The sequence below is a fragment of the Tubulanus polymorphus genome, chromosome 1 (genome assembly GCF_964204645.1).
Source record: "Tubulanus polymorphus chromosome 1, tnTubPoly1.2, whole genome shotgun sequence".
NCBI lineage: Eukaryota > Metazoa > Nemertea > Palaeonemertea > Tubulaniformes > Tubulanidae > Tubulanus > Tubulanus polymorphus.
The window spans coordinates 19416271-19704628 of NC_134025.1; the positions used below are offsets into that span (position 1 = coordinate 19416271).

Consider the following 288358-nt stretch of genomic DNA (forward strand, 5'->3'; position numbering starts at 1 on the left):
ACCCCTAAAATGCATAACATAAACTGCACCCCAAAACCCCTCTAGACTCAACTCGCTGCATGATACTAATCCTCTTGGCCATAGTTTCTGCGGTTGAAAAAGCTGCCATTACCAGTTTACCAGTGTCACGTGCAAAAAATATTCGAAAATTGATGAGAAAAATATTCAAAAATATGATTTTTCTTATTAAAATATTGGATGATTTTAAATGTACGATTTTTTAATTCAAGAATAGGATTTTTTAATTCAAAACTAGGATTTTTTTAATTCAGAAATTTGACTTTTTTATTCAAAAAAGGACTTAATTTCAAAAATGCATATTTTTCAAAAATATAATTTTTTCTATTCAAAAATCTTTTATTCAAAAATAGGATTTCTTTTTTTCAGATTTATAGGATTTTTTCAAAAAGAGTATATCATTTCAAAAATAGGACGTTTTTCAAAAATGGGATTTTTTTTCAAAAATTTTTCAATGTACCCATGACGCTTCCGAACGTCCCAGACCTTCAAGCCACCCATATTTGCTGTGCTATTGAAGTTTGCCTGGAAATGTCACTATGTATCATCTACACTTTCCATTCGTTTTTAGAAGGTAGTCACAATTTATCTCTGGATGCGCCCCTGCGCACCCTTTGAATATCCTGGATCCACCCCAACCCCCCCCCCCATGAGAACACAAAGAACCTTTAAAAATGTGGAAGATAAACATCGTGGGACCGTGTTCTGATGTTGTGTTCACATTGGTCATTCATGGATTGTCTGTGTGTTCCAATCCATAGACTTTTGGTCAACAGTTCTTTACCCAGCTTTGAAGGGGTGGTGACAGGATCGCTGATAGGACTGGGTTCACCCATCTCTCGAGGAGTACCGTTCAGAAAAAAGGCACATAGACCAGGATCTTTTTGATAATTCATAACAATTTGACATTTTCCAGTGAAATAGAATCAATTAGGCAAAAATACCAACGCGATTTTCATTTTCTCCAAATTCTCTTTGAACTGGGCCAAAATGACTTAATACAGCAACACTTTAATGAAATTAGCACAAACGGATTTTCCAAATTTCTGCATGTTCCTCCGATTCATCGGGATGTTTAACAACAGGCGACACACTAGCTTAGTTTATATAGAAAATTCATATACATGTAAATGGGCTGTACCGAAAAATATTGATACTTCAGTGTTAACTTCAATGTCCTGTACGGTGCCTGAATCACAGGAAAAATAATGGTCCTATACAAAATCATATTCACCCATTAAAATTGGAACGCACTGTAGCTCGAAAAAGAAAATACATGGCCCAAAAAGGAATTCCATCGTATTAATTACTCAAGCTGCAAGTGCTGTTGTTATGTCGGGTCGACGTATCTCCTACATATTACTACTTCAACAAACTAATCCTTTTTCAACTTCAAATATGTTGAATTCTGTATCAAAGTCAAAAAGTTGCTGCCGAAATGTTTTCCTGTTCATTTTATTTGTGATTTCTTTCTTTTTGCGGTATACATTTGCATACAATTATTAATAAAATTCCTCTCACGAATGCCGAGTGATCTTATGTATCTACCCCTGCTATGCAGTATTGTAACTCCTATTTTTCTTTTGTGGTACCAACCATACTAGGCTACAGTACTTGTATATCATAACTCCGGGAAGGTTTCTTATATACAATCAAACGAAACAGTCAAACACATACAATATTGCAATATAGAAACTTTTATTTTTTAAATACATACACGTAGTGACTTATCAAAATGTTAATTGTATTACATTGTACATATATAAGCCAATGCAACAATTATATGATCTGCAATTCATCAAACAGAAGGTTCTCATTGTCCAGCAAGTTGGCATTGACCAGAATTTGACTACATTACAATTCCGATCAATCGATATTTTCTCATTCAGCTAAAACCACTAGAAATATGGCAAATTCATTAAACAAAAACTAATGTAAATTACAGACTTCATGACCAAAAATTTTCCAAGCTGAATAATAATCCACATATAAAATTCTTTTGAAAATGGATTTTAGAATTTACCGATCGATGTTCAGAGATACTATGCCTTCTTGGGAAGTGGTTATGCTTGACATTTGATTATCTGATATTTCAATATCACACGCCACCGGTGAACATACACAATATGCATAGGCTCATCATACATATATAAATTGAAATACCTGGTACAGTAGGGGCTGCAAATATACAACTAAGGCATATCCTCTTCCTTTTCCTAACTAACTTACATAGTACCTGTTACCAAAAATATCAGTCAAAAGCTGCGCAGCTATCAACCTGCTGTCTCTACACAACCCTCAGGGCCGGTTTCTCAGTTGAGACTTAAGTCCAAAATTGGCCCTTAAATTTTAAGACTGGTCTTAAGTTGTTAGATTGGCTATAGAACTAAGAAGGTCTTGAATTGGTCTTAAGTCTAAGCCATGACTATGGAACTGGGCCCAGATGTTCGTCAGACATTTGTAATTTTCTCAAAACATGTTTGTCCAGGCGTTGTCAACCCCTGTGGCAGTACCCCAGGCATTTATCATTGAAAATGAATTAGGGTGTCACGTCTGAACCATCAATTTTAGACAGACATTCTCCATTTGTGAAAAATGTGTTCGTCCAGACTTCTCCATTCAAAAGGTATTCATTTGAGGGGGTGGGTACAGACAGCAGAATGACAGCTGCAGACTAGATTGTAAAGCGGGAACAAGGACATAAATTTCTATTTCACTCATATAATGCATGTATGACTGCAGCAGCCATTTTGGATAACTTACATAAGTCACTGATCCTCCTTCCATCAAAAATCCACATAATAAGCTAATGTATTAAGAAAGTGGTCTAAAACTGTTGACTGTTGAGTGGAAACAAGGTCTTCCCACCCATCCAGACAGGGACATGCTATAACAATTAAGTTAAAACATGTATAAATTCTAACCAAAAATCCTTTTTCCATCAAAGAGCAAAGACTGAGTTGGTAGCCAACTGATTTACAATTGACCACTCCAAATACCTGCCTGATATGATTTAGATCTCTTCCCTGAGCTCAAATTTTACCGTAACATAGCTGGCATTACATCAATTTATCAATTAAAGCACTTCCAAATTTCCCATAAAAACTTTAAAATTGTACAAAAGTGCTGAATTTGATGACCAACAATGGCCGTCTTAATGTTAAGTCTATATACTATTGATCAGGCCAATTTTTGAGCTGCGTACATTTCTAGAGTAGATACATATAGTCAAGCCTGCTTAGATTGCATGTATTGTGGATTTGTTCAAATAAGTACAGTCACGCCCAAAATCAAATCTGATGGGAGCAAGGATTTTTGCACAAGATAAGTGAAACCTGACTTGAATGATATTGAAAATCTGTCCAAATCACTGACAGAGTTCACACAGAGTTCATCTAAAGCAATCTATAGCAACTGGAAATATCAGTCAAATCAAACAATCAGACTTGAGATTATCTGATACAACAAATGGATATTTAAAATTTGTACGATACAAAGGGCAACAAATTATCCAAAACTCAATCTCAATCTACAAACTCAATTATTTGACTTAAATCTAGATATCTAAGAGGCTTTTATGAATGTAATAGGGGGTCACTCAATTACCATATGACTACGCCTAAATCTTGATCGTATAGACAGAATATCTAGATAATACATCAAAACATGGTGAAAACTTCCAAGAAAAAAATCCAGGCCCATGCTGAGGGGGTCTGGGGTAGCGAACGATCCCCCTAAATGTTTCAAAGTGCATTTCAAAAAGTCAGTCAAAACATTTGGGTCAAGGTTTTTTCGAAATTTGGATATAATTTTTGTGTTTTTTTTCTTTAATGAAAAGTTATGTAATCCATTCTCAGATGATTTATTCAGGTACCCACCACTTCATATTCAAGATCTGTCCTTTTCTGTATAGAAAAGTACCCCTTTTTCACGGTGAGAAAGAGCCCCTTTTCTTGATATAGAACTGACCCTAAAAAAAAAACTCGGCACAGACCTGAAACCTCATTCTGTCTAGATATCGATGACCAGAAGGGGGAGAAGTGAAGGCAATAGCCCTTATACCCCAAGTGAGCTTTAAAGCTCGACTAAAGAATTCAGTAAACTTAAAAATCAAACTGTGCAATAATTTCAGCGTTGAAATGGAGGCGTAACATTCACAACTTCTTGTGGATGAAAGTGATTTAAACGATTAATTTTCCAATCTCCGTCAACTCCTTTCGTGAATTCTCGAATAAATCTGAAAAAATATCAAATATTGGATTGAATATGAATTCTTACAACCCCTGAGCATTTGGTCAACCTGTATTGGAAGATTTTATATACCCAGTACATCTTATACTGATACTTAAAACTGATTAATGGGGAGTGCATACAATCCATCCACGAGATCGCATCAAGTCATGAACTAGATACAGGACAGTTAAAGAGAATTTTACTCCCAAATCTTATACCATATCCAACCTATCTAGATATAGGAGATCGTCACTGGCTCAAAATAGGAGTGGCACCCTGGGTCTACAGATCGAAATTGGGAGATACCATAATACAAGGCTCGAGAAAAGAATATGTCCTTTTTGGAGTGAAAACGAAGTAGAAAGTGAATTTCATTTTGAACAGATCGAAAATAAGTCCTCCGTTATCATATATTTGGCCGCTGATTCAGAATCACCAAACTGCGATGTTTATCCTCATTGTTCTCCTGTAGGAATCCTGTAGTAAGTTTCTTGTCGCCACCGTAATCAATTAAATTTTCTTATTTTAGTTTAAATTACATAAATGGTTTGATATAATAATCAATCCCTTCATCTGTAAAATCAAATAAAACCTTTTGATGAAAACACACCTAAGTTGCATTGACCTTGGATTGAGTTGTTGTCAAATAAAATTAAATCATATAATCTATTGCATACATTTATTGCCAATGAAGTCAGAAGTTACTAATTCAACTTGATAATTAAACTATTTATCTGTACTTATATTTACGATTGCTAATAAAGAATATAGCTGCAAAGCAGCGATAACGGGTTTCTGTGTGACTAGTTTAAATGTTGCACTGGGAAGGGTACAAAGATTTCATCGAAATCCTTCTCATCAAGTTAATAACATAGGCCTATGGCTATTTCGAAGGAGCGCAACCTACTGGTCAACACATAATCTGGATATGTGGAGCCATAAGGGCTACCACATAAAAGAGTACTGATGTACCAAGTTTAGTCAAAATGGTGCTTTCATAGTCCCCTGGTGGCAGTTGCATGAACTAATCATAATCGTTGACATATTGCCCATATGTACGTTTTTATGTACTACACCAGCTTTGAAACCAAACTAAACCGCGTATACTCAATCAATATTAATAGATTCCTACAGGCATTAATTTTGGTATTCATTAACCATTTTGATATCACATCGCTGTGAACTTGATGTGTTCTATCAAGAACTAAATCTCATTCCGGTGAGTTGATGCACTGTACAAAGTAACGGACCACTATGTTAATTCAATTAACAAATATAATGTTTCATTGATATATTTGAATACATGTATAAGTTGTAGATCGCCGATAATAATTAACACAATTATCAATAAATCATAAATTGCATTGAGCCTAGTCCCGAACGGCTGTTGATACTGGATTTTAAAGAGTACCAAATCTATAATAAGATTTAAAAAAACAATGATGGACCATGTTTTGAGTGTTTCTACAAGTGAAGCCTTGTAAACAGAGCAGACACTTTGTTATTAGAATCAAAGACAATTTGTGTTCTCTTGACTAGTATTTGCAGAACCTGGTTTACATTGTACGATCAAGCTCAAATCCACATTTTTATTACAAACAAATAGTCAGTAAATTTCAAGATTTGTAGACCAATCGACGATAACAATAAGGCTCTGGCCGAAGTTGATACTGGCGTTTATGGATTACGAAACCCCCGGACGAAACCATTAACGAAGATCAGCAGCTGAAAGCCAGACATATTAACAAATTTGAATGACTCCCCGTTAAGAGTGCAAAACACTATGATATAGCACGGGGGTTGGGCACTCACTACGCTAAAGCCGATCCCCGACCCCCTTGGCCTCACGAATCGTTGGATTCATTACTAGCCGACCAGAATCCGGTCGTTCCAATCACAGCACAAGTAACAAACAGCATTAGGCTTCAGTTGGAATTCCCGTTAAATGGACCAATCAGCGAATGTTTTACCGAACAAGAAAGTAATTCGCAAATCGAAATATGATGTCATGCGTAAAAGCGCGAGTAATGAAATCATGCGTCATGAGGGAGCTGGTGGAAGCGAGTTCGGGGAGCGAAAGCGGGCCCCTGGCAAGTGAGGATGGGGGTTGGATGAATAGAACGCATCAACGATATCTAACATGTTGAAAATCACCCACTTACAATAGACCTCCTGGCTGTAAGAAAATCCCTATTCAATATAAAATATAAACTCACTCAATAGATATCAAAAACATGCCACATGCATTCTTGTTCGCTCTCCTGACACGGTAAGATTCTGTTTACGTGAGATTAATTCTTAATATATTACTTTATGCAAATTTGAAACGGTGCTTTGAGAGGTTATATATCTGTCCGAAATAAACATAACATTTACAGGCTGTGAGTAGTCGAATCTGGGAGACGTTTCATATTATGAAAAAATGTTTTGGCGGGAAAGGGGACAAGTAATAATAATAATCAACAGAATTACAAGAGGGTTTCTGCGAAGCAGCAGAAACCCTAAATATACAAGTATGTATTTTGAATCTGCTGTAGCGAAAGTTAAGCCGGTAATTCCACACAGATTCAAGATGGCGTCACCCAGCGTCCCATCTAAGCACTTGTCTGATTGCTCGGGACAAGTATATTTTCAATAGGGCAACTAGGTTATCATTATCACTTGTCCATCGGGCTAGTGCAATTCTATGTCTCAAAGGGATCATTTATTTATTACGTACGCATTAGGGGAGGTGTCAGAGTGCAATTGTGTACTGTAATGCTTAATGTATATGAACTAGAGGCCCACAGGCCTTGTGAAGTCTAAGTGTCAGGTAAAGTACTTTGCATAGCCAATTCATTTTAAAATGACTCTGAGCACGGATTCTCTTTTTAGTTTTAGACATCTCCGATGGTACACTAAACGCGGCCCCACTAGTGCTAGTGACTCATTCATTGATCCGAGCAACACAAAATTTCCCACGCCCCAGCCCACGAAAATGAGGGCATTAATCAAAAATCCGTCACGATAACTCCCTGCTCGCCCACCCACTGGTTATTCATGAAAAATTTCAGCGTTCAATTGCAGCAGTTATCGCGGAGATGTTCAAAAGGTTACTCAAACAAGGTGCCCATGGGCACAGTTAGATTCAGCGCAGAAGTTAGTGAATTGAAGGAGTTAATCATATCCACCATACTAGACCAAACATTGGTTTAGAAAGGTGCTCTATCAGCTTATACTTGACATAAAAGGAAATGCATGTCATAAAAGTATAAGGTAATTAGATTTTAAATGACAAACAGTTGTTTATACGAGGAAGAGAAGGTAAATACATAACACATTTAAAGTAGGCCTAATATATTTTGAAATGAAATACATGCATTATAATCATTATAGATTATAAGCCTCCTAATGAAATCAAAAGCATCTCAGATCTCATATTTATATTTTTTGTTGCTGAATCTGAAGTCAAATCTAGCTGTATTGGGAGATGAGAAAGTATTCTACACAAACTCTGCACGGATTTTCAGGATTCAAAGCCAAGACCTAAGGCAAAAAAACTGATACCTTGTCTCTCCATTCATTGCTGATTTTACAAGTTGACACAGTCGGCCACCTATCTAACCTGTACATTACTTTTTTAAACCATGATCAATGATATTTTACTATATCAGACCCGTCAGTTTTAGAAAGGAACTGATAAATATTATAACATTTTACAACAAAACCGATTCTTTCTGTGTGGTCGGGTTAGTAACAAGTTCGACATTTTAATGAATTGTTTATCTATTCTCACACTCGAGTACACCAGTTCGACATAAACAATTTGTACATGTAAAGGTAGGGGCACACGAGCGTATTTTTTTGCCCGATCGCGGCGAATTTATAAATCGCCCGAAAAATTCGCTCGTGTGGCCACTCACGGCGACAACGATTTCGTCGGCCGATACGATCGCCCGGCGAATCGCCCGTATCGAACATGTTTGATATTTTCGGCCGATTATTTACGCCAGCGATCGGATCGCCCGCAAATTCGCTCGTCTGCCCGCACTCAGCGAATTTCGCCGAACGATCCATTTTTATCAACCAATAGGATGCATTGTTGATATCATGTGATATGTTAACTCTCTCCCTCTAAGTGCCAGTCGCTGACCGAATTTCGGTTTGATCGCTATGTGTGCCCACTCGTATCGGGCGTATAATTTCATCGGCGAATTCACAGAGGCGACAATCAACATTCCCTCGTAGTATCATTCTATTGGCACCTAAATCCAGGCCGTATGAGAAAGCGTGCGGATCGCGGCTACCCTACTACGTAACCATTTCATCATGAACCTTAGCGTTAAGCAGTAGCCCAAAAAGACGCCGTGGTCATCAAGATGGATCCCACGCATAGGCAGGATCGTAGCGAGTCAGCCACAGCTAACGCAGGGTTCGAACACAACTATATACTACACAATATTGGTCGACCTGCATGGTGTTTTTAATGCAAATTAAAATTGTTTAAAATTCATCCGCATATTGATACAAACGTTTTTTTGGTCAAGATAATCCCGAGCATATACATAATTGATTTTAGTTCAAACATTTTCAAACAAATCTTTCTTTGTTAAGAGAATATACTTTATCTAAAGATTAACCACTTCGTTGATTTTGGTGAGCTCCACGTGTTACTAAAACAAGGGCGCTATCATCACAGCTCCACAGTAAATACCGCAAACTACGTCGCACATCGACATGCAATTTTCAGCGCAGTAAATGAACTAGGGGTCCAGGGACACCATGCCCACTTGGGAAGAGGTTTCAAATGCTCAATAATCTAACAATTTCAATATTCAACGCCTCCTGGTGACCATATACAAAAACCAATGACCTTGAAACTCACCACAATCATAGAATATGTCAGCAGCTACCATTTTGAATTTTGATTGTTATAACAAAATATGCCTCGTTATCAATTTAATATGGAAATAAGAGTTATTATACTATTCAACGCCCCCTGGTGACCACATTCAAAACCCAATGACCTTGAAATTCACCGCAATCATAGAATATGTCATGAACTACAACTTTGCAATTGATCATGGTAACAAGATATGCCTAGGTACCAATATAATAAGGAAATACTAAGTTATTAAACTATTCAGCACCCCCTGGTGACCATATAGAATAACTAATGTCCTTAAAACTCACAACAATCATAGACGATGTCATGAGCTACATCTTTGCAATTGATTTTGGTAACAAAATATGCATTGGTACAAATATAATATAGAAATACTAAGGTATTGTATTATTTAACGCCCCCTGGTGGCCATATACAACAATCAATGATCTTGAAACTCGCCACAATCATAGAACACATTATAAGCTACACTTTTCTAATTCATTGTGGTAACAAAATATGCTTAGGTATCAATATAATGTTGAAAAACTTTTTCCCACCTACAAATGAGTAGGCCTACTTATGACACCAAGATGGCCACCTATTGCCTCATAATTGGCTGATCAAAAAAATCTGTGTCAGGTATAAAACATCCCTTTCCGAAGGATACCCATCAGCAAATTGCAATGAGAAATGGCAAACCAGTAGGAAGCTACAGGACTCGGACCAAAATTGACATTTTTGGGCACTAATAAGGTCATAGGACGGCTATCTTGAGTCCGATCGACAGAATTTTTGTTATGCTGATGGGCCCTGGGGGGATTCAAATAAAAACGAAAGATCAAGGTAATTGATTAAAGCGTCTTCAAAATTTCCCTCCTCCAAAAGTTCAAAAACGTATAAAATGTGCTGATTTTGGAGAACAACAATGTCTGCCAGTCGGCCATCTTGACAGGTTTTGACAGGGCCAGTTTTTGGGCTGAAGATGTGTCTAGGGTAAAGTCCCAAGTGGGCTAAAAATCATCGTAAATTTTATTTCTTATTTTGTAGTTTTCTCATTGAAGAATTTTACATGTTGTATCAGTAATATATAAAAAGCCAGTTGTAAATTCGACAGCAAATGTTGTACAATTCTGCTCGGGTTGTTAACGTTAGTAGAGATGATGTCACACTACATTGCTAAAAATCCCCAAAACATCATAAAATTGCCAATTTACCCAATTTAGCCTTCATCAATAGCCTTCAAAAGCAGTTGCCACTTAGCTGAGTTGAAAAATTTGATGCGTACGTAATAAATGAATGATCCCAAAGCTATTTTCCCACTCGCTACAACGGTGATTGCACCACCATTTGGATTGTTGGATTGTTTGTGTAGGGCAAGATTTTCCAGGGGGCAGCCAAAATTTCAGATATGCTTGCCCCAATGGGCAAGTTGTTTTCATTCCGTAGATCGAACCCGGGTCTATGCAGGATGGCCCAACCAAGCGATAGTCCACTTTGTGAAATAAAAACACTCCTTGTATATCCGGTTATTTACAGAGGATGACTTAATTCTAGTGGTACCAGTCATGACATCAGGTCAGAATCCCAACAAAGAAATATTTTCTGAAATTCCTTTCATTCCAAAAGCACATGACATAGCTGTGCAGAAAACCTGTCATCGCTGCATCGCAGCTATATTCCACATTCGTATTTCAATCAAAACAGATCATCACTTCTTTTAACATGAAAATAGTACACAAAACGAACGTAACCACATGTCGACACTCAATAATAATCAATAAGCACGTGCATGGTAACAATTCTACATGGCTGTCAATTTTCGGTTTATAGGATCGCTAGCCATGCTGAAGACTATTAACTGAATACGTACTAATCACTGAATACCTCTGTGAGCAATGTTTTGTCTTGGATCATTATATCATACTGTCAGTAAACACATGGATGTTTTCAATTGATACTTGTGTTTACTGCCAGGCCAGAGGTCGTTCAAATATTTGAGCTGAGAGGAGAATATTCTAGCTGAGCAACTTCAAGTAGAGTGAATTTAAATGTATGGTTTTACAAAGCAGACAGAAAAAAAATTTCCATATATTCATTGAGTTGATCGGATTTTCGAGTTATTAATAGGATTCTACTCTAACCAGTAATTTGTGTTCTGGTATGAAAGAACTAAATTTTCTTATTCACAATGAAATCTTAGGTTTATACTTGATCCATAATGAGAGTAAAGTAAAAAACTGTGCGTAAGTGGGATCTTTTGGGACTATAGAAAAAGTCTTACTTGAGAATTTATTTCGGTAAACGGAAAAATTAAATCAAGATTTGAAAACACTGAAATATTTCGGGTTTATTTTACTATTCTAATACACTAACCAAAACTAAAATTAATACTGATGGCATATATCGTTGATTCCAAGCTGTAAGGGAGTAATATCAACAATGATTTATTTTTCACTTAACTTACATCAGAAAGGAAGAAAATAGCCATCCCACCACGCGAGATAGGCGAGTTTCCGACTTTTTAAAACCCAACTATAAATTTAGATTTCTTTGAAAAAGAGAAGGAAAAATCAGGACCATCAACATTCATCCGAAATAAGCGATTATCTGTCTTCAAATTCATTTCAAATGTTTGAAATTCATTTGAATAAACAATTTGAAATAAATCTCAACGCCAGGAATAATACAATAACCATTGTTCCTTGATCTGGATTGTGGGTGTTCACGCATTTAGGCAAGGTTTCTGTACATTTACTGAACTCTATGATAAAAAACAAGAGAGAATAATATAGCTCTAATCACTCCCTCACCTGTAGTTACAAATGTAGAGTTCATTTGCTCTATTTTTCAGTTGTTCTTGAAAACGAACGGGGTCTCCTTTTTCTTTTAAATCACTGAAACCTGGCATTCCTTGAAAAACAGTTGTAATCTCGACAAATCGCTGTCCTAAAAATTTACATAATGCGTCATGGATAACAAAATGACCATTCAGGATTCATCAAAGTGTTACTACTTATATGGGTACCTTGACCTACCTGTTTCATCGTCGAATATCATTCCAATTTCGTGAATATATCTGAGAAACATGTCATCTTTATTTACAGCTACTTGTTGTTTTTGAGCGGCACTCATTAGAGATAAATAATGCTGAGCCTCTTCTAATGCCTGAATAGACAAAGACGATTTTCTGTTAACCCATTAGCACTCAGGAATTTCACTATGTAGTGTCAATTAGGCCTACTCCTCCGGGTGATTCAGGCAGCTTGAGGAGTAATAGGCAGGCTGGATACATTCACTTCATATGTAGATCATCTATGCAATGCAACATACCTGTTGATCGATCAAATCCTTTAGATCATCAAGTTGACCTTCTGAGAGGCAATTAGATACGAAATTGACAGCCTGAAAAATAAGTTTCATCATTTCAATACATGTAGGCTATAAGAAATCATTAACAAAATTCGACTAGGGGTCGAGGGACACTGTGCCCACTTGGGAATTGACCCGAAATGCTTGACAATATAACAATTTCAATATTCTACACCCCCTGGTAGACATACAAAAACCAATGACCTTGAAACTTGCCACAATCATAGCACATGTCATAAGCTAGAACTATACATCATTAAGTTCCCCATATTTTGTATAGGAAATTCAGGGATCATAGTATAAGTTAACAGAGTTTAGTACAAGAATTAAGAACTTTGGGTCCAGGGACACCATGCTCACTTGGTGACAATCTGACTGTTTCAATATCCAACACCTCCTGGAGATAAGTCATTTGCAATGGATTGTGGTTACAAAATATGCATAGGTACCAATAGCCTACCACAATCATAGTGCTACACATAACCTTACCACAATCATAGCGCTTCAAATTTGCAATCAATTGTGTTTATGAAATATGGCTAGGTACCATACATCTATGGCCAGGTACCATGTATTTATAATACACACATACATTATAAGAGTGTAGAACATTTTTGTGAGATGCGCATGATGTTAGTGAAGGGCCATTGAAATGGTTGATCGAAAGAAAACATCCGCCTCAAGATTTTAAGCACAATTTAGGTAGGAAGGTTTTCATGGTTTTTGGGGAAATTTTTATATTATTTTTCAAGGAGTTCTAATGGATGTTTCTATATCCATGAACATATGTATATGTTGCAAACATTAGTACTGCTTCTGTCTCAATGTTATATGGGCAATTGTCTCATTGACTCAAAAATTGGTTTTAGAGGCCAGAGTTGTATGAATGTTTGACTTTGACCCAGTAAACTCTTGTGCCCGACGAGATGTTTGAAATATGGGAAATTAACTCATTTCAGTACAATAGTAACTGCAAATTTCATAACAAATATTTATTGCAACAATGGATAAGTGATAGATTGTCAATAAAATTACATGCCCGTACCCAGGATTTGCAAATGAGGTTCTCACCTGAATAAAGCCAAAATTTCACAGCAAAATGAGCTTCATTTAAAAGTGATTTCCTTCATTTCACGCATAATGCATGACATTTCATGAGAGTTTGTTCAAGTGAGTTAGAGGGATAGCTCCGGCAGATCTAGAGCTATCTGTAAATAGCATTGAACAGTGCTTATAAACTTAAAACTTGTCAAGATGTTTCCTCAAAAAGAAACAGATCAAATGGAATTAAATTTTCTGCAAGAAAATAACTTGAAAAATTTCTTAGTTAGGCCTATATATAACCTAGGTCTCTTTACCACTGTCTGCTAAAAGATTACAATTTCGATTTAGATAAAGTGTATTAAGAACTTTTTAATGGTACTGGTATTAACCTTGTGAAACCATAATGTATTCTATGACTAAATGTTTTTGCCGACTGCGATGTTGCTGGCTGCTCGGATCGAGACCGTGCCGATCCGCCGCACTGCCGTGAAATTTTAAACAAATCATATGACTCTAACGCGACTCTCATCGCAGTTTTGGGGTCATTGATAAAATAATTACGTATTTCAGTCCTGCGGCTGGAGTTGACTGCTGCACGTGCACGCATAATTTTCCAGGATTCGAACCCATGCAGAGAGGACCGGGCGCAATTTTTATTATGAATTCACTTCTGTTGCTAAGGGAATTTAAGCTTTTTTCAACTCGTTCGATCAACGCAGTTGATTGTCAAACTATTCAACGACCCAATCTTGTTCTAAATATCACTAAATGAATGACATGTTGGATTTTAGCATGACGTAATTCTACTTCCGATTTCCCCATGAACTTCAAACCGGACGTCAAGTGACGTCATTTTTTTCTGACTTCGTCAGCTAGTCAGATTCAGTTAAAAGATTCAGTTAAAAAGACATTTCGTAGTATCCACATATACCAAACCATAACTTATTAATTGGCTGGAACTTAAATCCCAAGAGGGCAAAAACCAACCTGTTCAGCACCATCCAGAAATGTTGATGTTGTATAAGAAGCATCCAAATAGCCCTTAATCAAAAAAGTCAAGAACCAATTTCGAATTGTTTTGAATACACTTGGCCAAATGATGGGTTTCCAGTTGGACAATCTTAGCGGAGACTTTTTTTCGTCGTCTGAACTGCACAACTTTCGCCTGGTCAAATGATACCGACGTATTGGTATCAATGATATCGAAGCATTGTTTTTCAGAGCAGCAGTAGACCGTTGACGTGTTTTTATCATGGATAGAATTGAAGGAAACAATGATATCGATGCAGTCGTAGAAGGCGGCCTAGACTTTGTGCCACTGCCAACAGCGGAAGAGTTCACTACTACCGCCAACGCCGGTACTACTAATTTTCTTTCATTATTATTGACATTGTCCACAAAGTAAACACACGAGTGACGGATTTTATCTCTGCACTCTACGATTGGTGAAGCAGAACTGGTGGAGTAATTAGAAATTGATATTGGATGAACAGCGCCAAGAAAATACGGGTAACCGAAGAAATTTCGATAGTTTCTACATAAAAACAAATTTTTGATGGGCGCCGCCATTTTGAGTAAATTCAAGAAAATTTTGTTACCACCTGAATATTATAGAAACTTAACAGTAACTAAAAGTGATGCAAATGATAGATAAACACGATCTCATTGATCAGAGAGAAAATTCCATATCTGACAATAAAGATTGTTTGATAATACCACAAAATGCGATGTTTAATTTACAAGCCAACATCGGCGTCGATGCTCTCGGCGCCATTGTCCGCGCGCTGAAGAAGTCGAGGATCGGCGATGAATTTCTTCTACAAGGGGTAAAATTCGACTTAATTTTGGACCCTGAGAAAAAAATCACGCACGCTAAAAGCTATCCAGAAAAGTAGAAAACGCACAACAAACCCTCAGACGATGTCCTCCTACAGCAGGAGTAGAGGTAGAGATGATCGAGAGAGGAGCAGCGATCAAAACGGAATGGAAAACATCGATGTCGATGAAGGCTTAAGAATAACCATACCCAATGACCGGTCTTCGTCATCATCATCGTCTACTGCTCGATCCCGTAGAGATCGTAGATCCCCATCTGATAACCGATATTCATCAAGAGAGGACCGTGTAAGTGAAACTTGAATTTTACGCACACGGACACTCGAATATAGAATAACTTTGAAATTGATAGCGGAAAAATGTATTTGAGAGATTTTGCCCATATATATCCACTGTCTATGCCACAGGATTCATGATTCCTCATTGATTCCCTTAAACTCCTAAGCCGAAGATGTTTCGAAGGTGCTTGAAACTCCTTTATGCAAAATGTCGATTGTCCTTCAATTTTGAGAAATAATGGGCAATTTGATATTTTAGAAGAGAAGTTGTACGTTTAATTTTGTAGTTTCTTCCTTATTACCGAGATGACGTATTTTACCGAGATGAACCGAGATGAAATTAAACATAACATATTTATTTATTCCTTATCGATTTTAACAATTGAAATCATATTATATCAGTTATAAATGCCTGCTGGAGTGATATTTTACATATTTTGTCGGATATTTTTGTAGAAAAATAACTTAACTTTACCGAGATGAGATCGTCGATCAATCAAATTCAATGAAATTTTATTGCTACCCGAGTTTACATATTTGAAGTCAAAATTTTTTAAAATAAAAAAATAGGCCTATGTAAAATATGACTCTAGAAGGTATATGACATGATTTCAAGTGTTAAAATCAATAAGGAATAATAAATAGGCCTATGCTATATTTCATTTCATCTCGGTAAAATACGTCATCTCGGTAATAAGGATGACCCTTCGAAACACAGAAACGTAGAAATTGGTTAATTTCATGGAGATTAAAGCTAAATTGAATTTTACATTATCCAACTTAATTGCAGCTAGGGTTATTTTTAGTTCCAGGACGAATAAGTTACCTTCCGGTATGGTTGATAACACGACCTACACCTCGTGCGATTTCAAGGTCACCGATGACGTCATTGCCATCGCACAAATTGAATGAGAATAAATAGGCATTATGGCTAGTTTTAAGGGTAGGCCTATGAAGATGCGTTAGGGATAGGGTTAGGTTTAGGTGTAGGGATAGTGTAGGGTTAGAATTTTAGTCATAGGAGAAGGGTTAGGGTTAGGTTAGGGCCTGTAAATAGTTAAAAGGTTCAAGGATCCGTGTCTTGGCCACGTCGGTACAGCGGGTTAGCACTGAGGTCGCATGCTGCGGGTTCCGTGTTCGAATCCCAAATTTTCTCTTGTTTCTATGGAAGTCCAACAATTCTGCGCATGCATTAGTGACGTCAGTTCGGTTGTTGGAATAAACCCGACGCGAAGAAAAGGTAACTCATTCGTCCTGGAAGTAACGCTAACTTTCAATTAGGCCTATCCTGCATTGTTGGAATTATGCAGATAGCATAGCCAAATTCAAAATTGTTATGAGCCATGTTAAATGATTTGAAATGAAATCAATAAAGTGAGGTATATGAATCTGTGTAAGAATTCATTTGAAACCAAATGCTGAAAGACTATCAAAGGAGTGCCGACAACGGTTTTGAAGAAAATGTTTATATTACCTTACTCATTAATAGATACTCTGCGTCTCTGGAAATCATTTACGGATAAGATAACCCTGAAACTCGTCAAAAGGATAGAAAATGCATTGCCGTGGTTACAAAATATTCAAAGATTCCTTGAAAAATCAAAAGATTTTTTCTCAATTGAACACTCAAATCAATTTGCGAGCGTTTCCATCCACAGATTAACAGATAAAACAATGAACAAAACTTGGTTTTATAACCCGCTGATCGGACATAGGCCTAAATGTTTATATCCTCAACAACCGTACTAGTAGATAAGAAATCGTAAATGAGCAAGCAGAGTGAGTTCGAAGGTCTAATTCGTTTATTTGCAGCCGTAGAAAAAATCTGTTTGTATGCAGCTCTAATGAAAAACCTTAACATTGTCCTTAAAATTAACACACCAATTTCTGCGTTTTAAAGAAACCGCTAATTTAGTATGGTTGATTGAATGCAGGATCTTTTTATCAGCCTATTAGGCGGTTGCCGAATTGGAACCCATGATAAGCTGATTAATTAACTCAATTTAACAGATAACCGTGATTGACGGACTAATTTAGGAGGAGTCTACTGTAATTGGGATAAAAGTGATGTAGCCGACACTTCCTTGACATATGGAATTTTCTGCTTTAAAAAGCCTTGGCCTATATCCAGGTATGACCGATCTGTAGGGACTCGATTATCTAGAAAAATTGAAGGTCTGAGATGCAATCTGAAAGGCTTTAAGAAATACAAATTTAAGATCCTGAATTTCGATGTGGTGAGGTGCCCTTTTTCTGCACATTCTGCCCTTTGAAATTTTTTGGCGTAACCATCCACTTTTTAGCCCACTTGGGACTTTAGTCCCAGGTGGCTATTGCGTTCCTTTGTCGTCCGTCCGTCCGTCCGTCCATAGACGGAATCCAGTTATTTTACATGTATCTACCCTAGACACATCTTCAGCCCAATAAATGGCCCTGTCAGAATCAAGATGGCCGACTAGCAGCCATTGTTGTTCGCCAAAATCAGCTTCGATCAATTACCTTGATCTTTCTCATATATTTGAATCCCCCAAAGGCTCATCATCTTAAGAAAAATTGGGTCGATCGGACGCAAGATGGCCGTCCTATGACCTTTTTAGTGCCCAAAAATGTCAATTTTGGCCTGAATTCTGAGTCCTGTGGCTTCCTACTTGTTTGCCATTTCTCATTGCAATTTGTGATGGGTATTCTTTGGAAAGGGATGTTTTTATACCTGAGACATATATTTTTGATTAGCCAATTATGGCGCAATTGGCGGCCATCTTGGTGTCATCAGTACTCATTTAAGTTTTTCCACATTATATTGATACCTAAGCATAATTTGTTACCACAATCAATTAGAAAGTTGTAGCCCATAACGTGGTCTATAATTTTGGTGAGTTTCAAGGTCATTGGTTTATGTATTTGGCCACCAGGGGCGTTAAATAATACAATAACTCAGTATTTCTGTATTATATTCGTGCCTATGTATATTTTGTTACCACAATCAATTGCAAAGTTGTAGCTCATGACATCGTCTATGATTGTGGTGAGTTTTAAGGACATTAGGTATTCTATGTGGTCACCAGGGGGCGTTGAATAGTAGAATAACTTAGTATTTCCTTATTAGATTGGTACCTAGGCATATTTTAGTACCATGATCAATTGCAAAGTTGTAGTTCATGACATATTCCATGATTGTGGTGAGTTTTTAGGTCATTAAGTTTTGCATATGGTCACCAGGGGGCGTTGAATAGTAGATTAACTTAGTATTTCCATATTAAATTGGTAATGAGGCATATTTCACAATTTATTAAAAAATCATAGCTGCTGACATATTCTATGATTGTGGTGAGTTTCAAGGTCATTTGTTTTTATATGGTCACCAGGGGGCGTTGAATATTGAAATTGTTAGATTGTTGAGCATTTGAAACCACTTCCCAAGTGGGCATGGTGTCCCTGGACCCCTAGTTTGGTTTTTCTAGGTGCCCTTGTTTTTTTGGTTTACCTTTGTCAGCAGTATGAGGTTGGCATTGAGCCAATTTATGTAAAATTGCGGTACGTTTTTTTATCTGAGCATTTTTAGCCCACTTGGGACTTTAGTCCCAGCGGGCTATTGCGTTCACTTTTCGTTCGTCCGTCCGTAGACGGAATCCAGTTATTTTGGGAAGTTTTGAAGACGCTTCAAGGTAATGTCTTGATATTTGGTTTATACATGTATCTACCCTAGACACATCTTCAGCCCAAAAACTGGCCCTATCAGAATCAAGATGGCCGACTGGCAGCCATTGTTGTTCGCCAAAATCAGCACTTTTTACACATTTTCGAAGTTTACGAGGGAAATTTTGAAGACGATATGATCAATTACCTTGATCTTTCAAATATATTTGAATCTACCAAGGGCCCATCAGCATAAGAAAAATTGGGTCCATCTGACTCAAGATGGCCGTCCTATGACCTTTTTAGTGCCCAAAAATGTCAATTTTGGCCAGAATTCTAGGTCCTGTAGCTTCCTACTGGTTTGCCATTTCTCATTGCAATTTGTGATGGGTATTCTTTGTAAAGGGATGTTTTATACCTGAGACAGGTATTTTTGATCCGCCAATTATGACGCAATTGGCGGCCATCTTGGTGTCATTAGTACTCATTCGTAGGTGGGAAAAAGTTTTTCGACATTATATTGTTACCTAAGCATATTTTGTTACAACAATGAATTAGAAAGTTGAAGCGTATAACGTGTTCTATGATTGGGGTGAGTTTCAAGTTCATTGTTTTTTGTATATGGCCACCAGGGGGCGTTGAATAATACAATATCTTAGTATTCCTATATTATATTTGTACCAATACATATTTTGTTACCGCAATCAATTGCAAAGTTGTAGCTCATGACATCATCTATGATTGTGGTGAGTTTTAAGGAAATTAGTTATTCTATATGGTCACCAGGGGGCGTTGAATAGTAGAATAACCTGGTATTTCCTTATTATATTGGTACCTAGGCATATTTTGTTACCATGATCAATTGCAAAGTTGTAGTTCATGACATGTTCTATGAATATGGTGAGTTACAAGGTTATTGGGTTTTGAATATGGTCACCAGGGGGCGTTGAATAGTAGATTAACTTAGTATTTCCATATTAAATTAGTAACGAGGCATTTTTTGTTATCACAATCAATTACAAAATCGTAGCTGCTGACATGTTTTATGATTGTATCGAGTTTCAAGGTCATTGGTTTTTGTATATGGTCACCAGAGGGCGTTGAATATTGAAATTGTTTGATTGTTGAGCATTTGAAACCACTTCCCAAGTGGGCATGGTGTCCCTGGACCCCTAGTTTTCATTGGTTCTTGGATTAAACGATGTATAATCGATGCGATAGAAGACATAACGAACCTCCGTCGATGACATGGTCAACTCTGTTTAAATTCGACGAATAACTTTTTTTGGCGGGACAATTCTTAGCTCTTGCGTATAAAATTGCAATGACCTCGATTGGGGGGCGTCGTCTCTACGAGCGAATGTGATTGGCTGTTTTTGGGATATACGGGGAATTCCGGCGCTACTAAAATAATTATGGGGAAGCCATTTATCGCGAACGTTTCATTGGACTAGGTGCGAATTTTAAATGCTCATTGCTGGCGAGAATATAACTATTTCACATATCGCCATAGGTATTGTTTCGTTTTAATACCCGGTGATTGTGTTGATTGAGATTGAAGTGAAGCGAAGGTTCACTACACAAGGCCTCCACGTGCGTGGGACGGGAGTGCTAAACATACACACAAACAAACACTCATACAGACTACGAGATGCTGTAACGCTGCTTGGCGCGTGCACGTTTGGTATGATCACAGGCTGAATAATCATCGTAGCAGAAGATGAGCGCTGTGTTTTCTGTTTGATAGAATTTGTAATAAATTGTAATTTCTTGTGACCTGAAAATATTAAGCAGCAAACTATAGGTATAGGTCGAGGTCTGAATATTGTAGTGGTAAATTCCAGGATTTAAAACGATCTAATACTACGCACTACGAAATTTTGGACGTAGCTCATAAACAAATGTTTATCTTTGGTCTTATTTGACTACAAAATAATTCTTTAAGAAAGATAAAATACAATATAAACTTCTAGAACTTTGAAGTCACGAATTAAAAAGATTTTTTCAAGCAATGCCCTTACTCCAAACAACCTCTAGCTTTCAAGGTAAACCACACTTTGCCCATGGGCAATTTATATTCTGAATGCCCACTCACTTCCATCATTCTTGAAAACAGTGTAAATCCGGGTCACAAAGAAAGATCGGTAGATCACAGTGGCCATAAAAGCGCTGCAAACCGTATAAGCATTCATTATATGTGTTTTCCGATCTCCATTCAAGAAGACAGTACAAATTTAATCAATAATTGTATCTATTTGAATTGTAAACATTGTATTGATTATACGCACAACACAGAAAAAGCGATCGCGGACGCAGAACCGGCCCGTGTATCTGCCCTCTGGCCGAGGCCGGGTTTTAGACTTGTGGCTGCGTCCGGGACTGTGACCGTTTTTCAGATGCTACCGGCGCAATTCAATTCAGTAGTTGATTTTTTGGCTCAACTTCGCGGAAATTGTGTCAATTAATGGTAAATTTTCAGAAAATTTTCTAAACACGAGGGGAACACCCCCTCGAGTATGGAACGCGATTCATGCAATAAACATGATTATTGTTACGACGTAGGATAATTGCTGCATTGTAGTTAATTCGCGTCAGTGTATCTTTTCTTCGACGTAAGATACCTGATGCACCAAAGTATATTCGGTGTATATTTTCTCTGCCGTAGGATAATCGCTGTACCGTACTAGTATATTTGCGACGTGTCTAGCTTATTTACGTGAAGGTTCCATAGTTCACCGTTAGGCGGCGCCACGGTATTATATATCAAAAAATACTTTCATTTAACGCTCGTTCTCGCAATAAGCTTGTGCAAGTTTAGAACCTCCAACCTTCATACCACTCAAACTAGAAACTGTATTTTCAACCTCCCTGTTCATTTAAACAATTAGTTCATTGTGTTATTGAATATGTAAATTTTCTACCGTTTATTGAAATCTGTGCTTTGTGCTGGGTCCCTCTAATACCTGTAATGGGTTTAAGTTTTATTTTAGAATAGATAGAAAATAAAATAAAGTTAGAATTTAATTGAATCAAATCGCTCTTTTTGGCACAACATAGTACAACTCAAGGTTTTGGATATTTCAGATCTCTCAGCTTCTTCTTTTCGGGGCTAGGTATTGTTCCAATAACCAAGCATCGATCGATTCTAACTTAATCTATTTTATTTACTTTATTTATTTTATTTACACTCAAACCCATTACAGGTATAAGAGGGCCAACACAAAATTTAGAGATGAATAACACAGTATAAAAAATTACAAATTCAATAACACAATATACTTGTTTAAATGAACAAACAGAAAATAACATAGTAACTAATTAGAACTATCCATGCATAGAGATATACATTTAAATATAACACTATAGAAAAATAAAAATGAGAGCAGTCATTCAGTAGACAAATTCAATTTTTTAATAAGTTTCTTGCAAAAAACTGCAAGATCTTTTGGTGATTGAGCAAAGAGATCAATCAGGATATTTTCAAAATTGCAATCATTCTGGACTTAGGCAAAAAATTGTCTTTCAAATAATAATGCCGTGGCACCACCTTATGGTGAACTATGGAACCTTCACGTAAATAAGCTACGTCGTTACAAACTTCCCATGTCGCAGCAAAATAGACGCGATGAAAAATAGACACGTCGCAAATGTACTACGGTGCCGCAATTAGATTACGTCGTAACAATGGTCACGTTTATTGCATGAAACACGTTCCATACTCGAGCTCCCCCCGCTCGCGACCTCCGGTCGCTCGGGCAATGACGCTGCGCGATGACCAGGGGCGGATCCAGGGGGATGGGTAGACAGTATTGGAAGGAAATTTAAGGGCACCTTTCTGATCTTAGGGCACACCCAGTATCCAGGTCAATGCGAGCGCCAAAGGCGCAAAGTCTTTAGAGGGGGGTCTGGGGGCCCACCCCCAGAAAATTTTGTAAATATGGTACCATTTAAAGGCTTTTAGAGGGCGTCTAGAGGCTAGCAGAGCAATCCAGAATAAACGAATTCGAGACAAGATTTCAACACATGCGGATTAAAAATGAAGCTGGCGAACCCATGAAAGAATGGTTGTCGTCAACTTCGCCTAGTGCCCCTATAATCTTTAAAAGTGCCCCTTAACAATTATACAGAATACGGCTAAGTGCCCCTTCATTGTTAACAATCGGCAAAAATTGCCTCGTCTTCACATTTATCCTTATGTCGTGTGCCATCTTCCAAACCAAAAGTGCCCCTAAAATTTTAAAAATTTGGCAAAAAAGTGCCCTTTTCTTCAACATTTTCCGCGTATAGTGCCCTCTTCTAAAGTACGAGTGCCCCTTTAGCCCAAGCTCAATTTATGTAGCCTAATAGGATCCCATAATTTCGGATATGTGGAAAATGAAATATGACATCATGAAAAATGCTCAGATTGCATCTGGCAGATAAACATTTCAAAATTTCTGAGGGAGGTTCCTTGCGCCCCTCTTTGTGGTGCTGTGATACTGTACTGAGTAGTTCTCAGGAACAGCGGCTGGATATGCCCCTGACATGCCCATATTAAGTAACCCACACCTAGATCAGACATGGCAAACTCGGACTAACTCAGACAAAAAAGATCATTTTCTGACTTCCCAATGTATTTTTTCTGATTTTGAAATCAGACTTCACAAGAATAACTGAAATAAATTCATGCTTGGGCACTTTTTCAGGTAAAAAGAGGGGAAAAAATGACTGCTACCTGCATGTATTCTTTTCATACTATGATATTTTGTTATTTTAGGAACGCAGTCGACGGTCCCCTGATCGACGTGGTAGTAATCGACGCCCAATTGAAGAACGACTTGGACCATCGCCGAATAGACATGATAGGGATTCACGTCGTGGAGACTATTACAGAGACAGGGATAGAAGCAGTGATACCAATAGAATTAATAGAGACAGGGATAATCGTGACTACAACAGAGACTATCATCAGCAGTCACCGCAGAAAATCACCAGTCGTTGGGACGATGATCTATCAACTGTACCCTCTGAAATCGATACATCAGTGATTGAAGGAATAGCCCCTGAGAACACCGCACTTGCTCAACTTCTTGGTCCTGTTTTATCGACATTAGCTTCAGCTAAACGTCCAGCACTGCCAGTTGATTCCCCTCAGGCTCAAAGTTCAGCAAATCCTGGAAAGCCATTGAAATCAATATTGAAATCGAAAAGATTAGATGGTGATGAATCATCAAATGGCAGTACGAGTCCTTCTTTTCAGTCAAGTTTTCAACCTGTTGCGGTCACAGCTGCAGCTGCAGCAAACTTTAATCCCGAGGCCGTTCTCACTAATATCAACGCAAGTCATACTCCATTTTCAATGAGCCAAACAAACATGCTACAGCCTCAACCAACTAGAACTAGTTTATTTCCAATAGTACGTGATTCACCGCCATCCCAAAATAAATTACCTGTACTAGATGACCAACAAAAATCTCGAACTCTCCCCGGATTGAGTGTATATTCAGATGATATTGATGATGAAGAAATGTTCTTGTATGGTGGACCTGGACTGGCTAAATCGAAGCAACCTGTACCTGTATCAACTTACAATAGTAGTAACGTTCCATTTGAAAGTGGTTCTTCGAGATTTTTCGAAGACTCAGACAGTAATTCTGGTTCCATGAATCGAACTGCATTTCCACCTGGTACCAATCCGTCTTCATCTTTTCCTCCAACAACAATGTATCAGATGCAACAGCCACCAGTTCCCAAACAGGAAGTTCCCAAACAAGAAGAGAAGCCACATGATCCAACCATTGAAAATATTTTGAAATCCATAGGCTTCAATTTTGACCTATCGAAAAAGATTCAAGATATGAAAAACAAGGAAAGGATTAAAAAAGAAAAAAAAGAAACGCCTCCCACTTATGGGATTAATCAAATGGCATCATTTTTAACTGGAGGCCTGTCAAAAACTGAAATTGATTCTGCATTTCCTAAAAAAGAGGAAGATGAGAGTGAGGCTTTGAAAAATGAGCAGTTAGCAATGGTTAATAACCTGATCCGCGATGCAAAATTGAATGTAATGGCTTCGAAACGTGAATATAAAACTTCATATAGTAGGTCAAGAAGTTCAAGCGAAGAGGACAGCAGCCCAAGTCCTCAGAGAAGGGAACAATATACAAGTTCCCATCAAAGGTTTGAGAGATCGAGCTCTGAACAAGACAGAAGCCAAAGTAGAAGCCCAGTACGTAAAAGAGATCACTCATCAAGCGAAAGAAAAATTCGCAGGCACAGTGGCACTTATGGCGATAGTAGACGTGAAAGTCGAAGTTCTAGTCGAGACAGACATAGTGAAAGCAGACAAAGAGAAAGCAGACATAGTGAAAGTAGACACAGCGAAAACAGACATAGCGAAAGCGGTCATAGTGAAAGGCATAGCAAGAGTAGATATAGCACAAATAGACATAGCGAAAACAGACCTACTGATCATCATCGTAGTGGTAGTAGGAGGCATAGCCGGAGTCGTAGTAAATCTGTTGAAAAGCCGCAATTTCCAGATGTTGGTCAACAACCATTCCCTGGCTATGGGTTTCCTCCATATGAGGGGGTTCCTGGACCCGGCTTTAATCCATTTTTGCCACCTCCTGGATTTATTCCACCTCCTGGTTATCAAGGACCTCCTCCTCCTCCTCCATTTCCTTTTCTGGGTGGGCCATTCCCATTTAGCTATGGACCACCAACTACTGAGTATAAGCCATCTGAGTATAAGCCATATTACGGTGCTCCACCAACTGCAGTTACTTCATATCCTCCAACCTCTAAAGAAAGTTCAGAGGTTCCTGATATGACATTATCATCTGCAAATTTAAGGGTCCTCACTGAAAATAGTAGCAAAAAGACAGATACAGAGATGAGACAGGAGAGGGAAGAAAAATTGAAAGCTTTGAGTCAAAAAGCGAAAGAAGAAATTGCTGCAGAAATGTTGAGAAAATTACCAATATCAAACAGATCCTCATCAAACCGGCGAGTTATTCCACCAAAACAGGAACCTCGTCAGTCATCGCCTTCGCCACCTCCGTCAGAAATCCGTACTGTGAAAGCCGTACCTATTCCTTTACTGAGTAATGAAGATAGGAAAAAACTAGAACGTGAACGAGAAGAACGTGAGAAAAGGCTCAAAGCATTAGAGAAACAATTGGACAAACTACGTAAACAACAGAATGAAATGATGAGAAAGAAAGCGAGACAACGCGGCGGCGACAAAGATCCACTGTTCGCTGAAAACAGTAAACTGCAGGAAGATATAGCCGCTCAGATATCAGCACTTCGTAAAGCTGCTGAGGACAATGCAAGAGGATTCTTAAACAAGTCTGCTGATGGAAACTGGATGCCATCTGGTACAGGATCACAGGTAAGTGTAGTGAAACTCTGCCCTAATGACCTTAGAATTAACAAACTATTCGCTTGTTATGTACAAAATAAAAGTCCCTGGCCAAATTGCAAAATGTTTTTATCCAGCAAAATCGAAGTAGGATTTCATTTACTTTCTAGTTCAGTATCATTCTAAAATTATGTTACATGCGAATGCTCATGTCTAAACATGTATTTCAAATTCTTAACATCACTGGAATATATTTAAATTTAAAAGTATTATATGTAATTTTCAACACCACAGCCATTGTTGTTCGCCAAAATCAGCTCTTGTTACTCACTTTTTTGACGCCTTATAAAACGTTACCATTATGAAACCTAAACAATGTTAACCATTCAGCGTATTTTTACAAACAACAACCGTAAATCGATGTGCAAAACGTCACAGGTTTATGTCTACACATACAAGCTATTTGGCAAAATATTATTGATAAAGATGTAGAATGGCTCCCTGTGATTATATAATGACCTCTATTTGAACGTCGAAATGTTATATTGCATTGAATATCATGATAAGACGTATTGTAATAGTAAATGATGTATGATTATATCAGCAGCGGCAGGCATAAATAGAAATGATAAGTAAATCGGATTATTTGGTTAAATGGCGGATGTATACACGATTTGGAAGTCTGATATAAAAGTCAGACCCTGACATGGGGATGCTAGTGGAATGACGAAGCTATCTACGATCTGAGTAGGGCCGGCGTGAATTTCATCGGCGGCTACAAGCGGTCTATATAAAAACGTGTAAACAAATAATTTCAATATTCAAATGTTTTAGAAAATATGTTCGATATTAGGGGTATGCAGGTTTCACGAGATTCGCAATCTATAATAGCATAGCTGTCATATACGGCTCCGCGTCCACTGATGGCATGTGTATAAGGTGACAATTTAATTCAATACTTTATTGATCCTTATTACATTGAAATTCCGGGATGAAATTCCCAAATTCAATAAAGTTACAAATTTTAGAATAAGAAAATACAAAATACAAGACACATGGGTAATTGATACAGAATAACAATAATAAGTTTTTTAAATGACGATGTCTACTTCAACCCAGACCCAAGTCTAGGATATCGAGTGACAGCCAAACCGGGCCCCGGGACCGGGCCGGCTGACTACACGATATGCTCGAAGCGGACTTCAGAAGAGCTCTTTCTTCAACCATGGAGGCAATGAAGTTCCAGACCAGCTTAGAGCAAAAGTGAATCGAAGTCGGTCACAAGTTGACAATTTTTTTTTAAATTAGACCAGTCGAAGACTGTATCATCTACCCAATCGCCAAATCTCATAGTTCCCCAAATTTCTTAAAACTTCGATTTCAAATTTGCAATTCCACATTAGCTTATCCCAGAAATTCTACATTTTTTCGCAGGCGTCAAATAATTTATTAAAGTTAATTTTCTTGTTAAGTTTTTGAGGGAAATTCAGAAGATGCTTTGATCAATATCCATTTCATATGTATGTCATTATAAGAAAAATTAAGTTGATAGAACATAGATGGCTGTCCCATCACGACCTTTTTGTGCCCAAATAGGTCATATTTGGTAGAGACCTGTAGCTTACTTTTGAGTAGTTGGTACCATTATTTATGATACGTGACCATCGAGTGGCCGCCCATGCCTGAGATATTCAGTCAAATTCTTGGGTGACCACCATAATTTTTCTTCAACCATCAAGTGGCATTCATATTTTAGTATAGCCGTTTGATGGACGATTGAATCTAGTTTAAAAAAAATAGAACTTTTATTTTATTATATTCAGTAGTTTTTAAAATATTAGAAAGATAAGGACGATTTTTGCCGTCTCTAGGCGCTGCCATTTTGCAACCGATCTTCAGTTCGTTGTAGCTCAAATCATGATTTATCAATATTTTATTGTTTTGTACGAAAGTTGTTCTGCAATGGAACCTTCCATAGATGTATTTGAATAAGTTTCAACTGGTATTGATAGAACGAATCTGTTGCTGAAAAACAACCCATCTGATTGGTTGAATATATGGACTGGTTGCCCTTTAGTGGCAACCTGTCCCCCAGAAAATCGTGTAATAGATCAATGAAGGGTATGCGGCCAAGGTTTTTGTTGGCGTGAACTTCGGCAGGATGCAATCAAACCATGCCGAGCAAAAGTGACCATAGTTTGAATTTGTACACAAGCCAGGGATGAAAATCTTCTGCGAATCCGCAGATTTCCACCGTTGGTGGTCCAATTCATGTAAAATCGCGGTACGTTTTTTTTATGTGAGCATTTGTTTCATTGGTTCTCGGCTTAAACGACGTTTAATCGATGCGATTGAAGACATGGTGAACCTCCGTCGATGACATGGTCAACGACGTTGAAATTCTATGAAAAACTGTTTTTGGCGGGAAAATTCTTAGCTCTCGCGTATAGAATTGCAATGACCTCGATTGGGGGCGTCGTCTCTGTGAGCGAATGGGATTGGCTGTTTTGGGGATACACGGGGAATTCCGGCGCTACTAAAATAATTATGGGAAAGCCACAGAATGGCGTACGTTTCATTGGACTAAGTGCCGTAGTGCGAATTTCAAATGCTCATTGCTGGTGAGGATGTAATTATTTCACACATCCGCCATAGGTATTGTTTCATTTTAATAACCGGTGATTGTTTTGTTTGAAATTGAGGTGTAAGCGAATATTCACTTACACGAGGCCTCCACATGCATGCGGAGTGCTACACCACACACACACAAGCTCGTACAGTACACTACTAAGGGTGATGCTGTAACGCGTGCACGTTTGACATGAAAATAGGCTGAATAATCGTAGCAGATGATGAGCGCTGTGTTTTCTGTTTCAATAGAATTTGTAATAAATTGTAATTTATTATGACTTGAAAATACTAAGCAGCAAACTATAAGGTCTGTCGAGGTCTGAATATTGTAGTGGTAAATTCCTGGATTTAAAACGATCTAATAGCCGATTTCTTCAGTACCGGTATTTTAGCTTCGCGGCCAACATTGGAAGAGGTTTCCAAGACCCAATATTCAGCCACCCTCTGATATGTGACATCATATGAATTTTAGGCCATCCCAAAATGATGGTCTGTTTGCCGTAACCCGACCGACCCGACTTCAAAGGTACCGAGTGAAACTTTTTTTCTGGGATTCATTGAAATAAATTTTATTTTTGATAAAAACGGCCGACCGACGTATGAGCTACGTATGTTTGAATTCAAGTGTGCATCGCGTGAAAACATGCCTTGACATGTGGCCTAGTTTAAGTTTTCCAGGAAACTGGCAGTGTTCCAATAAGCTGCCATTCATTCTAATAGTGTATATTAGAAATAATATAAATATAATTATATTTTAAAGCTGGTAACGTAAAAGCGCGCGCATATTCAATGTACTGTTTCATTTTTAACACAGAGATGACGCTCTGGACGAAGTTATAATTTTAGAATAATTCTTGAAATCTATGCTATTAAACAAATTTCCCGTGCACAACGTAGATGATTTGTTGCGATATTGTTTCCATGTAAAAAAAGGACAAAGGTGAAAAATTTGTTTTTTTTGCCCAAAAATTTTGTTAAAAAAGATTTCTACCTACCTATTCTGAAAAGTTGAGTCAGTATTACGGCAAACAGACAATTATTATTTTGGGATGGCCTTATTTGAATATTTTTTCATATTGTGAAACATATTTTTTTGAAAATATAAAATAGTTTCCCTGCCGAGCCTACCTTTACCCTACACAATTTTGGACGTGGACCGTAAACAAATGTATATCTTTGGTCTTATTTGACTACAAAATAATTCTTAAAGAAAGATAATATACAATATAAACTTGTGGATTTTTGAGGTCACGAATTAAATGATTTTTCAAGCAATGTCCTTATTCCAAACAACATCTAGCTTTCAAGGTAAACCACACTTTGCCCATGGGAAATTTATCACTCTTGAGATGGATGTAGATCCGTTGAGAAAATGATAGGGGGGGGGGGGTTAGGGTCTTGGGGAAAAGGTTGATGTTAGATCATGGCGTACTTAAAGAACAGACCGTAAAAGCGTCTCATAAAACCGGTGCTACGATCTCTGAAATCTTTTTTATAAAACATCATTGCGAAACACCGCTGTTGTCTTGAACCACTGTGCTGATTAATAATATATATACATGCAATAGTGCTCAATAAAAGTAGTCATTGTTTTAATTCAGGCGCAATACGCTTGGCTTGACTGATAGATTGGAAAGTTATAGATAGGGGCTCCTCTTGACAAGTTCATTTATTGACAAGTTCATTTAAGTATGAACATGTTCTAGTGATTTAGATATCGTCGGACATAAACAACGAACGATCAACCGCGTGGCAGCAGTCTTATTTTGTCATTGCAAAATGGGTCTCAGATAAGTCCCAAAAAGTCCTTGAAATTTCAAAATTTTCTTGGGGGGGCTCCCACACCTCCCTTTAGGGGCTTCGCACCTTCAGTGCTCGCGGCTGCTAGTTAGCCTCTAATACTTTATTTCAAATTTTTTTCGCATTTTTTCCGCGTTTTTTAAACGCTTGTGTTTTCATCCCTGACAAGCACATCATAAATTTACCGAAATATTTCAAGAGAAATTATTCAAGAATTTGTGTCTGAAATTTTATGTGAAGATGGAAACCCTCAGGGATTTGCTATGGTCTATGATGATCATCTTTAAACCATTAATTGCTTGGATCTGTAAAAAAAATGAAGGTCCCAACTGTACCGGTTTGGGCGAAGTCTATTGTAGTTTCGCACGCTCGCTTATAAATGAATGTATTCTATGCCCCCATATTCATTTCAAACTTGGTACACAAGAAGGGTATCACTTGGGCCAAAACCTATTTGAAATTGGATCGATTTGATTCAAATTATGGCCGCCAGGGGATGACCTAAAAAACAACATTAACAGCCTAGAGGCCGCAATTGACTGATTCAAATTATGGCCATCAGGGGAAAACAGCCTAGAGGCTGCAATGCAACTGTTGGTCAATTTTTTACACTTTGTACACATGTTCTCTAATATCATTCTAATAGAAATAATTGTGGGCTCGATATTTCTAATGCATTTACCACAAACCCTGTAACTTCACGTGGCCGTGAATTTCAGGACGGGGGCATTTGAGGCTTTGCCTCATTCTAGTTTCATTTGAAATACATGGATGACCCTCTGAGTATTAGTTATAAAATAACTGTTGTAAAATTTCTCCTCAAACCTAGACTATAGATGTATTTCCCATGCATAAAGTTGATTCATGGTATTGTTTTTCGATAAAAAAATTTTGCCCTCAAGTTGAAAAAAAAAAAATTTTACCTATGTACACAGAAAACTTCAGTGTTAGCAGACAATTATTTTGGGATGGCCTCAATTGCAGAATTGTAGCTCATCACAGTTCTATGATTGCTGTGAGTTTCAAGGTCATTGATTTAGGAAGCATCTCAAAATTTTGATAGAGGTTTCGATTAGAATAAGTTCTGAAGTGTGTGTGGGGGTTGAAAGCCTCTTGCCGATTTGTCATTAATCAAAAAAGTTGTTTGAGAAAAAGTGCACTCGTCCCAAGAAATTTATGGAGGCCTATTTGTTTATAAAGTTTAATAGGGTTTTTCGCAACATTTTCCGTGATTTTAGGCCAGGCCTAGGCAGAGCCTATTATTATACAAATGGAACGAATTTAAAGGACATTGTTTCCAGAGCTAAGGCCCTTTGATTGAGCAACTGAGCATATATTCATACAAATCATTCATTAAAGCATTATCCTTTCTCCAATTCTTAGGGAACATAATTTTGAAAAAGGGCTTTGTTGAAATTTACATGAGGTTAATTGCGAAAATCTGAACTCAAATATCAGTTAAAAAGGCCAATCAGATGCAAAGTCTCCTCTACGATTGGCTTAACCACAGAAATCAGCAGGGTGTTCATGTGAACCCGCGGTAGCGTCTACTGTTTTACATCGTCTTATTTTAAGAAAATATCATTGACATTGTGTACGGTTCGAGAAAAATAGCTTTTTTAATCGGATTGATGACCTTGATATGCTAATTAGCCATGAGCTCGAATTACAAATCCCATCAAATTTTTTCTGTCAAAAATGTCAAATCCAATTCAATAATACTTTATTTAACAAATAAATCATCAAATTCAATTGTATTTTATTGAACAAATATACTTTAAAATAAAATTATAATTATAAATATAGCTGCAAAGCAGCGATAACGGGTTTTCTGCACAGTCTTAGAATCCTGTTCAACGGTGGATTTCAACAAAGCATTTGATAAGGCTCAACATCAGCCATTACTAAACAGGCTATTAGGAAACAGTATCAATGATAGGTCGCCCAAATGGCTCAGCAGTTATCTCTGAACGGAAACTTGTAACCGAAATCAACGGAACGCCTCATCTTGGAATGAGACGGTCTAACTAGTGGAGTCACGCAAGGTAGTATCCTAAGTCGTCTTCTGTTTAATGTCCTGACAAATGCCATACACAGTAATCCAAAATATACCAGACCGAGTAAATTTCCAAAACGACCTTAACACACTGTTCGACCAAAAAACTTAATGTTCCGGCAAAACCACGGGTGACAAAACCAAAATTATGAATTGTCGCGGGTGACAAAACCGAAATATTGAATTGTCACGGGCGACAAAACAAAAATAATGAATTGTCGCGGGCGATAAAACCAAAATAATGAATTGTCGGGGGCGATAAAACCAAAATATTGAATTGTCGCGGGCGATAACACCAAAATAATGAATTGTCGCGGACGACAAAAACAAAATATTGAATTGTCGCATGCGACAAAACCAAAATAATGAATTGTCGCGGGCGACAAAACCAAACTAGGGGTCCAGGGACACCATGCTCACTTGGGAAGTGGTTTCAAATGCTCAACAATCTAACAATTTCAATACATAACGCCCTCTAGTGACAATATACAAAAACCAATGACCTTGAAACCCACCACAATCATAGAACATGTGAGCAGCTATGATTTTGTAATGGATTGTGATAACAAAATATGCCTCGTTACCAATTTAATATGGAAATACTAAGTTATTCTACTATTCAACGCCCCCTGGTGACCATATGCAAAACCCAATGACCTTAAAACTCACCCCAATCGTAGTACATGTCATGAAATACAACTTTGCAATTGATCATAGTAACAAAATATGCCTAGGTACCAATCTAATAAGGAAATACTAAGCCATTCTACTATTCAACGCCCCCTGGTGACTATATGGAATAACTAATGTCCTTAAAAACTCACCACAATCATAGACGATGTCATGAACTACAACTTTGCAATTGATCATGGTAACAAAATATGCCTTGGTACAAATATAGCAATACTAAGTTATTGTATTATTCAACGACCCCTGATGGCCACATACAAAAACCAATGACCTTGAAACTCACCAAAATCATAGAACACGTTATGGGCTGCAACTTTCCAATTGAATATAGTAACACAATATGCTTAGGTATCAATTTAATGTGGAAAAACTTTTTCCCACCTACGAATGAGTACTGATGACACCAAGATGGCCGCCAATTGGGTCATAATTGGCTGATCAAAGATACCTGTCCCAGGTATAAAACATCCCTCTCTAAAGAATACCCATCAGCAATTGCAATGAGAAATGGCAAACCAGTAGGAAGCTACGTGACCTAGAATTCTGGCCAAAATTGACATTTTTGGGCACTAAAAAGGTCATAGGACGGCCATCTTGAGTCAGATCGACCCAATTTTCTTATGCTGATGGGCCTTTGGTAGATTCAAATATAAACGAAAGACCAAGGTAATTGATCAAAGCGTCTTCAAAATTTCCCACGAAAACTTTGAAAATGTTTAAAAAGTGCTGATTTTGGCAAACAACAATGGCTGCCAGTCGGCCATCTTAAATCTGACAGGGCCAGTTTTTGGGCTGACGATGTGTCTAGGGTAGATACATGTATAAACCAAATATCAAGACATTACCTTGAAGCGTCTTCAAAACTTCCCAAAATAACTGGATTCCGTCTATGGACGGACGGACGGACGAAAAGTGAACGCAATAGCCCGCTGGGACTAAAGTCCCAAGTGGACTGAAAAATAATTGTCGCGGGCGACAAAACCAAAATATTGAATTGTCGTGGGCGACAAAACCAAACTAATAAATTGTCGCGGGCGATAAAACAAAACTAATGAATTGTCGCGGGCGATAAAACAAAAATATTGAATTGTCGCGGGCAATAAAACCAAAATAATGAATCGTCGCAGGCGATAAAATCAAAATAATGAATTGTCACGGGCGACAAAACCAAAATAATGAATCGTCTCGGGCAACAAAAACAAAACATTGAATTGTCGCGGGCGAGAAAATCAAAATAATGAATTGTCGCGGGCGACAAAACCAAAATAATGAATTGTCGCGGGCGATAAAAACAAAATATTGAATTGTTGTGGGTGATAAAACCAAAATAATGAATTGTCGCGGGCGACAAAACCAAAATATTGAATTGTCGCTGGCGACAAAACCAAAAAAAAATTGGCACGGGCGATAAAAACAAAATATAAAACCAAAATAATGAATTGTCGTGGGCGATAAAACCAAAATATTGAATTGTCGCGGGCGATAAAACCAAACTAATGAATTGTCGCGGCGATAAAACCAAAATAATGAATTGTCGCAGGCGATAAAACCTAAATATTGAAGTGTCGCAGGCGATAAAACCGCGACAAAAAGAAAAAAAACTGTCGCGGGCGATAAAACCAAAATAATGAATTGTCGCGGGCGACGCAAACAAAATATTCAATTGTCGCGACGACAAAACCAAACTAATGAATTGTCACGGGCGATAAAACCAAAATAATAAATTGTCGCAGGCGATAAAACCAAAAAAATGAATTGTCGCGGGCGATAAAACCAAAATCATGAATTGTCGCGGGCGACAAAACCAAAATATTCAATTGTCGCGGGCGACAAAACCAAACTAATGAATTGTCGCGGGCGATAAAACCAAAATAATGAATTGTCGCAGGCGATAAAACCAAAATATTGAAGTGTCACAGGCGATAAAACCACGACAAAAAGAAAAAAAAACTGTCGCGGGCGATAAAACCAAAATAATGAATTGTCGCGGGCGATAAAACCAAAATATTGAATTGTCGTGGGCGACAAATCCAAAAAAATGAATTGTCGCGGGCGATAAAACCAAAATCTTGAATTGTCGCCATTGTCGCGTGCGACAAAGCCAAAATAATGAATTGTCGCGGGCGATAAAACTAAAATAATGAATTGTCGCGGGCGATAAAACCAAATTATTGAATTGTCGCGGGCGATAAAACCAAAATAATGAATTGTCGCAGGCGATAAAACCAAAATATTGAAGTGTCGCAGGCGATAAAACCGCGACAAAAAGAAAAAAAAACTGTCATGGGCGATAAAACCAAAATAATGAATTGTCGCGGGCGATAAAACCAAAATATTGAATTGTCGTGGGCGACAAATCCAAAAAAATGAATTGTCGCGGGCGATAAAACCAAAATCTTGAATTGTCGCCATTGTCGCGTGCGACAAAACCAAAATAATGAATTGTCGCGGGCGATAAAACCAAAATAATGAATTGTCGCGGGCGATAAAACCAAATTAATGAATTGTCGTGGGCGACAAAACCAAAATATTGTTTTGTCGCGGGTGACAAAACCAAATTAATGAATTGTCGCGGGCGATAAAACCAAATTAGTGAATTGTCGCGGGCGATAAAACCAAAATAATGAATTGGCGCGGGCGACAAAACCAAAATATTGAATTGTCGCGGGCGACAAATCCAAAAAATGAATTATCGCGGCAGAAAAACCAAAATCTTGAATTGTCGCGGGCGACAAAACCAAACTAATGCATTGTTGCGTGCGATAAAACCAAAATAATGAATTGTCGCGGGCGACAAAACCAAAATTATTGTTTTGTCGCGTTATTTTAGTTTTGTCGTTTGGTCATAATGTCGCCCTCATTTGCATATACGTGTTTTTTTTACGCATGGCCCTTATCAGCCACCATACTAAAGCCTTAAGGTCGCATAAAACTCGATAAACACTTCAAGCGACACAGCGAACGATCTCCTTTCCCCCACAGCGAACGCTTAACCTAGTAGAGGCTACTAGCCTATGTAGGCCTTTGTATATGCGTAGGCCTAACATCCGGACAGATTGGTCGTAGGCCTATTGAATTTAACAACCCACCTAAATATCGTAAATTTTGTTTTGAAGTTCAATCCAATGAGTCCGTTAATAAACGCAACAATTGTACTGTGTTTGTTTGAGACAGTAAAGGTCAGTACCGATAGGCCTAAAGCCGCGTCAAACTCGATAAACACTTCAAGCGACACAGCGAACGATCCCTTTCCCCACAGCGAACGCTTACTCCGAATGTCAAGTGTGAGTCCAGCATACGGATAGGATTGTGTTATATACTTGTATTTAGTAAATACCTTGTGCATTTGACAATGATCGGTATGTACTGTAGGAAATATAGAGTATTGATGCTATTGATATAGAGGTTGAAGCCCGCGGCCGAATAAAGTAATATATTCTTTTATTTTGATACCTCGTCGACATAACAGCTTTTCTCCGCTATATCTCTTCGGCGTGTTTTGTTTAGGCCTACGATTCCCCGGTACACTAAAGATTTATCTTAGTAAATACACGGTTAATTCGGTAAAGAAAAATAGGTATTGTTATACTAACTCCTTGAAACCCGCAGCCAAATCACTGGTAGTAATAAATTAATTTGTACTCGATTTGATTCTCATGATGAGGAGAAACTCGCAGCTGATCCCCGGAACGACGATGTAGTAACACACGTCGATTCGTCGATGTTTACGGCTCGACAGTGCTTTTAAAATCTAAAGTAGTAAATTTCCAGTGTATCGGTAATATGATTTGATGAGGAAAATGGGCTATTGTTAAAATCACCGTTTGAAGACCGCGACTGAATTTGAAGTCTGCGGCAATAAATTAGTTCATTTATACTTGAATTGATAATCGAAGTGACAGTCGGCCTGCGGGTTGATTTCGGGATGACGACTCGAAAAACATGTCGCCCCATTGAATGGGGCTAAATTTTCGAAGTTTACGGCCCGACAGCGCTTTTGTAACGATGATTCGTGAAAAAACACGCGGGCTATTTGTAGATCTCAGTGAGCTGAACGATATTATATGGATTGTATATGAAACAGCGGTAAGGTAACAAAGCCTATGTTCTTTTGGTAATAATAGTGTGGAAGAAAATAATAATAATAATAATCACGCGGATATCAATAGGGTTTTCTGTGAAATAACAGAAAACCCTAATAATATAATTAAAATTATATTCCACATTCAAAACAAGACAAATGGGAAAGATTGATCTAAGTATTAGTATCCTGTCATCTCTCCTATGCTCCTATCTGTGCTAATTTTGAAAACTCTATTGTACTGTGTGAATTATATTGATCAGGGAGTCTATTTTGACAAATATAAACCACAGATTGCATCATTTGCCATTTATGGTACATTCAAGTGGATCCTCCCCCCTAAAAAGCGCCCTTGTTCTTCCCACATCTCTTGATTTAACATAACTTGGAAGCAAACTATTTGATTATTGATATACATTGATTACAGTATGAAAACTTTTTTCCTTAGAATGAAGAGGACGAAGAAGAACCATCCGAAGAAGTTCACTCAAATTTTGTTTATTTTGATGGAGGAAACTATTGGTGTCGCCAATGTAACTCTATTCATAAAACAATATTTGATTTCTTCCAGCATTTACACAGTAAAGGCCATGTGCAGGTCCGTTTAACCTCAGTTCACTCTCATGTGAATTTCAAATTATTCTTGGCAAGTATTTTTTCATGTATGTGTATTCAAAATTTCTTTGTAGGGAATGGATAAATACAATGTTCCATGGTTACCCGAGTCATTGAAAAATCCTAAGGTTGAGCCTATGAAAGATGTGCAGATGTTACCTATGAGAGGTTAGTTGAAATGCAAAGAGCCAACTGGTCTAAGCTACGACTACATTTGCTTCTTATACCCAGGTTACGCATCTACAGTAGGCTCGAAACTCAGATTCAATGCTTTTCCACAAAACCTGGGTTTTAGAAACCCTTCTTGAGAAAGAAGGGTACACTCCGTGTTGAATCTGCATTCACATAAAACTACATTTTCTCTAGTGTAGATGCAGCGTTCAAGTGCCACAATTGACCTTGAACTTGGAATAAAGATGTGGATCCATTCTACAGTAGACTCCGCTCAACTCGAATTCATTGGGACCAGAAAAAATCATAGAGTTAAGCGGAATTCGAGTTGGGGTTTTGACGAAATTGTTAAAAAATCATTGAAAAATTTAACCTCAATAGAACATTCGATCCTACATAGTTTGTTTGACAATTAGATGCAAAATAAAAGTAAATTTTCTTGGTGCGATCCTACGTGGTTTGTTTGACAATAAGATGCAAAATAAAAGTAAATTTACTTGGTGCGAAGAAAAATGAACGATCATGAACTACCGCTTTACCGTAGCAAACTATAAGTGAACGGGCAACAGGCCGTTAATTTTCGAGTATTTAGGATCGCTAACCAAGCTGGAGATTGTGTACGTACGAATGACTGAATGTCTCCATGAGCGATGTATTGTCTACTGCCGGGAGCCTACAATTCAAAGCAGAAAACACAGTAATGGATGTTTTAACCGATACTTGTTGCTGCTGGGAGGTCGTTAAGATATTCGAGTTGAGTGGAGTTTGAACGTAATTTTGGTAAAAAATGGTCCGAGTTGAACGAATATCCGAGTTGAGCAATTTTGAGTAGAGTTAATTTAAAGGTATGGTTTAACATAGGAGACGCGGGTTTTCATTGAACTCGCATCCATTGAAACGGGTTCAACAAGCTAGTATAGACATGGTTATATATTAGTTCGGAAATTCATACTGTAGACTTGGCCATCGCTATGGTCTCTACAGCGAAGATTTCAATGATAATTTAAGAAAAGTGAGAACTAAAAGTTGAAAAATCTAAATTGCATGAATGTATTGTGCATTCATGTATAAAGGTGTTGCTTTGTAAACACTTAACAGATCAAAATTACACAAGTTTTGTAACTTTTTGAACTTTGGTGCTATAGGCTGACAACAGGTGCACAGTTGCCATTCCCTGGAATTCTGGCGATTTTTTTTTGCCAATTTGGGAGTTTGGATTTTTGTTGGTGACATCATTCATTCCTGCGTGTCAGTTGTCGACTTCTAAACACAGATCACGTTTCTAGAATCTGAGCTGCTAACACAGTTTTTCTCACAACAATATGTAGATACTACTGTAGACTAATGCATTGTATCTTACAAAGGGTGTTGAATATTGAATTGTCAGTTTGTCATGCATTTCAGCAAGTGGGCATGGTGTCTCTAGACTCGTAGTTTCTCTTAGATTAGACCCTGCTGACTGTATGCGAAATATGATCTTTCATCTAGATTTCTCATTCATTGGACCCAATTGATATGGATTGAGTGCTATGTGTTTCTTCATGATTTACTGCACTAAAAATGTGATTTTATAGTGTCAAATAAAAGAATCACTAATCATGTCATGACAACGAATACCTAGCTTAGAATAGCTGACGTTCATCGTAATAGGCCCTTCAAAGTTGTTTCTCATCCTAACCTATTTTTTAAACATGGCAAGGGGCGAATATTTTGTTAATGAGCTTTTTTTTAGATAAAAAAGTGGAAATAAACTCATTTCATATTTTCCAAGGAGACGAGGGCAGGAGGTTTTTGTGGTTGGTTCACGTAGTGAACGACCACTTAGCTATACTGTTGAAATGACGTCATGTTGTCTCCTAGGTCAGTCAAATTCTTACCACTCAGTTTTCTTCTCCATAACCACATAATGTCTACACCTTTCGCAGTATACAACTTATTTGTACTATGGAATGTTATACCAAGTTTATTGCGTTGTCCAATATTTCCGTCATTTGATGTAAAAGATTAACAGGATTCCTTGAACGATTATGGCTACACTATGGCGCACTTTTGGCGGCATGGCACTGCTATGTCGAGCGCGCTTGACGTGATTATGGAAAACCCACGCTCTGATTGGTTGTTTTTGGAATGTCAGCGCTTTTGATGTAATTATGGGAAACTGCGCTATGAGTGGCTGCTTTGGGAATGTCGGCGTAATCAGGGGAAACCCGCGTTCTGATTGGTTGTTACTAGTCAAAGTGCCGAAGTTTGACAAGTTTAGTCCTTTATATATGGTAATTGCTTTCTAGAAGGCAGTTTTTTTATCCTGACATATATGGATTTCATTAAACTTTGCCGATTAGTTTGTCTGATGCAAGAGGCTAACATGCGTGCTGTTCATTATCATCACTGAAGCACACACGCAGCTGAATGCTGACCGCATACGCATACAAACGTACCAGCCTATACATGTATAGCAGACACGAGGTGCTATTGTGCTGACGCGCGCGTCCATACAAATGTATATTATCTCGCCGCTGTGAGTTGATGAATAAACAAAATAATGTAAGAATAACATTGGGAAGTGATTTTTAGGCCAGCCATATGCTGAGCCTATTACTATACAAATGGAGCAAATTTAATTGACCAGATGATTTCCAGATGAAAGGCTTTTTCACTGTGCAACCTGGGCACATATTCATGATACAAATCGTGCGTTCAAGCGTGCCAAATTTTGAAAAAGGGCCTCGTTAAAGTTTGCGGCAGGTTTTTCACGAAAATCTGAACGCAAAACTGTAAGTTTTAAAAAAGCCAATCAGAAAGTATTGTCTCCTCTATGATTTGCTCAGCCGCAGAAGTCATCAGGTGTTCACGTGATTCCCCGGTGTCGTCAACTGTTTTATTTCCGGGTTTGATTTAGGATTTAAATTGTATTTCAAGATCGATTCCTGTGCTACCATTAGTCAATTTGGTTTTTGAGAGGAAGTTTTATTTGCATTTGTGAATATTCATCCTTGACAATTGTTTGGGAAAAATAGCTTTTCAGTTTACCTTGGTCAGCGATATGAAGTTGGCGTTGAGCCAATTCATGTAAAATCGCGGTACGTTTTTTTATGTGAGCATTTGTTTCATTGGTTCTCGGCTTAAACGACGTATAATCGATGCGATTGAAGACATGGCGAACCTCCGTCGATGACATGGTCAACATTGTTAAAATTCTACGAAAAACTGTTTTTGGCGGGAAAATTCTTAGCTCTCGCATATAAAATTGCAATGACCTAGTTTGGGGGGCGTTGTCTCTACGAGCGAATGTGATTGGCTGTTCTTGGGATTTAAGGGGAATTCCGGCGCTACTAGAATAATTATGGGAAAGCCAATGGCAAACGTTTTATTGATGGGTTCGTCTGACGAACCCATCTATGGCATCGTCGTCATGTCTGTCTGTCTGTCCGTCTGTGGATGTTTCTTTATGACACGATTTAAGCTGTTTGTGTGGACCGACAATTCTGTAATTTCACACAGGTATTCTCTACTTGATGTAGATGGTGCAGCTTGGTTTATATTTGATTCCGATGGTTATAAGTGCTCTAATTTGGTTAAAAGATAATTAACGTTACTGGCTAGTTCAAGCCGCTGTATAGCGCGTTGCTACGACGACGCTCGATCAACATACTGGTACTCGCTGTGTAATACTGAACACGTATATACCTGTAGATATTGATCGTACTAGCACCGGTTTTAGATAGCGCGCGCGCGCTGATCGGTCTTAACACTTCTCGGAACTGCTGTGCTAAATGCTGAGAGGCCGAATCTATGTGCAATCATTTATTGGGCTCGTCACATTTGATAGTGAATGGATAAATAACCGGTGTCAATGACGGTCGCTACTCCCCATCAGTATAACTCATCAGTATAAAAAATAATTCTTTTGAGTTTTTTTTTTCAATCCCCGAAGTTGTTGTTACTATGTTGACCTCGCCCGTTTTATAAGCTTACCGATGATTCTTCTAGTATTTTCAGGGTCACAAGACATGACGAAGTCGCAAAGTTTTGTACAAATTTCACGAAACAAACAATTATTTAGGCGGCACCTGATCTATTGATTAATTATGATAAATAATGTTTATTTCATTAAAAATTTGTTTTATTCAAACACTACTTTCATCGCACATAGCGTGATCGGTAGGCCCTACTATTCTACAGTAGGCCATGGACTCTTTCATGTGGTAGACCTATTACAAATGATACAATCCGCGCGTCCGTGAATAAGTGACACGTGGTGGGGCGGGTTGTGAGGAGCATCGAAACTAATCCGTCACAAATAATAGATAGAAAACAATACCTTAAGAGGTTAACTTTTATTAACATCATTACCAAATCAAAACCTGCACATCCTATCATAAATAGAAATTCTAAGAATTTATTTCAAAGAATAATAAATTACGTCTAAATATTGGGATTCGAACTCGTAGCATCGATTCAGGTGCCTTTCCCAAAGCGGGTATCCCGCGGGGAAAACCCATTACTATTTATATCGAGAATCGCCTTTTTGACAGCGAGTTCGGTGAATGAAACAGAAACAATTACACAGGAACCCATCATGGAAAGTTTCTTTCTGGTTGGACTAGGTGCCGTATGTGTGCAAATTTCAAATGCTCATTGCTGGTGAGAATGTAATTATTATCCGCCATAGGTATTGTTTCATTTTAATACCCGGTGATTGATTTGATTGACATTGAAGTGTAAGCGAACATTCACTTACACAAGGCCTCCACGTGCGCGTGGAAATCATTAGATTAGACTGTTGCACACACAAACACACGCGCGCACAGAATACACTACTATAGTGATACTGTAACGCTGCTTGCTGGCTTATTTGACATTTAATCAGCAGAAGATGAGCGCTGTGTTTTCTGATGATAGAATTTGTAATAAATTGTAATTTCTTGTGACCTGAAAATACTAAGCAAACTATAAGCTTAGGTATAGGTCGAGGTCTGAATAATGTAGTGGTAAATTCCAGGATTTAAAACGATCTAATACGCCGATTTCTTACTGCACTGGTATTTTAGCTTCCGCGACCATACATTCAGCCACCCTCTGATATGTGACATCATTTGAATTTTATTTGAATATTTTTTCATATTATGAAAAATATTTCTTTGAAAATATAAAATAGTTTCCATGCCGCGCCTACCTGTACCCTGCAAAATTTTTGATGTGGACCGTAAACAAATGTATATCTTTGGTCTTTTGACTACAAAATAATCCTTTAAGAAAGATAAAATAGAATATTTAAACTTGTAGAACTTTGGAGTCACGTATTAAAAAGATTTTTCAAGCAATGCCCGTACCCCAAACAACCTCTAGCTTTCAAGGTAAACCACATTTTGCCCATGGGCAATTCATTTTCAGATGGGATAGATAACATTGATATGCAAATTAGCCATGTGCACGAATTGCAAATTCAATAAAACTTTATTCCACAAAATATGTCAAATCCAAGTCAATTTTACTTTATTGAGCAAAAAATTCAAATTCATCGAATTCCATTTTATTTTATTCTACATTCAAATTTCATCCAAATTTATTCTTCGGTAAAGATTGACCTGAGGTTTTCATTTGTGCCAGCCCCAGTGTCTCTGTTAGTACTGTAACTTATAAAACACGTCAATTTTCTATTGATCAAGGGAGAGTTTTTTGAAAAATATTACCCACAGATTGTGCATCATTTGATTTGTGAAAAGCGAATATGAAAAGGCCAGTGCCCCTTCTGGGTCATCATCATCATCAATTGACAGATCTCTGGATGACTTTTCAGCCTATCTTTACTAGACAGTCTCTGACAGTTGTAAAGCAAAGGATTATCTATCTGGGTTATTGTCAATGTTTATAGAACAGACTCAGCCAGTCTTATGAAAAACGATCTTTGTCATTCAAACCTACCAGGACAGGAGAACCTAGTTTCTTTTTAAATCCAAAAATTATTCACTGTATAATACTTATATGAGACTAGGGTTGGTGAGAGTTTTTCAGAGACTAACCATAGAAGGTTAAGTGGACAGAACCAAGAAATGATATTTTGCTTATTTTCTTTATCTAAGACATTTGAAATTCAAAATTTCAAACAAATACAGTATAAAATGGCATATAATCTCCAGGGTCACATTCCCAATCATTTTGTGAATGGCTGGGAATGTCATCAAACCTAAACCATGAATAGACCAAAGAACACTGTGCTATATTGACTGGTTCATTATATTGTACAACGCGTCATTATGTGTGCTTGAGGTGTTAAGAAGAAAAGCCGACTGTAAGCAATCTGATGCGGGATACTCGCTGTGGTGTGATGCATTGATCTGTGCATGTATATGAAAAACGCGCCTTGTGTGGCCTAGTTGAAGTTTTCTTGGAAACTGCAAATGATTCAACTGCCGAACTTCGGTTATCGGAGTTAGTCGACTGTAGTCGAACTAAATGAAACCTTTCGGTTAGTTGGAACTATGGTCCAGAAATGGTCGATCACGGGAGTGAGCACGGTCGCTGTAGTTCCAACCCATTTCGAAGATGGCAGACATTTTGAGATACGTTACGACCAAACTATAGTGCGTTCGGTTATTTGTTCCGACCACTAGTTGACTAGCTACGAAAACCAAAGTTGGCCCTGGGTTTGTCGCAGCTGGCCGTGAAAAGCAGTGAATTGGGAAAGAGGGAAGTGAATCTTGGAAATTGTTAACTTTACAAAAATAAGTTGTCTAACAAACTTCGCACACAATGTATGGAAATCATCACACCATGAACGTGCATGTTTATTGGAGGAAAATATCATTGCTAAGTACGCCAAGAACAACCATGTTGTATCATCAATCAGTTGACTGACAGTTTATTGTAAAATTCCATCGGTTTGGCCATATTCAAAGATGCGTTTTCGCTTTAAGACGCCCTGCCCACCTAATGCGCACTCACGAGGCAGTAGAAAAATAACTTTTATTATCTTTCTCATGCGTTGAACACCACAACAGTGATTAAATTTACACATTTGTCGTAAATTGCAATATTGTGATAGTTATTTGCTGCTGCTGTAGTTTTTTGGAATTGAATCAAGCGGCCTGGGTAGCTCAGTGAGATAAGGCGTGATGCTGTTGAATCCACTATCAGTGCTGAGTGACAAGTGGGTTCGAGTCCTGCTGGCTTCGTACAGTGTGCGGGCAACACTTCAACACCGTCCCGTCGTGAGGTTAAATGATCAACCAATAGGGTTAGTTTTGGGAAACCAAATGACGTAAAGCCAAACAAATAATCATCAGCTGGCCTCCCTCAGTGACACCAACGCCGGCATCGCTCTCTGTGCGATGTTTTGCATGCGTGCGTTTGACCGGTTGATCTACGTATACATCAGAGGATCTTGTATTCGGAGAAATTGTTCTGTTTTTGTTTCATTATTCAGTAGGGCCTATAGTTCATCCACAGTCAGTCGAGATTACCCTTTACATAGTTGATATGAATCTTATGTAGGCAAAAGTGCCGAGATTGTCGTATTAAATGGGTTTTGTATCCAAATCTTGATTGATATAAATATCTTAGCTGAGACATGATGGAAAACATCAGAATAAACTAGTTTCATCTTTTTAACAGAATCGCATTAATGAGGTTTAACAATACAGATAAATGAAAATGGACCTTAAGAACACAAATTGACCTTAAGTCTGTGGTCCTCCCAATCAAAATCGTCTTAGAACATTTGCTAGCAGATGTATTACACTTAATACCTTACCACGGCATAATCTACCAATGCTTCAAGGGCCTCTTGTTTTCTTGATATTTTCCGTCCTTATTTACAATCTTATTGTCTGTAAAAAGTCAGTCTTCTCCCATTAGTTGAATTCAATCCAATAGTTTTCACTATCTTTCATTTGTTCTGCAATCTCTAACCTAGACTGTCAATGCTATTGATGCTGATTATACACTCATGTAAATTTAAGTCCATATTAAGAATTTTGTTTCTTGTTTTTTTTTTTTTTGGCTTTAGGGAGTGAGGCGGGCGGCTTTGCAATTTGATGAGAAACAAGTTATCAACTCTGAAGGGCCATAGTAATACTAATAGTATGACATTCATCATTACAAATGTACTTCAATTTTTTTGTTTCATTCATTGCAGGAGTGGAATTTCTAATGCCATGCAGTGCATTCTACTGTTCACTTTGTGATGAATTTAGTGGAGATGCAGCCTGTGCTGAGGACCATATAAAACAAAAATCACATAACGAAAAATATTTGGTAAGCCACTTCGATTTTGATCAACAACAGTGTTTTCCGAGTTCAGCTATTTTCTTAATATTTACCCTTTCATTTACAGGAATTTTTGACAAAGCAACCATTTTATGAACGGACCCTGAACTTAGATAAATGGGCTGCCCTTGGACAGCAGCAACAAATTGATGATGTACCTGTCGATCAAAAACAAGTATATGTTTCAACGAAGAAAAATTGCAAGGATTCAAAACCCATGCGGCAATTGGAAGAAAGTCCAGCTAGAAAAAGTAAAGACGAGCGTTTTGAACAACCGATGGAAAAGACTAGAAGAAAATATGATGACGAAAGACGCGGGCGAAATAAAGACTATCGAGGAGATAGTGAAGATAGATACAAGGAAAGAGAACGCTCATCAAGTCGAGTGAAAGATGAACCTAAAAATGACGATAACAATAAAGAAACATCAAAGGGATTGAAACTCTCGATGAAACTTCATAGTGCAGCGAAGGAGATCCAGGGTCGTAAAGATGAAATTCACAGAGCATTTAATCTTGAAGAAGATGATCAGGATGAAGATGCTGCTAAAGAAGAGGAAAAGGAGATAAGGACTGTGTCAATTAAACCCAAGACTGGAGTCAAGTTGGGGAAAGGACCACTTGAAGAATTAAGAGATAAAACTCATACGTCAGGTTTTCGCCCACTTGTTGTTCCAAAGAAGATGGAAAAACCTGCTTCTTTGAGTAGAGCTAAAAAAGAAGTCAAAGAAAAAATCATTTCTACATCTAAGAGTTCCTCACAAAAACCGATGCCAGCTTTTGTCGGAAAACACCTGTCTATGTCGTTGAAAAGAAAAACTAGAGCTGACATAGAAGCAGAACGTAAGAGATTGAAAGAAGAGACTGAAAATAAGATACAATTTGGTCCAGCTCCAAAACCTGAAGGTACTGATGATGAGACGCAGACCATAACAGTAACGGCTAAAATGACATATGATATGTTTGGTGAAAGTGACGTACCAGAATCTGCAAAAGAAGAAACTGAAGTAAGGACAATAAGAATCGATAAGAAACCAGAAGAACCGAAGAAAAAAGAATTTATGACAGAAACATCATCTACGAAACCTAAAGAACCAAAGAAAAAGGAATCTACAACAGAAACATTGTCCGTACAATCATCAAGCACTGGTTTGGATTCGTCACATGATGATGATAAACAAATTCCGTATTCATATTTCACCTTAAGGCCCACGAAGCCTGTTAGAGAGAAGAAGAAGAAAGCTGCTGAAATTCCGTTGCCAGTAATTTCCGGAAATCTAATACAAATGTCATGCACTGATACATCAGGTAGTGGAGTTGTTACAACAGCTGCTGTGTCTGTGTACTCGGGACAACAACAGAACTATTCAACGTCGAATACTATTGCATCATCTGGTTATCATGTCACCAGCACGTATAACCAAACACCAGTAAACACTACATCTGTGACTCCATTGCAGTACACTTCATCTGATTTGTCAGCAACACAAGCAGCATTAGCTTTTTCTGCCTCACAGTATGCCACAGGAGGTACTCAGTATCCTACCCAACAGTATGGCACTTATAAGAACAATAACTATTCAACTCCTAACTTCCCACCACCTCCCCCATTCCCGATGCCACCTTTTCCACCAAATTTTTCACAAGCGCCTGCTCAATTTCAACCGTACCAACAACAAAATTACCAAGGAGGTTACAATAATTACCAAGGCTCTATGCCATATGGTCAGCCAGCTCCTCGAGGTCCTATACGACTACACGGTCCACATCACACTGGAACTGACTACTCGCATGTGCAGAAACATCGCATGAAATTCCAGGGGTCACAGCGCTTTAACAAACCAGTAGCTTTGATCCAAAAAAATGCAACGCCCCAAAAAACTAATAGTAATATTGTCACTATAAATACAACTGAGGTGGAAGAAGAGGGAACCCCTGATGAAGACTTGTTGCCGCCTGGTGTTGAAGAAGACACTAGTAGTTATATGTCTCGTAGCAAGCCAGTAAAACCAGTAAAACCTGGTAAAATAGCACTGAAATTAAGACCTAAAAATGCACAACCATGTCAGGATATATCTGTCAAAACCAGTGCGTCTGATTATCAGCTGAAAAGTTTAGCACCAGTACTTTCAGAAAAGTTAACTGATAGTTCGAGTCAGTTTAACACAAAGGAAGAGAAGATGGAAATTGAATCTAGTGGCAGAGAGGAGGAACCAAGAATTCCTGGAGTTGATTAGTTGGCTACTTAATCAGGTAGATAATAACTTTTAAAATCATATCATTTTCCAATTTATTTTGTTTCATTCAGATTAGCTGTTGAGTTAAGCAAAGTAAAATGAGCAACCTTCAGATAGTCTATGGGATTTTACTAAAAACCATTACTGTCGGGGGATCATATCCAGGAAGAAAGCCACTAAATATTTGGATGGATATATGAAAGCTGTGGGTACTGGAGTGTGTAATGGGTAGTGTAGTGTGATCTGTGTGCATTTGTGGCCAGCACACAGATCACATTGTTCATTGGGGTTTGGTCCAGGATTCGCGAGATTTTCAACAACACGGAAGTAACGTGTAATAAATGATGACTTGAATTGCATGACTACCTACCACCCCTCATTATTGTTGGAAAACTTAACATTCCGCACTGACTAAAAATTAGTAATAACATTTTAGAAATGGCCAGAATTTTAACTTAGGTTCTATCTCATTTTTATTTTACAATTGCGATTGGTATAATTTTTTTTTAACGGCCGTTAAGGCTTCATGTTTCGTCTGCTATTCACTGCAAATAGTTATGCAACTACACACATTTCAGTGTTTTTGGCAGCTGTACACTCGATCGGCACCGTTCGTGACTAGCTTCACTGCGGAATTATCATTAATTAACATCGCCATATCACATCATCAACTTATATTGTGCCTTAAAACCCTAACAGCCGAAATAATTTAAATGCACACACGATTTCTATCATTTAAAATTGAGAGAGTGGCCATGTTTGTATTCTGCTGCTTCGCGTATATACCGCGCGGTGGCGCAGCCGCCCGGAGTGAGGCCGATACATCCAGTGAAATCTTAGTCTTATGTATATGCACAACCTTTCTGAACTTGCAATCAGAACCAAAATGCAAGTTTAAATGTGATGATCTATGTCTATCCTGCTTTATGGTAAATCAGTAATCACCCTCTCAATGACAATTGAATTGAGAGTCTAGACTGGTTTTGAATAATGGTCATGGGAAATATGCCTGAGGTGAAATCCTGGGAACATTTTTAAGCCTGGATGATGAAAAGGTGAAAGGTTTCAAACTTCTGAAGTGTGGTTTGAGGAGGCAGATTGATACCTACTTAAGAAAGTTCTAATACAACACCATCAAATTACTGTTATTGTTTATGTTAGCAGGTGCGCGTTTCAGACGTCATTTCTGACAAAAGCTTGCAGCTTCCAGTCATTTCACTGGACATTTCATGCAGTATTATATCGTTTTGGGAGTGTATACAGTTGCTACCGTTGTATATGGCATGATATATAAGGGAGTAGCGATGTAGGTCTGTGAATATGGTGAACAAATGATGTTTATTTTATAGATAATACATAGCTACACATACTAGCGCATAATTGGACTCTAGATCCGTCCCTGTATAGCGCCACCGCGGGTTGTATGTGAACTATACGCACAGAGTGAAGGATAAATAAATGACTAATTTACGGCTTATTCGAGTTGCCTTTTTCGATAAGTCAGGTCTAATGTTATTGTTACACATGTACATGTAATAAGTCTGATACAGGCGATCAGCGATCATAATAACCGTATTGATTTACTAAGGAAATGAAACCTAAGACAAAAAATTTCATCGTTTAAACAAATTTTTCATATCATTATGTTCATCTTAAACTGATTATTTACTAGTAATTTGTACTAACTTGGCTGGAACATACAAAAGTCATCATTATATTGCGAGTTTCCTAATTGGTCGGCTCATGTTAACGAGGTTTCACTGTATTAAAGCCCTTTCACATGAAGCAACTCTTTATATGGCCCATTTGATCATCAAAAATCCGGAAACCATGGGGTATTCGAAGATGATGGGTAAGTCCTGCATCAGTGCAGTTATTGACTTGACATATTACCTAGTGTGACCAGGGCTAACATAATGAGGCTGTAACCGTGAATGAGATGTATACAGTTCAGTGTGTGGGTATGTTAGGGTGTGAAGACATTTATTTCTAGGTTTTCACCAGGTGATATCTGCCAAAACATAGTGCTCAATACATACAATGTATGGAACTGCTGCGGCAAGTACGGTTGAAGAACAAAAAGAGTCTTCGAGTGATATGATATATCTGGAATTCTTCTTACTGAACAAAACTAAATTGATATTGTACAATACGATCTATCTGGCTCTCATAAGGTTTTCTATAATTTTTTTAGCGATGATTGGTCCTTGAAAAATTCATTTCTACAACAGTGGAAAGTTACTAGACTTCTGGAGGGAAAGTAGCTGCTGAAAATGCCATCATCAGCCCATGTGGCTGTACATACAGATGTATATGTATATATAAATAACATATATATATATATGTTATCAGTTGTCATTGAAATGAAATATTGCATTTACGATACTACTTCATGTTTGTTATATCTAATTATGATGTATGAACAATTTTTGTACATAATTGTATAGTATTAGTGTACTGTATATGTATAATATTCTTGGCAATGCTTCATTCAAATGATAGTCAAAACATACTTTGCGAATATGTATTAGGCAATAAGTGATGAGGTGAGTAGCACCTTGAATTTTTTTTTCCAATTTACCATTTTAAGTGCTTTCCTATTATGTATATAGTCATTGAACACTGACATGACCCGTTATTGTTTTTAAACTGTGTGAGATATGTTTTCTGATTCTTAGGTACAAGTGAAAATCTTGTGGAAGAGAAAATCCCATTAGCTTGCTTTCAGTATGTCCAGTAGCATTTGGACTGTGCGATATGGTATTGGATTATATCATCGACAATTGTGCTTAATGTTTTAATGACCAATTACATGGATTTTAATAACGGATGTTCTCATCTCAAGCATTGTGATTCAGATCAGGATATACTGTGCATGAAAATTCTTGTTAATCTTCCCTTATATAATTGATAGAATTGCTTATGTGGCAGCTGATTTGTGTAATGTAAGACTATTTTCAGATTTGATCTGGTTGGTTAATTAATGATTATGTTAACCGGTGTGATTTGAAAGGAAATAAATCCTGTATATTGTATATATGTATATTGAAAAAGATTCCATGACATTGGTTATTTTTGAAAAAAAAAGGATGTGACTCAGGAGCGGCATAAGGGGTCATTCATTTATTCCGTACGCATTAGGGGGAGGGAGGGGTCAGTGCAATTGTGTACTGTATTGCTGAATGTATATGAAAAAAATGGCCGATTTTGCGTTAAGGGGGGAGGCGTGTTGAAAAATTTTATGTGTACGTAATAGATGAATGATCTCTAATGTCGCAGTAGGAATGTTTGAAATCTAGATTTTAAATAGGTATTACATGTGAATGAATTTCTTCTTGGAGGCATCAGTCCAAAAGGTCACTTCAAAGCCAAAATCCATCAGTGTTTTCTGTTGAACTGAAATTCCTCTTACTGGTGAAATGCTCTTTCGTCACTATTATAAAACCGGCGCATACGTAGCAAAAGTATGCCATGCCCAGTAGATGGCAAATCAAGTTTCACTTTTCTCAGACAATACATAAGATTCAGTAAACCATGTATAAGTCGGATCAGTGTAAATTGATTTAGGTCACATTATTATGGACCGATGACTAAATTGTAGTAGATCTTCCAGTCCCAAAAAATCAGACTTGCACAATCATGGATTACTGTATTATTCAAAAAGGTTAAGTGACCAGCTACTGTACAAGCATCACCAAAAGGCCTGAATACACAGATACAACCACTTCCGAGGACGGAATTCTTCATGAATAGAAATGACGAAACGATATATAGCGATTATAAAGCTATTATTGAATACTGCACATCCTTTCCCACAACAAAGTACCAGTATACCAAACTTGAGCTGTCCTTGGATATGTTGAATAATTTTTTGTAGACTTATTGTTTCCGGATTGAAGGGAATAAAAGCATTCTGAGAGTATTTGAACTCTAAAACTGCTAAAAGACGAGTTGAATGTTGTTAATTTCTTATTTTCTGACATGAGAACACTTAGATTTAGCATCTCCAACTCAAAATTAAGCTGCTGCGACCAGTTATTTGTGACTTGTTGACTTAATGGGTCAGAATGGCAGAATTGAAAAATGAGCCAAGTGAAAATCAGAGGCCTTTCTTTAAAGCCGCCATATTTAGTCATCCATGAAAAGAATTTAATAAACAATAGCTCACTTATACACCAAGTAAGCACGGCTCCTTTAAGAATCTTTTCATCATGAAAAATTACTATCTTGCCTTCAATCTGGAATGAATAAGTCCATTGAACCTAGGGTCAGTTTAAGTTCGGTACCAGTAAACTTTTTTGTGGGAAAGGCTATATACAAAATAGTAATAGCATATACAATATGACTGAAATAACGCCAATAAAAGGATTGAGCCCTCTCATCGGACTGATTCATTGCAAACGTGTCAATCCGTCAAGTTCACATGGAATGATAATTTCAGATCGGTAACTGAGTTTAGAGAAGTAAACAATGTACAGTATAATTCACTTAATTCAGATCAGTTTTATTCGGATTTCGAACTAAAATTCCAGTCCCCTCAAGGTTATTTCTGTTCAAATGATAGAACATTAATCAGATTTCGTTTAATTCAGACAAAATTTTCCAGCCCCAATGATCCGGATTAAGTGAGTTCTACTGTACTTAAATATCTAGCCTACTAACCCCTATCCATAAAACATGTACCCTTTAACTGGACAAAAGTGAAAATGTACCGGTAGTGAAATAGAATATCTAAAAATCCATAAAAATATAGATGAAATGATGAATTAGATTAAAATGATATGACAGTCATTCTTGAACTTTGTAAATTCTAGATGAAGCAAACAGACGGTTAAAACTTCAAGGGAGCGTCTCAAAATTGCAATTGTTCTTTTGATTAGAATAAGTGTCTAATTCTTTCTTACCCCCACCCACCCTTTGATTAGACACATGCCAAATTTAGAACTATTGATATTCTTATGAGAGACCACAGACAAAGTAAAGTTCTCACGAGTGTATTTTAAAATGACAACTTTTAATTGAAAATAAAATAGAAATTGTCATGCGAATAACCCAATTAGACTTCGACAAAATAGAATAAATAAAATAAATCTTAACATACCTACATCATCTAAAAAAGACCATTAGATCTACTACACACAATATTTAATATCTGAACTGCGATTATTTTGAGCTCCTTTCAATTGCTTACATAAACTGTGCCTACTACTTGAGAGCGGGTTCAGATCCTATAGCAGTAATCAATTACCGTACATGTAGTTCATGTTCCAATTTGTCTTCTTTTGACTACAATTTGACTGCTACATGTGGATGTAAATCAAAACAATGACTTCTAAAATGAGCTTAATTTTGAATCATAGAAATAAATGACGGGTATAAAAATTACTGCATGTAATAACATCAAAAGTAAAGTCCATGATCTTTAAGAAAAGACAAAAAGATTGAAAGAAAAATCTAACGAGGCTGAAAAATTAATACCTTGTCCCTTTATGCTGAGTTGGCTCGGCCAGTCGCCTAAACCCAGTACATTACTTTTTTAGGGTTTTCTGACTTTCGTCGAAAACCCTCTTGAAATTCTGTTTATTATTATTATATATTTTCCGCCGATTTCGTCAAATAAAATTCATCTTCATTCAGATTCGGCAACTGACAGCTTCGAAACGAAATGTATAAATTGATACTGTAATAACGGTCTCTCTGAACCAACAGATTGTCTGAATGTACTTTCCATCCTATTTGAAACTTAAAATTACTGATTAGGTTACTGTAAATAAAGAATTGAATTGAATTGTTAGACAACAGTATATCCACTCACCATGTAGCAACCGAGTAGCTGCCACACTGTGTGGTAACTGACACCGAGTAGTACCTCTCTTGCCACAGGTGGCTACAATAGCACAGTTTTAGGCAAAGTAATGCTACTAGGTTCAAATCTCAGAATGTTACTACTAAACACAATCGGTACTTTCAGATACATATATAAATTACGGGTGTGATCAGTGGCTCAAGTTTATGAAATGATTCCTTAAACCTGTTCGATTTTAATAGGTGGATTATCTAAAAGATTTCCAAACAATCAAAAAATCAAAATAAAAATCGTTTTGCAGCCCGAAAATCAAAGCATGAAGTGCATCCGTGACTACAGTCAGAAAAATCTGAATCGAGTATCATTGTAATTTCCTATTTTGAGGTTCGGATTAAGGGAGAGTCTAATACTACCAGATGGTCCTTCAGTCATACTTTAAATCTAAATGGTGTTACGTTTAATCTCTCTTTTTGGAATTAATTGTAATGAATGTTTAAAGTCACACTAATTAGTCTTCGGTGTTACATGCAACCCTCTCTAAAGATCATTGAGTTTGATAATCAGAATTTCTCTATACTTAAATCGGAATAATATTATGTTTGATCTTGAATCTTTTTAGTAGGACCGGATTAAAAAGATGTTTGAACTAAAAAGAAAAGGTTTCATAAGGGATGATTCACACTTCCTGCATGTAGGCAAAAATTAGTTTTGAAAGTTTTGTAAGAAAGAATAATGCACAACAAAAAAAGGAAACAAAAAACGCTCAAATATATTTCTATATAAAGGATCTTTATTTGTACATTTTATACTGAACCTACCAAAGAAAGGAAATAAACTCCAAAGCATATCGTTATAATAATAATTTTAGAAATACATTCTGCTGAAAAGTATGACTGGGTGCGTTGTTCATGGCGACTACCATATTCTTTCCCAATAACATTGCGCTTACATTTCATACCACGAATAACGCAATGCAAATATAGGGACTGGGTGTCAGCTACACAGGACCTTATACAGGGACTGGGTGTCAGCTACACAGGACCTAATATAGGGACTGGGTGCCAGTTACACAGGGCCTAATATAGGGACTGGGTGTCAGCTACACAGGACCTAATATAGGGACTGGGTGTCAGCTACACAGGACCTAATACAAGGACTGGGTGTCAGCTACACAGGACCTAATATAGGGACTGGGTGCCAGTTACACAGGGCCTAATATAGGGACTGGCTGTCAGCTACACAGTACCTAATATAGGGACTGGGTGCCAGTTACACAGGGCCTAATACAGGGACTAGGTGTCAGCTACACAGGACCTAATATAAGGACTAGGTGTCAGTTACACAGGGCCTAATATAGGGACTGGGTGTCAGCTACACAGGACCTTATATAGGGACTGGGTGTCAGCTACACAGGACCTAATATAGGGACTGGGTGTCAGCTACACAGGACCTAACATAAGGACTGGGTGTCAGCTACACAGGGCCTAACATAAGGACTGGGTGCCGGTTACACAGGGCCTAATATAGGGACTGGGTGTCAGTTACACAGGACCTAATATAAGGACTGGGTGTCAGCTACACAGGACCCAACATAAGGACTGGGTGTCAGCTACACAGGGCCTAATATAAGGACTGGGTGCCAGTTACACAGGGCCTAATATAGGGGCTGGGTGTCAGTTACACAGGGCCTAATATAAGGACTGGGTGCCAGTTACACAGGGCCTAATATAGGGGCTGGGTGTCAGTTACACAGGGCCTAATATAAGGACTGGGTGCCAGTTACACAGGGCCTAATATAGGGACTGGGTGTCAGCTACACAGGATCTTATACATGGACTGGGTGCCAGTTACACAGGGCCTAATACAGGGACTGGGTGCCAGTAGTTACACAGGGCGTAATACAAGGACTGGGTGCCAGTTACACAGGGCCTAATATAGGGACTGGGTGTCAGCTACACAGGATCTTATACATGGACTGGGTGCCAGTTACACAGGGCCTAATACAGGGACTGGGTGCCAGTAGTTACACAGGGCGTAATACAAGGACTGGGTGCCAGTTACACAGGGCCTAATATAGGGACTGGGTGTCAGCTACACAGGATCTTATACATGGACTGGGTGCCAGTTACACAGGGCCTAATACAGGGACTGTGCACAGGGCCTATATATAGCATAGAGACTGGCTGGGGCCGCGGGGGTCTACACAGGGCTAATATAGGGACAGAGAAATACAGAGACAGGGCCCAATATTAGGAGAAATTTACCTGGCTGAAGGGATACCATCGTCAACATTATCATCGACACGCCTTCTTGGAATCTGGATGCGTGACTTCCAGTGACTGCTCAAAATATGACTTTTTTTGAACATGTGAAATCTTATTCGATTTGAACTTAGTGAATGGACAAAGTGGGAAATGGTAGCGCTCACTCTTGTATTTTTCAGCACAACATAAACCACTACACAGTTCAAGCTGAGCGTGAATCTCCCCAATATCACGGTAAAAAGTTGACATCTTTAACCAGAACTAATCAACTAATCATCCAAACTGCCACCATTTTGTGAAATCATATGACTGATATGTTTCCCAGGAGGAGTGCTCCGGATTGTGTGCTACGCGCACAGTGTGGGAGCTACTCGGTGTCAGTTGCTACATGTCAAGTTCATATGTAACTCGGTAATTAATTTTTCCTTTCGATCACATGCATCCAGAAAACCCGTTATCGCTGCTTTGCAGCTATATTTTAAAGATTGTGATCAAGCTAACCATAACAGACCTGGCAGCTATAGAACTGAACTGATTACAAATGTTATTGCATTTTACAAAATGACCTGGCCGATTAGGAGAAACAAGGTAGGCCCTAACATTTTTTAAGCCTAAATACTTCAAATGACGAAATGAAATCTGGATTGCAATGCCCAAAATATTTTTTTAGATTAAGATTTCAACCCAAAATGTGAAATGATACATCCTGTAATGAGATCTACAGTAATTCACTTTTCTAGTCCTAGTTTGTCCAACTTAATGGCTTGATTAGATCTTAGGCCTTAGCCGACAGATCATGATAAGGCAGCACCATGATCCCTGTAGGACTAGGACATTTAATCACTGTAGGACTAGTACTCATAGAAATATGGGCCCAGCCTCCTACTAGGGCACCCCTCAAAGTCAATTCCAAACAGTTCAACAATGGCTATCCAGTAAGCCACCAAAGGCGGATCCCGGATCAATTTTGGCTGCCTCGCCCAAGAAAAAGGGCACATTATAGGAATCAACCTCAATGCACAGTAACAATCATTCTCAAGGATTTTTTTGCTGTTTCTTTGTAAGCGACTACAACATGATGCCATTTACTTTTTACTGTGCCTTTTCAACGCGCCCGTAGCCAAGATTTTCACAGGACAGGCACAGACTTCGCCAGAAAAGGGCACAATTCCTGCACAAAAATTAAGCTAATAACAGATGCCCTATTTTGTCAATTTACAGTTAAAATAAGATTAAATTTTGCCTTTTTGACAGCGAATTGCCTTCTCATTTGAAAATCTACCCATTTCAGCAAAATCTTTGAATGTCCTTCAAGGCAAGAAAATTCTAAAGATTCTTGAAATATTCTTTCTTTTCTTCAATTCTGATGCCTTCAATTTTCAACATATTTTAATCAGTAAGGCCTAGATATTCTGTTTTATGCCCTTTTCACACTTTTAGGCTGCCCTTTTCCAGAAAATACTCAATGTGTACAATTGAATATTCAAAACACCACTCAGGACCCTAAGGAAACAATTGTCTGAGGCACACCGTCAGGAAATTGGGCCTGAAAAGGCTTTTGAAAAGTTCTCAAATTCATTTTGAATTTTTTCTGCCTTGAGGCATGTGAGGTACCCTAAATCTGCCGCTGGCCACCTTGAATCTGATTGCGCCAGTTTTTTGGGCTGCAAAATGTCCAGGGTAGTTGTATGTACACATGTATAAACTAAATACATGTACAGGTATCAAGACAATCCACTAAAGCATCTTCAAAACTTCCCACAATAAGGGACTCTTCGTACGCAAGCCCTAGGTAGGACCTCAACGGCTAAAGCGTACAATCTGCATACAAAGCTAGGTAGCAATTTACACAAAGAGTACGTACTTAAATCAAAGTGCACTAATTTTTTCTGTATAATCTTGTAGTAGCCTAGCTACTCATCTAGGTAGTTGTCCAGCCATGAGTCTGGAACAATATTATGAATTCATTGCCCTTTTTAAAAGGGTGCATCCTTGTAAATCCCTCCAAGAGGGGCAAGCTTTAAGGCTGGCTTATGTCGACAAGCAACGCAACTCCTACCGACGCAACTGAGAGCAACCGCGATCGCAGCCCAGCTTATGTCGACTGCGCTCCGATTCGCAGGAACTGAGGCCGACTAGCGGGATATGAGATCCTCCCAGTTGCTTCCCTGCTTATGTCGGTTGCGATTACTAGCAACTGCAAAAGCTCAAATGGTCACGTGATAAGCATTTTGAGAATTAATTTGAATTATTTCTATTATAATTATTATATTAATATATTTCTATTAGAAAAGCTATTTCTTTAAGGCTTTGATCTTTCTGATTCTGTTTTGAATACAACGTGCTAGCGACATCATATAAAGATGGCCGCTCACACCAAAATTCTACTAATTTCGTTTCTAGATCTCCGGTCCAGTCCTCTGCCGTGCTGAAGGTTTGGTTTACATTTTGTTTCTATCCGGCTGTTATAGAAACAAATTGATTGCAAATTTCATTCCAGTTTACAGAGTGACCCGGCTGATTAGGAGAAACAGGGTATCACATTCATGTATTTAGCAAAATAGCCTGCTGGGCTAAAAATCCGATTAATTAAGCCAGGATTAAGTTGTACATGCTGTAAATTATGATTGTTATCATCAATGCAATGACACTAACTTTACATTAAATTTCGTATTCATACGCAAGGACAAATCTCGAATAACATCTTCATTTTCCAATCGAGAACAAGTATACTGATCATTCGTGGTACTTGGAAATACTTCATTTTCAGTTTTTAAATCAACCAACAATGTTAAACAAATTCCATCATTCTTATACTGAGGTTTACCAGAATGTTCCACAGTTAGAACACCTGCAACTTTACGAACAAGATTTTCACATTTTCCAAATGCATCCTGAAAAAAATATTTGTGTACCAAGTACATGTTATGCCATTTCATGAATCAGAATACCGGTAGATGGTAAGCAGTCTCTGCTCAAGGCAGATCTAATCAACTCTGATAGTTGTTTCGCTCGGATCGTTGATACAATATTTTTGTAACTCAAATATATAACATCTAAACTCATAGATAACTGATGAATTTTTACTGTCCCTTAACATCTGATGTAATAACTTACCTGTAGTACCAAGTTGAGAGCTGTGAATATACTGGGATCACTGGGTGAAATCACACATGTAGGTAAATGAGGATTACTGTCAGTCCTTCTTAACACGAATAATGCACTACAATGAATCGAACATTGATTATCAAGATAGTGTACGATTTCATTATTCAATGCCCCCTGGTGAGCATATGGAAATCGATGATGTTGAAACTCAGCACTAGAACACGTCATAATGACACTATTGCATTCCATTGTGATTACAAAATATGACTGACTGAAAAAAAATTTAACAGGGGTTTTAGAGACGATGTGCCCACTAGGTGAAATTCTTGACATCCGCCTATTCAATATTCAACACTCCCTGAATACAGAAATCAATGAGCTTGAAACTCATCGCAAGCATAGAGCTTGTCATGAGCTACATTTCTGCAATTGATTGTGGTTATAAAATATGCTTAGCTACCAATATATATGGAAGAACCATGTTATTCCACGACGCCCTCTGGTAAAAATACAGAAATCAATTACCTTGAAACTCACAATAATCATGAAGCTTGTCATGAGCTTCAATTCGCAATTGATTGTGATTAGGAAATATGCCTACGTAGGTACCAATATGCATGGAAATGCCATATTATTCCATTATTTAATGCCTACTGGTAAACACAAACAGAAACTAATGAATCCATAGAAGCAAAAACAGTACAAATCTCATTTTCTAATGAGTAATATATATTTATTAAAGTGAACGTTTTTGGGAGTTACATTATCCCCTCTTCAGGCATAGCGCAAGTGATTAAATTTACATATCATACTGGTATTTATATAGAATAAGGCGAAGCTAATTATAAACAATTTCAAATTACTGAGTGACAAGATAATTATAATACAAAGATAATTAATTACACACAATCTAAATTACTGAGTGAAGATATTTGACTAGTAGTTAATTATCTAAAAACATTGAGAATGAATCCTGACCCGTGTTCGAATAGTTGTTGGTAAGAGAGGGCTGTTGAGTTTTGATAAAAAGTGCTTCTCTAATTTTGCAATCTAAATCAGAAGAACCTTTATCTAAAATTTTGAAATTCTTTTCACTAAACGAGACCTGACTGTCACGGCAATTTGACAGATGTTGGCCAATTGCTGAAATCTTAAGTTTGTGCTCCTTAACTCTTGTTACTAGGTGTCTTTTTGTTTTACCTATATAGGCAGTGTTTATATCACATAAACAAGTATACTTGTAGACAACCATAGCTTTCAAGGATTAAGGAGTCGGACATTTAAGTGAAAAGAAATTCTTAATCTCAGTGGTTATGCAAGGGGATCATGAAGGGGCCAATTGCCGCCCAAAATATATATAATACACTCGAGATTTAGTCGATAGTGATAAGTAGGAAAAATGTAAAAATGATACATCAACAACGAAAGTAGCTAAAGATTTTGCTATGAAAAAGGCATATAAAACATTACTCGGTGGCCACAACTTCCCAATGAACTGAATGGGACATGACCCTCAGTACACCTGCGTGCCCCACTCCATGGGAATGGAGTTTTCACGCTGTTCATTCGCGGTGCCAACTGCACCTAAAGCTCTGCCCGTCAATATGGCGTACTACGATTGCATCCAGACGATAACTCTGAACTTCTGCAACACCCCCGTTGAAAGGGAAATTAAGTAAAATAACTTGATTCCATCTATGGACAACAGACTGTTATTTGTGAAATGAATTACTTTAAGTCTCTATCCAATACTCAGGAAATTCTCGTACTGGATAGTATAGTATAGTAGTTTATTTGTCACCATCAATATGTACAAGATTAATAATAACAATAGTAAATTATGAACAATGAGGTGACAGGAGCCTGAACAGAGCCATAAAGGCTGTATATCCAAAAGGATGTTCAGACACCTTGAACACAAAGAACAAATTAAAGAAAAGAACAAATGAAGAGGGATGAGTTGATGAAAAATTAAGATGAATTTAAATCATGCAGACGTGTATGAATTAGGATAGTATTTTATAGTATTATTTTTAGTATTATTCTGGATTCCATTGTTCAAGGTTTTTGGGTTTTGAGATATAACAATCAGAATTGATAATTAACTTACCCAGTATGTACTTCAGTATGTATTATAACTAGACGTAATACTAACTGCCGGTGTGCATTTATTACTGGCAGATTGTGACGATGTCGTTCTGATAGTGATTCTGTTCTATAGTCATTTGCCATTTTGATCAAAGGCAATATATCATTTCCTCTGAAAATGGATAAATGATCAAGTTCAACGGCACATTCTACACGAAAAAATTTGCATAGATAGTAATGCTATGCTAATCCATGCAAGATTTCGTCATTGATTTGAAAAAGTCAGAAACAGACATTATTTTGACTCTAAAGTATTTCACCCGCTTAAAAACAGCAATAATAGTAACAGTTTCCTCACCATTTTTCTTATCACACATGAAAATCTTCAACAGAATCAAAATGCCAATAAAATGATTACAGATTAATCCAATTAAACCAACATCTGCAGAGCTAGAAGATGGGTCTAGTGTTATGGCTTATTTACCGAATTCAGTAAATTACGGTAGGCACTTCTCTTTACCCCAAAGTCAAATTTAAACACAGAATTAAGATACTGGGGCCAAATGGCATGATCATCAGGACAGACAAGGTGGAAGTTCGTTATAACGAACTCGGATACAACGATTCATCGGATATAACAAATATAGAATTTCACCCCAAGTAAGAAAATTTGCTTAATTTCATACTGGATATAATGAACTATCGGTTATAACGAACATATTTCTTGGTCTCGTGAAGTTCGTTGTAATGAGGTTCCACTGTATTTACGCATACGTTATCTCATTGAAGAAAAAAGCGACAAGGTAAACAATTACCATTACAGTGGCTCAATGATTGATTACCTCAAAGGTACACTGCCATGTTTACCCATATTAATATCATTCATTGAGCACCATTTAGCCTGTAGTGATTCTTTATCCCCTTTATCTTTTGTCTTTAAAGTTCCACCTGAAAATTAGTCAATCTTTCAATGAACTCTTTATACGAAGCCGATGGCCTCGGATTACATGCTGATGACCGATCACCCCTTCAACTGCCCCGGAATAGGCGTGCCTCATCATTCATCGGTTCGCAACATCCAAAGGCAAGCAGAATCAACTGTATTGATATGAAGCCACATCTACTACACACAGATAAACACAATGAACCAATGTTTTTAGAAAAACTTCCATTGCAGAACAAGTGTAGAGGGTCTATTGCAGATCAAGTGTTTTAATGCTGCAACTGTATGCATATCTCTATTGTTAATGAGTATGCTGGAATGTTCTGAAATCTCAAGTGTAGAGATATAGCCCAGATTTATTCTATCAAACTTACCAGTTATCTGACCAGTAAATATGTATCTATACCATATACCCGTGCTGATCTGAATTGCTAAAAGTGTATCTGGTTCAAACTCAAGCCCAGTCTCTTCTAGTACTTCACGTTTAACTGCCTCCTTCAATAGATAATTAGAAAAATACTTTCCAATAGGACGACGGAGACATAGAAATTGAAACTCAAACTTAGGGCAGTGTAGACAAGTTAGTTTGGTTGGTACACACTCCGTAAACATTTTCGCAGTCAGGTCCAAACGAGGTTCCACTGTATTAGACAAAGATTTGAGATTCTAGACAATATAAAATGAAAAGTTTAAGGTATACAGATGTACGAGGGGCATAACGGAGCGGTTGACACTTTGAAAACCAGAAGACCAAAGGTCCTGAGGCTTGAAATATGAAAGCTTGATCATTTTAGCCATGGTACATGTTTAATCATTAAATATCCCAACATGAAAGTAAACCAGAACTTTGAAAACCAGACGACCAAAGGTTCTGAGGCTTGAAATATGAAAGCTTGATCATTTTATCATTTTAGCCATGGTACACGTTTATTCAATAAAATATCCGAACATGAAAGTAAACCAGTCAGGTTAGTTATTGATGAGATAAACTTTATCGACTGACTTAGGTTTTAACAGTTTCACAATAGGATATTTCTTTATATCATAAGTCATTAGGCCTAAGCTTAAGACCAACGATTATGTGATTATAATATTTCTTCGCTTCAAGACCTTTTTGGGGATAGAAATATATGAATGATCAAGATCGGCCTAATTGATTGAACAGTCCTCAAAATTTCTCTTGAAAACTTGAAAAATGTGTAAAAAGTGCTGATTTTGGCATACAACAATGGCCGCCAGTTGGCCATCTTGTTTCTGACCTGGCCAGTTTTTGGGCTGAAGATGTGTCTAGGGTAGATACATGTATGAATGAAAGAAGGGACGACAGACGAAAAGTGAACGCAATAGCCCACTGGGACTTAAGTCCCAAGTGGGCGAAAAATTATGGTTTATTGAGATTGCAGTTTCTCTGGTCATATTAAGACCAATTTGAGGTATGTGTTCAAAAGATAAGCAAAATATATCTCACCAAGCAGCCTGTCGACAAGGACCACCTGCACAGCGTACCCTAATGTTCAAATCGAGAAAATGGCTCTATAACTTTTTAGCCCTTGGCCCATAGTATCTACATACCAAACTTCGTCAAGATCAGAAAATGATTCTAGGACTAATAGCAATTTAAAGAATTTCCAAGTGCCAACTGTACAGCGCCCCCTAGAGGTCAAATTGGGTAAGCGGATCAATGAGTAGTATCCATATACCAATTTCACGTCAAAATTGGATTAGAATTGTTGGACATGTAGCGATTTAAAGATTTTATAAGCGTGACCTGTACAGCGCCCCTAGGGGGGTCAAATTGGGAGAACGGCTCTATAACTTTTAGGCCCTTGGCCCATATTAGCTTCACACCAAGTTCAGTCAAGATCAGAAAAGAACTGTACTACAAGTAGCAAATTAAAGCATAAGTTGACGGAGTGACGATAACGGATAATCCCCCTAACCTTCGGTCACAGCAGAGCTAAAAGTCAAAAGACACACAAAAACAAATAGACTTTAGTAACTCCCGAGATCCACCCCTGGAGGCACGCATCAGTTGAGATATCAGTCCAGATGGAGGGTAGATTTACATTTACTGGTTTGTCTTACCACAATTGTTTCATCAGGCTCCATTCGTCCAGCAGGTAAATACCATTTACCATAACATGAAGCTTTAGCCTCTTGCATCATCAAAACCTCACCGGCTTCATTAAATATCACGCCACATACAATATAGCAGACTGTTCGTTTGATAAGTGGAACAAAATCATCTCCTACAAATAATCAATTGTTCCTGTTAATAACAAATATAGCTTGATGTTTGTTTAACCCCTATCAAAGATGATTTTAACAAAAGCTATTAATGACCAAAATTTACGTTTGAGGCTGGCAACTCAATCTTGTCTGCTGAATAGTAAATACCATCCCCAGGGTTTGGTAAAATTCAAACGGAACATGGCTGCTGCTGATAGTGCCAAAACTCCACGTGAAAATGACGAGGCGTTTGAAAACGTTTTGGAAAAGATTCAGAATGGTTTCGAGACTGGAAAATATTTTTCGATGAAAGAAATTCAGGACACAGATCTAGAGCTGTCAGAAGAACCAAAAGCCAGTTTCATTTCAAGAAGATCAACCTTTATCGCAGCTATCATAGACAGACTAGGTCCAGCATTTGGTAAACTCCGGTAAATGAATTTCTCAAATTCTTTCTCTCAATTAAAACAAAAAAAATAACAAATATAGCTGCATAGCAGCGATAACGGGTTTCTGCCTAACTGGTTCATATATCACACTGGGAAGCGTCATCGAAATAATTCTAATCAGTCCATAACATATGACTTATTTCCAAGAAGCGCAACCTGGGTCAACAATATGCTGGATATATGGATCCAGCTACATACAAGGGCTACCACGTAAGAAGTATCGATGTACCAAAATGGCTTAACCGAAGATTCTTTCGAAGTCCCCTGGTGGCAGTTGCATGAACTAGTCTGTCGCACATGCTCTCCTGGCGCGTTTTGATCCATAATTTCGTTAATAGTAGGTTGATCTACCTTTATGCATCAATTTGTCTAGTGAGGAATTTGCATTCAGAAATAAACAACGATTTTCAACAAGTTGCTTTTGTTTTCATTTATCAGTGACAGTTTACATATTGCTCATATGTTTGAACTATAACAACTTTGAAAACGAACGTATACTCAATGAACATTAATTTACTTCAATCACAAAGAGGGGATTATTATAGGTAGGCCTAACAAAATTATTGCATTGTCGGGATTAGAACATGTCGGGATTAGAACATGATGTGGCACCAACTGCGTCAACGTCTTTGCGATTAAGGTAATGTTGATCCGAGTTCATCTGCCAAACAGATGATATACTGGTGGTACAAAATGCCGGCTATAGATGAAACAGAAACGGGAAATGACGGATTGGGACCTATATAGGTCCAATTTTGTGATTTGCAAAAACAAAATGGCGGCTTTTTGAATTGCTCATATATGAGTCAGATAGCGAGAATTGACGTGTCCAGACTATTGCGAGTCCTAATCTGTGATTTACGGTTGAGTTGATGCTCAAGGTCATCGGGTAATCTTTCGGGATGCACTTTTATCAATGGATGACGATTCTTTGCGTTATTCTTGTCGCTGTTTAGACCCGGTAATTACACGGGATTAATTCATAATAAATCACTACACGCATAATAAATCACTACACGCAAATTTGAAATGGTCAGGCGCTGAGTTATATTTTTGACAGAATTGAAATTTACGTTTATAAGCTATTAGTAGTCGAATCTGAGAGGAGTTACATTTCATGAAAAATTTTTGGCTGGAAAGTGGAAAATTTATTATAATAATAATCAACAGAATTACAAGAGGGTTTCTGCGAAAGCAGCAGAAACCCTAATTAGTATTTCAGTGGGTATAGTTGGTTTACCTCTAACATACGGTGCATATTAGAATTATGCGACAACATGATATCGCACATCAAATCATTTCATTTTTCTAGTACTGGATGTATTAAAAAACAGTGGTCTCTAATTTTACGGGGGTTATTGCAGAGACGATTCTGCTATATTGCTACCAAAGTCTATGAAAGATGGTTCTCTTCACATTAAATCAATTAAGACATCAGATTCACAGCATTTAGGACAAGGAGATTCTTTTGATTTCAAAAGTCATAATGATACTGAATGCGATTTGGTTCTCCTTGCGCCCTCTCTACGGAAAGATCTCGATAGCACACCAGGTCACTCAGGCTGGAATCATATTGACAGCAGCCATGTTAAAAGATAATCCCAAATAATCTACGCAAATTTCATGAAGTTTTGATAAATGGTGAAAATGGTGTTGAGAACATAGAAGAATCTAGACAAGTTGAAAACATAGCCCAAATTATCATATACGCTGCATCACATCATAGAAGTTGACCCCGAAGCATATCAACGACGCGATCTGAAAGATTGGTTACACGGTTTCATGCAGCTGGTCCCATAGGTATTGATACCATAAGACAAATTGATACGAGTATAGCAAATGATGCCTTAGAAAACAGTACAGAAAATGGGTTGTACATACCCACAGAACTTACAATGTATGAGCCTGAAAACCAATAAGCCTTTTTACAGTTTCCAGGCGCCATTTTTGCGGGTGAACGGAAAAAATAGCCAAGGAAAAAATGGCCAAGGTATTTGCCTAGGAAAAAATGGCCAAGGAAAAAATGGCCACGGAAAAAAGGCCAAGGAAGATTAAATAGAAAACAAACCATCATTTCATTGACTAATAAGAAATCAAATGCATTGATGTTTTGACATGTCACTTTTTGAGATTATTAGATCTATTCCTCTATTCTATCTATTGTTCTATTCCGCCGGGTCCGCATTGTTGAATTTTTTTCCCTATTTTTCCCCCGTTTAATTTTCTTATTCATTCATATCTCTGAATTGGATTAAGATAGAAACAAAGTAAAAATATCGATGAACTCAGCTGATTTCATGATATTACTCATTTATAAATCGAATGCAACAATGCGCACTGGTGAAGTTATAAACATTGATATCGTCTTCCCAATAATTCAACTTAATCTTCAGTTGGCGTCGTCACGCCTCACGTGACAGCTTAAACAAAGAGACTAGGTCGTGGTCACGCCTCAAGTGACGGTTCCTATTACCCCCGATAGATGGCAAAGTAGTCGAGCCTGGCTGCTGACACTGAGTCAGCATGCTCTATAGAGAGGTCACAAGCGATTGTATATACTCTACACACACAGGCAGTATGTACTGGTTGTCTTCGGCAACCAGGAATGTGAGTGTTGTATCAGCGGTTTTGGACCATATTCCTTGTTTCGACATATACCATACCCAGCTCAATTATCGCTTAGAACATATCAATCTTATCACTAAATAAACTCTCAAATTAATGCTTGAATAAATTTGAACGATTTCTTTGAATTTCATTTGAATAAGTTTCATTTTTAGGAGCCTAATTATCTGAAAACCCTGGGTCATCTGGGGGGGTCAAGATGACCCCCAGATGACTCCCTGACACGTTTTATATCAAGGAAATGAGATATCTAGAGGATTCAGAGGATCAACATTGAGGAAACCCAAAGAAACCAAACAACTGAGAAGTGATTACGAAATCAGCGAAAATTGAGCGATTTTCACTTTTTTGAGACCCTGAGGATTTTTTGAAATTTCTGACCCCCCAAAGAATAAAATGACTGCCCTGGATGGTTTTCTTGTTGTCCTATGATATTATGAAAGAAAATAGCTATTTACTATTTTATTTGTATAAGATTCTGGCTTCTAAAGTGCAAAACAAAGACTTTTTTGGTTGCGTGACCTCAACTTGACCTCAGGTTTTGGGGGGTCCTACCTTGCACCCGTAGGTCCAAACTTTTTATAACTAACATTTTCTGGTAGAGATACCTATTAGCTTCATAACAGATATTGGTTTTAGGAGGGTCTCTACACTGGAAATGTATCTAACTTTACATAGAAATCATAAGACAATAAAGGCCAAAATTAATTCCCCCACATTGAATGGGTAATGAAGAAATATATCCCCAGCGAAAGATTGTTGCTCATTGTTGCATTCAAATTTTTGTAATTCTTACAAATTTTAATCTACATTTTCAGAGTTTTCAGGATCAATAGACATCTATATGTAGTCTTATGTGCTTTTAACCATTTTCAATTATCTTTATTAGTTTTTATGTAATTGCGAGTCAAACTTCCAAAATACGTTTTCTAGAGTCCCCTGCGTGCATCTTTATATCAGGAAATTTCACAATTTTACTGGTCCCTATACTTTGTTGAAATCAAAATTGTCAGTAACTATGGAAATAGAGCACCTATATATTTGAAACTAGGGATCCAGGGACACCACGCCCACTTGGGAAGTGGTTTCAAATGCTCAACAATCTAACAATTTCAATACATAACGCCCCCTAGTGACCATATACAAAAACCAATGACCTTGAAACTTACCACAATCATAGAATATGTCAGCACCTATGATTTTTTTATTGATTGTAATAGCAAAATATGCCTCAATTTAATATGTAAATACTAAGTTATTCTACTATTCAACGCCCCCTGGTGACCATATGCAAACCCAATGACCTTGAAACTAACCACAACCATAGACCATGTCATGAACTACAACTTTGCAATTGATCATGGTAACAAAAATATGCCTAGGTACCAATCTTATAAGGAAATACTAAGTTATTGTACTATTCAATGCCCCCTGGTGACCACATAGAATAACTAATGTCCTTAAAACTCACCACAATCATAGACGATGTCATGAGCTACAACTTTGCAATTGATTGTGGAAACAAAATATGCAAAGGTGCGAACATGATATGGAAATACTAAGTTATTGTATTATTCATCGCCCCCTGGTGGCCATATACAAAAACCAATGACCTTGAAACTCACCAAAATCATAGAACACGTTATGGGCTACAACTTTTTAATTGATTGTGGTAACAAATTATGCTTAGGTATCAACATAATGTGGAAAAACTTTCTCCGACCTACGAATGAGTACTGTTGACACTAAGATGGCCGCCAATTGCGTCATAATTGGCTGATCAAAAATACCTGTCTCAGGTATAAAACATACCTTTCCAAAGAATACCCATCACAAATTGCAATGAGAAATGGCAAACCAATAGGAAGCTACAGGACCCAGAATTCCGGCCAAAATTGACATTTTTGGGCACTAAAACGGTCATAGGACGACCATTTTCAGTCTGATCGACCCAATTTTTGTTATGCTAATGGACCCTTGGTAGATTTAAATACAAACGAATGATCAAGGTAATTGATCAAAGCTTATTCAAAATTTCCCTCAAAAACTTCAAAAATGTGTAAAAAGTGCTGATTTTGGCGAACAACAGTGGCTGGCAATCGGCCATCTTGATTCTGACAGGGCCAGTTTTTGGGCTGAAGATGTATCTAGGGTAGATGCATGTATAGACCAAATATCAAGACATTACATTGTCTTCAAAACTTCCCAAAATAACTGGATTCCGTCTACGGACGGACGAACGGACAAATGAACACTATGACGGCCGACGACGGATAATCACTCATCAACCACGCTGACCTTCGGTCACAGCAGAGCTAAAAATATGACTATAAAGAATCTTTCTATATGGTCGGGTTAGCAAAAAGATAACAACTTCAGTTCAATCAAAGACATTCAAATGAATTCCACTTACAGATAACTAGGCCTAAATCAGTTCACACTGAATAGTAAGACAGTTCAAAATAAACGATAGTCCCAAAAGACTTCAGTTAGAGTAAGGGAGGAGGGCGGTAAATTGGGATTTTTGTAAGACATAAGAGATACAGGCATTCCGTATTTTGGAAATAAATGAGACTGGTGGTATATCAGAGTGAAGTGTATCGTGACATGACTGTAGAATAATGCCTATTTCAACTTGACTCCAGAGCACATCGGCTCAGTCAATTTTGGTAGCGCATTAAGTTTGAAGTCTTGTTGCATTCAAGAGTGAATATTTTTGCTTGATGCTAAAGTTAGTGCTTACATTATAAAGTATAAAAACCAATTTCCAAGTTAAAAGATTATATATTGAGACTGTGTTTTTAGCAAAACAACAGCACTCAACTCATGAAATAATTCCAGATACCAAGTTGGGCCTAGTTGTAAAAATAATATATCTACAGACTCTGAAGAGTTAATAGGTGCACAAAATTAATCAGATTAAATTTGCCACAAGACACAATTATTCCCAAAATGAAACTATAAATTCAAGAAAGGATTTAGTAAAAATGATAAAAATTGATTTGCTATAGGCTATCCTTTTATGAATGACCAGTTGAATAAGAGAAAAATCCTCCATTTTGTGAAATTTCTTGAATTTGAACATTGCCACCATGCCTACGTCACCCTGATTTAGTTGTTGAAACCCCATAAGAAAAATAACTCCATTTCATAGGCATGTAGTTAGTTACCTAATCATTGGTGGTAAGCTTTTTATAATCGGATGAGCTTATACCAACTTATATGTGGTTTGTGAAAATATCCGATGGTGAAACGAAACCACAGACAGGTTACTGACTAATAGACATGGTGACAATGTTCAAATTCAAGAAATTTCACAAAATGGAGATTTTCTCTCTTATTCAACTGGGATAGGCCTAAAGGAGTCTTTTGTCAATCCATCTAATTGGTGCAGAACTGGAATAATATCGGATATTCAGTGGTTGTCCGCGATTTTTGGCACTTGTTAAGACCTAAATGAGGTATGTACCCCAAAAAGTAAGTGAAATATCCCACAAAGGCCACAGAGAGAAACGTCTCATAGGCCTACCCAATAACAAATGGACATTATAATTAATACCGGTACCCACTTAGATTCGGTCTTTTCGTGTCATATTCGCCAACAACAGCAACTGATTTTCCTTCGAGTAAGAAACTGAGTTCTAGTTCCAATCCTTCCATTAGAAATCGGACGATATCACTTTCGTTTTAGGATTTGTTTATGGAAATATGCTCAACGACCTTGAAAGCGCTCCTTGAATAATATTTCTCCTGATTAGGATATTCACGGAGCGACCCCTTTCTCGTTTGGGAAGTAATCAAACATCTGTCAAATAATGGGTACTACAACAGATTTTTTCTGGACTCAACAGGTTTCTTCACTGTTGTCAATGTAAGTTAACCATCATTTCAATTTTCCAACTTGATGTTACAAAAAATTTAGTTTTCTAGATACCGGTTCACAGGGACTTGTCACAATTGATAGTGAATGAATATAACCACAATGACAATGACCAACCCTAGTATCCCAGTATGATATTTTTTTATTATACATACAAGGATACTGGGGTTGGTCATTAATACTTATGGCACAGGGGTTTGGCGATGGGCTTGGATTTTATTTCCGGGTTGTTGATAATCTCGCGAGAATGGCGCTAAATATGAACTGCGAATAAATTCAAAATATCACGGAAATACCTTGTGTTTATATTGTTTATTTATCCGCTATAAAGTTCTGATAAACAATTGGTCGTTAAGAATCATTATCAGACGGTCGTCACGCTACTATATAAAAGAACAAGGGATGAAACGCCTTCAGAGTTGTGCCAGCCAGAAAGTTGGGAATGTCACGTGACTGTCCATTCTCGCGAGATTATCAACAACCCGGAAATAAAATCCAAGCCCATCGCCAAACCCCTGTAACTTATGGTGGCTGATAAGGGCCATAGCGTAAAATTCCTGGTATGTAAATGAGGGTGCCAGAACGCCAGAACGAAAAAAAACGACGTCCAATTTTCTCTGAAAGTTCGTTTTGGCGCACCAAAACAAAAAATATTCCGCTTTGGCGCCCCGCCAAAACAAAGTTTCAATATGGCACCCCGCCAAAACGAATTTTCGTTTCGGCGCCCTCGCCTAAATGAATTTTCATTTTCAAAACGAACTTTCATTTTGGCGCCCCTGCCAAAACAAAGAATATTCCGTTTTGGCGCCCCCGCCAAAACGAACTTTCATTTTGGCGCATCCGCCAAAACGAACTTTCAATCACGTGAAATAATTCTATATATGCAAATTTATGCAAATTACACACAGGATCAACGCGCCAAATTGAAAAATAATTTTACTGTGGTTGAATGCTTGTTTTGGCAGGGGCGCCAAAACGGAAATAACCGCGCTAAAACGGAATATTCTTTCTTTTGGCGCGCCAAAACGAACTTTCATAGAAATTTCGACGTTTTTCGTTGTTTTGGCGGGGGCGCCAAAACGGAATTTTCTTTGTTTTGGCGCGCCAAAACGAACTTTTAAAGAAAATTGGACGTTTTTTTCGTTTTGGCGTTCTGGCGCCCTAATTTACATACCAGGAACTTAAGGCTATGGCCCTTATCAGCCACCATAGATATTGGTTTTATTCATTCACTATCAATTGTGACAAGTCCCTGTGACCCCTTTACCCCTTCATTTCACACGTTGTGTGTGCAAGACTAAAACTTAACCAATTCATATTCGACAATGTGTAATGTAGGCCTAATCAATTAAATTACTGGTACCGGTACATGTAATTAGGCCTACTTAGTACACAAGGGGGGGTTGACACCATAGCTAGCCGGGGGTCCAAATCAAAGATTCCACCCAGAGGGCAGAATCCTAGAACTTACCACCTGGCTTGTTTTTGCGATAGATAGGGCCTTAGTCTAAAAAACTCTTATCTAAATATGTTTTATATGGTTTGAACATATCTGCTTCATAATTCCTGTGTTTGTATCTATTTGTCCTATTCATATATCTTTGTATTGTTTCTTAGCTCTCGGTTCCCTTCCTTAGTAACCTCTATAATTTTGAATTACTGTTATTCATATTGCGTTTTTGTTCTTCTGATGATCGGGCTTAATTAAAGCTACGAAACTGTCAAGAAAATATACTACAGATTTACAATTTTACAGACCTAACTGTGGGTTTTTATTTGTTAACCCATTACCATGTATATCTTTAAAGTTAAACATGCTTACTACACAGTCTACGATGACTTCATCTTTATCAGCAGTTTATATATCATTGGAAATCCAAGAACGAATCCATCTTTGTGCTTAAAAATAAAATGTACTCAGTTGATCCACAGGCACTTGAATATGGGCTTTGACCTTGTTGGTGTGTTAAAAATGATAAAATTTATCGTAATCTACGATAAAAACACCAACGGGGTTGCCGTCTTGATTATCCATGATGCAACTGTTTTACCCATGATCCAATGCGCATCCCTCGTCTTACTATACTATACAGAAAGGCTGGAAACGCTCCTATATCCGTAATGCTTAAATCTACCTGCAAATATCGGGACAGATGACGTCACAGCAATCCCAAAGAGGCATCGCAAATTTTCAAAAATCAATTTTGTTGCCAGTTAAAATCTTTAATGGAGCTAAAACAGTGTCAATGTTTCCAAAAAATCATCTACAATTGAAATTATGGGCGCTCCTTATATTTCAGGATTAAAATTGACACAAAATTGTCTCTCATCCTTTCAGAAATATCATATTTTCGAATGTATTTCTTCAAAGATATCTAATAATATTGGTGGGACTCTTCCCTAGTAGCATATGAAAGGCTGCTTTACTCAAGAAAATGCCTTTTTTTTCTTCTGGACGATGGCCTACTAAATTTCCTAGATCCGCCCCTGGTGGTACCTAGGATACTGGGTCGAATCTTTGATTTTGGAGCCCCCAGCTTTGAAGTGAACTGGTACCAAGTCTTTCAGACTTTCCGATAATACTTTTGTGTAATTGAATTCAATGTAATGTAAATTAAATAAATTGTTACTATGATCTGCATGGTACTCTTTTCATTGAAACCGACAAATGCTCGCATTTTGTATGACTGTTACCTACATATTGTTACATGGTGTATTACGCAATGATCTGTGCAGGCCTAGGTGCTGGCACTAATTCTGCTTGACCATTTAAGAAAACTACATGTTTAAACCACCAACTATTTAATTTAATTTCTCACAATTTGCATCATTTCTAACCCTTGCAGGTCTGTTGAGTCACTGGTAAAATGCTCACCAAGATACATTGATGATATAAGTATCTTACCTTCCACGCTGAAAGACCAGATTATAAAACTCATGGCTAAAAGAGGTTTTATTACTGATAATAATTTACATAAGTTAAGTATTTTCTGGGATTGAGTTTCCTTAGCTTAAGTGCCAATGAAGTCTGTGTGAAAGTCCCTGTTGAAATATACTACATTGTAGGCTACTTACTAATGTATCGGTCATTCTGCTGAAAACGTTGAATTCTGACCAGGACAAAATGAAAATTTTCATGAGGAGAAATTGATGTGAATTACTTTGCCTGTGGTAACAGATGATATAGCTATACTAAATATATGTTTTGCCAAGCTTAAATGTCTTTTGTTGGGTAAATATTTGCTTTTGAATTCGGACAGAGGACTAAATTTGTCATTCCTGTTGCGGGACACCTAGGGTAAAAGTCGATATGTTATTCATAATATTTTCCTGAATATTTCGTGGATTATTAAAAGATTACATGAGTGATATATCATGCAAAAACAAATCTTAAACAGTCCAGATAACTTGAAGAGTTCAGGAAACAAAACAAAAATTAGAAAAATCTTATTTCAAGGACACAAAAATTCTTGTTTTTTCTTTTTTATAAGTTGAGTATTCTCCATTTCTCATTTTCAGATCCTTGAAAGTAGTTCGAACAATATTTCAAATGCAAAAAACACAATTCATTTTGAAATCTCTAAAAATTATAACAAAAGTTATAACCAACGGGAATGACATCAGCATATTAATAGGAATGACCTGTCATTCCTGTTACAATTTCTGTTACGGTACATGCAGATGTACAAATGGTTACTAAATTGAGGGAAAGTGCCTACCAGAGGAAGAAAAGTAAATGCAGGTTAGCCTTCATTTTGTATAGCCTACTGGGGCATTGATTCAGTAAGTGGAGGATTGTGTCATTCCTGTTACCATTATGTCCTGTTACGAATGCTAACTGTAACAGGAATGACTGTAAAAGTAATGACAAAACGTCCTTTCAATATCAACCACGTGCTTATTTATATGCATTCCTAGAACTGAAAATAGTAATTTACTTCATCTTTAAACCTCCAATTAAGAAAGATAATTTCACAGTCTGATAAAGTAAGGCTAGTTCTCATAAAATAGCGTAACAGGAATGACTCAGAAAATGTTTACACTTAAAAAAATCACAATCTAACCTGGAAAATGAACAGTCAACAGTTTGAAACTACCGCTATTTTCAGTCATGTGATACTGTTTGCTCCCATGCATCATCTTTCATTCAGAATATTAATCAATCACAACATAAACAATGTGTTTTTACTTACTGAGTGCTTGGTAACAGGAATGACATGAAAATTGGAGACAGAGCTAATTGTTATTTTTTCTCCATTCTGCGGAGGAAATAAGTTGAATGAATTGATTTCCAGATTAACCTGATAATAAGCTTTTAGAAAATATATAGTTTTACCATCTACCAATGAATTCAATGAAAGTTATAATATGCGAAATAGAATGAAGTCAAGGTGGAGACAGTGCATTTCAAGCAAAAATCTCATTTTTGATGATAATAATGATAATAATTATTATATACTGACATGATTTTTTTTTTAAAAATCAGCTTGAATGTGTATTCAATCAGAACAAACATTTCTCAATAAGAATATTTGTACATAATTTTTTTGAAGGGAGACCAGTTTTCAACGTTTACGGGAGAATGACCAGTATAATTTCTCTAAATTGATATTGGAGCTGACAATATCAGCATAAGTTGGAAATAATTAAGAAGCCTACTGATACATGTATTGCTTGAAAACGGGTTTTCTGTAATCATCTGTTTCATAAACATATGTACATGTATTAATAGGTGATATCAAATTCCTTAAAAGTTCTTGATTTGAGTGAATGTGAAGTGACAGATACTGGCTTGCTCAAACTTTCCAAGTGTCAGAATATTAGAAAGATTGATTTGAATTCAGCAAAGTCATCTCGTGATGATGTCACATCAGCTGGTCAGTATATTCCCTGCTTTTGCCAATTGTTAATCGCAAATGAGCCAGTTGCTTGAAGATTGTTCATTTTGGCTGAGCTGATTGAATTTGAGTCGAAAGTTGAATTGGTTTTTCAATCATTGAACTCCAAAATCACCGAAGAATTTTTTACCTTGGTTACAGCAGACAAAGGTTTAAATGAAATTAAATTTTTGAATTTAAAATAAAGATTTTGATATTATCCCTGAGGCTTGATATGGTCCATGAATATTTGAATGAAATAGGATATCTCAGAAACGGGATAAATTTTACGTGTCATTAAAGTGTTGATTCTACTTATATAGGTGTTATCCATGTTGCACATTGCTGTCCATTGTTAGAAGTTGTTTATTTGAGACGTTGTACCAGTTTAACAGATGAAGGTGTAGAGGTTTTAGCCGCTAACTGTCCTCGACTTCGTGAACTTAATATTGGCGGTGTTTGTTTACTCACAGACAGGTCACTCGATGCTTTGGGACAACATTGCCGACATCTCAGTTCTCTCAACATCTCAAAAGCAAATGTATGTGCACGGTGAGCCTTGTCTGTGCTTGGTGAAATACATGTGCAGTAAACCTTGCCTGACTGGGACATAGCTAATTCGGACTTAAGATTAACTCGGACTTAACTACGCAATCATTTTCTGACTTCCATATGTATTTTTAGAACTGAAGACTCGGACCAATTTTGCCCGATACAGTTTTTCAGTGAGTTAGTCAAGGTTTGCTATAGCATGATTTACTTTTCAAACTAAGGGACAGGCATATTTGAATATGTTAAAATTCCCTGATAATGAACCTGAAGTAAGGCCTATGGTAACTGAAATTTATGGGCTAATCGTAAAGCTAACATACATCGACAAAGCGACTGGAGACAACTAGTTGCTAATGAACATCGTAAATTTAGTAAAAACCAGCAAATGCGCGGCTAATGCCAGTCGCTAGGTCCATACCGCACATATCGACAGCAACTGAGATGTTTTTTAGCAAATATTCTTGAGGGCATCACAAGTCACTGACAAATAGCTTTGTTTTAGTCAGTTACAACCATGTGTTGTTGGTTATGGAGCGCTCACATCGATGGATATGAGAGCAACTGAGTACAACTAGTTGCTCAAAAGTAGAACATGGGCAACTGGCTGGAACTGGAGATAGATGGACGCTAACCAGTCATAAGCTCGCTCACATCGACAAATTCGAGCAACTGATTGTATCCAGCCAGTTGCTCTCATGCGCCCAAAACTGCCCGGCAACTAGTTGTCTCCAATCGCAGTGTCGATGTAGGCTAGGCTTCATACCCTTTCGGTGGGGACTATCTTTATTGATTATGAATTCTACATGGAAAATTTATTTTCCTTTGTTTTGACTTAAATTTCAAAATCAATTTGAATGCGCTTCTAATGAGGCAAGGCCCATAAAACTAATATCGTTTATGAAACCAGTAGTAAGAGCTACCAGAAAATGTTCAGTTTACAAAGTTAGAACATCTGGTTGAACAACCAGTGACCTAGATCTTGAGGTTAAATTTAGGTCACGTATATGTTTACATGATCTAGTTTTGCTACCATCATAAAAACATTGCTACATGATATATGATATACCGTATTTTCCGGCCAATAAGCCGACTCGGCCAATAAGCCGAGGGCAGTTTTTTAGCCTAAAATACATGGATTTCATAAAGCTTCGCCCAATAAGCCGAGGCCCTTCATCAGAGATTTTAATTCACTGATTTGTCAATTAGTTCGTCTTAATTGACGATTTAAGAGGCTGACAGTAGCGCCCGTCGATGTGTGAGAGTGCTGTGTATACTATCATCGCCGAGTGACTGTGCTATATATAGACTCACTCAGCTGATTACTATACACACAGCCATACACGCAGTACGCGGCTCACTGCTGATTTGCATATATACTAATGTATGAACTGACACGTGGTAGTACGATGAACTCGCGCGTTATATAAATGTATACCATTGCCGCTGTGCGGTGATGGAACAATCAAAGTAAAAATAAAATAGTTCAAAATAGATTATAATTGGTAGTAAATAATTACCTCAAATAAATATCGACCACTTTTCTTGATTTTGACGATCATTGAGAGCATTAGAGTGGCATAGATCGGGAAGTGATTTTTTATGTCAGATCGTATCCGCCCAATAAGCCGATCACGATATTTTGGGTAAAAATCTGAGGCTAGAAAATCGGCTTATTGGCCGGAAAATACGGTAACTTGTGTGTAAAAACTTGCCAGTACATGTATTAGTTCAGGAATAATTGGATAATGATAATTTCAAGTTATATTTATAGGCCATTCAAATACTTCAAAAACTAGATTACCTAGATAACCAGTACCACAAACAGAAACAAAAAGAAAACATTCTCTCAGAGTGACAGGTTCATCCCTGGAGCTGGTAGCATTGAGAATCATTTTCAATGTAAATTCAAAGACGTGTCCTACGAATGATGTCTTGAGAATCAATGAAAATCAAGATTAGACTGATACTAGAGGTTGAATCAGTCATTTAGTTTACCACTAGTAAAGTATTAAAAGGATCAAACTTCGGTCATGAGCTTGATCATGATCTAGGGCAATTAGTTCTAGGTCCAAACCAAAATTATTTATGTCTTAGTATACATTTATGTCTTAGTATACATTAAAGAGGCTCTATCAACATTGTGTGGCTACCTTTTTGTAGTTATTTTTTCTTTCAAAGGTGACGGATGAAGGTATAATGAACTTTGTGATGGGCTGCGGTGCTGGATCTCTCAAGGTAAACGATGATAGAGTGCTATGTGGTGTTCATAAACTCTGTATTCTTGGTGACAGTGGAGCAATTAAATGGGTTTTATCAAAAATAAACCAATTTCTTGATTAACTGGTCACATACCATGAATGTTCATAAACAATATCTAATTACGATATTGTAGATCATAAAGTATTTCTTCACATTTTCCAAATTCAGAAATAGCTTATTCAATATTCAAATTTTTAGTGGGTGGGTTAAGAGCAAAAATGGGGTGTTGACTTCAAGTCATGCTACAAAAGTCCCCTTTTGCACAGAGTTACCATAGGGTGATAGGAAGATAATTATCCAGACACAAGCCAGATATTTAATACCATACTATCCAAATTGGTAAATATATGTACAGTATTGGCTCCACTTGCCTCAGATCTTACAAAACCAATTAATTATCTTCCAGGTATCTGAAGTATGGGCCAGTCTGAGCAGGGATGGGTTTTTATTGCGATGAACTAGAGTAATAAAACTATTAGTGATCTTTGTAGAATAGTGGGTGGGTTAAGTGACTTTTGACTTCAAGTCATGCTACAAAAGTCCCCTTTTGCACAGAGTTACCATAGGGTGATAGGAAGATAATTATCCAAAGACACAAGCGAGATCACCCCTTATATATAAAATATGGCGTTTTTAAAAATGGCCGCCACCGCCATAACTGAAAATCTTATTTTCGACCATAACTTTGCAACCAAGTGACCTACACTAGTAAAATCGCTGTCTTTGCCCACTAAATCATGGTCAACCAATCAGATGACTTCACGCTCATTCCATTTTGACAAATGATTTGGCCTTTCCAAGATGGCCGCCGCCACCATTAACAGAAATAACATTTTTTATTATAAATTTGGAAACAATTGACCTACACTAGTAAAATCGATGTGTTTACCCACTAAATCATGGTCAACCAGTCAGATGACATTATGCTTATTCCATTTTGACCAATGATTTGGCCGTTTTCCAATATGGCTGCCGTCGCCATTATCAGAAATTACATTTTCGACCATAACTTTGCAACCAAGTGGCTTAGACTACTAAAATCAATGTCTTCACCCAGTATACCACGGTCAACCAATCAGATGACATTATGCTCATTCACTTTGGACCACTGATTTGGTCAGTTTTCAATATGGCTGCCGCCGCCATTATCAGAAATCACATTTTTCAATATGAATTTGGAAACAATTGACCTACACTAGTAAAATCGATGTCTTTGACCACTAAATCATCCTCAACCAATCAGATGACATTATGCTCATTCTGATATCTGATATCTTCTCCATTTTCTGTATTATTGCTACTGCCATTATTGGAAATAACTTGGTGAAGTATTAACTAATTGACGTGTTTCACCAACGTCGTTAAAAGTAAGGTGTAAAAAGAAATATGTTGATGTTATTTCATGATGCGGTCATTCTTGTTGAAAATGTAGATTTAAAACATGTACCTCTTTTGAAAACAAAATTGAGTTCCATAATATTTAAAACCGTTTATTCTATTTAAATTGGCCGCTGAAGATCAGTATATCAACTTTAAAGACAGGGGCGTAGCCACCGGTGTGACAACTGCGACATATGTTGCACCAATAATTGAAAAACCCATTTTGCTAAAACGTCATAATAAACATTATTCTGTATTTACATGGGGGGAATCAAGTTCTTTTGAAGATGTCAGTGGTGCTAATACGGAGGCGTTGGTAGTGCACTTGAGATTTTCGGTGTAGGCCACATCCAACCCAGTGACTCCAGCGAGTTTTGTTTATAGTGTTAACAGTATCACATCTGGACCATGCACCTGATCTCACAGTATCAAAGTTGCCGAATTCAGAAGATTTTTTTCATATCACTTTAGAGCGACTCAAACCGGTATTCTTCTGGTTATATTTCACTGATTCTGTAGGTGCTTTTTGTTCATGAAAAATGGACCATAATAAGGGATTTGACCAAAAAAATTCTGCTCAAGTGCCGAGACATGGAAACCGAGAAAACCGAGAGAGTACCGGTATTGATGTACAATAAGCTAACATTAGTTTACTATTCATCAATATATGGTCAAGGGCAGATCCAGCCTACCAGTTGTATTGAGGGGTACTCAGGTTTGCCCTTCTATTTTTCTAGTTTGTGATTTTGACAGGCTATTGTACTAACATAAATGTTTTATTCCGGGCTAGTATTCTGGAAGTAGTATAGAAAATGGTCTAAATGAATCTAAACGAAAATAATTAACTTCAAGGGGGATAGACTTTATGCCCCAAATATGCATCTCAGAGCCTTGAAAAATCAAAATTTTCTGGGGGTGTGCCCCCAGGTCCCCCGTTTTGTGCTATGATATAGTTGCCCTTCCAGTTCAGCAGGACTCAGAAATCGCTCTGGGATAGTGAAACATCTGGATCCGTCCCTAGACCAAAGATAACCTTAAAGGCATTATATTATCTACAGAAAAATTATTCAAATATGAGCTCTCATAGCCATCAGAACGCATCTCAGACGTTTTAATGTTCAAAATTTTCTTGGGGGAGGGCCTCCAAACCCCCCTTCTAGACATCGCGCCTTCGGCGCTCGTTTGGATGTGCGCTCCAGATTGTCGCACCATTGAATTTTAGGTGGCTGCGCCCCTGAAAGAGCAAATGCCATCAAAATAGAATATTGTGTAAAATTCATTTTCAAATGTGATGTATTCTCACATATCAAATATGGAACTGTATCCTAATTTGAACCGTAGGAACTCCGAATATTTAGTGAAACTTACTTGTTAGCTTTCGCCTGTTTCTACAGGCTTGATCACACTGATGATGTCACTGCTGACGTCATCCGGGATTCCGGTCTTCCCTCGAGAATCAGCTGTGTGTGTGCCCCCCTCCCTAGAAGGGGACAGCACGTTCCAGACGGCCGGGAGATGAAAACGGCCCCCGTCTTTGTTGAGAGAAGGGTGCAATGTACGGATGTGGATTGCTTCTTTGACACCTCTCTCAAACCATCTGGGTTCAACACCGAGAATCCTAACGTTGTCAATGTCAACTGTGTGACCCGGTTGGTCGACATGAAGGTGTTTCGACACCTCTGACGGCTTCGACACCTTCGACAGCTGGGGCGTCTGTGTTCCCCGAATCTGGCTCTTAAGGATCGTTCGGTTTCACCTACGTATGAGTCACTACACTGTTCGCACTTGATATGATACACCGGACTCACTACTCTCGATTTATCCAGTTTGTCCTTAGGTCTAACCAAAATCTGCCGTAGATTGTTCATGGGTTTGAAGAACACCGGTACTCCGTATCATTTCATAACCCGACGTAACTGTTCTGAGGTACCCTTAATATATGGTATCACGACGGGAGCGACTTTCCGCCTTTCGGATTGTGTAGCTTCCTTAGTATTATTAGCCGGTTTGCATAGGTTCGGTGACATGATCCAGGCAGGATAGTCGTTAAAACTCAGAGCCTTCTTTACATGGTTGACCTCCTCTAACTTATCCACTGGATCCGATACAACACTTTCCGCCCTGTGGTTCAACGTTCTCACAACACCCTTCTTGTGTTCTAGGGGGTGGTTGCTATTGAAGTTCAGTTACTGGTCGGTATGAGTGTCTTTCCTGTATACTCTCGTGCGGATAGTGTGGTCACTGTTTACCACCGATAGCGTGTCTAAGAACGCAATAGATCGTTCCGTCCTACTGTCACCACCATCGTCAATACTCGGTAAAACATTGACCGATTCAGCCTCCGATGTCCATTTTATGTCATCGTCCACTTGGTTCAGATGGGTACTAAATTCTTCGGCGTACTGCTTCTTCAATACTGTGTATGTATCATCGACATACCGTTTCCACCACCTGGGAGGATGTAATGCCGTCCTTAAGGCTAACTGTTCAAACTCTTCCATGTATAGATTGCATACGATGGGTGAGACTGGTGAACCTATAGCAGCACCATGAACTTGTAGGTAGTAATCGCCGTTAAATAAGAAATAAGTACACTTGAGGCAGAGAAACAACAGACTTATAATCTCTTCATGTGATAACGGTGTGCGGTCCTTCAAGGTGTTGTCGTTACGGAGTCTTGTTGTGATCACCTCCAAAGCTTTGTCCACAGGTACGCTGGTGAACAAAGCACAGACATCATACGATCATAGCTCTTCATCTTCCTCAAGTTTAAGATGTTGTACCTCAGCCGCAAACACCTTCGAGTTTTTCACGTGGTGTTCGGATTTACCAACTAATGGACCTAGTACTGAGCTAAGATAATCGGCGCACTGATACGATAACGTACCGATCGAGCTAACAATAGGTCGTAATGGCATTCCAGTTTTATGGACCTTAGGTAAGCCATAGAATCGAGGTGGTTGGTCCACCGTGGGGTAAAGTTTCCGGTGTAACACAAAGGAGATCACTTTCCTATCAAATAAATCTTTAAGGACATCCACAAATTTCTTCTTATACTGATTGGTTGGATCACGTTATAATCTCTTCATGTGATAACGGTGTGCGGTCCTTCAAGGTGTTGTCGTTACGGAGTCTTGTTGTGATCACCTCCAAAGCTTTGTCCACAGGTACGCTGGTGAACAAAGCACAGACATCATACGATCGTAGCTCTTCATCTTCCTCAAGTTTAAGGTGTTGTACCTCAGCCGCAAACACCTTCGAGTTTTTCACGTGGTGTTTGGATTTACCAACTAATGGACCTAGTACTGAGCTAAGATAATCGGTGCACTGATACGATAACGTACCGATCGAGCTAACAATAGGTCGTAATGGCATTCCAGTTTTATGGACCTTAGGTAAGCCATAGAATCGAGGTGGTTGGTCCACCGTGGGGTAAAGTTTCCGGTGTAACACAAAGGAGATCACTTTCCTATCAAATAAATCTTTAAGGACATCCACAAATTTCTTCTTATACTGATTGGTTGGATCACGTGATAGCTTCTTGTATGTTTTCTTATCTGATAGTAAGAAGTTGCATTTGTCAAAATACTCCGTCTTGTTCATAACTACAGTAACCCTCCCTTTATCAGCAGGTAAAACCATTATGGTTTCGTCCTTTCTAATAGAATCAATTGCATCTCTTTCTTGTGTGGTGACATTCTGGTCTCTAACTTTGCAGGGGGCCGTTTTCATCTCCCGGCCGTCTGGAATAACGTGCTGTCCCGTTCTAGGGAGGGGGGCACACACACAGCTGATTCTCGAGGGAAGACCGGAATCCCGGATGACGTCAGCAGTGACATCATCAGTGTGATCAAGCCTGTAGAAACAGGCGAAAGCTAACAAGTAAGTTTCGCTAAATATTCGGAGTTCCTACGGTTCAAATTAGGATACTATTCATATTACCCGAATAGATGAACATACATCAACGTAAATATGGAACTGGTTTGAATTTTAGTTTAGCCATTACTGAGAAATATCACTTTTAAATCGGCAATTTCAGCACGTGCTCACAGTTATTGTTTATGTTAGCAGGTGCGTGTTTCTGACGTCATCTCCGACAAACGCTCGCCGCTTCCAGTCATTTCACTAGACGTTTCATGCGGTATTTTATCGTTTTAGGAGTGATTTGAATAAATAAACTCTGTGAAATAAAGTGAGAGCACTGTAGGTCAGTGAATACGGTGAACAAATGATGTTTATTTTATCGATTATACATAGGCTATGCGTACTAGCGCGCACATGTGCTTGTGTTGATTGTGATGGTTTACATCATAAATAGCGCCGCCCACGGGTTGAATATGAACTATACGCACGGAGTGAAGGATAAATAGATGACTATTCCGCTAACTATTATTACGGCTAATTCGTGCTCCTTTTTTCAATAAGTCACATCTCAGGTCGCTATATGTTTACTAAAGTTTCTTCTGGTCAAGAAATCGCGGAAAGTACAATTTTGATGGCATTTGCCCTTTAAGGCCGAGATTTTTACAATGTTAATGAACAAATCAGAGACTATAATTTCAAAAAAGTTATTTTAACAAAACATTGCTGAGTAAATGAGACAAGTATTTGCGCCTGTGCGGGCCTTACAGCCACATAGGGACATGCAAAGCTGTCCCTGCACACAGCATTTGCATGGTGGCTTACAGCCCATCCTGCAATTGCAACTAACAAGTTCTGGCAAGTTCTTTGAAATAAGTGACGTCGTGGCGAAGACTGGTGTCGGTGCAGAATCTTGGGAATCAACCTGCCATCCCCATCCAGATGGTGATATGGGTTCATGATCTTTCTCTAGAGCATTCCCCCACACATGCCCACTCTACAAAAAAGAAGATTTTCCTTTATTTGGAAAAATTTAAATCTTCTCAAAACAGAATTCACTATAAAGCTGTGTTACCTGATATGCTACTCGAAGCACATGTTGGTGAAAAGCATCACTGCTCGATGGTGGCATATGTTCAAAGCCTTTCCCTTTGTGGAGGAAGAGGAAGAGTCAAGCAGCATCCACAGTTGTAATGTTGTCCTCTCTTACGCCATAGAGTCTAATTATAAATCAGTGAAGTACTGGCTATTGATTGCAGATCATTTTGACTATGGGCGTTGGTCCTGATAGCAGCTGAAGGGGTAAGGTTAGTTCAGGCATAGATTCCCACACTGACCATGCTGCCTTTTTTCCTCTTCCAAAGAAGGCTGACGTAGTGTCACAACCTGTTATGGCATGAAATGCAGGTAGAGCAATGGCTTTTGATGGCCCAAGAATGTTAGCAATGGAATGCACTGGAATATACCTAGGAGAGGAAAATGGTTTATCATTTGCCAATTAAGTAAAGATGCATATAACATTTACACATCTCGGAGAAAGTCCTATACCTGAAGTGGCGTCGTACTCCAAAGGCAATCCATAGTTCCTCAAAGTTCTCCCCCAGCTTTACGAACGTAGCAATTCCAAGCACAACAACATCACTGTCACTGCTGCAGATGATGATCCGACGATGTCCAGCAAGGGTTGCTGCAGCTACATGCAAGTATAAGTGGGAATCGGCCTCCTTCTGTGTACATGGGGCTAGGTTGGTGATGTTCATGCCAGCTGGTGATGTCAAACAATCACTAAGTATTGTTGTGAAAGAGCTTTTTGCCCTGAGAATAGAAGATGATCAGCAGTTTTCTAGTTAACCTCACTTCATATATTCTATGTTGGTCATTCTTATTTGCTTACCTCTTGAAGTGCCATAACTGCCAGGCTTTTGGCCAACTCCACACACAGCTCCTGCTTGTTCAGATCCACCCGGAGAAAGGCAGCCCAATTGCCGGGAACTTTGGTTGACAGGGTAACCTTCCTCCTTGCACCGGTGCCCCTTTGCTCTCTGGTATCTGATTTGAGACTGGTCTTAGAGTACACATCCCAGACAATATCAACACGGTCATTTGATGCTAACCACGAGAGTATGTATGGTGCAAATACATCTGTGAAATATTGACCAATATTTACTGCACTTCCAGGACGAAGCATTTGAACTAGCACTGCTCCATCTAACACAGCTGCTGTTGTTGCTGGCCTTCGGTTATCAAAATCACGTGGAAGTATGCAATCCATGATCTCACTCTTATTTCCATAATTGCGGCAGCAGCCATATTGGAAAACGGCCAAATCATTGGTCAAAATGGAATAAGCATAATGTCATCTGAATGGTTGACCATGATTTTGTGGGTTAACACATCGATTTTACTAGTGTAGGTCAGTTGGTTGCAAAGTTATGGTAAAAAATATGATTTTCAGTAATGGCGTGGCGGCCATTTTTAAAAACGCCATATTTTAAATATAAGGGGTGATCTCGCTTGTGTCTTTGGAAAGTTATCTTCCTATCACCCTATGGTAACTCTGTGCAAAAGGGAACTTTTGTAGCATGACTTGAAGTCACTTAACCCACCCACTATTTTACAAAGATCACTAATAGTTTTATTACTCTAATTCATCGCAATAAAAACCCATCCCTGCTCAGACTGGCCCATAATTCAGATACCTGGAAGAGAATTAATTGGTTTTGTAAGATCTGAGGCAAGTGGAGCCAATACTGTACATGTATTTACCAATTTGGATAGTATGGTATTAAATATCTGGCTATAGTTATCCAGTTGTTATAAGCAAAGACATATAAACTAGATTATTAATTACTCAATGGCTGCGTATGCATTTGCGCTGTCCAGTGCGTACCGCATTTTCCAAAGATATTAAATCTGAATTTTCAATTTAATTTCATATAAAATTTGTCTCACATGCGTTTTTAGCAGCCGTAGGCTGCGCCTATTACTATACAAATGGAGCGAATTTAAATGATATGGTTTCCAGAGCTAAGGCCCATTGACTGTGCAACTAAGCATATATTCATACAAATCATTCATTAGAGCATTATCCATTCTCCAACCCCTATGAAGCTGAATTTTGAAAGAGGGCCTCGGAAAAATTTATATGAGCTTTTTCATGAAATTCTGATCGCAAAAATATCTGTTTCAAAAAGCCAATCAGAAAGCAAAGACTCCTCTATGATTGGCTTAGCCGCAGAGATCAGCAGGTGTTCACGTGAACCCTCGGTGTCGTCTACCGTTTTACATCCGGGTTTTATTCTAAGATCTAAATTTGTATTTCAATACCGTGAAATCTTTAGTTGATTTGGTTTTTGGGAGGAATATCTTTATTTGCACGACAGAAAATATCATTGACAATTGTGCAACGTCCGGGAAAAATAGCTTTTTCTCAAATCGGATGGATGACCTTGATATGCTAATTAGCCATGTGCTCAAACTGCAAATTCAATCGAATGTTGTTTTATTGAGCAAATTTCAGAAAATTCAATTCTGTTCCGCATTCAAATCAATAAGACAAAGGGAAAAGATTTATCTGAGGTATTTGTTCCTGCCAGCTCCAGTCGCTGTTTGTGCTACTTATGAAAACACAATTGAATTGTGTAAATTATGTATTTGGACAAATGTATCATTTGGACAGAATGCATCATTTGCCATTTTATAAAAAGCTGACAGGCTGGCCATAGTGCCCCTTCGGGCTCTTGTTGTACTGTTTGCTCAGTGTGGGATTAAGCTCATAATCAAGCGGCAAAAGGGTTAAGCTAGATCTAGTTAGATCTATGTCCGTGTCATAGGCTAATAAAAAGCTTAACATATCACCAGTTCATTGATAAAAGCTGCGTTGATATTGATATTTGATCTTCTGAATCTTTTAGGAACTGCACATCAATGGATGCGTGAATCTTACAGATGAATCAGTCGATGCTGTCATACAATGCTGTCCTAAAATCAACATCCTTCTCTTTCATGGTTGTCCAAATATTACAGGTAAGGTCTATTTGGAAGAGGTGTTTCAGGTGCTGATCACATAGGATCTTCAGAGCCGTTGGAAGGAATTTTTCAGTGGCGAGGCTTATTTCTGAAGGGGGTCTGGGGGCCCTCGCCTAGAAAAATTTTGAAAATTCAATCGCCGGAGATGCGTTTTGGGGCCATTTCACAGTCTCATTCACAGAAGCATGAGAAGTCGTGAGCCAACCACCTAGTACAGAGAAGGACGAGCTGCTACGCGGTACAGCGTGCTTTTGAAAAAAATTTTGTTAAGCAAAAAAATGGGGCGGCTTTGGCTGCCCCTGCCGCCCCTGTTCCGACGGCCCTGATCTTTTTGTGAAATATATTGAGAAAATACTCCCAGAATGCACATAAGTGCATGCATTTTTCCAAAATTCCTGGCCCAGGCCCGCATATCGCGCTTATGCGATAAGTAACATGTTCATCTCTATAAAAATTGCGCCCAACCTTTCTCCATAGCTGCATCCATGCCTGAGTTTAGGTCCATGAAAAAGCTTTGAATTTTAAAACCTCTGTCTCTCCCACCTCACCGTTTCAGTGCAGTTGGAAATTTTGTCTGAATACATGAATTATGTGAATATCCAAATGGTTCTTTCTGACTATTAAAATGTTGATTTTATCTTGTGTTTGTCGTTATTTAGAGAGGTCAAGAATGGCTTTGGAAGAATTAATGGCAAATACTAAAGTTAGACAACTTACATGGACTGTGTATTGATCAAAACAAACTAGAACCATCAGGAGCACTGACATCAACATAACAAAAATCGCTCATGCATTTCAGGTTATGTGGATTGAATATTCATAAGTACAAATATTCCATTTCATCAAATGGTTTTAACAAGCAAAAAACCTAAATCCCTGTTAAATTATATATTTTCATAAAATACAGATAAAGCAAACTTCCTGAAACAAATAATGTTAAAACTGAAATCCCAATTTCGAAACTCAAACAAAAACCTTTTCGGATACCGGTATTTCATTCAAAAATGTTTACCTGGTATGTATATTTATACATAGATTATATAAGTTTTTGTATAAAACTTGTTTTGTTATTTTTGTATTACATAAAAGATATTATTATTACGAAATTCATAATTAAAGTTCGTTCTTCTGGAATCGGTTTTCTTTCCTTAATCTGCCTGTCATTCTCTCTGTATAATCGTATAAATCGTATAAACGTTTATATCCAGTCAGAGGGCGTGGCAACATTTACAAGGAAAAGATTTTTTTATGAAACTTTCATGTGTATCCTGTGGATCGATGTAACCTCAATCGCCAATTTCAGTGTAAATTTAATGTATTGTATGATATATGACGCATTCTATCATACGTTTACTTTGTATTTGCACCGTGATACGTGTAGGCTACTGTAAAAGATCGTAGCATATTTTGTCAGAACCGAGTGATATGGCAATTTGCCGTTTTGCTTGCGGGGGTAGTAGTATTGACAGCTTCGTTGTTTTTCGTCTACAATTGAATATCAGATAACAACCGAGTATTTTTGCAGAATATGAATATGCAATTGCATAAGGTCACTCAAAACGGATTCCTAGTTTAATCATTTCTGAAAACCTCACGCGTCAAATAAAATGCGCACTCCCGCTTCGAAAATAACTGCTCCCAATCGCTATACGCACCAACGTTTTAAAGTCGTCTTTTTAAAAATCGTTTAGCTGTACGTCGTTTAGTGTTATTGGCGACGGAATTCGAACGGCCGTAATGATTTTGTCGATAGAAATTACGTCAAAGTCAAGGGATATAATTTCCTTTTTAAGCTGGTCGGTCATCACTTAAGACGATTAAACTACTGTGACAGAGGCGTACTTCGAAAATAAAAATCACCCCCTCGTCTCCTGAAAAAAGAAAGTAAATTGTTTTCATTTCAGCTTTTTAGCCCACTTGCGACTTTAGTCCCAGCGGGCTAATGCGTTCACTTTTCGTCCGTCCGTCCGTCCGTAGACGGAATCCAGTTATTTTGGGAAGTTTTGAAGACGCTTCAAGGTAACGTCTTGATATTTGGGTTACACATGTATCTACCCTAGACACATCTTCAGCCCAAAAACTGGCCCTGTCAGAATCAAGATGGCCGACTGGCAGCCATTGTTGTTCGTCAAAATCAGCACTTTTTACACATTTTTTAGGCCAGCCGTAGGCTGAGCCTATTACTATACAAATGGAGCGAATTTAAATGACATGGTTTCCACACAAAAGGCTCTTTTGCTTGCCAAGTGAGGGCATATTCGAACAAATCACGTATTTAAGCATAATCCATTCTCAGAATCGTAGCGAGCAGAATTTTGAAATAGGGTCTCATAAAAATGTTTTCTGCATTTTTCACGAAAGTTAAATCGGGAAAATTTCAATTTTTATCAGCCAATCAGGAAGTTGTGTCTTCCCTGTGATTGGTTTATCTGAAAATATCAGCAGCTGTTCACGTGAATTATCGCGATTTCATTACTGGCGCTTTTGCGCATGACGTCATGTATCAACACGTGACAATACTTCCGCGTTCGCTACGTGTTCGCTGATTGGCCCATTTACTGGGAAATTCCACAGAAGCCTAATGTGGTTTGTTACAAGCGCTGTGATTGGCCCGACCCGATTCTGGCATGGCTTTAGCTTAGTGGGTTCGAATCCCTTGACGCGTGAAGATGATGGATCCTATCAATATCTATTGAAACAAATAAGTTTCCCGGTTGGGCAGCCGCGGATATCTACCGGAAGTGTTCCGGTTCGATATTTCGAGGTTTCTTTGAATTTTGGAGTGATATTGAAATCCGGTAAATACCAGCGGTAGATTGTGAAAACCCATTGCATGATATTTGTATTACTTAATCCACGAAAAGCGTCGGGGCCGCGCCAGGAGTTTTCGTGATTCAAGTAGCGCAATAGCCTACTTCTTCGTGTTCGTCCACCTCAATTTTCATTCCGCCGATCTCTGACACGGCTCTGTCCCCGTCGGCGCTGTGATTGCACTTTCGTACCACCAAAATTTTTTATTTCTATATCAGGGAGGTCTGGAGAATAAAAAAGTCAAAATTTGGATATCACATAGGCCTGATTTCATCGAATAAGTCGACCATGGTCGTTACGTTTCCGTACTTATTACCACCTAAAACCGTCTGAACAATTTTGTCACAACCAACATTTCGTTTACAGAAATCAGGTGTTCACGTGAACCCGCGGTATCGTCTACTGTTTTACTTCCGGGTTTTATTTTAAGATTTAAAATTGTATTTCAAGATCGATTTCTATGAAATCTTTAGTTGATTTGGTGTTTGGGAGGAATTTTTATTTGCTCTACAGAAAATTCATCCTTGACAATTGCGCAAGGTTCGCGAAAAAAATGGTTTTACCAAATCGGGTGTATGACCTTGATATGCTAATTAGCCATGTGCCCATATTGCAAATTCAATCAAATTTTATTCTGCCAAAAAAATGTTAAATACAATTCGCTTTCCGAGAGTTAATGGTATGCTGCATGGAACAAAGTTGTTTTGAGATGGGTCTTGAAGCTATTGAGGTCGAGAGATAACCATCTAGATAGTTCGTGAGAGTTCCAAAGTTTTGAAGAGGCTTCAAGGTAATGTCTTGATATTTGGTTTATACGTGTATCTACCCTAGACACATCTTCAGGCCAAAAACTGGCCCTGTCAGATTCAAGATGGCCGACTGGCAGCCATTGTTGTTCGCCAAAATCAGCACTTTTTACACATTTTTGAAGTTTTCGAGGGAAATTTTGAAGACACTTTTATCAATAACCTTGATAATTCGTATATATTTGTTTCCCCCGTGGGCCCATCGGCATGAGAAAAATTGGGTCGATCGGACTCAAGATGGCTGTACTGTGACCTTTTTTGTTCCCAAAAATGTCAATTTTGGCCTGAAATCTGAGTACTGTAGCTTTCTAATGGTGTGCCATGTTTCATTGCAATTTGTAATGGGTATTCTTTGGAAAGGGATCTTTTATATCCGAGAGGGTATTTTTGACCAGGCAATTACGACGCACTTGGCGGCCATCTTGGAGTCATCAGTACTCATTCGTAGGTGGAAAAAAGTTTTTCCACATCATAATTGATACTTAAGCATATTTTGCTACTATAATCAATTGGAATGATGTAGCTCATGACGTTCTATGATCGAGGTGAGTTTCAAGCTCATTGGTTTTTGTTTATGGCCACCAGGGGGCGTTGAACAATACAATAACTTAGTATTTCTATATTACATTCGTACCTATGCATATTTTGCTACCACAATCAATTGGAAAGTTGTAGCTCATGACATGGTCTATGATCTTGGTGAGTTTCAAGCTCATTGGTTTTTGTATATGGCCACCAGGGGGCGTTGAACAATACAATAACTTCGTATTTCTATATTACATTCGTTCCTGCTGTCTGTGTTAACACACGATTTTACTATGTAAATGATATTGAGCAGGGAGTGTATATTGATAAATATAACCAACAGATTAGGGCCTACATCATTTATAAAAAGCAAATCTGACAGGCTGGCCATTGTGCCCCTTGGGGCTCTTTTTGAACTTTTTGAGGGAAATTTTGAAGACGCTATGATCAATTTACCTTGATCTTTCGAATATATATGAATCCCCCCAGGGCCCATCAACATAACAAAAATTGGGTCGGTCGGACTCAAGATGGCCGTCCTATGACCTTTTTAGTGCCCAAAAATGTTAATTTTGGCCCGAATTCTGAGTCCTGTAGCTTCCTACTGGTTTGCCATTTCTCATTACAATTTGTGATGGGTATTCTTTGGAAAGGGATGTTTTATACCTGAGACAGGTATTTTTCATCAGCCAATTATGACGCAATTGGCGGCCATCTTGGTGTCACCAGTACTCATTCGTAAGTGGGAAAAAGTTTTTCCACATTATATTGATACCTAAGCGTATTTTGCTACCACAATCAATTAGAAAGTTGTAGCTCATAACGTGTTCTATAATTGTGGTGAGTTCCAAGGTAATTGGATTTCGTATATGGCCACCAGGGGGCGTTGAATAATACAATATCGTAGCATTTCTTTATTATATTCGTACCTATGCATATTTTGTAACCACAATCAATTGGAAAGTTGTAGCTCATGACATCATCTATGATTGTTGCGAGTTTTAAGGACATAAGTTTTTCTATATGGTCACCAGGGGGCGTTGAATAGTAGAATAACTTAGTATTTCCTTATTATATTGGTACCTAGGCATATTTTGTTGCCATGATCAATTGCAAAGTTGTAGTTCATGACATGTTCTATGATTGTGGTGAGTTTCGAGGTCATTGGGTTTTGAATACGGTCACCAGGGGGCGTTGAATAGTAGAATGACTTAGTATTTCCATATTAAATTGGTAACGAGGCATATTTTGTTATCACAATCAATTACAAAATCGTAGCTGTTGACATGTTCTATGATTGTGGTGAGTTTCAAGGTCATTGGTTTTTGTAAATGGTCACCAGGGGGCGTTGAATGTTGAAATTGTTAGATTGTTGAGCATTTGAAACCACTTCCCAAGTGGGCATGGTGTCCCTGGACCCCTAGTTTATCTTAAAAAGTTGATAGAAATGAAATTCGCCGCCCCCAACATATTTTGAAAAATTTTAGGACGAGAAACTAGAAATCAACTTCGAGTGACCTAAAATGTAATTATGGTGCTGTATTTCACGAGCAAGCGCGATTAACTTTTTGATCATTATACAGTAGAACTGGCGTAAGTCGGACACATTGAGACCTGCGCGAAAAAAAGTCCGACTTAGAAAAATTCCGATTATGAGTGAGTCGGATTTTGGAGGTTTTCTAAGAAAAATCCGAATTCTACAGAATAAGACCTTAAACCTTAACAACTGAGTGACAGTGGGTCAATACTGCAAACATGTGTTTATCATGCGTCCTTCGACTGATAAATCGATCTACCAGTACACAATAGACGCTGCGCGCCAGTAAAGAACTTAAAGAATTGAAATTAGCCGCCGGACTTAGAGATTGAAAATGCATTGCTTTCAAACGTTCGTAACACATATTTTAGCCGAGTTTCCGACCTGTAGAATCCGACTTTAAGACAGATTTTGATAGGAAAATGAACTGAAAAAGACGGGACCTTGGAATTTCGGCCGACTTTCCGACTTATGTCCGACTTACGCCAGTTCTACTGTACCAAGCATATCATCGGACATCGTCACCTATCGACGATCTTTTCGTAAAATTCCAATCGCAACAAAAAAGTTTTGACATCGGGCTGTACTGTATGTGATTACAGAATAAAACCACTGCTCTATAATAGCTAGTAATAACTATAAATGGGCGTAACACCACGTATATATGTCACCCCGGTAACATATACGTATTGAATAGTGGACAAATACTATATCTGCACAAAACTAAAATGGCAAATTGCCGTTTTTATCTGAAAAATCAAGCCATATATTGGAACAGCGAGAAACTTTGTATTTGGAACGTGTGATCCATTGACCTAACTTATCACACCTACCAAGCTCCAAGAAATTGCACGTCTTCGGTAGTGTATAGACTGCTTACGAGGAACATTCAAGATGTCCACCTTCGTGGCAAGTTTGAAAGAATTGGGAGCTTGAATATATGGGGAAGGTCACATAAATTAAGTCCATCCTGGCAGCCAATTTGGGACGGTGAGAAATCCGATTTTCGATAGGTGTAATCCATGGATATGGCTCATTATACCTACCAACTTTCGAGAAAATAGAATTACATTTGTAATGTCTGTAGTACTGACAAGGAATTCAAATGTCTGTTATGACGGCCATATTGTATGAGCGAGAAAGCTCATTTTCGATAGGTGTCATCCATGGACCCAACACATCATTACGGGGGCTGATTCGGGTCACATAAGAAAGAAATATGACACCCGATCCCAACAAATTACTACTACCTTAAAAGCAGTTTCTCGTTTTAGGTTTGAAAAAGTATTAGGTACCAATAAGGTTTGATCTTTTTAGTTTTAATGCCAGGCTTAAACAAACGTGTCGTCTTAAACCAACTTTCCTTAAATGGCGTTAAAACGAAAAAGACCGCATTAAAACCAAAACCACCATGTTAAAACGAGAAATCTGTGCGTATACAGTCAACGTCGCTTAATTCGTCATCGTTTAATTCGTATAGCTAATTCGTATTAAAGTGAAAGTTCACGATTTTTTCCTTCATTATTCCCTTTAACCTACGAGCAATTATCTAAGTTAGATAATTGCTACGTAGCTTTAACCTTGGAGTAATCATTGAATGATTACTCGCAAGCTTTAACTAACATAGGATAGATCGTACTTCGTAGTCTGTAAATCGTAGCGACGTCGTACGTATTTTCCCGCCCTTTAAATCAACCACAGTGGAAACAAATTTTTGCAGGTTTTTTTAGTTTATACGAATCAATAGATAAATCGGTAATTCTATGAAATATAGATAATTCATAGAAAATACGAATATGTCTAATTCGTAGAAAAACCACGGTACCAAGAGATACGAATTAAGCGAGGTTGACTGTATATATACTAGCTACCATATACATTCAACAACACAGCTACATCATTTTGAGCAACAGCGCACGGAATATTACAACTGGCAGACGTTTTTTTGATAAAACACTTTATTAGCGGAGGGTTTACATACGTACGTGTGTATAATATGTAAAGAGAAAACAAATAAGCATCAATGAATTTATAACAGCATGAATAAAAAATGAATTTCTGTTATATATGCATTTACTGATATCACATATTCCTTTGACTTAAATCATTTTGTCAAAAGCTCCATATGTACATGAAAATGATTTGTTAGTTGTGGGTTGAATTTGAAAGTGATAACAACTGCGGAATTGAGCTCCAAACAAAAGTAATCATACATATACGGTATGATAAAATGAATATATACATCTTCAAAAAAAGAAACTTAACGGAATAATACGAGAACGCTCCTAACACTTCCGACCGACATGGTCGCGATTTTTTCTAGTAGGTGAAATTGACACGCGATAAACAACATAAAGATACGTATAACGCCCAATTTCCAATCGCCGATTGCAAAATTCGCCAAGTATGTTGCCTCCACCTGTGAGCAAATCAGTATTTGCACCCAATTCGCCTAAATGTTTCAACCTTGGTTTTCGGTTAAGAGAGCAAAGTCGACACACATTTATGATAAGAATTTTCATATATTGTCTCTCAAAGTCATAATATATTATTTTCGAAATAATGGTAACAATAAAGAAGTTTCCAGTTTCTAGGCGCCATTTTGTGTCGGTACCTCGAGGTCCGCATTGTTGCGAAAATTTGCACTCATTCTTAAAACATAAGTTTTGATTGAATATCATATAGCTCTGCAGTCCCTTGCTTGACTAACTTCATTAATACACCATTCTAAAGGAAATGAAAAGTAGATATTTGCCGGTGATTATTGGATTTTTTTGAACGTAACAATTGAGAGCAGTGACGATGTGAAACCAAGGACCGCATATTTTTACCGCGCGTAAAAAAATTGCGATTTTTATTAATTTTGAAATATCTTTTCTAAATAGGGGTTACTAAAGCTATATTTCCAATTTTTACTGAGGTTAAAATGCGTTATTTGCAGTTTTGGCCTACGTTGAAATTTTTTAATATCTTTCCTGACGACTGATATGTAATGGATAGAATTTGAGTTTACGCGCCAAAGGGGTCACTCACTGCGCACCGCCATTTCACTGAACATTGATATTTGGGAAAGGAAATGGCAAAAGTACAATTTTATACTGGTTTCTAGTTATCAATGTTGCTTCTTAAGGTTATACGTTACCTTTATTTTCGTATGGTTGAAAATGGACTTTGAGTGCTTTGAGGAGCACGAGTTTCGTAGCGTCGAGAAATTAAAGGATTTCTTGAAAGAAAGGAGACTTTCTGTGCTGATTGTTAAGGTGACCTAGTTGAGAGCCTATCTTTGCGTGTGAACAGAATGTACCGCTCATGGTTGGAGACTATAGAACAGTTAAAATAAAATCAAGGTTTTGATATGTTTTTGAATGTGGCTCATTTGAATGTTGCAAAAATGGATGTTGACCCTCCAAAACAGAATATTAAATGGGGGACAGATATGATATTCATGATATTGGAATTTGATATCAGTAAGGTTTTCTGGTCATGTTTTCCAGCAGGAAGGTCGATATTCAGTAAATTCATCGTATGATCCCAGAATGAGGGATTACGAGAGAGACTTATGTTTTTAACATGTCATAAGCGTTTAAATTGATGGCCACCATTTCACCGTCGACTCCAAAACGTTTTAGAGTCCATGATTTCGAACAGAAAATCGGCGCTAAGCTGGACGGACTCAATTCGACAATTCCAAAACTGCGCCGTTCAAACTTCAAGAGCGGGAAAAACCGGATCCCGAAAGCAAGCTTAAACGAATGCACCCGCCAAATATTGTACAAACAAGATTGGGATTATAATCTCAAAATACCCTCATGGAAAATATGAAGAAATTAAATGGCATTTAAAGATTTCTTGTCACAAATCACAATGTTCAGTGAAATGGCGGTGCGCAGTGGGAGACCCCTTTGGCGCGTTATCTCAAACTCTAGCGGTTTCAGATCAGTCGTCGGGAAACATATTTTTAAAATTTCAACGCAGGCTAAAACTGCAAATAACGCCCTTTAACCTCAGTAAAAATGGGAAAAATAGCTTTAATAACCCCTAAGATATTTCAAAATTAATAAAAATCGCAGTTTTTTTACGCGCGGTTAAAATATGCGGTCCTTGGTTTCAGGTCGTCACTGCTCTCAATTGTTGCGTTCAAAAAATCCAATAATCACCGGCAAATATCTGCATTTCATTTCCTTTAAAATGGTTCATAAATGGAGTTAATCAAGCAAGGGAATGCGGAGCTATATGAAATTCAATCAAAACTTACGTTTTAAAAATGAGCGCAAATTATCGCAACAATGGGGACCTCGAGGGACCGCCACAAAATGGCGCATAGAAACTGGAAACTTCTTTATTATTTTGTAGTACCGATAGTTTATTCATGTTATTCCACATCGAGATTTCACTCTTTAGTAAACTCCGTATGCCATAGTGAATTATGTTATCTGTTCACACTAATAACAGTCAAGAGAATTCTGCTTATATGTTATTCATGAAGTGCGCATTCTCATGACACCGACTTGAAAATAGTTTTGCATGGTAAACAAAACTCGCAGGTTTAACCCGACCATGGGCGTATAGACAGAGTCGAATACGTCCGTGATCGGATGAGACCAATGTCAGCTGCTTATGTCCGACTTGCCCAAGGCACTTGATATACATTTCATGATAAACCTATTTTTCTAGCTATGTGCATTAACTAAATGCTGTTTATGACGGAACACAACGGGGCAAATTGCTCATGCTGGCTAGATCCAATCGTTAAATCAACCAACCGATCCATATACTCGCCAATCCAACATGGCTGTTAACTACTTATATGCCCAGCGGACCGGGTGTCGAAATCGCCCTAGTTCAAAAATAATTACAAATCCATATTGTAGATGACACATGTCACGTTAAGAAAGAATCTAGTTATCTATCCATACTAGGTGTCACAATTGCTCGAGTCACATGATCAAAAATACTTGAAGTATGGGGTAAACGAATATTCCGAAAATACATTTTATTAAAATGTAATACATTTTATTAAAATGTAATAGGACTACAGCTGTAGTCCAATTCGTCAGACATTGTACTAATTATTCCAATTTCGAGAACCATTTCAAATGTCTTTCCCTCGGTTTACGATTAGTAGTAAACACGTATTTCCATGGATGACACAAACATTTCAAGCCGCACAGTAAGCACAGCCGCACGTAAGTTGCACCTAGAACTACATGTTATGTAACGATTTTCGATAAACGATAACAACAAACGATATAACAATGATCGACAACCGCATATTTGCATTTAACTAGAGATCACAATGCTGTAATAAGATCAAATTTTCATTCATCACCAGAAATGCAAGCTATCGAAACAATTTTCTGCTCATAGCCCGGTACATAGTTTGTTTGCGGTAAACGTCGTATATCACTTGTATTACTCAGTTTACGATGTAAAGTGACAACGGCGGTAGTTCACTAATTCACGCTACACCAAGAATCCATTTTCTAGTTTGCTAGTGTTTTATCAAATCGATAAACGAATTTGACGCGTCGATGGATCAGCTAATTAATTGCAGTTCGTTGAAAGACGGAATGATATACATAAGCCGCGACCACACGGAGACGATTTGGCCCGGGCCAGATTGGCACGGATCAGGTTTTGGCCAAATTTGGCCCGTGCCTAATTAGAGAGCGCGTAAATCACTCAATCGATACTAAACAATGTTTAAACACAGCGAAGTGGATCATTTCCGGTGCCAGTTCAAACGCCAGTGCAATTCAAACGCATTCATTTGTCTGGTGCTAAAATTTGGCTCGGGCCTGGTTCAACGTTTTTGGTCGGGCCAAATTTGGCCCGGGCCAAACAGGTTCGGGCCCATTTGGCACCCGTGTGAACAGTTGTTCCGGGCCAAATTTGGCCCGGGCCAAAAATGCTCGTGTGATCGCGGCTATAGCCTATATACCAAGCAGAAAAGATGATCGACTTCAAGAATCCCATATGAAGTTATCAAATTCGTGATTTGATACATTACTTATAGCAATTAAATATTAGCAATAAATATACTGGTAATGATAGTTGTAATCACTATAATCAATGAAATCAAGGTTTTCTGCGTAATGTAAAATTTAGAGATGAAGACACGATTTCATCCAGCATCGTCTAACTGCATTGGAAGAGAGAACATGCGCATAAAGTATGCTTTTTACAATCTCTAGAATCGGATCCAGTTCTGTATAAAAATAAATTTCCCAATATATAGTTCAACATTTCTTAAGAAAATATATGTACATGTATGTACGTAGATAAAATATAAATAGATGTAAGGAAAACTAATTTCGAAAACATAACAGGATGATTATCAAAACCATCGCTCTCGTTTGTTCCGTTTCAATTACATGTATATTGAATGTGCTAGATATACTTGTCATTCAGTTTGAGTTTTATTATCTGATTACTATTCTGAATAAACTCAAATAGTTCTTATAGAATATGGAAATCATCGATACAATCTCCCAAGAAAAGCTTTTTGTAAGGCATTTTGTGGCAATGTGCACTATATAGGCCTACTGCTTTAGTTGGTACTAATTGATATCAGTACGTATAGTGGATTGTATGCCTTTTTGTGAGACATCTTTCAAAGTGGCAACTATAAAATAATGCGCTATAGGCCTACTGCTTTAGTTGGTACTAATTGATATCAAAAAATGATAGATAATTCGGCGATAAATCGGTTTTGAAAATTAGTGATACGTACGTAGATATAATGCGAAGTGATGGATTCTAAGGATCGTAAAGTAAGGTACCGGTACGTAATGTTATCAAGTACGATGAATCATATGAACATCGGTGTGCAAACGTATTATCAAGCTTATACGTTCAAGCGCTGTGCTACAACAACAAGTACGAATTCAAAACGTATAAGCCGACGAATCTTTTGAAAAGTAGTACAAAATATTTGTACATTGTATCAACATATATATAGTCCCCTTGCTTACCGCCACACCCAACATCTAAATCATTTATGGCACTTATCAACCGTTCACAAGCCATTCTTGCTTTTGTCGTTAGGGGTTCGCGTATTGGAAGGACAGTTAAAAACAGATTGATGTTCCGATAAGGAGTACCACTGGGCAATCGGTTTACGAGGGCTTTCTAACATTTCGAACCAATGGTCGCGACCCACTCCCAGAATTTGTGGTCCGATGGCAATGCATCCCATCAGCTCGTTGTAACCAACCCTGAAATGTACGATTGAAAAATTAAATTTTAATAACGATTCTTAAAAATAGATTCAATCCCTTCTGGTGTCTCTTCGTAACTAACAGAGATCAGAATACCATTCCCCGAAAGCTACGATTAATTTGAAACGCGTGTACTATCGCTTGTGATCGTCTAATGTGTTCTCCTAATCTTCCGATAAAGTATTGCATTTACCCCCCAAAACATGCGTCTGTCAAAGTGGTTTCTTGTCAAAGATTAAAGCACAACACAACACCGGCGGAAATAGAGTGGTAAATTGCATGCTAGTTCAGGCGTAGGCGCTCATACGTATCTTCTGTGGGCAATTGGTGAAACATTAAATTAAAAGAACCGATAACGCGTTTTTTTTATTATTTCAAGCAAGCAATTGAGTGTTGCAAGATGCGTCTTCTAAACTAATAATAAGCTTATTAATGATGATAATCTAAATCCTCCAACTCATTATGATTAGGTGGCCTGTTCTCTGTCAAATAACACAAAAATCAGATCCATGAGACTAAAAACTACTACATGGTGACAGATTTATTAAAGGATTACGTCCCTTTTGTACCGACTTATCATTACAATTTACTCTAAAAAAATTCCCACATGCCTGAATGGTTTTACACCAGGAAAAGACTTTCTTCACATAAACAAATCATGTACTGCAGATTTGTATCGAATGAAACGATGTAGATCATTTCCGAAATCAATAAAAGGAGCTACTTAATCACAACAGTTTGAAGATTCGGGTATCGCAATTGATCTGGCTAGTCATAGAATTATTAAGTATAGGGAATTTTTTCATACGGCCAGTTTACATTACGAGTGTGTATGCCAAAATGAATATGGAGATGCATTCGGTAGAGTAACTTACAGTATGCCATCGTATAGGTCTAAGTAAGATATTACAGCAAGTTACAGCTATTTACGATGATGCCATGGTTCGTAGGCAGACAAATAAAAAGGAAAGAACGAGATTTCCAATTCGATCTAAACTAAGGGTTGACAGACGACATGCCCATTTGATGAAATGCTTGAAAATCTGACAACTTCTATAGCGGCGTCCACACGGAGATTTCAGTACGGTAACGTAGCGGCGTTTACACAACACTAAAATACTAGGCTTATTACAGTAGCTAAATAACGCACCGAAATCCCGATCTCCATACGGCACTGAACTGGCCGCGTATTTTCTGTACTGATGTAGAAGTGTGAACGCAACCAAGGGATAAGTGTCGTTTATTCACGCACATAGTAGTTTTTACTCGTTTTTGACTCCAGTTTTTAACATAAGAAGCCACCAAAAAGAACGAAGATTTATATATGATATCATAAGTAGTGCCAATACAAATGGAAATACTATGTTATTCCGCCATATCACAACAAAATTACATGAGAGTTGTCATGAGCTAAACCTTGCAATAGATTGTATCACAAAAGGTCTATATAAATGGCAATTTCAGTATTCAACACCACCTGGTGGAGAGAAAAAAAAACCAATGATCTTGACGCTCAGTCATAATCATAGAACATGTGATGAGCTACATTGCCATTAGATTGTGGCTGCACGAAACATACATGTTTCAGCGTAAATGTTTATATCATATACCTGTCATAATCTATGCATTTGATAAGTATCGACACATCTTCGATATTTTCCGCCGGAACATCAAACACCAACGCTTCGTTGTATACTGGATTCAACGTGTTCTTCTTCACGGTCGTTTTCCTCTTTTTGATCCGTTTACCCTGGCACATTAACGAAACCTTCACGTACGGATCTGAAATGTACACCACTTATATATATTCTATAATTCTATGATACACATATATCTAAAGCAGCACTGCATGTGACAGCATATCGTGTGTTCAAGGGAGTAACAAATTCGAAGTCACGCATTGTGAAAACCTCGAGAGATGGTCTAATGGGGTCTAAACGTTTATTTGGCCATTTTACACGATGAATTACAACGCATGGGAATTATTCGAAACTTCCCCGGTTAAGCCTACAACGAGACACTTTGCCAGTTATGTAACATGAATGTAGTAAAAGACGAATTTCATGTACTTTTACCCTTTCTACAGTGAAGAGCGGGAAAGATTTATTCCGAGGAATGTACGACGAAATCCTAATATTTCCAAATGTGTAAGATTTTGAAATAATCCATGTAACATGAACATCCTTCACCAGCATTCACCAGTATTTATTCACTAGGGTTTCCCTGCTGTTATTTTACCTCAATGTATATAAACAAGATAATAATGTCTATATTATCATAATTATAATTGTATTCATTATATATTGACGTAAATTATCCAGGAAATAAAATGATATGATATGATATATAGAGTTAAAGTAAAATGTGAATGAATGTCTGATAATTTGCGGGTATAGAAGGAATGCGATTTCGTAGACATGGATTGCACATGGAATGTGAACATTGAAACTACGACCAAGCTGCAGTATCATAGATGTCAAACTGGTTGAAGTTCTAGGGATTAGCCACATTCTACTGTGTCACTTTGATCATACGATGAGCCCGATCTCATCTACTTTCCGGTAACATCAATGCGACATGTTTTGCCCTTTATTTCGTTGCATAGAAATCCTGATGATATCACTTATAATACCTGAAGAGCCAGTTATGTCCATGGCTTTGAGATTTCTTGCTTTGAGGATAGTGACTGTTAGACGTCCTGCTGTAGGCAAATAACATAACGAAACCATCAATTCCCCGAGATCCACTTTCTCCTTAAACAAGAGAAACATTTTCGCTTGCTTTCAAATGATTACCAACATACAAAATCGTTTGAGATTGAAAATATCATATTGCATGAATTATAATGCTATGCTCTATACACGTGAAAACCATTGTTGCTACAAGGGAATTAACGTACGTATTTGCCCAGTCTATTTGCTAAACGTTTTACAATCAACATTGATGTTTTTTTAAATAATCCAACTTATTAACAACAATCTAATATATGATACGAAAAAAATTGCGACGCGGGAATAACCCGGGCAGGTTGAACAAATGAAACAAATGATTACAAATAATCTAAGGAATTGAAATTTCTCGTCCAAAAGGTTTCAAATAGATAATAGGTGAGTTGGCTAGTTACATTGCAGAAAAAAATGTATCGTTGTGCCGACAGTGATATGGCCGATGAAAGCTTTCGAAATAGACAGTTGGACGGACTAGACACATCAGACATTTTTTTTTGAAAAATGTATGAGTCCTGCACATGTGTAGCACACAGCATTGGAATAATGGAGCGGTTGTTAGGGCAACTGCAGTGAGCAAACTACACGATGATTGTTTGCTTGTGCGGAATACTAATAATGCGTAGAATGTGTATTCGAAAGTTTTTGCGAGGTTTCTCTGAACTGTCAAAATATTTGCATACCAATTTAAAACAAGAGTGCTTCGCTAACTAAACGTTCTATCATCCTAGTTGAATTAGTCGATTACTGTCAAACACAATCCTTACCTGCTGCGTACAAATGACTTCTTGACAATAGTCTGTTTCCTTCGATAAATCGGTATCGCTTAGTAAATCTCTCACCAGAACAATGCCGATCAAATCGTGGCGGGAAAAGCGATCGAAGTCGTATAAACTGAACTGTAACATGCGCTTCGGCAAATCGTTGTAAGGTACTGCGAAGTTAAATGTCTCATCAAAATCGGGACACAATGTTTTCCTATGGACTTTCGTGTGGAATTTGTTCTTTCTGTCCGGGAGTAGGTACACTTTTATGTATGGATCTGACGTTCCTGAGAAGTCTTTTGCGGGCAGTTCTTCGGCTTTGATTAAATTCACGACTAAATGCTCAGTTATTTGATCGTATAAAAGTGAAAAATATAAACGGCCGCAGGTTTTCGTGAAAATGTTAGAGGGTCGTCTGTCGTCAACGGCTAACTGTCTGTACAGTTCTGGTTTTAACGTGCCGATATCGGGTTGACTTCTCATGTTGAGTTTGCTAACGGTAAACTCAACATTTGACATGTCAAGTTTATGCGACAATTGACGCTGGAATGACTGATGACGCTGGGGAACCGTTGGCAAGGTCGTTTGCCTAAAGACCATCTTCCCCCAACCGAATTTTCGCAATGAGGAATGCTTATCCTCGTTGAGATCTGGCGTACTTTGACTAATTTTCAAGTTAGTCGTTTTAAATCCTGGCGGTGTATGGTCAGGCGAGCTCACAATCGAGTGGTCTTTCCTTTTTGCTTTCCAGCAGTACCACGTACAGTATGCAACTATGAGCATGACAATCACGCTCACTGATACCATTACAATGATAAGATATTGCAACGGTAAACCTGAAAGATAGATAGATCGCGTTGATATATTTATACATATAGGTTGAGACAATCGATTGCTTTCATCTGAGTCGATGCAAACAAACATTCAGTCGGCAAGGAAATGCTTTTATACTTTTTTTCGATCAGTATTCGGAGAACTAAATTTGTCTGCATCACAATTGACATTAATGTACCACTTAACATGAATCTCGAGGAAGTAACTGACAAATAGCAGCCTGTCAATTTAGGCACATCAGATGCGCAAGACAATAAGTGATTCTGTTTGTCGTGCAGCAGTTGTACAACAGACTAAAGGCTAGGTATATACCGATAATATGAAAACACGCGAAACGATTCATTTTTCTCAAAATCCATATTCAATTTAATACAGCGATGTGGATAATTTTCTAATGGCTCCGAGGTGACAAACACTCAATTCAACCAGCGTAAACCAGTTCATGAGTTACAGATATGAAATGAAAAAATACAAATCCCATTGACTTTGACGTGAAAATAAGAAATGTCTTTCTGTGACCTTGACCTTTGTCCTACAGAACCCAGCATCTAATCAATTACTCACAGTCCCAAGATCAACCCATCAATACAATTTTACCTGGGTCATCTAAATCGATTTATGAGATAGACCCCGGAAATACAAATTAATATCAACTAAATTTCTTAACACCGACTCGCTGACATCAGTGTGAGGGATTTCAATACAAATATTAAGTTCCGCGTTAATGTAGTATATATATCCTTGATGAATCATGGCCGCTGTGCCGCTTGGTCGAAATAATAACGAAGTGAGATTTCGTCGAGAAAATCAGAATTTCTGGGCAGTGGAAAAATGAACTAAGAGCCTGAACGAAGTTGGGAGTCGGGGGCAAAGTTATCAAGCATAGTTGTATTGTCAGAATATATATGACAAATAGTACACGTGACACATTTTTCAATAATCAAGAATTATTCAAAATAACGCTCCGAATTTTAGTTGATATCATCATGATTCGAAAAAATAGAACTTATAAACATTTGTTGTTCTGTGTGTGCTCAATACAGTTGCCACAGATTTGATCAATAAAACTATGCCGATAATTTTGTGACGTTGTGACAATACAAAGTTTATGAATGACATGAGGCGGGTATGATTATGATAGACCCAATCAATAATTTAGATTTGTGTAATCAGTATCCACTAGAGGGAGAATGACGTACGTAAACGCATGGCTAATTAGCATAATACAGGATGCTGCGTGAATGACGATTGGGTGCACTAATACTACCGAAGTACCGAATAAGACCCTCCACTGGGGCAGTAGTCTAAATTCATAAAAAAAGCTACCAATTTAGTTACGAACTGAATGGGAGCTTGCATATACGACTGCTTGAAATCTGGGAAAGTTGAGTAAGCTATCACGTTTCCTAGCCGTTGGTGAAATTCCATTACAAATATTCTGACCCATAACGTAAAAATCCTAAAATTCCCCGATCTTTTCAGTCGGTATTCTATGGTGGCTGATTCGGGCTATGTAAAAAAAATCACAAATGGTGCAATTTTTTTTTTGCAGACGCCTAAAAGTCGTTTTATCGCGCAATAAAACGAAAATTACCGCGCTAAAACGAGAAAAAGTGTGTTTTATTGCGCGCTAAAACGAGAAACAGTCCTTTTGCCCCGCGATAAAACTAACTTTTTCGTTTTATTGCCGCGTTAAAACGGAAAAGGGAGAAAAAGGAATTTGGTCTTTCGTTTTGTCATGGTGTATAAACGAATAAAAAATCATTTCATTGCGTTAATTTTCTCGTTTTATCGCGCTATTTTTGGTTTGAACGCGGCAATAAAACGAAAAAGTTCGTTCTAACGCGCGATAAAACGATTTTTTCTCGTTTTTATCGCGCAATAAAACGACTTTTTCTCGTTTTAACGCAGTAATTTCTCGTTTTTACGTGGTAATTTTCGTGGTAATTTTATCACGCGATTGAAGGACTTTTAGGCGTCTGTAAAAAAAAAGTTTACTCGGTAAAAAAATACGGTCTAAATAGAGCTGAGTTAGGCGAAGTCAATTCGTGCAAATCATGACCCCCCATTAACCAAACGTTCTGCACTGACTACAAATTAGTAAAATAGTTTTTAAAAATTTAGAAATGACCAGAATGTTAAGTTAGGTCCTATCCCATTTTACATTTTTACAATTGTGATTGCTATGATATTTTTGTAAACGGCCATTAAAGCGTAATGTTTCGTCTGCAATTCAATGCAAATAGTTACGTATTAACTACGCAAATTTATATGTTTTTGGGCGGACGATGAAGTGAATATACGCATACAGTATGCACCCACAACGCGTTGAGAGGCATGAAACAGGTACACGTAAGCAGCAGCAGCAGCAGCAGCAGCAGCAGCAGCAGCAGCAGCAGCAGCAGCAGCAGCAGCAGCAGCAGCAGCAGCAGCAGCAGCAGCAGCAGCAGCAGCAGCAGCAGCAGCAGCAGCAGCAGCAGCAGCAGCAGCAGCAGCAGCAGCAGCAGCAGCAGCAGCAGCAGCAGCAGCAGCAGCAGCAGCAGCAGCAGCAGCAGCAGCAGCAGCAGCAGCAGCAGCAGCAGCAGCAGCAGCAGCAGCAGCAGCAGCAGCAGCAGCAGCAGCAGCAGCAGCAGCAGCAGCAGCAGCAGCAGCAGCAGCAGCAGCAGCAGCAGCAGCAGCAGCAGCAGCAGCAGCAGCAGCAGCAGCAGCAGCAGCAGCAGCAGCAGCAGCAGCAGCAGCAGCAGCAGCAGCAGCAGCAGCAGCAGCAGCAGCAGCAGCAGCAGCAGCAGCAGCAGCAGCAGCAGCAGCAGCAGCAGCAGCAGCAGCAGCAGCAGCAGCAGCAGCAGCAGCAGCAGCAGCAGCAGCAGCAGCAGCAGCAGCAGCAGCAGCAGCAGCAGCAGCAGCAGCAGCAGCAGCAGCAGCAGCGAATATATGATATGATTATTTACAAGTTTTTGGATTTGCTTCAAACTGCCAACAATGATAATGACAGGAACTGTTGACCGAGGCAGGCCTAATCGCGGTGAGATAAATGTGTCCTTCCCAATTATACAGTATGATTATACAGTAATGAAGTTAGTACCAGACACGCCGTTAACATTTGTCCGACAACTGCGGAAGGTGGCAGAGTTAATTATCAGTTGATAATCATCAATGTTAAATGTCCTAGAGAATTCAGACCCCAGTTTTGCAAAGCTTATCCAGAAATCGCATCGCTGAAAGCATTAGAAATGAGAAGGTTGCGCAACAGTTTATATGCATATAAACTGTTGCAAAAAGTGACACTGATTAATTTTGGTTCATCAGAATAGAAATGTTTTTCAAGTGAGTCTCGCCCAAGTGTAAAAGCTGTGCCATGGCTGTAACGAATACATCAGAGACACCAGGTTATCTCATCTGGAGAACCGGCTGCCTGGTGATAATACCGTATACGCTACCTCAGTGAAATGAGAGAGATACCGAAGATATTTTAGTATCATCGCTAACGATTATCAATGTTTAACTTACCAACTTCTTGCGCGGCTCCCATCGGCTCTTGTACATTACCTGAAAGCATAACCTTCATTGTATAAGTCATATCCACATGGTATTGCTGTTCTATATTTTAAGAATCCAGCGTCTGTGTCAACATGAGTGCCAGATTTATGATGGGTTTTTCACTTTCAGTGCTGCTGTGGTGACAGAAAATTACGGAATGTATTCATGAGATGATAAATTGACTTGAGAATTAAGAGACCAAACCTAATCAGTGTTCTCCCATTGCTCTCCTAATCGGTAAATTTGAGTTGCGTCATGATAAAATCCTTGATCAATAGTGAGGGGCACATTTTCTATTTCAGCAGATATAGAATAAAGAACAACATGAAAATTTGAAATCGGGACTCGACTCAGCCAAAATGTCTGTGTCCAGATATGGAGTTAATCGATCCTATAAAGTTTATAATGTAAACTAACAAGGATCAAAGGTCTTTCTTCATAAACACGAGGGCGTAGCTGTTGGATCGGTTCTAGAGGAAATTTAAGTCCATTTCTAACATTTATGACCATTTTGGACTTAGATTTGGGCTGGGGATTCGCACTTTCGACCGTCATCAGCTCACACTGCACCTGAACGATCATATACGCATAGTTTGATTTATGCTCGGGAAGCTGAACTAGATATAAGATACTGTCACCCAGGGTGTTGATAATTACCATTATCAAACGAAGACACAATACTTATACCGTGTCATTAACATAGCCTGATGGGAGAGTCAAAGAAGGGGCAATTTGTTGATGGTTCAAGAACCACAGCTTACTGCGTAATCCCTTATTTCTCATCAATTTTATACGTAGGATAGGCCTTTCAACAAATATCAAACCGATAATGATCTTGTTTTCGCTTCCAGATATTCATTATGAAAATAATATCCCTCTCTCGTAACGGGGGATATCGTGTCAAGTGGTAAATGCGATTAAAATTACTGGCTATACCTCTCATTGGATAATGACTAGGGCCTCTCGCTGATCAATCTGTTTACATCAAAAGGTGTTAAATCTTGCGATTTCGATACTTCGTGTGCCACATATGCGGGACTCGGGTCGCTCCTACGGAGCGCGTCTACCAACCGCACGTAATGTATAGTATTACAAACCACAAAACTCTTTAAAAGCTTTTCAATCTAAATATAGATCTACAGGATAAGAAGTATTTCTCGTAGTGAATCATTCTACAAACTGCGGAATAATAATCGATTGGTTTTATTCCTTTGTGTAACAGCAAAATTGAATTTACGAATTTCAATTTCCAGTGGAAAAGGCCATTGAGAATATGGTCACGCACATTACATAGGGTTATTGCCGGCACGATCGTGAACACAATGACTAGCCACAATTCAACAATAGTAGGAAGGTCTGTTTTGGAAACTGACAAACATCATCAATACACAATGAAGAAAATGATTCCATATGATATACCTTGGTATACTTGTTGTCTGGTATGGTCTGATACATATCTCTTATCAACGGATGATAGCAGTTCGCCAGCATTTGGGTACATAATTAATTGTTGGTCATGTCTTCTATCGGCTTCCGGTGGTAACTTCATAACTCTTTTCAAACCATGTTGTTCATGCAAACAACTAGAGATGTATCTGTAATTGACAGAAAAATTAATTGATCTTTTTATCATTAAAGTATGGAAGGTCGGAAGCGCCCTCAGGACACCATTTAGGAAAAAGTAAGAATATCATTTTACGTTTGAGTTATATCAACATGAAAATAATTCACGATTAATAAATAGTTTTTCCGATTTAAGGTCGAGTTGTTATCCCGACAATTCATTTATGCACGTTTAATGAAAAGTATTTCTGACATTTGGCTGATTTTATGTGGAGTATACATGTCTTGACATAAAATCAAATTTTCATTTTTCGCAAATCATTTTATGTCGAGATAATAAATCAACAAGAAATCAAGAAAACCTTTTAGCAATAGTTAATGATTTTCAAGTTGAGATACAACTCAACATAGAATAAAATCCTAGTGTTATACGATTTAGCTATTTTGGCTAAATAGTAATGCTGTTTGTAAAGTATTTTTATATAACTTTTGGCAGAACATCTGCTGTTTTTGAAACATTGAGTGTAGATGAGAAGACCCTTCAAGACCCTTCAAACTGGCATCTTTAGTAGGCTTCATTGTTCCAATTCATAGTTAGTATCCATTCGGCTTATTATCATATAAACATTGGTTAAACCATGGTCTTGAGTGGCGATCTCTCTGCTTGTAGAGCTTTTAAGAGTATTTTAGTTATATTATTGTATAGAATGCTGGGGAGTTTATTTAGTGATTAACTAATGGAAAGGGATTGAGACTTAGGGAAAAAAGGGAGTTAGTTCAGTAGATTCGGGGGGAACTGGAGAACTAGCGAACGAGAACTAGAGAACGAGGGAACGAGAACTAGACGGGAGTGGGAGCTAAGTTAAGTCCAGAGAAAGGTAGTCAGGACGAGGGATCAGATCGGGATCGTACGGGGAGAATAGTCGAGGGATTGGATCAGACGGGTTGACTATATGATTTACGCTGGATTTGTACCATACATTATAGAAGAAATTATATCTTTGATGATGGAATAAATATATACTCATATTATACAAGATTAAGGCAAACAGCTGAGTTAAGTATACTTTTTATATCCCGTATTCTAGGAGCTAAAAATAGATTATCGGTATTAGGAGATACTGGGAGGTAAAATCAGAGTTATCGTAGCGACATCGAAAACCTACATCGTTTCACTGTGGACAGCTAAAAGAAAAAGAAAAAATTTGATTTTATATCGAGTTATTAACTCAAAATGAAATAACTTAAGAAAAAAACGATTAGATTTCATGATGAGATGAAGCTCGACATAAAATCGGCACAACTTTTTATTAATCATAAAGCATTTGATGTCGAGACAAGTCAGCGAAACATTTTATTAGTCGTAAATGAATCACCGTAATGTCGAGAACAAAACTGATCAAAAATCAAAATTTGAATTCGATAATGATGTCCTCTAGACAGTGGATCTCGAGGAAAATCGTACTTAGAATTAAGAAGCAAATGTCTGATTTTAATTTAAGTTCGAGGTAATAACGCCAAATAAAATCGACAAAACCTTTTTTTAATCGTAAATGAACTAATGTTGGGAAAAATGAAATTGAGAAAAATATTTTTCAATTGTAAATGGATCAACTGCGAGACTTGACTCTCGACGTAATCAAATTTGCATTTTTCAGACGACGGTTCCCTATATGAAACTAATCATAAAACCCGTATTCTCATAAGAAATGGTCCACGTATATTGAAAAAAAATCTACTCTGCCCTCAATCTTAAATTTCATCAAATCAATTTGCGAGGAAACCTAACTGTTTGCAATCGAAACTAAAGGTTAGCAGTTACAAATTTACTTTCCGTAATTGCCTTCAGTAGACAGTGGAGGAAGGTGTCTGATTTATAAATAATTCAGATAATTCCGATCCCCTTGTTGCGCACAGGGCATTACGGCCTTCGTTGGCTGAACTCGTCCAGATAAAATCAGGACACCATGGTAACACCGATCTCTAATGGACGGTTATGGAGTGATTAACATTTGGTTCGCTTAGAAAAGATGGATATATGCACAAAGAATAAAAACTCAGTTGGTCCCGTTATTTACAGCTTCAAGCCCAAAATCAAAATTCTGTCACATGACACCTTCATGACCTTCACTGGCTCCCAATCAAATCTTGTATCCAGTTTAAAATCCTAGTCTTAACATTCAAATCCCTAAACGGTCTTGCACCACAATATCTACAGTCACGTGTGCAATATGAATCATCCGCTAGAGTTTTAAGATCTAACAATCAATCCCTGCGATTCAATTCCCCGCGTTAATCTAGTCTCAGCCGGACGTAGCGCCTTCGCGTACTCTGCCCCAGTACTCTGGAATCCTTTCCTAGTCCAACTAAATCTAGTCATTCAATCGATGTTTTTAAATCTAAGCTCAAAACCAGTTGTTCAACAAAATTTTCTAATTAAACTCGTTCTAGTTTTCTCTGTTTCTATGTTCACTTTTAATACATGGTGTAAAGCCAATGAGCATATTTTATATGGATTTTAGGCTGAATAAACGATCATTATCATTAATAAGTTGAAATTAGAAAATCGTTGTAGATTATCGACTGCTTCCATTACAAAAATGACCAAAAAAATTCCAATCATATCCAAGCATAGAATTAGCTGTGCCCAAAATGAGCTCATGTGCCCATTTAGAAACAGCAAACTAAGTGCTAGTTTCAAAAGGCTACATTTTACCTAACGAACTAAAGGAACGGACCAATTTGGAACGGACTTATCGCTAGTGTGGACGCTTTGGTCCGGAATTGGAGCGGTCCAAATTTAGACCGCTCTAGATAACGTAGGTCTTTCATTTATGTTTTCGTATAAACGTATGATAATATTTACCGAAGATCAAATCTGGAACCTATCCGCATACAATATGGGATTATCGACGAATGGATACGTTTCGTGACACAAGTCGTGATATCTGCGTTTAATATGATCCTCAATCAGGTGCGAATATATCATGAATAATTAAGAATTTGAATTGCGTGCCGGAGTTATATGATACCAACCCACGCCTTCCATCTTATCTGTCTTGCATTTCATCAACCGATCTAATATTTGAGAATCATCGTGATAGCTAATATTTGAGACAATGTTAAGATCAATATCATCATATTGCAATTCTGGTTACCTGTATGGTATTATATTATTCGGTGATGGATATTGACCACGACATATGCGTGGACCAGGTGGTTATATATATATATATATATATATATATATATATATATATATATATATATATATATATACTCAATTCATTTCTAAATGATATATATATATATATATATATATATATATATATATATATATATATATATATATATATATATATATATATATATTATATATATATATATATATATACATATATATATATATATATATATATATATATATATATATATATATATATATATATATATATATATATATATCTCATTTAGAAATGAATTGAGTAAGTCCCCAGGTTGAAGTTAGTACTAGTCTATAAAACCGGGCCGGGGTGTATGAAATATGAGTATATCCCTGAATTATAGGTTATAAATTGTAGCCTTTGATTCAGGGAAACTGTGCGTGAAGTCGTATCAATATCAGAAGATTTACTACCATCCATAAAGATTAATTTTCACCATATTATCCCGAAAGACAACAACTTGTTTTTCCAGGTCTCGTTTGCATTCTGAGGATTCCTTTGTTGAGAATGTCATAAAATCAATCCTGTAGTCAAAATTATAAAAGGTATTTCTAAAAGGTATTAGGACCGGTTACTAAATACAATTATCTAACTTTTTTATAGATCTGCATATACGTTTAGATTAAAGTTACTATTCAAGATAGATTTTATGAATAAATACGTGCCGTCTCATTTCGAGGTATATTCATCAGCTTGTTCAGCGGTAACTCTCGTCGGTATTCAGTATTTCGTGGGAGATACAGAATACCAAGTAATCTCATCACCGCAACCGAAAATGTTCATTAATTCTTACTCAGGGTATCTAGCCCGGGAAACCCATTCAACTGATCTTTGATGGTAATTTTTCGATCATCACCAGGGATGCAATCGAAAAATATCAATTTATATCTGCAGTCTAGTACCACGGGATAAGAAAAATGGAATTAATTCGCCATTGGATTAGTAGGCCCTGACCAATGAAAAATGCTTAGCCCCAGTTTCGGAAGTAAACCCAAATTAAAGCGGCTGTACGAAAATATCTTCCTCGACACAGTTTTAATTCTAGAATAGGCCCGATTGGAAGAATTGCGAACTCACGCGAATATGGTGACGAGAAATCGTAACGCACGTAACCTACTTCTTTCTGCTGCTTTCACGCCCTATAAATTATCAATATGCCTGCTGAACTGAATATATATTCATTCAGTTCAGTAAGTAGGCATACTGAGAAACGCAAGAAGATATATAGATAGAAAAAACATGTATATCCTACCTTTTTTCTCTATATCAATACTATGTCCACTTCACTCTCCAGGTGAGCGGTCGCGTAGCATGTAATCATCATCAAATCCCTGACCCAAAGAAATCGAAACAATATATGTTCACTGCTCGGCAATAGCAAATACTACGTATACTGGTTGACTCAACAGGCTCTGTATGAATCCAGCAATAGTTACCACTAGCAACCAGGTACCTTATTGTCAGTTTCCAGTTGCAGCAGTCGTAGAAATATACCCATGCCAAAATCGTTTGATCACTCATTTATCTATCGACTTTGCCATTTATGTAGTCATTTTCAAGTTTGCACACAATGAAAAACATTCAAGAATATATAGAAAACAATATCTACAAGCATCCCATTTCTAAAAATACCTGCCAATTACTGAGAAAAGATTTAGAATGAACATGAATGATTTAGATCAAATTTCAAAACGTTGCAAAGATTGGACTCATTAATTGATTACTTCATTACTTTAGCCACGGAACTAGACGCCCATTCGTGGAGGTCAATGATGAATTTCGAGAAAATCTAATCAACCGAAATGCGTCTGTATATACATGCAAATATAATGATCGGATTTACAAGTTAAAATTAAGGACGGATAGCTGTCACAGGATATGCTTTGACCCTAACTTTACAATGTATTTAAAATCACCATCGAATGAGCAATATTTATGGGCTTTTGCTAGTGTATCTGAATCTCCTCCTGTCTGTGTTTAGCCAGCTAAAAGCTAGACGGAAATCTAATCACTGGAACAGAGAGCCTGGGGGTAAGTGCAGGAAATGTATCCAGTATCCGGAATAATGGAAATATGCATGATGTCTACAAATATTCGCGAGCTCTGGTATACTTGGGGTCGTAATTGATACGAAAGTATTCCCGTCGAGAGGGCAGTAGAGATTACTTATTGATGTTATCATATGCCGTTCACATAATGAAAACTAATTTGTGCTAAAGTAGTGGTGAACAATGCGGGCATGATCCAACCTCGTGGCCAAATGGGGCTAATAGTATGAACTATTTGCAAAGAGGTACCTGGAAATATTTACAGAATGTGTTCATTTTGGTAACCGCGCATTCACGCCTCGAATTTTCGGTAATGGTACCTTAACTCCCTTTCTCAGAAAAGCATACCGACTGTTTTTCGCCAGAAAGCGTGATGCAGACAAATTACCCTTTACAATTACACCACCAACTGTGCTCGGAAAAAGTGGTCATAAACGAACATGTTGCAGGCAAACCGACCATAAAATAATGGGCTTAATTTCACGTACAGAAGTGTTGACATGGCGGCTTCATAATAGTGTCACCGATGAAGCTATAATCCCATATGATTAAATGTATTACCCGAGCAATTCGTGACTGAATTGACGATGTCTCCGAGAAAAAGAAATCATCGTTCTTTTTTGGTTTATATATATATATCTATATATATATATATATATATATATATATATATATATATATATATATATATATATATATATATATATATATATATATATATATATATATATATATATATATATATATATATATATATATATAAAGCGAAACCAATTGGAAATACAGAGTTGGCACTATCACATGAATTGCACGATTAGAAGAGTATTTTGATTGAAAGTCAGAAAACCCCAGATTTAATCAGTTATGTTTATCGAAGCTGTTATGAACGTTTACTTTGCTGTTTATCTTCAATTACATCTTCATGATGTAAACAACGATTTTTCAATTCTATCTTTATTTGATCGTACAAAATAAACAGCCATTGATGAAAAGACTCGTGATTTTTATAACCTCGATGAACATTTTTAATATCCGCTTGACTGGCCTATGCATGACGGCAGTTATATTTGAGTTTAAAATCACCTATGTAACAATCCCCAATTCTTAAAAGTAGGAAGAAATCTCTCATCAATTGAATGGAGCGCAAATTATGTAGATATTATAACAAATGTTACAAATAACAGCTCAAATATATCAAATTAAAAGGAGATTATATTGCTGCAGTTCAAATTCATTACAGTTCTGAATCTTGAAGAACATAAATTACAAGTTCATTAATCATGAAAGTTTATCGCACTGTTAAAATATAGTAAATAGGTACCAGTTTGTCACTCACTCATCGATAGTTCAATCATCAAGCTATCAGTAGGCTCACTAGTTTTATATTTCTTTTATTGAATTGAAATAACTTGCTTTGAAATACATGTATTTCTAATTGGAAAAGGGAGAATTTTTATAATTGGGAATGCTACCAAGGGGTTTTTTTATCTAAAAATTAGATTAGGGATTATTTCCTAGAGGATTTTTACCGCCAACCTGCGAGTCGCGAACTCCGCTATATACATATTTATATAGCGTATAAGCTACATCTTAGCGCGGGCACGTCAGATTGATATAGTAAGTGCAATAGTTAGCGTTCTCGTTGTCTGGATCAGAGAAACTTTACACCAAACGGTTCCGAATAACGGAAAGACAGCAGTAATAGGGGTAATAGGCTTTCAAATCAAAGGTCGAACGGTCGAGCTCATAAAAAATGAAAAACATGAAAATAATAACAATTTCTACTTGAATTAGTCGCGAAACTCATAAAAAATGAAAAATAATTCTCACACACTCGAATTTATTTTTCATTTTTACTCGCTAGAAAAAAGTGTGAGTAAAGTGTGAGTGAAATAAATTCGAGTGTGTGAGAATTATTTTTTATTTTTTATGGGTTTCACTCCTAATTCAAGTAGAAATTGTTATTATTTTCATGTTTTTCATTTTTTAATGAACTCCACCATTCAACCTTTAACCTGAAAGCCTATTACCCCTATTACTCTTAAAATATTCATATACATGAATAAAATATATATGAATAACATATAAATTGATAGATTATTCAATATAAGTGTGAGTGAAATAATTCATATTAAAAACAGTGAATATTTATATTTGAATGAGTTTTAATAAAAATTTTGTTATAAAAATGAAGAAAGAAGAAAAAGAACCCAACTTTAAAATCGAAATCAATGAAACCAATAAATCATTTTCACAGTTTTACATTAAAAATTATATTTCAGCAACAAATTTTGTGTCCGCAAGGTATTATAAAATCAAAAATATTACTGTAATTAATCAAATATTATCAAATGAAACATATTTAATTACTGAACTAGTAGATACTTTTGATAATGGCGTTAAAAATCCTAAAATATTCAATACAGTTTTAAAATTAAAAGGAATTTTAGATGAAAACATAATAAATTTTCTTAATACTCCTTTCAATGAAAGAAATGATGATTTAATACTTTCTAAAGATTATAATGATTTGATTAACTTAAGAATTGAAAAAAGACAATTATATTATTTCAATTTTGATAATAAACAAATTATCTATAATGAAAATTCATCAAATATTGGAATTCAATGTGAATTAGATAATGAAAAATCATTTAAAGATATTGCAGTTCAATGTAATTTAGATGATGAATTTAGAAAATTCAATCCTAATGAAAAAGTGCATTGTTATTGCGGAGGTAAATATTTAAAATCACATAACAATTAAAAATAAAAACTGGCGTAAAGAGTAACAATTCTACATTACAATTATTGAATTGAGTTAAATGATTTAAATATCTAATAGACTGTTAAAATGATAAATTGTTTAACAGTTGAAATGATAAATTGTTTAACAGTTGAAATGATAAATTGTTTGACGGTTGAAATGATAAATTGTTTGACAGTTGAAATGATAAATTGTTCGACAGTTGAAATGATAAATTGTTTGACAGTTGAAATGATAAATTGTTTGACAGTTGAAATGATAAATTGTTCGACAGTTGAAATGATAAATTGTTCGACAGTTGAAATGATAAATTGTTTGGCAGTTGAAATGATAAATTGTTTGACAGTTGAAATGATAAATTGTTTGGCAGTTGAAATGATAAATTGTTTGGCAGTTGAAATGATAAATTGTTTGGCAGTTGAAATGATAAATTGTTTGACAGTTGAAATGATAAATTGTTTGACAGTTGAAATGATAAATTATTTGACAGTTGAAATATTAAATTGTTTGACGGTTGAAATGATAAATTGTTTGACGGTTGAAATGATAAATTGTTTGACTGTTGAAATGATAAATTGTTTGGCAGTTGAAATGATAAATTGTTTGACAGTTGAAATGATAAATTGTTCGACTGTTGAAATGATAAATTGTTCGACAGTTGAAATGATAAATTGTTCGACAGTTTAAATGATAAATTGTTTGACAGTTGAAATGATAAATTGTTTGGCAGTTGAAATGATAAATTGTTTGACAGTTGAAATGATAAATTGTTTGACAGTTGAAATGATAAATTGTTTGACAGTTGAAATGATAAATTGTTCGACAGTTGAAATGATAAATTGTTTGACAGTTGAAATGATAAATTGTTCGACAGTTGAAATGATAAATTGTTCGACAGTTGAAATGATAAATTGTTTGACAGTTGAAATGATAAATTGTTTGGCAGTTGAAATGATAAATTGTTTGACAGTTGAAATGATAAATTGTTTGACAGTTGAAATGATAAATTGTTTGGCAGTTGAATTGATAAATTGTTTGGCAGTTGAAATGATAAATTGTTTGGCAGTTGAAATGATAAATTGTTTGACAGTTGAAATGATAAATTGTTTGACAGTTGAAATGATAAATTATTTGACAGTTGAAATATTAAATTGTTTGACGGTTGAAATGATAAATTGTTTGACAGTTGAAATGATAAATTGTTTGACTGTTGAAATGATAAATTTTTTGACAGTTGAAATGATAAATTGTTTGACAGTTGAAATAATAAATTGTTTTACAGTTGAAATGTTAAATTGTTTGACAGTTGAAATGTTAAATTGTTTGGCTGTAAATTTCATTGTTATTTGATTTAATCATTTAAAAGTTTAATATTTTTAAAATGATTATAAAATATTTAATTAAAAACTAGCAAATATTTTATAAACTGTTTAATTTTTCTCTTAAATAAATGGATGGTTTCATCCCAACTGGGAAAAGTGATTTGAAACATTATTTAGTAGCAGGCGGATAAATATTGGCTGCGCTTTTCTTTTATTATGAAAATATCAGTAAGGATTTGATTAATGAAAATATAAAATTGAGCAAGAAATTAAAGAAGTTAAATGGAAACAATCACAGAAATAAAAAAGTTAATGATTTAAATGATTTGGAGGATTAAAACAACATCTTTTAATTTAATTTATTCTATATATTTTGTCTATAAAAATGAGTGAAAATAAGGTATTAGAAATATTACATCTAATATATAAAAATCAACAGAATATTTAATCAATTATTATGATTTCAGGTTTATTTTCATTCTCAGTTTATACTATAAAACAGTTGTTAGAATTCTATGATTGCTGTAAAATTAGATACACTGAATTAATAGAAAATATGAATTATATTTCAGATAGATTGAATAATATTAAATGCTGTGAAATATGCAATAAAAGATATAAAAATAAAAAATCATTAAGGAATCACATGTATCTTCACGAACTTGATGAAAAATTATATGAATCAAAATAAGAAATCGACTGTTAAATTAGCTGAAAATATAAAATATATTAGTTGAAATGTATGAAAATGAGTAAATTATATTTACGTTAAAAAAGGAGGGTTGAGGTATCAATGTATTAAATACGTATTAAATACGTATCAAATACGTATTAATGGTATTAAATCATCCGTCAACTGTCAAACAATTTATCATTTCAACTGCCAAACAATTTATCATTTCAACTGTCAAACAATTTATCATTTCAACTGTCGAACAATTTACCATTTCAACTGTCAAACAATTTATCATTTCAACTGTCAAACAATTTATCATTTCAACCGTCAAACAATTTATCATTTCAACTGTTAAACAATTTATCATTTTAACAGTCTATTAGATATTTAAATCATTTAACTCAATTCAATAATTGTAATGTAGAATTGTTACTCTTTACACCAGTTTTTATGTTTAATTGTTCCATAATGCTTTGATTTATGTGATTTTAAATATTTACCTCCGCAATAACAATGCACTTTTTCATTAGGATTGAATTTTCTAAATTCATCATCTAAATTACATTGAACTGCAATATCTTTAAATGATTTTTCATTATCTAATTCACATTGAATTCCAATATTTGATGAATTTTCATTATAGATAATTTGTTTATTATCAAAATTGAAATAATATAATTGTCTTTTTTCAATTCTTAAGTTAATCAAATCATTATAATCTTTAGAAAGTATTAAATCATCATTTCTTTCATTGAAAGGAGTTTTAAGAATATTTATTATGTTTTCATCTAAAATTTCTTTTAATTTTAAAACTGTATTGAATATTTTAGGATTTTTAACGCCATTATCAAAAGTATCTACTAGTTCAGTAATTAAATATGTTTCATTTGATAATATTTGATTAATTACAGTAATATTTTTGATTTTATAATACCTTGCGGACACAAAATTTGTTGCTGAAATATAATTTTTAATGTAAAACTGTGAAACTGTGTTTTTCTTCTTTCTTCATTTTTATAACAAAATTTTTATTAAAACTCATTCAAATATAAATATTCACTGTTTTTAATATGAATTATTTCACTCACACTTTTATATTGAATAATCTATCAATTTACATGTTATTCATATATATTTTATTCATGTATATGAATATTTTAAGAGTAATAGGGGTAATAGGCTTTCAGGTTAAAGGTTGAATGGTGGAGTTCATTAAAAAATGAAAAACATGAAAATAATAACAATTTCTACTTGAATTAGGAGTGAAACTCATAAAAAATAATTCTCACACACTCGAATTTATTTCACTCACACTTTTTTCTAGCGAGTAAAAATGAAAAATAAATTCGAGTGTGTGAGAATTATTTTTCATTTTTTATGAGTTTCGCGACTAATTCAAGTAGAAATTGTTATTATTTTCATGTTTTTCATTTTTTAATGAACTCCACCATTCAACCTTTAACCTGAAAGCCTATTACCTAGCCTATTGCTAGCGTCTCCTCTAATCGTTTCAGCTGACCGTTTGAATAATCAAAACATAGACAGAAAATGCAGGCCTCCAAGTAGAGATCCAGTTTTCAAAGACTACAAAGTCTTATCCTCACTACAGTCGAACCTCACTATAACGAACCTTGATACAACGATTTATTGGATGTAAAAGACATAACATATTCAATCTCGCAATGAATACAAATAAGTATGGTTGTAACAATCGGCTTCGTCGTAACGAGTATAGTCGCTGTATTAAAAATAACCGCTGTGTTTCGTGAATGTAATTCCATAGACCACATGCACTTGGATGAGAAACATCGTACAGGTAAACGTCAACTCTGTTTGGGGGGTCCTTCTTTTCTGGCATCATTATAGACATCAGTAGATTGCTTTGTGTGTGTAAATGTGTTGAGTAAGGAATGACAATAATACCTGGAACGACTTATATACTGGTATGCCTGATTACGAAAATTTAAAGTAGTTTTCTGTGTGTAACATGTTATCACTGATTAAAATATAAAAATGGAATAAAATCCTATAGTAGGTGTCACGTCGAGGTAACGGCAGATCACGTTGTTCATCTCGGATTCTCTTCTCACTGGTCGGGCCAACCCTCCGAGGGATCACATTATACATACAACAAATGTATCATTTGACATAAGAAATATATCAATCGTGCAATCTGGAGGCATGAATACGTGAATATGACTTACCAGTATTGAAATTTCCTTTACATGCTAAACTTACAGCTTTAAGTATACATGTAGTATGGATCCAAGGTCGTGTTTGTAATCTGTTAATGTAATGAAAAGATGGCATTCTATTTCATTTGTATCTTTAGAATATCATAACATCCTATAATGATGAGATTACTTCCTCTCAAAATTGATCTAATCGGATGTGCGCACTGTGCGGTATGCCATCCAAAAACACCAATTTTGTACTGATAAAAATACTGGAAATAAATCTACTCCACAAGATGCATGCATCCATTGTAAGAAGTTATCTAAATACGTACATGTACGATCTCTATATGCCGCATCAACAAACCTCAGTAAACTAACAAAACAAAATAGCAAATTATGAATTTAATAGTTTCTATTACATAAACCACCCAAATATTCCATTTAGAAACTACATAATGAATAAATATTAATTTCTCATACATCATCATGACCCAACACATCAACGTGGACTCATTCGAGAGTCATCTTGGAATCATTCAACAGTTATTCCGAGGTCATACATGGAAAAAGGTGGTGAAGGCTGCAAGACTAAAGGCTATGATGGATACCAATCCCACTAACATAACCCAGCTTATGACACAAGCTGTATTCCACAAGTTGGCAAAGCCTATGCTTCCAGTCTTAACTAAGTGCAACTGGCCCGAGTTCAGCTATGATGCATCAGAACTTCTTACCAATCAGAGACAGCATACGTGTTGTACACAATATGTTAAACACTGTTAGCGTCATTATAATGCTATAGTCAAACTTTCAAACAGTTTCGACGCATACTTAAGCCTCAGCATATTGGATAAAATCAGAACAAAAAGGATGAAAATGTGAAATTCGAATATCACAAGTATTCAAATTCATTCTCAAAATTTTCATCACCTGACCATCTATAGTCAGTTCAGTTGCCAGCAATCATAGCTGACATAAGCAGGGAAGCAACTGGCTGGATTTCATATCCCACTAGTTGCTGCAAATAAAGCACAACCGATACAAGCTGGGTTCTGATTGCATTTCCTCCCAGGCAGGTCAGTATCAGTGACTTTGTTGCTGACATAAAAAAATCTGAGATAAAATAATTACATTTCAATAAGTTTACTCTCGAGTCAAATCTTAACTGATAACTGTGAAACCGGCTCTTGATGGTTAATGTAGGTGTGAATCTTTGACCTGGACCAATGCTTCAGACATGCCATACTACCTTCAAAAATCAATATACTACAACAGAATGCGCTATAAACTCCTAAGCATGAACAGCCAAAGCTCGTTATACCGCCAAATTCACCTATTGCCAAGAATTTCCTAGTGCACAGTTCATTTCGTATCTATGTGTATATGTATGTAAATAGCTCTTGTTATACCACCTCTCGCCCTCCGCCATAACGCCAACGAAATCCTAGAACAGTCCTATTCAAACTTATAGAGAAAACATTCGTTGTTATACCGCCAACGATTTTTGGTCAACCATATTTCCTGTCTGTTATGTTAAGAATCGAAACATATGGTTAGCAGTATCACAAATCTATTGTATCATTTTTTCTATTATCTAAATGAAATAAGCTAAGACCTTGAAGCTTCCTATATTAAGATTAATTGATGTCAATTCTGGATTTGGTCGATAGTCATGTCTTGCATACTATGTCAACTCTCATGATCGCCTTTTCGTTATACCGCCAAATTTTGACAGTCCCGGGGCTGGCGTTATAACGAGCTTTGGCTGTGTATATAACTCAATCCACAAATTAACAAGGCCTAAATTCCTCAAATTGCACAAATTATGATTTTTCTATCAATTTTCGTCATCGAGTATCTGGTACTCACTTTATCAGGGATATAAATGTGCCGCTTTGAAGATCTAATGTCTCATCCTAAAAAAATACTATCAAGTGAAGGCCCCATCCCCTATCATACCGGAAGAGAATCATGCCATAAATCAATGTTTTCTAATCTGAAATCGATATAGTAGCTGCTATCATCAGTTTTTGAGTAAAGACGCATGTGAATTGATGATGAATGCAGCAAAAATTTGATGAGTTGCCCGCACATGAGAGCGTACTTTGAGCTGCGTTGAAAAATATCGAACATGTTAGATATTTGGCGAAAGGCAAAATTTCACGGACAAAATAGCCTCAGCATGTCCCCAATTATAATCAAAAACAATATCACACCATCTTCTAAAATTACTCAATTCCGTCTATGGCCAGATGGGCATCAATACAACAAATGAATTGATGGATGGTTAACTGACAAAAAGTGAATTCAAAAGTGAATTCAAGTCCCATAAGGCTGAAAACCATGCCACCTCCAAAGATCCTCCGATTGATTGGTTATGGAGGAACTATTTGCAATACTGTTATGACTTATGATATCAGTGCAGTTCATTATTCATAGCTTTCAACATGTCATTTTTGGTGAACTAAACAGTGCACATTAAACATATGAAAAATACATCACAAATTATTTCCACATCTATAGTATACAGTAAAATATGGATATGTGCTTGATCACTTGAGACCAATAAGTGGACCCTATAATAAATTGGTACTGTATTTTACGATTATTAATCCCCCAAGTAGTGAGCCAGAAAAAATAATAAGCATAAATGCACAAATAGACAATCACGATTTATACTGTTGTATACTGTAAAAACAATCACAATGAATTGTAAACTTCAGAAAAACACAACAAAAACTTTAAGCATCACTGATTTGAACAGTCTCATCAACAGTCATATCATTTTGATTACTTTGCATTACTTCTATCATGTCGATTGAGGCCTGTTGTCCAGTGTCGGCCATCTGCATCAATTGTTGAAGTATTTGAACAGCAGCTTCATGCTGCGCTGAATTCTGAGAGTCTACAATCACTTCTGATTGTACTTGATCCATTCCAACAGGCATTACAAGTATTGTTGTGGTTTCTTCTTCACTGTTCAGTCCTTGAGCTACTTGGTTGACCACTTCTACTGTCGACTCATCAACTATCAGTGCGCCATCTTCAGTCTGCAATCATCAATATCACTTACTATCAAAAGGAAATTGGAATTCAAATTTCAAAAATCCTATGTGCAGCCTTTCTTAGAAGCTGCGCTGAATTCGTTTTTTCTGCAATATCTTAGTGACTATATATTGTATTCTATTATTGCAATCATTAATAAAGATTATCTACTACAATTCTTTATTTGTTTGTTAAATGCACTAGCGGGCAGACGTATTCTTTCGGAATAAGACAAAATGTCAAGTGTCAATATACCAAACATGTACACAAATTATTGAATTGATCTACGGGTCCAGGGACAACATGCCCACTTGAGAAGTGGTACTGAAATGCTCAACAATCTGGCAATATCAATATTTACAACGCCTCCTTGTAAAAAGCATAATAAAAGCAAATCACATTGAAACTGAACACAATCACAGAAGATATCATGGGCTACCACTGTGCAATGACTCCTGGTTGCGACTATCCCACCAGACGGCATGAATAACACAAGGAGCCTATCGGCTTATATAGCAATAGAAGCTGAATATCTAGGGGTGCCCCCTTGTGGCCAAATCCAAAAGGGCTTTGTACTTTGTAGGTATTGGTCCATAGAACATTCATACCAAATTTGGAATTGATCTGATTAAAACTGTAGGACTAGTAGCGAATTGAAGCAAAAGTTGACGGACGGACGGACGGACGGACGGAATAATCCCCCTAACCCATCAGCTCTGCTGACCTTCGGTCACAGCGGAGCTAAAAAGGACAACCCAATCAAAATTTTGTCTATTCTCCACTTATTTCTATTTAGATCATTAACCCCTACATCTCAAATTATGTAAATTACATTTCTCAATGAACTCACATTGACCTTCAAGGTTGATATTAATCGTTAAAATATTCATTTGTCATTCATTCACCGAGATTTTAAGATGGTTGCCAATCGTGTAACCATCACGTAAATAACCCCGCGATGAGCTGGTGTCGGGGTCGGTGATTATATTAACCAGAATGATTCTAGAAACAATGTATCAGTCATAGTTAGAAAAGAGGCAACGAGCAGGCTTAACGCGTTGAATATTCCCAACTGCTCAACTGAGTTCAACTGATCGTTTGATGACTCAAATAAGCAGACAACGCGCCCCCCCCCCCCAATTGCAAGATTGTCATTTTATACACAAGAGCTAAGAATTTTCCCCCCAAAAACAGTTTTTTGTACAATTTTAACAAAGTTGACCATGTCATCGATAGAGGTTCGCCATATCTTCGATCGCATCGAGTATACATCGTTTCGGCCGAGAACCAATGAAACAGATGCTCACATAAAAAAACATACTGCGATTTTACATAATTGGCTCAATGTGAACTTCAATATCGCTGACAACGGTAAACCAAAAATATCATGACAATCCATCGAAGCATCTTTAAATTCTCAGAATAGCAGGATTCTGTGTATGGACAAGACAGTAGAAATGGTTGATTTCTAATAATAAAAGGATTTGAAGATGCAGGGACGAAGTGGGCTTAAAGTGTCAAGAATTGAGTAAACAATATCTATTAATACTCACTGTTGTTATATGATTAATGAGTGTCTGTGGATGGATAAGTTTGTTTGTTTCATCCAAATTCACTATTGCTTGCGGTAAAGCAGCAATTGCATTTTCTTGATGGTGTTTGTGTTCCTTCACCATATGTCTATGAACAGTGCTGCGATGTTTTGCCCGAAACGGACAATAGAAGCATTGATGCGGCATTTCCCCTGTGTGTACCGGTAGATGATGCTTCAATATTGTCGCAGTTTTGAAACTTTTACCGCATGTTTCACATTTATAGCGGCGTGTCGTTTCGTCGCTCGTATGCGAGTTACGTATATGAGACGTCAACGTTTTTTGATCGCGGGCTCGGAAATAACAACTCTCATACGTGCACACATAAGGCCGGTGTTCTGTGTGAGTTCGAAGATGCGTTTTCAATGCTTGCTCCTGCATTGTTCCGTACGGACAAAATGAGCACCGGAACTTCTTCGGATCGTGACGTTTTTGCACGTGACACTTTAAATATAGTCGATCGGTTGTTTCGAAGCCACAAATCTCACAACGTAATATCGGGTTATTACTGTGCTTTCTGCGACGGTGGTTCACAACGCTACTTGGATTTTTAAACTGTTGTCCACAAATATCGCACATAGCCATTTTTCCATCAAACTTATGAACCATGAAGACATGTTTTTGTAGATTGTTTTTCTGTGGAGCACGATATTTACAGTATGGGCATGGAAATCCTTTATTCTGTAATGAATAATAATTACACATTGGGTTCATGAGGACATGTTATTCATAAATAATCAGTCTTTTCATCATCTTATGATCTGTTTACACACTTATTTTGTTTCATCGGAAGCGAAATTGTAGCTAAAAAATACAAACCTCATGTTTAATCATTCTATGACTTTTCAGCGCGAATGAATGTTTAGCAACATAACCACACACCTCACAGCTATGACAAAATAAAGAAAACATGAATTATAATCACATTCTGCATAATATGGTATTTACTAAGTGTATTTGTTTTAAGTAGCACACTTCAAATATGGTTTGTAGGCATTTTGGTAAAACTTAGCTAAGGCCACACCAAAAGAACACCCTTTTCTGGGACCGACTTGATATTTCGCCATTTCGATTAATCATTTTCAGAATAAAACAAAATTGCCTACCGCCCTTTTTCAAAATTGTGGGCGAAATAACTTTTTTCATAAATATATATGTGGGTAAATGTTTTTATCTTCTTAATCAAATCGTGATGTTGGCATTGAGATCAACATCATATAAATATCTTATAACATCGGATTTAACAATTTGATTCTGAAAATGATACAGCCATGCTCAAACCACTTAGCTAATAAGACATTGATGGCAACCTTGGATTGTTAAATAAGGGGAATTCCGTGAAATATGTTCAAAATTTGGTCCGGTAAAAAAGTATTTATGGCAACCAACCCATTTTCAGAAGTAAACCCGAAATTTTATTATCTATAAAAATAAAAATAAATTGCTTATGGGCAAAGTGTGGTTTACCTTGAAAGCTAGAGGTTGTTTGGAGTAAGGGCATTACTGGAAAAATCTTTTAAATTTGTGACTTCAAAGTTCTAGAAGTTTATATTGTATTTTATCTTTCTTAAAGAATTATTTTGTAGTCAAATAGGACCAAAGATAAACATTTGTTTATGGTCTATGTCCAAAATTTCGTAGGGTACAGGTAGGGGCGGCAGGGAAACTATTTTATATTTTCAAAAAGTTATTTTTCACAATATGAAAAAATATTCAAATAAAATCCATATGATGTCACATATCAGAGGGTGGCTGAATATTGAGTCTTGGGAACGAACCTCTTCCAATGTATGGACGCGGAAGCTAAAACACCGTAGTATTAGATTGTATTAAATCCTGGAATTTACCACTTCAATATTCAGACCTCGACCTATAGCTATAGTTTGCTGCTTAGTATTTTCAGGTCACAAGAAATTACAATTTATTACAAATCCTATCCAACAGAAAACACAGCGCTCATCTTCAGCTACAATGATTATTCAGACTGTTATCATACCAAAGTGCACGCACCAAGCATCACCATATAGTATGAGTGTGTGTTTGTATGTGCAACAGTCTAATGTCTAGCACTCCTGCGCACATGGAGGCCTTGTGTAATAACGTTCGCTTCACATTAATGTCAATCAACACAATCACTGGGTATTAAAATGAAACAATACCTATGGCGATATGTGAAATAATTAGGGTTTTCTGTTATTTCACAGAAAACCCTATTGATATCCGCGTGATTATTATTATTATTATTTTCTTCCACACTATTTTTACCAAAAGAACATAGGCTTTGTTACCTTACCGCTGTTTCATATACAATCCATATAATATCGTTCAGCTCACTGAGATCTACAAATAGCCCGCGTGTTTTTCACGAATCATCGTTACAAAAGCGCTGTCGGGCCGTAAACATCGAAAATTTAGCCCCATTCAATGGGGCGACATGTTTTTCGAGTCGCCATCCCGAAATCAACCCGCAGGCCGACTGTCACTTCGATTACCAATTCAAGTATAAATGAACTAATTTATTGCCGCAGACTTCACATTCAGTTGCGGTCTTCAAACAGTGATTTTAACAATAGCCCATTTTCCTCATCAAATCATATTACCGATACACTGGAAATTTACTACTTTAGATTTTAAAAGCACTGTCGAGCCGTAAACATCGACGAATCGACGTGTGTTACTACATCGTCGTTCCGGGGATCAGCTGCGAGTTTCTCCTCATCATGAACCTACGTGAAGTGAGCCTGTTATTCCAGCCTCGTATTCAGATATAGTGTGTACACACTGTACAGCTGCCTGTAGATACTGGTTGACATGAAATGTATAACTTAGCATGACGGAGCGATGATAACTAACGTTAACGTTAGTATATAGCATCGGATACTGATACTCAAATTTCTCTGAAACAAAAACTCCAGGTTTCGTAAAAACTGAGTATATTACTGAGTAGGCTCGATTGTTCAAGTAGATATATAAAGTAAATGTCTGTGCATCGATTTGTTCAGGTATTATTTCAACTCACGATTGCATCATTCCGCGACAATTCATTATTTTGGTTTTATCGCCCGCGACAATTCAATATTTTGGTTTTATCGCCCGCGATAATTCATTATTTTGGTTTTATCGCCCGCGACAATTCAATATTTTGTTTTTATCGCCCGCGACAATTCATTATTTTGGTTTTGTCGCCCGCGACCATTCATTATTTTGGTTTTATCGCCCGCGTCAATTCATTATTTTGGTTTTGTCGCCCGCGACAATTCATTATTTTGATTTTGTCGCCCGCGACGATTCAATATCTTGTTTTTGTCGCCCGAGACGATTCATTATTTTGGTTTTATCGCCCGCGACAATTCATTAGTTTGGTTTTATCGCCCGCGACAATTCATTAGTTTGGTTTTATCGCCCGCGACAATTCATTAGTTTGGTTTTGTTGCCCGCGACAATTCAATATTTTGGTTTTGTCACCCGCGAAAATTCAATATTTTGGTTTTATCGCCCGCGACAATTCATTACTTTGGTTTTATCGCCACCGACAATTCATTATTTTGGTTTTTTTCTCGCCCGCGACAATTCATTATTTTGCTTTTATATTTTGTTTTTGTCGCCCGCGACAATTTTCTTTTTTGGTTTTATCGCCTGCACAATTCAATATTTTTGTTTTATCGCCCGCGATTATTCATTATTTTGGTTTTGTCGCCTGAGACAATTCATTATTTTGGTTTTAACGCCCGCGACAATTCATTATTACGGTTTTATTGCCCGCGACAATTCATTATTTTGGTTTTGTCGCCCGCGACAATTCACCATTTTGGTTTTGTCACCAGCGACAATTCACCTTTTTGGTTTTGTCGCCCGCGACAATTCACCATTTTGGTTTTGTCGCCCGCGACAATTAACCATTTTGGTTTTGTTGCCCGCGACAATTCATTATTTTGGTTTTATCGCCCGCGACAATTCATTAATTTTGATTTATCGCCCGCGACAATTCATTATTTTTGTTTTGTCGCCCCGACAATTCTTTTTTTGGTTTTGTCGCCCGCAACAATTCAATATTTTGGTTTAGTCGCCCGCGAAAATTCAATATTTTGGTTTTGTCGCCCGCGATAATTCATTATTTTTCTTTTATCGCCTGTGACAATTCAATATTTTGGTTTTATCGCCCGCGATAATTCATTATTTTGGTTTTGTCGCCCGAGACAATTCATTATTTTGGTTTAATCGCCCGCGAAAATTCTATATTTTGGTTTTATCGCCCGTGATAATTCATTATTTTGGTTTTATCGCCCGCGAAAATTCATTATTTTGGTTTTATCGCCCGCGACAATTCAATATTTTGGTTTTATCGCCCACGACAATTCATTATTTTGGTTTTATATTTTGTTTTTATCGCCCGCGCCAATTATTTTTTGGTTTTGTCGCCCGCTACAATTCAATATTTTGGTTTTGTCGCCCGCGACAATTCATTATTTTGGTTTTATCGCCCGCGACAATTCAATATATTTGTGTTTTATCGCCCACGACAATTCATTATTTTGGTTTTATATTTTGTTTTTATCGCCCGCGCCAATTATTTTTTGGTTTTGTCGCCCGCGACAATTCAATATTTTGGTTTTGTCGCCCGCGACAATTCATTATTTTGGTTTTATCGCCCGCAACAATTCAATATTTTGTTTTTATCGCCCGCGACAATTCATTATTTTGGTTTTATCGCCCGTGATAATTCATTATTTTGGTTTTATCGCCCGCGAAAATTCATTATTTTGGTTTTATCGCCCGCGACAATTCAATATTTTGGTTTTATCGCCCGCGACAATTCATTATTTTGGTTTTATCGCTTGCGACAATTCATTATTTTGGTTTTGTCGCCCGCGACAATTCAATATTTTGGTTTTGTCGCCCGCGACAATTCATTATTTTGGTTTTATCGCCCGCAACAATTCAATATTTTGTTTTTATCGCCCGCGACAATTCATTATTTTGGTTTTATCGCCCGTGATAATTCATTATTTTGGTTTTATCGCCCGCGAAAATTCATTATTTTGGTTTTATCGCCCGCGACAATTCAATATTTTGGTTTTATCGCCCACGACAATTCATTATTTTGGTTTTATATTTTGTTTTTATCGCCCGCGCCAATTATTTTTTGGTTTTGTCGCCCGCTACAATTCAATATTTTGGTTTTGTCGCCCGCGACAATTCATTATTTTGGTTTTATCGCCCGTGACAATTCAATATTTTGGTTTTATCGCCCACGACAATTCATTATTTTGGTTTTATATTTTGTTTTTATCGCCCGCGCCAATTATTTTTTGGTTTTGTCGCCCGCGACAATTCAATATTTTGGTTTTGTCGCCCGCGACAATTCATTATTTTGGTTTTATCGCCCGCAACAATTCAATATTTTGTTTTTATCGCCCGCGACAATTCATTATTTTGGTTTTGTCGCCCGAGACCATTCATTATTTTGGTTTTATCGCCCGCGACAATTCATTATTTTGGTTTTGTCGCCCGCGACAATTCTGTAGTTTGGTTTTGTCACCCGCGACAATTATTTTTCAGTCCACTTGGGACTTTAGTCCCAGCGGGCTATTGCGTTCACTTTTCGTCCGTCCGTCCGTCCATAGACGGAATCCAGTTATTTTGGGAAGTTTTGAAGACGCTTCAAGGTAATGTCTTGATATTTGGTTTATACATGTATCTACCCTAGACACATCGTCAGCCCAAAAACTGGCCCTGTCAGATTCAAGATGGCCGACTGGCAGCCATTGTTGTTTGCCAAAATCAGCACTTTTTAAACATTTTCGAAGTTTTCGTGGGAAATTTTGAAGACGCTTTGATCAATTACCTTGATCTTTCGTTTATATTTGAATCTACCAAAGGCCCATCAGCATAAGAAAATTGGGTCGATCTGACTCAAGATGGCCGTCCTATGACCTTTTTAGTGCCCAAAAATGTCAATTTTGGCCAGAATTCTAGGTCACGTAGCTTCCTACTGGTTTGCCATTTCTCATTGCAATTGCTGATGGGTATTCTTTAGAGAGGGATGTTTTATACCTGGGACAGGTATCTTTGATCAGCCAATTATGACGCAATTGGCGGCCATCTTGGTGTCATCAGTACTCATTCGTAGGTGGGAAAAAGTTTTTCCACATTAAATTGATACCTAAGCATATTGCGTTACTATATTCAATTGGAAAGTTGTTGCCCATAACGTGTTCTATGATTTTGGTGAGTTTCAAGGTCATTGGTTTTTTTATGTGGCCATCAGGGGGCATTGAATAATACAATAACTTAGTATTGCTATATTTGTGCCAAGGCATATTTTGTTACCATGATCAATTGCAAAGTTGTAGTTCATGACATCGTCTATGATTGTGGTGAGTTTTTAAGGACATTAGTTATTCCATATAGTCACCAGGGGGCGTTGAATAGTAGAATGGCTTAGTATTTCCTTATTAGATTGGTACCTAGGCATATTTTGTTACTATGATCAATTGCAAAGTTGTATTTCATGACATGTACTACGATTGGGGTGAGTTTTTAAGGTCATTGGGTTTTGCATATGGTCACCAGGGGGCGTTGAATAGTAGAATAACTTAGTATTTCCATATTAAATTGGTAACGAGGCATATTTTGTTATCACAATCGATTACAAAATCATAGCTGCTCACATGTTCTATGATTGTGGTGGGTTTCAAGGTCATTGGTTTTTGTATATGGTCACTAGAGGGCGTTATGTATTGAAATTGTTAGATTGTTGAGCATTTGAAACCACTTCCCAAGTGAGCATGGTGTCCCTGGACCCCTAGTTTGGTTTTGTCGCCCGCGACAATTCATTATTTTGGTTTTGTCGCACGCAACAATTCAATATTTTGTTTTTGTCGTCCGTGACAATTCATTATTTTGGTTTTATCGCCCGCGACAATTCAATATTTTGGTTTTATCGCCCCCGACAATTCATCATTTTGGTTTTATTGCCCGCGACAATTCATTATTTTTGTTTTGTCGCCCGTGACAATTCAATATTTTGGTTTTATCGCCCCCGACAATTCATCATTTTGGTTTTATTGCCCGCGACAATTCATTATTTTTGTTTTGTCGCCCGTGACAATTCAATATTTTGGTTTTGTCACCCGCGACAATTCATAATTTTGGTTTTGTCACCCGTGGTTTGTCGGAACATTAAGTTTTTTGGTCGAACAGTGTGTTAAGGTCGTTTTGGAAATTTACTCGGTCTGGTATATTTTGGATTACTGTGTATGTCATTTGTCAGGACATTAAACAGAAGACGACTTAGGATACTACCTTGCGTGACTCCACTAGCTAGACCGTCTCATTCCAAGATGAGGCGTTCCGTTGATTTCGGTTACAAGTTTCCGTTCAGAGATAACTGCTGAGCCATTTGGGCGACCTATCATTGATACTGTTTCCTAATAGCCTGTTTAGTAATGGCTGATGTTGAGCCTTATCAAATGCTTTGTTGAAATCCACCGTTGAACAGGATTCTAAGACTGTGCAGAAAACCCGTTATCGCTGCTTTGCAGCTATATTTAATAATTATATTCTCACCAGCAATGAGCATTCAAAATTCGCACATATACGGCACCTAGTCCATTAAAACGTTCGCCATTAATGGCTTTTATTTTAAGTAGCGCCGGAATTCCCCGTATATCCCAAAAACCAGCCAATCACATTCGCTCGTAAAGACAAGCCCCCCCCCCCCAATGGAGGTCATTGCAATTTTTTACGCAAGAGCTAAGAATTTTCCCGCCAGAAACAGTTTTTCGTCAAATTTAAACAAAGTTGACCATGTCATCGACGGAGGTTCGTCATGTCTTCAATCGCATCGATTATACGTCGTTTAACCCCAGAACCAATGCAAAATGTTCACATAAAAAAACGTACCGCGATTTTACATGCTTACATTTTACGTGATTTTACATTTTACATGGCTCAATGCCAACCTCATACTGCTGACAAAGGTAAACCAAAAATTCCCTACCTACCTACACATTTTGGTGATTGCCCAGCCCGAGGATGTTTTTTTGGTGTGGCCTATTCTATAACCAGATCATTTTTGTATACATGTACAAAATGTACTGCTAATTTAAGCATTATCAGATATTTGTCTCATTTCAGTGGAAAGACTGCGAATCAAATTTCATTTTGTTTAACATAAATCCCTGGCCAAATCCTTCTAAATTTCAGTTAAATTCGATCGAAAACAATGAACCCTTTTCTAACAAACTATCCATTATAACGTAGTCCTAATACATCTCATTGATCCAACGCAGTCAATTGATCATGTATGGTCAAGTTTTGACAACGTAGAAGCTGAGGCATAAGAAATTAGACCTAAATGACAAGACAAGCATTTTGTTTTCAATGGACCCAATATTTCATGTGATGCTAGGCCCTAGGGGGATACACACATGAACCTCAAGACAATCGATCAAAATTTAGTGTCGAAACCGCCAAACAACAATGACTGCTAGTCGGCCATCTTAATTCCAATCGGGCCAATTATTGGGGCAGCAAGGGTAGATACTCACATAAACCAAATGTCATGATCCTGCATCAAAGCATATCGAAAACTTTCCAAAACAAGTGGACCATAAGGTCCATATAGTCGGAGACAGATCATGATGTTTAAAGTTTACTAGTAGTGAATGTATGAGGAACAAATTTGAATACCGGGTATCTCATTAAAATTTTTGTTCTATTACGCACGCCATGAACAGGTGGTGTTTTATTTTCATTGACAAATATTTTGGACGAATATCTAATAACAAATACTTTCTTCCGTCAAATAGATCCAACAATTATCATGGTTATAAACTTTTCATTTTGGCCCTTGGTTCATTAGAACAAGGTTTCACTGTACACATAAATGTTCCATAAAACGGATCAATAAGGCTAAAAAGTGGAGCAGTGTGGCCGAATGGTTAGGGCGTGGGCTTCCCAATCTGGAGATTGCGTGTTCGCCCCGACTGTTCTGCAGTGCCCTTAGGCAAGGTATTAATTCACATTTGCTACTGGACAGACATAAGCTGCATTCGCACTAGGAAATTATTTGAGGCCTATTCGTGGCTTATTCAGTTCCGTACTGAAAACAGCAGCTTATTGAGCGCAGAATGCGATTCCTCTTCAAAAACCTGATCTCAGTACAGAACTGAGCTGGGTGCGTATTTTCTGTAGTGTGAACGCAGATTCGCCGCTTAGCTAGCCGCAGCTTAACTCAGTTGACAGTATAGCAATGCATATTTTTCAAACTCACGTCCATGTGCCTGGAGCTTGATGACGTTCTTCATGTCTCTTCCAAGATTGGTAAAGTTGAAACTTGGCACCACAAATGGAACATATGAACTGAGATTTCTTCTTATGTACAGTGCGAATATGATCATGCATGTGGCGTGTGGTCTTCTTAACTATTCCACAAATTGGGCACCTATCAAGTGTATACAAAATTGATTATCAGTAATAAACCTGATTTAAATCAAACTAGGGGTCCAGGGACACCATGCCCACTTGGGAAGTGGTTTCAAATGCTCGACAATCTGACAATTTCAATATTCAACGCCCCCTGGTGACCATATGCAAAAACCAATGACCTTAAAACTCATCACAATCATAGAACAATAGAACATGTCAGCAGCTACGATTTTGTAATTGATTGTGATAACAAAATACGCCTAGGTACCAATATGATATGGAAATACTAAGTTATTCTACTAAATTTCAACGCCCCTGGTGACCATATGCAAAACCCAATGACCTTGAAACTCACCACAATCATGGAACATGTCATGAGCTACAACTTTGAAATGAATCAGGGTAACAAAATATGCCTAGGTACCAATGTAATAAGGAAATACTAAGTTATTCTACTATTCATCGCCCCTGGTGACCATGCAGAACAACTAATGACCTTGAAACTCACCACAATCATCGCCCATGTCATGAGCTACAACTGTGCTAACAAAATATGCATAGGTACAAATATAACATAGAATTACTAAGTTATTGTATAATTCAATGCCCCCTGGTGGCCATAAACAAAATCCGCTGACCTTGAAACTCACCACAATTAATTGTGGTAACAAAATATGCTTAGGTATCAATATAATGTGGAAAACATTTTTTCCACCTACGAATGAGTACTGATGACACGAAGATGGCAGCCAACTGTGTGATAATAGGCTGATCAAAGATACCCGTCTTAGGTATTAACGTTTCCTTTCCATATTAAAATAGCCATCACAAATTGCAATGAAAAATGGCAAACCAGTAGGAAGCTACAGGACTCGGAATTGGGGCCAAAATAGAAATTTTGGGCACAATAAGTCTTTAACTTCTCAAAATAATTGGATTCCGTCTATGGACGAACAGACTGATGACAAGTGAACGCAATAGCCCCTGGGAATAAAGTCCCAAGTGGGCTAAAAAGGGTCAGGCTTATGCAGGGGGATTCGAGTACACATGTAAAGGAGGGAAAAATCGAATAAATCCCAAATTCACTTACTGTGTATTCACAGGTTTCTGCCATGGAAATCTTTTTCCAGCACGATGATCCTCAACAATATGGTTAATAACTCTGAACCATGCAGTGAATTGTTCATCACATGTAATGCACTTAAATCCTTCACTATCACCTTAAGATGAAGATTGTGGATTAAGAAATGTTCAATACATATACAGATCGAGATATGATTAAAATACGATGTGAGTTATTTGGAACTAGACTACATATATCAGTCATATTAGACGTCCAAATTATTTTCAAAATATGAATTATCAACAGAGCCTGGATCCATTTCACTAATCAATTCAATTCAACAGTTGACTCCTACAGTACCGGGTACCCATAAGATGATTTCAAAATGACCCGGTTGAATTACAAAATCATTTTTTCATATACCCATAAATGGCAATAAATATGATGTTCCTCGAAGATGAGAGGAAAATTGTTGGGCTGGATTGCAAGCTAAAGTGTCCTCTGCTATACATACCATCTAGATGGCACTTCTTATGCAGTTGAAGTTCCTCGAGGGAATGTAGGTAAATAGTTTTGCAACGGCTACAACGATACGGTTTAACATTTGCCACTTTTCTTAGTCGTGGCTTCTTAAAAGGTTGATTTGTCGATCTATCAATGTCATCCCATTCGTTACGTGAAGATTTATCAGTTATGTGTGGCAATGAGGGCCAAACGGCAATATCCGCATGATGCTGAATGTAATGATCTCTAAGTCCATCCCACGTATCATAGCGTAATGTTGAATCACAGCATAGGGTGCACACAAATTTTGCTTCTTCTGAAATGTAATGACCATAGTTTATTGTATGATGGATTTAGAACCAGAGGCATTTCCAGACAGTATTTGAAGGAAAATCAGGGACATGTAAAATGTAGACCCGATCCATGCCTGTACTAGATTTTTAAAATTTCACATCATCTGAGCTCAATCCAGAGTTACTTTATGGGATTGCTCCTCAAACTCCTGTATACGGTATGAGCTTGTAATTCCAAGCTTTTATTATTGTAAAATTACCAGCTGATATAGCTCAGCAGTGTGTTTGTACATGACCTACATAGCATTGAAGTTTTTTCCAAAGAAATTAATTCATCAGGTCTGAAGTATATTTAAAAGTGAAAAGCCGAGGTCCGTAGATGAAACATACCGAACCAAGTTTCGGAGTAGATTAAATCAAATCAAATCTGTGAGACTAATAAGTAATTCAAGTAATGTCAATGGACCCCTATACTATGGAAGTATTAGGCCCCGGAAAAAAATTGCTCGTTTCTCATCATTTTCATTTTACGCGCACGTCAAAATAAGGTTGTCAGTAAAAAATAAAAATGTGCATCCCACAGGCAGTTTTTGTTTCTTTTTAAAAAAAGTAAAATACTCCTGCGCGCATCGCGATAAACAACCTGATCACACTTTCTTATGTTTTTCTTCATGGTCATTACCCAATTATTACTGTGGCAGGTAAGCATTTCGGTAACAAAGTGCTTTCCATTCCGATTCGAGGTTGTTAACGCCTAAATTTCCCCATTTAAAAAATAAAAAATTGGTCGCCCTCGTAACTTTTGGAATAAGGTTTTTTTTTTCCTTTTTTTCAAAAATGAAAACCTGCCACCCTTGTCACTTTTCCAAAAAAGAGCTGATGAGAAACAAGTGCATTTCTTCACGTGGCCTTGATGGCACAGGCCAGTTGCAAGTGGCAACTTTTTATTTGCTTGTCCATCCTGCTCTAGCACCACCTCAGTGTATATTTTTCTAAACTAATATGATATCATAATTTTCAACATCTTTTTTTTAAGTCTTCTTACATAACAAAAAACTTGAAACTTGGGTAACTTACTTAATTCAGATTTTGATTTAAACTGTAGTCACTTATTAATCCTGTCCATTTTGCCATTTTAAATGAAAGAAAAATATCTCTTTTATTCGAATCCAAATTTTCTTAATTCAGACCAAAATTTCAGTTCTTTTTGGAAATTTCTATTGGAACAATTACATCTTTATTTGGCTTTTATTGATGACCATATTTTAGGTATATAAGGGTGGTGATAGCTAATTCGGATTTGGTCTAATTTTGACAAAATTTGTTCATCCCCAGTGATCCGAACAAAGCAAGTTCAACTAGTTAGACATGCCTAGTCCAAGTGGCTATCAGCACTAGACCTGGCCCAATCCAGGTGTCCATTGTCAAAAAGAAATCAATAATATTGGTGCATTTCTCTTGCATCTATTTTTCAGGTGAAATAATGTGTTTGTATAACCGCAATTTCTATATTTTATCTGGATGAGCTCAGTTTAATTCTTAATGTAACAAATGTATTTCTTTGACAATTATTTGAACTGTACCTAAGCAATGTGATTGAATATGAATTTCAATTTCATTTTTACATCCTCTCATCAGAACACAATGAGGACAAAATGACATGATACCACCAGGCCTTTCCTTCTCATCTGCTATTTCAATCTTTGTTCCTTCACCTTGTACCGAAGAAGAATTTTCATGTATCCAGAATGTCTCTAATACTGGCATTTTATCGAGGTCGCCTTGTGGAAGTTGTGTTTCATCATTACTGGTTCCATTGACTATAATATTTGCATCTGCCTCATCATCTTGTTCCTCTTGTTGGCGTTTCACCTCAGTTTCAATGGCCTCGATTAAATCTTCAAGAGTTTGTGCTGGAGCAGGAGTTGTCAAATCAGTAGTTTTCGACACGGATTCAACATTGACCCCAATACCAACCAACTGTTCCTTAACATCAATGTTTCCATCAGCCTGTTCATTTACAATAGATGCATCATATACATTGCATCCTTGAAAATTAACATCATCATAGGCATCTCCAATCATAAAAACACCATCCAAACCTGGGAATGGCATCACTCTAAAATCAGAAGGTTTTTTTGCGAGTTTTATTTCAGTGGAATGATGCTTTGGAGGTCGGCCTCTGCGTCTGCACCTCACGCTAGGAGCATTGCTGTTAGATTTAGACAATGCTGTTTTTTGTGAAGGAGTATACATGTCCTCTTCTTTGTTATCAAGTTCTTCATTGTCAGAAATGTCATCCTCGTCCATAATTGGCTTTTTTGGGGAAAAAACATCACTGTGTTTACTGTGTCGGGCTATGATGCCATCAATTCTTTTCCGATCATTTTCATCATGCTCAGCAAGATGCAAGAACATCCGACACCAGGTCCTATACTCCATTTCACACCAGGGACATCGAAAATGTTTTTCATCTACCAAGAAATTTAAAATCATATACAAGCTTGAGAGAGCATATAAAACTACTTAACTGCTTGGAAGAACAAGACAATATAAGTAAGACAGTAAAATAAGACTTTATTGGACATAAGTTGTGAGGAAAAATTAATTTCCGAAGCATTGACTCTGAATGTACATCCTGTTATGTCGACTGTTTGTAAATAATTGGGCCTTTTTTTAATAGTTTGGTTTACGGGGTAGACCTATTCAAATATCATTTCAGGGGAAATAAATAAAAAATAAATTTATTCCCTCAGTGAGATAAAATCACTTTTTGAAGGAATTGGGAACTGGCGATAGGGCAATATACATATGTCCAAACAAATGACTCTGGGAAAGTTTGAATTCTGCACAATGCAATGAAAAAAGAACTTCACACTTTTCAGTTTTTTCCATCATTCAAGCCAGGATTCTCATTCGGCGGAGATGAAAAAAATTTTTTGCTCATTTTTTCACCGAATTCGTTCCCACAGACGGGAATTTAAAAAAAAATTCATTTTGATTTGACTTTTATTCAAATTTCGGAGGCGATTACCGTAAACCAAGTTATCAAAAAAGGCCTTGCCATGGAAAAATTTAGAACAACTTACCTAAAATATGACAGGTGAAATGCTGTTGTAAGATTTTATAGCCAGTCAGAAACTCCATGGGACAAATTGGACACGCAATTGGCTTTGTGTCATCTTCTCGTTTTATTTTTCTTGTAGGACGACTGAAAAATGTAATAGCGAAAACAATGATCTGAGGTGGCATGGAATCTTCTAAAATTTGGGTGGCAAAAAATTGGCTCTACTGAAAATCAAAGCCATATCAACAGAATGTATATAAATATTCATAATGAAACAATAAACTCATTGAGCACTTTTCAATCCCTTCATGGCAAACACTTGGTATGAAAACCTGTCTGTCGTATTTCAGGTGGGTAAATAGCTAAAATATTATAAATCTAAATCTAAATATTGCTGCAAAGCTACGCAATAACAGGTTTTCTGTTTTAATTAAGTTACTTGGAAGCAGTAACTCCTTATTGAATTTTTTGTCTGAATTGTAATCCTTACTGAAGCCATACTACTAACCACGTAAAGGGAATCCCCAAGAGTACAATATCTTCAAGTGGCGCAGTTTGCGTAAATGTGATGGAGACCCTCTCCCAGTCAGTGTAAACCACGAACTGGGCAGTTCTGTTAATGAACTACTTTCGAATAAATCAGTCCTCGAGCACTGCAAAGATTACGATGGGGATAACTCTTAATTGCCCAGTAAAACTAATAAAAACAACTAACTGACTGGTAGGTCGTTATGTTCCCTCAAAACTTTTCAAAACTTTATCAGAAATTGGAAAACCTATATCCAACATGCTATGATGGCCATAGCTAGAATCACGAACACAGGCAAATGACGCATTAGAGGCATTTTTCTACAGAGTATTGGCACTACATCCATGGTAGTAGAGAAACTACAGGACATGTTGTTCGGTGAATGGCTAGATTTTTACAAGATACAATGCCTATATGGCCTCTGACCATAAAAACCAATGACCTTGAAACTCAAACACAATCAAGTCTTATCGATGGGGACATTTTGCAGTACAGAATCTTTATCGATGCCTTCACTTCCGCCGTCGACTCACACCTATCTAACGTGCAGAAGTTTCAATACTTGCAAGGTTTGTTGTCTGGTGAAGCATCATAAACAATTCGCTGATTGACACTCAAATCGATGATTATGTTCATGCACGGGAATTGTTAAACTAGGAGTCCAGGGACACCATGCCCACTTGGGAAGTGGTTTCAGATGCTCAACAATCAAACAATTTCAATATTCAACGCCCCATCCAATGACCTTGAAAAATCCAATGACCTTGAAACTCACCACTATCATAGAAAATGTCAGCAGCTACAATTTTGTAATTGATTATGGTAACAAAATATGCCTAGTTACCAATATGATATGGAAATACTAAGTTATTCCACTATTCAACGCCCCTTAGTGACCACATAGAATAACTAATGTCCTTGAAACTCACCACAATCATAGACCATGTCATGAACTACAACTTTCCAATTGATTGTGGTAACAAAATATGCATAGGTACGAATATAATACAGAAATATCAAGTTATTGCATTCTTCAATGCCCCCTGGTGGCCATATGCAAAAACCAATGACCTTGATAGTCACCACGATCATAGACCATGTCATGAGCTACAACTTTCCAGTTGATTGTGGTAACAAAATATGCTTAAGTATCAAAATAATGTGGAAAAATTTTTTCTACCTACGAATGAGTACTGATGACACCAAGATGGGCGCCAATTGTGTCAAAATTGCCTGATCAAATAAACCTGTTTCGGGAATAAGAGATCCCTTTCCAAAGAATACCCCATCACAAAATGCAATGAAAAATTGCAAACAATTAGGAAGCTACAGGACTCAGAATTCAAGCCAAAATTGACATTTTTGGGCACAAAAAAGGTCACAGGACAGCCATCTTGACTCTCGGGGGATACAAATATGTATGAACGATCAAGGAAATAGATAAAAGCGTCTTCAAAATTTCCCTCGAAAACTTCGAAAATGTGTAAAAAGTGATGATTTTGGCACACAACAATGGCTGCAAGTCGGCCATCTTGATTCTGGCTGGGCCAGTTTTTGGGCTGAAGATGTGTCTAGGGTAGATACATGTGTAACCCAAATATCAAGACATTACATTAAAGCGTCTTCAAAACTTCCCAAAATAACTGGATTCTGTCTACGGACAGATGGACGCTACGACGGACGGACGAACAGATGGACGACCGAACTAAAAGTGAACGCAATAGCGCGCTGGGACTAAAGTCCTAAGTGGGCTTAAAACCGATACGGGCATGACTTAAATAATCAATGCGTACATTTCAGCTTTGTTAGCTCTAGAAAAACCATTGTCTACGATCGCCAGCCTGCGACATTTCTACGATGAGATGGAATCACACATAAGAGGATTTTCGGTGCTGGGGAAAGCTGAGGGATCTTACGGTGACTTGTTGATACCCGTTATCTTAGAAAAGCTACCGAATACCATAGGGACTCAAATCCGGTTGCTCACGGCGACAAGCAATGGGAGTTGTCGCAATTACGCAGAGTAATTCTTGGGGAAATCAAAGCCATGCAGGCCGCTTCTTCCTCACCACTGTATCAACAAGATTTTGATCTTGCTGAAAATTCGTACAGTGCTGCATTTCACGTTGGCGGGAAACCGAGACCTACAAGAAAGCCTCCTGCACTGACTCGTGGTGGACCCTCAGCGTGTGTTTTCTGTGGTGGGAAACATTTCCCTACAGATTGCGATGTAATTACTTCGGAGGACACGAGATTAGCATTAACTTAGAAAAACCAACTGTGTTTCAATTGTCTCATGCGTTATTTAACCAAGAAGTGGTTATCTTCAAAAACCTGCAAAGTATGTCAAGCAAAACATCATACAGCACTCTGCGATAGAAAATCTTCCGACAAAGCAGAAAAAACATATGCTCGTCGTAACAACAATGATGCTGACAACTGCAAGCATTTGGATACTGAAAGGGTCACATTTACTCAGCTAAATGGTCAGGTGATGCTGAAAACAGCAGCTGCAGAAATAACGACTGGTGACGTTGATTTATACAACCGAACATCCACATTCGTTTTGTTTGATGAAAGCCCGACCAAATCCTTCATAACACAACAGCTGAAAGATATATTAAACTTGAAAGTTGAAAGCCGTGAACTCATTAACCTGATTGTTTTTGGTGAGATTGAAGCAAAAGAGCGCAATTTAGAATGTGTAAAAATTAACATTATAGATAACTCCGGTAATCGGATACCGATATCCGCCTTCGTTGTTCTTGAAATATCAACTTCCATGAAAAACTTAGTTACAAGGGACGCGTCGCGACTGAACTATTTCGCGGGAATCAAATTAGCGCATCCTCCGTCAACTATGGACTCGTTTGATATATCTGTTCTTGTAGTGATAGAATCCTGCGCGGTGATGGTCCTACTGCAGTTTCGAGCAAACTTTGGTTCTTGCTGTCTGGACCCACCCCGTTTGAGCCTATCAAGAAACACGTGCTTGCTACCTGTTAGCCGATACATCAAGCAATGATGATTCTCTGATGCATCTCTGGAACCTCGAATCCATAGAAATCATAACACCTCCTCAAAGCCAATCAACTGGATGACTCTGCGAAAAAGTACATTTCGAAATTACCGTGGAAGGCAGAGCACCCGACTCTTCCTACAAATTACGAAGTAGCGGCAGGAAGAACTCGTAACATGGTTCTTACACTACCCTCCGACGTAATAAAGGTGTATGATCGCATAATGTCTGAACAATTAGATTGTGGATTTATCGAAATTGTAGAAGACGACGATACGAACTTAGGGCATTATTTACCCCACAGAGCTGTGAAGAAAGATTCGATTACTACGCCTGTCGTAGTTTCCAAGAAACTACTCAGTTGTACTAGTTAGTTTAGTTTATTTTCAAATTGTCCTAGTTTAGTTTTTTTGTGCTGACATGGATTTGCACAAGATGGTGTAATGTGTAGTACTAGCAAGTTGAATGTTGGAGATTACTTAACACAGTAGAACTAGCTCAACGATTTGTAAGTAAATGTTTAAATTGTTTCTTTAAGAATGATATTCCAGGTCTTATTTAGATAAGCATAGTTTTAGAGATTATTAGTTTGATAGATGTGTGATGTTTGTTTTTCTATATTTGTAGAAAACTGTGTCAGTTTGCGTCTGTTTTGCGTTTGTTAGCGTCTAAGTTTGATGGATCTGCATTGATTATGCAGTCTAAAAACAAAAATAAAAACGACTCCACAACGCCGATTCGAATCGTTTACGATTGTTTGCGCAAGATAGGAGACATGCCAAGTCTCAACGGATCTTGATAGTGAATTTGTTATGTACAGATTCACTTCAGTAGCCCCACTATACTTAACTCCGTTATCAGACATCATTTATCAAATGATGAGTCTTCCGTGACGCAAAATATGAAAGAAAGTATCTACGTCAACAATCTGGTGGGTGGAACAAATTCTACTCAAGACGCTGTGAAGTACTACGAAAAAGCTAACTTTTTGATGGAAACCCCTGGTTTCAAGTTGTGCTTATGGGCAACGAATGATGCTACCGTAAATGCTAAGGCGGCCCAAGATAGATTAGCAATCGCCGGTCAAAACAATATGCCTATTTTAGGAATGCTTTGGAGCGTTTCCGATGACAATCTTAAATACAAAGCGTACAAACATGAAAATTCAACTTAAGAAGTAATGAAATGTCAAGTAATTAAAAGGGCATCTAGCGTGTATGACCCTTTAGGACATTTATTTACTAACGGCCAAATTTCTGATAAAACTTATACCGAGAAAGAGCCGATTCGCAACTCTGTTAATTCAAGAAACTCATGCGAAGGCGCTTAATTGTGGATTAAATGCGACTATCGGTTTATTGAGAGAGAATTATTGGCTCACTAGAATAAGAACAACTGTTAAATCAGTTCTCTGGCTTTGTTACATGTGTGTTCATTTATGCGGTAAAGCTTACGCTAAAACTCTCAATGCTCCTCTACCGAGGTTCAGAGTCGATGATCAATCTCCGCCGTTCACCACCACCGGTGTTGATTTCACAGGGGAAATGTTCATTAAAATGATGATGGGAGTCGCTGGAAATGTTACGTTTGCTTATTCATGTGCGCTACGACACGAGCGGTGCATTTGGAATTGGTCGGTGATTTGCGCACTGAAACCTTCCTTTACCTGTTCAGAAAGTTTACCGCTCGTTGTTCGTTGTCGAGAAATGTACATAAGGTTTTCGATAACGGGAAACATTCATGGCCACTGCTGCCGAACTTGAAGAACTCTTTAAATCACCAGAGTTTAAACGGTTTATGTCGGAAAGAGGTTTTCGTTGGTCATTTATTAAGAGTGGTTTTGGGGAAAAAATGGTCAGGGCTACGAAACTAGCAATCAAGAAGGTGCTAGGGTGCGGATAGGTTACATTTGACCCACTAGCTACCTTACTGTGCGAAATAGAGGCGTCTATTAATAACTGACCTCTAACCTACGTTTAGGCCTATAGTGATATTAAAGAGCTGTCACCGCTAACGCCGTCACATCTTTTGTACGGCCAAATTATTTATACGATACCTCACCCGTTTGTTGTTTCAGATGAAACCAATGATCCGGATTATATTCAGACTTGTGATGAAATTCTACTGCGAAATAATAAACTTGCGATTCTCTTCGATTGATTCTGGAAGCGTTGGAGTTCCGATTATCTGCTGGCTTTGAGAGAGCGATCGAGTAAGAGAAATCTCAACGGAACTGTCAAAATTAAAATTCGTGCCAGAGACGTAGTATCAGTACATTCCGATAATCGTAAACGGCTGCTCTGGGACAGGGCAGTTGTAACGAAACTGCTTCCCAGTCCCGATGGTTTGGTTAGATGTGCGCAGATTCGAACAAAATATAGAATTACAAACAGGTCGATTACGAAGTTATATTCTTGAAATAATTGATAGTCTCGAAATAGGTGACCCGAAAGATACCGTAGATTCCGATCAGAATGAAACAAAATCGCAAGAACGTGAGAAATGCCTAACTCAAAAATCAGCAGATCTTGTGAAAATTAACATCACGAAATGGAATCGGGACCTTTTACATGATAGTGAATAATCATTTGAACTATGCATATAATCATATATTCTCTTAAAGCTCTTCAAGCTCTGATATATAATCTTACAAGAAATGCGTGGTTTGTTTCACGGTTTTTTGATAAATTGGTTGTAATATGAATATGTAGTGTTTAGTTTCTTACGATTGACACGTAATTATGTCGAGAAGTTCTGGGTCAAGCTCGCCTTAATCATGTTTACAAGTTGTCAGACTGTAGTTGATATATTTACCACTGCTTCATTTTATAAGTGGGTCACAGTATCTACTTCATTACTACTATAGCCATCTATGAATTAGTATTCACGCTGTTTGCCTATATGTTTATCTAGAACAATTTTTTTGTGTTTAACTTACGCTGCCATTTGTTTTCCCGGTTTTCAAGTGTTTTAGGATTGTGCATTTTGACTTTTACTTTCTTTTACTTTTGTTGGCCGGGACTATGTGGTAAACCACTCATACATATAGATTAGCCAATGATGTATTTACTAAACACGCATGCCCCGCCCTATTTACTAACAGCAGCAGGCTCACGTGGTTAGCGTGTGTTTGCTGAATAATTAGCAGTTACTATCTATCATTCACCAAATTCAGTCGTTTATCTCGTTTCTATATTATTGTTGAGGATCGTTTCAGGTGTGGATCGCCACACTTACCCCTACCCTACCTACCACACCCATCAAGAAGCCGATTTAAATTAACTAATGAGTCCAAACAAAATCCCTTTTTCATTGAACTCACAACCATCTAGTAGACACACGGAAACAGCTTAAGACCCAATATTCTTCAGCATAGAGAGTTTTGAGAGGTGCTTACCCTACTCGGGCCACACCCATCAAGAAGCTGATTTGATTTACTTTTGTGCCAAGCAAAATTTTAATGAACTCAAAACCATCCAAGTTCAATATTGAGACTCCGTGAGACCCACTTATATTAACCAGAAGCAAACAAAGAAGAACAAAGAAGAGGGATGCTTTCCCTTAATCAGCCCTTTTCCTAAAAGCTCAATTCTAGCTAGGGACCCAGGGACACCACGCCACTTGAAAAGTGGTTTGAAATCCTCAACAATCGATAAATTTCAATATCAAATTCAACCTGGTGAACATATTAAAAACCAATGACCTTGAAGCTCACCACAATCATAGAACTTGTCATTAGTTACTAAAAATATCCATTACAGGTACTAATATAAATAGACAAATGGTATATTATTCACTATTCTTCTCCCCCTGCTGGCAAGAACAAAAAAATCCATGGGAAGAGATCAACCCTATGGCAGTGATAACAGTTATCAAATATCAAGCCTACAAGCAAAAAACTTTTTTATGTTGTAGACATGTAAGTCTAAAGGCTTTGATACAGGTAGTAGTGGAGGGGTCAAGCCAGCCATAATTTGTCGGATTGGATTAGAGGGACGAAAACGAGAGAAATCCCACGATAAACTCAGCCAAAACGAGAAACTTGAATAGAAGAGTATATATATTTGCGCAACGTTTCGGCTAAAGACTATTAGCCATCATCAGGCATACTTAGGGACGAAAGTCTCAATTATGCCCTAAGGCACAAACTCTTTCTAATGCATCCAAAGAGAAAACTAAGACCAGCATTTGCGATGAAGACGATTGATAAAATGCTATATCCGTGTTGAAGCGATGTAGAGAGAATCCCACAATAATAAGAAAAACAGTCCGAAAATGTTACTTTGAGCTCGTAGTTTATTCAACGTTTCAACTATATCCTTATATCCATTATTCCTGAAGATGACTATTAGGATATAGTAAAAACGTTGAATAAACTACTAGCTCAAAGTAACATTTTCAAACTGTTTTCGTTATTATTGTGGGATTCTCTCTACATTGGCGATGAAGGTATCAACAACAAACTTACCTATGATTAACATTATTTCTTCTTTTGCATTGAAGTTTCTCTTCAATGTGAACTGCCTGATGAGCAAGAAACTGACCATACTGAATGAATTCTGTCTGACAAAACGTGCACATAAATTTCACGCAGTCAGCTGGTAGCTGCAAAAATGAAACGTCAGTTATCATAGACCTCATTGAAAAGACAATAGCCACGCTCGAAATAGATTCACGTACTACTTCATCAATTGGCTCAGCAGTATCATCCGCTACAGTGGAAGATTCAGATATTCCAACAATTTTTCTAGGACGTCCTCTCTTCTTCCTTACAGGTTGAGCAGTTTCTGCCTCAGCAACAATTGTGTTAATTGTGTTTTTAACATCAATGTTAGTTTCTATTCCATTGAATAGGTTGTCTTGCTGCAATGTAGACATAACTTTAAACTAGGGGTCCAGGGACACCATGCCCACTTGGTAGAATGCTTGACAATTTTAACAATTTCAATATTCAACACTCTTTTGTGAACAAATACATCAGTACAGCAATCTTTAGAGATGATCTCACCACAATGATAGACTTATCATCAGCTATAGTTTTTCGATTGAAGTTACAAAAATATGCATAGGTACAAATTAATATAGAAATTCCATGTCATTCCACTATTCAACGCAGAAGCACCTTGTACTGTAGCATTGTGTGATAACATCATACCATTTAAAACACAGTCCCGTGTTTCAGACGTTACTGACATATGGGCCTATAATCGTGAATAAATTGGGTTCTAGTCCTGACAATGTCACTTTCCATTTTACTCACACAATTGATTTCCGTACGTGAAGGATTTCAGGTCTGATTGAAGGCTGCATCAAGCATGGCTTGAATTTTGTTTGAATTTTAAACATATATTACAGCAACAATTATACTAGAGCTAAGCTAGCAATACCCTATGCTGATGAAAGTTAAGTAGGCCTATTTGACAAAATAAATAGGGATCAATAACTTTTGAAGAAGATGGCGAAGGCTATGCTTCACCCTGCCAAACAAGAACAAGGTCTTACTTAACCCAAAATAGCCAATGGTCAGCCATTTTGAATACAACTGTGATGCACATCAATAAGGCTTGTTATCTTCATCCAATATTGCTACCAATACATAAGGAAATAGGCCTACTATTCAACACCCCCTTGTTTACAAATACATTAACCAATGATCACAATCATCAACAAGGCAATTTGATACTACTGTGGTATCAAATTGCCTTGATGATGTGAGTCCCAAGTGGGCTAAAAATGGGTAGGGCTATTACCAATTCTATGTGGAGAGTGTCTATGTCCATTGTTCCACACTTACATGAATGACAATGCAAACAACAATAGAAGCTAGTTATTGAATCGAATCGAATCAGGCAAGTATTTGGGCTATAGATTTGTCTAGGGTAGTACGTAACTCCAAATATAAGGACAATCCATTGAAGCGTCTTCAAAACGTCCCAAAATAACTGGATTTTGTCTACAGATTGATGATGGATGAAAGTCACTAATTCGGCATTGAACTTTTTCAAAGAAGCAAATTTTCTTTTGTTTATTATTTTGCCAATGAAGAATCACTTGTATGATAACAATAGGTTGTTCACTTAGGCTATGTGAAAGTCCATAAAACCACCTCAATCCTGTTCAACAGTTACGCGCTCAAATTTGACTCAGATTTAAAACATAACATTAACTCACAACTATGGAACTGGATTCTATGGAGCAAAATGTAGAATAGTCACCTCAATGTCATCAGGATGTTCTGATGTTGAATCTATGAAGTTATCGATAACTTTTTGACAACTGTCCTTCGTGTTCAGATGTTCTGTTAGTAGATTTAAACTAACACTCGAGTAGCGGCATCCTTTACATTGAAACAATGCTAGAACACTTATAGATGAGCTCAATTCTCCAATATCAACAATACTGTCTAAAAATGTTGCATTTTCGGTATCTTTCAAAATCAAGGAATTAGATACCATCGTCATCACTGAAAAACTTTTAAAAAATGACGCCAATTAAATGATGAACAATTAAAATGATCATATCTTTCTCTATAGATTTGTGTGATGACACATTTACCAGTCAATAGACCTGAATACATCTGCTTTAGTGGTGGTTACTGTGATGCAATGAGAGTTAGAAATTATACAATAATTGTGGAATTAAAGGGAGTGGTTATTTAGCCCGATACGGTTACGGTACACAAAAAGTTATTTTGCCTAGGCCTATGTTGTCACTATTGCCATTTCACTGAATAAACATCACATGCGGGCTGAGACTACCAGTGTCTAAAATGTACATTGTTTATCGCGAGTTGAAATGTCATACCGGTAAATGTAAATGCACCATAGGGGTTTCAAAATTCGTGGTTTGTTTTAGCTCTGGGGAGGTATCAAGGCATATACTGAACAGGTTCAAGGTGATGTAATTGTGGTTGTAAAACTGTTTTTTCCTCTCTTACTTCTGAGGTTCAAGTCACATTATGTGAGGCATCGCTCTCTTGCAATGGGACCAAAGGGTAAGATGAGTGAGGATGCTCATAATTATTGAATGGAAGATATCATGCGTTTTGTTGGTCTATTCAAACAGATGAGCTATAAACAATGTCCAGTATGGCAGAAAACCAGTTCTGACCATTTAAGTTTGTAATATCCCTAGTTATGTATGCTTATTTGGCTGTATGGCAAAATATCTTCTTGGAGCGTTTTTTTAGCCTGCACTAGTGAAGAGCTCCCTAAATGTCACCTCACTCAAAATCAGCCAATCAGAGACAATAGACCTATACTATAGGCCTAAGACAAAATTGCTTTTTGAGGACAGAAACCCTATCCGGCAAAATAACCACTTCCGAAATAAAAACTATCAAGAGGGTGACGGCGTCTGTCACTTAGATTTCATAATCACAGGCCTGTGTGTTCAATGAAGATTAAATATCCCAAAAAATCGATCCCACACCAGTCACCAGCACCACACCAGACAATATTCCCAGTGGATATTTAGCCGTATAGCCTACGGCAGACTGTTTACTTCCGCTATTTTACCGTACATCGTCACTAATTGACTCATTTACGTTGTGCATGCGCACAAAGGTGCACGATTTCAAATAAAGTGTGGAGAGTGCAATAAATTTGAATTTGAAGAAATTGTGCGGATTTAGCGGGATTCGAACTCGGGCCATCGTATCGCTAGCGTAACGTCTAGTAGACCCAGGGACGGATCCAAGCTGAGCGAAAGGGGGGTCAACTCATATGACAAGGGCACTTTATTTATCGTGGAAGACATCCCGGTGTGCGCTGATGTTCATGCAGGGGGTCTGGGGGTCCTCCCATAGAAAATTTGGAAAAATTATGCACATTCTTATACAATTTTAGTGCATATGACTGCTTTAAAGACCCGAACACACTGAGCGATTTCGTTCGCCCATTTCGTCACCCGGGCAATCACCTTCGGCGCTTTAGTCTGCCGGCGAAATCGCCTAAATCGCGACAGAATTGATAGCAAGGTGCCGCTAGCAGCTGGTCGTTTCAAATTAAGCGGCGCTGTTCGCCGATTTCGTCGGGCGACAAAATCGCCCAGTGCGGGCGGGCCTTAAGAAGTACTGTGAACTTTCGTCATAGATCAATGTCAGATGGAATTTTTCACATGTGATTTTGAAAAAGGGCACTTGGTCAGAAAAGGGGGGGTTCGGGGGTCCGAACCCCTCTTTACTTTTCTTTACAGTCCAGGGATAACCCGTTGCCTGTGCACTAGCGGGTCTCCAAAACTTTGGTCTGGTCCCCTAACCTCCATCTCTAAACCTAACCCTAAACTCAATATAATGATTTCATTGTTACTTTTATTAGTTTATATTATAATACATAGGGTACAGTAAAATAGCGGAAGATACTTTGCCATACATACAATATGGCTAAATATCCTACATAAGGCTCATTAGCTATTTTACCCCTATAATGAACCTCAGGTGAAATATCCATTCCGAAAAATATTCAGTATTTAGGGGGGCCGTCTCAAAATATCGCCACATATTTCTACACGAAATTAGGGGGAAGGGGTGAATGCCATACGTGTGGCGTGCACACATTGTGTCTGAAGTGTTGATAATTGTATCAGGGGATATTTGTTTTGTATTGGTGTATATAAATGTTTTTTTCTCTTTTCCAAATTTTCTCTTTTGTTAATAACTGCAATTGTAATTTGTTCACTTTATTGTTGTATGTCTGGTAACGTTTCAACAAAGATCAATGATCAATGAAGACGGCGTACTGTGAACTTGATTATAATTTATAGTACTGCGTCGACCACATATTCACGTATTGGTGCAAAGCCAGGATAATAATATGACAATATTATAAGATTTCGGATTTAGCCTAATGCTGGAAAAAATCAAGAAATCAACACTTCGGTGGTCAGGTTTTGTGCATGCTGTAGAGGGGGGTGTTGACGGTACTATGTTAGACGAATGAGCCTGGGTCACTGATTGACTTTGATTAGCCATTTCGGACTATCAGCAGAGGATAAACAATAACGACGTATCTTCTATGAACACTACTGAATAACTAACTTTTTTAATCAACTGTGCATGCATACATAAACTTTTAGTACAGTACATATACTCTAGGTGTCGTACTAATCTAGTGTGCCTACACAATTATAAGATCACATTCTAACACCCCCACTTGATCTTATCTATCTTCCATCTAAAACCTAATAGTAATTATACATATACATAATATATGTTAACACGTAAAGCACCTAAAAACTTCTCATATGAGTAATGGCAATTTACAGAATTCACACAGTAAAACTACTGGTACCTGATTTTGTGGTTTTTTTTGTCCACACAAAAAGTTTTAAGTTTCAACAAAACAGGATATACATAATTTAAGAACATGCGTTTGCACTAATTTACACATTATCATGAGTTATTCTCAGAAAATGTACTAACCACAAAATAACCTTTAATAAGTTTCATTTATACTTCACTACAACCAAATATATATCAGCTGGTATGATCTGTAGTAAAAGACAAAGTTTACATTTCCTGTTACTCATAAATTCCTAATAACCTTTTATTTCAGGGTGGCTGTAAAATGTCACCGCCTACAATATAACATACAAATTCTACTCGCAAATGGAGATATTATACACACAATTTTACGCAGTATATAAAATAACACAAAGACATGCAAAATCTACAATCTACTCGCCAAAAATAAATGGCTTAAATTTCTCCAATTTGTCACGTGTTGCTGGTTTCGTAAATATATCAGCAACCATGTCAGTAGTTTGGCAGTACACGATTTCTATGAAACCTTTGTTTACTAAATCTCTCACATAATGGTAACGTACATCAATATGTTTCCATCTTTTATGAAACACAGGGTTTTTTGACAGAGCGATAGTACCTTGATTGTCTTCCCTAATTATAGCAGAAGAATACACCTGTTGGGTGTCAACTGAATTCGATAGTTGGATGAGATATATACTCTCTTGAGTTGCTGCTGCTCGTGCCATATACTCGCTTTCACAAGTGGAAAGCGCTACTGATTGCTGTTTTTTGCTATTCCATGATATCAATGGGCCTGTCTCTGAGAGACTGAAACAGTAACCTGTAATACTGATTCTATCATCAATTTCACTGATTCTATCATCATGGCCCAATCGGAATCACTATAACCTATCAACTTGAGATTTTCTCGACTTTTCTTATAAGTCAGCACATAGTCTAAACTATACTTTACATATCTAAGTACATGTTTAAGTGATGTCCAGTGCTCAACTGTAGGAGCTTTCAAGTACTGTGATAATTTAGTAATCACAAAACATAGATCAGGTCTTGTGCAAGTCATTGCATAAATAAGACTACCTATGACCTCCCGATACTTAGTATTATTACAAGGTTCACTAGAGTCATCAAAAACTAATTTCTGCTCACAGGGAGTTTTTCTAGGTTTGCAGTTTGACATCTCAAATTTCTCCAGGACGTTTGACAAATATTTTCTTTGGCTCATCGTAAAGCTATCATCTGATTGACAAAATTCAATCCCTAAGAACCAAGACAATTTCCCTAAGTCTTTCATCTCAAACTTGTTTTTGAGAACATTATTTGTTTCTCTCATCAAAGACTCGTCATTACAAGCAAGTATTACGTCATCACCCCATAATAACAGGACTACGATTTTACCATCAACATTCTTAGTGTAAATATAGTTATCAACATCGTTTTGTAAGAAACCATTTTCTAACAGATAACTATGAACCAAAGAGTTCCAATTGCGTCCAGACTGACGCAAACCATAGAGACTCTTTCTTAATTTCCACACTAATTTTTCTCCAGTCTCGAATAACTGTTCATAACCTTCAGGTTGATGAACGAAAATCTCGCAATCTATGGGTGCATTAAGGTATGCCGTTTTGACATCCATTTGATGTAGCGTAAGATTATATTGAGCTGCCATCTGCATCAATCCACGAATAGAAGTCAACCTCACAGTCGGTGCGAAAGTTTCGTGATAATCTATACCTCTAATTTGACTGTATCCTTTAGCTACATATCGTGCTTTATACAATATATTATCATCGTTTGTATCTTTAATGGTGAATACCCAACGACCCCCCACTGGTTCCCGACCCTCGGGGAGAGTTGTTAACTCAAATGTGTCATTCTTTGATAATGACTTCATTTCATCGTCCATCACTGCTTTCCATGAGTTCGAATCTGGGGAATTCATGGCCTCATTATTGTTTGTGGGTATACTGATATCCCACTGATATCCCACAAAAATAATCATAATTATACAATAACTCATCAGTATCAGTATTGGTATTAAAATCTGACACAAAGTCATCGAACCTTTTCGGCGGATTAACATTCCTTCTCTTAGGATACCTAGATTGACTACATGCATTTCTATTTTCAGTGTTACTAGAACTTGAACTGTCTACATTTTCACTAGTCTCTGAAACAGGGATTTCATCTTTTTCGGATGAATTAGTAGCGTGTCGTGACGCACGTCGGCTAAACGATAAATCATCATCATCATCATGAATGTTCCTGTCAAGATTTGTTTGGGTCTGTTGCTCTGCAACATTCTTATGTGGAAATTTTACAAGTCTGTATTTCAGAACTTTTCTTGTCTCGGGAAAATACACAAGATAAGACGGACTAGATTTATCGTAGCCAACAAAAATACCCTTTTCACATCTAGTGTCTAACTTCTTCTTCTCTTGTTTATATGCAAAACAATTTGATCCGAATATATTCATATTGGCAACGTTTGGCTTTCTACCCATTAATGCCTCGTATGGTGTTTTGCCCAATCTTGAATTAAATGATCTATTCCGTATATACGTGGCAGCCAGAGTGGCGTAAGGCCACATATCACGAGGGAGTTTCGATTGTATTAACATACACGTTGCCATCTCAAATATCGTGCGAAAGTATCTTTCAATAGTACCGTTCTGATGTGGTGAGTAGGGTGAGCTTGTTTCAATCTTTAGAAATGAACTCCCCACCACCGTCAGACCGCATACTCTTCACATTTCCAAATGGCGATACATCCGCAAGAAATTTCTCAGTGGCTGTGACTGTGTCACTTTTCTGTTTCAGAAAATACACATACGATACCCCAGTATAATCATCGGTGAACGCTAAGCAATACTTATACCCACCTTTTGACTCGGGGTCGATTCCCCCGGACAGATCCACATGTACTTTTTCGAAGGGCGAAGTGGCCCTTGTATCTGGCTCGCGATTTCGAGTTTGTGTCATTTTCCCTTGTATACATACTTCGCATGAATTCTCGCTTTCGCCGTTTCTGTCGGCTTTTACTTTCATCCCTTCGACTACGTTTTCTAAACGCAAAATATCGGCTTTGTTACAGTGTCCCATAATTTCGTGCCATTGTTGTACATTTCTAGTTACGCACACAGAATCCTTTTCTACGTTCGGACCGTAAATTTCAAAATAGTACAGTCTGCCTATCTTCTCGATATTGAAAATCATACTATTCTTGAACATGAACGCTGAGTCCGGTTAAAAGTTAATGTTAGCACCACGCTGCGTTGCTGCTTGCACAGAGAATATATTCTGCGGATATGACGGAATATAAAGTGCATCTTTCAACGTAATTTCTACATAATTTCCACGCGAATCCTTCACGCCGATTAACGCATCGCCGCGGCCCTGGACAATGCCAGTACACTTTTATCCGTTCGCTAACTCGATACAATGATTTTCGGGAGATTTAAATGAATCATCAAATCCCCTATGAAACCACTGTTTCTGCGTAACTATGTGGGCTGTAGCCCCACAATCCACCAACAATAATCTATCCGTTGAAGGTACACTATTTTCCGATGTGCAGAATACGAATTCTGTACCATCTTCAACGGATTTAACTTTATCTTTATTTCTCTTCCGACAATCTGAGAAGTTGTGTGTCAGGCTTCTACACAATTTACACCATTTTCGCGCACTACTATTCGAGTCATTCTTCTGGCCACAATATTTTGCAATATGGCCAGTGTTCTGACACCTGACGGAACTCTGGTCACGGTTTCTATTAAACACCGGATTGTGCATTTTCATAACGCTGTCCGTTTCACGCGAATTCTGGGTGGCTTTCTCGGTTTCTTCATAGCTTCTCAAAGCTTGTTTGAAATCGGAGAATTCTTGTGCCTTCTCGTTTTGAGTTATTACTACTACAAAGGGCTTAGGCCTATACGAAACCGGCAACCCTTTTAATACCATCGCTATAAGCAAACTGTCCGAAATATTCTCATCAGCTTCCCTCAGGGCTGTAGCTGCTTTTTCAGCCCTAACGACATAGTCAGTTATTGACTCTGAATTCGTTTTTAACAAAGACGTAAGTTCCGTGTAAAGGGAAATAATTCTCGGTTTTCCCTTACCTTTATAATGCTGACGTAAAATATCCATAGTCTTTTTGTCATTGTCCTTTCCATCCCGGATTACTAGCGATAAACTCTTGTCGTCTAGGTATTGTATAATCTCGGCAAATGCCTCTTTCATTTTTATCATCGTTCACAACTTTTCCTTCAACGACGTCTTTCAAGTTTTGTAACTTGAGATAACCCATTATCTTAATCTCCCAGTGTTCAAAATCTTTTTCTTCTCCACTGAAACAAAGTCTTGCATATCGACCAGGCTCGTGCCTGGGCCCATAACCTGTTGACGGTACTATGTTAGACGAATGAGCCTGGGTCACTGATTGACTTTGATTAGCCATTTCGGACTATCAGCAGAGGATAAACAATAACGACGTATCTTCTATGAACACTACTGAATAACTAACTTTATTAATCAACTGTGCATGCATACATAAACTTTTAGTACAGTCCATATACTCTAGGTGTCGTACTAATCTAGTGTGCCTACACAATTATAAGATCACATTCTAACAGGGGGAAGGAGGAGGTTAAAATCGACCCACGCGCGTGTAGAAAATGAATTGTGTTGTGCTTGATATTTTGAGACGGCATCAGACCACAATTAGGTTAGCAGCTCGAAGATGCGTAGGGCCGGACCCCAAAAAAATAGTACCTAAAGTGAAGAAGAGGTCCCCCATAAATGTTGCCATAATTTCTGCATATGGGATAGGTAACGAATTTCGGTTATAGGTGTGGTTAATTTTAAATCTTCACTAAAAAGATTTTGAGCCTGGATTCTGTCATTCAGTAGATTGCGTCAATCACGAGAGCCAGATGCAGATCTGCACTTTTCACATTTTAATTAATTTGGATAAATAATTTGGAATGGCCTAAGTAAGTTTTAGGAGTGGAGCAATCAAAGCCAAGTAAGCGTCATACTTGGGTCGGAAAAAAATCGGGGAATCTTGCAACCCGTTTCGAAAAACACCCTTGGCCATCGTTGCCAGTTTGAATAATTCGCCAAGTTTAGAAAGAAAGTGAAGCGGTCACAGGAAAGTGAGTGTCACCGTAGCTCGAGATCGGGCGTAGGCCTATCAAGATCTGTGGTGTGAGTTGACTCTATCCATACCGATAGCAATAAACGATTAAAATTTCAACTTGTTATCGACTTTACTTACAGAATAAATGACGCTAGAATGGGCTTAGGACGAGCGAATAATTAAGAAGTATGAAATGACAATATTTTTCTGTAACAACTCTCCAATATGGCGGAATTCCATCGATAGACTGGTTGCCTGTCGAATTCCGCGCACCTGCAGTCAGAATCGGCAACCAGTCTATCCATGGATAGCACTATCAATCATAGAACTATATGGTCAATCTACGAGCAATTATCTAACTTAGATAATTGCTCGTAGGGTCAATCCACCTTTTCAGCCGAGCCCATCAACGGCGGTCGACCTGTTAACTCTCCGAGAAAATCATACTGCTTTAGATTTTTGTTCCGAATATCCATGGGATGTAGCGTATTCGAAATTTTAATTTGAAGTGAGAACGTGTCGCAGAAAACGGGCAAAGAAAAAACCTAACTTACCGTAACTACGCACGCGCGAGTTCTGATAATTATCGCTGGCACTAACTGCATTTCGGAAGCCGTAATCTCATTTAAGTGCGACATCGACATTTCTGATATTTCCAGAAAGATATTTTATATCATAGCTCAAAGTTTATAGCAATTCCTGAATTTTTCGGAAAAATATCACAGTTGATGAGGGCTGGGGGTGTAGAATTCCGGAAAAAAATTCCATATTATTAAATATATTTCAATTGTTTGGCCCATAAGTGAAAATCTCATTACCAACATGTACAGCTATAAAATGAAGTAACATTAGGATTAGAGTTAAGGGTTGGGGTACCAAACCGAAGGCTTGGAGACCCCACTAGTGTTAGAGTTTTACTAGAGGGTTTAGAGGGTTAGGGTTTAGAGTTTAGGGGGTTAGGGTTTAGAGGGTTAGAGTTTAGGGGGTTAGAGTTTAGAGGGTTAGTGCAATTTTATAGAGTCAATTATAGGATTAGTGTTTAGAGTTTAGAGGGTGGGTGCTTATAGTGTTTAGGGGGTTAGGGTTTAGAGAACGACTGTGTTTATAAAGTATAGGTTTAGAGGGTTAGTGTTATTAGATTCGGGTTTAGAGGGTTAGTGTTTATAGTGTATAGGGTTTAGAGGGTTAATTGCGTGGTTTTGGTTAGTGTTCATATGGGGGGTTTTAGAGGGAGTGCTAAGAGGGTTAGGGTTTAGGTTTATTTCGGTGTAGTATCCCTGGTGTGACTTTGACGAATTGCTTCTCCGAATGATTTCCGGAATTCCGGTACTCCTCCTCCCTCCGTCTTGGCTTTGACTGATTGCTTTTCTGGAATTTTGCGGAATGATTTTTCCGGAATTCCAGGTATAGCCCCCCTCCGTCTTCGCTTTGACTGTTTGCTTTTCTGGAATTTTTCCGGAATTCCGGTATCCCCCCCTACCGCCGTGATCTTGACCGTTTGCTTTCCGGAAAGTAGAAAGATATATCGGAAAAATGTATGACCTGCTTAACCAGTTGCTTCAAACTTTTCACCCAGGTCATTTAATGGCTTTCCTGATCGACACTTTCTTGTTAAAGATAATATTGTATCTTCCCTACACTTAAGTTACTGATATCAAGCAGGAAAAAAATTACTGATGATGTTTTCACAAAGGGAATTTTTGTTTTAATTTGGCAGTTAAGCGTAACAATAGATTATGTTGTCAAGGAGACATCAAACTGGTCACCATGGCAACAGAAAAGCTTACTGATGCGCGTTATCATCTGACCAAGTATCAAAATGATTGATCCATGTTTGTAGATTCTGTAGCAATTCTTTTTTGTATAGTTATTTCTGGGACACCCTGTAGATGCACCATAGATTTAGATCTCTGGTAGTAAAATATAATACAAGTGTGTATGGATAAATTCCAGCTATTTATTTCAGAGCTTTATCCGACCGTGATTTCTAGACATAGACCAGGATTTCAGATTCTTAGACCATGATTCAGATATTACAAGCTAACTGGTCGACTAAAGTGTATCACGTTTTTCGTTTGCGTCCCTCCCCGGGGGATGCGACGGAATGAGAACAAGGAAATGAATATGACAACAAAACGCAATGCCGGTGAAAACGTCAGAATAATTTCAAAGCTTCATGGCGGTTGGTCCCTTTTTCAATTTCTATAACCTGATCTCAATCATTTTGCGTTGCGATGGACTTATGTTGCCATCGCGTGTGTGAATATCACTGTTAACAGCTGAACGACTACTATACGAATTGTAGCAACCAGTAACACCTTGAATATCGTTAACCTGTATAACTAATCTAAGACAAAGCAACACTGTCTATCGGTTTAAACCTGATAATAAATAAACAATTGTGATCAATCGTCTGTCGATCAATAGAACCGATGGAAATATCTAATAGGACTCCAAAACCAAGGTCGTTAACCAAAAGTTCAAGTTCTTCTTTTTGACAAAGCTCTAGAAATGTTTAAAACCAGAAGATGCGTTTTAGTGACATTCTGGTATGAGATATTTGAAATGAATTTCCTTACATCGGGAAAAAATTCACGGCAAGATGATACTAGTTTTAATGCAAACATACTTTAATGCAATTTTTAATTCATCATACTTTAGCTTTATAGTATGATTATCGACATCGATGTATAATACGTCAAAAAGTGAAACATGATCGGCTAAGTTTTCGCCGGCCACGAAGAGTTCGTGTTTCCGATGAAATTTAACTGTATGAGGATTTGGCAGGGGATTTTTTTGACGCCTTATAAAACGTTACCATTATGAAACTTAAACAATGTTAACCATTAAGCGTCATTTTACAAACGATAACCGTAAATCGATGTGCAAAACGTCACAGGTTTATGTGTACACATACAAGCTATTTGGCAAAATATTATTGATAAAGATGTAGAATGGCTCCCTGTGATTATATAATGACCTCTATTTGAACGTCGAAATGTTATATTGCATTGAATATCATGATAAGAGGTATTGTAATAGTAAAGGATGTATGATTATATCAGGAGCGGCAGGCATAAATAGAAATGATAAGTAAATCGGATTATTCGGTTAAATGGCGGATGTATACACGATTTGGAAGTCTGATATAAAAGTCAGACCCTGACATGGGGATGCTAGTGGAATGACGAAGCTATCTACGATCTGAGTAGGGCCGGCGTGAATTTCATCGGCGGCTACAAGCGGTCTATATAAAAACGTGTAAACAAATAATTTCAATATTCAAATGTTTTAGAAAATATGTTCGATATTAGGGGTATGCAGGTTTCACGAGATTAGCAATCTATAATAGCATAGCCGTCATATACGGCTCCGCGTCCACTGATGGCATGTGTATAAGGTGACAATTCAATTCAATACTTTATTGATCCTTATTACATTGAAATTCCGGGATGAAATTCCCAAATTCAATAAAGTTACAAATTTTAGAATAAGAAAATACAAAATACATGACACATGGGTAATTCATACAGAATAACATGAATAAGTTATTTAAATGACGATGTCAACCCAGACTCAAGTCTAGGATATCGAGTGACAGCCAAACCGGGCCCCGGGACCGGGCCGGCTGGCTACACGATATGCTCGAAGTCATGATGAAGCAGACATCAGAAGAGCTCTTTCTTCAACCATGGAGGCAATGAAGTTGCAGACCAGCTTAGAGCAAAAGTGAATCGAAGTCGGTCACAAGTTGACAATTTTTTTTTAATTAGACCAGTCGAAGACTGTATCATCGCCAAATCTCATAATTCCCCAAATTTCTTAAAACTTCGATTTCAAATTTGCAATTCCACATTAGCTTATCCCAGAAATTCTACATTTTTTCGCAGGCGTCAAATAATTTATTAAAGTTAATTTTCTTGTTTCGTAAGTAACAAGCGATGGTTCGTTAGTTCCGAGGTTCCACTGTACATAGAATATCGACCTACGATGGCTTGTGTTGTAGTGGAACCAACCTCGTTGCAACGAGCTTCACGGGACCAGAAAATTTGTATCCAGTACGAAATCAATCTGAATCAAGCCGTCTTTACTTGGGACAAAATTCTATATAGTTTATCTAATTTAATTCCGATCGGTTTTATTAGAATTTTCACTTATTTCGGACAAATATCCCACTCCCCTCTCAGTTATTTCTAGTCAAATGAGAGATAATTCGGACAAAATTTTCCGGTCCCAGCTGATCCGAATTAAGCGAGTTCTTCAGCATTTGTTGTATCCGAGTTCGTTATGAGGTTCCACTGTAAAATACGTCTTTCGCCATATGCAGTCAGTTCGTCATTCCTTTAAGTAGTCACACAGCCACAAAATAATGAACTTCAACAAATAACTTTATGACATTTTTTTGTATTGTTTTTTTTATACGATTCTTAAATTATATTATGAAGCATTTCAATTCACTTCTAGCACACGATAACGATGTCTTATTACACATAATGTGTTGCGTCATTAAATTTTCTGCCTCCCTTTTCTGTAGATTTTTCATCCATGTTGAAATGTTCAGTAATGATGCGTCTATCCTCTGCACTAGAAAGATCCATTTTTCTCCAGGTGTAACTTTCCGCATCAGTGTTTAGGTCAGGATCAACCTGAAAATGGAAAAAAATTATATGACAATTTTCACATCCAAAAGGCCCAGTGGACTCCGCTTTAAGTGGAACTTACCCCGAAAATCAATTTCTTTCCTCGCCAGACCCAAACACCAGAAATAGCGCTGTCTTTATTTTCACCGAACAAGCAATGTACACCCATCGCATATTTTCTCATCTTCTCCAAACGTTGGAACATGCCTAAAATAATTCAAAGGATTTAGCTTACCATCATAAACAACATCTTAGTAACAATGTCTAAAGCCAAGTCTGACAGCCACCCACTAGTAGAACCCATTATCAGCTTTATAGATAAAATCCAGAACATGGCTTCCATTTTCATTTCGTGGCAACAATCGAACGAACAATAATGTGAAACCAGTGGCAGATCCAGGGAGTGTCCATATGGGTTCGGAACACTCAAAATACCGAGTTCCCTAAAAAATTACAATTCTTGGAACTAAAATTTGTATTTGCCAATATTTTCTAAATTTGGATTGATTGCCGATGGTTTTTCTATACGACCTGGCCCTGCGGTATTGCATTTAGCCACTGGCAAAATACGCCATATTTTTACGTCATAGCAGACCCAAACTTACAATTTTTGGAACTAAATTTGTATTTCCGAATAGTACTTACCCATTCCTATGGGTTTTGCCAATATTTTCCAAATTTGGATAGATCACCAATGGTTTTTCTAACGACCCGGCCCTGCGGTATTGCATTTAGCCACTGGCGGAATCCACCATCTTTTAATGTCATATCAGACCCAGAAATGCAGCTATGCGGGGCAGGTGGGCGGGATTCCCACCATAGGAAAGGGTAAGTACTACTCGGAAATACAAATTTTAGTTCCCAAATTGTAATATTTCCATCGAGTACTGTACCCTTTCCTATGGTTTTTGCTAGACTAGCCTAGCACAAGGATGGTGGGAAAGGTAGATAGAGAAACCACCGCTCAAACGCAAGGTAAGAGGGAAACAAGAGCCCCAAGGGGCACTATGGCCAGCCTGTCAGCTTTTCATAAAATGACAAATGATGATGCATTCTGTGGGTTAAATTTGTCAAAATACACTCCCAGTTCAGAGTCAAACCTAATAATTCATACCATACAATAGTAGAATACAAAAGTGGCACAGAAAGCGACTGGATCTGGTAGGAACAAATACCTCAGATAATTCTTTTCCCTTGGTCTTATTGATTTTAATGCGGAATAGAATTGAATTTTCTGAAATTTGCTCAATAAAACAAAATTGAATTGGATTTGATGTTTTTATTGCAGAATAAAATTTGATTAAATTTGTAGTTTGAGCACATAGCTAATCAGCATAACAAGGTCATCTATCTGATTTGAGAAAAAGCTTTTTTTCCCGGACTTCGCACAATGGTCAATGATCTTTTCTGAAGTGCTAATAAAAATACTCCTCCCAAAAACCAAATCAACTAAAGCTTTCACAGAAATCGATCTTGAAATACAATTTTAGATCTTGAAATAAAACCCGGAAGTAAAACGGTAGACGATACCGCGGATTCACGTGAACACCTGCTGATTTCTGCGGCTAAGTCAATCATGGAGGAGTCTTCTATTTCTGATTGGCTTTTCAAAACCAATATTTCTGCGATCAGATATTCACGAAAAAAGCTCAGATAAATTTTAATGAGGCCCTCTTTCAAAATTCAAAATAGAATTAGAGACGCCGGTTGGCACGTCGGCCAAAACCGACGAATCCCTTCTATTAACTCGACGATCTTTCACCTTCCGAGCCTTATAGGCCCGAATCCAAATGTCCTCGGACCAAATCCGCAAGTCTTGCAATGATTAAATTAAATCAGTTAAAGGCCGACTTCAAGTATAAAAGGCCCATCATCTGTCAGACATGGCAGTATCTCTGAACCCATGGAGCAGTCAAGAGTTCCAGCGTTGAAACTGGCATTTCCCTAATATCTCTGTCAGTTAACCGATTCGGACCCTCTTTTTTGTCAGGGATATGTGTAAACATGTATTATTGTCATATCTATGGCTTAAAATTTAGTTTAAGCCCTCCTTCATACATAAATTAGCAATTTACTTAGTGCATTCTTCAAATTTTCAAATCTTTGAATGACAAGCTGGGAGGAGTTATTCTCCTTAGCACAGAGAGCACAGTGACCTGTAGTCATAAACCTATATAAACAAAACAGTTGCAGCTCTCTAGTGCGTAATTTTGGGGGTTAGAAAACTTTTTACCTGAAAGTTGTATCAAACTGAAAATTTATATATCATCTTAACTCCTCATCAGTAACAATGTGTGAAAATTTCATCAAAATCGGACAAAAATTGAATAAATTAAAAATACAGATTTTATGTTCAACTCCATTATTACTGGAGGAATTCTTATCAAAAAACATCTACAAAATCAGCTAATTAAGAAGATTACTATGACCAAAATGATATCAAACATATACGAAAAAAGTTTTTCTTTGTGTCACTGTGATACTGTGTGATACTGGTGTGAGCCAGATGTGTTCCAGTAAACACTTTAAACAAACTACCGCTTGCTAGTTGCTAGTGGGATGTGGCCTGCACTGTAAATCTCTAGTGCCAACCGGTGGGTTTTTGGACCTCCATTTGAGTCGGCCTTTAAATTATTTCCGGTAAAAAGAAGCAAGGGATAGCCCCCAAACCGAACAGACTCACCGTTACGAGAGTGATTACTCCCTTAACTTCCTAATCCCTTTGATTTTTTTTTGCGAAAAAATCCAAAGCGTTCATATAAAAGAATGCCAAGAAAAAAGATGGCGGATTTCGCTGGTGGCTTGATGCAATACCACAGGGCTGGGTTGTATAGAAAAACCATTGGCAATCAATCCAAATTTAGAAAATATTGGCAAAAACCATAAGAAAGGGTACAGGTACAGTACTCGACAGAAATATTCCGGATCGAATATTTTCTTAAGATCAAAATTTAGTTTGAAAAACTGAAAAATATCAAAATTTTTTCATGGGAATTAGGCCCTAGCTGTTTTACCAATTCAAGATCGTAAAATTCATTGTGAGGAACAACAAATTTCTTCAGTGGATTCCTTTGACCCTGGATCTCCCCTGGAAACTGATTCACAACTCATTGCGAAGAACATTATACAAAATATGCAAGCTAGCCCTTCAAGCAGTGGTAGAAACAACATCAGCAACGTTAATCTGATTTGAAGATGAATTTGTGCAACTAAAGATAACAATCATGACAGTCTTCAACCGGTTAACAAAAGTAGAAATGTATCTCAGTGGTAGTGACGAATATAGAATCATTATCTATAAATTTCATTCTACTTGAGTTATGCATCATAGATCATTTCACCTCGTTAACAAAGGGTAATCTTACAGGTCATGTGAAAACTTACCACCTATCAGATTCATACTCATGAAAGGTTGTGTCAGCTCGCTGTTGTAGTTGTAAGTTCCGTACCACACAGAATAACTTTCTTCGTCAATGTTGTCGAAAAACCAATCCATCACGTTATCTTCGTTGCAATACTTCTTTTTCCAATCATCCATGACGAACGTTTTGCTGTGGAAAAAGGGGCATAGAAATTGTCTGAATGTCTTAAATTACGTAATGACACATCAAAACACAATGTAACTAACCTAGCTGGTACGGATTTAATGTATTCAGCAAGTAAATTGACCTCCTTCTTTGGTGCTTCAGCTTCGGTCTTTGGTGCCGTTTCCTGTAAAAGAACCCACCTTAACTAATTAATAAGATAAATTAAGACTTATCACCAAAATAAAGTTTTCATTTCAATAATTTTTTTGTGAATTGCTTGGGGATATGTTCAAATCAGGCAACAGTAATCTATGTTGTTTGGATGATAAGCAATTACAACAATCAAGGAAATATTGGTGCAAGCTTGCCCAAACTTTTATCTTCCTATACCTCTTACACATTGACAGGAAAAACTGTTCAACATGCCTTATATTTATAGGACAACCTTGCATATAACATTAACATCCATTTCAGTATAATTAAAACTCATGGTGGAGTAGAATCCCCTCAATTAGGATAATTTGGGATGAACAAAATGTATCCATTTCCAGGGAAATTCCATCCTCCCTCTGCAGGGACTCGAACCTGATGGCATCGCTACACTCAGCCACGGCACGAACCCCTGCATCAGAAGACCGGGTGCGCAGGTACATGCGCAGCTTTCCGAACGAAAACTGGCGGCACCTATCAGATTGCTCGTTGTATAATCGTTGAGGCAAATTTCAAGGAAGAACTATAAATGGGAAAACCCGGGCTAAAATAAAACGGGATTTCTGATTGGCTAAAAATCACATCATCTGAACTGCGCATGTATCTGCGCACATGGTCGATTATGGCAGGGTTTCGTGCCGTGGCAATCTCGATGCGATCAGGTTCGAATCCCTGCCGGGGAGGATGGGGAAATTCGGATTTAAAGTCATTTTCTTGTACATTAATGAACAAATGGACTGCAATTATTGTCCAGATTAGACCAAAATCACCATTTAATGGGTTTAACTGTATTTCTTTCCTGCCCTACCTGATGACATCAAATAAGCCTGTTTAAGTTTATATTGATAATTGATTTAGCAGAATAAATTCAGTTAAACCCCCTTATTGTCCGTGAATTTTCCTGGTCAGTGGCCACCAGGTATAGGTCATTGGTGATTCAGGATCCTATCTAAGTGCTTGTCTGATTGCATGACAAGAATATTCTCATTCAGGCAAGTAGGTGATCGATAACTTTAGTTGCTAGAGCAGTTATGTTCCTCCACCCTTTTTCCTATTGATATGACAGATGATTACACTGCACTACTACTGCACACTTCAAATGCGCATGATCACTCATTCCATGACTTATATATACTTTTTTCTAAACTTTTATTCCATGATCCAATTCGAAGTTCAAGAACTGATAAATAATTTTTTCCCTTTTTTTTCAACTAACGTTGAGAGTGGACATGGCAGAAACAAATACTAGGTCGATCTCTTTCCTAAGGTTCATGCTAAATAAAATCAAAATTGATTTGTTTGCTATGTCCGTGCTATGCATATTTCGAAATATTTGAATTTGTAGGCTGAAATGTTTCCATAATCTTTTTTCTAAGGATGGAAGTGCCCACCAGACGGACATTTGTGGGGCCTGGGTTTCGACCCTCTAGGATCCGCCCTAGCGTATCTATAATTATGTGGCTTGGACAATAAGCAATTACACCAATAGAGGCAAAATCCATACAGGTGCAGCAAAGCTTGCCCAAACTTTTATCTACCTATATCTCTTACACATTGACAGGAAAAACTGTTCAACATGCCTTTTTTATAGGATAACATACATGAATATCTAAGTATGGTCTTTATATCTTACCTTTGGTTTCTTATTAGGCTTCTTTTCCTCTTTTTTTCCTTTTCCAGAAACCTCAGCAAATTTTTTCGCTGAAATTCATACAAATGCACATTCTGTAAACCTATACATTGAAACAAGGGGCCTATCCGCTTATACAGCTCCGCTGTGTGATTTGAAGAAATAGAAGCTGCATACCTAGGGGTGCCCCCTTGTGCCTTAATCGAAAATGGGCTCTGTACTTTGAAGGTATTTTATCCATAGAACATTCATACCAAATTTGGACTTGATCTGATTCATACTGTAGGACTAACGGCAATTTGAAGAAATAGAAACCCCACCCCCAGGTGGACGAATAAAAAAAAATGGCTCTGTAACTTTATAGGCCGTGGTCCATAGAACCATACCAAATTTGGAATTGATCTGATTAAAACTGTAGGACAAGTAGCAATTTGAAGAAAAAGTAGACAGACGCACGAATGAACGCTCACCCCCTAACCAATCGCAGCGGAGCTAAAAAAAATCAAGACTTGAACTAACACAAGAGAGTGTAACAGAAATCTTCAAAACACTAACCATCAAATTGTGCCATTTTTTCACAGAATTTAAAGGAACCGATGACAGTTTTGAACTGTGGTTGATTTATCATAGTGGTAAACCAACGGTTGGTGTTTTGGTATGGAGCACGGAATCCAGGTTCGAGCACCTGAAATTAACAACAAAGCAAATTTAAAATTGAATGCACAGTAAAAAAAAAAAAACGGCTTGTTGAATGAATTGAGGCCGCTAACACAGTGGAACCTTATAACAACTTTAGGTTAATGAGGTTTTCTTTGGATCACACATAGCAGCAGTCTGTAGGTACGCACATTTCCCTGTGTAAATTAAAATGATGAGATGCCACCTGTTACAACAGTAGACACATGTATGGTACAGCCTAGAAGTAAGTTAACTCACTACGGGCCTGGCGTTCGTTGCGGTTTCATTTTTCTTTTTCTTTTTCGACAGAACGAAATAAAAATATCGATGTTGTTACTACCACGGTCTGAATTCAATAAGCTTGATTCGCGTGCACTATCAAATCAAAAACAACTTTATTTTCAAGGGAAACTAGGCATTTGGATGAATGCAGAAACATAATAGGTAAATGCCATTGGTTTATTAACTACATCAAATCAAAAGCAAAATATATGTCAACATCTGCCTTGATAATGGCAAAAATGCAAGACCTGAACCCTGGCACCAGTACAATAAGGGTAATTAGCACGGGCGATGTTGAAAGACCATCACTCCCCACCTATACTTTTACATTATTCTTGGACTATTTGGAAAAATGTATTCTTCAATACCGAAATTCGTGCAGAATTTTCATCCCTGAAAGAACAGTTTTTAGTCATAATGGCAGGGTTTAACTACAAGGTAGAAATGTATCTCAGTGGTAGTGACGAATATAGAATCATTATCAATGAATTTCATTCTAATTGAGTTATGCATCATTGATCATTTCACCTCTGCCTTGATAATGACAAAAAGGCAAGAACTGATCCCTGGCCCCAGTACAATAAGGGTAATTAGTAGGGGTGATGTTGAAATGGTAACCAAATTAAATTGATGATAACGGGAATAATTTAGGATTAATGAAACCATTGACCATCCACGTAAGTCATTTAGGATTTTGGCAGTAGAGTATGGCTGAATGGCTATTTGAGAAATGTTCAAATGAATAGTTTGACAGTTCTCAGCAAGAACTATTCAGCTTTTAGTCTACCTCTTTTAGTTACACATCATCCAGGTAAAGTCTAGTGACATGTCTTTGAAAGAGGTCAGGTTTACCCACCATACTACAGAATACTTACATGCTGGTATAATTGCAACAACGCACAGGCAACTGTTACATCTGCTTGTGTAATACGTTCACCAACAAGATAAGTCTTAGTTTTCAGGACTGTATTCAAAACACCCAAGGCTTTCTGAATATCTTGTTTCGCACGTTCAGTATTCTATATCAGAAAAGAAAAAAAATAAATACAACCAACTACTCATCAGTATCAAATAGAAATAGTCAAACTTTTTCATATAGTCATAGCTGCTCTCATACAAAAGATTATCCTTCAAGATTTATCGGTCCACTACTTTGTGACTAATCACCGAGCAGAAAAATAGTCAGCAAAAGATAACATTTTCCAGCCTTTAAAAGTTTACCTGTTTGTTGAATTGGATGATTCCGAGGCAGGGGAAGACCCAAGTGCACGAAGAGGGAACTATTTCACAGTCGGCAAAACTTATCCATTGCTCGACGAGAGCTTGTTCAGTTGGAGTTTTGCCATGGAGCTTTTCACCACCGACTACAATGCAGAATTCGATTTACTCACGCAACTTCCTAACAACTAATAATTTGCCAAATTCAAATGAGCATGATATCTACATTCAGCTGAGCGAAACAGCCAACAAACTTCATAACATACCATATCGGGCAATGGCGTTACTTTCAAAAATAGCAGTTCCATCACTGGTCTCTAAGGCCGGAACCTATTAACAAAATAGAGAGGAACTATAATAGTATAATAGTATAGGTCAGCTGCAATACAAAAAATTTCTCAACAAACTTTGTATATATGTCCACTTATGATGATATAATTTCAAGCAAACATGGCATAGGTTTTAGATGTCTAATCTAACTTGCATACACAGACGGACGGGATATCAGGAGCCGTTGTTACACATAGGGACAGTGCTTCATCTAGCCAAAAATAGAAGGGCGGTCCGCCCCGCCCCCGAAAATAGCCGCCCTTGTGCCCTTCAGATGTGTCCCATGCTCGCCCTTGTGCCCTCATCACTTGTCGTAGGTCCGCCATCCTGCCCTTGTCAGTCACGAGTAATGAGTCAGGGCTTTCAAAATAAGCCGACGCATCCGACTGTTAGTAAGTTTCCTGCGACGGCTATGAAATATCTCGTATGATATCAATGATAGTAGCTCATGTGATCAGTGGTTATATTCAAATGTACTGCAGTCAGTGTGCATCGTGTGAAAACGTGCCTCAGACGCGTGGCCTAGTTAAAGTTTCCAGGAAATTGGCTGACTTCCAAACTACTGCCAATCATTCTAGCGACTGCCGTTGCAAAGCTGGTAGTGTATACTCGATGGATTGTTTCGTTTTGAACACATCTTGATGCTCTGGATCTTTTTATCTAGACTATTAGACAAATTTTATATATACAAGGTGAAAAACTTTGTTCGGTGAATTCGCAGAGAGACTCGCACAGACAATTAGTTTGAGTAGCCTAATAGCAATAATGTGTTCTTAAGCTGGCTGCTTACCAATTATCAACAGTTACTTGCCAATCACTAACACTATCAATTTAAACCAATTAATTTGATATTTCTAAGATTAAAAATATGCAATTTCATATAGGCCTATACACTATTGCTGGCTCTTTTTCGCTGTATTTGCTACTTGAGATTGCTTTTTTCTGCAATTTTTTTGTCTGCAACTGGTTTTCCGAATCATTTTGAAAGCCATTCTAGATTAACTTTTGTTCATTGACAGGCATAGGTGTAAGGATGTACTGTGGTCAAGTGTGTCACTCATGGCAAAATCAGAGTTAAACATAGTTTCTTGTCCTCAATTGTAGTAGGGGTACCTCGATTCTATGCAATAGGGAACATTGCAGGTTGCCCCTAAAACGGACGCGAGTGCGTTATTATGTGCCCTTGCTCCGATGGAATCACGCACAAAAATGCCCTTATTTGAAATCAGCACCCTGCCCTTTTTTAATGCTAGATGAAGCACTAAGGGAGCATTCAAACAGTAGATTATTATTATTATCAGTATGGTTTTTTTGGAGGGGGAGGAGGGGGTAAACAAGCAATGTACCAACTTTATACAGGGATAGGCGAATGTACATACTTTTCTGAAAGGGGGTCTCTAAGAAATGTAAGTACTTAGTACTTAGTGGATGAGAGATATCCTAAATTGCATCATAACTGATACTAATTACAGCATCCTAATAACGCCCCACTCTCAATATCCTACTTCTATGATTTACATGATTTGGCATAAGACATATCGTTACTATCAAATAATACAGTAAACTCCGGTTGCCTCCGAGCCGACCGTCTCGGATAATCAGTTGCCCCGGATCAAAAATAAATACCCTTTTTTTCTGTAACACATTCTCAATTAAAATATATCGCTTGGATCGGAGCCGATCAGGTTGGAATATCATTTTACTCGAGGTTTTTGCTGGAACAAACAATCTTTTTATGGCCCACCGCGGACACTGAGAGCGCGCGCGTGTTTTCTTATGGTTCATTCCGAGTATCGACCATGTATTTATTTCCGACAGTGACTTGACCTGAATTCTACAGTATCATTTTCATTTATACATTCAATCACACACATAGTACTCATTTCCGTGATATTTTGAATTTATTTGCAGTTCATATTTAGCGCCATTCTCGTGAGATTATCAACAACACGGAAATAAAATCCAAGCTCATCGCCAAACCCCTGTGGTCATCTCGGTAATAAGGAGGACCCAACGCAGAAATTCGTCATTTTTAAGAATAATCTTACTTGAAGCGGATTAGATTATCAATAACGAAGTTACAAACTGTTGAAGTGACATACCTATCCACAGGGACTTGTCACGACTGATAATGGATGAGACCAATGATGGGGGTACCAGTATCCCTGCAACTGTATAATAAAATAACAAGGGTGGCAACAAATTTTCAATCTGACAATGACTTCTCCACTTCAATCGACTGTAATTCCAAAAATTCTCAACCGATTCACATGAAATAAGCTTTAATACAACCTAGAAGACTTTCTGCTTCGAACGAGCCTACAACCACCACTCTCCGACAATTATCTCACAACGAAATCACCTTTTTTTGACGAGAGATAGCTCAAAATGGAGGTGTACCGATTCTATGGTGGACAGCAAAATGGTCGTTTTTTTCAATTCAAACGATGATTTCTATGTGAGATCTTAGAGAAAACCCCAACAAACCATACATTTTTTAAAACTACGCGGTCATACTTGTACGCTTATCTCATTTATTTGTATAATCCACGCGATGGGTGAGCTCACAAGCTCAAAATCGAAAATGAGGACGAACACGGCGTTCAACTTGTCATCAACTGGGCGGCCATTAATCACGTGATATCGTAGTAACGGGCTAAATATTTCACGCGCATTGATTGGCTAAGAGATTTCGAAAAACATTACAAAATTTATTAAAAGTTCTGTTAATTAATAAAATATCCGTATTATGAAAATATAGTGCAACATTCGTCTGAGGGGTGGTATTATTAGCAAATATTTCCTTTTTTTCAAGTCTACAGACGTAGACTTGTCGCGGTTCTATTAACATAGCCCGAACCTGCACGTCACGTGATTAATGGCCGCCAGCGCGATAGTGCGAGGTGACTTTTTCGTATATTTGTTCGATTTTGAGCTTGCGAGCTCACCCATCGCGTGGATTATACAAATAAATGAGATAAGCGTACAGGTATGACCGCGTAGTTTTAAAAAATGTATAGTTTGTTGGGGTTATCTCTAAGATTTCACATAGAAATCATCGTTTGAAGTGAAAAATACGACCATTTTGCTGTCCACCATAGAATCGGTACACCTCCAATTTGAGCTATCTCTCGTCAAAAAACGGTGATTTCGTTGTGAGATAATTGTCCTAGAGTGGTGATTAAAGGCTCGTTGGAAGCAGAAAGTCTTCTAGGTTGTATTAAAGCTTATTTCATGTGAATCGGTTGAGAATTTTTGGAATTACAGTCGATTGAAGTGGAGAAGTCATTGTCAGATTGAAAATTTGTTGCCACCCTTGTTTTTTATATTATACAGGGATAGTGGACCTGGTCATTGATATTGGTTTTATTCATTCACTCTCAATTGTGTCAAGTCCCTGTGTACCTATCGACCCATCTGACGGAGAGTTGGCTCCCTTTTTCCTTTATATATAGTACCTAGGATACTGGGGTCAAAAATTTGTTTGCGTTGTGTGCACTTCATCTCTTCGCAACAATATTAAAGGAGTGGGATAAAAGTACAGCGTTATCAAATATGCTTAAAATACCTTTCCGAGAGGAAATTTTTTCAGAAAGTCATCGGACTTGTTGGTTTCACCAAATTTGAAGGCCGGCGATTCCAATTTCGCTCCACTGTACTGAGCAGCGATTAGGATCTTGTAAGACCGGAAATTTTCAGGATACGTGTAAAGTGTCTGCAAAGAGAAATGTACGTGTTTGACGAGGCGAAAGTAACGGTCATTATCCAAAACAATTAAAACACGTTCGACCTGTGGATAATGCGATGTTATGCGATTCAATTTCATCATCGTTAAACTTACACTCGACGCCATTGCACCGGATTCTAGAGGAAGTTCCTTTCCGGGAAGTGGGGCACGTATAGGTGGGTTGACCTAAAATTATAACCTCAGACCGAAACGACACTAAAAGACGAAAATATTCGCCTTTCATCACCATTAAATTCAAAGGACATGATTCTTTACTCTCTGCGACATTTCAGGCTTATAAATTCACTCGAGGCATCTGCCTTTTAAAAATCTTATTTTCAGGCACAAATTTCTTATATGAGTCTTTCATTGATATTGAATTTTTCCAACCAAAATATCCACTTGTTTTAACCATGGGCTCTTATACGATTAGAATACATATCTAACTTTTTTGACTACAACGGTTGATATGTTGACGGGTATGGGTTATTCTCATGACGTTGGCGGTATTTAGTATGACTGTCTAGCTTGGAGGAAGTTGCCCGGATGTTCCCCTCAGTAGATATCTACTTGTAGATTTGTTTTCGTGTAGTATACATCGTATTTCATAGAATTTTTGCCTGTTTACTGGATATTCGGCAACAAATCTCGTCAAAATGGTAAGAATTTAACCGATCGACGAGTCTAGGTTTATGATTGAGAGGATATTTCTAAAAATTCTTTCAGTCCGGGGGTTTTTAACATGATTTCGTTGAATGTTTTTGCAATGCTGCATGTGTATGTTCTCTTCTGCTGGTTGGTTGTCAGTCACATATAAGAGGCCTACACACTCCACAGTTAAAAGTGCACAGCAGTACTGACTGGTGCCGTGCCAGTCGTCGTGAGGATGAGAGGGTGTGGAGAGGCATGGGGTAGTTAGGTCTAGCTAATTACTGTCTGTCACACCTACTCTCCGTGCGACGTTTTGGTCCGTAATTTCGTTAATAATCGGTTTATCTACCTTTATTATGCATCAATTTGTTCAGTGAGGAATTTGCATTCAGAAATAAACAACAATTTTTACTTAAGTTGTTTTTGTTTTCATTTATGAGCGATAGTTTACTCAGCATACGCTCGCATAATGCTGAAAAATCCGCTCCGCGGACGCTCGGAAACGTTACAGTGACGTCATCACCTGCTCATTAGCATATCAAAATACAGTAGGTGGCGCCACGTGACGGGCCATAAAAACCGTTTTTCAGCATAACGCGAGCGTATGCTAGGTAAACTATCGCTGATAGAAGAAAACACAAACAAATTTCTGCCAGTTCATGATTTATTTCTGAATGCAAATTCCTTACTGAACAAATTGATGCATAATATTTACAGATCAACTGTTTATTAATGAAATTACGGACCAAAACGTCGCACGAAAAGCATGTGTGACAGACAGTAGTTACCTTATCGTTGGTGGTATGTTATGATCGGACGGGCTTGACAGAATCTGATCATTGATTATGAAGCTATTATTATTAGAGTTATGGTTGGTGAGAGAGAGGCCAAAGTGGAGATGCAAATGTCAACAGAACATCACAACAATTCCAGGAATGGATGCCGGCTCTTCATTTGCTTGGAATTTTGGATTTTTAATTCGTCATTTCCTCTTGACAGCCAACTAGCCTAATAGTCATCAACAAGCGTTGGGGAACACCAAAATTTTCTGAGGGAGGCCCTCTTTGCATCTTCTAGAGGGTGGCAAATATTATAGATAGGATATGGTACGAGATAGTTGAGACTATTTTCAGTCTGGATTATAGTTGTTTCACCCACAATGTAAATTCAAAATACAATTTTTATTATTTTTGTTCTGACGTTTTGGGAGGATTACATCCACCCACCTTCATGGTCAATGAAACACGGTTGCTAGGTCACACCAGGAACCTCTCCTGAAACAGTTTTAACTGTGGAGAAAAAACCGTAACTGTACATGTACGTGTAAATGTACAAAAAACTGTTAATATAAGTCCTGGTCTTTCTCCTCAGTTAAAACTGTTAGGCCTATACAATTCAGCAGGTTAGGCAATCAATAGTGCTGCAGCAAATTGTAGTTTCTGTGATGAAGGCACACTTGCGACATCTTCAGTGCCTCAGGGATCTAGTAGGAAGATGCTGTGTGAGCAGTATGCTCGCCCATGTTTTGATACTGTTCAATGTAAAGATGGATTTTGCCAATGCGACATAATCCTAGTTTAAATTAAACTAGGGTTATGTCGCTTTGGCATAATAACATTAAATTAATGTTATTGGGCCTATGCCGATAACTCTACTCATTGCAATTGGCTAATTCGCATTGCGGATGCTTACTGAGGCGCTAATTTAGTTAGAAAATTTAAGGAAGGAATAAAACATAGAGTAAACCTCTTCTCACGTGAAAATCCTAAGACCTTTTTTTTATGCTCCTTGCTCAAATAGAGCTGTAGGCCTATAGATTTATTTGCGTCTGAATATGCCACCACAATTGACGTTAACAACCTAGAGCAGGGGTGGATCTAGGGGGAAAATCTGAGGGTCTTCTCCGAATTCTAGGGGGGGGGCGTTCACAAATTACGTACCTTGGCGTCTCCAGTTACCGCACACGGGCAACTCGCAACTCATCAACTAGCCAATGAAAGAGCGAATGATTATCATGTGACTTCCAGATACGGTTCGAGGCAGGAGCGCAGCCATCTTGACAAATCACATGATACAGATGGTTGGCGGGAAAGATAATCGCCTCTCCGTCGCCAGTGGTTGCTGACGGGTGACAGCAAGCAATCGTTTGCTCAGCGATTGCTAAAAAAATCGGTTGCAGCAAAAATGGCTCGTGTGCGCCAGGCTTTAGCAGGTGCACGTTTCTGACGTCATCTCTGACAAATGTTCGCAGTTCCAGTCATTTGACTAGACATTTCATGCAGTATTTTATCTTTTTGTGATTTGAATTAATAAACTCTTACCAGTTCGAGAACACTGTTCATGTTTTACTGTACCTCCCCTTTTGACCTCAGGCCCTGTGTTCTTGAATCGGATCTAGCTCTTATACAGCTCCCCATCCAGCCCTGAATGCATCAGTCATGCTCATAAATTTGGGGTTCTCAGTCCTGCCCATTTCTTTTACTAAGAGGGGCCGGGAAGACTGTCGCTGTTAATTTGCGAATCAGCGTTGCCAGGATCCCAACTGACTATGCTTTTAACTAAATCATCTGACTGGTACTGACTTAGGATCTCAATTTTCTCCAATGTGAGTTTTGGTTAAATCTCTGCAGAATTCACTAGAAAAGCCAAATCCTCCATTACCTGAGCGGGTGTCGGCACCGATTGGTCCAAATTCACGTGGAGACGTGGACACATCAGCAACCAAAGTATTGTGATCATTTCCTTTACCAGAGATAAAATCTGGGGGCAAATTTCTGCCTGAAGCTCTTTATCCATTCATTTTGAAGCATAGCCCAACCAAAAAGGTTGGTCCAAGCCCAAGGCAAATTTTAGCACAGGTCAGCAGGCGCGGATCTAGGGAGGGGGCCCTAGAATGTTTTTTTTATGCTTTAGTTTATCAGCAGCAGAAAAGGGGAAAGTATTTGTCATGAATTCTTGCCTCAGAATGCAGGAAATGGGCCCCAAAACAGAGTTAAATTTCAAAAATTTTCTGGGGACGGGCTAGGAACGTCTCGCGCATACACCGCTCGGTGTCAATACAGTATCATCATAGCTACATTTATTAGGTGGTCCCCCCTAAATTGGGCTCTAGATCCGCCCCTGGTCAGTCAAATTATTGTGTGTGAATTGCAACTAGTTCCGGAAATGGCTCACCACTTAGTTTGAACATTGTGTAGTATTGATTGAGTGGTTTATGTGTAAATGCGCTCTTTAATTAGGCATGGGCCAAATTTGACGCGGGCCTGATCTGCGCCAATTTGCCCCTTGCCAGATTGCCAGCATGTGATCACGGCCTACTTGGCTTTAGCCTCTAAAATATTTCTAAGACTTATTACCTCCTCTAAGAGGGAAACACATTTAGCATTAAGAATATCCCTGAACTGCTGACGGATTGGTTCCAATGAAAACAGTCTGCTTCTTGAGCTAAGGCAGCTGGCAGTTCAGCCATTTTGGGTCTCTGATTGAAGCCCTGTTTTCTTCCCTTCCTTTCATGGCTTTGAAAGATTAGAAACACATTAACCCAAGATAAAAAATTACAGGAAACTCTAACCCAGGCCTTTTTAACGTCATTCTTGATTTTATTTATGGTAAGTAAAAATAGCATTATCAGTAATGGTATATGGTAATGGTTCATTGGATAATAATATTTTCCTGAGCAATGGAAAAAGATTAGATTCTTGTTTTGAATGATATTAAGCAATGGGTACGCGTGTCTGGATGATACTTGTTAGGCTGCTAAATGTATTGGTGTATTGCTGACGAAATCCAGGATTAAAACTGTAGATAGCTTATTTTAGGTGATTGGAGGGTTTGGGTGATTGGAGGGTTTGGTTACAAGTTGCAAGTAATATATACTGGGCGCTACATGAAAAATACATCAATATAAAACGTAGCACAAGACAACTCTGACAGCCAAATTGTGTTGACAAAACGATTGATGTTAGATGAAACCTTCATAGAGTTATAAAAAAACTGATGTGATATGCATATTGAAATGGATCGTGTATGACCTGAAATTGTTTGTGAATTTGGTGTAATGGTATTTTGATCATGTCTCTGATGCACATAATCTATTGAAAATCAACGTCACCAATCAATGGATTCAAACCCACTACACTAAAAGCCGTTTTCCAAACCCCTTAACCTCGCAACTCGTTAGAGTCGTTACCAACCAGAATCCAGTTGGGCCAATCACAGCGCTTGTAACAAACGTCATTAGGCTTCTGTTGAATTTATCGTTAAAATGGACCAATCAGCGAACATTTTAGTGAACGAGGAAGTATTTTCGCAAGTTGTTATATGACAACATGCGCAAAAGCGCCAGTAATGAAATTGAGCGTCGTGAGGCCAGGGGGCTGGTTGAAGTCAGTCCAGGAGTGATTCTGGGCCCATAGCAAGCAAGGAAAATGAAAAATATGATAAAAGTGAAATCCCACAGTTGAAGTATAAAAGATAAGTGATGCAACAACATTTCAGCTGTCACCATGATGTTACAAAACGGCTAAAACTTTAATAAGAATTATTTGGGTAAACCTTAATTCTGAGATGATATCTCTATTACTGTATGGTTCTTCTATTTCAGGGGAATGAATCATCTTTACCTATGGAACTATGTACGAATTGTAAGTATCTCATAGTTTGTCACTGCAGATATTTTATTCATGTGGATTCATGGGGTAGCCTTTGTTTTAAATTTCTTATGATTTAGTCAAGATTAAAGAGTGGGAGGCATTTCGAATCTCACAGATTTATCATGTGAATCTTTGCTAATTAACTAACTGCATGGACTTGCATTATAAGCAAGCTGTTTCTTTAGAAAATATTTCAGCCCTTAGATAACAAAATGTTTAAATAATGGCATGTTTGGTCGATAAAATGAGCTAGAAGAATGTCATGTACTGTTTATAAAGTGCATACACTAGATTTTAGTCAATTTTGGAAAATCAGAATATCTATTTGGTCAGCAAGTGAGTGCCAGTTAATGCTAAATCATCTCTGATTGGTCAATGGACAGCGTTTCTCAAGGTAATCCACCAATTGGAATTAAGGATGCTTAATTGATTTTAAGAAAGCTGGTTCTTATTTTGCCAAAAGTGAAATATTCTGCAACAGTGTTTTTACATATATATGCTAAACTGTGTATGTACTTTATGAATGGTTCTTTTATATATATATATATATATATATATATATTGATTTATTGATGTTTTAGTGAGTAACTCTCTGGGCAGCAGAGCCTGGTTAGTTCTAACCCTGTGTTCATATTGCTATTTCAGACCAGCTTATCCAGAATAAAATATGGCAGAGTTTGATTCAGATCAGCGACAGTCTACCGAAATATCCATATGGATTAGTACACTAGGGGGCATCACGCTTGAGTATTCAATAGTTACTTTTAAATTTAATCTTTCATCTCTTTATTTATTTCGTTTTAACTTTGCATTTCAATTTCATTGTGACATCAAAACCTTGGGAGCTCATGCGTTCAAATCGGCACAATATAGGCCTTTCATTGCACATACATACTCTTGATACACACATTTACACACAATATATACACATTATGTAGTTGCTGTAGCGCTAGCTGTATATTCTCTGAATTGTAAATTGCACTTTTTTCATCCAATGATTAGAGTTTTATTGAAAAATTCAGATAATTGTCCGTACTGCTTGATCTTACTAATTAATGGACCAATCGTGGTGTAAAACAATTAGATAACTTTCTACTAACAATGCCTGTCATTGGTATTTTTGACTGTCTTAGTTTGGTGATGGAGTTGAAGTTTCTTTTTTTTTTTAATGGTATACGCAACTTTGATTATTTCTGTTCCAAAAATTGAATCAAGCTTCGTGATCTCCTCATGACCTGTAGACTTTATTCATGTGACATCTTGGTGCTTCATAGCTGTCAAATGCATGCAGCTAGCCAAAGCCATTTGACTATAGCCAATATGAAACATGTAAGCAATGTGTGTGATGTCTGATATGGTCAAAACAGTAGACTCCTCACTCAAATCAATTGGGACCAGTCAGATATAGGTGACAGATATAATTGATTCTATAAGATGGGCTCACAGATTTGTGTTCAAGTTACGCAATAATATTGACTGTAGATGATTCAAATTAAGAGGAGTCCACTGTGTTCAAATCATGAATCAACCTGAGTTATAATTGATAAGAATTTCAGAGTTGACGAGATAAAAGAACCGGTATGTCTTACAAATCTTAGAAGTGCCCTCATTATGTGGAGAATTCATCCGTATCAGTAAAGAGACCATTTGTTAGTTCAGTTTACTGAAGTATGTGTATGCTTCGCTTCGTTAACGCTAACATTTGTCATGAATTGGTGACAGTATATATTGCTGCTGCGGTAATTCATTTCTTACTTGCAGCATCGTACTAAATTGATGTATGATATATCTCTACATTATTCATATAGAACATGTTTAAGGGCTGAATTAACAGTGAATCGATTATAGCGTATATGTGACCAAAATCTACCGATATCCCATGTTGTATCAGACGAAGGGGTTGCATACACGTCTTATTGCACTGTCTTAGTAGGACCCATAAAATATAGGTTCCCTTATTTTTAGAATTTTCAAAACCAATACATGCTACAAAATATCTTGGATTCATAGTTAATGTTGAGCACAACTATTTTCTATGGGGCTCAATTTCGACCTATACTCGTTGTCTCGCACCATCTATGCTGTTTAGTGTACCTTATGAATTGGTACATGTTTTCCCTCATTACGTGTGCCTAAATATGCATGTGGAGGCATAGCAGAAATTGATCATTCTTAAGTTAATGTCATGTCACACAATGTCACAATTCTCAGTATTGCATGCACCTTGTTTGAGCATGAATTCTTTTGCACATTATTGATCATTCCGAATTTGTAGGCTTTTGGAAAAAAAACCATGTTTTTGAATCTATCTTGTTCTTGTTGTTTTGCTTGTTTATATTTCCTTTTGTGTATTGATATTTTATGTTTATATAACCAGAAAAAACTTGTGACATTAAGATATGGACTTGGCAGCAAGAGGACAGATAATTTATGTAGTACATGTATTTGAAAATTCGCTTAATATCAGGGTGATGTCACATATATTCCTTTCATTCCTAGAAACCTCAGGTCTTGGCGATATTCTGTCAAGCAGCATCGCATTGGCAGAGTCAGGATATGGAAACAGTTTCCATGGTTACTCAGCGGGTGGGCAACAGGTGTTGTATCATGATGCTTGCATATTCAAAAACTGGTATAACTGCCTTTTTCATTCTATAAGGGCTAGGGGGGCATGGGAAAATGATCCCTGTTACTAGCAGATATGTCATCAGTTTCAACTGTTATTTGACTAAACCCTCAGAGTATAATACAAGGTAATATTCTATTGAAGTATGAGTTACAAGGAAGCTGAAAAGTAATATGTAATTGAATTTAAAAATGACCAAGTACCCTATTGATCATGCATGTTACAGAAGAATATACATTTGTTGTCTAATTTAGAAAAAAAGCTGCTACAGATTGAGATCGTTTTCATTATGAATTACGAAATTGGTCATTTTGGCTGCCGATATGAACCTATGACTTTCTCTGTTGGATAAATTTCGCTGGAATTGTAACCAACTCACTGTGAGACGAAACTAATTATTAGATATCATTAAACAATTCAAACTGTACTCGATGAGATGTCACCAAGTGTAGAACCGTATATATACCATAGCTGTGCGCTGATCGAAGTTATGGCAATCTCAGAAGTTGGACAAAATTTATCAAATAAATTGAGAATCATATCAGTAGTGTGGGGTGTTATAAGATCTATTCATTAAACATATTAGTCGGAAGCAATGTCTATCTAGAGGGTTTAGGATTGAAAAAGGGGAGTAATAAAGTGAAATCCATGTGTGTACATAGTTTTGAATATAGATATGGGATGGATGAGGTATACAAAAAAGATTGAAGAAAAAAACTAATAATAAATGCATTTTAACCTCTTGAAAACTGTGAACTCTGGGCTTGCCATAAAATAACTCCTGCAATTCAATTTGATGGGAATCATATTACATTTTGAATTAATTATTAGATTAATTGATCGTTATTGATGAAAACTTTATGAAAAGATTTAATGAAATTGATAGTAAATGATAAGAAAAGAATGATAAAAGACCTGTTTTTGTAAATAGCAGTACAGACCAGTTTTGAATGAATTTTTCAGTCGACGCCGATGAAATTCGAAGGTTAGGAAAACGATTTAAGAAACTTGATCTCGACAACTCGGGCTCGCTGAGCGTAGAAGAATTTATGTCGTTACCAGAATTGCAACAGAACCCCCTAGTACAAAGAGTAATAGATATATTTGATACTGACGGAAATGGAGAAGTAGATTTTAAAGGTTGGTTGAGAAATTGTTGTGTACTATGTTGGAAATATTTGCTTGATAATGCTAATGTGAATTATCTTGGACAAACTTTTTGTATTCCATAACTGTATTCTTTGTTATACTATTATGTCATGCATTTTTACTGGGCTGGACTACATAGCTTCAAAGCATATTTTTTTACCGAGGCACACAGTTCAGCGAAAGGGACCATGCCTGTTTTGACACTGGCCAAATTTGGCCAGACCAGGCTGATGTCAAATTTGAGTAGGGGCCAGTTATTCCTTATGAGCACAACTGGTTCTGGTAGTGACTCGTCTGGCATGTCACAGCAACATTTTGATGACATTTTAATATTGATTGAGTGATCCACAATATGTGAATGTACTCTCTAACAAGGCACAAGTCAAATTTGACTTGAGTCTAGTCCTGGCCAAATCGTCTTTATATGATCGCAGCGTATATCTTCCCAATTGAGTCTGTAGAAATTAAATAGTTTTTTTAAAACATACAGTGGAACCTCGTTATAACAACCTCGCATATAATGATTTATCAGTTATTCTTAAACTAAAAACTTAAAGGAAAATTTTGATAATGTCATACTGGATATAATAAACTATCGGTTGTAACGAATTCTCCCCTGAAGTTGCTTGTAACGAGGTTCCACTGTAAGATGTACAATACCTCATAATCCCCTGGGCTAAGGATATAGAAGTGCATTGAGTTGTTGCAAAAATACTATTGACATCAACAACGGTACTTGGACATCTAGAGTGGGATATAAGATTTTGTGTGTGCTTGCAAGTTGTTGCGGTGATGTTAGGACTCATTCCTGGAATCGCCATGGTAACAGTATCTCGGGCAAGACTAAACACTCCCTTTGACGATGTATTATATTTAGCTCTAAAGTCCACTCTTCACAATTGAATAATACCTGTTACCATTTGAATCATACTTGTTTGTGTTTCATTACACTAAATCTAATAATGATGATCACTGATGAATTAATTATTCACTGCACTAAGATATCAACAAACATGATTGGCCTTATTCTACACATTCACAGCTGGAGCTTACATAATTCAGTTCTACTATATCAGGGAATTATTGATCTGTTGCAAATGCAGAATTAGCATTTCTGAGGTCAGATATGCCAAAGTGGCATTCATATTGGCATTAACCAACTCTTACTGGTTCTACCTGTGGCATAGATTAGGCATTGTTGGCTCATGGTACTAGTTGTGCAATATATCACTAGCTCTTGCAAGGTGCTCAAATAACTAGAATATCATGAACCAGTTACAGGGAGTTGAATTTGATGGCATAGAACTTACCTGTTTTATTCTGAAATGAACATTTTGACTCTCAGTAGCTTATCGAATATGTAAAATTCTATAGGCCTATGGTATCTCGGTTATGATAAATTTTCAAAATTGTTTCTATATCTTTCTATGTCTATTTGACCATACAAAGTAAATACTTCATATAGTTCCTATTATTTTCATCTTTTAAAATATTTTAATGGATCAAATGTGAATATCTTCTTAATTGGGGTATTCATTGTTCAACTATATTTGTTGCTGTTAGCTGGGAGTAACATACAAATACGGGCCACATGCACTGATGTATTACTATTGTAGGCTGTGGAATAAAGTGATTTATCTAGATCACCAATATTTGTCATGAAATTGATATAATGTGCTGCTATATCTGCAGGTGCAGATACAGACTGTCGCACATGCAGCACTTACCATAGTCGCTGTTTTCAAATGCCCTTGAAAATTTTTTGTTTCGGGAAAAAAGTAAATAATGGAGCACACAATCAGTGAGCCATAAGAAATAATTGCCTTTCTGTATTAGGCCTAAAGAAAAATGTGAATGAAAATGAATTTTCCAAAATAAAAAAAGGCAATCTAAGGCACTCTCATTTGCTCAAAAGGGCACTATTCTAAAATATATTATTTGTTGCTCCATAAGTTTAATCGTAAAAGGGCAGATTTTGACATAAATCTAAAAAAGGCACAAGCAAATTGAATGTGAAGACAAAATTTAGCGACATGATACCAATAAATGGCACTCAAACTGAAACTCGCTCGCTGGACATTAATACTGGCCCTTTTCAAAGTTGGTGCCCTTTTTTCACTGTGCTATATATAGTCATTGAATTGCCCTGGATCTGTGCCTGATCTGTAGTAGGCATACATGGAACATTAATTTTTGAAATATATGCTCTTGAAATAGTGTAATTATTTTTCATATTTTAGAATTTATAGAAGGAATGTCTCAGTTTAGTGTAAAAGGTGATAAAGAATCTAAATTGCGTTGTAAGTATATTTGTTAAATAAGCAGGGGCCATTTTGCACAGTGATGGCTTAGATTTAAGATCATCCCAGGTCATCGTTCAGCCAATCAAATTACTTTAGACCAGCATCCAGATTTCAGATCAGTTTTGCCTAAAGTCACAACTTCGCAACTAAGCCCTGAGGCTAAGATTTGTCAGTTCTATAGTTGTGGGTTTTTTAAGTATTTTTTTATTTCGATGAAAGGCCAGTGGTTTTGATAAAAGAATATGAAAATGTATATCATAAAACGAGGCCTATTGTGTTTAGTCGTAATGGACTGTTGTATTGGTAGTGCTAATCAGTTATTAGCTAGTGGAAGTAACTAAGAGTTAGTTGGCTTGATGACATCATTGCTTCTTACATCAGCACTGTATAGCCAGTGTACGTTTAATAATCAATACTGCTGAAACATAGTATTGCTTCAATCCAAAGTACATTATTCAGGCAAGCATCATCAACATGTAACAGACTATAAAAGCCAATAGCAGTTGTAGTTCAGAGAGAAACAATTTATTTTTGGTAAAAAACTAAGATGACTGATTGGGGGCCATTTTTGGCATGTATATCTACGTGATGAATTCTGTGCGAACAAATCCTCTTGTTGTATTTTGAAGTAACTAGGTACAACTATTTGGTATAGCATGTAGTTATGCACCTGCGATAACTATGCATTATTGTGTGTTATTGCGCACAATTTATCTTAATGAAAAAATCAAAGATGGTTTACAGGAGGCTGTTTGGCATCTATCTACGTAGTGAAGTTAGTGTATACAACTGTTAGGTCGTTTTTTCTATTTTTGACGAAACTGGATATAACTATTTATTTTGGTATGATCTGCATCGGCAATTTATTTTGTGAAGAAATCACAGGTGGTATACTGGCGGCCATTTTTTAAAATCTTAAATTATGGATTGACCCCCGTTATTTAGTGTCCTTTAACAGACCCAACACACCTGTGGGGAGCGAAACAGCTACTGGCGACCATTTTCGCATCTTTGTATGTGGGGAATTTTGCGCAACAATTCCTAGGTCTTTCGTTGTATCTTGATGAAACTTGGTTCACATTGAGCATATGTAGTTGTGCACCTACGATTTATTTGTTAAAAAAAATTAAACATGGCTAAACAATTTGGTATTATCTTTGTAGGTATCTTACATGGAAAACTAAGGCCTTTCATACTGTACAGCTTTTTCGGGGATATAAGTATGGGAAACACAGTCATGACTAGATTTTATCTCCATTTCAGTTGCATTCAAAATCTATGATATGGATAAAGATGGTTATATATCAAATGGTGAGCTGTTCCAAGTTTTAAAAATGATGGTCGGCAGTAACCTGAAAGACGCCCAACTTCAACAGATAGTAGATAAAACCATTATACACGCCGATACTGATGGTGATGGGAAAATATCTTTTGAAGAGTTCTGTGCCGTAAGTCTTCACATTTTTTTGTTGATGTCAATGTTTACTTATAGATACGTATGTGTATGTTATTTTTTTTTTTAGTGTGCACATAGTAATTTATTGGTATTCTATTTTATCGCAGAAATATTATGTCTCCTCATAGTTCAGGGGCAAATTAGCTCCTCACAATATTCCAATCGGTTTGTGATGACCATGAGCACTGCTCATTACTGAAAGAGTGTGTCTGCCTGTTTTTGCATTCCTGTCATGATCAGATGAATGTCAGGAAAAATGGTTTATTTTCTTGAAAAAACCTCGCTAACCTTTTTGTCACGCTAATGTTGTGATTGTTTTTATTCCACCAAGGCTTCAAACTAATTTTTTATTGCTGCTTCATGTTTCGAATTGTATTTAATCAAATCTTGAGACCATCCATCCCTCCGCTTCTTCCTTTCATTATAAAAATCATGGCAAAAGATTTGCAGTTTTTGAACTTCATCTAAAGTTTTGATGTTTTTATACTTTCTGGATTGTCCCTCACAGAGCTTTCAGATTTAAAGTAATACTGCTTCATACACTGGTCAATAGTGTTTGTGTTTTTGTGTGGTCTCAATGCGTTCAAGTCCGAACTCCTGCAAGGGAAGATGCATACGTAAATGGGAAGTCACTATTTGCCTAAGGCATTGTTGTATTATTAAGGTGATTCCATTTATTACTTTCAGTTAAGGGTCAATTTAGCTGGTAGTAACATATTCATGATGTCACAGTTTGTGACAATGACCAGCATGAGTATTGAAAACTGATCAACATCAGCTATCCATGCACTTCTGCCAAATCGAATCATTTGATTTCCTCTGGACGATTAAGTGCAGCACTTTCTAATCTTTTAACAGAAGTATAATGTATTATTACTTTTGTTATATTATGATTAGAATGCATTTTCATCTATTAGATAAGTCTTACATTTTCTTATCTCTAGAATCAATTTCACAGATGATTGTTTCTTGTATTTTTATATTTAGTTGAACAAATCATTTGTTCAAATCAATGATTTTATCTGATGAATAGAACCTATCTGCTATATGGCTCTCTTCACTTTTTATCATAATTTATTACTCAGCTTATACCAAAAATTAACAATGTTTTTGCTTTGCTCTGCCATGCATTAATTTTGTGACATGTGTTGTTTATTATGTTTTTTAGGCTGTGGGACATACAGAGTTAACCTTTAGCACACTGCAAATCTAAGTAGGTTCTTGCTACTCCACCTGCCCTTCTATTATCAATGATATAACATCATAAAACCATTCATAATGCTAACCATGTATAATGCTTACAGTTATTTTCATGAAACCTTCAGTCATTGCATAGAATTCAGTCCATCCCTGAGCCTGTTACTAAGGAAACATTGCACACCTCCAGGCTCTGTTAATGTGAGGATGTAAGATTTATAAAGCAATTGAATGAACATTGTTGTATCATCAAGTAGATTTTATTTAGTGGTTCTGCTAGTTCGGCTGCAGAAAATGAAATACGTGAAATGTTCTTCAGTTATGCTAAGTTAATTCCTGCTACAAATGTTGATAAAGATAGATTTATGACCTCTAGCATTGACTGAGCATGTTACATCAAAATGCATGTCACTACCAGTATTTGTTCTTATGGTATTTTGTGGTGCATACGACCTTGGCTGATGGTTTCACCCGTTACCTTGATCACACTGCCTACCCCGCTTTGTTTGTTTTTTTTTTTTCATTTTTTATGACAATCCTGTGTTAATCATCATTTGACCAACAAGATTTTAAGAACTTTTAACAGTGGGCACTAGTAAGAATAACCAGAGTCATCTTCAGAATTGATTTTAACATTGTACTTAGCTATTGGTCATTTGATGTTTTAATGAATTTTTCATTCTTTAATCGAAGCTCTCAGCGTATCCTATAGGTATAATGATAGCTCTAGCCTCTACTCTGATGCCTCCCTTTCTCACAGATAAGATTCTCTGTAATGTATGTCCATGTAATGTGAAACAGGCTATATTGTATGGATGACTGATTGTGTGCTGCATGCAACTAACATAAAACTCTTGTTGCACAAATGAGATAATATGAACCATGCACAACCCTATATTTCCTGATAATCAATGAATTAAAAAATTGAATGATAATCTATATACAGAGCATTTCATAAAAAAACCAGACCCTCAGAGAATGCTCCATAACTCTGGTCGAAGTGGATGTAAGAAGCAAATTTTCTCGGGAAATTGCAGATTGGGGTATTGGGTTGCTGCCCACAGAAAAGAATAAGTGTATGACAAACCACTAGGGAGAAACAGAGCGTGAGTGAACACTAACAAATTTTGCTTGCGCATAGCTGACAACTAGTGATTGAAAGAATCAACAGGATACAGGTCTTATTAATTCTTTGCGTATTTTGCTTTGAACATGACAAAAATTATAAGACTGTTCAGTTATTGGGTTTCCATAATTACATAATATTGATGTGTGTATATTATAAATACATACGTACGTACATACGTACATACATACATACATACATACATACGGATCCAAAATGTCGACTGCCCGTAAATGTATTTTTTATATTTGAATAAAATAAATTATAACTATTGAAAAATCTTTCTACCGAGAAAAATATCTGCTCCTTCAAGGATTCGAACCCGCTTTTAATTGTTTGTTTGAAGATTTCAACAACCAATCAGAATCTTCGATACATTTGTTATAAATCAAACATGGCTTCCGCATCAAACTGATATTAATTTTTGCTAGATTCCGGTCCCGAGAATTTCTCAGATGCACGGAAATTGCCTCAAATTTAGAAAATTTTCGAAGCATGGCTTCGCGCCTACGGCGCTCGAGGGGACAGAATGAGGCCAAATTGATTTCTGATATTTTTGGTAACTACTGTTGGGATCCCTGATCAAGGAAATGCACTGTTAAGGATATCTTGGGAAGATAAAGTCTGAGTAACCAGCTGAAACCTACCGGTAAGTAACTACATTGCCAGAATGTTTTGAGTTCATATGAATGAGTTCATAATGCACAATTTGTTATATAAGCCGCGATCATATGGAGACTATTTGGCCCAGGCCAAATTGGCACTGATCAGGCTCGGGCCAAATTTGGCCTGTGCCTAATTAGAGAGCGAGTTCATATGCAAATCATTGACTCGATACTAAACAATGCTCAAACAAAGCGAAGTGGATCATTTCCGGTGGCAGTTGCAATTCAGTTTAGAATTAGGCTCGGGCCTGGTCCGACGTTTTTGGTTGGGCCAAATTTGACTTGGGGCCCATTTGGCACCCGTGTGAACAGTTGTTCCGGGCCAAATTTGGCACTGGCCAAAAATGCTCGTGTGATTGCGGCTATAATATCAATTATGTATCCTGTTGATTCTGTTTTCAATCGCTTGTGCTCAGCTTTGTGTAAGTAGAAATTAAGCCGAGTTTAGTCACGCTCTGATTCTCCCTATTTGTTCGTCCATTATCGATATTTTTTGTGGATAGCTTTCACTGCAATCTCATTAAATTTTGGCTTTATATGCAGTGGAACCTTGGTACAGCGAACTTCACAGGACCAGAAATGATGTTTGTTATAACCGATAGTTCATTATATCCAGTATGAAATTAATTGAATTTTCTTACTCTGGACGAAATTCTATATTTGTAATATCCAATAAATCATATCCGAGTTCGTTGTAATGTTGTATTGTCTTCTACTCAACCAGTAGGCCATTTTCTGAGGGTCAGGTTTTTTATGAAACACCCTTAGATAAACACATAAGATTTTTGTGACGAGATGACTTTCTTTTTTCCAAGAAATGAGTTAAGCTCACAAATTCAAAAGTCTATCTTCGGAATTTTCTGAATTGATTATATCTACGGTAAGATATCATTGCACTGTATAGTTTTGACTCGTAAAATAAGTACATGTATTTGCTCATTCACAGTAATCCTTGCGTTGTTGGTACTAATGCAATTGCATATTTTTTTTTCGCTGTTAACATTGGCACTGGTTGTGATATTTTTAGATTCAGTGTACTGAATCTATTAGTATAAAACAGAGTGCTGAATTCGTGTTGACCGCTATCTCCTCCGAGTGTGAAATGATTCATTCTGCAAACTTTTTTGCCTGGTTCATATGTTCCACTCCAAACTAAATGAAGTATGATTTTTTCGATGTAGATAAGGCAAATGAAGTTCATCACCTTAAATTTTAACTTAAGTTCACTGCGTCTTGATCTTGGCTAAATATGATCCAGGCATTCACTTGGACCTTATGCCTAGGACAAGTTTCAATGAATTCAACAACAGAGTAGATATTTCTTTGTGTCTATTGAGACCTACCAAGATGATGGAAATATTCAGTCATCAAGTTGAGATATAAAAAAAAAGAAATCATTTTCATTGACTGCAGATGTCAAACACAGCAAACACAGACCAGCATGTGTACGAAAGTCAACCTGGTCTCCTAACTTGTCTCTTAATTCATGGACTGTTATAGATGAAGATGTTACCAAATATCATATGATTTCAAAATGGTGCTGTCAAATATTTTTAACACTGGTATTTACAGTCCTGAATGTCATATTACATATATTTGATTAGGGATTGCTGTTGCATGTGTAAATGCTTCACAGAATTGTTTGTCTAAAGTAGGCCTACATGGTGAACTGCAATTGTGAAGCCTAGAGGGCAATTCATAAAGTATGTACCTTAAAGGCTGGCTTCTGTCGACAAGCAAAGCGATGCCTACCGACGCAACTGGGTTTATCGCCGATTAGCGGCAACTAGCGGCCTACGAGAGACTGCCTGTTGCTGCTCTGTCGGTTCGACATAAGCTGGCTTGCGACGGCAACCCGACACCTACCGACTCGTCGCAAGCCGTATCCGGCTAGTTGCCCACGTTCTACCCAGGCCTACGGTAGGCTGTCCGCCTTCTATCGATCGCAACCGACATAAGCTCATCTGCGACGGAACTGAGCGTAGGGGCTCCAGCCAATTAGAGACCGAATATACATAATACAAATTATGACCGCTAGTTAGCGTCATTCGTAATTAGTCATAAACTTCAAATTCAAGTAGTTCAAAACATAAACCCTTCAGCATGGCAGATGACTGGACCGAAAATCTAGAAATGAAATTGGTAGAATTATGGTGTGAGTGGCCATCTTTATGTGATGTCGCTAGCACATTGTATTCAAAACAGAATCAGAAAGATAAAAGATCTTAAAGAAATAGCTTTTCTAATAGAAATATATTCCCAAATAATTTAAAATAATTCAAACTTATTCTCAAAATGCTTATCACGTGACCATCTGAGCCGTTGCAGTTGCCAGTTATGGTAAACGACATAAGCAGGGAAGCAACTGGGAGGATTTCGTATCCCGCTAGTCGGCCTCAGTTGCTGCGAATCGGAGCGCAGTCGACATATGCCTGGCTGCGATCGCGGTTGCTCTCAGTAGCCTTAAGAATATATAATAAGAATATCTACAGAAGAAATCAGCTAGTATCCCTAAACGATATATCGGCTAGAGAGGAACTCTGGAGAACTCGAGGAGCTACTTTCTACAACGCAATGGATTTACACCTGGATCGGAGAGGTGGATGTCTATATTTTCATACAAGTGCCCACCCGGATCATTCGAGTTTGTGTTCGATATGTTGACGTTGTCAACGGCTAACATGTTGAGGCATTATTATTGGTTTCATAAATCCGATCAGAAAGAAGGGAGTCTTTTCTTTGATTGGGTTCAATATGAAATTTTAATGTTATAAGAATTATAAATGAGACGTTAAGATGAGGTTATGAAATGAAATCATATTTAACATCTGTCCGTTTTCAACAGAAAAGTTCCCCGTTCACAATGAAAAAATGCCCTTCCGGAATTAAATTCAAAAAAGCTTGGCAAAAAATTGAAGAACTTAACTCTTCAGTTGGCGTCGTCACGCCTCACGTGACAGCGTAAACAAAGAAACTGGGTCGTGGCCACGCCTCAAGTGACGGTTCCTATTACCCCCGATAGATGGCAAACTAGTCGAGTCTGGCTGCTTACACTGAGTCAGCATGCTCTATAGAGAGCTCACAAGCGATTGTATATACTCTACACACACAGGCAGTATGTACTGGTTGTCGGCGACTTTTTTTGGTTGCGTGACCTCAACTTGACCTCAGGTTTTGGGGGGTCCTACCTTGCACCCGTAGGTCCAAACTTTTTATAACTAACATTTTCTGGTAGAGATACCTATTAGCTTCATAACAGATATTGGTTTTAGGAGGGTCTCTACACTGGAAATGTATCGACCTTTACATTGAAATATGAAGAAAAAATTAATTCCCCCAGATTGAATGGATAATGAAGAAATATATCCCCTGGGATGCCCAAAGTACCAAAAAATTTGCTGAAAATTATATACCTTTGGGACTAGCCTAAATATGGTGCAAATAGTTTATCCCTATCAAAAATTTTGGTAACCAAGGGTGATGACCTACTTTTCTGAGCTGTCCCATATATGGAACACCGGGCATTTATGACTTGTACTAATACTTAACTTGATTCAACAAAGAACACTAATTAGGCCACTAATGTATGCTATAATATCAATCAACTTTTATTCTTATTCCACTATTGTATAATAACTACAAATGGCTATAAATGAACTCCTCGGCTAACCTCGGACATCGCTCAATTTACAGTTATTTTATATGATATGCTCTATAACAGTTACGGTTTTCAGTAAAACAAAGGAGAACTTCACATTTCTCACATCTGGTGTCCGTTTTAGAACTACAAACTACGCAACGGGCCCTTTTATCTGCCTTCACAGGCCAATGAGCAACCTGATCATATCGGCTGTCAACGTCTGGCAAAACGCGTATCATTTTTGGAGGAACATATTGTGATGGTGAACCTGCTGCATCCGATGGCCGTCCCCTTCTCTTTGCCATGCCACATGTAACTAATGCTTTTGCTACCTGAGTTTGAAATACGCGGAGTTTTATTTTACTGGGCGTACCAAGGAGATTTGCATCGCGCTTATAAAGTAGCCATGCATTGATACAAGCTATACTAACATAATTCCAAAACAATATGGTATACCATCGTTTCGTTCTCATACGAAATTTACATTTAGCCAAATATGCGTCTAGCATATCTACACCACCCATGTGGTTATTATACTCTTTTACCATGAATGGCCGACTGATCTCCTTATAGGCTTTGGCAGTCTTATCCCATCGTTTACATTTGTCTAACGGTTCAGGTCCTACATACGTTGACATCAAAGTTACCGCCTTTGTGTCCTTCCAGCGACAGCATACTACATTTTCTTTGTTCTCTACATAATAATCATATTCACCTCTGGTTTTCAGCTGATTATCGGTTTTGAGTGGACAACCACTAACACGATTTGCCCTAACTGTACCAACATAATAAATTCCGCGTTGTACCAACTTCAACAAAAGTTGTAATGAGGTGAACAGGTTATCAGCAAAAACTATATAACCACAGTTATCGGCAAGGGATTGGCATAGTTTGAAGACAATATGAGTTCCAAGAGAATCAACCCGTTGTTCGGCACTATTTTTTCCTTGATACATCTCGAAATCATGTAAAAAGCCATCGCTACCGCACCTGGCCCACATTTTGAACCCCCACGGATGAGGTTTTCCTCGGATATATTGACGAATTCCACTAAACTTCCCTTTATAGCTGATCATTTGCTCGTCAACGCACTGGTACTGTTCTGGAGTCACGAGAAGACATTGTTGTCGAAATTTATCAATAAATGGCTGCAACTTCCACACTTTATTTTTCTTCATATCATCCGTTACAGCTTCATTATTGACAAAGTGTAAATACCGCTGCAAGGTCTCGAACCTATTTCGCGGCATCACATCTGCGATAAACGGGATGCGAAGATTCACTTCCCAATACATGCGAACAGATCTCAACTGTATTAGACCCATTCTCAAATAAATTCCTAGGAATAGTTCAATCTCTTTGTAGTTTGTATTTACCGATTTATCTGGGCCTAATACTTGTGCACTATATAAATTTGTATTTTCCACAATCAAATCTAACATGTCCCTCGTTATGAACTGGCTAAAATACCACAACGGCGTCTCAAGTTCAACCCCACGGCATATAGGTTCAACGGCTGGGCCAGTAAAGTTTATAACTGGAGGTGTGAATTTTTTTTTTACCCACTTACAATCAGTTTTTGTACGGCTCACTACCTGACTCACACCAGCTAATTGAGCAAGCGGAACATCGTCATCGCTTTCGCCATCGGCATCCTCATCACCATCGTCGCTATCAATATCAGATTCCCCTGCATTTCCGTCATAATCATCATCGCTGCCCCAGCCATCATCATCATCAGATTCAGGGTCATTGCCAAAATCACTATCGTCGTCATCAATTACATCCAGAACTTGAACCAAACTGAATGCTTTTTATTTTGTCTAGACATGGTTTTTCATGATGAGACTCAAGTATTCACCAAATCACTAAAAATACAGAAAAGAATCAAAACATTAGCCATGAGGGCATAAAAAGGCTAAATCATAGTGCTGCAGTCCATACAAACCCAAAAAGTTCCATACAAAAAATCTTATCAATCATGCTGACACCAAACATTTCTGCCCGGTGTTCCACGGGTGGGACACCACTAAAACATCGGCTTTACACACTTCACTTTATCAGCTACACCCGATAACAATGACTCTAATTATTCTTTATTATTTGTTTTAGTAAAATAACATTACAAAAGTGGTCTAATTACCTGATTCCATGCGAAATTTTCACGATAATTTTGATTCGAATTTGCGTCATCCCAATTTCATGGGCGTGGCCATGTCGAATGCACTGCACAGACGGAAGATGTCGCAACCAGCTTCTGTTCGTGTGCCGCGGGTGGGACACCGGGCAGAAGCTGGTAGCAAAATATTATAATTCGATCAAATCTTCACACAATTTTTTTTAAAGGGGGGTTGAAGGGGGTGTTCCATATATGGGACGGTGGGCGTCCCAGGGAAATTGTATTTCAAGATCGATTTCTATGAAATCTTTAGTTGATTTGGTGTTTGGGAGGAATTTTTATTTGCTCTACAGAAAATTCATCCTTGACAATTGCGCAAGGTTCGCGAAAAAAATGGTTTTACCAAATCGGGTGTATGACCTTGATATGCTAATTAGCCATGTGCCCGAATTGCAAATTCAATCAAATTTTATTCTGCCAAAAAAATGTTAAATACAATTCGCTTTCCGAGAGTTAATTGTATGCTGCATGGAACAAAGTTGTTTTGAGATGGGTCTTGAAGCTATTGAGGTCGAGAGATAACCATCTAGATAGTTCGTGAGAGTTCCAAAGTTTTGAAGAGGCTTCAAGGTAATGTCTTGATATTTGGTTTATACGTGTATCTACCCTAGACACATCTTCAGGCCAAAAACTGGCCCTGTCAGATTCAAGATGGCCGACTGGCAGCCATTGTTGTTCGCCAAAATCAGCACTTTTTACACATTTTTGAAGTTTTCGAGGGAAATTTTGAAGACACTTTTATCAATAACCTTGATCATTCGTATATATTTGTTTCCCCCGAGGGCCCATCGGCATGAGAAAAATTGGGTCGATCGGACTCAAGATGGCCGTACTGTGACCTTTTTTGTTCCCAAAATGTCAATTTTGGCCTGAATTCTGAGTACTGTAGCTTTCTAATGGTGTGCCATGTTTCATTGCAATTTGTAATGGGTATTCTTTGGAAATGGATCTTTTATATCCGAGAGGGTATTTTTGACCAGGCAATTATGACGCACTTGGCGGCCATCTTGGAGTCATCAGTACTCATTCGTAGGTGGAAAAAAGTTTTTCCACATCATAATTGATACTTAAGCATATTTTGCAACTATAATCAATTGGAAAGTTGTAGCTCATGTTCTATGATCGAGGTGAGTTTCAAGCTCATTGGTTTTTGTTTATGGCCACCAGGGGGCGTTGAACAATACAATAACTTAGTATTTCTATATTACATTCGTACCTATGCATATTTTGCTACCACAATCAATTGGAAAGATGTAGCTCATGACATGGTCTATGATCTTGGTGAGTTTCAAGCTCATTGGTTTTTGTATATGGCCACCAGGGGCGTTGAACAATACAATAACTTAGTATTTCTATATTACATTCATTCCTGCTGTCTGTGTTAACACACGATTTTACTATGTAAATGATATTGAGCAGGGAGTGTATATTGATAAATATAACCCACAGATTACATCATTTATAAAAAGCAAATCTGACAGGCTGGCCATTGTGCCCCTTGGGGCTCTTGTTAATAATAGTACTTTAAACGTTTCAAGGGGCTTTAGTTATTTTGCAATAAAGTTGTCAAGTGTCAAGTACCATATTGTACCAGGTATCAAAAGCATGAGCTGTTCTGCTAGTTTTAAGTTGTTATATGTCATTTTCTCCCTGGATCCATTGAATTAATGAACATTATTTTGTTAAATCTTAGACTCCCAGCCGTCTAAGAAATTCTTTGAAAGTTGACGCTGGCCAAACTTAGTCAATTTTAAGAATATTTTTCTCGTTTGCTCTTTTTAATATCGCTGCCATTGTAGACATTTTCTTGTCCACCAGTCAACAGGTATGCAATAGCTTAAAACTCATCTGAGTGTCATATAAGCTGGTGCCCTAAAATACCATCCATCAGTGCTGTTGGATCCGCTGTTTGGCAGCTGGTTTGAATGTCATTTGACCATTTTTAATTTTTAGCCCACTTGGGACTTTCATCCCAGCGGGCTATTGCGTTCACTTTTCGTCCGTGGTCCGTCCGTTCGTCCGTCCTTCCATAGACGGAATCCAGTTATTTTGGGAAGTTTTGAAGACGCTTCAATGTAATGTCTTGATATTTGGGTTGCACATGTATCTACCCTGGACACATCTTCAGCCCAAAAACTGGCCCTGTCAGAATCAAGATGGCCGACTGGCAGCCATTGTTGTTCGCCAAAATCAGCACTTTTTACACATTTTTGAAGTTTTTGAGGGAAATTTTGAAGACACTTTGATCAATTACCTTGATGGTTCGTATATATTTGAACCCCCAAAGGACCCATCAGCTTAAGAAAAATTGAGTCGATCGGGCTCAAGATGGCCGTCCAAGATGGCCGTCCTATGACCTTTTTAGTGCCCAAAAATGTCAATTTTGGCCGAAATTCTGGGTCCTGTAGCTTCATACTGGTTTGCCATTTCTCGTTGCAATTTGTGATGGGTATTCTTTGGAAAGGGATGTTTTATACCTGAAACAGGTATTCTTGATCAGCCAATTATGACGCAATTGGCGGCCATCTTGTTGTCATCAGTACTCATTGGTAGGTGGGAAAAAGTTTTTCAACATTTTATTGATACCTAAGCATATTGCGTTACTACAATCAATTGGAAAGTTGTAGCCCATAACGTGTTCTATGATTTTGGTGAGTTTTCAGGTCATTGGTTTTTGTATATGGCCACCAGGGGGCGTTGAATAATACAATAACTTAGTATTTCTATATTATATTCGTACCTATGCATATTTTGTAACCATAATCAATTGCAAAGTTGTAGCTCATGACATCATCTATGAACGTGGTGAGTTTTAAGGACATTAGTCTTATATGGTCACCAGGGGGCGTTGAATTGTAGAATAACTTAGTATTTCCTTATTAGATTGGTACCTAGGCATATTTTGTTGCCATGATCAATTGCCAAGTTGTAATTCATGATATGTTCTATGATTATGGTGAGTTTCAAAGTCATTGGGTTTTGCATATGGTCACCAGGGGGCGTTGAATAGTAAAGCAACTCAGTATTTCCATATTAGATTGGTAACGTGGCATATTTTGTTATCACTATCAATAACAAAATCGTAGCTGTTGAAATGTTCTATGATTGTGGTGGGTTTCAAGGTCATTGGTTTTTGTATATGGGTCCAGGGGTGTTGGATATTGAAACTGTTAGATTGTTGAGCATTTGCTACCAAATGTTGTATCTTTTGAATTTACTGGGGCTTGTTGCTCAAAAGTTGGTTATCATACAAATGCAGTTTTAACTTGCCCCTGGTAATGAATATTTGGAAATCAAATGTCCGAATTTAAATGTAAATTTATTGTAACATTTGGTTGTGTTTTATGTTTTGCAGGTTGTCGGAACAATGGATGTTCACAAGAAAATGGTAGTCGATGTATAGCCACATATCAAATTTTGCATCATCTTACTTAAAAGATTTTACCCTGTTTTCGTTTTAAAAACTGTTCATATGGACATGCGTAGCCTGCCCTCAGGGATTAATTGCCGTCATTGGATGATATCTACTACAAGGGGAATGCATGCATGTGTAAAAAGGCTGCATACCTGATGGATATTATGCATGTATTGGAAACGTGTTCCCACCTGAATGTACCGATGTTAAATCGTATCCGGTTGCGCCTCACGCATCCAGTGCCTCCTCGTTTTCAGTGGAGAAATGGCAGCAAAATGAATCACTACATGTATGGTCATCTTGTATTACAAACTTATCTGAAAGAATGAACTGCTTACTATGTATTGGAAACAAGGATCCATGGAAAAAGACCCCTTTCTACGCTTAACATGTGAATAGTCTATTGAAAACGTGCACAACTTGCTGTGGAAATCAAAGCCATACCAGTCAACTCTTCAAACTGATTTATAAACCTAGTTATTCATTAATTGATTTGCAGTTAGCTTTTTTGAATATAGGCAGGTTTTGATTGTTCTCAACTGATTCTGGAATACTTCTAGTGTGTTCATTTCAACCAATGACCATTTCTGTGTATAGTCAATGACCAGTGTGTATTCCATTTCCATCAACTGTATTTGAGAATTATTTCTAATCCAGAAAAAGTTCAATTGAAACCTTCCATAGGCTATGGTGCTAGCTACATACAATCCCACTTTAGTTTGAAGTTTCATTTGAATATTTACTTGAAAACAAAAGTGATATGTTAGTCCTTCTATGGCCCTGTTCTTAGCCGGTTGAATGATAGAAATAGATGTACTGGGTCAAGTTTCACAAAAAAAATTCAGCTTAGTTTGAATAACTGGATAATGTTAGTAAATAGTACAGTCAACCACGCACAATTCCAATCACCTGGGACCGAGTAAATTTATCTGGATTTGAAGAGATCCGGATTACAACTGTAACTACACAAATGGGTAATTCTTAATCTTGTTGTTGCACTCTGTAGACTCGCAAAGTGGACAGGTTTGAGAACATGGGTGCAAATTACCAACAGCAATTCAAAATCAAAAGTGAGAAGTGTGTAGCCACAATTATTGTAGCTTCACAATAATCGAATGAATTACTGAAATGGTTGTTAAATTTGATAATCATATTGATAGTATGGTAATATTATGGGGCTCTAGTTCATTTTCCCAAACGGTCGGAACTTCTAATTTTCTCAACGAAGCCTCAAAGTCCATTAACCTGTCGTTGATAATTTTGTTAATTATTGTTTTTAACGTGGTTTGTCAAGAGTTGGCTGGTCAGGTGCAATAAGTATGATATTGGTTATTATTGACTACTGGGTATACTGTTATTGAAGACATTGACAATTGTTGTAATTTTTTTTTTACAAAGGTTCATATTGTGTATAAAAACATCATACCTATGTACATTAAGGTAGAACATGTTCAGTGAACTCTACCTACTGGTGAAATTATAGGGTTTGAAAAGTTGATGAGATATTGTGTAAAGAGAGCCGTTTGGAATTTTTTTGTTCTAAAAGGAACAAATTATTGAAACCAGGACAAATGTTAACGGTGCAAAGAAATACCCTGTTTCCCGACCATTCATATTTAGAAGTTACTATAGCAAGTAGAATTTTTATCAACTTTTTTATAGAAGAGATTCTATTTTAAAAACATCCCTGGTCATTTTTAAAGTAATGGGGTAGACCATTTTCAACTCACATGGGACTGAAGTCTCAGCGGGCTATTGCATTCACTTTTTGGTCGTCGGGCATCCATTCGTTCATAGATAAGATCCAGTTATTTTGGAATGTTTTTAAGACGCTTCAATGGATTGTCTTGATATTTGGTCTTTACCTGTATCTACCCTAGACACAGCTGCAGCCCAAAAACGGACAAGATCAAGATGGCTGAATGGCAGCCATTGTAATTCACCGAATTCGGCACTTTTGATGTATTTTTGAAGTTTTCAAGTGAACTTAAAGCCCCGAACACACTATGCGATTTTCATAAATTGGCAGCGAATTTCGCAGCGAATTTATTGCACAGAGCGGAGCAGACACACCTATGGGATAAGCTGTTAGCGACCTCATGCGGAGTTCGTGGTCATGTGATCAAACAGATTGCAGCGTCCGGGAAACTTAAAATTGTTGTTTTTGCTGGTCATTGATTGGTTCGATTTCAAGTGGTTCGCGGCGAAATTCGTATCTCACGGTCACACTGCGCGAAAATATTCGCTGCGATAAAGATTTTCGCATGCGACGGATCGCACGCGAAAATCGCCTGCAGCCGACCGAACACACTATGAGAATTTTGCTGCGAAATCTGAAATTGCAGAGGCTGTGCGAATAAAATCGCATAGTGTGTTCGGGCCTCAAGGAAAATTGGGTCGATCAGAAACAAGGTGGTTGTTCTGTTAGATTTTTTCCGCCTAGAAAGGTCATTTCAGCCTGAATTCAGAAACTCTGTAGCTTGCTAATAGGTTCTAGTGACCTTGCGGGCTGCAGCTTACAGTGTGCAGGTAACACTTCAAAGGCCGTCCCGTTGTGAGGTTAAATGACTAATGCAGAAAACCAAGATCTGAACGACTGACTAACTTGTCTTAAATCACCAACATCAGCAAGCCATTAAGAACTTCTCTCCTAGTTTTTTTTTTCATTTGGTTATATTGATGGTGACGTACAAGGGTTTGGCTTGGACAAAGAAGAAGGGTATTTCTTTGCACGGCCTTAGAACATGATCGGTACTGAGTATGGCAGATTTTACAGTAGCTATACTCTAGATTTTGACTGGGTTGATATGATGAAAGCATAAATTTGATGACGCAATGAATTTCTTACATTCAAAGATTTTGAAAAAACTTGTTACTGTTCAGTAAGTTAGTAATTGTTGGAGTTGACATTTCGATGATTGAAATTTTGTATGTATTGTTGGAGCCTATCTAGTCGGAAATTAAATGCGATTTGTCATGTTTTATTGCAGAAGTATGCCTCCATCAAAAGGTTTCTTTTCGTACCTATTTGACAAAAACCACTTAAGGATAAAAGTATTAGGTCTAGTAATTATTTCTGAAATCAACGCGTGTGAGTTATTGTAAGAATCTCAAACAAGGCTGAAGATTAGTGTCATTGAACTAACTGAAACTGCAGTGCTATTGTATAATGCCATCTATATCTTATTGGTTACTGGTTCATCAGTCTATTTATCAACACTTGATCTGCGAAACTCAGTGGTCATTTCATTGTCAAGACTAGATTATTAGTAGTTCAACAGTCAAGACACTTAACCAATTCCATAGTTAGGATTTGACCCTAGCATTAACTTATTCAAAAGGAACCAATTTTAACTCCGTATTGAATCTAACTAAAAGCTGTCAAACTGGGCACAGGCTTTTTGTCCTATAATAATAAGGAAATTAAAGACTGTTCACATGAGTGTGGAACTGCGCATTATTAGAATTCCTAGAAGGTAGATTGTGACCGGTAACTACAAGTTGAAAACAGCATCTTTCAATTCGGTATAGGACTATAAATATTTTACAAAGTAACTTAAGATCAGTATGTACAAGATACAAGTCAGTTCGTTATAATAGAAATAATACTGTAGCAGTCTAAAGTGTTATGATTTTGAAATTCTGCATGTAATAATCAGTACGCATCAATAGTCTATTTCAGCTATCATACTGTTTATCTTTTAAGATAACGATGTAACATTTTCTCTCTTTGAAACAATGACTAATCAGAAATATACGCTCATATAAACATGTACATGTAGAATAAATTTGACAAGTGGTCGTAGTTCCACCTTGAGTAAGATTGCATGGTAGATGAATATGTGTAAATAATAGATTGTTGTAATTTCAAGATTTAACTTATTGTTGTTCACTGAATAATAGTTTTGTTCCATTTTTTCCCCTTTTTTTTTTGTTAAAAGTAATATCTAATGATGAAGTTGGCATGTGAGTATAAAGGCGTTTCAGTGTGCATCTTAGTCCAAGTCAAAGATATTATCACCACCAACTAGTTCATTTTGATTCAATTAAGCAAACTTCGGTCATTGAGTCTTAAATGATGGGGCAAACAGAACAGTTAAGAACGAATTTTACTTAACATATTAGAAGTACACTCATATTTCTTGTGCTCATTGAGTGAATTATGGCTTCATATTGTGCCTTGTTTGTTTTTTCATTTTTTTCTATTATTGACATTATGTTGTTGTTATATTTAGATATAGAATATACATGTATTAACCCTTTCGCTACGTGTGACGTTTTGGAAACGTCATATGGAGTGACACGTGCTGTGCGTATGACGTTGTAGAAACGTCATGCACCTATTGATTTATAACTCGAACGCGTACACAGCAAACAGTATGGAAACGCATGTAAGACAAGATAGTTAGCTTTCTAAACAACAGATGGCGAAAATGCGTCAGTAGTTGGTGCTGTCAGCCTGTTGAGCACATGGTAATTTGCGCGGGATTGAGATGGCTGCTCGAAAGAAAGTTTTCAGTGCTAATCAAGTTTAAGGCAAGATTTACGCCGACGACGACAGTGAAGATGACGATTTAGATGACGGGGGTGATTTCGGACTGGGCGGAGACGACTCTTGGGACGAACTGAAAAAAAAAAATTTCTAACCCATCCTGACCCCCCCCCCAACACGCCCCCCCCCCTACAGAAAAGGCTGTTGGTATGATTTTTTACTGATTTTCACTAAATAACATCATAATCTTCGATAAAAACGCGAAAAATCGGGGTTAAAAACAATTTGAAAAAAATCGAATTTTTCGGAAAATACCTTACGTACGGGGCGGTGCAAGCGTGTACGTAGCGAAAGGGTTAATACATATTAATTTTACGCATAACTAGGATGAATGATGCTATGATTCATACAGTTAAAGCCTACACGTTTCTTTATTCCACAAACTCTTGGTCGTTTTAGCCCACTTGGGACTTAAATCCCAGCTAGCTATTGTGGTCACTTTTTGTTCGTCCATTCAGTTATTTTGGGAAGTACTGAAAATACTTCAATGCATTGTCTTGATATTTGGTTTATACATGTATCTACCCTGGACATATCTGCAGCCCAAAAATCAGGATGGCTGACTGGTGGCCATTGTTGTTCACCAAAATAAGTTTTTACCCAAAATGCTTCAATCAATTATCTTGATCTTTTATATATATTGGTATCCACAGGGCCCATCAGCACAAAAAATAAGGGTGATCGGTCAGGGTGATGGCCATCCAGGTTGATTTTTTACCTGAATTAGGCGGCCTGTAGCTTTCTAATGGGTTGCTATTTTTTCATTGAAATGAATGATTGGTAAACTGTGCGAAGGTATTATTAACCTGTCAGATGCATATTTTATCAGTCAATTGCCATGCAATAAACAGCCATGTTGGTGTTATTTGTCCACGTTCATAGATGGAATAAGTTTTTTTAGCCCACTTGGGACTTTAGTCCCAGCGGGCTATTGCGTTCACTTTCCGTTCGTCCGTCCGTCCGTCCGTCCGTAGACGGAATCCAATTATTTTGGGAAGTTTTGAAGATGCTTCAAGGTAATGTCTTGATATTTGGGTTTCACATGTATCTACCCTAGACACATCTTCAGCCCAAAAACTGGCCCTCTCAGAATCAAGATGGCCGACAAGCAGCCATTGTTGTTCGCCAAAATCACACTTTTTACACATTTTTGAACTTTTTGAGGGAAATTTTGAAGACGCTTTGATCAATTACATTGATCTTTCGGACATATGTGAATCCCCCCAGGGCCCATCAACTTAACAAAAATTGTGTCGGTCAGACTCAAGATGGCCGTCCTATGACCTTTTTAGTGCCCAAAAATGTTAATTTTGGCCCAAATTCTGAGTCCTGTAGCTTCCTACTGGTTTGCCATTTCTCATTGCAATTTGTGATGGGTATTCTTTGGAAAGGGATGTTTTATACCGTGAGGTATTTTTCATCAGCCAATTATGACGCAATTGGCGGCCATCTTAGTGTCACCAGTACTCATTCGTAATTGGGAAAAAGTTTTTCCACATTATATTGATACCTAAGCGTAATTTGCTACCACAATCAATTAGAAAGTTGAAGCTTATAACGTGTTCTATGATTGTGGTGAGTTTCAAGGTAATTGGATTTCGTATATGGCCACCAGGGGGCGTTGAATAATACAATATCTTAGCATTTCTTTATTATATTCGTACCAATGCATATTTTGTAACCACAATCAATTGGAAAGTTGTAGCTCATGACATCATCTATGATTGTTGCCAGTTTTAAGGACATTAGTTTTTCTATATGGTCACCAGGGGGCTTTGAATAGTAAAATAACTTAGTATTTCCTTATTATATTGGTACCTAAGAATATTTAGTTACCATGATCAATTGCAAAGTTGTAGTTCATGATATGTATTATGATTGTGGTGAGTTTCGAGGTCATTGGGTTTTGAATACGGTCACCAGGGGGCGTTGAATAGTAGAATGACTTAGTATTTCCATATTAAATTGGTAACGAGGCATATTTTGTTATCACAATCAATTACAAAATCGTAGCTGCTGACATGTTCTATGATTGTGGTGAGTTTCAAGGTCGTTGGTTTTTGTAAATGGTCACCAGGGGGCGTTGAATATTGAAATTGTTAGATTGTTGAGCATTTGAAACCACTTCCCAAGTGGGCATGGTGTCCCTGGACCCCTAGTTTAGGAAAATATCTACAGGTTTTAACTTATAGTCTTGATATTTGATGATTGTTAGCACTTTCATAGAATTTGGATCAGCCAGTTTATTGTTCTTGTCACCAGGGGAGTTGGGTAATAAATCATATACAATTTGTCTATTTATATTGGTACTTTGGATATTCTGTAACAGCAGTCGATTGCAAAGTTGTAGTTATGACATGGTGTATGTCAGCGGCTTTTGTATATTGTCACCAGGGGCATTGAATAGCAGAATAATTTAGTATATTTTACCTTGGTAATTGTAGCTCACGACATGTGCTATGATAGTGAGTTTCTAGGTCATTGGTCACCAGGGGGCGTTGAATATTGAAATTTTCAGGTTGTTGAGCATTTCAAACCACTTCCCAAGTGGTGTCCCTGGACCCCTAGTTAGAAAAAAAATTCAAGTGTTACAACTATCAGCATTAGATGATAATGAGATTATATGTAATGGAAATTAGTTAAATTGCCTGACTGATAGCAAGAATTTATCACAAACTAAATTACACTGTAATAATTACAGTTAAGAGGTTAATTATTAACCTCCTAAAACCTGAAGAGAGAATGGCAATTGAATTATCTTTTAATTTTGTCGAACTGACAAGCTTCAAAGAAATCTCCCAATGATGTCAAAAGTTGTTTAGATTTAATTTATTTGAAAGCAAATGCCAATCAGTAGATTTGATCCCAGCGTTATTATCATTGATGATTTATAACAAATTTCTTTAAGACCTCTAGTGTTAAAATCTCTAGTGTTAGCCTATTGCGTTAACTGATTCGATGTCAACTTTACGGGCAACAAAGGTTGCTGCCAAACTAAATTTGCAGGCCACATTTTCCACATAGGTCTATTTCTAAGTCTAATGATAAAGTAAGGTATGCATAAGTCAGATAAGCTTAACCTGGATATACGCATGTCAAGTCCCGGTCCATTTGGGAATGAAATAGTAAAAAATGTACGATTTAGTCGGTTTTCATAAGTGAAACTCGGATAAAATGTCTCGGTCCAATTTAGCAATTGTAGTACATTTTCGTATCTGAGATCAAAACTTTCAAGATCCATCTGAACTAAGTACGTGCCTAACACTTGGGTGGCACAACTTCATTAATCATTAGTGTCAGTAAAACATAAAACAGACAAGTGACTTAAAACTGATTTGATTAATTTTCAAGTTATTGCCAAGCAATTAAAAGGTCAGTAGGCCATGTACATAGTGTACAATGTGCATAGTTGTGCACAGACTGAAGAGACAATTCAAATTCATATGAAATGCTTAGAGTAGAGAACAAAATAACCGGATAACGATCATCCTCTTAGACCTTCTGATACAGATAGTTGGCTGTAGTCCCAGGTGATCTGACTTATGCATACTGTACTGAATCGTTGCATAGAGGTATTCATCCACGAATGATCCCTTGGTATTCTGTTCAATTTCTAAGCTGTTTGCATTTGAGCGTCATTTCAACCACTACAAGTCAATTAAATCAAGAACCTGCTGCCATCTATAGTCTATCCCAGTGGTTATGATCGCGGCATTTCCACTCTCAAAGAGCCAGTATCAACAAAAATTTAATTGATACTGACAGCTGTAAGTGGTCAAACTCACCATGAGCATCCCTGACTCCCTGGACCCCAGCTGCTTGTTACTATAGTAACAGGCAAGAGTGAATAAAGAGCAAAACTTTTCGAAGCTTACACTAAGAAAATGAAGAAATTAGCAAGGAAAAATTAGTTTTGAAGTCTTGTTGCATTCAAGAGTGAATATTTTCCGAGGATACCAAAGTCAATGTTTACATTAGAAAGTGTCAGAACTAATTTTCAAGTTGAAACATTATATTTGGACAGTGTTTAAGCAAAATAGCAACACAGTACGTACGAATCATGAGATAATAATCAAATCCACAAATAGTCATTTGTTAACATATTTGCGCATGTCTAGCTTTGTAAAGCGCACAAAATAAGAAATTAATCCACGAAATTCCATGCTTAAATACATTTTAAGTAATTCTCTTTGAGAATATACAAGAAAAAACCAAATCTAGAGGAATAAAGAGAAGTGAATGACCAGGATGGGAAAACTTTAGTATTATTCACTCTTGAATGTAGTAGTTGCCTGACCTCAGTTACTTGTAGGGTTGAGCACATAGAAACCACAGGGTTCCAGATCTGCGATGATATGAACTGTTTGATGCACCGCGATCATAACCACTGGGATAGACTATATCAGTAATATCTGGTTTTGCATAAATGCTAGAATGGCTCAACAACGACTAACCGCTCATGTCACAATGATGCGATAATGGCATCAAATGTGTTGAATTCTAGTTCTCAAATAATATATATAGTAATAGTTGTGTTTGATATACCTGATACATGTACATTATCTGAGTATGCGAATGTGATGACTTAATAGTTCCCCAAATGAATGATATACATTTCTGTTCGTTTGTTTATATGTTTGTATTCAAGAGAACTATGACCTCTTGTTGACAGTGGTTTTATAGTTATATAATGTGTAATTGTACGGGTTAATACAAACCATGAACAAGAGCATTTTTGCACATTGGATGTTGTTTCATTTTTAAGGGAGACCATTTTTGTTCCATGTGAAAATTTCATTTTGCTGATATTTTTGTTGTCCCATACATTGTAATTTAATATACAGACATTATTCCTGCTTCTAAGGATAGTTATACCTATGATAATGATACCAAGATAGTTGGGTCGTTATGGATAATTGCCGAAATTTCCTGATTATACTGGTTGGTTTTCAGTTTGTGCATATACTCGATTTCTTGGAAAATAATCAATATCAATTGAAAACCAACGCCTTGTCTTGTATTTTCCTTTTACCTAGGCTAAAACAGTCCTTAGTTTGGTGAATTTAACTGTTAATGACTACTGTAGTTGTAGCTTAGCGCGTCAGAGGATCACTCAGTGGACAATGGGATACAAATTCCCTGATCTCCACCAAATGGACTTTTCATGCTTGTATTCAATCTTATCGAAACATTACTCGAAAGCTAATTTTTCTTTATTAAATAAATTTTTGAAAATAATTCTACTCCTGATTAGTTTTTAATTTGTTCTCTTCAAAAGGACGGATGCATTTCTCCCTTTTAATGGAAGGATCATAATAAAGGATTCCATCATTTTACATTTTTTGATTTCAATTGTCATATGGGCATTGGAACTGAGGTAAGGAGCCCATGAAACAAAATTGGTTTCTTACTAAATCATAGTAAGATATCTGCGTACTGGGCCAAACATACTTGAGGAAGAAAGCGGCTAAAATCTTGCTAATGTAAGTGGAACTTATTTAAAATGAACTTGCAATCATTATTGACTTAGAAGTTAGCTGTGATGTGGTTCCACTATACATCTCGGGCATTGTAAAGGAAAAATCTTCTTATTTTTTACCCACTGCTCCTTATTTGCACGGGTAGTCTTGAACAGCCACAAATTCCTATGTTAAATTGAAACCTCTTCAGCTGTTGGCCTAGTCAAGTGTTTTAATTCATACCTTTGACAGGTACCCTGTGTCATCTATTTTGCTGGTGCTCTGCTCTTCAAAACTATTCACGATTCCAAGTGCTTATAAAACAAACAATATCTATGTTGTTTGATTAAGATGTTATAAGGAAAATTTTGATGTTATATGCACATACACTGAATTCATATATGTCCATAACCTTTTCTACTGGTTATATTTATAGTTATATTTTCATAACCTATCCCCAATAAATCCAATTGAATACCTTCATGTGGTTGTGATACTACATGTATACTTAATGAGAAAAATAAAACCAATGGAATTCTTTCCTCAGTATTGTAATTTCTTTCCAGGTTCAGTTATTGCGAGGAAAAAAAATCTGGGAAGCGGCAAACTGGATTGATACGACGGAAAAATATGCAGCCACCCATTCAGTTTTCATTGAATTTTTGGACATTTACTCATGCATTTAATGGCTGCATTAAATCAAAGTACATTTTGTGATTTCAGTTCTTGGTTTATTCATTGACTCATGTGTGGATACTGATAAATCACCTTATTGAGCTCTCATTCAGACCACCACAAATTTTTGAAAATTAATGGCACGAGTTATATGTATTAGATGATATGGTCAATTGTTTTAAACGTTTTATTTTTCTTTGTTTTTTTCAGGGTTACAAATACTGAGTTGCATTTAATTTCAAGAACCAGTGAGTAAAATATTCCATTTCAATTTCTATATATAAAATTTAGAATATTGAATTTCCATGAAATGCAACTTGCAGAATGAATTCATATTCTATGACCTGTGTCATGATTACTTTTAGTTTCACTGTTTCAAGGGTGATCGAGAGAATTTGAAATAGTTATGAGCTTAGGGACCTTTAATTTGTGTTGATATTTGACTGTACTGAATTGATGCTGGAACAATGATGAAATTTTTTGAAGCATTATTTTTGAGGTGTAGAATGAATGTAGTGGAAATGGTTATAATACATTTTATGTGGATTTTATTAGAATGAATTCCATTGGAACAGAAATTTACTTCAAAGAATGCAACATTTTCCATAAGTTGGCTTACATGAATTAAGTCTTTAAAAAACGTTTGAAAGGTAAATCGACTTTCTTAGGCTCAATTAGTGTCATTTAGACTAATCATTCTCATTCCTGTACACTCCTTATGTATGTAAAGGCAGATGGTCTCGCTTCGCTTTACCCATTCTTCAGTGCCCTTTCATTTATATGAATACCTGCACATTCCACTACTAAGGGCTGGAATGTTCACAACCGGTTGTTAGCAAGTCCAGAAGTTTGACAGTAAATCAGTACTCATGCAAATCTATAGCTGTCAACACCACATGTATTTACTATTATGCACCTAGGATGAATAGCTGATGACAATAGATATTGTTTCCTGCCATGGAGTTACGCCACACTTTTTTATGTTTATTTCTGACAATAGGAATATCATCTGCGCAGGGGGTTAATCAGCAGCCAAATATTGCTGCCATAGTTGCAGGATGCATTATTGGCACATTACTAGTCGTTGGCTTGGCACTGCTTATTGCATATTTTGTTTGGAAATACAAATGTAAACGCAAAAACCAAAATCCACCTTTGACACAAAAAGGTGAGTTTATGTAGTATCTTATGAAAGGTAATTCATCATAGTGTACCTGAGACAAGACCTATGTTTTAGGTTTTTGTTAATGGTAAATAGACTTTAGTTGCTCAGTTCGATGAGTTGTCTTACTTTTAACCTAATTAATGTAGGATTTCTATGTGTAGATATTTTAATGAATTAGACCTGAATATATATATTTTGATTATGTAATGAGTTATCTAAGCCATTCCTTAATGAATAATATGTGAAAAAATAAATCTGACCGGAACTTGGATCTTTGTTTTAAAGAGGCAACTAAGCTAAATCTCTATAAAAATTGTATGAAATGATTATGGAGCTAATCTGTCATCTTAGACCAGGGTTACTTCAGAGCTGTATAAATCACTAATATTACACAAATATTTAGTTAAATCTGGAAATATAGGGTATCTACATGGAACAGTATAACGTAGAATATGTGCGTGACTATTTGTGTATGGAAAAGTTCCAAGTTTTTACGAGAATGCACAAGCCATTCTTTGAATAACTTTTTGCCCTATCAAAAAGATTGTAATTGTTTATTCCTAAAAAAAGTTTACATAATCAGTCACAGATTGAGACAGGCTAAAGTTTATGATTGAGTTCATTCCTTTCAATATTGAAAAATTGTGAACATGAGGTAATATTATTTGAACATTGAGAGTCATTTGTTTAGAATAAAAGTATCAATTGTTGAAAGATGGAATATTCACAGTTTCATAGTTCTTACATCACCATCTATACATTGTCAATGCTGATTTAATTGATCATAATACATAAATGATTAGTTTGTTACCACTTTTATGATGATCATAAATTCCATGAAAATTTATTTTGATATTTAGCGTAGTCTAGATTTTCATTACCGGTATACACTATAATTATATGCACCACGTTAATAATTTGTGAGGAGATGGTGCATTAATTCAAGAACTCAAAATAGCCATTCTGACTAAGGAATGATGATAACTTTTATCCAGTTTTAGTATGGATTATACTTTTAATATATATAGATTATAGTTTTATGAATACATGCACATACATGTGCTGACCTGTAAAGTAGTATTATGGAAATTAATAGTCAGTATTCTTTACCAGATTTTCTAAATTGTTCATTTGATTGCCATTTATGTAAGTTGAAAATCAATTTAGATGTATATAATTGATTAAGGTCACTGTATTATACATATAGATTATCAATGTTCATGGACGATTGTGGGTGCAATATTATTCATCACTCAGTGGTTCATCGATTTTGATTGCCAGAAAAGAAAACTCGTTTTCAAGACAGGTCATGATTGCAGAAATTAATTATGCAATTTTAATCCTGGCTCAATAATTCTTGTTCAAGTAGCATGTTTAAGAGAAATCTAAGATCTTATGCAATGACCATGTAACAACTAAGTATAAATTTTGACCACATGGGTGGTTCACTATCATTAGCCAACTTGGTAGGTGCATTCCATATTTCAAGTCCAGTGATTGCAGTATTCTCAACTGTAATCCCTGCCTGTAAACTACAGAAAATATTTTGCGAAATTCATTAACTCGATCCTTAATTCCGTTTTAACATGTCATGACTGCAAAATTTGATCATTCATGCGAAGATGACCTTCATGCTATGTACTTACATATAGGCCTACCAGTATACCACTTCCATTTCCTGGAAAATGTCCATACAGCTAATTCGGAGAGAATACTGTACCTATGTCATTATCACTGCTTCAGGGGTTTTCCATAAATACCTCATGTTTGTTATAAATAATAATTATGACAAATAAATGTAGGTCTACACTTTTATTACAAGTGACCATATATATACTATTCAGTGTATATTTGCAGTGCAAACGTGTGCTGTAAATGAATGACTGGGGGAGGGAGGGTGGATTCAGCAGAAAATGTACTTGCATGGATACAGACACAACTAGGGCTATCGGCAATTAGGGGGGATAGCAGCCTATGGTATGCCACCAGTTTCAGTGATAGCTGCAGTCATAAGCTGGCTTACGACGCAACCCATTGCCTACCAACTCTTTAGTTGCTTGCAAGTGCAAGGATTCTAGCCAATACGAAATATGCATATACACAAAGGATAATGCTGATAGTGCTTCAAATTAGAGAGTACTTATTACTTGAGTCCTCATGCAAATATGATTAAATATCAAGGGTTTATTTATTAGAATAGAAATAAGATACTGTTGACAACAAAATTATATAATATTAAAGATCAATTTAAGTTATTTTGAGTTAGAATATATCGATAATATTGATTACCTAATGCACATCTCAAAAATGAGTATTAAGATTTATCAAATATGGATTAAGAGTCATGAAATATATCCAATCTACAAAATGAATTGATATACAAAATAAATGCTAAAATTCACAAATGAAATGGTTATTTTGAAATGCCAATATTGATGACGTAGTGCACATCGACTCGCACAGAACCCATAAGATACGCATACTAGTAATCAATGTAAATAAACATTACTGTAACAGTTTTAACAGTGTCAAAAATGTATATACATATGATTATGAAATTATAGAAATACTCCTAAGTATTTCAAGTTATTGTGATTTAACAACAATTTATTTTCAAATATTAACTTAACATACATGACACGCGCACATTCTCCTTTATTCGGTATCGATAGGCCATTTTAATTTGTCATTTCTGACCATCGATCAGTTCAGTTGCCAGTGATCGTAGGAGACAAAAACCAGGAACAAGGGAAGCAACTGGCAGGAGCTCGTATCCTGCTAGTCGGGCTCAGTCTCTTTGATATGCTGGGCTTCGATCACCTTTCCTCTGCCAGTTGCCTCAGGATCCATCGGTAATTGTCGCATCATAGCACGAGATAAGTTAGCCTTGAATTGATGAATTATGGTGTAATTCATGGTAAGAAAGACATTGTTTCAAAACCATGTAAAAGAATGATGCTTATATTGGCAGGGATATCTCATCTGGGGTTTCATTTATTAAACATGAAACCTCTGTGTTGCTTTGGTCATTTGAATCATGTATTAGTACATTGAATGTGATATTTTGTGAAATAGATTTTTCTACCCATATTTTATTCTATGGTATAAACGATATGTTTCACTGTTCAGCTGTATAATCACATCTTTATACAAAATCTCATCTCATAAGTGAATAGATTACTTAATGTTTTAGAGTACAAATAAAATCTGTTTCATGACCAGCTGAAAATGTAGAAAAATGTGTTTTTCCCAGATATGATTAATTTTTGGAAAAGATCTGCTTGTCTGATAATAAGAAGAATACATGTTTGTTTGAAATGGACAAACTGGCCCACTATTTTGAAATTAAGGAGAAGCTAATCATGTGACCCTCTAAGGTCTGATCTGCCAGATTCAGGATAGCTGACTGGCTACAATATGTGTGGTTACAAAACACGCAATCCCTTCATTCAAGGATTTACCACATTGCAATCGCAGACCCCATTCTGCTTATTGAAAATTTTATCGGCCTTGATTCACAAGTGTCTTTTAAAAAGATTTACATGACTATCCTTTCACTGCATTATATGTAAGAAAAATCCAATGAAATGAGTATTGAATAAGTGTGGCCTGTTTTTCTTGATTGAGTTATCAATAGCCTGACAGGTTGTGATTTAAGTTCACATAAATAGTTTTAGCGGCTTGTTTTATTAAGAGTTTGAAACGCTGTTTTTATGTCCAGGAAAAATTCTTTTTGTCTATTTGCCAGAGGTTATCTTGAAATCTATGTTGAATTAAAACCTGCTCCATACACCACAATGATAAGTATCTCATGTAAGAAAGAAAGCAATGGTATTTAAAGTTAAGGCTAGCTTATGGGCGGACTATGAAGTTACAGATACTAGCGCAGCTGGGATTTTGGCAACAGGCGAGAGCTAACAGCATCTGGTATGCCACAAGCTGACCGATGCTGTCTTGCATTGCAACCCAATGCATATTGACTTAACTGTAAGCTGTATCCCACAAGTTGCCCATGTTCTACCCCAGCATACCCTGTCCAGCTATTTGCTTTCAATTGTAAGGATACTAGCCATTCAGAGATGTGTAAAATGCGTAGGACAATGCTCAATAGTAATGTTACAAATTAGACAGTAATTACTTACATAGAAACTAGGATCCTATTGTAAATGTAATTGAATATTGTGATCTTTTAATGATATGTGCAAGTATACCGCGTAGTAAGGTGACTTCTGGATGTCAAATAAAAAAGTGTATTGTAGTGGTTATATGAGATTTCATGTAATTCTAATCGCATTCAATCAAATACATCTATTCCATGGTATTAGCGGTCTTTTAGTTTCATGAATTATTCATGAAATTATGCACTGTTGGCTTTTAATTACTGTAAACCTATTGTCGATTCCTCCCAGGGCCAGTTTTATAGACATTTTGATTGAAATATAACTCAGTTGCTTGGTTTTAAGTTAAAACTGGTCTATGAAACCAGCCCCAGTGAAGTCACTCATATTTGCTTGAATAATAAAAACTACTGGTAGTGATGGATTTTTCGTTTTGGTCAGATAAGTTGAATTACTGGATTGAAGACTTCTGACAATGTGATAGTAGTGAAGTGTAAAGTGAAAAAATAGTTTGAGATTTGGGAAAACGACTTAGATGGTGTCATGAGGCTATTACTAAATAAGTTTTTGACATTTTTTTTAGATAGAGTAGAAGGTTTTCATAATGCTGCATTCTCAGAAGCCAAAGATATAAAAAATTTTAGTGATGTTGACATCGAAGAAGGTAAATATTGTTTTAGTTGTTTTTGGTATTTAAATAGTAATAATTTAAAACTGAAAAACTGCATAGAGAATCATTATTTCAAATCAAATTACCTCTCAAATTATATCCTTGATATCATACCCATCCAATTATTTGATGGGTCATCAAAGTTTTTATATACGTAACAGTCATATTATTTCTCCTTGATGAAAAATGATATCAAAATATCTATTCATGATTTTAATGCAAAAATGCTAATTTTAGCTGCAGTGGCCTCTTGCTTACCAGTACTGAATCACTGTAGTTTGTGTTTTGCACTCAAATAGCAAAATTTATCTGTAATTTTGATAGGAATATATTTTGGTGGCCCAATTATCAGTCACCATCAATTGTCCATTTGGGGGAAATGAATTCAAGTGACTCTTTTGCTCTTTTTAGGTACAGGAGGGTTTAATTTCCGCAATACTGCCAATAGAAATGTAAGTATTCATGTCTCATTATTCAGACTCTGTGACAAGGATTATATCAATCTTTTATTTTATACATGTTTCATTGGTTACCAATTGCTCTTAAAATTTACTATAAAATTCTCTTCATAGATAATAAAGATCTGACAACAGGCTCCTACTTGTACCTATTGTTCAATATCTATAAACCGTCTAGTAATCTCCTTTCTGCTCATCAAGGCAAACTCAGTGCACCCATTGTCAACTCTAGTACATATGGACTTCTAGATGCACCAAACTTTGGAATTCATTCAATCTCTCAGACTCTAGGGCACTATAGACAGTGAATAGTTTAAGAGTCATCTAAGAACCAAAAATCTAGTTCATCTAAAAACTGAAAAACGATTCTGTCCTATGCCCATGAACTGTTTTGATAAGATTTGTTGTGCCGTTCAAGTATTTCATGTATTACTACTTGAATGAACAATTATTCATAAAGACAGTTACATAGTCTTCATGAATTTTGCTATTAACTATATATTAACTGGTTGAAAATTAATGTACATTGTAGTCATATGTACATGTAGTCCGGTACTGACGGATTGCATTTTTCTCGATGTGAACCTTGTGAGGAAAAATTGTCATGATATTGATATATTATATTTCCCATATTTTCTTGACTTGTATGGTAGAAAGTGCCGACACAGATATTTGAAGCTCTCCAGCATTCCATTCAACATTAATCATCAACTAGTTAGCTATAGATCTAATGAGTACCTAGTTTATTAAATGTAATCAAATATTTGCAATAGAGGCCTTAAACATTTGGTTTCAATCACTGATTGGAGCCATACTCTGTATTTAGATTTTGTGGTTACAGTATTGCATTTTTATTTTGTGTGCTCACTCAAATATCTAATCAAACATGATCTGAAGGTCAATATTGGCCACGTTTGCACTAAAGCGGGGGACACACTAAACAAAATTCGCTGCGAATATATTCATGACATAAGTTGCAGCGAATTTAGTCGTGCAGCATTGAGTAGGCAAAATATACGATCAGATTCGAGCAACATTGTGTGTTTCGAGCAAAACCTGTTAGGTTTACTGAAAATCTAGAATATCTCCCCGAAATAAGCAGTTTTAAACCATTCCACTTAATTTCATGAAAATCAATGTAGAATTCTTGACTCTATTGCGCTAACAAGAAATTAAAGATGGCTACCCTGGTGGTCATATTTGATGGCCGATAACCTAAATTTTCAATAGGGGTGGCCATCTCATCTGCCCTAATCCTTGCACAAAGTTTAAGAAAAATCCATCAAGAATTGCAGCCTGTATCGGGGAATAACAAGGTGTCAGGGGACAGCAGACGGCGGACACAGAATGACCTAATAAGTCTCCCCCAACTGGGTGACATGATTACCTATGTTTAGACTGATTTGTGAATTGATTTACTCAAACCGACACATTTGTTTTGTTATAAGCCCTGGAATAGCGGGCTTAAATCTCGCCAGTGATTGGCTCTATTTCATATGGTTCACAGTCAAAATCCTATTTCACGGGCGTGCATGCTAAAACATTCGCTGCATTAGAATTTGCTGCAAAAATATCCAACATGTTTTTATCAGTGCAATTTTCATTGTTTTATCGGTGCAATTGTGACGGGTGGCAGACAAAAACTGATAATCGACCGAACACACTGAATTTCGGTGCAGAATCTATAATCGCAGAATGAAATCACAGAGTGTGTCCCCTGATTAACACTTCCTCTAGTTAGACCGTTCTAACTTGGTTCATAACTGGAATAGACCAATTTAGAACGGAACTTGGAGTAATCATTTCCAAGAATTGACCAAACCAGAGGTCAAGTTCAGACATCTGTATTTTAACTAGAGATTTGTACTTTGATAGATTTAAGCGCCCCAAACATTATTCATTAAGAACATTTATAATGAATGCCATTTTTCATTTAAACATTTGGTACAGATACTTCAGGGCCAGCATATAAGAGACAGATTTTAAGAAAGAAAGTAATAGACCATTTTACAGTTGCTAGCCTCCTTTTTGTTAGGGTACTTCTGTCCTGTATTGTTGGGTCATTTTTTTCTCGTTTTTAAAAACTATTTGTGATGCGTGTTTTGTCATATTTCATCTGTCCCTGGATAGATTTTGACAGTTTTAGCAACTGTCAAACTGTGTGAATCTCTAGTTTTCATTTATTCAAAAATCATTTCTCAAATTGCAAAAATGCGACATGAGAGCGATATAAAAATAGGTGGTCAGTTTTTGCCGCGCGCATAAAAATCCAGTGTACTGAACTTTGAAGTTCATTATTTTCAGAAATAATTTTCTAAAAAATCTGAACATTTCAAGAACTGTGCGCATAAACAACCCCTTTCAAGTGAACTTTAAAATTTTAAGATAGCTTGCCTAGTTTTCATCCTATGGCTCTTTAACTGCAGCGCGTGTTTTGTCATTCCGGTTTTCTATGTGTATTTCAGTATATGGGTGTTACTTTTTTGTCTTGATATTAGGGTTACACATGTATCTACCCTAGACATATCTTCAGCCCAAAAACTGTCAGAATCAAGATGGCCGACTGGCAGCCATCGTTATTTGCCAAAATCAGCACTTTTTACACATTTTTGAACTTTTTGAGGGAAATTTTGAAGACGCTTTGATCAATTAACTTGATCTTTCGTATATATTTGAATCCCCCAAGGGCCCATCAACACAAGAAAAATTGGGTCGATCGGACTCAAGATGGCCGTCCTATGACCTTTTTAGTGGCCAAAAATGTAAATTTTGGCCCAAATTCTGAGTCCTGTAGCTTCCTACTGGTTTGCCATTTCTCATTGCAATTGCTGATGGGTATTCTTTGGAAAGGGATGTTTTATACCTGAGACAGGTATTTTTTATCAGTACTCATTCGTAAGTGGGAAAAAGTTTTTCGGCATTTTATTGATACCTAAGCATATTTTGTTACCACAATGAATTAGAAAGTTGTAGCGTATATTGTGTTCTATGATTGTGGTGAGTTTCAAGGTCATTGGTTATTGTATGTGGCCACCAGGGGGTGTTGAATAATACAATATTTTGTTACCACAATCAATTGCAAAGTTGTAGCTTATGACATCGTCTAACATTGTGGTGAGTTTTAAGGACATAAGTTATTCTATATGGTCACCAGGGGGCGTTGAATAGTAGGATAACATAGTATTTCCATATTAAATGGTAGCGAGGCATATTTTGTTATCACAATCAATTACAAAATTGTAGCTGCTGACAATATGTTCTATGATTGTGGTGAGTTTCAAGGTCATTGGTTTTTGTATATAGTATTTCCTTATCATATTGGTACCTAGGCATATTTTGTCACCATGATCAATTGCAAAGTTGTAGTTCATATGTTCTGAGATTGTGGTGAGTTTCAAGGTCATTGGGTTTTGAATATGGTCACCAGGGGGCGTTGAATGGTAGAATAACGTAGTATTTCCATATTAAATGGTAACGAGGCATATTTTGTTATCACAATCAATTACAAAATTGTAACTGCTGACAATATGTTCTATGATTGTGGTGAGTTTCAAGGTCATTGGTTTTTGTATATGGTCACCAGGGGGCGTTGAATATTGAAATTGTAAGATTGTTGAACATTTAAAACCACTTCCCAAGTGGGCATGGTGTCCCTGGACCCCTAGTTCATTTTTACTACACTTGTCTCCACGGAAAATGGTTTTAATTGTTGGTACGAGTATCAGGTTTAAATGTTACGTCATTTATGAAATATAGATATCGAACACATTAGAGACTTTGGGGTTTGAAAGATTTTTCTGACCATTCAGCAGCAGAGACTGAGCTGCATTTAGATCACGCATTCGAAGTTGCACGCGGGAAGAGAATATATAGGCCTATATTGAGATGGAAGAAGAAAAGAAATATAACACTTAAAATTGAGTATGATAACCATTTAAATCAGTAGTCCATCAACAATTGATTTACATAGAAATTTACTGAAATTAGATGAATGGAGAAGTGGTAAAAAAAGCTGGACATATGGGGGGGGGGTATTCAGCTACTTTCTATGAATACTTTCCAAAGTACACACAAGATTGATTAGATGGGGGGAAAATATAAGAAAGCGTTTTCTTGTTTTGGTTGTGAAATATCAAGTATCAAGTCTGAATGTCAGACACAGGTGATAAAAAATGACATCTATCATCACCAAAAAACGCAAGAAGTGTGTGGATTGCATTTACAACAAAAGAGAGATATTTGGGGTTTTCTTAAGTGCATGTACATTAGCCTCTGCCTGCAGTAAAGGCGGCTACCATTACAGCTATTACGAACTAGCCCATTAAAAGAGAACGGAATAGAGTAATAATGGCGGCCTAATATTTAAACCTGATACTCATACCAACAATTAAAACCATTCTCCGTGGAGACAGGTGTAATAAAAATGAAAAAGTAACACCCATACCGAAATACACGTATAGAAAACAGCACCGAAACTCGGAACGACAATACACGCGCTTCAGCTAAATAGGATGAAAACTAGGCAAACTATCTTAAAGATTTTAAAGTTCACTTGAAAGGGGTTGTTTATGCGCACAGTTCTTGAAATTTTTGGATTTTTTAGAAAATTATTTCTGAAAATAATGAACTTCAAAGTTTAGTACCCTGGATTTTTATGCGCGCGGCAAAAACTGACCACCGATTTTCATTATCATGCTCTCATGTCGCATTGTTGCAAATTTGAGAAATGATTTTTGCATAAATGAAAACTGGAGATTCACACAGTTTCAATGTTGCTAAAATTGTGAAAATCTAACCAGGGACAGATGAAATATGATAAAACACGCATCACAAATAGTTTTTAAAAACAAGAAAAAAATGACCCAACAGTACAGGACAAAAGTACCCTAACAAAATGGCAGCTAGCAACTGTAAAATGGTTTATCCTCATTCTTTGATTTTAGGCCAATATAAGCTGTGTTCACATTACCACTAGTTAAACTAGTCTAAAATGGGTCCACACCTGGAACCGGCCAAATTTAGAACTAACCAAATCAGAGCTGGTATTCACAAACGCATTGTTGAATTTGCTACATCCTGGTCCACAAGGTGTTGCTATGAGTATTTTACCTGGAATTAAATTCATACATTCATGATAGATTTTCGAAACAATCAAAATAGATACCCTGTGACCAGCCAAGACAGATTGAGGAAGTTTATTTCAATTGATTTCATACCACTGGGATTCACAATTACGATTTAGAACCACGAATTAACCATTTTCTGTCTACAAGCACGGAATTAGTCTGTTCCAAAATTTAGACTGGATTAGTCATTTAGGTTGGTCCAAATTGGTCCAGACTTAAATAGGATGGCCCAATTTCGAATAGACTTTTTTGCTAGTGTAAATGCTTGGTCTTTTCTAAATTGGAACTGACTTGACGTATCGGCCCCACTCCGCTCGGTGGCGCCACCGCGCGGGATTTACGCGAAGCAGCAGAACACAAACACGGCCACTCTCTCAATTTTCAATGATAGAAATCATGTGTGCATTTCAATTATTTCGGCTGTTAGGGTTTTAAGGCACAATATAAGTTGATGATGTGATATGGCGATGTTAATTAATGATAATTCCGCAGTGAAGCTAGTCACGAACGGTGCCGATTGAGTGTACAGCTGCCAAAAACACTGAAATGTATGTAGTTGCGTAACTATTTGCAGTGAATTGCAGACGAAACATGAAGCCTTAACGGCTGTTTAAGAAAAATTTATACCAATCGCAATTGTAAAATAAAAATGAGATAGAACCTAAGTTAAAATTCCGGCCATTTCTAAAATGTTATTGATTATTATTACTAATTTTTAGTCAGTGCGGAACGTTTACTTTTCCAACAATAATGAGGGGTGGTAGGTAGTCATGCAATTCAAGTCATCATTTATTACACGTTACTTCCGTGTTGTTGAAAATCTCGCGAGTCCTGGACTGAACCCCAATGAACAATGTGATCTGCGTGCTGGCCACAAATGCACACAGATCACACTACACTACCCATTACACACTCCAGTACCCACAGCTTTCATATATCCATCCAAATATTTAGTGGCTTTCTTCCTGGATTAAGACAGTTCTATATAATGCAGCTATAAAAATGATTTCAGATTGGAAAACTATATCGATCAGCTTCATGACAATTTAGTGACTTGTTTCTTTCAATTAAGTTCATACTGCAGAGATTCACAATTACAATTTAGAATAGAACCAGTTTCTGTTCACACAAAAAAGTGGTCCATTCTAAGATTTAGAACAGGTGCTATGATAATGATGATGTGTCAAAACTCATCATCTATTGGCAAAGATTCAAAACCTGATCACATTTTAACCTGGGTTTTCCAAGTTTATATGTGAAATTTGCTCCAGCAATCATACAACAGCCAATCTGATTGGGGCCATGCCTTTGCTTCCGGCAAGCCCGTGCTCTCGGGCTAGTGTGGCAGGATTTGTGCTATGGCTGAGTCTAGTGATGCCATCAGGTTTGAATCCCTGCCGAGGGAGGTTGGCCAATCTAATAAATTGACTACTTCCAAATTCTTTTGATATTTTAGCCTAAATCAATTTAAATTCAACCAGTAATGATAAGTCACTTTTGATAATTTTAAATAGTGGTTTCAATTCTGTTAATTTAGTTTTGATTCAACAACTCACAATGTGCAGAAGACACAATTGAAAATATTGTATCATTATTCTCTAATGGTTTTTCATAAGGTTTTTGGATATATTCATATTTTATGACCTTTCCTGTGTCACATATTCAATTGTTTTTAACCTAAAAAGTTTGAAACCAGGCTTGATTTTTCTATAATTTATATAATCAGGGTTGGGTTTAACAAAACATTTATGACTTCAACAACTTAATGTAGATTGTTAGACTCAATTCTTTTGATACAATATATTTGACTTGTGCACACTGCTATAAAACAGACGTTGTAATAAAACAAAATGTCATATATACATAGCCTTGTAACTCTGGCCTTTTTGAATAAACTCTATTCTATGGTGCCTCGATATTCCTCTACTCAATCATTAAAGCGTAATGATTATATGATTAAGAAGAATACCTGAGAGAGGATAATTCCCTTCCATTGACTTCCATATAATCTATGCCAGTACAGATTTCAAGGTCTAATTAATGGTGGTAGCTAGATTTATATAAGATGTTTACAATTCACATAAATAAGTATCTCTTAAAGCAATCATATTCAGGTCATGTTTGACCACTCTGTATAACTGAATTGTTTGCTGTCTTCTAGTGAGTGGTTCTGTTTGCGATAACAGTTGAGAGTTTTGATATTAATATTTCAGGAGGTATGATACAAAATGAAATGAAATTGTTATGAAAAGTATGAATAAATGTGTATCAGTAAATAAGTCACCTGGAAAAACTTAAGAATGTTGGTAGAACGTCAGAACTATATTCTAGAATACATAGAGGTTTTGTACATAGAGCTTTTGTACACAGTTTCCTAGTTTCTTATTATCTATATTTGTATATGTAAAGACACATGTCGCTTCTGCGGTCGCACGACATTATATTATTATGGAGATGCAAAAACATGAAGAGATGCAAGAGATTTTTAGTGAATATTTAGCTAAAAAACCTAAAAAGTAACTTGTTATGTGAGAGGACTCGGGCACTTCACTTGCCAATTAAACATTTTACCATTGCGCCATTCATACCACACTGATATATTTTAAGTAAGAACTATATCATTGCCATCAAAAATGGTTCATGTGCATGTGTTCCATATGGCACCATTGGCTTATTTCAACCTTACAATCATTGCTGCTTTCGGTTCACGTTTTATACCGCCCTTGAGCAGGTATTTGACAAGTTATGGTGGAAAACTCATATCATCTTGCTATTGATCATGTCACTTGCTAGGTAACTTGTTGCAGTATGTAATATAAGGACAGTCAGCGCTTGGCTTGAAATTCATCACAATATTAAAAGAATTATTTCAGTCACTGATTTATTTTGAATACAATCATAATGGGATCATTTCAAAATCAAAGTACAAGTTGGCCCTGTTAAAGTGACCAATATATATGTCATCAATTGGACAGAGGTGACATACATGTAATTCATGAATGAGTATGTACATAAAGACCATTGACCAATGAATGTCTCTAGTTTGCCTGGGCCTGTCTATAGTTGCCACAATTCAATTCGGTCGCGCACACATGAAGCTTTTCTCACCAAGCAGAAGTCCATAAGGGTAGTCATTATAGGAATAATATTCACACTGCTGTGCAGCTCTTTCGCTCCACTCCTCACAAGGTAGTACATTTAGATTAATTTTGCAAAGTTTGAAAGCAAATATTTTGTGCATCTTTTAAAGCATTCTGTCGTTACTTGCTACAGAAATCGAGGAAGTTTTGAAATTAATCCTAATATATTTCATAAAAACATGTCTAGTGATTTAATTAAAATAAAATTAATGTTAAGATATGTTGTTGTTAAGATTTTTCCCCATATCTAAAAAGAATCTAACAAGTAGTTATAATATTGCATGTGTGTATAAGAGGAAAAATCTTTGAACTATTTTGCTGAATATGTGTTCAGAATATGTGACGCAAATGATTTTATCCATAGAAAGTGATCCATTTTATGTGCTCATTCTTTTTAACTCAATTCCATAGAAGTTATTATTATCTAATTCATGCATTTTATTACTTAAATCAATGGAAATACTTTCTTCTATTGTAGAATACAAAAACGTGGACAACATTGCCTGGCTCAAAATTTGATTCATCCCTTGGTTCTGGAAGATCACTCGACGAAATGCTACTTTCAAAGGTGAGAATATAATCTACTGGCTGAAATCAGCATGTTTGCAACTCGGAGCTAAATGTTGCCAGGATTATCATACAGAATTTGTTTAGTATATCATTTTCTACAATTAGTTCTATTCAATTATATTTATAGATAAAGCCACTTTTATCTGATAACATTTATCCAATTTGATGAGAGAGCTTTATGTTTAATTATGCTCAAATCCTTTCCACTTTTATCTGCTCTGGCAATACTTAGTGACTCAATGCACTACACACTTTTTGCATGAAAAACAAACTTCATGAAATAAACATAGATTTGACCTTCAATTTGAACTATCAAACCATCATATAATTAGAAGTTTATTTCTTGTCGTAAACAAGTCACCCGGCTGAATAGTTTAGACTTGTTAGTGCACAGTGTCAGTGCACACCCATGTTCATGAACTTTATTCACACTCCACCCAAACATGAATATCTCTTGAAAAGTTGATGTTGTCAACAAAAGTTTTATGAATGCCTATCTCTCTGTCTTATATCTGTGTCTATGTGGGTATTTCATGCCGTCATAAGGTAATATAATAGGCCGTGTAAAATGATATCGATCCCATGACATATTGCGGTGTATTGAATTATCATCACTTCAGACCTCCATGTTTCCACCATCAATTACTTAAAAAGTCTCAAAAAAATTTAGAATTAGAAAAAAGAATAGTATAGTCAACATATTAGAAAATGTTCAACTATTCAGTGGGATTTCATACATTTAATGTGTGTCTGTGTTATCAAATGTGGTTATCTTAAAACAAGGTTCAGTAATGAAAATCCCCTTGAAGCTTACACTTAATTAGTAACTTCATCAAGTGTAATGAAAGGCATATATGGCATCTAATACGTTTTTCAGTGGTCAATTCAAACTAACAATTCATATGTTGTTCAAAACCCAATAACAAAAGGTTAAGCTAGGTGCACCTTCTATGTAGTTATTTGAGTAAGAGAATTTATGGCCGCTCATGCATTATCTGTTGCCTAGAGGACAAGGCTGGCCTAATTATGTTGTTGGACTTTGGAGACGTGACAAACTAGATAACAAAATGACCATATTTGGGTTTAGTTTCATGACAAATTTTAATCAAAGAAATATCAAACTAGATGATTATTGAGTGATAGCATCATTAAATCAATTTAACATTATTTCCATATCATACATAGTTCTATATCAGTTAAATATACGATACTTGAACAATACTTTAACAAGCCTAGCACATGGAGTAAGAAAATCCTCAAAACAAAAAACAGATTTTGTGCTTGTTTTTGTGTTTCGATATATAAAGGATTGCACCTTAAAATCTAGGATAATTCTGAATAAGAGAGTTAATTTCATTCATTTCCACAAAGATGAGCTGTATTTTTTACCATAATGAGATTTTTACGACATTGATAGTGCTAATTGATAACAATTAATTATGCCCAAATGTTCAGATATGCAAAATTATCAAGTGTCAACCATCGAATAACCACTTTCGGAGTCTAACTTGAATTGTGTACCACATACATTCTGCATAACTGAGTGAATATAAAACCTTGTAAAACAGCAATTATTAAGTTATATCAGAGTAGTTATTTTGGCACTTTCCAACAGTGAAAGGTCGTAGAGTATATCAGTCAGTTTTCTGGTTATTTCGGGGGTGGTAACGGTAATCTCATAGCCGCAGCTCACTTTCAGGATACTGCGCTGATCATGGTTAAACCATATATCTTCAAGATGACGTATACCCGGTACACACTTGGATCTTCTATATCTTGTGACATTATGACAGTGAAAATAATACTTCAGAATAAATTATATTTAGGCGGAGATCATTCTTGATAAAAGATATCTGCAATGATTTATGAACATTTGTGCCAATTTCTGCGCATCAATGTTTTTGTTGATTTCAACACTGCAAACATACAAATTAATCAAAAACAAACTTAATGGAAGAAAATGATTAGGAATATTTCTTGAAATGACTAGCTGTTAGGAAACTGACAAAATTTTCATTTGAGATTTGAGAGGTTTTGAGGCAAACTGTTTGACAATTTCTGAAAAGGTTATCATAGGTCAATTTTATGAAATTCAAGGGTTATACTACTGCTTATAATATGAAGAAGGTACCATGGTTCTCATCACATTTAAAAAAAGCCCATCTAAAAACTCAAATCAACTGAATAGCAATAGAAATGAAATTCACCCTCCCTCCCTGTGGCTGTAATGAATATTAAAAAGACGACTCCGATAGTATCTGATTTTCCGAAAGTGCCCGTAACACGTCATTTGCCTGTATCCATGATTCTATCGATGGCCATCACAGCGTGTTTAATTCAGGTACCCAAATTTCTGATGAAATTGTGAAAAGTTTTGAGGGGACATAATGGCATACCTGTCAGCGAGTGGTTTTTATCGGTTTTACTCGGCAATGTAGAGCTGTCTCCATATGTTCGCAGTGCCCGCGGTTTAGAGGGGTCGGTTAGCTATTATCACTGCAGAGTTTGAAATAGAAATTAGACCAGATTTTATTTCTTGATGGATTTCATGTATTGATGAACGGGTGACAATATGAAAAAAAAAAATCCTGTACATGGCGTATGTAGTAGAACAAAAAGTTTAATGAGAAACTTGTTTTCATTTACAAAAAACTGACCATCTCCTTATGCATCCACTACTAGTCAATTATAAATATGTCTACGACCATATAGACCTTGCGGTCCTCTTTTTTTTTTAAGTTTGCACCACACTTTGATGCCTTTTTATACATGTATCCATCTAAACTCACCTGTAGTCGAAAATTAACCAAAATCAAATCTGACTGGCAGCAAGCTTTTTATTGCAATAATGAACATTCTTCTAATTTCAGTAAGGATTCCCCAGACCTATGTTTCCCAATATTATGAGGAGATTCTGAAAATTAACAAATTATGTCGTTTTTATTTTATAGAAACATGATCATGTGAAAGTTAATCTACAAGGCCAAGATATAATTGGCCTTGGATTTGATATACAAGGAAATATGAGAGATGGCATTTTTGTAAAAAATGTCAATAAAAAAGGACCAGCTGCCGATTCTGGGCACATCAAAGCAGGTAAATGTATTATATTCTATGTGAATTATATTCTAGATTATTGTCCCCTCACTTCATTTCCTTTATGATGATTTCTTACATTCATTCTTTGTTCCATTTCACCTAAGGATGACCACAACTCACATTTATCCAATTTGTTATAACCTAGATATTAGTTTTAAACTTCAAATCCTGAACTTATGTAAATCACTCAAATAAGTCGTCTGATATTATGATCATAAATGTTGTCATCTAATGTTTCAGGAGACAGAATAAACAAGGTTACCATTGACTTAAAAAATGTAGTATTTGAGGATGCATTGACAATTCTGAGCTACGCATCTCCTTATCCGGTTGAACTAGAACTTGAAAAATCATCTGATATTATGATACCTAGTGCAAAACTATCTGGAGATATTCACCTCAGGCATCCAATATTTCGAAGTCAGTCAATGGATGACATCAAATCAGTCGGTAGACTCCATGATCTTGATGCGGGAGATGTAAAATTAAACTTCAGAGGAGGAAATTCAAGACACCCTAATTGGCAATTTAATTTTTCACCTGGTGATATAAGTGCAGATTCAGATTTGGACATCAATTTAAGAGGAAAAAAATCTAAAACTGGGAAAGGCACATTCAGTTTCCCTAAAGTTGGGCTTGGTAAGTACTTATCCTCTTATCCTGTGTATGAAAAATAAGTAAATACTGATTTTAGGCTTTGAATTGCACTATCTGGTCTAAATATTTAATCTCTCTGCATTACATATTATAATTTCCATAATAGCCCGCTTCAGTCCAATGCACACAGCAAAACCTTTGTTTCATCAAAACACAGAACACATTTTTTCCTCAAAACGTTTTGAGTAAAAGTTTTACTCGCAAATGATAAAACGTTCAATGACACTGCATTATGAGAACGCGTTGTAAAAAGTTTTTGCACCATGGAAACAAACTGTTTTCTGTTCTGTTTTCAGTCTCAACACCTCAAAAATATTTCATTAAGAAAAAACTTGTTTCCTTGCCATGTGCATTGGGTTTTAGGGCAAAGTTTAGCACTCTTGCATTCACCTTTGATCCATTATCTGTCTATCCATCCTTCTGCCTGTAAAAAGAATAAGTTTTATTGGGAAGTTTTCAAAACAGTTTGATGTATGGGCTTGATATTTGGTTTAAGTATGTATCTATCCTAGGCATATCTACACCCCGAAATTCGCTCGGTTGGTGGTGACCATTGTTTTTCAGCATTTTTGCGCATTGTTAGCCCATTCAGGACTTAAGTCCCAGTGGTCTTGAGGTTTGGTATACATACGTATCCCCCTAGGGCCTCGCATCACAAGAGAAATTACGATCGATCGTCTGTTGTGTTTTTTTTTTTTACAAAAAAAGGTAATTTTAGGCTTGAATTCGTAGGCCTCTTGCTCCTTCATGGCTTATGTCATATAAAATTGAAATTAGAGATTAGGGTTGAATATTAAGTTTTTGGATGAATCAGTTTCGCTGCAGCCAGGGGCCATCTTTGTTTCATCAGATTTGTTCATATCTGGAGAATGGTTTTTGATGAAAATATCAACATGTTTTAAAGGGCATAGGCCTAGGCCATCTAAATAGAATGTTGTGTAAAGTCATTTTCAATTGTGATGTATTCACAGAATATCATGCTACTTGGTTCAAATTTTATTGTAGCCATTACTGAGAAATATGACTTTTAATGCCAGTTATGACATCAGGTTAGAATCCAAGCAATGCAGTATTTCAATTTTGTATAACTTCCTTCATTTCACTGTCCTCCTCGATTTGAACCTGATGGCATGGAGATTTGCTAAAGTATGAAACCCTGCCACACTAGCCGGAGTGAGTAGCTTAGATGATGTCATTATTAGCCAATCAGATATCCCGTTTTCTTATCACTTGATGTGTGGATTTTAAAGACATTGGGAAAATGAACTTTACTGTTTTTGATGTATGTAGGTCATCCAAGATGGCCGCCACAGTTATTAGGATCAATTGTGTTGATCCTTATAGCATGGTCCTGAGAGTAACTTCCTGTCAAAAAACTGGATGTCCATATGCGATTATTCATGCCTGCACAAGTTCGTCTCTGTCCAACACAAAAACCAAACTTTTCAAAACTGCAAATATTCTCAACCTGTGGACTGGACTGTAGCTATGCATATTTTGTGATCGTAATCAATAGCAAAATTCAACTCAAATATACTACAGTGCAGCAATTATCATATGTTGTAACGACAATCATGTTTTTTGCATGAACAGCATTCAATAGGTTTCAAGGTCGTTGCTTTCTGTGTAATTACTCCGTGGGGAATGGAATGTCGAAAGTGAGCTTGGTCTCCCTGGACCACTAGTTGACCAGTTAGCACTCAATAATTTCACAATGTAGTGTCTATTACTCCTCAGAAAATTCAGAGGAAAATATAAGTAGATAGTCAAGGCTTTCATTTAATATAGAATTGATGAGGTGGGCCACCATAATTGTGACCTTTTGCCCCCAAATTTATCCTGACCTACTTGGATCAAACTAGATTGCTTGTTACTGTCTTGTTCATACCCCAAATACTCTGGAATTTCAAATCGGAAGATGTTGATTTCTGTACAGAAAAAACATTTTGTATCAAAAACATTTTGTATCAAAAACATTTTGTATCAATACATGGGTTAGTTAACCTAGATTTTAGAACACATTTAGATTGTTAAAGAGCATAATTTACATAGTTAGATAATGAAAAACTGAAAGCTGAGTTATCTTGATTAACCAAAATCTAAAGTCAAAGAATAAGGAAAAATTACTAGATATGATTCATTATAAAATTCATTAACTATATGGAGCAGAAACGAATTAATTTCATTATTAACATTTAGAGAGTAAAAGCAAGAATTCCTCTTTCAGATACTGATGTCAGGTCAAAAGGAAGAATTGGAATTGAATCTTGTGATAGTATTACTAATAACATCAATGCTAATGGCATAGATGTTGAGGTACCAGATATTGAAGTAGAAATGTCACATACAGTCAGTGGTAAGTGTGATAAACCAGAAATGGATGGTGGGATGAAAATGAAGAAACCAAAAGTCAAAGGAATTAAAATGCCTGAGGTAGCAGGAATGTGTGGTGGAAAAATGCCTAAAGGTAGCATTGATGTGAATATGCCAGATATAAAGTTCAAAAAACCTAAGGGAGAAATCAACATTGATTGTCCAGATATGAACAACCAAGGGCCAAAAGGTGGTTTTGGTGCTGATGTAAACTTAGCAAAAGGCGATATTGATTTACCATCCCCAGATGTAGATATTTCTGGTCCAGATGCTGATATCAAGTTGAAAAAACCTAAATCAAAAGGATTTGGACTTCATCTACCAGATTTCCACATGCCTAAATTTGGTGGAAAGAAACCGAAAGGTGGAATCGATGTTGATGCCCCCGAAGTAGATGTTAACATAAGTGGTGACATGGGTGGTCCTGACGTTGATTTGAAAGGTAAAAAGAAAGACTTTGGTATTAACCTCCCTGATTTCGATATCAACTTACCTAAATTTGGAGGCAAAAAACCAAAAGGTGACATTGATTTAGAAGGTACCGATGTTGACATTGAAACTAAATTGCCAGATGCAGACATAGAAATGAAAGGCCCCAACATTGACGGTGATGTGAGTGGAGGAATAGATATAGATGGTCCAGAAATGGATCTTAGGAGCAAGAAGAAAGGAGGGTTCAATATAGACTTTCCAGATTTCGATATAGATTTACCAAAATTTGGCGGTAAAAAGCCAAAAGGTAATTTGAACGCCGATGGACCAGATGTAGATATCGATGCCAAGATACCAAAGGGAGATATTGATATAGAAGGTCCTGATGTTGATGTACATGGAAAGAAGAAAGGTGGTTTCGACATCAATCTGCCAGATTTCGACATAAACTGGCCAAAATTTGGAGGAAAGAAACCTAAAGGGAAACTCGATATTGAAGGCCCTGAACTGGATGTCAATGGACCCAAAGGAAGCGTTGATATAGATACACCCGATGTTGATGTTAACTTACCAAAGGGTGAAATCAGTGGTAACTTACCGGATGTTGACATAGAAATGCCTCAAGGACAACTTGACATTGACGTGAATAAGCCAGATGTTGACATTTCTGGGCCTGATGTAGGACTTAAGTTGAAGAAACCCAAAGGAAAAGGAATGAAAATGCCTGAAATTGGAGGAATGTGTGGTGGTAAGATGCCTAAAGGTGGCATTGATGTCAATATGCCAGATGTGAAGTTCAAAAAACCTAAGGGAGAAATCGACATTGACGGACCTGAAGGAGGGTTCGATGCTGATGTTAACCTACCAAAAGGCGATATTGATTTACCATCCCCAGATGTAGATGTTTCTGGTCCAGATGCTGATATCAAGTTGAAAAAACCTAAATCAAAAGGATTTGGACTTCATCTACCAGATTTTCACATGCCTAAATTTGGTGGAAAGAAACCGAAAGGTGGAATCGATGTTGATGCCCCTGAAGTAGATGTTAACATAAGTGGTGACATAGAAGGTCCTGACGTCGATTTGAAAGGTAAAAAGACAGACTTTGGTATTAACCTCCCTGATTTCGATATCAACTTACCTAAATTTGGTGGCAAAAAACCAAAAGGTGGCATTGATTTGGAAGGTCCTGATGTCGACATCGATGCTAAATTGCCAGATGCAGACATAGAAATGAAAGGCCCCAACATTGACGCTGATGTTAGTGGAGGAATAGATATAGATGGTCCAGATATGGATCTTAAGAGCAAGAAGAAAGGGGGGTTCAATATAGACTTTCCAGATTTCGATATAAATTTACCAAAATTTGGCGGTAAAAAGCCAAAAGGTAATTTGAACGCCGATGGACCAGATGTAGATATCGATGCCAAGTTACCGAAAGGAGATATTGATATAGAAGGTCCTGATGTTGATGTACACGGAAAGAAGAAAGGTGGTTTCGACATCAATCTGCCAGATTTCGACATAAACTGGCCAAAATTTGGAGGTAAGAAACCTAAAGGGAAACTCGATATTGAAGGCCCTGAACTGGATGTCAATGGACCCAAAGGAAGCGTTGATATAGATACACCCGATGTTGATGTTAACTTACCAAAGGGTGAAATCAGTGGTAACTTACCGGATGTTGACATAGAAATGCCTCAAGGACAACTTGACATTGACGTGAATAAGCCAGATGTTGACATTTCTGGGCCTGATGTAGGACTTAAGTTGAAGAAACCCAAAGGAAAAGGAATGAAAATGCCTGAAATTGGAGGAATGTGTGGTGGTAAGATGCCTAAAGGTGGCATTGATGTCAATATGCCAGATGTGAAGTTCAAAAAACCTAAGGGAGAAATCGACATTGACGGACCTGAAGGAGGGTTCGATGCTGATGTTAACCTACCAAAAGGCGATATTGATTTACCATCCCCAGATGTAGATGTTTCTGGTCCAGATGCTGATATCAAGTTGAAAAAACCTAAATCAAAAGGATTTGGACTTCATCTACCAGATTTTCACATGCCTAAATTTGGTGGAAAGAAACCGAAAGGTGGAATCGATGTTGATGCCCCTGAAGTAGATGTTAACATAAGTGGTGACATAGAAGGTCCTGACGTCGATTTGAAAGGTAAAAAGACAGACTTTGGTATTAACCTCCCTGATTTCGATATCAACTTACCTAAATTTGGTGGCAAAAAACCAAAAGGTGGCATTGATTTGGAAGGTCCTGATGTCGACATCAATGCTAAATTGCCAGATGCAGACATAGAAATGAAAGGCCCCAACATTGACGCTGATGTTAGTGGAGGAATAGATATAGATGGTCCAGATATGGATCTTAAGAGCAAGAAGAAAGGAGGGTTCAATATAGACTTTCCAGATTTCGATATAAATTTACCAAAATTTGGCGGTAAAAAGCCAAAAGGTAATTTGAACGCCGATGGACCAGATGTAGATATCGATGCCAAGTTACCGAAAGGAGATATTGATATAGAAGGTCCTGATGTTGATGTACACGGAAAGAAGAAAGGTGGTTTCGACATCAATCTGCCAGATTTCGACATAAACTGGCCAAAATTTGGAGGTAAGAAACCTAAAGGGAAACTCGATATTGAAGGCCCTGAACTGGATGTCAATGGACCCAAAGGAAGCGTTGATATAGATACACCCGATATTGATGTTAACTTACCAAAGGGTGAAATCAGTGGTAACTTACCGGATGTTGACATAGAAATGCCTCAAGGACAACTTGACATTGACGTGAATAAGCCAGATGTTGACATTTCTGGGCCTGATGTAGGACTTAAGTTGAAGAAACCCAAAGGAAAAGGAATGAAAATGCCTGAAATTGGAGGAATGTGTGGTGGTAAGATGCCTAAAGGTGGCATTGATGTCAATATGCCAGATGTGAAGTTCAAAAAACCTAAGGGAGAAATCGACATTGACGGACCTGAAGGAGGGTTCGATGCTGATGTTAACCTACCAAAAGGCGATATTGATTTACCATCCCCAGATGTAGATGTTTCTGGTCCAGATGCTGATATCAAGTTGAAAAAACCTAAATCAAAAGGATTTGGACTTCATCTACCAGATTTTCACATGCCTAAATTTGGTGGAAAGAAACCGAAAGGTGGAATCGATGTTGATGCCCCTGAAGTAGATGTTAACCTAAGTGGTGACATAGAAGGTCCTGACGTCGATTTGAAAGGTAAAAAGACAGACTTTGGTATTAACCTCCCTGATTTCGATATCAACTTACCTAAATTTGGTGGCAAAAAACCAAAAGGTGGCATTGATTTGGAAGGTCCTGATGTCGACATCAATGCTAAATTGCCAGATGCAGACATAGAAATGAAAGGCCCCAACATTGACGCTGATGTTAGTGGAGGAATAGATATAGATGGTCCAGATATGGATCTTAAGAGCAAGAAGAAAGGAGGGTTCAATATAGACTTTCCAGATTTCGATATAAATTTACCAAAATTTGGCGGTAAAAAGCCAAAAGGTAATTTGAACGCCGATGGACCAGATGTAGATATCGATGCCAAGTTACCGAAAGGAGATATTGATATAGAAGGTCCTGATGTTGATGTACACGGAAAGAAGAAAGGTGGTTTCGACATCAATCTGCCAGATTTCGACATAAACTGGCCAAAATTCGGAGGTAAGAAACCTAAAGGGAAACTCGATATTGAAGGCCCTGAACTGGATGTCAATGGACCCAAAGGAAGCGTTGATATAGATACACCCGATGTTGATGTTAACTTACCAAAGGGTGAAATCAGTGGTAACTTACCGGATGTTGACATAGAAATGCCTCAAGGACAACTTGACATTGACGTGAATAAGCCAGATGTTGACATTTCTGGGCCTGATGTAGGACTTAAGTTGAAGAAACCCAAAGGAAAAGGAATGAAAATGCCTGAAATTGGAGGAATGTGTGGTGGTAAGATGCCTAAAGGTGGCATTGATGTCAATATGCCAGATGTGAAGTTCAAAAAACCTAAGGGAGAAATCGACATTGACGGACCTGAAGGAGGGTTCGATGCTGATGTTAACCTACCAAAAGGCGATATTGATTTACCATCCCCAGATGTAGATGTTTCTGGTCCAGATGCTGATATCAAGTTGAAAAAACCTAAATCAAAAGGATTTGGACTTCATCTACCAGATTTTCACATGCCTAAATTTGGTGGAAAGAAACCGAAAGGTGGAATCGATGTTGATGCCCCTGAAGTAGATGTTAACATAAGTGGTGACATAGAAGGTCCTGACGTCGATTTGAAAGGTAAAAAGACAGACTTTGGTATTAACCTCCCTGATTTCGATATCAACTTACCTAAATTTGGTGGCAAAAAACCAAAAGGTGGCATTGATTTGGAAGGTCCTGATGTCGACATCAATGCTAAATTGCCAGATGCAGACATAGAAATGAAAGGCCCCAACATTGACGCTGATGTTAGTGGAGGAATAGATATAGATGGTCCAGATATGGATCTTAAGAGCAAGAAGAAAGGAGGGTTCAATATAGACTTTCCAGATTTCGATATAAATTTACCAAAATTTGGCGGTAAAAAGCCAAAAGGTAATTTGAACGCCGATGGACCAGATGTAGATATCGATGCCAAGTTACCGAAAGGAGATATTGATATAGAAGGTCCTGATGTTGATGTACACGGAAAGAAGAAAGGTGGTTTCGACATCAATCTGCCAGATTTCGACATAAACTGGCCAAAATTTGGAGGTAAGAAACCTAAAGGGAAACTCGATATTGAAGGCCCTGAACTGGATGTCAATGGACCCAAAGGAAGCGTTGATATAGATACACCCGATATTGATGTTAACTTACCAAAGGGTGAAATCAGTGGTAACTTACCGGATGTTGACATAGAAATGCCTCAAGGACAACTTGACATTGACGTGAATAAGCCAGATGTTGACATTTCTGGGCCTGATGTAGGACTTAAGTTGAAGAAACCCAAAGGAAAAGGAATGAAAATGCCTGAAATTGGAGGAATGTGTGGTGGTAAGATGCCTAAAGGTGGCATTGATGTCAATATGCCAGATGTGAAGTTCAAAAAACCTAAGGGAGAAATCGACATTGACGGACCTGAAGGAGGGTTCGATGCTGATGTTAACCTACCAAAAGGCGATATTGATTTACCATCCCCAGATGTAGATGTTTCTGGTCCAGATGCTGATATCAAGTTGAAAAAACCTAAATCAAAAGGATTTGGACTTCATCTACCAGATTTTCACATGCCTAAATTTGGTGGAAAGAAACCAAAAGGTGGAATCGATGTTGATGCCCCTGAAGTAGATGTTAACCTAAGTGGTGACATAGAAGGTCCTGACGTCGATTTGAAAGGTAAAAAGACAGACTTTGGTATTAACCTCCCTGATTTCGATATCAACTTACCTAAATTTGGTGGCAAAAAACCAAAAGGTGGCATTGATTTGGAAGGTCCTGATGTCGACATCAATGCTAAATTGCCAGATGCAGACATAGAAATGAAAGGCCCCAACATTGACGCTGATGTTAGTGGAGGAATAGATATAGATGGTCCAGATATGGATCTTAAGAGCAAGAAGAAAGGAGGGTTCAATATAGACTTTCCAGATTTCGATATAAATTTACCAAAATTTGGCGGTAAAAAGCCAAAAGGTAATTTGAACGCCGATGGACCAGATGTAGATATCGATGCCAAGTTACCGAAAGGAGATATTGATATAGAAGGTCCTGATGTTGATGTACACGGAAAGAAGAAAGGTGGTTTCGACATCAATCTGCCAGATTTCGACATAAACTGGCCAAAATTTGGAGGTAAGAAACCTAAAGGGAAACTCGATATTGAAGGCCCTGAACTGGATGTCAATGGACCCAAAGGAAGCGTTGATATAGATACACCCGATATTGATGTTAACTTACCAAAGGGTGAAATCAGTGGTAACTTACCGGATGTTGACATAGAAATGCCTCAAGGACAACTTGACATTGACGTGAATAAGCCAGATGTTGACATTTCTGGGCCTGATGTAGGACTTAAGTTGAAGAAACCCAAAGGAAAAGGAATGAAAATGCCTGAAATTGGAGGAATGTGTGGTGGTAAGATGCCTAAAGGTGGCATTGATGTCAATATGCCAGATGTGAAGTTCAAAAAACCTAAGGGAGAAATCGACATTGACGGACCTGAAGGAGGGTTCGATGCTGATGTTAACCTACCAAAAGGCGATATTGATTTACCATCCCCAGATGTAGATGTTTCTGGTCCAGATGCTGATATCAAGTTGAAAAAACCTAAATCAAAAGGATTTGGACTTCATCTACCAGATTTTCACATGCCTAAATTTGGTGGAAAGAAACCGAAAGGTGGAATCGATGTTGATGCCCCTGAAGTAGATGTTAACCTAAGTGGTGACATAGAAGGTCCTGACGTCGATTTGAAAGGTAAAAAGACAGACTTTGGTATTAACCTCCCTGATTTCGATATCAACTTACCTAAATTTGGTGGCAAAAAACCAAAAGGTGGCATTGATTTGGAAGGTCCTGATGTCGACATCAATGCTAAATTGCCAGATGCAGACATAGAAATGAAAGGCCCCAACATTGACGCTGATGTTAGTGGAGGAATAGATATAGATGGTCCAGATATGGATCTTAAGAGCAAGAAGAAAGGAGGGTTCAATATAGACTTTCCAGATTTCGATATAAATTTACCAAAATTTGGCGGTAAAAAGCCAAAAGGTAATTTGAACGCCGATGGACCAGATGTAGATATCGATGCCAAGTTACCGAAAGGAGATATTGATATAGAAGGTCCTGATGTTGATGTACACGGAAAGAAGAAAGGTGGTTTCGACATCAATCTGCCAGATTTCGACATAAACTGGCCAAAATTTGGAGGTAAGAAACCTAAAGGGAAACTCGATATTGAAGGCCCTGAACTGGATGTCAATGGACCCAAAGGAAGCGTTGATATAGATACACCCGATGTTGATGTTAACTTACCAAAGGGTGAAATCAGTGGTAACTTACCGGATGTTGACATAGAAATGCCTCAAGGACAACTTGACATTGACGTGAATAAGCCAGATGTTGACATTTCTGGGCCTGATGTAGGACTTAAGTTGAAGAAACCCAAAGGAAAAGGAATGAAAATGCCTGAAATTGGAGGAATGTGTGGTGGTAAGATGCCTAAAGGTGGCATTGATGTCAATATGCCAGATGTGAAGTTCAAAAAACCTAAGGGAGAAATCGACATTGACGGACCTGAAGGAGGGTTCGATGCTGATGTTAACCTACCAAAAGGCGATATTGATTTACCATCCCCAGATGTAGATGTTTCTGGTCCAGATGCTGATATCAAGTTGAAAAAACCTAAATCAAAAGGATTTGGACTTCATCTACCAGATTTTCACATGCCTAAATTTGGTGGAAAGAAACCGAAAGATGGAATCGATGTTGATGCCTCTGAAGTAGATGTTAACATAAGTGGTGACATAGAAGATCCTGACGTCGATTTGAAAGGTAAAAAGACAGACTTTGGTATTAAACTCCCTGATTTCGATATCAACTTACCTAAATTTGGTGGCAAAAAGCCAAAAGGTGGCATTGATTTGGAAGGTCCTGATGTCGACATCAATGCTAAATTGCCAGATGCAGACATAGAAATGAAAGGCTCCAACATTGACGCTGATGTTAGTGGAGGAATAGATATAGATGGTCCAGATATGGATCTTAAGAGCAAGAAGAAAGGAGGGTTCAATATAGACTTTCCAGATTTCGATATGAATTTGCCAAAATTTGGCGGTAAAAAGCCAAAAGGTAATTTGAATGCCGATGGACCAGATGTAGATATCGATGCCAAGTTACCGAAAGGAGATATTGATATAGAAGTACCTGATGTTGATGTACACGGGAAGAAGAAAGGTGGTTTTGACATCAATCTCCCAGATTTCGACATAAACTGGCCAAAATTTGGAGGTAAGAAACCTAAAGGGAAACTCGATATTGAAGGCCCTGAACTGGATGTCAATGGACCCAAAGGAAGCATTGATGTAGATACACCCGATGTTGGTCATAACTTACCAAAGGGTGGAATTAGTGGAAAATTACCTGATGCTGGTGGTGTAGAAATGCCGCAAGCGAATCTTGACATTGACATGAATGGCCCAGATGTAGATATCTCCGGTCCAGATGCTGATATAAAGTTGAAAAAGCCCAAATCAAAAGGATTTGGACTTCATCTACCAGATTTTCACATGCCTAGATTTGGTGGAAAGAAACCAAAAGGTGGAATCAATGTTGATAGCCCTGTAGTAGATGTCGACAAAAGTGGTGATATTGAAGGTCCTGACATCGATGTGAAAAAGAAAAAGAAAGAATTTGGCATTGAACTCCCTGATTTCGATATCAACTTACCTAACTTCGGTGGCAAAAAACCAAAAGGTGGCATTGATATGGATGGTCCTGATGTTGATATCAATGCTAAATTGCCAGATGCAGACATAGAAATGAAAGGCCCTAACATTGACGCTGATGTAAGTGGAGGAATTGATATAGATGGTCCAGATGTGGATCTGAAGAGCAAGAAGAAAGGAGGGTTCAATATAGACTTTCCAGATTTCGATATAAATTTACCAAAATTTGGCGGTAAAAAGCCAAAAGGTAATTTGAACGCCGCTGCTCCAGATGTAGATATCGAAACCAAGTTACCGAAAGGAGATATTGATATAGAAGGTCCTGATGTTGATGTACATGGAAAGAAGAAAGGTGGTTTCGACATCAATCTTCCAGATTTCGACATAAATTGGCCAAAATTTGGTAGTAAAAAACCTAAAGGGAAAGTCAATATTGAAGGCACCGATATCAGTGGACCTAAAGGAAGAATCGATGTAGATCTACCCAATGTAGATGTTGATTTACCGAAAGGGGAAATCCATGGAAACTTACCTGATAGTGATGTAGAAATCCCAAAAGGACAACTTAATGCTGATGTTAGCCAACCAGAAATCGACGTTTCTGGACCTAATGTTGACTTGAAAGTAAAGAAGCCAAAATCTAAAGGTTTTGGTTTTAATTTTCCTGATTTCAATCTCCCCAAGTTTGGTGCTAAGAAAGGTAAAGGAGAATTTGATGTTAATTGCAGTCTTGATATTGACGCCGATTTAGACATAAAGGCTGATGAGGGTGATGTGGATTTCAAAGCCCCTGATGCACACATGGCAATGGATCGTCCTGATCTCAAAAGTGGTGCTTTCGATGGAGATATAAGTAATAAAGGAAAAAAACCAAAGAAAAAGAAAAGTTTCAAATTTCAAATGCCTGATTTTGGATTTAGTGGATCAAAACAAAAAGTTTCAGTCGTGGAACCAAATCTTGAGATCGAAACTTCCGATCTCGATGTTTCTTTTGATTCCAAAAAGCCAAAGAAGAAAGGTATTGGTTTACATATGCCTGATTTTGGAGGAAGGTTGAGTGGTAAATCTCCAAAGCCCAAAATACATCATACTCTTGGCGATCTTAAAATTGAATCTAACATTCCTAGTGCATCGGTTCCTGATTCTGATAGTAATGGAAAGGAATTTGGCTTCGACCTCAGCCTTCCCAAAATTGATGGAAGTTTGCCTGATATCACTAGTGGATATGATAAAACTGCAAGTGTCAATATTGAAGGTTCTGACGTTGATATGGAGGATGAGAAAAAAGGATTTGGCTTTGACATCAATTTACCTAAATTTAAGGGAAAGAAATCAAAAGATGGTATATATATTGAAGGCCCTGATGTTGATGTAGATGCTGATTCTAGTGTAGATATCGAAGGTCTAGATGTTGATGTAAGAGGCAAGAAAAAGGGATTTGGCTTTGATATCAATTTTCCTAAGTTTGGAGGAAAGAAACCAAAAGGTGGTATTGACATAGATGGTCCAGAAATCAATGTAGATGCTGATTCTAGTGTAAATATCAAAGGTCCAGATGTTGATGCGAAAGGCAAAAAAAAGGGATTCGCAATAGGTCTGCCAGATTTTGATATTGATTTGCCTAAATTTGGAGGAAAGAAACCAAAAGGTGACATAAACATTAAAGCTCCAACTGTTGACGTAGATGCTGAAGCTAGTGTAGATATTGAAGGTCCAGATGTTGATGTGAAAGGGAAGAAAAAGGGATTTGGCATTGATATCAATCTACCTAAATTTGGAGGAAAGAAGTCGAAAGGTGGGTTTGACATTGAAGGTCCGGGTGTCGATGTAGTTGCTGATGCTAGTGCAGGTATTGAAGGTCCCGATATTGATGTGAAAGGCAAGAAAAAGGGATTTGGCATTGATATCAATATGCCGAAATTTGGAGGAAAGAAACCAAAAGGTGGTTTTGACATTGATGGTCCAGATGTTGATGTAGATGCTGATACTAGTGTAGATATTGAAGGTCCAGATGTTGATGTAAAAGGCAAGAGAAAAGGGTTTGGAATAGATCTACCAGATTTTGATATCAATCTACCTAAATTTGGAGGAAAGAAGTCAAAGGGTGGGTTTGATATCAAAGGTCCAGATGTCGATGTAGATGCTGACACTAGTGTAGATATGGAAGGTCCAGATGTCGATATGAAAAAAAAGAAAAAAGGATTCGGCATTGATATCAATTTGCCGAAATTTGGAGGAAAGAAACCAAAAGGTGGGTTTGACATTGAAGGTCCAGATGTCGATGTAGATGCTGATGCTAGTGTAGGTATTGAAGGTCCAGATGTTGATGTGAAAGGCAAGAAAAAGGGATTTGGCATTGATATCAATATGCCGAAATTTGGAGGAAAGAAACCAAAAGGTGGTTTTGACATTGATGGTCCAGATGTTGATGTTGATGTAGATGCTGATACCAGTGTAGATATTGAAGGTCCAGATGTTGATGTTAAAGGCAAGAAAAAAGGGTTTGGAATAGATCTACCAGATTTTGATATAAATCTACCTAAATTTGGAGGAAAGAAGTCAAAGGGTGGGTTTGATATCGAAGGTCCAGATGTCGATGTAGATGCTGACGCTAGTGTAGATATGGAAGGTCCAGATGTTGATATGAAAAAAAAGAAAGAAGGATTCGGCATTGATATCAATTTGCCGAAATTCGGAGGAAAGAAACCAAAAGGTGATATAAACATCGAAGGCCCAAATGTTGATGTAGATGCTGATACTAGTGTAGATATTGAACGTCCAGATGTTGATGTAAAAGGCAAGAAAAAAGGGTTTGGAATAGATCTACCAGATTTTGATATCAATCTACCTAAACTTGGAGGAAAGAAGTCGAAAGGTGGGTTTGACATTGAAGGTCCAGATGTCGATGTAGATGCTGATGCTAGTGTAGGTATTGAAGGTCCAGATGTTGATGCGAAAGGCAAGAAAAAGGGATTTGGCATTGATATCAATTTGCCGGAATTTGGAGGAAAGAAACCAAAAGGTGGTTTTGACATTGATGTTCCAGATGTTGATGTAGATGCTGATACTAGTGTAGATATTGAAGGTCCAGATGTTGATGTAAAAGGCAAGAAAAAAGGGTTTGGAATAGATCTACCAGATTTTGATATCAATCTACCTAAATTTGGAGGAAAGAAGTCGAAAGGTGGGTTTGACATTGAAGGTCCGGATGTCGATGTAGATGCTGATGCTAGTGTAGATATTGAAGGTCCAGATATTGATATGAAAAAAAAGAAAAAAGGATTCGGCATTGATATCAATTTGCCGGAATTTGGAGGAAAGAAACCAAAAGGTGGTTTTGACATTGATGGTCCAGATGTTGATGTTAATGTAGATACTGATACCAGTGTAGATATTGAAGGTCCAGATGTTGATGTAAAAGGCAAGAAAAAAGGGTTTGGAATTGATCTACCAGATTTTGATATCAATCTACCTAAATTTGGAAAGAAGTCGAAAGGTGGGTTTGATATTGAAGGTCCGGATGTCGATGTAGATGCTGATGCTAGTGTAGATATTGAAGGTTCAGATGTTGATATGAAAAAAAAGAAAAAAGGATTCGGCATTGATATCAATTTGCCGGAATTTGGAGGAAAGAAACCAAAAGGCGGTTTTGACATTGATGTTCCAGATGTTGATGTAGATGCTGATACTAGTGTAGATATTGAAGGTCCAGATGTCGATGTAAAAGGCAAGAAAAAAGGGTTTGGAATAGATCTACCAGATTTTGATATCAATCTACCTAAATTTGGAGGAAAGAAGTCAAAGGGTGGGTTTGATATTGAAGGTCCAGATGTCGATGTAGATGCTGATGCTAGTGTAGATATTGAAGGTCCAAATGTTGATGTGAAAGGCAAGAAAAAGGGATTTGGCATTGATTCCAAAATGCCAAATTTTGGAGGAAAGAAACCAAAAGGTGGTTTTGACATTGGTGGTCCAGATGTTGATGTAGATTCTGATACTAGTGCAAATATTAAAGGTCCAGATGTTGATGTAAAAGGCAAGAAAAAAGGATTCGGAATAGGTTTGCCAGATTTTGATATCAATTTACCTACATTTGGAGAAAAGAAATCAAAAGGTGGTGTTGACATTGAAGGTCCAGATATCGATGTAGATGCTGGTGCCAGTGTGGATATTGAAGGTCCAGATGTTGATGTGAAAGGCCAGAAAAAAGGATTTGGCATTGATATCAATGTGCCGAAATTTGGAGGAAAGAAACCAAAAGGTAATATAAACATCGAAGGCCCAGTTGTCAATGTAGATGCTGATGCTAGTGTAGATATTGAAGACCCAGATGTTGATGTAAAAGGCAAGAAAAAAGGATTCGGAATAGGTTTGCCAGATTTTGATATCAATTTACCTACATTTGGAGGAAAGAAATCGAAAGGTGGTTTTGACATTGAAGGTCCAGATATCGATGTAGATGCTGGTGCTAGTGTAGATATTGAAGGTCCAAATGTTGACGTGGAAGGCAAGAAGCAGGGATTTGGCATTGATATCAATATGCCGAAATTTGGAGGAAAGAAACCAAAAGGTGATATAAACATCGAAAGCCCGGATGTCGATGTTGATGCTGATGCTAGTGTTGATGTTGAAGATCCAAATGTTGATGTGAAAGGCAAGAAAAAGGGATTTGGCATTGATATCAATGTGCCGAAATTTGGAGGAAAGAAATCAAAGGGTGATATAAACATCGAAGGCCCAGATGTCAATGTAGATATTGAAGGCCCAAATATTGATCTGAAACAAACGAAAAAAGGATTTGGAGTTGATCTTCCAGACTATAATTTAGAAGGAAAGAAAGAAAAAGGGGATTTTAGTATTGATGGACCAAATGTTGATGTACATGCTCATCCAAATGGCAATAATGATGTGACAGGTAAGACAGATGTCTAATAGAATCTTTGAAATGTACATTTATCCATTTCTATCTGCATTTGTATATGTTTTTCGAAATAGATGATTTTACATTGTTCATATTTTGATTCAGTTGCAGAAAATGAAAAAGTAGCAGTTTCTGGATTCGATGTTAAGTTGCCAGATATTGATTTAAATTTCCCAACCTTTGGAGGAATGAAATCAAGTACAGATACTGATATACCAGTTGAGGCCAGAGGTGATATTGATGGGAAAATGCCTGCGTTTGCTGCGGCCAATTCTGGAACTGATGGATCTAAATCTGACAAAAAGAAGAAAAAAGAGAAAAAATTTGGCCTTCATCTACCCAAATTTGGTAAATCGGGTAAATATGACCTCGACAATGTTCCTGATGTAAGTGGCGATATATCCGGTGGAGCTGATTTTTCTGCTAGACTAGCTTCGAATATTAATCTTGATGCCCCCGATCTTAAAAGCCCAATGCCGTCAGTGACTAAAAGGTCACCAAAGAAAGGAAAATCACATGGATTTGGTATGAGCTTGCCAAAACATGGTAAATATGACTTGCAGTCAGATTACGATGCAAGTATTGATTCACCAGATAGCCATTCTAATTCTAACCTTGAAGGAAATTCAGATGAAAATGTAAAGGGTGGTTTTACTATCGTAGCTCCATCTATTGACATAAATGCTAATGCCGATGGGAAGGTAGAGGTTCCTGAAGCTGAAGGAAAGATATTCGATGAAATCGTTCCAGATATTAATATTGGAGTTAATGCTGCAAGGTCGTTTGAGGCAGAGAATCCACAATCTAAAACTTTTGTAAAAAGCCATTTCCCAGACGTAAATGCTGTTGCTGAATTACCACATCGATCTGGGGTGAATGTACCGACTGCTAAGTTTGGCTCTTATCAGCCCGACGTGCTAGAGACTGGTGCTGCCTTGAAAGCGGATTCAGACACTGGAATCGAAGCAATAGCTAATGATGCAAGTGCCAGATTTGGAGATTTGGCTGCCGATATATCCTTTTTAGAAGACCATATCCCAAAAGAAGAGAGTGTGGCTGTAGAAGCAACATGCCCAACGGCTGAGCTGAAAACCCATGGTTTTGATGCTGATGTTGATGTTCATCCAGTTAGCGAAGATGAAATTATTCCAGAAGCTAAGGCTACGGAGAAACCTGCCTGGAAGGTACCTCTGAAGTTAAAGGTAGATTCTATCAAAAAGAAGAAACCCAAGAAGCGTGCTACAAAGAGAGAGAAAGAACGTGTACTTGCTAGTTTAGAAAAATCTGGTTCTCTTGATGCTGATATTCATGTTGCATCTGTTGAGGATACCGCTGTGGTTGTTGCAGAGCAACCAATAGTTGCGGAAGAAAAATCTGACAGTAATAAAAAATCAATTATGAGTGGATTAAAAGGTTTTGTGAAAAAAATAGGTGGAAATTCATCTTCATCTTCATCTAGTTCATCAAGTTCTTCTAGTTCTTCTTCATCCAGCTCTTCAAGTCCTTCCTCATCTTCTGAAGATTTATCCAAAAAGAGACTGGTTCCATCTTCTAACTTATCTTCCGGCTTATCTGTATCAATTGACGATGATAATAACGTGAATGTGTAAGATGGTGATATATAAATGAGTTTTGTTGTACATGTACTTCTATTAAATCAAACCTTTTGAGAATTTGTTCCTTCAACGAATAGATATATTTTTTCGGAATAGAAGTACATGTATCTTTCGAATGTAAGGCAATATATGCAGTGTAAAGTAGCTTTTTATTTTACAAGGAAGTACGTTTTTGCATTGTAAATTTTTCCTCGTTCTTATATTTACAATTTCAGCATTGTTTAAGTTAATTTTCTGAATCAAATGTAATTGACAAGTGTTAATAAGCCGAACATCTTTCTGTAATGTATATAGCTGTAGATCAGTACCGGTATTGTAAATTGATCATGTAGTGAAACCTTTGTAGAATAGTAAGCTGAGGTGGTTGCATTGTTGCTGTTTGGAACGGTATTAGCATTGAAATATGTCCGGTTATATGGTTTTTACGTTCATCTAACTATTTCTTGTACTACTATATATGATTGGCAGCACCAGGGCGATGTCTACCCTAATTTCCTTAGGTCAATTTTTTGGCGAAGCCTTTGGCATTAGTGCTTACAGATATGTATGTCCTTTTCAGATTTTGTTTTTGTTTTCGGTTAATTGAAATAAGATGCCTTTGAATAAATTGGACACTCAAAATTTGAAGGGTCTGTCAGATTACTTTAGCGCTGTCTATGTACAGACTTTATTACATGTACAAGTTGGCAATGGTTTGTGAAACTATTCGTATTAGCTTGAGAAATCCTCTGCAAAAATTAGCTTATATCTGTGGTATCTATGATTTTGTGATATTGAATATATTCTGGTATTTAAACATTATATAATGACATATCTAGTAAATCGAATACTTAATTATACTATATACTTGGGTATTACTTTATTGCTATTATTGAAAATTGATGAAATTTTGTTTGTTCGTTTTGATAATGTGTATTTCTGTAAATAAAGAGTCCATTTCTTAATTTCTATAAGTTACAAAATGTTCTGTTGACCATGATTTTCTGCCTTAAAGTATTATTATTATACTGATGATTATTTATTTGTTGTAAGTACGCTCAGGTATCTTTGAACCATTATACTGTACAGTTATATGAAATTCTAAAGCATTTTATTCAACAAATTATGCAATAAACAACGATACATGTTTATATTGGAAATTCCTATTCGAGTTTCTTATTCTGATCTTTGAATATATATATATATATATATATATATATATATATATATATATATATATATATATATATATATATAATCTGACATGTTGAGGATGACAAAACTGGGCCATTCACCCAGGTTAAATTTTCTTGTGCCATGAGAAATGAGTAAACTTCGCATAAGTCGGATCATTTGAGATCAGCAAAAAAAATCCGAGTTAGAAAAAAGCCGACTATGGGCAAGTCGGATTTTTCACTTTTTTAGTAAAAAATCCAATATGGCCATAGAAAAACGTCACTGAATGGAATAAAAATCAAATATGATAGTGAATGAAACTATTTATTCTATGAATATTTATTTATTCACTATTTCAACATAATGACTTCTGCAAGGTTTACTGTATGATAATGAGAGGAAAGTATATTTATGTGGAGGATGTTTTCAACCTAGCGGCACATCGGATGTGCAGATCCAGAAAACTTTAAGCATTGACCTTTTATATCAATGGAGAAACAAACAGATTTTCATTGTTGTTTAGCACATAACCGATACATTTTGAACCAACCCTTACCTCTTTCGCGATTCCCCATTGCTGTTAATTCTGTTAGTTCAATGGTGGATGGTGGAACCTAATTAATACGAAAATCATTGTAAGAAAATAATATAACCGCATTCATATTGGCCCTAATAAGAATATTATCGCATTCATAACTAAAGCTGCAAGTGTTGCCATCAGTATCCCGGGAGGATACCCGGATTCTTGTTCGCTCTTCTGACACGGTAAAATTTTGTTAGCGTGAGATTTATTCTTAGTATATCACTTTATACAAATTTTAATCGGTTCATCGAGAGGATATATATCTGTCCAAATTATACGTAACGTTTACAGGCAAAAAATGTTGGCTGAAAAGGGGGCAAGTAATAAAAATAATCACCAGAATTACAAGAGGGTTTCTGCGAAGCAGCAGAGGGTTTCTGCGAAGCAGCAGAAACCCTAATAATGATCATAAGTAATAATAAAAATGAAATAATTTTGTGATATTTGTAGATAATTATTCTTGGAAGTAGCCCCTACTCAATCGCGAACTAGCAAGAGGTCTCCAGATTTAATTGTAAAGGGGAACCCACCCCGATCCACCCCTAAACATAGAATATCAGCCACATATTTAATAGAGAGTTTGGGTAGCATCCCAGTGTAAAGTAGTAAGATTTCAATTTTTAACACGTTCAAGGTGAAGACCTGAGGCCGGTTGCTCAAACGTTGTTTAAGACTTAAACAGTCGTTAAATTGCTAAACGAGTCGTTAAAATCAAACAGTCGTTATTTCCAGTTGCTCACAGATATAACGGTCGGTTAAATCCTTTAGACAACTGTTATAGTTAAACGGTCCAAGGTACGTAGGTCGTTTATCTCATGTAACAAAAATGGTGGACCATATAGGTTGCTTTCTTCCAAATTTTCAAAATGAAAGACATTTTAGACATAATTTCGAGCAATATTATGAATTCACTGATGATCGATTATGGCGGAGATTCAGATTTGGTCGGCATGGCCTGGAATTCACCAAGATAGTCGACACACTGGAGCTGCTGGTCAAGAAATCATAGTTCTCCTCTAACTAGATTGGTTATGAGGTCGATTTCTTTTACATTGAAGATAGTTTTTCTTTAAATTCTAATGTTTTGTTGAGCATTTTGAACTGAAACTGATTCCATGTTTGCAGCCATGTTGATTTTGAAAATGAGTCTAAACACTGTTTAGGACTTTCACCGGTAACTACTATTTAAAAAAAAAGATAACGACTCGTTATTTAATCAAAAGATTAAACAGTCTTTGAGCAACTGATCTAACCAGTCGTTAAAGGAGTGTTTAAGTAACGACTCGTTAGGGATTGAACTTGTCGTTAAGCATATCAACTGGCTAAAATTAAACAACGTTTGAGCAACCGGCACCAGATAGTTCTGGCTGGCGATCGATACCCAATAGCCATCTCAAATATTTGTTCGAATAACATTCAATTCAAGGTTTTGTACCGTTCTAGATAAGGTCGATCAAACAATCAACCGGAAAATCTAAATTCATGTCAAGAAGTGCCGATTTGCGCCTCAGAAAATCACGTGTATGTTTTGGTGAAAAAATGATGTAACGTCAAAGGAAATGATCTTAAAAAGCGAATTATTTTCTGAATTCCTAGTTTTCTGTTCATAACACCATGCCCAATTCGGACTCTTTAAACTTGGACTTTAGTCTAACTCAGACTGTATTTCGATGAATTTCCGTTCGCCCCTGTACTCGACCCGGACTAATTGAACGTGCTTCCCTGAGATAATAAACGGATAAAGATAACTATTATCTATTGTTTGACGATGTTGTTTATTGTGTTCATATGCCGATCATATACATTTATAACTGTCGCAGCGTACCGTAGCCGGGTAGCGATGCGATCGTTCGAGTCCCTGCTAGGGTAGAATGACAGTTAATGCCCGCGAGGCTAAGAAAATTAACTTCGCATTCATTTAAAGAGCTGGAAATAATGAGTTCTGTGAAAAAAATCCAAATATGTGTGAGGAAGTAGGCCTACGGTAACCAGGTACCGTACTATATTTTAAACATGTCATTTCCTGTATACGAATTCTCACCAGTTCTAGCACCACTTTTTCTATATATGATTTATTTTGTAATCGGTGGGTAACTGGTGTTGTGGACCCCGTGAAACCCCGAATCTGGGTCCTCAGCATGCCACATCACTCACAAATGCTGCAGCCATCACTGACAGAGAACGTGTAGCCTCTTTTTAGGTAAGATTTCCCGTTAAATATCATGCGAACTCTAATAATCAGCCTATAAGATCTGCGGTGGCAATAATACATGTATATTTTAGTGTGGGTACCTTTCATTCTCTTTATTACACCTTCGGTGCATACGTTTCCGATATTTTACATGCGACGCACGGAGACTAAAATAAGTCCAAGGGGTCCTACGTCTTCGTTTGAGTTTGTACTTTGCCGAGGAAAGTTCTTTTCTCAACATTTTTCTCAACCCGGATTCGGACTGAGAGAACCGGTCAAATATGAAATGCATAATGGTCGCAGGAAAGTTTGGGCTGAAAAAAACAATCTTTGAGTGATATTTTGAAAAATAAGGACCAAGTACGAGAAAAAGCGTGACGTGATTCGCAGACCCACCGACTGTACACCAGGTGACGCGGTATTCTGGGTGACTGGATGACCGAGTGACTGGACGACTGAATGGACGAATGACTGGATTACTGGATGTCAGGGTGAGTGGTTGACTGGTTGCTTGGATGACTGATCAACTGGATGACCTTACCATCATCCCCATCTCCACCATCTCCATAATCACCTTCTCCAGCATAAATACCATGAATTCGTCCTGGAATTATTATTTCACAGCATTCTACACTTGGGCCTGAGTGTTGGCGACAATAAGAAAAACATTTAGACCTATGTCGTCAGTCTCTAAATCGGACTAAGATTTACGATCCCAGTTTGTCCGAGTTAGGCAAGGTTTACTGTTATAACGGTTATAATAAACATTGGCTGCTCCCCTTAAGTTCTTATAATCTGGTCCCACTGTAACCCCGGGACTGTAACAAATTTGCAGAAGGACTCCTGCTTGCCTCGGATCTTTTGGAACCGATATATTTTCTCTGGAGGCAAGCCAATTTCGAGGCACTGGAACTGGTTCGTTTCCGTTGGATGCCGTAGTCGCGACCGCTGTAACAGATCAAACTGAATCTGTTGTTCTTCCTGTTCAAGATGGCGTCATAGTTGAAAATGGTATTCACAACGTGCTCAATATTGAGGACTATTCTTCGTAACCAGATTTGTTGCGAGTAACCGCTTCTGTTCGTCGTTTCACTGATCTCCATGGTTAAAGCGTAAACCTGGATCACAGTTGTCGTTACTCCGTTGGTCGACGGAACAGTGGATAAAATCGTGTCAGTCATCCGTGTATAAAGATGAGCTGTATCGTCTCCGTAACAATAAACCAGCAAATCTTCGTATGAAACAGTTAACTATGTATCTCGATAATGAAGTGATTAGGTCGAAAGGTCGTCTACACAACGCGCAGTTGGAAGACTGTACCAAGTTTCCACCGATATTACCACCCGATCATAAGTTCACCGAGTTTGTTAATGATGCACATCGCGATGTGCATCATGAAGGTGTACCGGCTACAATGGCTAGAATCCGTCAGAGTTACTGGGTGCCACGTTTGCGTAGGTTTACTAGCAAGCTCTTATTCCGATGTTTTCGTTGTAAAGAACGTCACGGAAAGCCGTCAGTATCCAGCACCACCTCCCCTGCCGGCGGATAGAGTTAAAGACGCAGTGCCGTTTTCCGTTACCGGGATTGACTAAGCCGGGCCGTTCGACTAGCTGTCAATGAGCCTGCTGCCGAGGCTAAGTCGTATATAATCTTGTTTACGTGTGCTGTAATTCGATGTATTCATCTTGAGCTCGTCACTGATCTTTCATTACCAACTTTTATGTTGGCGTTTCGTAGGTTTTGTAGTCGCCATTCTTTTCCTGCTTGCTGCATTTCGGACAATGCATCAACGTTCAAAGCCGCTGAAAGACAGTTGCTGGAATTATTCTCGTCTCCTCAGCTGGAGAAACAGCTTGCGTTACCGAAATTGAGTGTACGCTGAAACCGAAATTGAGCGTCCGCTCACCGCTGTTTTTGATGGAATATCAAATCCGCAGCCTATTACCCCATCTCAGTTGTTTTTCTATTGACTATTCCCGGGACCCGATGGCGTAGTTCAAGTCGCCGGTATTAGAACAAGTCAGGGTTATACAAATCGCCCTATATCGCGGCTGTACCCGCTCGAGATATCGTGTGAAGAAAAGGAACGAGATGTGATTTTCGATCGGGTTAACGATCAACCAGTGTCAGCAGCTGCAAGACCCAAACGTGCTGCTATACGGGCGAAGGAACGCATAAAAGAACAATCACTTGACTTATATTTTGTATTACATGTTCAGTTGTATAAACACGTGGCTGGAGTGTGTCGGGAAAGTTTATGTTTAATTCAAGTTTGAATTTACCGCCTGTTTTTATAGTTCCCGACATACTTCTGTCACGCCTCCTGTGCGCACGCGCATTTTTGTTGTTGTGTTGGTCAAGACGGTGGTAGCCATTAACAGTTGATGATATAAATTTCGTCGTTTGTTTTTACGGCAGCTGTCTTACCGGAGTTTCCCGTTTCTCTCTCACACCGTAAAACTGCTGGCGTTTTCAGACGTATTCAATCCGAGTATAGACGGATTAACCATGTTCAGTCGTATTTCCCGTAATTATATTATTCCTGCTAGAAATGCATTTTCCTATTTTTGTACCATTTTCTCTCTCACACCGTAAAATTGCAGGCGTTTTCAGACGTATTCAATCGAGTATAGACGGATTTACCGTATTCAGTCGTATTTCCCGTAATTATACTATTCCTGCTAGAAATGCATTTTCCTATTTTTGGAGTTACTTATCCTTCAAAATGCAGAAAATATCCGGGTGGAAGAGGGCTTGCAACTTTTATGAATTCCAGATATAGGAGGAAAATCCCGTTAAAAGACGGAATTATGTAATCCGAATACTTGGAAAAACACATCCAAATGCAGAAGTACAAAATCCTCGGAAATTCATTAATTCTGAAGCATTTCAGATCGACGTTAACTTTACCGATCAGAATGAAATCCGATTCAGAATAACCATGATTCAAAATCCTCTGGTTGAAGCAGACAACGTCCATCCAACAATTTAACTCATGCTGTGAATTAAATCCTTTAAAACCAACTATATTTCTCCATTAAACAATTACATCTACAAATGTAAAGTATTTCTCCATTAAACAATTATATCTACAAATGTAAAGTAACAAAAATAACTTGCCAAAAACCAACTAAAGTGATTTTTAAATTTCTACAAAATTTTAAATTCAGGTATTAGAATAATTATTGGGCCACCTTATTAAAATAGTTGCTAAATAACCATTTATCTCAACCAGATACACCATATGGACTTATCGTCAATCACCTAACTTCAGAACTGAAGTAAATCACAAAAAAATCAATTACTGCAATATTACATGAGAATATAAATCTTTGTAACTGCAAAATAAATGCATGTAATCCTTTTTGGAATCAAACTATTTCAGGACTCGAACCAGGAGCCACACTACATGAACTACTACATCATGTAAATTTCAAAATAAAATTTAGAAAAAAGGAAACTTATAATTTACAAAATTTTACAATATGGTTATCCATGAGGTAGATATACGTGCATAGCAATCCATTATGGAATTAACCAATATTCCACGACTCATGTCGATAATCACACAATTACACAAATTATGTGAATTTAAAAACAAGATTATATGAAATATAAAGGTAAATTCGTCTAACCAATATCCGAGGTAGGTAGGTGTCATCAATTATCCCACTTTAACACAAAAATACATATCATGTGAATTTTTAAGAATTAATTTATCAATTAATCCTTGAAATTAATAATCTTAAAGATTACTTATTAATTGTTATCCATGAAGATAGGTAACGGTACATAAAATCCCTTTCATGGATCCTAAAAGAACCTAATACATGTAGATCCTAAATATGATTAGCTAAAGCTTTAGCCAGTCGCATGACCTTCCCAGGTGTTTTCGTCCTATCATCATGATACTTCACCATGAACCTGAAATAGAATTAACAGAAGTCAAATTAACAAATTGCTTGGTTAGAACAGCACAGCCACTATGAAAGAATTATAATCCAGCTTATTCATGATCTTATTCTATACCTAATACATCCATAATACTGTATGTAATGACACAGCATACATACCTCTGAAAGAATTCAAATGAGTTGGTAAGCTTCGGGTCATACTTAATATCGAAATTCAAATACGTTATAAACATTGCTTTAACTGCATCTGTTAAATCCGTCACCTCCCTTATGACAGTTCCATCAACGGAAATTATGTATCTAGCATCATCTGAAAAAAATATTGATTCATTATCAAAGATATTCTAAAAAGTGACCACTAAGTCACTTTCTATAAAGACCAGGGTGATTTTTACCTACATTCGTATCTCACAGTTGATTTACAATTTATACCAATGTAGGCCAAAATGTTTTAAAAGCGCGGTTACTTTATATGCAACAGTTATCATAAAGTTGATTGAAACTGTCTACTTACTTCCTTCCCCAACACTAATCATAACCGGGGTTTTTGGTAGCACCAGAGAACCTAGCTCAGCCTGGAAATAGATTGTGAATTAAATTCATGGGATGAAAAATCAATTAACCAAAATTAGTATTGGTACTGTATAGTTTATGACAACTATTTCAATCATTCATTTTATTTCAATAAACATGTAAAATGTTTTCTTACCTCAGATACTATTATACTTTCTGTAGGTTCTTTGAAGTAATCCCCCAACATTTTGAAAGAACTTTCTGTGCCCATTATCTCATATCTTCTGTCACTAACTGCTTCCAGATATTTTTTCAATTCATTACATCTACTGTTAATATTTTGCTCAAATGCATCTAACTTTATCCCGGTAAGGACTTCCGTAAACAAAGCATAGTAGTAATAGGGTAAATAGGCTTTCATACCAGAGGTCGAGCCCACTCTCCCTCTCAACCTCTGATATGAAAGCCTATTTACCCTATTACTCCTAATAATTTCATAAAAATGAACATCATTTATATTAATATCATTGATTTCAAATAAAAAAAATAGGTAAAATAAATGGACAGTTAAAAAAATATAAAAACTAACGAGTAATTAACGAGTTAAAGAAAATATAAATTTTGATAAAAAATATGTGTAATAAATGGAGAGTAAACAAATACATAATGAATTCTTAGCTAGAATTAAAGATACTACAAATGTCAAATCTGTAGATTATAAATTCAAAAAGTTAACAGAATAAACATTACACAAGAAATATTCAATTACAAATATTGAAACAATTACTAATAGATATGGTAATAAATTAGTTATTCACTTAGAATATGAAGGATTAAAAGGAAATAAATATAAATTAAGAACATATTTACCAGATAGATTTCATAGATTATCTAGCGAAGATTTAGAAGAATTATATTCTGGTGATTTCTATTTCATATATAAGGGTAAGAATGAAAAAGGATGTCATGATATAGATTTTGAATAAAAAATATGTAAAATAAATGCAAGATAAATTAAAAGAATATAGAATATTTGTTGATTCTCGAAAACTTACAAATTTTAAATCTCATAATTTACTAGTACAATTAGATAGAGAATTTAAAAATTGTGTAGATTTAAAATTAGTAAATATAAGTTTATGTAATTCTTTTTATAATGTATCGGATAAAACTATTGAACATAGAGTCTTTTTAATTCACGATAGAAATAAGAATAGATGGTTTCATCTTTATCTAAAACCAGGATTATATAATTTAGATACATTGATGCAAGAAATTAATAAAAGAGCACGCTCAAAAAATCTGCTGGATTTGGATTAAGACTTATTAAAAGTGATAGCTGTGATAAAATAAGAATAAAATTAGGCAATGAAGATCAACATCAATTTCTAGTTAAAAAACATTTAGCTAAACTGTTAGCAATTAACCCAGATAAAGTTTATTCAAATATTGATGCTACACCAAACTTAATACCTTACACACATTTCTATATTTATTGTAATTTAATTGATCCTACAAAAACATTCGAAGCAACTAAAGATACAATTTGTAATTCTTGTTTATTGAATATTCTACCATTAAAAAATGTTAAACAATTTGGAATGCAAATAAATTATAATTTAACTGAATGTGATTTTAAACCTTGTATTCCACATTTTAATAATTCTAAATTAGAAGTAAGAAATCATAATGGTTACTTAATTGATTTAAATAATTTTCCTGTAATTTATTAATTAGTTATAAGATGTAAAGAATATTTTTTTCACTATATAAATATGAATATAACAGTAGGACCGAGTATGTTTTGTATTTGATTTTAAACGTGAGAAAGAAATGAAATATGATATTAATGATGTAATAACACATATTAAAATATAACATTTTCTAATAAAACAACATTTGATTATCAAACAACAATAAATAAAGAAACTTATAATGTAGAAAAGATTACTGATTTAATTAGAAATTCTTTAAGATTTTGTGAATTAGATGAAGATTTTATCATCGATGATATGAAAAAGATAATAACTGAAGTATATGAAAATGAAACTAATAATGATAGAAATGTTAAAATAATTATAAATAAGATAACTAAATATTTTGAGGATAGTAATTTTTTGGAAAAATAAATGAGTGATAATAAGTGGATAATAACTGGTTTATATAATGGAGCATTACTATCAGTGGGAACAGTTGGTTATAGAATGTTATTGAAGAAAGTTTTTAAAATGGGAAATATCAATGTTGATAGATTTGACATCAATGATATTTTAAAATTAACGTTAGCAGTTACTTTATCTAATTTAACCATTGATTATTTAGAAAAACAAAAATTTATACCTTCTATAAATGCATAATTTTTTTAGAAAATAAATGGCATCTGCAATTATAACTATTATAGGATCGGCAATTGTTAACGCTTTAGCTTTTACAGGTGGTGGTTATTTATTTAAGCATATTGATAAAAATGGTTCATTATCAGAACAAAAAAGACATAACTTAGCGTTAGAAAAATATAATAAAGCAGCAGAAAAATATAGAGAAAAGAGACAAAATTATATGGATTATATTAACAAAGAATTATGTAATCAGAACATTTCACATAGAGATTTTCAATCAGTTGATGATGCTATGAGTTTATATAACGCAGTAACAAATAAAGAAAAATTACATCTATATAAACCTACAATATCATATTATTATACCCCAAGTAAAGAACAGAAGAAATATGAAATAATTTGAATTTTAGATGGAACAGTTATTGTTATATTTGTAGCATATAAATTTACAAATTAGTAATTTTTTGCTAAGTAAATGGATGATAAAGTTGATAATATTGATATTGTTCCTCATGATATCAATAAAACTAAATTAAAATTATATTTGGAAAAGTTCAAAATTAAATATAAAAAGTAATAAAGAAAAAATTAAATCAAATATAAAAGAAATTATTAAATTAAAAAATACATTAGATTATATTATTAGTTTAAATGGCAATATAACAATTGAAGAGCAGGATAAATTATTAAAAGCATTAACTAATTATTGATTTTTTTATAATATAAATGGTAGATGGTTTTCCAAAAGCTTTCCAATATAATAAATCAATTAAACATAATATTCCAGCAATAAATTTTAATAAAAATATTACATATAGAAATGAAGTTTTAAATTCATTAATTCATTCCATGTCTTCAGAAATAGAGATGACCCCATCATTTATACTCGGAACTGTTTCATTTTCATTTGAACTTTCAGGCCTTGAATATTCCCCAATGTTCTTGCACAATTCCAAGCAATATATCTGATGTGGACCATAGATGGGTGTGTTTTCTTGTCAAATGCGAGCTAAACGAAGATTTTACTTTATAGTGACGGCTCCAGTCAGCAAATGGACATATAATTTCGTGTCCACTTCTCAAATGATCATCCTTAAATGGCTGATGAAACCAGCAATGCTTGTGAAACTTCTATGACAGTGGTTAACTGTGCAGGAAACGTGCATCTCAAGATGAGGAATTGTTGAAGCGCGAACAGCAGCATATTGCTGCCTGTGAATTCGATAAATATGTACTCTTAAGGCTCCATAAGAAGTACATTTATGTTGACAATCCCTTAAGGGCCATGGAAACAGCAAATTTTGAACATTTCGGTGAAGTTTATAGTGATGGCAGTATGCAAGTAAGGAATTGGACTTCATCCGCCAAAAACTGAAAACTTACATGTCCTAAAATGAGATCAGGCATGAAAGGCATTAGGCCCTACATAGCACAGGCTGTCTGTTTCATTGGTCGCAAACTATATAGGCTACTTAATTGTAAAAGTGTCACGTACGCTGCTGTAGGCAACGGAACAGTATCAACACTGGACTGCTGCTCGTCCACCTCGAGTAAATTAAAATACGACATGATTCTGATGATGTGAATGTCTTGTAAATAGCGGACCAAATGCGCAACTTCTGTGTAAAATCGTCGGGTGCGGTAAAATCCGTATTTATATTTCGTGCCGGACGGGAAAATACGTAGATGTATTCGGCCTTTTATTGCGGACCGCTGGTTAAAATTGGGGAAAGAACATCGTTAAGCGCAATTCTCCAGAACAAACATATCATAATACGCGGATAGCCGTTTTTAGATAGAAATTTATGTTTTCGTGAAAAAAAACGTGAAAGATTGGTTGTTTCCAGCAGAAGGCGGATGATTCCAGAATTTTAGGTCGTTTGTCATATAAATGAAGAAGATTCCATAATTAAAACGTATTTTCATGATTTTTTACGTAAAAAGTGGTGAAACTAATACGGGTTGTCCGGAAGATTTTTTACAGAGTGGGTCATCATCACATGAATTGGAAGTAGGAATTCTAAATATTAATGATATCTATAAACGTCCAGGGCATGCGGTTACTTGAGGCAGTCAGACTCTATCCTCTTTCTGTATTCACTTTCACCTAAAGAAATTCAATATCGAGTTTCAAAGAATTCAGATATACATATAATATCATAACATAACATCTATTACATATATTTCACAGGCCACTTAAACGTGGTTAAAGATAGACATACAGACGCATTAAATTCTTTTAAAGAGGACACATAATATGTACTAATATAATATGGATGGATTGATAATACATGTAACAAACAAATTAAATGTTGGTGCACAGTAGACTCGAAATTCCGGAGTAACTGTGAATAAGATTTTCCATTTCTTGATACACAATTCAATATTTCTCGATAATTTTGGTATGTATCATCATGGGCGGCACCAGAGGGGGGTCGAAGGGTGCGGACGAGCCCCTTTTTAAAAATTCCCAAACGATCGTCGCATAGGGAATTGACCTCGATAATGTTCCCAAGAGAGATGAAAGATGCAAATCTCTTATTTGAGAACTAACATACTGTTTGTTAATCTTTGAAACTGGATTGTCGTGAAGTCTGTTTTGTAAAATCGAAACATGGTCCTGTTGTTCTCAACGTATTCGTTGGTAATAGGCCTAGTGGATTGCGTCAGAATGCATCTCCAAGACATAATTTTGCAGAAATTTCCGCTCCATGGAGTAGCAATTTTTATGCGTTCTGCACCCGAGCGGGCTCCACCCTTCAGCGACTTTTAGTTTTTAAATATTACGTACTCGACCCCCTCTCCTAGAAAATTCCTGGTGTTGCCCATGATCATTCATTACATTGTACTGCAGACCCCGCCTTACTCCGTAGCATTTAGACTAAATTTTTCACTGTGTTGTGATGACTGGATATCAAGTTAAGAATCAGGGAAGTTCCCTAACTAAATTTCATTTAGAATTCACCGACTTCAGCATTTTACCAAGTTGATCAGTGCTGAGTAAGGAGGAGTCTATAACCACGTCTACATTAGCTCATTCGAAAACCTGCGTTTGCAGTGAGTGGCATCTACACTCAACGCAGTTTCGGTAGTAAGAATCCACATCTGTAGTTCAAGTTCAAGGTCAATTGTAGCGCTTGAACGCTGCATTGAACAGGTTTACTGTCTACAATAGCAAAAATGCAGCTTTTTACGGCAACATGGAGTGTACCCTTCCTTCTATTTCAAAAAGGGTTTCTTAAGCCCCCGTTTTTTGTAGAAAAATCTGCATTGAACCAATATTTTCACCGTAGTTGAGACGCATAACATGGGTATAAGAAGCAAGTGTAGACGTGGCTTATCTAACTTCTATGATACAGAATCATATTGGTTCTTTACAAGTTAAAGGTAAGTGGCTGAGTCTCAGTTCTGGTAATAGAACATTTTTGCAAAATCTATTTCAACATTTACCACAACAATTCGTTTTACAGTAGAATAGAATGGAATGTAAGTAACAGGAGGTAGCATTTATTTTGGAAACTGTGTAAACTGGAGACTATGTACAGTCCTGTAGTACATGTATAGCCTAGTATTCCAGTATTTACCCTAGGGCGGCCAAACCTATGAATGATAAACTTTGATGATTTCAATTATCTCTTTCCGGCAAATAGGACAGCAATCTCTTCTATTCAATAAAAGTTTTCCACAGTTGTTGCATGTAACCATGTGATGACAAGGACATAACAAAGTGTCGCGCTTATGATCCATACAAATTGCACAATCACGATCGTTGTCATAAAAAGCTAAAAAAGTAAACAAGGAGGTTAAAGGACACCATGCCCATTAAGAGGATAATTACAATATTCAACACTTCCTGGTGAAAATATATAGAAACCAATGACCTTGAAACCCGCCATAAGGCCACACCAAAAAACCCATTTCTCGGGTGAAGTAATCACCTAAGTGGGTAGGTAGGTAAGGATTTTTTTTCTTTGTTGAGAAAAAAAAGTTTAGGGTATTCTTCCAAAAGTGGGTAGATAGCCGTAAATAATTTTCTACAGAACCAAATTTCCAGTAAAACATATGATTATGTGCTAGAAGACCACAGAAATGAAAGGAAGTTCACATTAGCTAACCCTAACCCTAACTCTTCAGTGAGACATGGAAGAAATGCCCCCGTTCATTGAAGGACGCGTGCGGGTTAAGATGCCATAGCACATTGGCTATCCTGAACAAGCAGGATTCTACTGAAGTCATGCTTGCAGAAAATTCCATTCCTTCTAATAAATCAACTAAATCATTGAATAACTCTTGTTTCTTGGTTTTTACTTCAACTTTTTTATCACATTTTTCTTGTCGTATAAGCCCCAGCGAACAAAAAAAAAAATTTTCTCAATAAAACAAAATTGAATTGGATTTGCTGTTTTACCTTGTTCATTACCTACCCTGACCCTCACATCAAATTTTATGGAAATCCATCAAGAATTGCGGGTTGCATCTTGCAAACAAGGAACTCAAGATGGCCACCCCAATGGCAGCCATATTTGATCACCAATGAGATTTCTTTACAATAGGGGTGGACATCTTACCAGACCCAATCTTCAAGCTAATTTTCAGAAAGATTCATCGCAAATTACAGGCGAATTACTGTGTCGAATTCAATTCAATTCCAGAGGGCCTGGCTTAGGCCTATGTAATCGAGTCAATTAAGATTCAACTTTTTGAAAAACCAGCACAGATGCCTATTCAAATCGCATGTAATTAAAATATTAAGTGCTTCTTAGTTTGATGTCCCTGTTTTCATCGCACCCGCGTCTGTCAATCATCTCAATTGATTCATATAAAATGCTCAACTATGAAAAAACTATGCAGTGAATCAATCCGGAATTTTTCAGACACTTGGTACCTTTCTTTAAAGGTTTATTTGTTGTATGTCATTAACAATCAGTAATATAATACTTTATTCATAACTTTGAAGCGGCGTGCCGTCAGCGAATGCTCAATCAAGGCCAACAATAACACGAAACAGACCACGGTTTTGCCAGTTAAGAGCGTCTCTCCACATAAATTAGAGGGACTGTAATGGACCATTTGTTGACACTAACCTTTTAACAAACTTTGTATGGAAAAAACCACGATAATTCCACCCTATAATTCCACTATTCAAGATCGACGCGCAGCTTAAACATGGCGCTGCCATTCAATACGCTAGTCACGATGTATCTCTACACACATCAAAATCACACTTGAATTACAAGTGTTGACTTATGAGAAACGATCGAAATCTAGCAATTTGATTGGGAAAATAGCAGCACTATAGTTGAAAAAAGTTGATAAACCACCTCCGACTGTCCAATCATTTAAAAGCTTTGCCTTCACATGGCACTATTTCCGCCTTATCACAGGTGCACTCTGCCGCCGTGATTCGCCCATTCAACGATAAAAACTTTCCCACGGTCTTACTATCGGCATTTTCTCATAATTTTGGGAAATAAAACTAGGGGTCCAGGGACACCATGCCCACTTGGGAAGTGGTTTCCAATGCTCAACAATCTAACAATTTCAATGTTCAACGCCACCTGGTGACCATATACAAAAACCAATGACCTTGAACCTCACCACAATCATAGAACATGAGGCAGCTATGATTTTGTAATTGATTGTGATAACAAAATATGTCTCGTTACCAATTTAATATGGAAATACTAAGTATTCTACTATTCAACGCCCCCTGGTGACCATATTCAAAACCCAATGACCTTAAAACTCACCATAATCATAGAACATGTCATAAACTACAACTTTGCAATTGATCATGATAACAAAATATGTCTCGTTACCAATTTAATATGAAAATACTAAGTATTCTACTATTCAACGCCCCCTGGTGACCATATTCAAAACCCAATGACCTTAAAACTCACCATAATCATAGAACATGTCATAAACTACAACTTTGCAATTGATCATGGTAACAAAATATGCCTAGGTACCAATCTAATAAGGAAATACTAAGTTATTTTACTATTCAACGCCCCCTGGTGACCATATAGGATAACTAATGTCCTTAAAACTCACCACAATCATAGATGATGTCATGAGCAACAACTTTGCAATTAATTATGGTAACAAATATGCTTAGGTATCAATATAATGTGGAAAAACTTTTTCCCACCTTCTAATGAGTACTGATGATACCAAGATGGCCGCCAATTGCGTCACAAATGGCCGATCAAAAATACCTGGCTCAGGTTTAAAACAACCCTTTCCAAGGAATACCCAATCAAAAATTGCAATGAGAAATGGCAAACCAGTAGGAGGCTACAGGACTCAGAATTTGGGCCAAAATTGACATTTTTGGCCACTAAAAGGGTCATAGGACGGCCATCTTGAGTCCGATTGACCCAATTTTTCTTATGGTGATGGGCCCTGGGGGGATTCAAATATATATGAAAGATCAAGGTAATTGATTCAAGCGTCTTCAAAATTTCCCTCAAAAAGTTCAAAAAGTGTAAAAAGTGCTGATTTTGACGAACAACAATGGCTGCCAGTCGGCCATATTGAATCTGAGAGGGCCAGTTTTTGGGCTGAAGATGTGTCTAGGGTAGACACATGTATAAACCAAATATCAAGACATTACCTTGAAGCCTCTTCAAAACTTCCCAAAATAACTGGATTCCGTCTACGGACGGACGGACGGACCGACGGACGGACGGACGGACGGACGACGGACGAAAAGTGAACGCAATAGCCCGCTGGGACTAAAGTCCCAAGTGGGCTAAAAAGCGAAATTTCACACTCTGCATTAATAAGATTAAAGTATTTATTCGTTTGACAAATCTTCCTCTGAACTCCCACCAACAACTTATAAATGGCGACACGAAAATGATGTCATCGACTCACTACCATCTTATAACCTTCATGACTATGAAGGTTAAAACTTGACATATAGTACTGACTAGTAATAAAAGCACGAAATCAATATTTGAAATTGTATCGTTTTTGGCTAGATTTAGTTTCAATCTAAAACTATCCCTTCTTTGTACTGGAATCTCTCCCTACAGATGTAGTTATTTCATCGATGCTCATTTCATATCATCTCATGTGCCTGGACACCCCATGTGGTTCCTGTCATCAATACTTGCTTTTCTATAGATATCACGTAAGCTTATGTAAAATATTATGTGAAATTGAATTTTGATGACGAAATAAATAATAATTATAATAAAATATTAAATTGGTAACAAGGTATATTTTGTTATCACAATCAATTAAAAAATTGTAGCTGTTGACATGATCTATGATTGTGGTGAGTTTCAAGGCCATTGGTTTTTGTATATGGCCACCAAGCGGCATTGAATATTGAAATTGTTAGATTGTTGAGCATTTGAAATCACTTTCCAAGTGGGCATGGTGTCCCTGGACCCCTAGTTATCAGTTATGGATGCAGAAAAATATAGTTTATATTGTGTGGTCGTCATTTTGTCTTACTAGCAAAGTTGTTCGAGCAGAGCAGTACAATTTCCAGAGTCAAATTGTTGAATTGAATTGATGTAGTAAAATATCTTTAGATATCGATTCCGTCATCACGATTTGATTAAAAAGAAAAAAATATTCATGAGAACAGTGTCGCGACCGAATGGGGTCGATGAATTACTACGTGTCAAATCTGTATATCTTCACTCAGCGTATCCTTGCTTTATCATGTTAGCTAGGTGTACCTTGCTCTGTTGACCGTAACGTTTACGGCATTTATAAGCCTTTACTAGCCATATATCGTGGCAGTATACTATAAGCCTGCGTTGAGTGTATTTCGCAGTTGCCACGAGCGTGCTTTGCCCGATACGTGGGGTAAGTTTTACACAAGTTTTATATTTTCTAGTTTTCCATGATTTATAGTAATAATTCAGTAGTTTCTTGGCGTGAACGTCGAAATTTAGTAAAGGTTATTGCGACTTATATATATAAGTGAGATTCTTAACATCCTTTTTGACATTTAATTATAATTCTATATTAAGTATAATTGTAATTGCGTTCTTACATAGTTAAAATGATAATTAATTTAATGATAGGTAGTTAATTCAGGTAACTTTAAATCATTATTTATAGTATTTGTATGATACTCAAAATGTGTTTTTGTGTCTAGCTTATATTTTGTAGCTAACGTGCATACGTGCCGCGCCGATACTATCACTTTTTCCAGCTACAAGTGCCGAGGTTACTTCTCCGGCTACAAGTGCCGAGCGATTTTTCATCTTGTTTCCTGCAAGTGTCGTGATCCATTGCGTACCGCATGATTTGATGCAGCTGTTAATCGTTATTTCACCATGAAAGATCATTATTTCGCCGAATATAAGTATCTGTCTGCTTACTGCTTGTATATAGTGTAAATAAACGTATTCATTTCCTACATGACGAGTTTCCGTTATATGGTTTGAGGTTCCCGGTCACGTGACTTCGTGACAAATGGAGAGTTTTGTAGTCGGTCAGTCACAAAATCATTTCACCCAAAATTGTGAAATAGGGTCGGACGGCAATTTTGTTTTGTTTTGAAAATAGTTTTTTGAAAAGACAAAATATCGGGCGGTCAAGCCCGAGAAACTGGGTTTTTTTGGTGTGGCCTAACTATACAGCATGTGATGAGAAACAAAATAAGCCAAAGCTATGATTTTGTAATAGATTGTGATAACAAAATTTGCCTCGTTACCAATTTAATATGGAAATACTAAGTTATTCTACTATTCAACGCCCCCTGGTGACCATATGGAAAACCCAATGACTTTAAAACTCACCACAATCGTAGTACATGTCATGAAATACAACTTTGCAATTGATCATGGTAACAAAATATGCCTAGGCACCAATCTAATAAGGAAATACTAAGTTATTCTACTATTCAATGCCCCCTGGTGACCATATAGAATAACTAATGTCCTTAAAATTCACCAAAATCATGGAAGATGTCATGAGCTACAACTTTGCAATTGATTGGGGTAACAAAATATGCCTAGGTACCAATCTGATAAGGAAATACTAAGTAATTCTACTATTTAACGCCCCCTGGTGACTATATGGAATAACTAATGTCCTTAAAAACTCACCACAATCATAGACGATGTCACGAACTACAACTTTGCAATTGATCATGGTAACAAAATATGCCTAGGTACCAATCTAATAAGGAAATACTAAGTTTTTCTACTATTCAATGCCCCCTGGTGACCATATAGAATAACTAATGTCCTTAAAACTCACCAAAATCATGGAAGATGTCATGAGCTACAACTTTGCAATTGATTGTGGTAACAAAATATGCATAGGTACAAATATAACATAGAAATACTAAGTTATCGTATTATTCAACGCCCCCTGGTGGCCACATACAAAAACCAATGACCTTGAAACTCACCAAAATCATAGAAGACGTTATGGGCTACAACTCTCCAATTGAATATAGTAACACAATATGCTTAGGTATCAATTTAATGTTGAAAAACTTTTTCCCACCTACGAATGAGTACTGATGACACCAAGATGGCCGCACCTGTCTCAGGTATAAAACATCCCTTTACAAAGAATACCAATCACAAATTGCAATGAGAAATGGCAAACCAGTAGGAAGCTACAGGACCTAGAATTCTGGCCAAAATTGACATTTTTGGGCACTAACAAGGTCATAGGACGGCCATCTTGAGTTAGATCGACCCAATTTTTCTTATGCTGATGGGCCCATGGTAGATTCAAATATAAACAAAAGATCAAGGTAATTGATCAAAGCATCTTCAAAATTTCCCTCGAAAATGTGTAAAATGTGTAAAAAGTGCTGAACAACAATGGCTGCCAGTCGGCCAACTTGAATCTGACAGGGCCAGTTTTTGGGCTGAAGATGTGTCTAGGGTAGATACATGTATAAACCAAATATCAAGACATTACCTTGAAGCGTCTTCAAAACTTCCCAAAATAACTGGATTCCGTCTACGGACGGACGAACGCTACGACGAACGGACGGACGAAAAGTGAACGCTATAGCCCGCTGGGACTAAAGTCCCAAGTGGGCTAAAAAACCATCTGAAATGAGCATGATCCCTTCTCACAGTACATTCACCATGAATTTCAATGAACAATATCGAAAAGGTCACGAGATGGCCATTTTGTGTCCGATCAACCCAAATTTCTGATGATGAAGAAAATTCATTGATTGAAGCGTCTTCAAAACTTCCCAAAATGACTTGATTCCATCTACACAATACACGGGTGGATAAGAAGTGAATGAGAAGTGAATGCCTGCTGGGACATAAGTCTAAATGTCCAAATGAATCAAATATTGTGCCAAAAACAAGCTTTAATTCAGTACAAAGAATAAAGTATAACAGAACTTACAGCAGTCATCATCGTCAGACTGTGGAGGTAAATTTCCTCGATGAGAAAGCGCAGGAACTACATGTTGTAACATGTAACCAAGTCCAGATGTATTCTTTATTTGTTCCATTCTTGCTGCAATATGTAAACATGATATTATTAATTTTCTACATTCAGTCAACCCCCGATATACAGCCCACATCGGTGCAGAACGATTTTGGCGATATAGAGAGTATGGCGGTATATGGGGGGCATTTTACTATGTATTGTATAGAGATATAGAGATTTACATTTAGAAAACCTGGCGGTAAATGGGAGGGCAGAATATCGGGGTTTGACTGTATAAAGTTTTTCACCAAAGAAGTGAACTGCAGTGAAGATAATATTTTACCTTTTTTTCGTTCCTCCCTTTGTTCTTCACTCAGTATCAAGGGTTCACCGCCGGATCGAAAAAACAAGGTTTTACCCATTTTTTCCAACAGCTGACGTACTATAAGTAATATTGCAACGTGAATAACCTATGATTAGCAAAGCGCTCTAATCTAATATTCTAATGGTATGCTAATCTTACCTTTTTCAATAACAGCAGCTGATGTGTACTTATTAGGAGCAATTTCTACTTCAGGGATATAATAAACAGGATATAGAAACCTGAGGCCGAGAGTTCTCTGAAATTGAGAATTCTAGCAATATACCTTTTCACAATAGACAAAAAGACTCAATAAATCACAATACAGGTAGATCAAGATGGTTGTTCCCTAGTATAAACATTGTACAAATGTATTCTATCTTGTTCTCATACTTGTGCAGTCTGGTGAAGACAAGTTTTTTTATGAAGGAAGTAGATATGGTACATACCTGTTGATTTGCAGTCCTCTCCATAATACTCGTTAGATCAATCCTTAATGTATTTGATGCTATTATTGTCTCTGGGTGACAACAATGGGACACCCCTGTAATGGATGACAGATAAGTTTAGAGGGTAAAATTCGTTAATTTCTCTCATATTAGCAGTAGCGGTAGTATTAAGATAGACCAATCCTTGTCCTCTTCATTGTCCTCGTGCGGTATGTCTTGGTCCATGTGGGCCTACTTGTTGAACAATGTTTATGCCTTGCATGAAAAATATACCAGATGTTATGATGATCGATGTACTTACTTTCAAAAAGATCTTGCTTAATTTCCAGATCCTCAGCTACAGTTTCAAATATGATTTCTGCATCGTTGACAGTTTCTTCTAAACGACTCATACAAAGTATCTGACCCTGAAATTATCATAAAGTATTTAACAGATAAGCATATTTTTGAATACAGGAATCCTTTTCTAACTCAGGATCCTCCAAACTTACATATGAGTAAAGGATGAGCGAACATTTTGAAAATTGCTGTAAATTCTGAGTCCAGTCCGATTTTCTGTCATACAGGATAAACATCTCTGTAGGCAGTTTATAGACCAAGAGACACCCTTGGTACATGTACATATCTTACAATTAACTTTACCTTACTCATGGCCAACTAGTGGTACTTTCTCTCTCTCTGATCCTAACCAACCCCCTGCGGACCCTCCAAACTCTTACCCCATAGACCCTAAGCCCAATTGAAAAAGCTACCATTTTGTCTTTGAAGTGGTGCCATGACACCTTAGACCCACATCTAGGAAAAAGGAATAGCCAATTCAGGCCTAAAACAAAATTGCTTAGAAGTCGGGTATCTTATTTCCGATCAACCCATTTTCCTTGTGACGCTAGACCCCAGGCCAGGGAGATACATAGACCTATACATGCCAAACTTCAAGACAATTGACCAAATGTCTCCCCCTTATTCAAAGCTAACGAAATCTTAAAATTAGATGACATCAACTTTTGGCAATGTGGACACTTAATGTATATTTATGAATAACACACTACTTGATGTTTTCAAAAATTTCTTCCCTCCATTTGTGAATATGCAACTTACTCAATTTGGTAGCAACAGAAATATTAGATACGGTACAGCCTAGAAGAAACTTAACTCCGTTTTCGTTTGCGTTTAGTTTTATATCGTTCAAACCGCGTTGTGTAATTCGTTTTCATTTAGTTCCGAACGCGTTCGACGCTCGTTAGGGACAAATATCCGTTTCAGAATTACGCCCTTTGCTGCACGCTTATGGGTGCAACGAAACTTCTAACGCTCCTATTAGGCGTTTATAATGTTACTGCATGTATTTTACTATGTGGTCATCCAAATACAAGAGGTTGCACTCGAAAAGAAGGGGGCTGTTATTACTACGTATGTGCATTCGATATGCACGCGCCAGACGCGTTGAATTTGAACCGCAGTAGTAACTAGTTTGATTCCCGTTTCTATTTCGTTTTATCAAATAAGAAAAACAAAAATGCAACGATCCCCGACGAATGCTGGACGCGTTATGAGTTATGTTACTTCTAGGCTGTACCGAATAAACAGTTAAAATCAAACTTCAAAAAACGTTCTATAATAGTAAATGGACCCAAAATTTGGAATAGTTTATCACTTCATTTAAAAACCCTGTCATCCATCAAAATCTTTAAAACACATTTAAAGGACAAATTGCTTTCTTCCTATTGATTAGATATATACAGGTTTTTTGGTGACCCGCATATTATTTTCTATGAATTTTGCAATAAGTTACTTTTCAGATAGTACATTTTTGTATGTGTGAGAGGTGCATGGAGTGTGAATGAACCTTTTGCTTTTCTTTTTCTAATGTAACATTTCTTTTTGGGGTGGTATATCCTACAAGCTATGCTTTTTTAAAATCTTCCCCTCTGATATATTATGTCAATCTATATGTAATTTGTGCAAAAAACATCATAATTTATAAAGCCTATTTGTTATAAATTGCTATAATTTTAGATAAACAAACAATTATACGTGTGTCTTCAACATTACCCATAAAACCTAAACTAGGGGACTAGGGACATCACCCACTTGGGAAGTGGCTTGAAATGCTCAACAAACATACCTCAAAGCTCATCACATTCATAGAACATGTCACTAGCTACAATTTTGCAATTGATTTAGGCTACAAAATATGTCTAGGTACCAATATAATAAGGAAATAAAAGTTATGCAGCTATCCAATGCCCCGTGGTGACCATATACAAGTACCAATGACCTTGAAACTGACCACAATCATCAAACATGTCACAAGTTAGAATTTTGCAATTCATTGTGGTTACAAAATATGCCTGTGTACCAATACAATATGAAAAAAGGCATTCAACTATTAAACGCCCCCTAGTGACCTTATACAACAACTGACAACCTGGAAACTCATCACAGATAAAATTTCCGATAATGGACTCTTCATAATCACAGAGATAGGACAAGTACAGATGGACCTCTTGGTAGATACAGGCACCTGCTGCACTATACTTTTGAGACTTTTGCCTACGAAGCTATACCCAAGTCACACCGACCACGGCTCAAACCATCCGACTTGAGACTCTTCGGACCAAGTAACAGCAATATCACATTGTTGGTGGGGTAACTACTTTGACCTTCACGTTGCGTCATAACATGTTGAGAATGGACGTCATCATTGTGGATATTGCTGGCGACAAGATTTTGGGAATGGACTTTCTGAAATGAACAGGCTCATACCTAGACGTGGGTAATTCGTTGCTATTTTGCGGTACGAAGAGATCGTCTGCCACACGACGAATTTGTGAGAACACCGATGCCGAATTACTTGCCGAAATACTGACGAGGACCCTGGATGCGGTGGAAATACCAGCCCAACACCAGATGGTCATACCAACTTTATTTCCGGACACCAGATGGTCATACCATCTTCTATTTCCGGAGATTCCAATATTCCAACATTTGGTATCATCGAGGGCACGGGACGATATGAGGGTGGTGATTTGGCTTTGGCCTGAACACTGGTCGACACCCGAGGTGAAAGTCCAACTTATGTTCGTGTTATAAATAATGGATAGAGCCCTATCCTCCTACCGCAGTTTACTGTCCTGGGAAGGCTGAATACAGTATCCACGATTTTTACCGTCAAGATTGAGGAGGGGAACTCGAGACCCGAGGAACCGAATGCGAATCACGACATCCCAGAACAACTGAAAGAACTTTATCAAACCAGCATAAAGAATCTCAGCCCCGAAGACGCTCCGTGGCAGAGCTGCTTATTAAACATTCTTCAGCTTCAATGTTGCCAGCACCTCCCTCAAGAAAATTTTTGAAATTAGAAGCGTTTTCTTAGAGCGATCTTGAACCCATGAACAACTATTATATTTTGGAAGGTAATGGCTATTTCCAATGTGGCACATCCTCATTCGATGACGATCAGCATCTCACGCATTACAGGTCGAGCCCTGAATTATTGCAGTTAATCAAAGCGCCTTTCGCGAACGCTTAGTTGACAAGAAAATGTTTAAAAATAACTGCTACTGACACTGTCTGTCACACTGCTCTCTGAGCGGCGTTTTGGTCCGTAATTTCGTTAATAATTAATTTATCTGTGAATTTATGCATCAGTGCAGTAAGGTTGACTTGGTCCCCCATTAGGTGGACACCGGGAATCACCCACCCATACGACAGGCGCTGAGACTTCCTCCCCTGACCAAGCATAAAGAAACAGAAATGTTGATCAAAGACATGCACCGCCGAGGGTTGATATGGAGGTTCCGGTCTCCATGGTTATCCCCGATTGTCCTGGTGACCAAGAAAGATGGAAGCACATGTTTCTGCGTGGACTATCGCCGACTAAACGAAGTAACGACTATTGAAAGCATGGCGATCCCGAATAGCAATCATTCGCTGGAATGTCCAGGAGGCGCCGTCTGGTTCAGCACCCTAGATCTGAATTCCGGATATTGGCAAATTGCGTTGAGCAAGGATGTGAAGCAGAAATCAGCCTTCATAACACAGAGTGGGTTGTGGGAGTTAACTCTGTACTTCCTTTGGGTATGTGCGGAGCTCCAGGAACCTTCGAGAGTTCCCTTTTCCAGCAGTCGGTTATTTTTCTCCGGCATGTGGTGAGTCACAAGGGTATACAGACAGATCTTGCCACTTATTACAGGAGAGTCGTCGCCGGTTTCGCTAAGATCACAGGAAGCCTCCACAGACTCATGGCTAAAGATCAAGATTTTATCTCGGGGACGAGCAGGAGCAAGGTTTCCGGGAGCTGAAAGAGAAATTGACCAACACACCTATACTAGCATATCCGAACGTCATGGACCTGTATATTCTAGGTTGTGATGCTAGTGCCGTTGCCATCGGAGGTGTATTAAGTCCAGTGCAAGAAAAGGATGAACACCCGATCGCATTTGGAAATCGCACGCCCAACCGCGCGGAACAAAGCTACTGCGTGACTCGGCGTGAACTATTAGCGATCATGTTCTTTGTGAAGCATTTAAAGCACTATCTCTACCGACAAGATTTCCTCATCTGCACTGATCACAGCGCCCTCCGTTGGCTGATGAATCTGAAGGATTGTTGGGAACGCCGGATGGCAGAAGCTGCAGCATCAAAGTAAATAGCAAGGAAGCAGTGCATGGAAGAGGAACAACGGCGGAGAGAAGTCAGCGAGCAGGAGAGGAGCAGGAGGGAGTCGAAGAGGTGTAGGCTGCAAGAGAAGCGTAAGAATGAGTTTGTGGAGCGAAACAGGACATTCCAGAACTCGATAAAGGAACCGCGACAATTCCAGGGCCGGCCCCGGGACATATTTCATTTCTTTGGGTTACAGAACCCCCCTTGAGTCTCGGAATTTGTCGGGTGACGATCAACCATGCTGCCAGTGGTAGTCCAGGTCGAAACCAAGTCTTCCCTTGACGTGTTACTTCTGAAGAGGACAAGAGATGAAAGAATGGCGATGAAAGAATGGCAGCCAGGGAACTGATCAGTCCCTGCATTGGACCACCAGTAAAGGCGAATTCCATCCAAGATGAAGAAGTGGTAGTTCAAGGCGAGGCATTATCGAGTCGGTCCTTGGCCGGGTTCAGATATTGGGATCTGCGCATTGTCACTGACATTTCCACTTTGGACTCAAGCCTTTAATTATTTGACTCTGATAGTTTCTATCACTCCTCTTCTCTCTCTCTCTCATATTATTTGGTGTGAGCTTAATCACGCTTTGTTCAGTATTATATTTCGTTGAACATGATTAGTCCGACGAGCCGTCGTTATGCCTAGACCAGTTGATGTATAATATAAATAACTCTTTTTTTTCCAGTGGATTCTAAGAGTACACATATCTAATTACGAGTATTGAGATTGTTAATCTGGAGTTATGAGCAACATTCCAATCGTTTAATCCAGTGCGTTGTTGAGTTAAATAAACATGGCAATCGTTAAATTCTCATGAATAACTGTCCTTTGTCTTATTTGAGTGGATAACTGAGTCTGAATCAGTTCGACCTGTTTCAGGAACCTAGGAACAGGGACGTGCTACCATGGAAATGAAAGGATTCCGAGTTGTTGATGATCGCTTTCAGGTTAAGGACGATTGGACCTGAAGACCCACCTAGAACCAATAGGAGGCACGACGTGAAGAGGGAATCCCCCGACGAGGTTATTTGACCCGGCCCGTGCATAAGGAAGGCAACTGTAGACCAGTACTGAGCGGCAGTATATTGTCTGGCCCAGTCGTTGTGTTAAAAATCTGGCCTGGTGAGCCAGTCAGTTACTGTGCCCGGCCTATTCGGTTACACATCAGAAGCTAAAATATAACAGAACAGAAGACACAAGAAAAAGAAATGCTGTCAAAATGCTGTCTTTTGTTGCCGTCAAAATTCCTCGGAATTGAATTGAAAACCCCCAATATTGCTGGTGATCATACTCATGAACCGGTAATGTTTATAAATTTTGTTATTTCCAAGAGTTTGCTGACGATGGTTTTTTTTGGAAAAAATGTGAAAATCCTGAATTTTATAATTCCAGGCATTTAAGGGCTAATTATGGGAAAATATGGGGGTGGGCCCTACCAATGTAATTTTGCTTCCGACGGGCCTGTTTTGGGCACAAAACGGTCACAGGAGGGCCATCTTGAGTCCGATTGACCCAATTCTTCTCATGCTGATGCCCGTGGGGGATACAAACATAGGCTATGTGAAGGATCAAGATAATTGATGAAAGCGGTTTCAAAATTTCCCTTGAAAACTTCAAAATATATTCGAGCCCCATGGGGCTTGAAGCGGCAGCTTCGCAAAATATAAATGACCTGTCCTTCAATCAATTTAATATTTCAAATATGCTAGAAGGGAATATCTAGGAACGGATCCATGAACATTGAAAAGGGCAAGTTAAGTATCCACGCAGTCAAGACAAGGGTCTAAAAATGTGAAATTTCTATTTTCCTGATAGCTCATTTTATTCCTGATGAATGTGGCAATATTTTCCTATAGGTTTAGATTATGTTACCCAGATACTGTAACATATAGTACATATACATTATTTTTATGGTTTTACGTCAATAAACAGCGATTTTACCAGACCTTGACTAAGATATATAATAAGATAAGTATCCATCGACGAACTATCCAACGAAATTAAAAGAGGAGCACACTTTCTTTCTTAGGAACAGACAGCGTATGACAGTATTTATAATACGCGCTAGGAGAGCGAAGTAGTGCTGCGCGAGTGTATACACGTGAATACAGAGCATACATACACTTTGTATGTACCTATGTTAGATATATGAATTACATACCAGCTGATTTACGTAGTGCGCACATTTTAACATGCGCTGTTACGCGAAGAATGCCAATATACCCCAAAAACATCGTCAAACAAAGTAATTAGCCTATGGCAATAGCAAATGAAAAAGCGCACACAACTGTGTGGACCAATTAACTCGCATTTCAACAAAACAATGCCAAACATTTGTCGACTGGCCTCTCTCCAAAAACGGCGTCATCACCGCTGGCTCGCGCTGGCGACATCGTCTATTACTTTTTCAAAGAAAGAATGTATTTTGTAGTCAAAACCAAGCTATATTGACTATAGAAATAGCCACACTTACTAAGTTCGAGACGCTAAATTAGATAGCCGACTCCATTATAATCCTCACAAACGAACAAACTCTAAGCGAACTAAGCTCCGCACGAATGTCAAATGAATTGCTCACCATTTTGTGACTCCCAAAATTACGTCAGAGGTGCCGAAATTCCTGGAAATTCCGAGAATTTCCCGTATTCACGTCGGAAACTCAAATATAGGTCAACACAAGTTACTTATAGAAAGCGAAGAATTTTCGATGTTTTTCTCATTTTTCTCGAAAAATATTGCATCTTCCGTTCGAAGCTTACCAGCCTAACCTCCGCGCATCAATTCTACTTGCTTCACGATAAAAGACAACCCCGTAAGTATTACCACTAAATTTTGTGCCGCGATTTAACATACTCTTGGCAGACTGCCAACCAACAGCCATAACATAGGTAAACCAAAAAATGAATTCAATAGCCTGCTGGGACTATAGTACTAAGTTGGTCGTCTTGGTTCTGTTTTGACAGGGTTATGTCTAGCAGGGTAGCCCAAATACCAAAACTATCAAAACAGTACATATACATCCAATGGCACTCAAAACTTTATCCAAATTCATTCTATTCTATCAGATGCATGATGGAAGAAAGATAGAATAGGCGTACAAAACTCACTATAAAGTTCTTCTGAGACATTAATCCTTCTTCACGGAGATTCTTTTTATCCTCTTCAATTCTGTGATATACACTATTCAATGCTGCAGTGTTATTATCATATACTTTCACACGGTGTCCATGATAAGCCATTTCTCCTAAAAAGTATTGAAACCAGGGAGTAATAGTTAACCTCACCTCATCTGGGCAACTTGGACTTTGGTCAAAAAACGAAATCATTTTTATGACTTTCTTATGTATTTTCATATGCTTAACATGGATGTTGAGTACCTAGGACTAATTTTGCCTGTCTCAGTTTGTCCAAATTAGGTGAGGGCTAATGCATTAGTTAGGGGTCCCGGGGGCAAGAGGATGGACTTTTAGCGCATGGATTACAAGCCTGCCCATGTCTTGGATTTTGGAGCCCCATCTTTCTTACCGGTTCCTGAACTTCACTGAAAAAGCTGAAACACTGAAACGCTGAAAAGCAAACGCTGAATTTCAGGGAATTCCCAAAAACGCTGAAATTTCAGGGAATTCCGTTAAAATGCTGAAATTGTGCCAGGAACCGACAATACACGTTTTGAAAATTTTTCCGGGCCCGGTATCTGCTGCCGAGTCCTATACCATGCTTTAGTCTTTACCACATTTTCGGTTATAATTCCATTCAATTCAAATATTCATTCAGTATAAACAATTGCACTGTTTGTGACTGACATTTATAGGCCTACATACATGTTACAAAGTGAGAAAAAAAAAATAATCATAAACATCTGATAAACAAGCACTGATATAAAAACAGATATACATGTAATATGATAGACTATATGCATCGCTCGAAAGTTTCAACAAACTAGGGGTCCAGGGACACCATGCCCTCTTGGGAAGTGGTTTCCAATGCTCAACAATCTAACAATTTCAATATTCGACGCCCCTGGTGACGATATACAAAAACCAATGACCTTGAACCTCACCACAATCATAGAACATGTCAGCAGCTACGATTGTGTAATTGATTGTGATAACAAAATATGCCTCGTTACCAATCTAATATGGAAATACCAAGTAATTCTACTATTCAATGCCCCCTTGTGACCATATGCAAAACCCAATGACCTTGAAACTCACCACAATAATAGAACATGTCATAAACTACAACTTTGCAATTGATCATGGTAACAAAATATGCCTAGGTACCAATCTAATAACAAAATATTAAGTTATTCTACTATTCAACGCCCCCTGGTGACCATATAGAATAACTAATGTCCTTAAATCTCACCACAATCATAGACAATGTCATGAGCTACAACTTTGCAATTGATTGTGGTAGCAAAATATGCTTAGGTAACAATATAATCTGGAAAAACGTTTTCCCACCTATGAATGAGTCCTGATGATACCAATATGGCCGCCAATTACGTCATAATTGGCCGATCAAAAATTCCTGGCTCAGGTATAAAACATCCCTTTCCAAAGAATACCCTTCACAAATTGCAATGAGAAATGGCAAACCAGTAGGAGGCTGCAGGACTCAGAATTTGTGCCAAAATTTACATTTTTGGCCACTAAAAAGGTCATAGGACGGCCATCTTGAGTCCAATCGACCCAATTTTTCTGATGGTGATGGGCCCTTGGGGGATTCAAATATATACGAAAGATCAAGGTAATTGATTTAAGTGTCTTCAAAATTTCCCTCAAAAAGTTCAAAAAGTGTAGGCCTAAAAAGTGCTAATTTTGATGAACAACAGTGGCTGCCAGTCGGCCATCGTGATTCTGACAGGGCCAGTTTTTGGGCTGAAGATGTGTCTAGGGTAGATACATGTAGGCCTATAAACCAAATATCAAAACATTACCTTGAAGCGTCTTCAAGTTCCCAAAATAACTGGCTTCCGTCTACGGACAGACGGACGAACGACGGACGAAAAGTGAACGCAATAGCCCGCTGGGACTAAAGTCCAAAGTGGGCTAAAAATAAGAATTGATACATTTTTCTAACAGATGGTATGTTATTTCTTTTAAAAAACCTGATAATTATCTCACAACAGCAAATAATGTATTCGCAATTTTTAAATCCATTCCATGCGCACGATGAATTAAAAAGAAATTAAGTAAGATCCCTAATGTCCAAAAGCTGCATTATCATTTTAACTAGCTGTCAAACTCAACTTACCTCCAGTCTTCAACAACAGAGAATACCACAGTCGCCCAGTCATGCGTGACGTGTTGACAAAAGAAAAGTGGCTATCATAATCATATTTTATATACATTTGAGATATTCAAATAAGATTTGTTCGTCTTTAGAGGTAAACCACATACTTGGAATATTCAGCATAGGTTTTCATACTCCACACATATTGTTTATGCATGTCTCTATAACCAAAGATAAGGTGGAGACTAAAGCACGGTTCAGGACTCGGCAGCGGCTTAGGCCCGGAAAAAATTCAAAACGTGTATTGTTGGTTCCTAGCACGATTTCAGGGTTTTTCGGGAATTCCCTAAAATGTCAGTGTTTTTCGGGAATTCCCTGAAATTTCAGCATTCTTTTTTCAGCGTTTCAGTGTTTCAGCTTTTTCAGCAAAGTTCAGGAACCGCTTTTTTACAGTAAAAAATTCAAATATACATTTTAATATCCTAGATACCACCTTCCAGATATAAAAAGGAGAAAGGAGCAAATATTTTGACGTACAAGAATTTACCTTGCGATTCCAAGCAGGGTTCCCACGGGTTAGCCAATATCATTTTCCATACCTTTTCCATATTTTTTCCATACCCAGATTATAAATTTTCCATACCGCAAAGTTATACATCGCCAACCTAGGGGATTTTTACTGCAGGGATATTTACCACGGGGATTTTTACCTGTTACCCCTAGAAACTGGCAACGTAGGTCTCAACAAGGAGAAAGCAAATGATAGAATGTGTCTTAATCTAAGACAAACCACACGTGTTTTTTCTTAATCAACTGGCTGTGTGGTTCTGGCCTTTCATGTGACTTCTCCCTTACCCATATTACTAGTCAACCCTGCATAAGTCGTAGCACTTGGACTGATGCGCTTTCTACGACTTACGTCTTGCACGAGTCACAAGTAAGTTGTATCTTTACGAGTTATCTAGGCCTATAAGTCGTGCTTTTATACGAATTCGACAAATAACCCTTGAATGGTTACCCTTGAATAAAGCTTGTCTTCCCAGTTCTAAGTTACCGAATGTAGGTAAAAATCCCCCCGGTAAATATCCCCCGGTAAAAATCCCACAAGGTAAAAATCCCCCCGGTAAAAATCCCCCCATATCCACTTTTCTATAAAACTAGAGTAGAAAAAATTAACTTTTTACAACATTATTTAGGAATACATAAGTACATTAGATATTTTATTTTTACTTTTAAACTATAGTTTTTATAGAAAATTTCAAAATTATGATAGTGTCATTTTTGATGCATGTAGCTTGCATGTCGTATATGCTAAGTCACATAATAAGGCCACACCAAAAGAAAACCCTGTTTCTTGGGCCCGACCGACCCGATATTTCGTCATTTCAAATAATTATTTTCGATATAAAATAAAATTGCCTACCGACCCTATTTCAAAATTGTGGATGAAATAACTATTTTAAAAGATATATATGTGGCCGACCGACTACAAAGCTCTCCATTCTCGTAAATATTTTTTCTTTTTCGTGAAATCGTGATGTCGGCACCGAGACGACATGATAAAAATATCTTATCACATCGGATTTAACAATTTTATTCTGGATATGGTACTTGTGTGCTCAGAAAACGTTGCTAATCAGATATTGATGGCGACCTTGGATTGTAAAATTCCAGGAATTCCGTACACAATATATTATACACCTATTCAAGATTTTCATATTTTTCTTTTTATAAACAGTTTCCAATTGTGAAATATAATACAAAAACATCAACTTCCCTTTATTATTGTGGCCGTCTAGCTGCTAATCATATTTTTAACTGGAAATTTGGTCCCGTGAAAAATTATTCACGGCGACCTACCCAATTGTAAGAACTGTCACCGTCAGAATACTCGCAATTTTTTTTTCTATAAAAAGAAAAAAAAATTCCCTACCGACCTACCCATTTTGGTGATTGCCCCGCCCGAGAAACAGGCTTTCTTTTTGGTGTGGCCTGATGTCATTTTTATGCACGTAGCTTGTTAAATGTCACAGATTATCCGAGGTGAATATTGTGACCAACACCACGGAGAAATGCCTCAGTTTAAATAACCGAATTCAATCAACTGACTCGTACCCCTAGAATAAGTATTTTGTCTCTACACTTATTATTCTTTATTAAACGTTTGGTAACCGTATTTAATGGATGGAATTACTATACTAGAGTTAAATAAAGCAATAGAGTGCAATAAAATTTCGAATCTATATTTTTCTAAACATAATAGCTGTTGAAAATTTTAGTGAAATCAATTATGGGGGGATTTTTACCAGGGGGAATTTTTACCTAGGGGGGATTTTTACCGGGGGGATTATTACCTAGGGGGGATATTTACCGGGGGGGGGGGGGGGGATTTTTACATTTTTAGTGTAAACAGGGAGTTGGGATCCCTTCCCTGGTGTAAACAAGCTAGAATCATTGTAATTTAGTCTAGATGATAAGGACAGGTCCTGTCATTCAACACATATAGAGCCTAACTTGCAAACTTTTCATATGCACTAATTACTGTAGCCAATACTACAACCAAATTACCATTCAATGTAAATTAGTAGCAATTATGATGACCATTCACACAGTGTTTTCATATTGTCCTCAAATGTGTAGTGGCTATGACAAGCTGTTATCTGGAAAATGACAACTCCTTTTTGTTATCGATCTTAATGGTGACAATTGGCTTAGGCCTATAGCCTATAGTTCAAAATTGAAGGAAATTTTTATTTTGAGGTCATTTTCTGATTTTCCATACCTTTCCCATAGCCATTGATAGAAAAACGAAATTTCCATAGCTTTTCCAGGGCCTGGAAAAAAAGGTAAAAAAATCCCCATTATCCAAAACTTTCCAAGACTTTTCAAAACCCGCGGGAACCCTGTCCAAGTGCTTATCATTTCTTAACAAATTAGCCTAGACATATTTAGAAAATATAGGATGTTTTGAAGGGTCCTCCTTATTACCGAGATGACGTAATTTACCGAGATGAACCGAGCTGACATGAAATAGCCTAGGCCTATAACATATTTATTTATTCCTTATCGATTTTAACACTTGAAATCATATTATATCAGAATAAATACCTTCTAAAGTCATATTATACATATTTTTCCAGATATTTTGTTAACAAAAATTTGACTTCAAATACGTCATCTCGGTTAGCAATAAGATTTCATTGAATTTGATTGATCGACGATCTCATCTCGGTAAAGTTAAAAGTTATTTTTCTACAAAAATATCTGACAAAATATGTAAAATATGACTCTAGCTGGCATTTATTACTGATATAATAGGATTTCAAGCGTTAAAATCGATAAGGAATAAATAAATATAATAAATAAATATGTTATATTTCATGTCATCTCGGTTGATCTCGGTAAATTACGTCATCTCGGTAATAATGAGGACCGGTTTTAAACAATTTAAAACAGATTTTATCGAAATCCTTTGGAAATTTGAGGAGTTACAGCAGTTTTAAATCGAAGTGTCTGTATAGGAGTTTCCACCCCTTTCTTTTTATATACATAGTACCAGGGATACTGGATGATCTAAGCTACAGTTCACTCCCAAACTTCAAATACGAGCCCCTGTGGACTCATGAGCAACAACGTCTTACGTACCAGCGATCTTCACACCCATCAGACCACACCCTAAAACTGCTATTTTAACCATCGTCTGTATATGATTGAGATCGAATATACTTCTTGATATTCAGTCCTTCCTTTTGCCGTTGCTTTATTTGTGAAAATATTTCATCATTTTAACAACAACACTTTCTTTCTTTTTGTTTATTTACGCACACACGACCTTCAGCTCAAGTTTGACAGTTCATATCTCGGAGCAAATTCAATTCAACGCAAAACTTTATTTAAAAATCTTCAATCGACATTATTTTCGGAAGCCGTAACCGTGAGACAAGGCATATTTCTAAAAGGAAATATAGGCCTACTGCGACAAAGTCGTCGAACAATAAGATTAAGAGCCTTTAGAGATATAATTGTTCCAGCAAGAAGTCCGACATCCTCGCTTGCCAGGGTTTGATTACCGCCCGCTGGAGGACACGCACCCTCGCTTGCCAGGGGTCCGGTATCGCTCCCGAACTCGCTTCCACCAGCCCCCTGGCCGCGAATTTTTTTTTCACACCATGTCAGATAGCCACTGCGCATGCCCAACTCAGTTTCGCTTCCGGACTGCATGTCGCAATGCATGAAGAAATCCATGATGTGAACGACAAAATCTACTGTCGACTCTTGACTAAATATAAGCTGTGGTAGGAGGCCTAGCGCCAGCCAATTGACCATGATTGACTACTTGCCAGCTTCGCGTCTCAGACCAGTAGGAAACCGAAGTAAGTTAATGGTTTCATTCTTTTTACAGGCACGTTTTTCCTTCTTTGACTTTAATTCAATTCAATTCTTTATTATCATACATGATTGTAGATGCAATGCAATTGTAACAAAAATAAAATGATATAAAAAAGAATAAAACACAACACAACATAAGCATTAGACTTATTCGTTATACAAGAATATGTATATATACATGTACATTCTACTTGATATATTACCATTAAGTGACAATTTTTTATTTATAAGTTGGAAAACCCAAAAGCTGTAAACTGTCCTAGGCTACGTGTCATTAGTGGGGACGAAATGATTAATAGGAATTTATCTTCATCAGAGAAACTATTATTTGGGAATATAAGAAATGTCGGAATTGCCCAAAATTTGGCCTGTCAGTGTCAGACCCCCGCTGTCAGACCACAGCTCCCTCATTTGTAGGCTCAAACTGTGACGGTAGAAATCTGAACTATTAAGATTCTATTAAGAATTTGCAACTTAAACTTTTGAAGCCAATTAATGTCTATTGTAAACATATAGGCCTAAAATCATGACAGTGTATGTGTTGAGTGTGATAAGCCGCAATACCGAGTTGTGTAGATCTTCTCCCAAAATTTGCAGAGAACACCTCCGCAGGCTTTACACTCTAGCGCTTCAGACGCCTGCTCCACCAACCTCCCAAGACGCAACGAGTCCTATTTAAAAACGTGCAGCACCTCATAAATCAGACAGTTTTGGTCAAATTCACATAAGATGCCAACCAAATTCCTCTGTTTTAATTTTAGGCAAAGAATATTATCGTGATACTAAAATGTAGTTATTAAATAATGTGAACAATGCTTAGATAACAAATATGGATTCAGCTATAGTAACGGTAAGTTGATTTTATATCACAAGTCCTTTGTGTGAGGTTCTCTACAGGGGGTCATGGAATACGGAATACTAATTTGAAGTGGAATACAGCATAAAAAGCTGAAAATTGTCGATTTTGCTGAAATTCTTGGAATACAAGGAGAAAACTGTCTTGTTTTGCCATCGGAATACGGAATACAGGGATATTTTCCAGATTACTTATGCCAAATTCCTTGGAATACAGCATACAAACACCCTGTCGAGGGCCTCTTGTGGTTTCCTGTCTTCGCACTGGGCATAAAATATCTTGGACGAGTTTCTTGTTGCTGACTGGCCGCCATTAATGCATGGTTCCCAGCTTACTGGGAAAACGGGAAAAAGTAGGGAATTTAAAAATTGAATTCCCGGTTGGGAAAAGTCAGGGAATTGATCAAAATTTGATAGAATCCGGGAAAAAGTAGGGAATTACAAAAACTCTGTTCAGATAGTCATGTCAGTTGATTGGTATATGATGTTATATGTAAATCTGTACAATATTTCTTATGGCTATTATCTTTATTACAGGTGCCTGATATTGACACAGCATATGAAAATATTTCCCGCAGGAGAATCAGTCAATTGCGTATTCCGCCGACCAGTTTTGGACAGTTCACTGTCGTGGAGAAACATTCTGCTGAAGTTGGTGATCTTTTAAAGTATCCGTCCATTCTGCCAGAAAATGTATGCACCACTCTTATCAAGATATTGGACTCCAAGCCCAATCATATTGTTAAATTTTCGCATTGTTCATATGATCGTGGAGCTCTTTCTTTCTGTCGTATTATTCAAAGTTGGCGTCAGATACAAATTGAGGTTGAGAGGGAGGATACCTGGTTTAAAACCCTCAAGAAAAAGATATGGTATACCAAAGAAATGGATGGACACCTGAGCAAGTATCATAGCATTGTAAACAATTCCCCATACAATTCCTCTCTTGGTGAGCCAAATTCAGACAAATTATGACAAATCTGTTAGCATTAGTTACTAAACTGCTGCACCCCGTATAAAGATACTGCAATAATCATTTAAGTCTCACTCTTCATAACTGCTGTATTATCAAAATATATAAAATAGCATCTTATGTATTAGTATATTATGTAAAGATTTCAATATAATAATTTGTCTCTCTTCGTGACAATCTGAGGCTGTCATACTGCTGATCCCTACCAGTATTTGTAAATAACTAATTAATTTTGTATTACATTTTCATAGATATTTTCTTTGACAAATAGTGTGGAAGCCCAGGATTGGGCTTGTTTGTTTAGCAAATAAATGTTTGATTTGTGATAAATATCTGACTTATGAGTGGTGCTGAAGTCTGGTGGCAGCAGAGAGCATAGGTGTCGCCAGGGGGGTTCGGGGGAGCGAACGAACCCCCTTTTTCGGCTAGGTTTCTTCGTTTTTTACTATATAAAAACTCCACAAGGTGGCGGGAAAACGCTTTAAATCGCTCCTAATTTTCAAAATTTTCTTCGGTCCTCGTCAAAGGCAGCTTCGCTG

General features: G+C 37.2%; 11 protein-coding genes, 1 long non-coding RNA gene, 2 other non-coding genes and 1 pseudogene across 23 annotated transcripts; 5 read left to right on the forward strand and 10 right to left on the reverse strand.

Annotated features, from left to right (window-relative positions):
• Positions 1 to 1709: 1709 nt before the first annotated feature.
• On the reverse strand, positions 1710 to 15092 carry LOC141915343 (m-AAA protease-interacting protein 1, mitochondrial-like). Its single transcript, XM_074806837.1, has 5 exons — positions 14519 to 15092; positions 12449 to 12520; positions 12154 to 12283; positions 11929 to 12064; positions 1710 to 4255 (listed from the first exon to the last, which is right to left on the reverse strand). Exons 1-5 carry the CDS (start codon positions 14783 to 14785, stop codon positions 4147 to 4149), a joined length of 714 nt encoding a protein of 237 aa, XP_074662938.1. The 5' UTR covers positions 14786 to 15092; the 3' UTR covers positions 1710 to 4146.
• Positions 15093 to 15320: 228 nt separating this feature from the next.
• LOC141915344 (uncharacterized) lies at positions 15321 to 52276 on the forward strand. The gene is made up of 7 exons (XM_074806838.1): positions 15321 to 15655; positions 24038 to 26656; positions 38333 to 38482; positions 38574 to 38667; positions 46808 to 46926; positions 47006 to 49190; positions 51369 to 52276. The coding sequence occupies exons 1-6, from the start codon at positions 15452 to 15454 to the stop codon at positions 49172 to 49174; spliced, it is 5355 nt and encodes a 1784-aa protein (XP_074662939.1). The 5' UTR covers positions 15321 to 15451; the 3' UTR covers positions 49175 to 49190; positions 51369 to 52276.
• A 675-nt stretch (positions 52277 to 52951) lies between these two features.
• LOC141902748 (8-oxo-dGDP phosphatase NUDT18-like) lies at positions 52952 to 72393 on the reverse strand. Its single transcript, XM_074790625.1, has 7 exons — positions 72256 to 72393; positions 65469 to 65632; positions 63758 to 63878; positions 63283 to 63388; positions 62463 to 62612; positions 60362 to 60467; positions 52952 to 60138 (listed from the first exon to the last, which is right to left on the reverse strand). The coding sequence occupies exons 1-7, from the start codon at positions 72344 to 72346 to the stop codon at positions 59881 to 59883; spliced, it is 996 nt and encodes a 331-aa protein (XP_074646726.1). The 5' UTR covers positions 72347 to 72393; the 3' UTR covers positions 52952 to 59880.
• Positions 72394 to 72476: 83 nt separating this feature from the next.
• Positions 72477 to 90535, forward strand: LOC141904740 (protein AMN1 homolog). 3 transcript variants are annotated; one of them, XR_012619192.1, is made up of 8 exons: positions 72477 to 72557; positions 75413 to 75543; positions 77297 to 77443; positions 77767 to 77984; positions 80174 to 80230; positions 85353 to 85516; positions 89410 to 89521; positions 90184 to 90207. XR_012619192.1 is itself a non-coding variant. In XM_074793393.1 (7 exons), the coding sequence occupies exons 1-7, from the start codon at positions 72502 to 72504 to the stop codon at positions 90255 to 90257; spliced, it is 795 nt and encodes a 264-aa protein (XP_074649494.1). In that variant the 5' UTR covers positions 72477 to 72501; the 3' UTR covers positions 90258 to 90535. The 3 variants fall into 3 exon arrangements, 2 of the variants coding, with proteins under 2 accessions (XP_074649494.1, XP_074649503.1); XM_074793393.1 differs by lacking the exon at positions 85353 to 85516 and having other exon boundaries at positions 90184 to 90535; XM_074793402.1 differs by lacking the exons at positions 80174 to 80230; positions 85353 to 85516; positions 89410 to 89521; positions 90184 to 90207 and adding an exon at positions 78128 to 78616 and having other exon boundaries at positions 77767 to 77995.
• LOC141915215 (uncharacterized) lies at positions 83006 to 84135 on the reverse strand (annotated as a pseudogene).
• An 8926-nt stretch (positions 90536 to 99461) lies between the features above and the next one.
• On the reverse strand, positions 99462 to 111800 carry LOC141907259 (synaptotagmin-6-like). The gene is made up of 6 exons (XM_074796854.1): positions 111704 to 111800; positions 110255 to 110293; positions 105917 to 106749; positions 105056 to 105176; positions 104034 to 104205; positions 99462 to 102420 (listed from the first exon to the last, which is right to left on the reverse strand). The coding sequence occupies exons 1-6, from the start codon at positions 111783 to 111785 to the stop codon at positions 102222 to 102224; spliced, it is 1446 nt and encodes a 481-aa protein (XP_074652955.1). The 5' UTR covers positions 111786 to 111800; the 3' UTR covers positions 99462 to 102221.
• Positions 111801 to 124486: 12686 nt separating this feature from the next.
• Positions 124487 to 161208, reverse strand: LOC141915014 (uncharacterized). The gene is made up of 12 exons (XM_074806379.1): positions 161149 to 161208; positions 152821 to 153076; positions 151286 to 151468; positions 151074 to 151210; positions 143080 to 143201; positions 141574 to 142464; positions 139708 to 140013; positions 139221 to 139350; positions 137976 to 138146; positions 129518 to 129587; positions 128660 to 129379; positions 124487 to 127111 (listed from the first exon to the last, which is right to left on the reverse strand). The coding sequence occupies exons 2-12, from the start codon at positions 153064 to 153066 to the stop codon at positions 126803 to 126805; spliced, it is 3285 nt and encodes a 1094-aa protein (XP_074662480.1). The 5' UTR covers positions 153067 to 153076; positions 161149 to 161208; the 3' UTR covers positions 124487 to 126802.
• A 4196-nt stretch (positions 161209 to 165404) lies between these two features.
• Positions 165405 to 177460, reverse strand: LOC141903376 (elongation factor 1-gamma-like). Its single transcript, XM_074791492.1, has 11 exons — positions 177367 to 177460; positions 177094 to 177240; positions 173462 to 173525; positions 173199 to 173341; positions 172853 to 172996; positions 171573 to 171702; positions 171021 to 171088; positions 169279 to 169361; positions 169035 to 169201; positions 165733 to 165857; positions 165405 to 165656 (listed from the first exon to the last, which is right to left on the reverse strand). Exons 1-11 carry the CDS (start codon positions 177376 to 177378, stop codon positions 165495 to 165497), a joined length of 1245 nt encoding a protein of 414 aa, XP_074647593.1. The 5' UTR covers positions 177379 to 177460; the 3' UTR covers positions 165405 to 165494.
• LOC141898181 (small nucleolar RNA SNORD70) lies at positions 168904 to 168990 on the reverse strand. The gene has a single exon (XR_012618532.1). It is a non-coding gene; the product is annotated as a small nucleolar RNA SNORD70 (small nucleolar RNA).
• LOC141898179 (small nucleolar RNA SNORD70) lies at positions 172418 to 172504 on the reverse strand. The gene has a single exon (XR_012618531.1). It is a non-coding gene; the product is annotated as a small nucleolar RNA SNORD70 (small nucleolar RNA).
• A 318-nt stretch (positions 177461 to 177778) lies between the features above and the next one.
• LOC141915379 (calcineurin subunit B type 1) lies at positions 177779 to 212067 on the forward strand. Of its 4 annotated transcripts, none has more exons than XM_074806878.1 (7): positions 177779 to 177911; positions 182507 to 182546; positions 186145 to 186321; positions 188571 to 188630; positions 189897 to 190081; positions 191258 to 191302; positions 202252 to 212067. In XM_074806878.1, exons 1-6 carry the CDS (start codon positions 177909 to 177911, stop codon positions 191300 to 191302), a joined length of 510 nt encoding a protein of 169 aa, XP_074662979.1. In that variant the 5' UTR covers positions 177779 to 177908; the 3' UTR covers positions 202252 to 212067. The 4 variants fall into 4 exon arrangements, with proteins under 4 accessions (XP_074662979.1, XP_074662980.1, XP_074662978.1 ...); XM_074806879.1 differs by lacking the exon at positions 202252 to 212067 and adding an exon at positions 192324 to 192380; XM_074806877.1 differs by lacking the exon at positions 191258 to 191302.
• Positions 212068 to 218935: 6868 nt separating this feature from the next.
• LOC141909297 (uncharacterized) lies at positions 218936 to 250918 on the forward strand. Its single transcript, XM_074799733.1, has 7 exons — positions 218936 to 218944; positions 219362 to 219402; positions 228153 to 228242; positions 231196 to 231340; positions 231584 to 231982; positions 234228 to 248183; positions 248295 to 250918. The coding sequence occupies exons 3-7, from the start codon at positions 228228 to 228230 to the stop codon at positions 249797 to 249799; spliced, it is 16020 nt and encodes a 5339-aa protein (XP_074655834.1). The 5' UTR covers positions 218936 to 218944; positions 219362 to 219402; positions 228153 to 228227; the 3' UTR covers positions 249800 to 250918.
• Positions 250919 to 257576: 6658 nt separating this feature from the next.
• LOC141909366 (uncharacterized) lies at positions 257577 to 258611 on the reverse strand. Its single transcript, XM_074799848.1, has 4 exons — positions 258361 to 258611; positions 258166 to 258226; positions 257811 to 257961; positions 257577 to 257661 (listed from the first exon to the last, which is right to left on the reverse strand). The coding sequence occupies exons 1-4, from the start codon at positions 258583 to 258585 to the stop codon at positions 257577 to 257579; spliced, it is 522 nt and encodes a 173-aa protein (XP_074655949.1). The 5' UTR covers positions 258586 to 258611.
• Positions 258612 to 262476: 3865 nt separating this feature from the next.
• On the reverse strand, positions 262477 to 285430 carry LOC141905802 (putative 3-hydroxybutyryl-CoA dehydrogenase). Of its 5 annotated transcripts, none has more exons than XM_074794876.1 (9): positions 281770 to 281962; positions 281624 to 281694; positions 279472 to 279608; positions 272001 to 272106; positions 271700 to 271794; positions 271413 to 271509; positions 271233 to 271331; positions 270863 to 270976; positions 262477 to 262610 (listed from the first exon to the last, which is right to left on the reverse strand). In XM_074794876.1, the coding sequence occupies exons 1-9, from the start codon at positions 281817 to 281819 to the stop codon at positions 262564 to 262566; spliced, it is 816 nt and encodes a 271-aa protein (XP_074650977.1). In that variant the 5' UTR covers positions 281820 to 281962; the 3' UTR covers positions 262477 to 262563. The 5 variants fall into 5 exon arrangements, with proteins under 5 accessions (XP_074650977.1, XP_074650952.1, XP_074650970.1 ...); XM_074794851.1 differs by lacking the exons at positions 262477 to 262610; positions 281624 to 281694; positions 281770 to 281962 and adding exons at positions 262711 to 264285; positions 282150 to 282759; positions 285248 to 285392; XM_074794869.1 differs by lacking the exons at positions 262477 to 262610; positions 281624 to 281694; positions 281770 to 281962 and adding exons at positions 262711 to 264285; positions 282140 to 282759; positions 285248 to 285392.
• A 390-nt stretch (positions 285431 to 285820) lies between these two features.
• LOC141914968 (uncharacterized) lies at positions 285821 to 288094 on the forward strand. The gene is made up of 3 exons (XR_012620905.1): positions 285821 to 285975; positions 286753 to 286841; positions 287384 to 288094. It is a non-coding gene; the product is annotated as an uncharacterized LOC141914968 (long non-coding RNA).
• The last annotated feature ends 264 nt before the right edge of the window (positions 288095 to 288358 follow it).

Excerpts from the sequence above, each read along its gene's own strand:
- LOC141915343 (XM_074806837.1), bottom strand. The coding sequence starts at position 14,785 with ATGATAAAAACACGTCAACGGTCTACTGCTGCTCTGAAAAACAATGCT. Across the intron at positions 12,284-12,448 it reads AGGATTTGATCGATCAACAG|GCATTAGAAGAGGCTCAGCA; the intron begins GTATGTTGCATT and ends TTGTCTATTCAG. Across the intron at positions 4,256-11,928 it reads CTCTACATTTGTAACTACAG|ATTTATTCGAGAATTCACGA; the intron begins GTGAGGGAGTGA and ends ATATTTTTTCAG.
- LOC141915344 (XM_074806838.1), top strand. The coding sequence starts at position 15,452 with ATGTCCTCCTACAGCAGGAGTAGAGGTAGAGATGATCGAGAGAGGAGC. Across the intron at positions 26,657-38,332 it reads CATCTGGTACAGGATCACAG|AATGAAGAGGACGAAGAAGA; the intron begins GTAAGTGTAGTG and ends TTTTTTCCTTAG. Across the intron at positions 46,927-47,005 it reads CACATAACGAAAAATATTTG|GAATTTTTGACAAAGCAACC; the intron begins GTAAGCCACTTC and ends TTTCATTTACAG.
- LOC141902748 (XM_074790625.1), bottom strand. The coding sequence starts at position 72,346 with ATGGAAGGATTGGAACTAGAACTCAGTTTCTTACTCGAAGGAAAATCA. Across the intron at positions 62,613-63,282 it reads CATGGCAGTGTACCTTTGAG|AGGAAATGATATATTGCCTT; the intron begins GTAATCAATCAT and ends ATCCATTTTCAG. Across the intron at positions 60,139-60,361 it reads CTCTCAACTTGGTACTACAG|GATGCATTTGGAAAATGTGA; the intron begins GTAAGTTATTAC and ends TATTTTTTTCAG.
- LOC141904740 (XM_074793393.1), top strand. The coding sequence starts at position 72,502 with ATGGGTACTACAACAGATTTTTTCTGGACTCAACAGGTTTCTTCACTG. Across the intron at positions 77,444-77,766 it reads TGATGATGTCACATCAGCTG|GTGTTATCCATGTTGCACAT; the intron begins GTCAGTATATTC and ends CTACTTATATAG. Across the intron at positions 80,231-89,409 it reads GCGGTGCTGGATCTCTCAAG|GAACTGCACATCAATGGATG; the intron begins GTAAACGATGAT and ends TGAATCTTTTAG.
- LOC141907259 (XM_074796854.1), bottom strand. The coding sequence starts at position 111,785 with ATGTACCCAAATGCTGGCGAACTGCTATCATCCGTTGATAAGAGATAT. Across the intron at positions 106,750-110,254 it reads GGGAGCCGCGCAAGAAGTTG|GTTTACCGTTGCAATATCTT; the intron begins GTAAGTTAAACA and ends TCTATCTTTCAG. Across the intron at positions 102,421-104,033 it reads AAATGCATAGATTATGACAG|GGTTGGTTACAACGAGCTGA; the intron begins GTATATGATATA and ends CGTACATTTCAG.
- LOC141915014 (XM_074806379.1), bottom strand. The coding sequence starts at position 153,066 with ATGACGATGGTATCTAATTCCTTGATTTTGAAAGATACCGAAAATGCA. Across the intron at positions 140,014-141,573 it reads TATTCAATCACATTGCTTAG|AAGAAGCAAAATTTGTGTGC; the intron begins GTACAGTTCAAA and ends ATTACATTTCAG. Across the intron at positions 127,112-128,659 it reads TCATTAATCATATAACAACA|ACTGAAGATGGCGCACTGAT; the intron begins GTGAGTATTAAT and ends TGATGATTGCAG.
- LOC141903376 (XM_074791492.1), bottom strand. Across the intron at positions 171,703-172,852 it reads TGTTGCAATTATACCAGCAT|GTGCTCGAACCTGGATTCCG; the intron begins GTAAGTATTCTG and ends TGTTAATTTCAG. Across the intron at positions 165,858-169,034 it reads GAGTATGAATCTGATAGGTG|GCATGTTCCAACGTTTGGAG; the intron begins GTAAGTTTTCAC and ends GAATTATTTTAG.
- LOC141915379 (XM_074806877.1), top strand. Across the intron at positions 186,322-188,570 it reads TGGAGAAGTAGATTTTAAAG|AATTTATAGAAGGAATGTCT; the intron begins GTTGGTTGAGAA and ends TTCATATTTTAG. Across the intron at positions 188,631-189,896 it reads TAAAGAATCTAAATTGCGTT|TTGCATTCAAAATCTATGAT; the intron begins GTAAGTATATTT and ends TCTCCATTTCAG.
- LOC141909297 (XM_074799733.1), top strand. Across the intron at positions 231,341-231,583 it reads TTCTGGGCACATCAAAGCAG|GAGACAGAATAAACAAGGTT; the intron begins GTAAATGTATTA and ends CTAATGTTTCAG. Across the intron at positions 248,184-248,294 it reads TGGCAATAATGATGTGACAG|TTGCAGAAAATGAAAAAGTA; the intron begins GTAAGACAGATG and ends ATTTTGATTCAG.
- LOC141909366 (XM_074799848.1), bottom strand. The coding sequence starts at position 258,585 with ATGAAAGCCTATTTACCCTATTACTACTATGCTTTGTTTACGGAAGTC. Across the intron at positions 258,227-258,360 it reads AAAGTATAATAGTATCTGAG|GCTGAGCTAGGTTCTCTGGT; the intron begins GTAAGAAAACAT and ends ATCTATTTCCAG. Across the intron at positions 257,962-258,165 it reads GATTAGTGTTGGGGAAGGAA|ATGATGCTAGATACATAATT; the intron begins GTAAGTAGACAG and ends TATTTTTTTCAG.
- LOC141905802 (XM_074794844.1), bottom strand. The coding sequence starts at position 281,819 with ATGCATAAACAATATGTGTGGAGTATGAAAACCTATGCTGAATATTCC. Across the intron at positions 271,795-272,000 it reads TAAGCAAGATCTTTTTGAAA|GGGTGTCCCATTGTTGTCAC; the intron begins GTAAGTACATCG and ends CATCCATTACAG. Across the intron at positions 264,286-270,862 it reads GTCTGACGATGATGACTGCT|CTTTTTATGACAACGATCGT; the intron begins GTAAGTTCTGTT and ends TTACTTTTTTAG.